Below are 217765 nucleotides of genomic sequence, written 5' to 3' on the forward strand. Positions count from 1 at the left end.
CGACAGAACGTCCTGACGTTAGACCAAGGGCTATGCAGGGTCCCGTCCCTGGGGAGGTGCAGCCCCAGGCACCAGCACACACCAAGGGAAGCAGCTCTGCAGAGCAGGTCCTGGTGAGTGTCAGTGGCACAGCCCCACCCCAGCAGGGACTTTCTGGAAGGGAGCTGGGCCGACACTGAGGTGTGCAGCCCACTGCCAGGTGGGCTTCGTGCCACAGAATCTGTCTTTGGGGATGGCGGAGCTCCTGGGTGTGCCCCTCAGAGCTCTGTGACATCGCCACTCACGATCACTATGACATCGCTTGTGGAACTATCAACACTAGCCCTGGGCAGTGCCACAGCGCTCAGGCTGTGACCCAGTAGCAGCCGAGGAGCCTCCGAGCGCTGCCAGTGTCCGAGGAGGCTGTGTGCTAGAGGTGTACGCGAGCGTCTTCTGAGTGCCGGCAGGGACTGAGGAGCCTCTGGGTCCCACGAGGGGTCGAGGAGCCTCTGAGTGCCCCAAGTGGAAGCCCAGCCTTCAAGTCCTGCCAGCAGCCGGGAGAAACCGAGTCCGGGAGCAGCCATGGCAGAGGTCAGGCCAGAGCCTTCAGCGCCGCGGGCCGTCAGGGTGTGCCGCATCTGCGTGGCTCTCCTGCGAAGCCCCGCTGCCGTGGAGCCCTGCGGACACGTTTTCTGCCAGGCCTGCATCCAGCCCCAGGCTGCCCCCGAGGCCGCCGCCACCTGCCCGCTCTGCCAAGGGCCCATCGGGGCCGTCCGCCCGCTGCCGGGGCAGGACACCGGGGCCGGGCCGTCCCCACGGCGCCGCCGCCGCCGCCTCCATCCCTTCGTGGTGCGGTGGCGGCAGCGGCAGCAGCGGGAGGCGCGGGAGGATGCAGCTCCTGGAGGTGGCCGGCGCCGAAGACTGGCCGATGGGGATCGGGCACCGAGCCCCGTGCCCCGCCAGCGTCCCCGCAGAGAAATGGACGATCTGCAGAGGAACGGGCTGGGGCAGCTGCCGCCGAGGGAGCACGAAGCCATGGCCGCAGGGGACAACCGGCACCGCCCCGTCGTGATCGGGTTTGACAGGTGGATTCCATGGCCCGAGTGAAGTCGCAACCAGGATGCCGAGAAGAGCCTCGTCTGTTTTTTTCCGCCTCTTCGCACATTAGCGCGAGACTGGAGGAGTGGGAGCTGTGGGAGGAAACGCATGGAGTTGTAAAACTTGGGGAGAGGGTGGGATATTGATGTTAGGTATAAAATAAACTTTTTTTAAAATTCAATTTGAAGCTTTAGAAAGTAGTCATTCTTTATCAGCGCTGGAGACATGGAAGAATATCTCCTTTAATCTGATGTGTGTGGTGAAACTTCACAACAGGGTATTTATTCCATCCTGATCATACGTATTCATTATAATGAGCCTCCTAGCTAATACACAAACACCACTTTCCTAGAAGTAATTTGCATGAATTCACCTTCTACTGGAAGTCCTTTCTGTGCTGCTTTGCTCATCCTTGTGGATATGTAGCCAGGAAATGGAAAGGGAGAAGATGGAAAGGGGGCGTCCCCTGAGACTCTGAGCAGATCCCGAAGGGGCCGGTGACTGCTTTCCTGAGGAACAGGATGAGAAAAGAGGCAGAGATGGAGGTTTAGGGCAAAACCTCCTCTCCTCTCATGCTCTTGCACACCCTTACACTGTGGAGACCTGCGATCCCAGAAGAAGGTCTCCAGGCTGGGGGAAACAGCCTTGTCACAACCCTTTTCCAAAGAGCTTTCAGCCCTCTCCTACAGCAAAGCACAACCTGCGCTCGTGCTGTGGCTCTATTGCTGGGCAGCATAAGCTCATGCTCCCCTTGAGAGCTGGATGTCAGCCTTCACTGGAGCCAGGGAGGCTTGAGAGGCGGATTCTGTAATGGATCGTCGCCAGCTAATCGGTGTTTATAGGCTTTAGATCTGCTGCTTCTTAATTTTATTCCAGCCCCTCGATTGAATTTCTTACATGTAAGTGAGCCCCACGCGTCCATCCTAGCCATATATAATGGATGGCGGTGTAGGGGAAGAACACAAATGTGGCTGAATGCCAGTAACCAGTGCCCAGGCAGCGATGCAGCAGAACCCTCTGCTGAACATCCCCCAGTGCCAGAACCTGCCCTCAGTGCCTCTGCGCAGGGCACTGTCCCCAGCAGCTGGCCTGGGGCCATGCCCACTCTGGGCCATTCTCCATTGGTCCCAAGAGCAGGACAAGGCTAGGAGCCAAGTCACCAAGCCACTATCTCCAGGAACTGCGCCTGTTCCACCCACTGAGCCCTGGTGCTGCCACTCGATGCCCCATCAAATATTAATACAATGCTCCAAGCCTCTGTGCCGTGCCCCAGGAGTGCAGCCCTGGCCCCTGCCCTCTCCAGGGCTGTTCGACCACTCCAACCTCCCCTCCTGCCCCGTATTGGTCATTGCTTCTCACACAGGGACTTTGGGGATGCAGCCGCACACCTTTGGGTGTTCCCTGAGCAGGGCACGACAGGACCCGACCCCCTAACTTCAGTAGCCAGCTCAGCCCCCTGCAGCAGGTAAGACCCCACTGGGGCTGGGGCAGCGGGCACCGCTATCCCCGAGGAATGCCAGCCTGTCACCCCAGGGAGCAGCAGGACGGGCTGGGGGCGTGGGATGCCCGGAGAAGGGCTGGCGGCCATGGGGCGGCCCCGGGCTCGTTCCTTGGCTGCAGGGGGATAGCGGCAGCAGGGATTCCTCAGCTCCGTCCCGTTCTCTGAAGGAATCAGATCCACCCGTGGCTGTCCCCCGAGGAGGGTTCTCCCCAAGGTCCGGGCTGATGTGTCGGGTCACCCCTCAGCTGGGGGGACCCTGGAGATGTTGGGGCCCACCTCCCCTTGCTGCCCTCCCCCAGGAGGAGGCCCGCGCCTCTGCCCCCAGCAGCCGCCCGGCCCGGCAGGGGATGGAGCCCGGCAGGTCGGTGCCGGCGGAGCTGAAGCTCCGCAAGCCCTCGCAGCGGGCCAGGATCCCGGCGCCCTTCCTCGCCCACCCGGTAGGTCGCTGGCTCGGCCCGCGGCCCGGCTCGTTCCCTCGGCGGCCGTACCCCTTCGAGTCCCCCATGACTCTATCCGCACAGGACGGGGCGCCTGGCCCTGCGGGGCCCCCCGGGCCGGACCCCGCGGAGGTAGACGCGGAATCCCTGGTGCCCACGCACGATGAGCGGGGCCGGCTCATCCCCGAGTGGAAGCGGCAAGTGATGGTGCGGCGGCTGCGGGCCCGACTGGCGGCCGAGGACCCGGCGGGAGGGCAGGTACGAGGGGCACGGGGAGTGGAAAGCGAGCGGCTGTCGGAAGTCGCTGACCGCCTCTCTCCGCAGGATGCAGGCTTCTGGAGCTTCTCGCCCTCCCACCAAGCCGTGCTGGGCCCGTTCGGGGAGCTGCTGACCGAGGCAGACCTGCATCAGTTGGAGAGGGCAGTGGAGAGCCTGCGGCTGCGGCGGCGCGGCGAGGTGTACCAGAGCGAGCTGCGGCGCCTGGTGCGGGAGCTCCGCGCCCTCTTGCCCGCCCCGCTGCTCAGCATCTCCGTCCGCAGCCCCCCGCCCGCTCCGGGGCAGCCCCTGCCCCTCTGGTGCAGCCGCTTGGCCGGCGCCGTCAATAGCCTGGCCGCGCTGCTGGGCAACACCGAGGGGGTCTGGGGTCCCCGCGCTGCCGTCGCCGCGCCCGCCGCTTCCTCCGCCCTCCCCGCCGCCCCCTCCGCCCTCCCCGCCGCCGGCGGGCATCCCCGGGAGCCGGGGGGCAGCCTGGCGCAGCGGGAGATCCGGCAGTGCGGGGTCTGCGTCCGCAGCCTGCGCGGCGCCTTCGAGCCCCCCTGGGGGGCCGCGGGGAGCGCCCCGGCCGGGGGCGGCGAGGCCGAGGCCGCCAGCGACTCGGGCATCAGCTGCGAGGAGGCGTTTTCCGACGGCGGCGGCGGCTCCCCGCGGCAGGGGAAGGGGCCGGGGCCAGAGTGGGGCAGCCTGAGGAAGGAACGGATCGTGATGCTCTTCCTGAGCCACTGGAGACGCTCCGCTTACGCGCCCCTCCAGCCCACCGCCGCGGACCCTCGGGAGACGGCGGGGAGCGGGGCGCGGGCGGCGGCGCGCCTGGCGCGGCAGAGAGCGGCCATCCAGAGGCTCCTGAGCGGCTGGCGGGACGCCGCCTCCCGCCGCCCCCCGCCGCCGCCCCCCGCCCGCACCCTGCTCTCCCCGGAGCAGTTCGTGTCGGCGGCGGGGGGCGGCCCGGCCGACTACGAGAGCCTGTCGCTGGAGCTGTTCATGCTGGGCTATTTCCGCATCTTGGAGCAGGACCTGCCCCCCGAGGAGCGCCGAGGTCGCCACCTGCTCTGTTTCGAGGTGTTCGAGCAGCTGGGCCGGCACGGCTGGCGGGCAGTGAGGGCCTTCCACCGCGCCGTCATCGACGAGATCGCGGCCGGGCGGCGCGGCTGGCGCGACGGCTTCGACGACATCAAGGCACGGTACTTCGGGACTTTGCAGGGCCCGGCCCAGCGGCAGGGGCAGGCCGGGGAGGAGGGGGACGAGATTTGTCGCTACATCGATCGCAGCTTCGCCTTTTGGAAGGAGAAGGAGGCCGAGATCTTCAGCCTGGAGGAGTGATGCCGACGGGCTTCGGAGGCCGCGGGCTGCAATAAAAACCTTCTCGGTTCTGTCCCAGCTGAGCGAGGCTTTCCGGGGCGGTGAAGAAAGCTGCTAAGCTGGGCGGGCCGCCTCAGCACCCCAGCTCCCCCTCTCCCAGGGCGGGTGTTCAGGCCTCGGCTGTCGCGGAGTGAGATAACGACCTATATTTATAGCGACACCGGCAGTGCGAGCCGGAGGAGCGAGGAGGGGCATCGCGGAGACCCCCCCTGCTGCCGAAGGGGAGGAGGGAGGGTGCTGTGGGAGCTTGTCCCTCCAGGATCGGTGTCCAGCCTCCCCTTCGCCAGGGGAAAGCTTTCCTAGAGGCAACAGCGCCGCGGGATGGGGCAACGACGAGGGTGGGAGGCGGCGAGAGCTCTGCCCGTGGGGTGCCTTTAAGAGCAGGGAGCGGTGTCCAGGTGCCGCCTAAAAATAGCGAATACCCCTCGTCTCCTGATCCCGTGTCATGCGGCGTGTCCCTCCCTGCCCAGCGCCGGAACCGCGGTCCCTTCCCTCCCGCGGGCCGGCCGGGCTGGCGAGCACTGCTGAGAGCGGGAGCGACCGCGCCGAGAGGGCTCAAATCACCCCGAAAATCATCCCCAAAGGTCCGGTCGCCGCCCCGGCAGGGCAGCTGCGGCGTGGTGAGGAGAAAACGTGGCCACCGTGGGAGGGGGGCTGTGGGAAGCGCTTGTGCAGCCACTGCTGCCCGTGACTCGGGCACGGGAGGGTGTGGCGGCAGGGGGAGAGGGAGACACCGTCGCCTTTTCCTAGCAGGGACACCCTCGCTTCCCGCCGCTCGGGCTCTGCCCGCCTGCCACGGCCATCCCCGGCACCATGGTGAGGAACATGGACGACTTTGACTTCTGCCTGCCTTCGCACGCTCAGGGCGTGCTGGAGGGGCTGCAGCAGTTCCGCACCAACCCCAAACTGGCCGATGTGACGCTGGTGGCGGGCGGGCGGGAGTTTCCCTGCCACCGAGGCATCCTGGCCCTCTGCAGCCACTACTTCTATGCCATGTTCTCCGGTGACTTTGCTGAGAGCATCGCAGCACGGGTGGAGCTAAAGGAAGTAGACCCCGGTGCGCTGGAGATGCTGCTGGATTTTGCCTACACGGGAAAGGTCACCATCAACCAGGGCAATGTGGAGAGGCTGATGAGGACCTCCAGCCAGCTCCACTTCCCTGCTATCCAGAAGGTCTGCAGCCGCTACCTCCGGCAGCAGATGGATGCCACCAACTGCCTAGGTATCTGTGAGTTTGGTGAGAGCCACGGCTGCCCTGAGGTCTCCTCCAAGGCCTGGTCTTTCTTGCAGGAGAACTTTGAAGCTGTCTCTCTTCAGGAGGAGTTCCTCCAGCTCTCCAAGGAGAGGTTGGCTGTCTACCTCTCCAATGACCAGCTGCAGGTGCAGGAGGAGCGGAGCCTGGTTGAGGCTGTACTGCGCTGGGTGCGCCACGACCCGGGATCCCGAGCCCAGTTCCTGCCGGAGCTGCTGGAGCTGACTCACCTTGTCTCGCTGCCTGACCAGTACCTGCAGAACCTCCTTGCCACTGAGCCTCTTGTTCGTGACTCAGACGCCAGCAAGGCCCTCGTCGCCCGATCCCGCACCACGGTGGGTACCCCCTTCCCTTAAATGCCGCTCCCTGAGCCAGGAAGGAGGAGCCTGATGGCCCCACCCTGGCCTCTTCATCAGGGGCAGAGTGGCACTGGTGCCCTGAAGAACCCCCCAAGCCCACCACAGAAGCTAGAGGAGGTGCTGGTGGTGGTTGGTGGCCGTGTGCTGGAGGATGGTGAAGATGAGGAGAGGGGGCTGGAAATGCCGGCTCCCACCAGGAACTTCGCCTTCTACAACCCCAAAAGCAGTTAAGTGCCCCCCACTTCCTCCACCTCCCTCCATGTTAATTAACCATCTGTCTACCCCAAAGCCACCTCTTGCCAAACTAGTGTCAGTTTAGAGGGACACTGGTTGGGTTGGGATGGGCTTGAAATAGGGGTGGCATAAAAAGTGTCATCGCTGGCTGTGGGGTCATTGCTTGGCTCTGTGGGTTTCAGGGCGATGGATGGCTCTGCCCGACTTCCCTGATTACAACAAATGGGGCTTTTCCCTGGTGACTCTGAACAATGACGTGTATGTCACAGGTCAGTGCCAGGGCTGCTGGTGCAGGGTGGGGGCTTCAAGGAGCAGGGACGCAGGACAGGGGACAATGACACGAGCATGAGGCACTGGTGTGGGGCCAGAGGCTCCTCTCTGAACAAAATCCTCTCCTTACTCTCTGCTTGGGCAAATCTGGCCCCTGGCAAGGAATACCCAGGGACGGTGCACTTGGAGAGGGTGGCCCACCTGACCTGTCCCTCTCTAGGTGGCTCCCGGGGGTCCCAGAATGACACGTGGTCAACGACACAGGCCTGGTGCTTCTGCCCCAGGGATGGCGTGTGGAATCCCATCGCTTCCATGCTGAGAGCCCGGACAAACCACACCAGCGCTGTCCTCAACGGTGAGATCTACGTCATTGGGGGTAAGGCTGCAAGGACCCTGTGGGTGCTGCTAGGGTGGGGTCCATGCGTGCCCCAGAGCAGCAGGGTGGCTGCAGTGTCCTGTCACCCTGCAGGGACGACAGTGGATGTGGTGGAGGTGGAGCGCTATGACCCCTACAACAAGAGCTGGTGTGCCATCAGCCCGGCCCTCAAGTACGTGAGCAATTTTGCAGCTGCCAGCTGCCTGGGCAAGCTCTACCTGGTGGGCTCCTGTGCCGTCAAGTACAACGCCCTCACTCTGCAGTGCTACAACCCTGTCCAAGGTGAGAGCTGACCCTGCTGCCACACCCCACCGGAGAGAGGGACTGAGGGGGACTCCCAGGCTGGTGACCCCCCCCAGACTGCCAGGCATGCTCCTGTGGGATGTGAGCAGGTGCTGACGGGATGTGGTGATGGCCGTGGCTCAGGGCCCACAGCCCTAGGAGTGTGGCTGTTAGCAGCACAGACCTGAGCCACAGATGTGTGACACAGCCCAGACCTGAGCTTCACTGGAGTGGAGTCTCTGAGGCATTGGGGTAGGGGAGGCTGCCTGCCTTAGGAAGAAACTAACGCCCTGTGACAATGCCACCTCCTCAAGCAGACTCCATCCCATCCCACAGCACCACTACAAACCATGTCCCCACCCCCAACTATTTTTTATGCAAGACCCTGGACTGGATGGGGACTGTGGGTGCCAGTCTGCCTGGCTGGTCTGCCTCCTCCCTTTCAAATTCCCCCTGAAATAGCAATGCTTTTTTCAGCAACTGGCAGCTGCATCCAGAGCCAAGGGTGGGATGCACTGCTAATGACTGCTCCTTGCAGATCTGTGGAGTGTGATCACATCTCCCTTCATCCCCAAGTACCTGTCGGCCCCACGCTGTGCCACTCTGCGCGGGCTCATCTACCTCATCGGGGATAACACCAAGAAAGTCTACGTGTACAACCCGGAGGCAAACATCTGGCAGAAGGTGGGATGTGGGACCAGGCATGATCAGTCTCCCAGGGATATGGGGATGGTGTTCCCAGCTGCTTCCCCTCAGTACCAGCTGCCTCCTCTTCCTCCTACCCACTCATCCCTTGGCTCTCTTAACACCTGCAGAGCTGAGGATGCCCCATTCCTTCCTTCCCTGTTCCCCATCACAAGCACACAAGGCAGCAGCGGCCCCCAAACCCCACAGAAAGAAAAGATGGGATAGGGGAACAGATCTGGTGGGTGACTGTGCTCTGTGGTGGGAGTAGGAGGTTACCAAGGACTCCCTGCATGTCTCACCCTGTCCCTCACACAGGTGCAGCTCCTACACACCCTTCATGAGAACGGTGGGATGGTGGCACTGGGTGACCGGCTCTTTGTCACTGGTGGCCACTGGAAGGGCATGGACGGGGACTACCGGGTAGAAATGGAGGTGTATGATTGCACCAAGGACCTCTGGACCTGTGAGGGCTCCCTGCCCTGTCTCTGGCTCTTCCACAGCTCCTCCTCCATCTTCATGGACACCTCCAAGTGGACAGAACCTTTCCAGGGTGACCATGAGTGGTAGGAGAGCCATGCTCCCCTTTTTCTGCTGTCTGTTCAGGTTGGTGAGTGGGAGGTGGAAACCCCTGTGCCAGGCTGGCTGGGGCATCAGGAGCATGTTCTCCCCCACCACCGCAGAGAAAAGGCTTTTCCTTATAAATATGCTTTGGTTAATCTTCTCTTCTTTTCATTTGTGGGTTTGTGGTTGTTTCAGAACTGCATCTCCCCCCCTCTCCAAAACCCTAAAGATTTTAGGGTTATTTCAAGTCCTTCCAAAATGTGGTTCATCCCATCAAAGCCTGACATTACTACCTGGGGGCAGCAGGCTGTGCATAATCCTGGTTTCTCTCCTGGGATACACAGCATGCACCCCAGGGAAGTGATCCATGGCCATGGTGAGGCAGCCGGCACTGGGTGAGTCCCTGCTGCTGCCCCAGCCCCCGTCTCTGACGGTACCGATGGCAGAGGGATGGGTGAACACAAGACCACGCTTCCCCGACGGCTGGGCCCACAGCCAGCACGGCCGAACGGTTCAGCTGTTCCACCTCCGCTTTTTGGGTATCTTCGAAGCGGCAAAACCACGCCGCTCTGAGGAGCCCCGGGGGCGGGGTGCGCGTCTCCCGCTCCAGGCGCGCCCGCTGCTCCCCACGGCCCACGCGAGGTTTTCCCCGCGGGGAGGTCCCCGCGGCCCGAGGGCAGAGCCCGGCAGCGAGGCGGGCCCGAGGCGGGGCCGGGCACCCTCCCGGCAGCTGCGGCGGCGGGATGCGGCTGCCGGAGCTGTGCCTGCTGCTCCTCTACGCCGCCGGCGCCGGCAGCGAACCCCCGCGGGCGGCCCCGGGAGCAGCCGCGGGACGCGGGGGGCCCGGGGCGGCCCGCGTGGATCCCCGGCAGGCGTGGATGCTGCTGGCCGGGAGCCCCGGGACGGGGAGCGGCGATCGGGGCCGCGGCGGCACCGGGGCTCACGCGGGAAAACCAAGCTCGGCTGCCGCGCAGGCCGGCGGGACAGGGGCTGCCCCGGCCTCCGCCACCGTGCCGGAGGAGCTGCTGAGAGAGCTGCAGCTCCTGCTCAGAGGTACCGGGCTGGGGGACCCACGGTGGGAACTGCGGGGACAGCAGGACGAGGCAAAGCAGGGCTGGGCAGCAGAGCCGGGAAAAGTGAAGGTTCCCTTCCTAACGTCAAACTCCGGTGGGGTTTGGGGTCAGGCATGGCAAAGATGCGCAGGACAGCTGGGGAAGGGTGCAAGGAGGAAGAAAGCAGCAAAGGCAACCCCCAGGCCGGGGCCCAGCGTCGTGTGGAAGCAGCCTTCCACTGCCAAACGCGCGAAGACATTCCTGTGGAGCAGAAGATGTGGCAGGAGCTGGGCTTGTTCTACATTGTAAGTGCCCAGCCTGCCCCTTCTCCCTGCCTGCAGGGACAGCTGCCCTGGCACAGGGACTCCTCTAACTCCAGACATTCCCTATCCCAGCCTGAGAGGGAGGGGATGTTCCACCGTGGCCCAGGGCTGAACCTGACCAGCGGGCAGTACACGGCCCCCATTGCAGGATACTACGCCTTCACCAGCACGCTGCACATCGGTGAGCCCCCAGACAGCCCCAGGGTCCGGCGGGCAGCCTGGGACGGCTCTCACCCCCTGCCTGTCACAGGGCGCAGGGAGCCGCGCAGGAAGGGGCAGGGATGCCGCGGGAGCCGCCTGCGGGTGCTGATCTGTGTGCAGTCCCGCTGCCAGCACAACAGGTACGGCAGGGCAAGGCCAGGGACCCGGGGCCAGGGAGGGGGGAAGGAGTCCAGCAGCCCTGGGAAAGGAGGGGCCCGCTCCCCCCAGCACCACGCTCCCTCTTGTGCAGCAATTTGGAGACCGTATCCCGGCTGGAGAGCAGCGGGGACCGTTTCACCGTCTCTGTCACAGGCACCCTGTACCTGCAGGTTAGTGCTGCCACCTCCAGCGGTGACAGAACTGGGCAGGAGGTGCCTTCCATGGCCCCAGCCCAGGGCTGGCCATCAGCTCTGCTTCTCAGGCGACCTCCAAGCCCCAAAGACAGGGAAGAGCACTGCTAGGGCACTACAGCACAGACTGTGGCTGGGCTGCCCTAAAGGCTTTGTGCTGCTCTTTTCCCAGAAGGAAGGGTAGGGGCAGTTCCTCCAGCTCTTGGTTGCTGTGTGCAGGGGAGAGCTCTCTCCTTGGCTCTGCCAGGCCATGCCTGGTGCCCAGGGGAGGTGTCCTGGCCCTGCTAACCCCTCTCTCCCCCCAGGCTGGGCAGTATGCCTCTGTTTTTCTGGACAACACGGCAGGCTCTCCCCTCACAGTTCAAAGTGGCTCCGATTTCAGTGCCATTCTGCTGGGAGTGTGAAGAGGCACCACACTGAACCTGGGCCAGGAGCAGCCAGACCCTTCCCTTTGCCAGGCACCATCACGTCTCCCTTGCTCAGCACCAAGCCTAAGGAAGATAATTTGCTCATGCAGGAAACTGCAGTCTGGTCTGATACTGCTCATGCTGCAGAATCAGCTGAAGATGGACAAAAGATCATGAAGATGATGATGATGATAATAAAGGAGCCTGACCAGGACTTAAAGGCATTCGCTTTTATCTAAAGGCTAGGCCTAGAAGTTTTATCTTGGAAAACAGTGCTGACAGTGGCAGCAGATGGTTGCCTTCTCCCTAGGGCTCAGCTCCCACCGTGCCTGGTACAAAGCCCCACACATCCACTTTTGCCCTTAGTGGACACTTCCCTTCCCTGCTCAGACTTAAGTCTCAGCAGCCCAAGCCAGATTATGTACTGCTTTAGCTTTCCTGCAGGGTATGAGCAGTGAAGCTTTGCTGGAAGAGGCTCACATCCTTTGCACTAATCATCAAAGCAAAGCCCCAATAATGCTGCACATTCGATTAAAGCAAATTCCTGTCCTGTGCCTTTCCACAGCAGGCACTCCCTGCCTGTGGCACAGGGCCCGGGCTGTGAGCAGCAGAGATATGCTCTTTGCTCTGCCTGTGATAGCTGCCTGAGCTGAGCACGGGCACAGGCCTACGTGACCAGGCCAGGGCTGCAGGAGAAGCACCAGGAAGGCTGAGCGTTTGATTTCCTAGTAGCACTCAGTACTGGCTCAGTTGTGCCAGCAACACTGCAAGATAGCCTGAGCTGTACCCAGCCCCACCTTCCCCCAGGGGCGTCCCTGGCCCTGCCTGCCCTTCCCCACAGGGCTGCATCTCCTTGAGGAGCCTGGTGAAGGAGCTGTTAATGCTGCAGTTTATGGGTAGGAGTGTTTGGGTCTGGGGAGCAGGGGGGACAGTCTCAATGCTGACTTCTCCCAAAGCAAAGAGAACTTGTCTCTGAGATCACCCCCAGGTGATCAGGTGGGCAGCAGCCTCTGGCACAGCTCCCGCCCAGCTGTGAACTTGGCCGTGGCAGCACCTCCCAGTCCCCACACACAATGAGCCAAGGCAGCCCTGCTCTGATCAGCTGCCTTCCTTCCTATGGCCCACACCTGAGCAGGCAGAGGAAGACTCAGTGTCGGGAAGCAGGACTTGCCCAGCTGTGAGCTGTCCTGTGCAGGTGAGATACCGAGAGCCCAGTGCACCTGATCATAAAACCAAAAACACGAATTAAGTCAGAGGTACTCAAAGGGTAATTCAAGTGTTGGAAGGGGACAGAAGCTCTGTCAGCCCCAAGGGACAGAACTGCACACAGAGCACTTGTGCATGGGCCACCCTAACGTGGTCCTGGAGCTCTCCTCAGTAGCAGCACACTGCTGAGCACTGCAGCAAGGAGAGTAGTGCTTTGTCAGGAAACCTCCTGCAGACCCTGTCTTCCCACGAAATTAATGCAAATAGTTGGTTTTACTTCCACTAAAGCTGGGGCTGAGCCTGCTTTTCTACCTGGCTATTCCCAAGCACGGTGAGACCTGCTCCTTCCTTTTCCCCTTTGCCATGAAAAATGGACACTTTATGGTAATTAACTGTACCATAACACCGCATATTCTGATCCTAGCTGGAGCTGTGCTTTCAGAACCTTTCCTAAAAAGAAGAAAAACAGTGTTTTAAGAGAAGGGAGGGGAAAACAGCCAGAGAAGGATAAGCTAACAGCTCACCAGCTCCTGCACTGGAATTTAGAGTGGCCTCCTGGAAGGAGCCCCAGAACTGGAGCATGGCTCAGCTCTTGCAGTGGCAAGAGTGCACAGTGCAGGAGGTGGAAAAGGGGGAGCTGAGAAGGGAAAGCAAGTTACCTTTCTGAAATCTGCCATCAGGGTTTTCTTTTGCCACAAACAGAAGCAACTCCATGCCCCTCTGTCTGGGCTCTCAAAATTTGCCTTTCAAGAGTAGAAACAGGAGAGTGTGCTGCTAATAAAGGCACTCCCTCTCAGCACCTCCTGCAGTGCAGCCTTATATCAGAGTACACAGACACTGTATACTGTTCTGCGGGGAGCAGAACAAGATGGCAGAGGACAAGCACTACCCAAAATCTGTGCCAGCGGGCCACTTCCTTCCTCAGTCCTCTGCAGGAGATGCAGAGAGTCAGTGTGCACCCTCAGACTAAGCCCATGAAGTGTAACTGACTACTGTAGGAGCAGAAATAGAAGTAAGATGGTCAAGCCACCTGTCCCAAATGGGACAGCCATCGTGCGCTCTAGCAAACATGCCAAAGCTGGGACCATCTCCTAAAGTTCCAGGGATACAGAAAACAGAAAGGAGCCAGGGAAGCTGCACAGCCCTGCACAAAACAGCAGGGACCACCCTGCCCTTGCCCCCTTCCCCTGGGACTACAGCTGTGCCTCATCAGAGCAAGGAGGCAGCCACAGTGCAGACCCCTCCGCTCACCCCCCTCACATGCAGGGTGGGGAATTGGAAACTTAAGTGCTCAGGTAGCCTAATCCATTTAGCTTTCATTCTGTCACTTGGTCTGAAGCCAAATTTTCTCTGGAAAACAGCACACTGACTGCAGCAACAGCTGGTAGAGGCACTGAGACAGCATGAGATACCAGACACTTATTAGTACCTAAAACCTGAGATGCCTTCTCCTCAGATAGCACACAGCCTGCCTGCAGCTCAGCTGCCTGGCTAGTCCATTTGCCGAAAACACTTTTTCCAAAAAACATCAGGAGCAAACTCCAACCACTTTTTCCATACCAACGTTGTGGTAAAAACTCCAACATGTTCTGCAAGCACAGGGCAGGTATGCTGCTGCACTGCAAGGGGTGTTTGTGTTCCTCAGCTGCAGGCAACCTCACAGCCCAACTTCAGAGTCAAAAGATTTCCTACCCAGTGTGAAGAGGCCAGCCCATTCCACATCCCAAGCTGGTGCCTTGAGTCTGTATGGTACAGCCTGTCCAGGAGCTCCCACTGAGTCCTGGGACTCCAGGCTCTCCCAGGGTCTTGCACAAAGCTCAAGGATGATATGGAGAGCAAAACTGTCCCAATCCATTTAGCTTTCATTCTGTCACTTGGTCTTACACTTGCAGTATTTGAAGCAGCTGGCAGAGCTCATGCCCCCAGATGCCTCCTGCTAGCACCCCTGCCAAGTGAATTTACTGCATTTCCCAAGACACTCAACCCTACTACTCAGTGAGCTGAACCTATTAGAAAAACACCATCTTTATTTACACTGAAGAGCATCCAGCAGGAGCCACCCTCCCCCAGGCACACAGGCATGCACACAGACCTCTCCCTTCCCTTCCCCTGCACCTCCCAGCCCCTCCCTCAGTGCTCTATCCGCACCACCATGACCGTGACGTTGTCGGCCGAGCCGCGCTGCACCGCCTTGTTGGCCAGCCTGTTACAGGCAGCCTCGAACCGAGCGTCTGCTTCCAGCTTCCCCTCTCTCATCTGGATATTCTTGTCCTGTTGGGACACAGGAATTTGATTGCTCCCGGAAAAGGTGTTTTCCAAGCATTGGGAAGCAAAACAAACGCAGACGAGCCAGGGAGTAAGGGAGGGTAGCGTGGCAAAGCCCATTTCATGCCCTCTGCACTGACAGACCCAGCCCCAGGCCGCCGGCTCCTCACCTCCAGGCAGGACACAATGAAGTTCACAGCTTCTTCTGGTGTAAAGACTTTAAAGAGGCCATCACATGCTATCAGAATGAACCTGGAAATCAAGGGGACACAGGTTCCAAGGCTGAATTTTTGGCTCCCCAGCTTGCAAATCCCTCCAATCTCTTTTATGAACATTCACGCTCAGATCCAAAGGGAAGATGCCATAAAAGCTCATCTGAAAATCCCTTGGGACATACCATTCATGGCAATTCAAAATACAGGACAAAGAGCCAGGCAACTAATGTCAGACCTAGATCAGGACATCCTGGCTGTCCTGCAACACTGGCAAGATCATATATGATCCTGGTCAAACTCTCCATTGTTTCTCTAAGAATTGCTTCTTTCCTTCGAGTCCTTTTCATTCATGTATTTTCTCTGTGACACAGCTAATGCAAAGGAATAGAGAAACAAATCTGAATCCCTCACGTACATCACTTTATATCTCTACACTTCTGAGGTATGTGGTAATTTAAATATGCAAATTCAAAAGAAAAGCACATGACACAACTGTGATCAGAAAACTCTGACACAAAATATTGCCACAGGCTGCAGAAGGTTGAGGAGATACAAAGCCCAAGGCAAGGACAGCATTCCCCTTAGGATGGGGAGACAGGCTGCTGTGCACTCCCTGCCTGCATAGGGAATTGTATTAAGCAGGAGCCCTAACCAGGGTCACCAGGACAAGGAAAACTACAACCAACCTACAGAAGTGGTCAGTCTGCACACGCCTCTGAAGGCATCACTTCAGTGCCTGATACTCAAGAGTATCTTTAGAAATATTTTAGTGGATCACTTGATATGGAGCTCTAATCCCAGAAAAAGCAGCACTGGGTACTGGGTTACACTCTCACCTCTGAAAGTCTGCAGGGCCATAATGACACGAAAGCTCACTGCAATTTGTTGTTGCCAATCATATCATGGAAAAGTATCTCAAATCTTCAAATATCAGAGCTGAATGCAAAAGTATTTATGGGCACTACAGCTGCTAGAAACAACTCTTTGACAGAACAGAGACCCAAGAACTCAACCCTTAACTAACTGCTTGGACACTGGTTTGTGAATTTAATCAGAACACAAAGAATAACTAAGACTTGTGTATGCTATTGCTATGAGGCTGGTTCCTCCAAGAGGAGAGGAGCAGCATTATCCCACCATTCTGAAAAGGAACAGAAGCAGAGAGACATCAGCAGTAAGAGCATCCTCTGATTCTGGAGGCATCAGTCTGTAGTGCCTTGGCTCTCACAGCAGAGCAAACAGGGCTGTGCAGCTTCTGAGCAGAGCTGGGACAGACCCCACCACGCAAGGGCACGTTTACCTGTCATTGTGTGTGAGTTGGCAGCGTTTGATGTCTGGCACAGAGATAACACCACAGCGTTTGTACTGGCCATCCCCGATGGAGCGGGAAACCTCCAGCACTCCCAGGACTCTGCCATCCCTGCACAAGGAGAGAGAACACTGAGAGCCCTCCCCACATGTGTATTTCACTGCACTGCCTGGTGGGGACACTTCTGCATCCATCTGCTTGGACAAATAACGAGCCACTTCCCCAGCAAGTTCAAGTCTTTCCTTCAAAGTCTTCTTCCCTTTCTGTATGTTTGTGTGAAGCTCTGGGAAACAAGTGAGGGGAGGAGGAAATTAAGTCAGGAGACTTCAAGGCTATTTTCTGTCACCCTGCCCTAACTCAAGTCCTGCTTAGGCTAGCAAACTGAGGCAGTAAGAGTTATATGTGAGCTGAACTCTCAGTAGCATAGTTTGAATACAGATTATTTTTTGGCAAGATATCCAACAAACTGCTCTTCACTAGAAGCAGAGTGGCAGAGGCAAGAGGTCTGAGTCAGCAGCCCCTCCTGTGTCCTGTCTGAGGACACCAATCCTTACAGACTGGCTCAGCTGCAGGCAGTTCCCAGGAGTGAGAAACACGGCATGTTCAGCTCCTGATCACTCGGCCTTTAGTAACCACTGACTGCAGCAAGCAGTTCGGTGAAACCGAAATTACAACATCCTTCAGGAAAGGGCTCTGATTTGTTAAGCTTTTCTAATTAACCAAGCTCCCTAGAGAAACAGCTTCCCACACTTCACCTTTCCAACAATCAATCACCTTTTCCCCAAAAAGGCTCTTCTGGGCCCTCTGGGAATACACAAAGCTCATTCATCTCATAGTCCAAGCAGCCCTGCTTGAGACAAAAGCAAGAAGCAAGGCATGTCACAGAGAAGAGATCTGACACTCACACACTTTGTGGCTTATCTCTAGGGCCCAAAATATTGAACTGCAAGCAGTGGGAGAGGCTCCCAGGCAGTCAGGCACCAGTTCTGAAAGGAGCTAATAGACACTGGGCCATCTCTTTGCCATGTGCAAAGAGAGATCAGTGCTTAAAGCAGCAGCAAGTGCTCCCCAGAGATAAGGGGAACAAAGCACTCCAGACACGGCAGCAGAACAGAACTGAGCCCACCCCTCTCCCCCTTGGGTGCATTTTGCCTCCACACGCATGAAGATCCTTCACCTGCACTGAATCCTCTCTTTGTGAAGATGCCACTAAATCAAGAAACAGCCTTCAAAGACGAGAAAGAACCTAGCCAGGGAGATAAGACTCAGCTGTTGCATTTAACACCAGCTCCCCAAACAGCCATGAACTCCTTTTTGCACAGGAACATTAAGATGTAAGAGCATTCAGGCTCCAGAAAGCTCCCTCCTAATGCAGAGAGCCTCAGTGCATCAGCTAACCCCAGGGGAGCAACACCAACTGACATCGAGGACTTTTTGTGCTCTCACACCATGTCCCCTCTCACAGGGCAAGGAGAGAGGAGTCATGCTGCAAGGAAATGAGTTTTGTTCGGCATCACAGTGTGCAGAAAGCAGTAACTTCTTCAACAATCCAATCCAGCTCTGCAGCTCAAGCTTAAGCATGCCTATGCTGGTATTTCACATGGGTCCTGCCTTGGCCATCCTAAGCCTCTGGGAACCATCAACCAACTCCAGTAACTGAATCCTTACAGGCCTCAGGCACCACTGTGCTTCCCACAGGCACCAACAGATTCCCTCAACCAGGATGCTCACTGGGCTCAGGAAGCTCTAAAACCTCAATGCTCAGGCCCAAAATCAGGCTAGGGCTTAGATGAGCTTATTCACACCCTCAGGCACTCACCTGACGTTTCCCCCAGCTTTCTGTATCCGCATCCTCTCCTCATACTGGGTGGGGTTGTGCTCCTTACTGAGGCTTAAGGCTGTGTGCTTCTGACTCTCCTCATTGTAACGACACAGGATCGCCTGTGCTGACAAAACACCAGCATCAAACAACAACACTGCTGCAGCAACAGCTGCAGAGAGACAGCCCCAAACTGGGGTGAACAGTCCTACATCAGGCCAGTGGTGTTTCTCAGGGCTCATTCCTAGGCAGGAGGTGATGTTCAGTACTTTTGTCCGTGATGTGGATGCAAGAGCTGAATGCACCATTACCAAGTTTGCTGATGATACCAAACTGGGAGTGCTGTGGACTCTCTGGAGGGACAAGAGTCCAATAGAGGGATCTGCACAGCTGCAGCATTGGGCAATGCCACTGGCACAGAATTCCTAAGTCCAAGTGCAGGATTCTGCACCCAGGGTGGAGCAGCCTGAGCACAATGTGAGCTGGGTGAGGAGTGGCTGGGGATCAGCCCTCTGGGAGGATCTGCTTGGCAGCAGCTCAGGAGGAACCAAGGCCAGGAGGGCAAATGCCATCCTGGGGGCACCTGACACAACGTGGGCAGGGGTCAGGGAGGGGAGCAGGGTCTGGCTGTGCTCAGCACTGGGGGGCCTCACCCAGAGCCCTCAGGGTTAGAGATGATGGGAAGGTGCTGGAGTGTGTCCAGAAGAGGAGAACCACGCTGGGGCTGGGGCTGGAAGATGTGACCTGGGAGGAGGCTGAGGGCTCTGGGTTTGTCTGGTTTGGAGAGAAGGAGGCTGAGGAACAACCTTATTCCCCTCTGCAGCTTCCTGAGGAGGGGGCATGGAGAGAGAAGTGCTGATCTCATGGGAATGCTGACGTTCAGGCTGGACATTAAGTAGTGTTTCTTTACAGAGCATATAATAACCAAATACTGCACCAGGCTTCCTGGAGAGGGGCTTGATGCCCCAGACTGCCAGTGTTTAAGAGGCATTTGAGCAGTGGTGTAACTTCAGGGCAGCCCTGAACTGGCAGGGCAGTTGCACCAGATGATTGTCAGAGGTCCCTTCCAACTAAAATATTCAAATATTCTCTTCTTGATACCGTGAGATATTTAGCACCAAGAGAGAGCTTTCACACATCACTGTTTTACACTATGGGAGACAACACAGAAGTACTCTGTGCCCTCCCGAAACAAGATGCTTTGTAGGAACAGTTGAGTAGCTCATCCCAAACAAACCAACCCACAAAGCTCTGGGCAGAATAAAGATGCCATCAGTGGTCTCCACTGTGCTTACCCGGCTGTCTCCGAGGTTCGCTATGTAGAGAATATTGTCCACAGCTAAGACACAAGTAGCTGTGGAGCCATCCTTCCATGCTGGCTTCCTGAAGGGAACCAAAAGGAGATTACTGAAGGGGAAAAACAACACTTAAGAAGTTACAGAGTGTTCCTGGGGACTCAAAGAAGCATCCTGTGCCAACACTCAGCAATCAGGTAGCACAAGCCCACAGCAGCTGCCTGCTGGCAGCTCAGGCTGGTGATAAACAGCAAACTGGACAAGGAGAGAGGAACTACACAGACTACAGATTTCTGAATGCACAGCCAATGCCCAGCTGGTGTAAATACTGCCAACCACAGCTCCCACACCAACTCTTCCTCACACTCAGCTCCCAGCAAACCTCATATATGAGCAGAAGAGGCTCAGCCCTGATGGCTGCACAAAGGCATCACGAGCAAACAAGCACCCCACACTCCTTGGGAAGCCTCTTCTTTGCAGCCAAAGGAAGGCACAGCCAACTCTGCAGTAGAAACGCCTTCTTTTTTGCCTACTTTTTTTTCACAGTATCCCTGCCTCCTCCCCCACCACAGCCCTCAGCACCCCACCTCAGCAGCACCACCACTTGCTCAGTCACTCTCCTCCTATTTCACTTCCTGTAGTTAAGCCTTTATCTCTAGAGCTCTAGGTAAAATGAGAAGCACTTCTTAGATTACAGCTGTCAGACTAGTCCTGTCCACAAAAAAGCCTGACTATAATGCCATTCTTCACTGACACCAGCTTTGAGAGACTAATTTCTAGACATATTTCACCCAGTTTTTCCTTACTTTGAAAGTGTGGCTGAATGAACATGATTCATTTCACCATCAATACAGCTATTGCTAGCAATCCTTTGTCATGCCTTTGCCATAAGTCATGTTTCTGACTAGAGGCTGGTTTGAGGAAGACACTTTTATTGTGACAGACTCAAGAAAGCATCATCCTTTTGCCTGGTCAAACTTCTCGTTCTGATTAGGCTTAAGAGACTGATCCAGTTTGCAATTTACTTAAAACTGAAAGTTTTCAGGGAATGGCAGAATCAAATGCATTAACAGTCTCTGCATCTGTGATAGAGGTGTCACTGTGAAATAATAACAGTAAAAAAACCAAATCAAATATGTGTAAAGCATTGGTAACAAAGTGACTGTGTTTGAAATGCAATCTGTATCTTCCCTAGTGCACACAGTGGGTGTGTCAGTTCAGTAGAGACTGAGGGAAGGTCAGGGTGCTTGGCGCTCCACAGCCAGCAGCAAGGCAGGCTGGCATTTACCCCACAGAGAGACAGTCTTCATCAACATCTGTTTTCTAAAGAGTTAAAGAAACCAAGGTTTAAATTTACATTGGGAGATGGAGGTCTTTCAACACAGGGCATTAAAAGCTACCTCAGGAATGTGTTCCAGCCTGGGAAGCAGAGCTCTAAAGAAAACTTAAGTGGCCTCTACAAATCCCCTCCTTCCACAGGCTGATGCCATCAACAGAGAGATCCCATCTCAGGCAGTATGGGACAAGTCCCTTCAGCAACATGGCAAGTCTTTAAAATGAAGGCAAACAAGATGCCCTGATAAGGACAGAGGTGATCCTTGGACCTGTTTTGCTTCCCTCCTTCATGAGGAACATGTAGTTTAGTCTAAGGGATCCTACAGACTGCTTACCACAGAGTAAGACCAGAACATGCCATGATGTAGTTCTAGCAAGCACTCAGCTGGCAGAGTCACAGCCTGGCACAGTGGAGCTGTGTGGAGTTTTGCCAAAGCACAACATGACGCAAGGAAGGTTTCCTCTGCCCTGCTCACAACTCAGACCTCAGAGATGCACGCTAAGAAATACAAATGAACACAAAGTATTTGCACTTACTGGCTGGATGCCTGCTTTAGAAACTCTTCATCTGTGTGCTTGAAGGTGTCCAAAAGGCATCTCTTCACAGTTTTCTCCACACTGGCTACTTCACCTGTCAGAGAAAACAGCACCTAAGCTCCAAGTAAAACATATCTGACCTATCCTAGTCTGTCCCTTTGATCACCCAACATTCAGTCAGGCAGTGGATCTTTTGGACTCTGCAGAGCAGCTGGGGCACATCCTGGGCTTACCCCACCAGAAATCTATGTAGTAGTGTATGTGGAGAGTTTATTACATAAACCTTTCCACTACAGAAGTATTTTCACACCTGATCTGGCGCTGCCAAAACTGGTAACAGCACATCTCACACTTGTTTAGAGAGTCACAACTGGCTACTTGCACCCTTGTGCCAAAAAGGCTTCCGGCCCTCTTCCCCAGGAGACACAGAAGTCTTGAAGCCCTCTGGGAATAAGGGATGGGTACTGTAGGACTACACCCACAGAGATCAGTTTCCCTTATCCACTGCCAAGGCAGAAAGGTGACGGCTGTCCTACAGCCCTTACTCCACTCCTCTCACCTTTTGGAAATTTCTTGATCAGGTTTTGGTGCAGATTCTGTGCTGCAAATTTTGAGGCTCGGACTCCCCCGTGGCCATCAAAAACAGCGAAGTACGAGACACGTGTGCTGTGAGGGAATAAAATGCGACAGAAAAGGCTAAGAAAGGCCAGGGAATGGGATCCAGTACACCCCTCTCCATAATAGCCTGCCCTGTGTCAGCCAGACTGAAAATCCCACACTCCAAGGCACAAAAAGGTAGCAGGTGTCTGAGCTCATATATTCAGCATTTACATGGTTTACATGTTCCAGCACTGAGCTGAGAACTTTCTTGTAATTTTCCACTCCTCAAGAAGATGAAAGGCTAAAGGGTTTACAGACCTTAACCTGGCATAAAAGCAGATAAACATTTTACCTCAAAGACACTGCAACTCTCCAGCATTACAGACATCAGTCTAGCCAATCCTAAATACCTTCCATGCCTAAGCTTGTTCCAACTATGCTACAGACAAAAACTTGGATCTCTCAGAACACGAATCTCTTGGGCAGTACTAGTCCAGAAGCTAAACCCAGTATCAGGGTAATGCTTGAGAGCATTCTTTTGATTTTACATACCCACTTACATTTGGATAATAGAGGATCAACAACTAGAGTTATCAGGCCCTCATAAAGTCAGTGACTGAATTCACTAAGCATGCTTCAAAGGGAGGTTTTTGTACACACCAGCCCTGTGAATTGCCTGGGAACACAGCTAGCTGATGATTCACCCCAGGTCTCCCAGTAACAAGCCCAAACCTTGCACCACAAGACAGGCAGACATGAGCATCAGGTGTTCAAAGCAAAAAGGATCATCTCATGGGCTTAGCTGAAGCAAGCTGGAGCTCCCTCAGCCCCAGGATGGCAGTTCTGGCCCACTTACATCTGGGAGGGCAGAGGCCGGCATTCCTCGGTGATATCGTTCAAGATGACATGTGCATCCTGCATGTCTTCCCTCTCACCTTTTCTCTCTGCCACGTAACCCTTCAGTCCAAAAATACCCACTGATCCTAAAGGGGAACAAAGCAGACACAAGCATGCAAATCAAACTCCTCTGTCTCCTCAGCTCAGGGTAAAAACCAGTAAGTTCTCAGCTTTCAGAGCCCTGTCCTGGCAGTGCAGCCCTCGTACTACAACAAAACATCTAGCATCTGCTGCTAAACAGGACTTGTTTATTTTGTAAAATGGGGTTTTATGTGTCTCCAAGGCCAGCAGCTCTAAAAGCAGCCTGCCCTCATTTTAGCAGGTAGCTGTAGCCAAGCAGGACTGCTGGGCATTGGACAGGACTCTTACCAAACAGGGGCAGGGGACAGGGTGGGCAGGGGAAGCACGTGGCACTGGACCAGCAGATTAAGTAAAGCACAGCTTTAAAGAGTGAACTAAGGACAGGAAATCCAGGCCTGATGCTCCCAGGACATGTCCTTTCCTTTGTACCCCTGAACACACCTTACTCCCAAAGCTGCAACACAGCACTCAGGCACTGAAGCCAAAGGCCCTGTATGTAACAAGCCTGTCTCTCCCCATCCCTGGCAACCATAGCAGAGACATCTGTGGATGTGGCAAAAGAAAGTGGAGTGGCTCCAGCCTTACAGAGGTTCCACACCCAATCCCCCTTCTGGCAGCACAAGCACTAGTCCTGCCAGTGCTGAGGTGCCTGCTGCTGCAGCAGGGACAGTGAGAAGGCCCAGGGGAAGAAGGCAGACAGGGCCAGGAACTCAGGGAGCTCCCACAGAGCCCTGCCGCAGTTTGTCTCCTGCAAGAGGCTGGAAAGGCAAGCAGACTGAAGAACCAAAGCTCAGCTTTGTTCTGGACTTACTCAGCCCAACGCCAAAAGTACAAATTGAGTACATTTGTTTTCAAACTGTCTGAAAACCTTTACAAACTTTCTTTTCCACAAGTTCTTCCCTGCCATTCGTCTCTTCCTCCTCCTCCAAGGACTTTCTCTTCTGCCCTTTCTCTTGGCTCCCTGCTGATGAGAGTTGCTTAGTAGCACTGGAGGCTGAAAGAAAGCAAAAATGCAGCTGGCTCAAGTGTTCCAGGACTGTTTTACTTGCATAAATTCAGCAGCAAATCCTTTAATACCAAAACACACTCAAGAGTGCAGGCAGGCTCACACATTAACACAGCATTAAGTGACCACAGTCATTACTGAACAACCCACAGGTTTTATTCCTTAGTTAGCAGGCTTCTTTTTTTTTTTTTTTTTTTTTTTTTTCCCCAGTTAATTGCTCAGGAAGTTAATGTCACAGGCTGGAAAATTTCTGTGTTATTATTATTATTATTTTCCTCTATGATCTCTGCCCACAACAATGCAAAGAAGCTTATTTTATTACTCTGAATGTGCATTTTTTAAAGGGTTTAGAAGAAGGCTACAAATGAAAGTTAGCAAGCAAAACCTGATGTCAGAACTCTGGCTTTTTCCTTCTGGAGATTCAGGCCCTTATGGGTATTGTGAATTCTCTCAGCTCCTCCCAGGTGACAGCAAGCACATGGCTGCATGCAGAAAGCCCTGCCAGAGCAGCAGTCTGGGTTTGAAGCCATTTGCAGCAAGGAACAAGGAGGAATCCTATGCCTACAGCAGAAAAGCAGCCAGGGCAGTGGCTGCACCAGGCCACTTTCCCTCCCAAAGCAGGGAGCTTTCAGAGAACCAGGGTCCCCAAAAGACAGGAATGTACTTCTGGGAACAGGCCTAATTTTAAGATTCAGAATCCTGATTTAAACAATTGGGGCACAAATTGCCACGACAAGTGTCAGCCAATCTGGACTGGAGAAACAAGCACCAGGTTAACTTGCTGTGTGTGCAACACAACAGGCTGCACCATGGGCTTTTCCCAGAGAGGGGTGGCTCAGCAGAAGCTGATGAGGGACACAGCTCCTTACCTGGGTCACCGCTGCTGGCTGGTGGGAGGCCATCGAAGAGCAAAGAGCCTTCTTTTCCTGGAGCACAAGGAGACAAAAATAACTAAATACCTTTGTTCCTTTCAGGGAATAATGCTTTGCCTATGTTTCTCCTTTCAGGGAATAATGCTTTGCCTGTATCTCTCCTGAGCTGAAGAAATTATGCCAGTTTCTCAAAGAGAGCCAAATTTCTACGTGACTGGTGGGGCAAACACAGGCTCTGCATTACCTCCAGGGAACATTTTTGTGGAATGCTTTATAGAATATATGTGGAACATTCATAACACCCTGGTTATAAAAAACCAAACAGGATGCAGCTGGTCTGCATAGCAGCACTGATAACCCCGCTGTCTTTATTCTGTCTAACAAAGAACAGGATTTACACACATTTCATCTGAAAGAGATGCTGATGCAGAAAACACAAAAAACCAAACAAATGGCAGGAAGAGAGCACCCATACCTGAGTCAGCACTGCTGGATGGTGGGAGATCATCGAACAGAAGAGGCCCTTTATGGGCATCTTTCCCTGCAAGGCACCAGGGCAGAGTAAGGAACCACTGCAGGCACTCCTGGGGGCGCTTGTTCTAAAACCACTGTCCCCAAGCCAGCACAGGTGTGGTAAACCAGGAGAGCCTTACTTCCACCTCTAATTTTAGCAGCTGCTACACAAGCAAAATAACCACCTGCCTAGGGCTGAGGGGAACTTTTGTCTTGAGAACAGATTTTTGGGGTTTTTTTGCTAGCGATCCACTAAGCTCGCATTAACATCTCTCAGCAGCACAGTGAGGGGAAAGGCTCCAAGGCAGTCTAAACCACAGAGAATTACGATTCATAGAACATGCAAAAACGCGGAGTAAATTGCAGCGGAGCGAGTCCCAGGAGAAAAAAAAACAACCCACAAAACCCACCAAACCCGGTAATTTCTCCAGCGATTATTAACCTGTCCCCTCACCCTCCCCCTCGCCCCTCAAGCTCCCTGTGGCGGCGGCCTGGCCGTGCGCGGAGCCGAGCTGCGGCAGGCCCGGCGGGGTCCGCAGCCCGTCAGCTGAGGCCGCGGGCCGGGGCCGGGCAGGCCCGAGGGACAGCGCGGGCCCGAGCGGGGGGTGGCCTCACCCGCGGCGGCGCCGGGCTCGGGCAGGTCCCCGAACAGGTCCATGGCCGCCGCTGGCTCCCGCCCGCCCCGGCGCCCGCCCAATCCGCACCCGCGGAGGGCCGGAAATGGGCCCCGGCCTCGGCGGCGGCGGAAGGGCCGCGCCGGCCCCGCCCACACCAGCACGTGCTCGTCTCCTCCCCCAATCGCAAGCCGCGTTGCGCTGTCAGTCAGTGCCGTGGCCCCGCCCCTTGCCCTGCCGGGTTGAGCCGGCCCGCGAGGGGCGCCCCCCAGTGGCGGAGGCTCCGCCCTCAGCTCGCCGCCCGCCCGCTCCGTGCTGCCCCCCGCCCGCCCCGGACAGGACGCTCAGAGCACGGGACTTGCGTTAAATGCGACATTTATTTCAGAACCGAACAAGCCTCACGTGCGCACGGACGGCCAGGACCCGCAGTACTGCCCCCCTGGCACGCGGCAGGGAGCGCCGGCGGGAACCGGAGAGCGGGGAGTGCGGCCTCCCTCCTCCTCTGGCCGCAGCCTGCCCGCCGGTGCCCGCCTGCCTTCCGTGCCACCCGCTGCCCTGTGGAATTTCCCTTCCGGCTGGGCTTGTAGTCGTGCTCGAACCTCCGGTTTGCATTCCTTGCCGAGGGGAGGGGTGCCGGGGCCGTGGCGAGGAGCGCGGTGGCGGTCAGAGCGCTGCTGGCAAGATGGCAAATGGCCCGCGTGCCGCGTCCAGCGGGCAGCTCTGCTTCCCTCGGCTCCGACCTCCAGCCGAGCCTCTGCTCTGCAGGTTTGCTGGCCTCAGGCATGGCTCGGCTCTGGCTGGAGGGTGCCCTTCAGCCGCCTGCGTCTTGTCCGTGGCACAGGCAGCACCGCACAGCCCCGGCCAGTGAACCTGTGTCTGGTCCCTGACAGACACTGGTCCCGTCTCTGCCAGAAGCTGCCTCCATTCGGGAAGAGCCTCCCCTCAGGTACCCCCTGTTTTCTCCACCCTTAGCCCCTTACACTGAAATTTGGGATGGTACCAACTAGTCCTTGCTCGGAGCACGGGAGCCAGGATTGCTGCAGCCTGGGCCCCTGCATTGCCCCAGCTCAGCCTCTCTGTGCCTCCAGGCTGGCACCTCTTCATACAGAAAGGGCACAAGTCGGCCTCCAGGTCTAAAAAGGATCACAGAGAGGAAAATAGCCCCGTTTGCTGGGGTGCTTGTCCTGGGCAGGGGAGCTGGGCTGAGAGGAGCAGCCCCACTGCAGATTTGGGCTCTAGTAACGGGGTAGGATGCCCAAGGAGCTATGGCGAGGCCAGGCAGAACCAGCATGTGCTCAAGAAGAATCCCCAAACTCTTTCTGTCACCTGAAACCCAAGCTTAAAGGGGGCCTGATATGCAGCAAGGGGGCCAGTGCAAGCCTCTACTCCTCTGCCGTGTCCCTGCCTATCCGTGCCCCCCACAACACGAGTGTAACGAGAAGACAGCACCACGTCCCACACACACACACACACACACACACACGCACGCACACCCCACGGACAGTGCAGGGAGGTGCGGCAGAGCCGAGGCGCGGCCGTGCTGGACAAGAGACAGCAGAGCTGGGGGAGCGCCTGCGAGATGCACGGAGGAGGAAGATGCTCAGCTTCCAACACGGAGCTGTGCCAGATGCTGCTGGCCACTTGGGAAGCCCTGAACAAAAACATCTAACCACGGGTGAGAGATGGGAGAAAAGAGAGAGCTGCTGCTGGAGGAGGTGGGAAGCAGTGATGGCTGGAGGAGGAGGTTTTTTCAGCAAAAACACCTCCAAGGCGGGAAGCCCACAGATTAACATGCTGATGGGAGGCAGGGTGGAGGGAGGTGGATGCTTGCTTCTGCAGCAGAGGAAGAGTGAGAAAACACCAGCTAGAACAGAAAAAAGAAGCCCCATCCCCACCCTGACACCCTTTGATCTGCTTTGAGTCTGTCATCCTGCAGGGAGAAGAAGGAATGTGCAAGCCCTTTTGAGAAAGGGCAATAAGGATCCTGTAGGGTGGGATGGTCATTCCTAGTCGTGGCTCCTGGGGAATTTTTACATTCCACGTGAACCTCCACGCTCCCTGCAGGGTTGGGATCCTTGGTATCCTGCCCTAAGAGTGGGAAATCCCTTTGGATGAGACACCTGGGGGTCCCAGGCTGGGATAGTGGAGGTGGCCCAAGTGCTTTTGGTTGGAAAAGGTAGCCCAGCATGGTGTGCCATGAGCCATACCCAGAGCTCTCCATTTCCCTCCAGTAGGACCAAGCTCCAAAGTGCAGGGACCCATCTGCAGGGACATGGGTGCCCTGGCCAGTTGAGACTGTGGGCTCCTCCTTTCCAGAGGTAGATGGGACAGGTGGGAATTGCCTTCTTTGGGAAGACATGATGGGCTGTCTGGCCACTGCTCAGGGGAAAAGTAGTTTAAGCTGTAGGGGAAGGCAAAGCAAATAGTTGGGGAAGGGCATAGAATGAGGGTGGGAGCTATGCTGCTGCCAGGCACAAGGCAGGGATGTCCCGGGGAAGGCATCTCGGGAACCCCAGCCTACCACCAAGGCTCTCCCCTGCCTGGGGGAGGCATTGGCTGGGGGCCAGGACTCAACTTAGGGGATTTTTGTGATGTAAATAGAAATAAATACTTTATAAATATAATCTTGAAGTACTGACACCTGATCTTACTCTGCTGTCTCTTGCAGAAACACCGGTAAATTAGGGAAACCCCACATCTCAATTACCACTTTCCCTTTGCCTGAGGGCAATTCCTCCTGCTCTCCCAGCTCTGAGCTTTACTGCATTCCCATCTCTCTAGATCAAAGACCAGCTTTTAGCCAAAACCACCCTTCTCACTCCCTCCCCTCTGATAGGGACCTTTTTTGGAGCGTTAAGATGGTGTGATATGAAGGTCACCCATGGAGGGACAGGCAGAAGATGGCACGTGCACAAGGAATCCTGCCCAGGCGGGTCCAGGCTTTTGCAGCTACAAACAGAAGTGAGTTTCCCCTGTGAAGCTGTGAATCAAGACAGATCCTTCCATGGAGCAGAGAGCTGGGGCAGCAGATGGTGTGAAAGATCAGATATTAACATGGGGAGTCTTCAGACAGAATCAGCTATCTTGATCCTGTTGGCAGACGGATGAGGTGGAGGGTGTTTTTCAGGTTAGATTCTCATCTGGGCTGTTCTCCTTCTGGACAGCTTGGATCTGATTTGGAAAACAAGGGACAAAAGGTGTTAAGAGATGTGGACAAGGAGAGGTGTGGACTCCCAGGTTCAGTGTCCTATGTCCAGGCGGATACTTGAATCCAGACAGCTGGAGGGACATAGAATTAGTCTCTTTAACCAGAGTACAGAGATTTCTGTACATTTATTTCTATTCCCCTAGTTCTGCCACTTGAGGTAATCTCAGGAAGTCCATGAGATGGTCTTGGTGAGGAATGGAAACATTCAGTGCAGGTAGCTTAGTGTGCACCTGCCATTTGAGGAGGGCAGGGGTGGGAGCTTGAGGCAAGTCTGTGAACTGCCGATCGTTTGCATAACAAAAGGCACAGGGACCTGCGGCACAGTCAGGTGAAGGACACTCGGGTGTAGACTAAGAGGGTGTAAAAGCCCAGGTTTTCTCTTGTTCAGGGTCCTTTCTCAGAGGCACCCAGCTCCAGCTGTTATTTTGTTATTGCACCATGATTATTTTAAGGATAGAGATGTCTGAGACTCTGCTATGGGAAACCAGTGACTGAGCCAGTTAGGAAACCTTGTCTGAGCGTGTGTGTGGTGAGTGTAGGAAGTCAAGCAAGGCCCCTGTCAGCTCACTGGAACCACCTGCTGCAAAGGGGCCTCACTCCTGGATGGTCAGACAGGAAAATTTCCTTAACAGTCTCAACAACTCTGTGGGATCATATCAAGAACAGTGACAAGCCAGTGGCCCTGCCACCAGGCATGGATGTTGCTTTGAGCTCAGCACAACACCACCTCTGTACCACCTGGAATCTGGCCCTAGACTGAAGCTTTTAAATGTGGATGAGCTGAATTCAAAATTAATACGGTCCAAGTTTTTCCAGCTGGAAGCCTGTCCAGGCACAGCTCTGCACAGGAGACGCTCCCCACACCTGGCTGGGGGCTGTAGCAGGGACAGCACTGGGAGCCTGCAGCCACCCCAGCAATGTCTTCTCTGCACCCCCCTTCCCCCAGCTGCCCCGGGTACCTTATGGATCCAGCCAGGAGAGGGTTGAAAGCGTAAAGCCAGTCGTGCATGTCTTTGTCACTGCTCGCCTGCAGCAGGATGCCCCGGTGCTCCGTGCACACCGCAAACGTGTTGGGGGTCTGCGAGGGGAGAGCCAGAGCTTAGTCCTTCGCTCAGTGGGGTGTGCAGAGAGGGGCTGGCTCCCGGTGCCCTACCTTGAGCATGGCCTGCTGGTCCTCACTGTACTCCACCTGGGCCTTGGAGAGGTTGAGTATGGCCCTCTCGACCGCATCCTTGTCCGAGTTGTAGATGTAGACATATGGACGCCGGACCACCACGAAGCGTTTCACCCATCCATTGGTGTGAGGCTCCAGGAAGTGCAGGTAGCCCTTTTTGGAGACGATGGGACTGCAGAAGGGATCAAGGTAAGGGGTTGGACACAGACCATGAGAAGGTGGCAGTGGTAGGACATGGACCCCCTGCCCATAGGTGCTCCCCTTGCTGGCTGCACGACGTGCTCCTACCTGACTCGAATCTCCTGGATATCAGGCACCAGCAACCGCTGGGGCTCCTTCTCCTCCTCAGGCCGGCGGGCTGGGGACTTCTTCTGCTCTCCTTCTACCACAGTCTCCAGATCGGGGCTCTCTGCCCTGGAAGAAACCGGGGGGGGTCTGGGGAAGAAGGAGAGGAAGAAATATAGGAAGAGTGATGGCTAGGGAACATCCATAGACAAGGACTGTGTCCAAGTGATACAGCTGCTCTGCTTGGGATATGTCACCAGAACCTCCCAGCCAGCTTCTTACCTGACCTCCATGGCATTGTAACATCCTTCCACCAGTGATGGGCAGGTCGAGGAGGGGGTGAGAGTGGTGACCCCAAGAGCTGGCATGGAAGGGTCTCTCATCAAGGTCACGGACATTTCAGACAGCTGTGGAGTAATGGAAGTGTGAACTAGAGTTTCTGCACAAAACCAGGCACATGCAAAGGAGCAGGCTCTTGCTCAGACAGGGAGAGGCAAGACCCCTGGCTGGCAGGGTCCTCTCCTGGCATAGTCCTGAGAGCCACCAGTTCTGGGAAAAACCAGAGGAAGCAGAGGGAGCAGACACCCCAGAGGAGGCATGACTTGTGCCATACTGCCCATCTGGTCCCCACCCCGCGATTCCCCTGCCAGCCACACATCCCTCCTTGGCCCCACCGGCCCACCAGAGCCTGGGGCAGCAGCAGTACCTTGCTCTCGCTGGCGCTAATGCAGACGTGGCTGTGGCTGTATTCCCTGTTGAAGGTGTGCGTGAGCAGGCGCAAGCACTGCAGAGAGAGGAGGAGGACAGTGGGGCACGGGGCACATCCCACCTCCCACTCTTCTTGCGCTTTCTTCCGCCACAACCCCCAGCCCCCCTGTGGAAGCCACTTCCTGGCTTCATCCCCACCAGCTGGGTTTCCTGCAGGATCCTACCTTCACAGCCAGCTCCTTCTGCCTCTCGCTGGGGGTCTCAGGGGGAGAGGTGCGGCCTTCAGGTGCCCCATCAGCAGAGAGCGGGGAGGAGATGCAGGAGGTGCTTCGGGACTCAGAATCCTCACTGGAGCAGGGGGACAGGGTCTCCATGCCCAGGCGCTGGGTCGTCTCCAGCTTCTCGCGCAGTAACAGGTAGTGTCTTGTCTTCTCCACCTGGGCACAGGCACCCAGGCTCAGGGGTGGCCCTTTCCCCCATACCCAGACCCCCTTAACCCCATTTACTCATTAGCTTTGGATCTGCTGGGACCTGGCTGGCAGCGATGCACAGGAGTACTGGCAGCACAGCCCCATCCTGCCTCCTCCCACAACCAAGGTGGCTGTGCCATTCAGGGTGGGCAATCCCCCCAGCAGCAGTGGAGCTGTGAATGGCACTGTTTCAGCCCATTTCTAGCCCAGACTCTCACTTCTTGCAGAAGGCTGAGTTTCTCCAGCTCCCACTGATGGTCAAGGATGAGGCTGTCACTGCGGGGCCGCCAGCCAGCCAGGTTCTCCTCTCCCCGGACGTAGGCTACAGAGGTGTCCAGCACACGCCGGCGCCTTCTCTGCATGCCTGTAGGCACAGACACACAGCTGGGGGGACAGACACACAGCCCCTAGCCCAAAGGCCTGGCTGTGCCTCCCTGCCCCAGCTGAATACCTGAGCAGAGGTGTGGCACCTACCTGGGCTGCCGGCATCGGCCACGCGGCAGAGGCTGAGCTCATAGACTCCTGTCACGCGGTTGCTGTGAGCAAAGAGAGATGAAGCATTACTGGTTTTGTCCCATCCCCACACCCCATTTTTTTTTAGCCAGGCTGCTGAGATGCCCTAGAAAATCTCCAGTCCTTAGGTGATGGCTCTCCCGTCCCCAACAGGAGCATCCTGGTACCTCTCAGAAGCCCGCAGGCTGCCGCTGCCAAAAAGATTGCGGATGGAGCGTGAGGCAGGAAGTTTGGCATCCCGGGAGTAGAAAACCATGCAGAAGTCTTTGGTGATGACGGCGGGCTGAGTGCAGTTCTCCATCTGCAGTAGGGCAGAGGGAGGCATCAGGGGTGCTGCAGGGTGGCAGCCCAGCAGGTCTCTCCCACCCCTGTGCCCAGCAGGTGCCAGTCCTGAGGTCCCACATGGCCCTCAAGCATCAAGTTGAACCCTGCACCCCATAAGCACTAGCTAAGGAAGGGCTCATGCTGGCTGCACCCCAACAGCAGGGGGAATACCAGACTTTGTTGATGTATAGTGACCCCAGCCAAGGTCCTTGCCTCGATGTAAGCTGACAGGGTGATGTAGATCTTCTCCCGGTAAGGGGTAACACGGTTGAGCAGCAGAGAGTTGTGCATGGAGCTATCCCACGCCGCCTCAAATTGGTAGAAAGTCCTGCCAAAAAAACCAGCAGGGCCAGTAAAACAACCTCCCTGGAACCCCTGACAGGTGAGCAAGGAGATGTCATTGTCCCCCCCACAGCGCTGCAGCAGGCCTGCAAGGACACACAGACATACATGCGCAGTGGGGACAGATGGGGACAGCCACTCCAGAGGACACAGGCTCAAGGCAAAGGGCACAAGGCACGGTGGGAAGAGGACACGGCACCCTTGAAATGGCCAATGGACCGGGGTTTTGGGGAGGAGGGACCGCGTGGGGAGTGGGGTCTCAGATGGGGTGCAGGCAAGGCAGAGCAGGCTAGGAAGGCAAAGGAGGGCGAAGGAGGGTTCATGCCCCACCCCTGTGTTCAGAGCAGGGGTTGCCACCCCCAGTGCACCCAGGCCAGTCCCCACCATCCAGCCCAGGACACAGCACCTCCCAGGAGCGGCTATTGCCATTTGGGTGATGATGGCCAGAAGGGGAAGGAGGGAGGATGCTCAGCACTGGGGGTGTGCTGCCAGCCCACCTCTGGGAGCACAGTCCCCCCACCAGCCAGGTCCCCTTCCCCAGGGCTGCCCCTGTCTGCCAGCCCTGGGCCCCAGTGAGAAGCTGGGGACCATGGTTTGGTGGCTGGCCTCTGTCAGGCTGTCTCCCCTGGCTCTTGCTCTACCCTCTTTGCCAGCCCCATTCCCACTCTGCTGCCTCAGGCCCCTTTGCTGTATTTTCCATGGCTCCCAGGCTGGGAGAAGGAGCAGGGGACACCTGGTCCCACTCACCCATGCCTACAGGACCCCAGAGATGATGGCACAGCTCACCCAGATCAAGAGTGGCAGCTGCCCTCCTTGGGTTGAGCAACCGAGGGTGAGGAAGCAGGAGGTGGCTCTGGTGAGAGAGCACTGGGGGTCCCCATTTCACCCCCTGCACCACTCCTGGGCTCCCTCCCGGGTCAGCCTGGGCTTTATGGTACACCCGCTCCCCAAAACCACCCAGAGCTGCTGCGGCCCTGGCTCCTGCCTGAGCATCCTCAGGAAGCTGTGGTTCAGCCATATCTCAATGAGAACACTTCAGCACATCCCTCAAACAGCACCCAGGTGGCTGAGGAGCAATTTCAACAAGAGCCAGGGCAGCCAGCAGGAGTAGGGAGAGGTTCTAGACTGCAATTTCCCCCATGTTGGAAGAAGAGGGAGAGTAACGCTTTCAAAAGGTGTGTAAAATACATAACCCCACTGGTGTGAGACACAGCCAAGGCGAAGGATTGCTTTGCAGACACAGGTTGCTTAAGAAAAGAGCGCTCCCCAAGGAGGAAGAGGAGAAGAGGAGCCTCAGGGGAGGGGAGAAAGAGCAAAAAGCAAAGGGAGGAGGCAAAGGGGAAAAAGAGAAAAGCAGGAGGGACCAGACCGAGCAGGTGCGCGTGAAATACCTAGTGTCATTTCCCAGCGAAATGCTATAAGTGGAAGGTGACCCAAGGACAAACACACACATGTACACACACAGAGAAACGACAGGTCAGAAGAGCCCCTCTTGAAGGGACTCGCACATAATAGCCACTGGCCAAGGGAGCTCCAGCCTAGCTGAACCCAAAATGGGAATCAAAAGGAGCTCAGAGAGGGCAGACAGAGGCTTACCAGCTGGGTGAAACCTTTCTGCCTCCCACTTTCCTCACGGTCCAGCAGCTGGGAAGGAAGCACATGTGCTCCCTATGCCTTTAACTGTGCCCTTGTGCCATCCCAGAGCAAGGAGCTCCCACCCAGTGCAGTCCCCTGGGACACTGCCAACTGGGGGGATGCGACATCCCACTGCCACTCACACAGCGGGTGATTTCTTGGCCCATCCCCTGGTCCACAAGGAAAGCATCACTGTGCTGAGAGACCATAGGCAGTGCCAGTGTGAACCCACCTCTCTTGCAGTGGGGGTCAGGATCAATGATGTGTCCACTTTCCTGCACCCTGGGAGGTGCAGAATGCTGCTGCAGGCACAGCTCTGCCCTCCGGTATCTCTGAGCATGACCAGCTTTGAGTTGCGGGTGAAGGCGGGCAACCTTCAGGCATAAAGTTATGTGCCAGGACTCGGGACAGTCCATCCCTTGTCTCCCAAGCACATGCCCCTCTTCTTCTTCCACGGGCCACCGTGGTGTGCCCCTTCCCTGAGGCCTCAACAATGCTCCCATCCAGAGGCTGGTGGCACATCCACAAATCTGGCATCTCTCACGCATGTGCCAGGCTCACCCAGTGGTCCCACCTGAAGCTTGCCAGCCAGTCCCCAGACAGCCTTTACACAGGGGTACAACAGTCTGGGCCACACGTGCACCCACTGTCACACCTGCATACAGACACACGCTGCCGGTATGCCACACCTACACACACAGGAAAACACACGGGGTGGGCAGCTGCTGCCACACCAGCTGCAGTGCTGCCATCGTTACCAGGTGCCCAGGAAAGGGCAGGACAAGCCCTAAAACTTCCACTGTCCTCACCAGCCCTGCAGCTACTCCAAGCAGCACCAGGGGCTGAGCTGGGGCTGGGGCGGAAGACAATGGAGGGTCCGGCACACCCAGTGCCAGATGCCAGAAAAGATGGGAGAGTGGCCAAGTCGAAAAGCAAGAATAAAACCCAAATCAGGCAATGGAGACGCAGGCGTGCGAGGGGGAGCGGCAGCCAGCCAGAGCATGGCCCAAACGAACAGCAAAAGGGGTCGAGTGAGCAAGAGGTGCCAGCGCAGGAGGGGGGAGGGATGGGGCATGTGAAGGGATGAGGGGCTGGATGTCCAAGTGCTGCCTCTGGCGGGAGTGAGCGTGCCGAGGCAAGGGGGTAAGAAAGAAAGAAAGAAAGAAAGGAGAGAAGAAGGAGGGGTGGAAAAAAAACCAATGGAAACAAATAATACCTAGGCATATCCGAATCAAGAAACTGCCTGCGAAAACACAAAACAATCACATGGTTAGTGTGGGCTTAGATGGGCGGTAGCAGCTGAGGGAAGCGAGGGGGGACACCAGGCACTGCCCCCCGCGCCTCCGCCCTGGGCGCTCGATGCAGGGATGGATGCGTGCCGAGGAGAGAGCTGAACCACTCTCCCAGCCTCTTCCTGAGTGGCTCCGGGGCGCTGGGGAGGCTGCAGAGGGGAAGCCAGGGCTGCTCCAGGCAATGGAGGCTGCGTGGCACAAGGCAGCAAAGCGGGGAGCGCAAGCGGCTGGGAGGAGGGTGAAGTGGGCACTGGCTCTGCTCTCTGCCTTCCTTCTGCCTGTCCTCACAGCTGCAGGGTGAAGCATGCATGTCTGCATGTGGAGTGGAAGTGGGGGGCATTGCAGCTAGCGCCCTGCAGGCAGCTGGCCACCCCCTCCTCCCCCTGCCTCACCGTGGGCAGGCTCCATGGAATAGATATGGGACAGATGTCACATGTGCACCGCACCGTGCCCCCAAATGGGCCCTCAGTCTCCACGCTTCTCTCCACACCCCAAGTATCCCCCCAGCCCAAGCCGCGTCCCCTTGTCCTGCAGGACTCATGGGGTAGAAGGCAGAGGAGGAGGCACATCCCCCCTGCCAGGCTACCTTAGGCATGCTGAAGATCCAATTTGGCTGCATCTGGGACCAGACAATCAAACAGATCAGGAGCTGACAAAAAACTGCACAGCCCCAAGAGCCCGTGGGTGCCACAGCCACCCAGCTCCCAGCAAAAAAACCATCGCTGCTCCACTGGGCTGGGCCCTCCTTGTCTGACCATCTCCATCTGGCCTCCTTCTGTATCCCCAAGGCTGTGACAAAGTCTCCTGGTCCGACACTTGCACGTGTGCTGACCCCAGGACTCGCCTCTGCTGCCCAGACACTCTGTGCGGGTTGCTCTGTCATGTCCAGGAGCTGCCCTGAGAGTGCTCAGGCTACCAAATCCTATCCAGACCCCCATCATTCCCCCAAAAACACCCCGCTTTGGGACAGGCCTCCTTGGAACAGTGGTGATCACAGAGCAGGTGAAGGAAAGAGCGGTCCCCATTCCTCGCCAGAATGTTTCTACACCAGTGACCACAACACACACAGCCAAGGACCAGTCCTGCTGCTCCCAGTGCTGGCAATGACCATCCCAGTCTTGTTGCAGCTGCCTGCATGCACACATTCTGGCCAGAGAGCCCCACCAGTCCCCCCAGTTCCACCAGTAGCCCTGGTGCAGAGGAGAGCTCTGCTTATGCAGTCTGCCGCTGCAGGACTCACACAGGGAGATCCTGGAGATAAAAGTCTTCTGGTCTCACTTCTTTCACACCCTGCCAAACCTACAGTGGGGATCCCTTTACGCAACCTGGTCTAGTGGAAGGTGTCCCTGCCTTTAGCAGGGGGATTGGAATGCGATTATCTTTAAAGTCCCTTTCAGCCCAAACCACTCAGTGGTTCTGTGACGGCCCCCTGGGATAGGCAGGAAGGGATGGGCATCCCTGAAGTCACCCAGAGTGGGTGGGAATGGCTTTCCTGCATTACTTACATACAGGTAGGGATCTCCCATGGGTGCCAAGTGGCCTTTCCAGCAATTTTGCTGGGATACAGGACAAATAGCCCTTCCCTCTAGCCATGGAGTTGGGACATTCTCCTGGCATCAGCACCAACTGCCTCGCTGTGCCAGCTCATCGTACCCAGCACCAGAGAGCAGGACCCAGACACAAATTCCCTTTAGTACCCTCCCCAGCACAGCAAGGCCTCAGGGAGGAGGAGGAAGGGAGTTGGCAGCCCTGGACCCCAAGACCCTGTGCAGCTTCAGAAAACCCTGCCTCAAGGCAGCAGTGGGTCAGCAGAAGGGCCAAGAGCCTTCCAGGGGAGAGAGGGGTTGCAACTCAACCCCTCCATCCCTCACCACAGCAGGGGAGAAGCAAGAAAAAAAGCACCACGCACCGGTCATCCTGGGAGGGGTGGATGTACCCGGAGGAGAGGATGTTCAGGGACAGAATGTTGGGGTCGATGAGTGACTCGTCTGCTTCTGGGGTGTTCCGGATTCGACCTGCAAACGCAGCAGAGAGTTGCCTCTGAGGTGACAGGCAGTGGCCCTGTGAGGGTCCCTGCAAAGGCAGGGGCAGACTGCCTGCCTGCAGACGCCCTGGCCGTTGAGCCCACTGCTGGCCATTCAGCACCAGAGATCCTAGCCCAGCTCCTGGACACGGGGGCAGAGGCTGAGGTGTCCTGCCCAGACAGTGTCCCAGTGACACCTGCCAGGCAGCCACTGCTTTACTACTGCAGGGCAGGAGGGGAGACAGGGCATAAAGCTCCATGTGGGAACATGGGAGTGTGGGCAGGAAACAGTCTGAGGATGCCTGGGAGCTCAGTGGGCTGGGGGCTGGCTTGGCTTACCCACAACCAGCTCCCGTACTTCCTTCCAGTGGATGAGGCTGCCTGTTTCATGCACCAAGGTGACACTGATTCTCCTCTGGATGCCCTGAGACCCATGAGGCCAGAGAGAAGGGACAGTAGTTAAAACAGGTCCCAGCAGGAGTCAGCTAGGACAGCGTCTTGGGCAGAGAGTACCTGATGAAGGAGGAAGGTCCCATGGCACGGCATGCCTCCACGGTGGTCCACAACAGCAGGGATGTAGCTGGAAGAGAGGATTGCAGCATGACACAGAATCCTGCCAGCCTGCCCAGAGGTGCTGAGCTTTGGGCAAATCCCTCCCCTTTGCCTCCCTCTCCCTCTCCCTCTCCCTCTCCCTCTCCCTCTCCCTCTCCCTCTCCCTCTCCCTCTCCCTCTCCCTCTCCCTCTCCCTCTCCCTCTCCCTCTCCCTCTCCCTGCAGGACTTACTCTCCATTGGCCTCCAGCTCACAGATCTCAAAGAAGACCATCAGGTCGTACTTGCACTGGCAGGGGCCAGCACTGGGCCGAGTCATGGTGCTCAGCTTTGTCGCAGGCACTGCAGTTGGTGAGAAAAGACAGGGAAGAGGTTGAGCCTGCTGCAGGCACTTGGAACGAGGCATGTGATGGCAGGGAAAGGGCAGAGCGGGCAAGGACCTCAGGGCATGCACAGAGGGGCAACAAGAGCTTCATCCCAGAGACCTTGCTGATCACTGGTGTGCTTTCTCCCTTGCCCAGAACGGGGTGTCAGCAAGGGACCGGCCTCCCCCATCCCCAGGATGCACACAGTGTGCCTGCACTCTTGGCATGGACACATCCCAAAACACACAGTGCGGCTCCAGGCACTGCTCAGGAACAACCAGAGGGAGGCTCCCCCTGTGCTGGTGTTTTGACTGTACAGCCAAACCCCCACCGCTGGGGTCTCAGCAGCCATGCACGGTGGGGATCCTGCCACCCCTGTGGGACACTGGGGCTGGGTGGCCACCTGAGCCACCCAGGGCAAGGAACCTCCTCCCTGCTGCTCTGCAGGAGGTGAGATGGGGGCTTTCCATCTGTTGAGTACTGAGGAAATGGGTGTCTAGGGCTTTTGAGTGCTGTGGCCAATAGTACATTTTGTGGTGCCTTTGGGATCCTAACTGGTCCCTCTGGGGAAGGGGACACCCACCCAACATGGCAACTATGGGTGGGCACAGGAGTAGGAGGCCGGGTTCCCTACCTGGTTTGGAGAGCGGCATCACACGGGGGAAGTGGCGTCGGGATGGCCTCAGTGGGCTGCAGACAGAACCAGCTTGGTTATAGGGACCCCCAGGGAGCCCCAAACCCACCCAGCCCCACCTATGCCTTGGGGCCACCCTGGGTCCCCAGGCTGCCCACAGCCAGGGGCTGGGGGTGGCCCAGATGTGCCCACCTCAGGACATCCTTGCAGAGAGGTGGGAAGGGGTGCTGCTGGTAATGGCCAAACACTTCAAACACAATTGGCTGGCTCTTGATGTATTCGATGAAAGATTTTGTCACCTCCACAGCGATCTAGAAGAGAAAGAGCTGCTGAGCCTCTGACAGTGCAGTTTAGCTGGGAAAGGGGATAGAGCCAGCAACAGCACCTGGGATGTGGAAGGGTGTAAGACTGTCAGTCCCCTGCATCCCTCACCCACTCCTCCCCCTGTTCAGGGATGCTCTCCCCACCAAGACCACTGCAGTGAAGTCCCAGCCTTTTCAGGTGGACGACAGTGGCTTTTGGTGTTTTTCCTGCATGTCCATCATGTCTAAGCCTGGCTTAGCTGGGTGTCTGTGAGGGGCTGGGAAAGCCAGGAGGAAGCTGCTTCCCTGGGAGAGATCCAGCCAATGGCTCTGCAGAGACCCCAGCAGCTGCAGGAGCAAAGGGGTGGTGGAAGAGGGATACGCACATTTTGAACATGATAGAAACCCAGGGGTGGCCCTCGTCCTGTGTTCTTCAAGGGTTCTGTTGAAAAGGCCTCATCATGGCGATGGATGAAGCTGTGGAGGCAGGGAAGGATGCTCAGAGACTGTGGGATGGGGACATGCTGGAGCAGGGAGGGGAGTGAAGGCAAGGAACCACAATAGGAGCCTATTCCCCCTAGGGCTGCTGCCTGCACTCTTGGCTGGCACAGGACTTCCTGGAGCTGATCAGAGTCTCTTCTTGCCTTTTGCCAGTGATTAAACAAGTGCTTGGGCAGATTTCACAGCCCTTGGTTTTGCCTCCCCAACCACAAAGCGCTCAGAGGTGGAGGAAACTTCCCAAATTCACCACAAGCCCCCAGGTGATGGCTGGAGCTCGGTGGGAGAAGCAGGGCTGGGGGGCCTAGGGGCTCACTTGAACTGGCAGAAGATGTCAGCATATTCTGCAGAGATGCTGGAGGCTTGCAGGACCGTCACACGGAAAGTGAAGATGCTGCCCAGCTTCAGGTGGTCCAAGGCCACCTCCAGCGGCCCGTCCGGAGCAGGCTTCTCCGGGCTGTCCAGAAGAAGATCCTCTGGGGTCACTGCAGGGAGGAGGAGGAGGAGACCCTTAGCAAGGCAGGGTGTCTTCCCCTCAGTGTTAGGAACATTTAGGAACAATATTGAGATGCTGGAGCATGTCCAGAGAAGGGAAGCAAGGCTGGTGAAGGATCTGGAGCCCAAGTCCTGTGAGAAGCAGCTGAGGGTGTTTAGCCTGGAGAAAAAGAGGCTGAGGGGAGACCTCATCACACTCTGCAACTACCTGAAAGAAGGGTGTAGTCAGGTGGGGGTTGGTCTCTTCTCCCAGGCAGCCAGTGACAGGACAAGGGAACACAGTCTTGAGCTGCACCAGGGGAGGCTTAGGTTGGACATTAGGAATAAGTTCTTCACGGAAAGAGTGACTGAGCACTGGAATGGGCTGCCCAGGGAGGTGGTGGAGTCACCATGCCTGGAGGTGTTTAAGAAATGCCTGGATGTGGCACTCAGTGCTATGGTGGTTGACAAGGTAGTATCAGGTTGAGTGATCTCAAAGGCTTTTCCCAACCTAGCTGACTCTGTGATCCCGTGATTCTGTCTGCCAGCAGCCCCCCACTGGAGCAACGGGCTGCCAATGCTGGGGGGGGTGCAAGAGGCTGGGTGGGTGCAGGGAGTCACTCCCAAACTGCCTGTCACACCTCCTCACCTGCACAGGTGTTGTTGTTGACTTCGTCGGCGGACGGACCCACGTCGCTGACCTGCCCCTGACCTTCCACGATGCGCAGCTCCTCCTGAGAGGTCCCCGAGCGAGACATCCCCACAGCTGGGCACGACTCTGACTGGAACTGTGCCAGGAGAGGAGGAGTTCGGGGATGCTGGTGGTGCCCAGGGTGGTCCTGCTTGCACCACCACCACCAGCATCCCAAACAGCCAGGCACCTCCAGCTCTCCTCTCCCAACCCTGGCAGCCCCCTCTGGGACATGGGCAAGAGCAGGATGCACAGGTGGGTGCCCCAGGCCTTGGTCTGCCTGGTGGACCAAGAACACATTCCTTTCCCTCCATCTCTAGGAGCCTGGGGGTCCCCATGGGGAAGCATGGAGGTGGTAGACAGGGATCTGGGGTCCATGGGCATCCCCAAGAGCCAGACCCACCTTACCTTCTCAAAGTGCTGGTCATCAAAGGAGATCTTGGCTGTCCCTGATTGCCGCACACCAGAGCCATAGTCGGGGGCTTCTTCATCCGCTGGAGGAGGGATGGGGGTGAGCCGGCACAGAGGGTACAGGGAATGCAAGGGGCACATTTTGTGGAGAGGGGGGTTTCCTCCTACCCGAGATGGCCTGGACAGCCACGCGCAGGAAGCCCTTCACCTCGCCCTTCTCGCTGACGATGGCCACGCGGTGGACCAGGGGCACGGGGTAGAGGAGGTTGCTCAGGTAGACAAAGGCCCTGCCAGAGAAGGGGGGGACACACAACAGGGGGGAGAGCGGTCACTGCTCCCACCCGTGAGTCCCCAGGCACGGCTGGCGTGGCCGGCAGCGGCCGGGATCCCAGGTCACTGCTCAGGGCGCGACCGCAGCGCTGCAAAGCAAAACTAAAGAGAAGGCAGCCAGGGCCAGGCGAGGGGGCTGGGGCAGCGGGCAGGCAGCGTGCCGCGGGCAGGAGGGTGGGCAGGAGGGTGGCACACGCCATGGACAACACCACAGAACAACACCAGACCTGCAGACCTCTCTGACTGTCACCTCCATGGCAGGCAGGAGGGGAGAGGGCTGCGCTGGTGCCACCGTGAAGCCGTAGGGCGAGAGAACCTTCTGTGTGGTAGAGAGCTGGAGAACTTGGGCAGGAGGTGCTGCAACACGACTGGGGGCGCAGCTGCAGAGTCACCATGGGGAGGACAGGGGCAAGACAGGGGGAAGGAAGGGTGATAAGGGAGATGGAGGCTGTCGGGAATGAAAGAGATCAGAGGACAAGGTCCTGGACCTCCAGAGGTGAACCTGCTGGGGGTTCATGGCCCTGGCTCTGCCCGCAGTGTTGGAGACCACTGGGAGGGAGGCTGCATGGTGTGGCTGGTGGCGTCAGGTTGTGTGTCCCCCCTCCCCACCCCTTCACACATACAGCTTTGGGGCCCCGGGCCACCTGCCAGCACATCACAGGGATGGACTTGCCTGGCAAGTCTGAGCCTCCCTGCTCTCCTCTGCAGCATCCAGGTTACCGATGCTACCACAGCGAGGTGCCACGCCAGAGTCCAACACGATGGCTGCACCATGTCTCTGTCAGCACCTCCTGGCAGGCCACTGCTCTCTGCTTCTCAAGTGTTTTGGGTCCTCTTGCTGCCTCCCTCCACCTCCCCGCCAGCTTCCAATGGTCATCCAGCTCTGGCCATGGTGGCATGCTGTACCCTCCGCAGGGACAGGTCACCTTTGGCACTGAGCTCCCTGCTAAAAGGTGTGAGCTAGCAGCCCCACTTCCAGCAAGATGGGGTGTGGGGTGCCTGGCACCTCTCCCTCTGGCACCCGGCAGCGTCTTGACGTGCAGTGGGGTGGGATGGTGCTGGGGGCTGGCCAGGACACCTCTGCTTCAGGAGGCTCCCATGAGGGTTGCATCTCCAGGTGGCTGCTGTGCTGCTCAGGGCATCCCAGCCTCACAGGAATGTTCATATTCAATGGCACCCCAGAGTGCCCAGGGGGCTCTTGCAGCCCTGCACTTGCACCCCGACCCCCAAGTCCAGAGATTCTCCCTGCTCTGGTGACTCCCATTGACCTTCCACTGCTCCTCGAGGCTTTTTCCACCAAAAGCATCTCAAAGGACTCACATTGTGGAAGCAGGTGATGCCAAATCATTATCCGCTGATGGGCCTGTCTCAGCCCATCTCTTCTCAGGTGCCACTGGGAACAAGTGTTTGGACCATGCCAGGGCTTCCCAGCAGGACCTCATGCCTGGGGCAGAGCCCTGTGACCACAGGGATCTGTGTGCACCCACCCACCCCAAATCACAGGGCAGCTGGAGTGGAAACAGAGGACTGGAGAGGGCAGGGAGGAGTGGGAAGGAGGTGGGGCAGGCAGGGAGGAGGGGGACAAGTGTGTCACTAGAGGAAGGAGGGCAGGGACACTAACCACAAGATTGGTGAGGTGCAAAGATGGCATGCTCAGATCAAAGAAAAGCCTTTCCAAAGGAAGACAAAAGTGAAATAACCCCAATTTTTGCTAAAGCTTTGAAGAGATAGAGCCAGCAGCTTAAAAAGAATAAAAAAACCCTTAAAATAACCAAAATTAAAAAAAATGAAGATAGAAAGAGAGAGAGAGAAAGAGAAACAAAGAGAGAAAGAGAAAGAGAAAGAGAAAGAGAAAGAGAAAGAGAAAGAGAAAGAGAAAGAGAAAGAGAAAGAGAAAGAGAAAGAGAAAGAGAAAAGAGAAAAGAGAAAGAGAAAGAGAGAAAAGAGAAAAAAGAGAAAAGAGAAAAGAGAAAAGAGAAAAGAGAAAAGAGAGAAAGAGAAAGAGAGAGAGAGAGAGAGAGAGAGAGAGAGAAAGAGAGAAAGAGAGAAAGAGAGAAGAAAGAAAGAAAGAAAGAAAGAAAGAAAGAAAGAAAGAAAGAAAGAAAAGAAAGAAAGGAAGAAAGAAAGGAAGAAAGGAAGAAAGAAAGAAAGAAAGAAAGAAAGAAAGAAAGGAAGAAAGAAAGGAAGAAAGGAAGAAAGGAAGAAAAGAAGGAAGGAAGGAAGGAAGGAAGGAAGAAAGGAAGAAAAGAAGGAAGGAAGGAAGGAAGGAAGGAAGGAAGGAAGGAAGGAAGGAAGGAAGGAAGGAAGGAAGGAAGGAAGGAAGGAAGGAAGGAAGGAAGGAAGGAAGGAAGGAAGGAAGAAAAGAAAGAAAAGAAAGAAAGAAAGAAAGAAAGAAAGAAAGAAAGAAAGAAAGAAAGAAAGAAAGAAAAAGAAAGAAAATGAAAGACAAGGTTCCAATCATAAACCAATCCAAGCACACTTCACAAGAAATGTGGCCGGCGGAGCTGCTGCGCGGGGAGCCAAACCCAGGGCAGACTCAAAAGAAGTCAGGAGGCACCAAGCTCTGGGGAACACGTCCCCGGCATGGAGTGGGGCCGCTGCCACAGGGCCTTGTTTTGTTTTTTGAGGTGCCCTTGAGAGTTTTGGGGTTGTTTTGATATTTTTTTTTTCTTTTAAATAAGGAAAAAGGAAAAAAGAAAATAAAAGGGGAAGAACCCAGCTCTTTCGGTCTGAGGCTGCAGGACTCTTACCCCACCTCCACCCTCTCTGCCTGCTCTGGCCCCTCTTTCCCACCATGCTGCCTGGCTCTGGCACACCGAGGAAGAGGAGCCCCAGCTCACCCCAGTCAGGGAGCCCCTGACTTTGCCTGAGGCAAAGGCTCTCAGAACAGGTCCTGGTGCACATGCCCTTGGGAAAGCCCCAGAGAAAGCTGGCAGCTCCTCATATCATTCTAGGGATGGGCAGATGGCTCCAGGTTTGCTGGCACAGCCAGGTTTGGGGCAGCTGGTGGGCTTCTCCAGGCCAAGACTGATGGAGCTCAAGGGGGTCCCCAACCAACAGGTATGAGAAATCAAAGTTTGTTGTCCTTGGCTCCAGCTAAAGAGGAGCTGGAGCCTACACCCAAGGTCCCCACAACCTCCCTGGACAGCTCCTATGCCAAGCTGGCAGGTATGGCGCCAAGCCAAGCACTGGCTAGAGCTGGGAAGAGCAAACACTGCTTTTGGCCCCCTGTTCTGCACCCAGCTCTCCACTCGCTCCCCTCAGCATCATCCCCTACAACCACCTGGGGACATCCAAACCTCCAAATTCAGGGGGGCTCACACTGACCAACACAGCAGGGATAACCAAGCCAGTGCCAGAGGCACGCAGGGTTTTGAAGTGTCTGCGTGTCATCCCAAGCCAGGTGGGAGGTGGTCCTTCCTGGGACAGAAATGCCCAGGACCAAGACCCCCCGGGTGGCTCCTTTGGTGTTGGAGACACAGCAGAGCTCCCTTTCTCAGGGGCACTCCCAAAAAGGTACCCACATAAAGGAAGGCACCCTCCACCTCCCCCTGCCATCCCTCACCACCACTGTGCTTCTCACAGCCCTACCTCAGCGGGAACCTCACCACCCTGCCAGGCGCCCGGGTTGGGCGGCAATCCCAGCCGGCCACCCCCTGCACCTCCGGGATGTCCCGGAGCTGGGAGTCGTGTCCAAAAGCAGTTCCCTCATGCGAAAGAGCTAGGTCCTTCCCGGCATGCTCTCCTAAAACCTCACCAACCTTCCTACTAAACTGAACAGGGGGAAGCGGTCGTAAAATGGATCCCGGCCATCACACAGCGGGCACTCCGGAAAGATGTCTTCCTCCAGGTCCTCCTCCTCCTCCTCCTCCTCCTCCTCCTGCCCCTGGTGCTGCTCGTCAGCAGGCTCGGTGATGTCGGAGTCGGGGTTCGAGAAGGTAGGGGAGGGGGTGAGATCAGCCATGCGCTCGCTCATGCATGTGTTGAAAAGAGGAGAGCTGTTGCAGCCAGAGATATCTGAACTAAGGTTAGTACAACAAGATAGAAGACATGTTAACACCAGCTGTTCCAAACAGAAAGAACAGGAATTTTGCTTTTTTTGATTTTTTTTCTTGGTTAGGTTTTGGGATGGGGTTTTTTTTTTTGACTGTTTAAATCAAGGGACATTGGGAACAAAGACCTGCCCATCTGGTGCATCTCTAAAGCCACCAACAGCCAGACAAAAGAGCAACCCGTGGAACCAGTGTGAATGTTGGGGACCCCCTTTGCTGGCTTTGCAAGGAACGCAGGGACAGAGCAGGTGGCACAAAGGCTCGCCACTACCCCTGCTGCTGGAGAGGATCCCTCCTTGTGCTACAGCACGGGGGAATGCCTCCAGGCCACGCAGCTTAGCCCCCTGCTCCCCCTGCCCTGCCCCTGCCTTCTCCAGGGCAGCCCATCCTCATTGCTGGCACTGCACCCGTCCATCCGGCGTGCAGGAAGCGGACGGACACACGCGGCACACACCGGACAGACAGACACCAGCCGTGCACAGGGACACATGCCCGCCGCGGTGGAGGTCACAAGGGCACACGTGTCCTGCCTGCTGCACAGCCACAGCCCACGCACCCCCCAAGCCTGGAGCCCGTGGCTCTCAGCACTGGGTTATGGCAGGCAGCAGGAGCATTGTCAGCAGCTCGTGGGTCCCTGGGGGTGCTGGCAGCCAACACGGAGGAGAGCCATCACACCGGAGTCCCACAGGGGGACGAATGCCCCGCACGTGGTGGGCAGCGCTGGCAGCGTTTCCTCCTGCAGGACCATCCATGGGTCCCAGCCACGCTTCCAAGGAGCCAAAGCGCTCACCTGCCGACCAGCCTGAACCAGGGAAAGCGGTCGTAGAAAGGGTCTCCTCCAGTCACCACATTGTCACAGTCCTCAATGACGCTGGAAGGCACTTCTGCTGCTCGGTCATACATCTCACGCATCAGGTCCAGGCGCTGCCTGCAGGGAGAGGGGATGCCCATGGTGGCAGAGAGACACAGGGGCTGTGGGCACCCAAACCCTCCCGGCACAGCCATCTCTCACCCACCTCAGCTTCTCCAGGGTCCAGTAATGTGTTGCCCCATTCTTCTGGTCCTGCACCTCTACAGCCACAATGGTCCGGGGGAACGGCCGCTTCTCCCGGTCCTTGGCAGCATCGGGGGGCAGCAGGTCAGGAGGGAGAGGCGAGTACAGCGTGTCCGTGAGCAGCACAAACTGGAACTGCACCTGGAGAGGGGCAGAGGGGCTGGTGAGACACCTGGGAGGGCAGAAGGCTTCATGTGTTGCCTCTGGCGACCTCTCCTCAGCACGTCCTGGCTGCCTGCTCTCGTGGCCTCTGCTGTGGGAGCTGCAGCAAGGCAGAAAGGAGCCCAGCCACCCACCTTCTTTTTCAGCTCCACGCTGATGGCATTGGCCTCCTTGAGGAAGATGGCGTTGCCCCAGAGCAGGTCACGGAGGGAGGTGAACTGGTACCACTTCCACTTCCTAAAGGCCCAGAGGGCGAGCTCGAATTCCCGCTCTGTCCACTGCACTGTGGGGACATGGAGGGACAGTCACCCCACAACCAGGACATTGACCCACAGCTCACTCTTCGTGCTCTCACAGAGAGTATCAAAAGCTCTCTGAGGTTGGTGTCTCCCAGCTCTTACCTTCATCCTCAGGTTCTTCCTCCTCCTCATTTGCCTCAGGGTAATACCTAGAATCCATCTGCTTCTGCAAAGCCTCCAGTTTGCTCTCATAGTCCTAGGGGAAACAGGAAGAGAGGTGATACAACCCACTGGTGTGGCCTTCCTCCATGCTGCCACATCACACTCCTCCTCCCTGCAGGAACACAGCCTCCTCCCTCCTCTGGATCAGCGCTCATGATGACAGCTCCAGGAACAAGAGATTTGCCCTTGTTTTTAGAACACAGATCCACCCCACACAAGCAAATCTGCCAGGATTTCAGTCATGCCTGGGCAGCCCGAGAAGGAGCCATGTCCTGGCCACCTACCAGTCTCTGCTGCTCCAGAAGGTAATTTGCCTCTTCCCGCTCCCGCCGGTACTGGTCCTCCAGTTCCTGGAGCCTAGGTGGAAACGGGGAAGGAGACGATGACCAACCTGGAAGAGAACACCCAACTCCCAGGCATCTCAGCCCACACTCTCACCGCTGCTCCATCTCCTGTTTCATGTCGATGCCTTGCTTCTCCAGCAGCTCTCTCTGGGCAAAGGCCCAGTCCACGGGCTCTGCGGGGGTCTCGGCGCACGGGGTGCGCTCCCGCTCCTGCCGAGCCTGCTCGGGGTGGTTGAAGCGGAAGACGTGGCTCTTCCCCATGATGATGCGGTTTCCTGCAGTGCACGGGGTGGGGGAAAGGTGTGGGTTTAACGTGGGACAAGTGCAGGGCCCCCATGGGAGGGAGGAGCTCTGGCGTGCCAGCCCAGGGACCCACCTGAGCGCAGGATGCTGGGCTCTGTCACCTTCTTGCCGTTCACATAGGTGTCAGCACCTTCACAGGGCTCCAGGGTCACTATCACTGTGGAGATGGAGGGAAGGGCAGAGGGGAGGGAAGGTAAGGTGGAAGCAGAAGGATAAATCCTGCTGCACTGCTCCAGCAGCCTCAGGAAGGGAGAGCCACCCCAGCCAGCCCCCCAGGTGTGGGTGGTACAGTGTGGAGTCCCTTGTGCCATTAAAGGAATCTCCAACTGCCTTGCCCGGGAAAAGTGAAGATTACCCCTCCAAGGTGTAACAAAAGGCTTTTTCACCATGGCTCCTTGCAAACATTGCGCAATCTTCTCTCTGGGTTTTGCAAGTCTATCACCCCCTCCATGGTATCCCCTTTCCCTGTTTCCCCATTGGTTATGGGGCCTGGTGTCCAATTCACTGTCTTCCCTAGGGTCACTTGCCCCTGCCCTGCCCCCTGTACCACCCATGAACCTGAGACACTATATAACTGAGAAAATTCACATGATCCCTCTCTTCGGCTCTGGATTTCACCTTCGGCACTCGGAATAAACGCTTGCTGGAAATTGATCTGGGGCTGGGAGCCTTCTGCCTCTCTGCTGAGCTAGCCCGGTAATGTGTGCGGACGCGTGAGCTTGAACTGCTGCCTGAATTCTTCTCCAGCAGTTTCTCTACTGGAAAGGCTGACTGGGATCTAGAAAGGCGGTAGCAGCACTCCGAAAAAGACACACTGTTACAAATGGCACTCTCAGCCAACCTGATGTTAATCGGAGTGGTCCCAAGGAATAAGGGCAGCTGGAGACTGCGTGTGAGAGGAGACCAGAGTCTCCAGAAGGCAAATCCATCCTCCCCAGGCTCATGTCCCACGGCCCCTTCACACCCAGGTTCCTGCCATGCTGTGGGGTGGATTCTGCTCCACATCCTGAGTGGGGGAATCATCTACAGTCTGCTCAGCCATCCTGCCCTGATATCCTCATTGTACTTTCTTCCCATATGCCTTGTGTGAGCTCCCCTCCCAGTCATGAGGGATGTAGCTCATCTGGAAGCATGGGGAGGCCATAGCAATGCAGTAAAGCCCAACTAGTTTGAGGAGGGCAGGACATTCAGCTGGGAGCAGGGGCATGCAGAGGGATGGGTCCCCAGGGCAGTGAAGCCCCTCCAGACAAGCAGTACCTTCACCAGTTTTGGTGTCACTGCGGAACAGGCAGTGCTCTTCTTTAATGAAGTGCCCGCTGAGAACGATGTCCTGCCTCTTCTCAGCATCTTCCCGGCCAACCCTGCAGGGGAAATCTAGCTCAATCCTCCCTCAAAGCAGCCCCTCATGAGTCACCCCCCAGCCCCATTCTTAGAGCTGACAGGAGCAACCCTTGGTGCGCTGCAAGACCAAAATCTCGGGGATTTGCACTTTGGGGATGCCCTGGGAACAGTGCCCAGTCTGGAGACAGCTGTCACCCCTCTGCCCACCTGGGGAAGTCAGGCACTGAGATCTGGACAATGCTCCCACAGCTCCATGGGACCTGGCCCTCACCTTGTGATCCCATCCTTGATGTAGTAGAGAAGACACTCGGACATGAGCGGATCCTCGTTCAGGTTGACCAGGTGTGGTGTCTGGGAGAGACAAACAAGGGGTCATCCCTGTGTGCCCATGCCTGTGAGCACCTGAGGGGCGCTCTGGGGGAAGGTGGGAGCTCAGCAGCACTGCAGGCTGCCTCTGCACAGGCTCTCCTGCCCTCTGTATCTTCAGGGCCACACATCCAGACGGGTGCATTTCCAGGGGACTGCAGAAAACTGAGGCTGGCATGAAGGTGCCCTACTTCCACAAACTTCCTTGATTTCCTTCTCACAGGTCTGAATCCTAGTTACCCTTCCTCTGGCCACCTTTGAAAATTCGCGTTCCAAACAGGCCCAAAACAAAGCCAAAGCCTTTCCATGGGGAATCCCTGGTATGGCTAAGAGTCTCCTGGGGCAGGACCCTTCTCACCTGTGCTGTGTATTATAGAATCATGGAATGGTTTGGGTTGGAAGGGACATAAAAACACATCTTGTTTCACCCCCCTGACATGGGTAGGGACATCTTCCATTTGACCAGGTTGCTCCAAACCCCATCTAACCTGGCCTTGAACAATTCCAGGAACAAGGAAGCCACAGCTTCTACGGGCACCCTGTGCTAGGGCCTCATCACCATCACAGGAAAGAACTTCTTCCCAATACCTAACGTAACTCTGCCCTCTGTCAGGTCAAAAAAGAAGTAGAAGTGCCTGTTTTCCTCCACTGATTGTACACCAGATGATGCATCCAAAAAGAGCAGGTCCCAGAGTTTCATCCAAAAGCAGTGCAGGTCTGAAGCCCTATCTGCAGGCTGAACTTCACTTTCTGGTCTTCTTCCTAACAGGTCCCTCACAGCCCTTTCCTCCCCTGGGTCACAAACCACTTTGTTCTTGAGAAGAGGAAAATCTCTCCCCCAGCCCTCTCTGGCCACAGCCAGCTTAGCTGCTGGGATTACACCTTCAGGGAACAGGGGCAGTCCCAGGAGTATCAGTGGGAGAAGTTCTGAGTTTACCAGACAGAACAGCGGCTGTAAGGAACCTTATCAGCCTGCTGAGACCCAGCATGCAGAGGGGGCCCCTCAGCATGGTGCCACAAGCCTTGGCTGACAGCAGAGACTCACTGCAAACAGGGCAGCAGAGCTGGAGGTCAAGGGAAAGGTGGGCTCTTCTCCATGGTGGCTGGCAGAAGTTGGCTGTAACATTTAACCTCTGGCCCCACTGGACAGACATAGGGCCCTGGCGACTGAGACCTCCTTCACTTGCAGTTTTTGTCCAGATTTGTAGGGCTGGTGGTGACCTTCCACTGAGCTCCTGGAGCTGTAACCACCCCAGCCATGGCACACAGAAGGACAGCAAAGTGCAATGCCCATAACAAAGGGAAGTTTGAACACTATCAACGCTAACTTTCCTCACCAGCCACTGGAGAAGTCAGAAGAGTTTCCACGTGCCAGATAGCTGAAGAGCAAGGAGGCACCAAGAGCACCACAGCAATGCCCCACCTCCAAGACCAACCTGCTTTGGGGAATAAACCCCCACGCTTCCTACCCAAAGGTCTGGAGTCCTAACAGGCAGCAGCTGGGACAAGAAACAAAGACAACAATGTACAAGTTTATCCTAAAAGTCAACTGGGCTGCTTAAGGGGAAGGCTGTGAAACCTTTATCACCAGCTGAGCTGGGGACACACACACTTAAGAGGTTTGGCCAAGCCAAATGCTACAAGCACTAAAGAGATGGAATATTTGCCCACCCACATTTCTTAGCAAGGACTTGCTGGTTTCAAGGGCAGTAATTTCAAATATCTGAAAGTATGAATTTTTCTAAGTTAACACTGAAGTCCAAGAGAGTGATCATCAGCAAATACCCTCATGAAGGGGGACAGCATGCCAGCAGTGTGGGGTGGACGTTAACCCATGTATTTCTACCCATGTTTGTACCCTGCAGGCTCAATGCTGGGATTTCCCCCATAGGTCTCAGAGCCAAGAAAAGGCTAGTGAAGTACATGGGACTGGCCAGCTGTGACAGAGATCAGAAGGGAGCTGCAGGAGCACAAACCGGTCCCCAGGAAGAAGAAATAGGATGATCCTACCTTTTTAGGAGAGAAAACACCCAAGGTGCCTCCATCCTCCCTCATGGCCACCCCCATTTCGGCCAGCAACGCTTCCCTGAAGGAGCAAGAGAAAGAAGTGCCTGTCAAAACTCCATGCACCCCTGGGGCCAGCACTAGGACGGAAACCCATGGTTTGTCCTGTGGTTTGCAATGCAGGGCTTGCTACAGCTCTCATCACAATTCAGGTGGATTTTTCAGAGCAGCCACCTCTGTGCAGGCTGACACAGTGGGAAATGCCCAAGGAACACCACTTGTCCCATCCCATCCTGTCCCAGCCCAGCCCACCCACCTCTCCATCCGTATCGCTTCTGTCCTGCGCAGCTTCTCCTCCCATGTCTCGTTCAGCTCTGCAATGATCTTCTCTGTTTCCTGCAAGGGAGGGTTAAACAGGGGGTGAGTGCATCGTGAGGGCAGCACACCTGCCCACTCTGCCCAGTTCTGCCCAGCTCTGCCCAGTTCTGCCCAGCATGCTTCAATGGGACACTGGTCCAAGTTTCAGGCTTGTCTGTACAAACTGCAGCAGCATTTCACCCACAGCTTTCCACCAGTCCCCTCTTCAAAGAGTGAGGCACAAAGACCAGCCTCTCCATTCCCTTGGTGCCAGCCCACTCCTGCACCATGCTGGACCAGCAGCACTCCTCCCAGGACACGAGTGCCCATCCCAAGCTCGAAGCACCTGTCCCACAGGTCAAAGGCAGCCATCCCCCACAGGGCAGCACCAGGAAGACCCTACAACACCCAAACCCTCAGTCTGGGCAAGCTCCAAGTCTGTCCACTCTGCAAGAGCCCATCCAAGTGTTGCTTCCATGAGGATCACCCTTCACGGGTTTCCAGAAAACACTGAGCCCCCTCTGCAAGCCACAGTGCATTGAGGGGAAAGTGAAAGGGGAAAGAGAAAAGTGGAAAGGGGAAAGGAGAAGGGGAAAGGGGAAAGGGGAAAGGGAAAAGGGGAAAAGGGGAAAAGGGGAAAAGGGGAAAAGGGGAAAAGGGGAAAAGGGGAAAAGAGGAAAAAGGGGAAAAGGGGAAGGGAACCAGAGTACCAGCCTCTTACCTTGAGTCTTTCAATTGCCTCTTCACTGCCCGGAGCAAACATGATGCGCTCGTGGAGGCTGGCGACGGAGGCAGCGCGGCTGGACAAGGCAGAGAGGGAGGAAGAGGGGCTGATGCCGGCGATGGCGTTGGTCACTGTGGAGAGATTGTCATGGCGGTGACTCAGCTCTGCCCCTCTAGCATCATTATTGTTCTCAAGGTCGGACACATCTATGGGCGCGGAAGGAGGGATGGGCCGGGGAAAGACACACAGACAGGATGACAGAGAAAGACAGAGACAAGAAAAGCTGTTGGGAAAAAAAAAAGAGTGGCCGGTGCATCGAGAAAAAAAAAGGCAGGAACTACAGGAAAAGGCACAGGCAACAGCACAGCAGCACAGACAGCAAAAGGACAAGGGCAGGCACTGCCTTCCCCAGCCAGGGCAGCCCTGCAGGGACACAGGGCTGTTTGGTGAAGCAGATGCTGGAAGCAGCCATCCTGGGCTCCCAGGGACACTTTTTTGCAACCTCAGGTCCTGCATCCATTGGGTGTGAGATCCAATGTCCTCCCCAAGTATGTGCCACTGCCTCTGTCATCCTCTCCATCTCATACAGCCTGGGTGGTTTTCCCTGCCCAGATGCCCCAGATTAGTCAGATCTGGGAGCAGAGAATGAGAAGGGAAGGAGATGAGAGAGGGGTGGCCCTCTACCCTACAAAGGGGTCAGGCAGCCAGGGCAGGAGAAGTGGCAAGATTCCCTCACAGGCTCTGCTCAAAGGAAGCCCATGGCCTGCTGGAGCAGCACCTTGGCCAGGCAGCCAGAGATTGAAGCCAGGACTACAGGCAGTGGTGCTTGCCAGCTGGCACCCCAAGAGTCAGCTGTGGTGGCTTAGGACCCAGGTATGGGAGATGCTCCTCCAGCCCTGAGGAGTTACTGGTTCTCAGAGCAGTGCACCAGAGGCAGGCAGGGCACAGGTCAGCAGGTGCAGGATTAGTCACCCGTTAGCCCACATCCAGGGAAGCTGAGCCAGGAGGGGACAACCAGGCCTCTGTCTCCTCAGCAGGCTCGCCACAGCCTGGCTGTACTGCCTGACCCGCGGTGGGATGGGGCCATAGTGCTCATCCATGGCCTAAGCCTTCTGGCCACCACCACCCACCACTGCATCAGTAGAGCACCATTCCATCCCACCCAAGGGCCGTGCCAGGCTCCAGTCCCAGTGAGACACAGCTCCAGCAGAAGCAGCAGCAGCAGCAGCGACAGGAAACATCACAACAGCATGGAGGAGGAGGTCCCCGTGCTGACTGGGCCCTTGGCCAAGTGGGAGGACACTGGTCCCTTCAGCAGCAGCCCAAGCCCAGGTGCTAAACCACGGCCCTGGCACCACCCCCTGTGCCAGCTCCCTGAGGATGGGCAGCCTGCAGGCACACATGGCTCCATCAGCAGGGGCTGGCTGCAGGGGCCCTCCCCATGCTGCATGGGTGCCCCTGGGCACAGCCTAGATCTCCAAAAAGCCGTGAAGCAACAGAGAGTACCAGTGATGGGGAATACACACATTTGGATCCTCCCGCAGCAGGATGGGCTAAGAGAGAAAGAGAGGGCAGGGAGCGGGGGTAAGACAGAGAGAACAGAACAAGAAGGGGGTCATCTCAGTAGGAAATCAGACAGCACGGGGAGGGGAGCCCATGGGCATGTGCAGTCCCAGTAACACCTTCCTGGCACCTCTGCTGGGTGCTGGATGCTGAAGATGGTGGGTGGAAAGGAAGAAGGGAAGGTGTGCTGGGCAGAAAGCAGCTCCCCCTGTGACAGGGATTGGGGGCTTGGAACAAGCGTGCAGGGGCTCGCCAGAGGCAGCACGGGGCTGCCGTGGGGCCAGTGCAGCAGGATGCAGGGAGGCTGCGGGGACATCAGCCCTGCAGGCTGGCGGGACCTCAGCCCACGGCTGCCTGGAGCCACTGGCAGGGAGCAGCCCTGGTACCTACTGTCAATGATGTCCCCAAGGCCCTGGGCGTAGAGGAGGTCCCGCAGACGTGCCACCTCGTCCTTCAGCTCGCGGATCAGTTTGTTGTTGGGGTCCTCATTGATGACAGCGTTGCAGCGGATCTGCTTGGCACGGTCAGCATACCTGGGGAAGGGCAGGGTCTTGAACAACAGCCAGAACAGGGGCAAAACCCCAGCTGCTGGGCAAGCAAGAGTGTTGCAGACCCCCTCCAGCAAGTGGTCCTTTGGAGGATCCCAGTGTCGGGACAATCCTTTGGCCTTTTGTCTGGGGCTGCAGGTTCTCTCCACAGTACACCCCCAGCCAGGGACACCACAGAGGTGAGGAGAGCATGTGGCAGTGGCGTGTGGGCCTCAGGCAGCCTCCCCGTTCCTGCCCACTGCAGGGAGAACAGGGCACTTCTTCCTACCTGAGGGTGCTGAGGGTCTCATCGTAGTTGATGTCAGCAGGACTGAGAGCAGCGACCATGGCAGTTCTGGAGTTGCCTCCTGCCCGGTAAGACACAGCCATGAGGGAGACGCCGGTCCTGGTGGCCCCTGTCACACCCTGCTGGGCAGCTGTGCCCATCCCCGCCCCACACCCCCGACCCGTCCTCACCCAGGTTCTCCCGCAGCAGCCAGGTCAGCACTGAGTCTCGGTAGGGGATGAAATCTGTCTTTTTCTTCTTCTTGTTCTGGGGAATGAAGAGCAGAGGAAAGAGCTGTCGAGCCACCTGCTCTCCTCAAAGGGAACAGCTGGTCCCCAGCCACGGGGACTTGGAGCAGGATGGCTCTTCCTGGCCACTGCAACCATGGGCATCTTTGCCCAGGTCCACAGGTCCTGCCTGCGAAATGCCCTGAGCTGGGAGGGTTGTTTAAGGCTGGCTACTGAAATCTCCAGAGGGAGGAGGAAGCTGAAGATTCTGCCAGCCCCCAGGCTTGAGTCCAGGCACAGTCTCACTCCCAAACACCCTGCAACCCACTCCCACCCACTCACACTGTGCTCAAATCCACTGCCCCCTTCCCCATCCAGCCTGGGCACTTACCTTGTTCGGCCCTGAATCCTGCAAAGGAAATGAAGAGACTGTTTAAGGGAGCTGCTTTTTTTTCCTTGGCACCCACCACAGATCCCTGGCCCTCAAGCAGAGAGTGGCACAGGTCCCCATGCAGATGACATCTTCATCAGCCCAGCTTGTCCCAGCCTCCGAGACAGCTTGGGATGTGTCTGCCCAACCCTCAGAGCTGGGATGCTCCATCCCTCGGAGCTGAGCCCACTCCTGCTGGCCCAAGCCCATTTCCCCCTGGTGCCATTGTTTGCCTGCTCTCCAGCTACTTACCATTTCAGCCAGGGCAGAGATGACTTTCCCCAGCGTGGTCAAGGACTTGTTGATGTTTGCTCCTTCCTGGTTGGAAGAGGAAAAGCCCAGATGCTCAAGCCCCATTTCAGACCAACGTTAAAGCCCGGGAGAAAATGAGGAATATCTAGTATTCCAGCGGGTTTTACTGGGTAACCAGCACCCCCCAGCTGGGACTCACAGTGAAACTGGCTCTAGGCAGCTTTCAAACACAATCCTATCAAGGATTTTGGTGGTGCAATGGGCAAGGAAGCAGGCAAGGAAAGGAGATGTTTTGGCTGGGGATGAGGGAGGAAGGCATGGTGTCCCCACCAGCAGAAGGGGACCTCAGGTCAGCTCTCACCTTTAGCCTTGTGCCCTTGGCACCTGTGGAATCAGCTCGCTCACTCCCGGCCAGGTCCACCAAGCTGATTTTGCTGACCTGCAGGCAGAGAGGAGGCTCAGCCCTGTGGGCACAGCAAAATTTGCCCAAACCAAAAAGCCAAAACCTCTTGCAGGATGACGCTGCTCTGAGGGCAGCAGTGGGCTCTGCAGGGTCGCCCTTGCAGGAGCTGCTCAGGAGCAGGGCTAATACCCTTGCAGGCAGGGCTGAAGGGCACCAGCTGCCAAATATCCTGTCCAGGGGCTGGTCCCTCAAGGGACCATGAGCCTAGAATGTGCCTGAATCTTTTTTCTCTCCTGCTCCAGCCCTCCACCAGGCTGCACCACCTTGTCCCAGGTGCTGATGAAAGAACACCAAAGTCCTTTCTGGATCCATGTGGGTTCCCCTGAGTCCTTCAGGCCCTGCTCTTACCTTCTCAGTGGTGATGTCTGTCTCGGCGTCGTGCCGCTTCTGCGTGAAGATGATGTTGAACACGGCGTGGGAACGGCTGCTGGTCTCATTCATGTTGGTGGCAGCCACTGTGCTGCAGGGAGAGTAGGACAGGGAGGTGTGACACGCTGTGAGGGACACTGGAGTGGCTGGTGATGGGGCCAGGGCTCATGCTAGGACAGGGTACATGGTGGAAAGGAAAGTCTGGAGAACAAGAGAGGACTTGGGGAGAAGACGTGCACAAGTTCAGGCTTTCCCCTGCTGTCTCCATTGCACTTGGAAAGCAGAAGGAAGGTGAGGTGAAAGCAAGTGGGGGTACCCAACACTCAGAGAGAAGGGAACTGCCACTTCCAGAGCAGCTGGACTGGCAAAGTCAGGACGTGAAGCAGGACCTTCTGGAAGTGACTGCAAGCTTCCCAAACTCTGCCCATCCTCTTCTTTTCCAACTCACCGGGCCTTGTTTCCAGAGTCCATAAGGTCCTGGATGTCATTGTAGGAGGTCACAGCCAGCTTGGAAAGGTCCTCAACATACGGACCCATAAGGGGATGCTCCCTCACCCGGAGGTTCCCCTTGTTCTTGGGGTTCAGCAGGTCCCTCACGCGCTCGCAGTAGATCTCCATGTAGCTCACCTAGAGCAGAGGGCACGGGCAGAGCTAGCAGGATGAGCCACCCAGGCATCCCCCAGAGAGGGCTCTGCACACTGGCACAACCTGTGGAGCCAGGTGTGAGGCTGGGAGTGGGCTGGGCAGGCAGTGGGGTGCCTACCTCCACGGAATAGGACATGTTGTCATTCGTCGTGTCGTTGATGCGGGAGAAGAGGTCCTCGCACAGCTGCGGACAGAAGAGCCAGGCTCAGCCCCTGCCAGCAGGATGCTCCTGCCTGGGCTGCCCAGGATACAGGGATTTCTACCTTATCACCCCAAAAACCAGCCCTCTCCTTGGCAGAGCCCCTCCGTGCTGATATGGAGAATCAGCATCCCCAGACCTGCGCCACGTCCTGCTGGGCCAGCATGCCGCAGCTCTCGGTGAGCAGCTCAGCACCTGGACCACTGGCCAGCACTGGCCTTGTGTGGCCAGACCACAGCCCATCCAGTCTTGGAGAGCCTGGATGACCCTCCCTGACCCCCTCCATGCCAGCTCACTGCCACAGTAGTGCTTTATCAGACCTTGGCAAAACCTGGCCTCGCTCCCACCCTGCTGCCCTCTTTCCTCCCAGCTCTGCTTTTCCTTTGGGCATCCCTTTGGGACAAGGGGGACAGGTAGCTTTCCGCAGGCATACCTGTGGGATGATGCCTTGCTGGTCCTTCTCCTGCTTGCCCATCATGGTGTAGGATTTCCCAGCTCCTGTCTGCCCATAGGCGAAGATGCACACATTGTAGCCTTCGAAGGCGTGCTGCAGCATCTCCTCACCAATGTCCCGGTACACTTGCTTCTGGGATGCATAGTTGATGTCTGCAGGCTGCACGGAGATTGGGGACATGGAGAAATTTGGCAAGGAGGCCCCTCTGCCTCTCCCCAGCCCAACCTTCAAAGTGGGCTCAGGCCTCCCAGTGCTTACCGTAGTGTGGGACCAGTAGGAATAGTCAAAGCTGAAGCTTTTTGGTGTCTCTTTGGGCTGCTTTGGGTTCAGGATAGCTGGGGACAAACAGATGGGAACATGAGGCCACCAGCCACCCATGGTACACCTGCCCCACCCCTCCTTCCCCACTCCACGTGAGAGGGATGAAGGGTGATGGGATTCAATCCAAAACAGTCCTGGAAGGTGGACTGGAACTCTTCCAGCTCTGCGGATGGGTCCAGAATCCCCAGACCCCAACTCTGAAAGCAGAGGAGGTGGGTGCCATGGCCAGCAGAGCCCAGAGAACAGGGCAGAGCCTTGCAGGACACAGTGAGGGGGACACGACTCCTTCCCTCAGGCTCCCTCCTGCTGTGGCACCTGCCCATGGGAGCCCAGCATTGCACAGCAGGGCCACAGCCTTCCTCTCTCCACAGCTGGGGCAGCGTGTCCAAAGCTCCACCACCTGTGGGGTGGGAGCAGCTGCAGCCCTGTCAGGGCTCCCCCAGAGCCCCTGTGGCCCCAGCCCCAGCAGGGTGATTAATGCCTCGTGTCACACCACTAGCGGAAACAAGAGTCTGCTTTTGTCATCCCCTGATGAAAAGGATGTTGCTATGGAAATTGGAGACTGCATCACCGCTCTTCCTCATGCGATGTTTTTTTCCTCCTGTAGAGCATTTACGATGTGGGTTTTTTCTGAAACAACAGATGCATCAGAAGAAGCCCAAACCAGCGGGTAATCACGAGATTCAGCCACCAGCCATGTTAGGTGACAATGAAGTGACATTGAGGCCTGCACAGCACAGTTCCCCGTGCCCACAGTCCCAGCTGCTCCCTGCCACCACCAAGGATGAAGAAGCCATGAGCCCTGAGCTTTCTCCACCCCAGCCTGCTCTGCTCTTTAGTCAGCCAGGGCTGGAACCCACTCCCAATTCCAGCTGGGACCTTCCTGAGCCACCCCAGGCACGGTGCAGCTCACTGCCGTGGTGTCTGGTGCCCAGATGTGTAGTGTTACACATATGGATGTTTTCTGCTCTGAATCCCTTCTCATTACCACAATGGATGCACCTCCTACTCCCCTGGAAAGGGTCCACCACTTCTCACCTGGGAACAACCCAGCCCTGCCTGCAACAACAGCGAGGCAGACAGGGGAAGGGAGGGAAGTGGGGTCAGGATCCAGCCCTGACCACAAAACCACAGCATGGTGCTCCTGAGATGCTCCTTAGCATGGACAGAAACCCAGCTCTGGCACCAGAGGGACTGGCACAGGCTCCCTGCCTGCCTACCTGCTGCAGGCAGCCTGACTCCGATGCTCCAGACACCTGCTGCATTCCAGGCAGACTAATTCCCAGGAGAAAGGGCTGGGAAGTAACAACTGGCAATCCTGCAGTAGCAAACAGAGATGTGGAGGCCCCTGGAAGAGCAGGTCTTTGTGGGCAGCGTGGGCAGCCATGGTGGTTGCCCATTCCTGATCCCTGCCAATGCCTGGCCGTGGTGCCGAGGGCAGGGAAGAGATGCAGGAGCAGAGGTCATGCAAGAAGTGGGATGGAGCATCTCTGATGGCTCTGATGGCTCCTGGTGTACAAACCCTCATTATCAAATTCTTCTGTTATCTTGCTTAACATATTTTTCCACTTATTTTCAAATAGATTATTTGCAAAACAAATGCATTTGGATCACTAAACAGCTCCGCTGTGCCATCTGGTCACCAGGTCTGTCTCTGCTCCGCAGAGGTGACACTGACCGCAGCGAGCAGGAGTAAAGATGAGAGGTGGAGCGGGCAGGATGGAGCTGCACAAGGCTCCTGTTCTGCATCCCAGTGCCAGCCCATGCTGGGCACAGGGCAGAGAAGCAGCTGGGGCTGGCACCAAGTGGCTCAAGGCATCCCAGCTGCAGCTGCCCAGCTGGCAGGGGGAACCAGGGACTGGGACAGGGGAGAAGGGAGTACCCAAGAGCAGGCATCTCCTGTCCTGAGCTGAAACACTCTTCCCACGCCCATTTATTTGCCTGCAGGCAGATGGATGCTGCTGGTGGAATTTTTCTCTTCCTGTGACCAGGCATTTAGGACTTTTGCAAAATATTAATGCTCTGGGCCACTGGGATTCAAAAGGTAAGGAAGGGTGTGGAGGTGAAGACAAACATAGAGACAAGGGGGCAGGAAGGAGGAAAATATCTGGAGATGTCCCTTGCCTTGCCTTGAAGAGCCAGCAGCATGGCAGAGCACAGTGAGTGGGCAGGCACGAAGCAGGAGAAAGCCCAGAATCCACATCAGAGAAAATAATCACCAGATTTTAAAGGCAGCAGAGGCAGGACTCCAGACAGAGAACATGAAAATGGCCTTGTGGGATCAAAGCCAGGGCTCTCCTGCGCACCATCCTGGTGGGAGCCAGCAGGAGAGGGGCCGGGAGTGTTGGTGCCCGGGATGGTGCCCACAGCGTGCAGGGCACCACAGGAACAAAGCAGCAGTGTTGGTGAGCAGGTGGGTGGCTGTGGCAGCTGGAAGTTTGCAGGCAAAAGGACAGCAGAGAAAGGCTGATCCCACCCCGGGCCCCGCTGCCTCCCACGGGGCTCAGTGCATTGGGCAGGAGAAGAACCTGCCTCCCTGCCTCAGCACATGCAAAGGTCTCTGTAAATAATCCTGGGGAGGGGAAAACTTGCTCTCACTCCCCTCAAACATGTTTATCTTTGACATCTCTACAATGAACTGGAGGGATTGAGACAGTCCTGCTCTGCTGGCACTACTGACATCCTCCTGCCTCCACCAGCCACAGCAGCAGCAGGCTTCTGAGCTGCCGCCCCCCACCCTTGCTCCCCAGCCCCCTGGCCAAGAGGATTAGTCAGAGGTTTGTCCATTCATGGATAAAATCCTCACTGTCAGCAAAGGGCTCCTGCCCGCAGCCCTGCTGCCCTCCCTGGTGCAGGCAGAGGCACAGGCTGGAGGGGTGGGGGCACAGCCAGGGTGCGCAGCACCAGCAGGGGCAGACAGCTCTGAACAAACAGCCACAGTGGAAGTGGGGGCTGCCTGATGCTGGGACTGGGGCACGCCAGGTGCCCACCCCACCCATCAGAACCAGAATGGGGAACATCTACCCTACCTATTCCCTGGCCCTGGGCAGGTGGGAAGCTCCTGTGTGGACAGGAGGCTTCCTCACCATGAGGGCAGAAGCTCTGCACCGCAGGCAGATGGAGAATCCCTGTCCAACCACGAAGGGAAAGCCCCCACAAGATGCCAGAGACCAGCAGATGCTGCCCCACAGACCTCCCACTCCCGCTCCCTAGGCCTGGGGTGGCCAGGGGGGTCCCAGAGTCACCCTGCACCCTTGGGTGCCCTCCTCTCCCCACCAGCAGGGTTGTCATGGCAGCCAGTACGGCGGGGGTGGCTGCACCGGTGTCTCACCCACCATTGGTGACGCAGGCAGCCCCAGGCGGGCAGGCAGGGAGTTATTTTAGACACTGCCCCATCTGGAGGCTTCCAGAGCCAGAGAGGAGGGATTTGACTGCCATTCCCACACCGCTCTGCCAGCAGCTGTCATTTAAAGAGGGGCAAAGGCCGCACAGGCTCCTGACAGGACACACAGCCCCAAGCCTCCATGCTGCACCCCTCACCCCGAGCACACCATGCCCTGGGCAAATCCTCCTCCCACCCCTCCATCCTGCTGCTGTTGCATCTCCAAGAGCCCCAGAGAGGCAGGGATGGGTCCTGGCACGCTGCAACGTGTGGTACCTGACCAGGCAGGTCCAAAACCACTTTCTGGCCCATGCACATCTTTAAGGCCAGGTTGGATGTGGAAGAGCTTGATCTACAGTGGAAGGTTGGAACGAGATCATCTCTAACATCCCTTCCAAACAAAACCATCCTGTGATTCTGTGATCCCTCCCTCATTGCCCACTGGGGAATACTGCCCCTTTCACTGCCACCAAAGCCCAAGGGCTCAGTGCCATACAGATCCCACCACAGCCATTTCAACACCAAGGCTGCATTTCTCCATGGAAAGCCGACATCCTCCCCACATTTCCTCCTCCAAAACACTCGAGATGCTTCAGGCATCCTCACCAAGGATCCCCACAGGCCAGTGCTTGCTGCTGTGGCCACACCACACGTGCTCCTTCCCAGGCAGAACCCAAAGCCCCCCCTGCCCCGGGTGAGGCACTCACTGGTGGTGCTTCCTGACATCTGGATGATGCATTTCGATTCCCGGCTCATCTCCCGGGAGTTGAAGGGCCGGACGCGCACTGCCACCTTCACCGACGCTCCCGCCATGGCGCCGGCCGCACCTGGGCACTGCTAGGGGGGAGCAGCGGCTGTCCTGCAGAAGGGAGGAAAAGAGGGTCAGGAAAACTCGTATTCCAATCCACATCTTGCAACTGTGCAGGGTGAGTGGAAAGCCTGTGCAAGGAATCCTCCTGGGAACGCTGTTTTGCCCCTGCCCGAAGGATGACATTCTGTTTCATACCTCGATCTGCCCTGCTTTTACCTCTTCCTTCTCCCTGCCACACCTCAGGTCAGGACCCCCAGTTCAGTCCCCCCAGGGACCATCCCTGCCCTTACCCCAGGGCAGCACTGGAGCCTCCATCACCCTGCAGCATCACCTGGTGGGCACCCCCAGCAGCAGACAGAGCCTTGTAGGTGCTGTCAGCATCAGCATAACCCCCAAGGAGCAGCTTTTAGATCCCAGGGTGCCAGCGGCACTGAGCAGGTACCGCCTAATCTGCAAGCAAGTCCACAGCCCCTGCCTGTTACCCAAGCCTCCTGCCTCCATTCCAAGCCCAGCAAAGCAGGGACTGGGCAGCAGGACAGAGTGGGGCGGGGAGGAAAGCGCTGGCATTCCATTGAGAAAGGAGGCGGTTGCTGAACACAGTCGCTGGCATGTGCCTCCCATTCAGCTCCCACAAAGCAGACGTGCAGTATCAGCACCAGCAGCCCTTCCTGGGAAGCCAGTGGCCATTGCACTCAGCTGAAGCTCCCAGTTTACCATCATATTTCCGGTCCTTTTGCTAAAAAAAATAATCGCAAATGTCACAAGACCAAACAAACCCCTCACATCACCAACACCTCCCAGAGCAGTTGTCCATCCCAGCACTGTTGCCCAGGTGCTCTGCAGGCCATTCCCAGTCAAGCCTCACGAGCACTGGCCAGAAAATTATCCTGGGTTCCTTCCTCTGATTGCTGCATCCTTCAGGATCCTTTTGGACCTGACAAAATCCCTTCCTGCCTTCTAACATCTACCCCCTTTTCCTGCCTTTCCCTGGCTCCCCATGCCAAGCCTGGTGGTGAAAATGGAGCACAGGACTGCTCCACGGGCAGGAGCTGCTCCTCTGACATCCCACCTGCAAGGGTGTGTGTGACTTCCCTAATGCTTTCCAAGCCTGGGTTTTGCCAGCAGGATATTTGCTCTGGGAGGGAGGAGATCAGGGAGAAATGAGATCGTTGGTGAGCACAGACACAGCTCCGGTTACATGGGCCATGACCAGAGGGAAGTGGAGCAGTAAGGAGGGATCTTGAACATGAGATGTGTTTTCCCATGGTGGAAATGAAAAATTCAGCAGAATTTGCGGGAAAAGGGGGGAGGGAAAAGGGCAGAACAAACCAAATCCATAGATTTGAAAGTATCCCAAGAGAAGGGGATGGCTTTAAAACTACCTGAGGTTTGACAGCTCTGGTTTGATTTCCAAGGGCGTGAGAGGAAACCATAGACACAGTGGAAAAATTTGCATCAAGAAAGTGTTACAAGCTTGACACTGCCTTTCAGAAACCCTTTGCCTATTTTATAAGTGAGCTGGCATGGCCAACAGCAGCATGCAGAGACAAAGCTTCTTCTGTTGGAGTTCCCAAGCCCTCCTCTTATCTTCCCGCTGGGATGGCTCCGGAGCTCCCACTGTGCTCAGCCAGTGATCACACCCATAAATTCCAGAGTTCAAGCATTTGGTCTCAGGCTTTCTCGAGCCTGGATTATTTTAAGCAGGTGTTTAACACCACCCTTGAGTCCCTAAGCCAGCAAGTGGGCTGCTGCCTGCCAGTGACCTCTGCCTCCCCACTCAGATGGGGGAAAGGAAAAATTAAACAGAAGTGCTTGCCAAAGGGGAATGAGGAAGTTGCTTTTCCCATGAAATGATTGGATATATTCCCAGGTGGAAGGGCGGCATCTTCACGAGGCCATCAGCTCGAGCTGCTCCACCCTGTGGCACCACTCAAGGACAATGGATTCATCCCCGGTCAAATCCCATCTGCACCTGACAACTGCCCGTGTCAGACATTTCCCTCTCCTCCCAAATCAAGACAGGTCCCTTTCCCCAGCTCTTCAGCCTCTCCAGCTACCAGGGCTCTGAAGAGGTGGGGCAGGTCCCTGGACTCCTGCCTCCTGCACACCCCCAGAACAGCAACACCCATCAGTGAGCCGACCAGCCCCAGGACTGCCTGCTGCCTGTCACGGGCCACCTCAGCCCCTGCTCTTATCCCCTCCCACCCTTGTGCCATTCCCAGCTACTCCAGCCCCATCACTCCCCATGAAGAAATTCTGGTTTCTCCTTTGAACCACTTTTCCATGTGCCTCGTCCTGCTGTATCCTCCCATTGGTGCTTTCCTTTCTTTGCCTTCTTCTGCCCAGTCAGCCCCACACCCCCACCATTGCTGGCCATGAGAAACCCCCTTCCCACCAGCAGGATCTTTTGTCTCTCTCTGCCATCCACAGGCCACCTCCCAGTGTATTCCCATCTGGCTCTCCTTGCCCAGCGGTGTGAGCTCCTCTCCTGGCCAGTATTCCCTGCTGCAGAGCCCCAGTTCCATTTTCTGCTGCATCCATTTCCCTCAGCTTCCTTGGTGGGCAATGCACTGATCCCTCTGCTATCCCTCTGCTCCTCTGCAGCTCTCCAGCTCCATCCCTGCCATGGCAGCACAAGGACCCCAGGTGAGATCGTGTGTGCCCTTGGGGACCACCAGCAGACACTGACCCAGCTGCTTCTCACCCTCCTTTCCTTCCCCTGACTCACTTCCCTGGCTCAGCTGCAGGCAGGAATTCTGCCTGCTCCCATGGCATCACTGTTGTGGGCACTCAGCATCCTGCACAGAGAGGGGCCAGGCTGCAGGGAGCAGGGCCAGGGGCAGGGCCAGGCAGCCACCCCAGCCCGTGGGCAGCTCGAGCCCGGCCAGCTCGCCCTGCCTGGGGACAGCCAGAGCAGCCACCGCCTGCTTAATCTGCTGCCATCGAGAGAAATTCGATAAGCCCTGACCAGCCTTTTGCTGGGAGCGTGCCAGCACCAAAGCCCCGCTCCCTGTTCCCTCCCTGCCGCCTCCCAGGCTCCCCTACACACAAGGGAGGCTGCAGAGAGGAACGGCCAAGGGGCAAAGGGGAACATCTGGACCTGACCCCAAATCCTGCAGGGCATCTCTTCCCCCGCTTCCCGTGCAGCCTTGCTGGCTCTGCCCATCCCTATGACACACCAGTCACCCCTAGTGAGGAGCAAAAGGCCTGGAGAGCCATGATTAACTGGATCAGCTAAGATTAATTGGGCAGAGATTAGCTAATGAAACCACTCTTAACTCCAAGGGCTACCAACTGGCAGCCTCTCCTGCTGAGAGGTGATCAATAGGACAGGGAGCATTGTCCCCAAGTGCCACCAAGGAGCAAGCTCTTCCCCAAAGGATGCTAAGGAACGTGCTCTGCTGCTGGTCTCCCAGCAGATGACAAGCCGCCTGCACCCAGGGAAATCCAAGGTGAGTTTCCCTTTGTCTGCACACATCCATGTCACCTCAGTGGCGAGGGTGGACGCCCCGTTTGGCTGCACCAGTGTATTCTCAGCAGCTGCCAGGCTTTGTTGTGGTGAGCCCTTCCCCTGCAACCTTTGTTGGGGCCGCCCAGCTCTGACTGGGAGCACGGGGCTCTGTCCTGCCTCTAGGGCAGTAGGGAACACGTTGTTGGATGACACGGCACCATCAATGCCTGCCAGCCAAGCTCCTCACCCACCTCCCGCCCCACACAGGGCAAGGGGCCATGACAGTGCAGTTTTCTCCAGAGCAGCACCTGCAGCAGGGAAGCAGCTCAGAGGACAGCCCAGGACAAGGGCAAATGTCCCCCATGCTCAGATGAAATTCAGCCCCATCACAGGCACCCTGCCCCGTGCCTCCTCACCTCCTGCCCGCCCCAATGGGGGGCACAGCTTCAGGGCAGAGTTTGCAGTTCCCTGAGAATTTCCATGCAGATTCAGTTTACAGGGAGCAAATGTACGGACATGGATGAGGGGTTCTGCTCCCCATCTCTGCTGCAAAATAACCCCACCTCCCATCCCTGCTCCCTCTATCCTCCCTTCCAGAACCTCAAACCCAAAGCAGGGGAAAGCTGCACAGAAAAGGCAGTGAGCTCTGGTGAATGCCCAGCATTGCTGGGCACGGAGAAGGGCAGCCAAGGAGAGGGTGGACAACAGACTCCCACACGACCCAGGCCTTGAGGGGCTGCAGCACTTGCCACATGCAGGGAGGTGGAGGGTGGTGGCAGCATCTTTGCCAGCGCCAGCTGCCACCTCCCAGACAAAATGGAGGTCAGCAGCAGCATGCCGACATGGCAGAGCCACCACACCCCTGGCCATACCCAGGGGAGGGGGAGGGTCTGCTGCCTCCCTGCCCCCCAGTGCCACAGAGGCCACCTGCATGGGGCTGCTCTGGGTGCTGGGATGGGCGGGTGCCTGGCTGTGGGGTGGCACGGGAGATGCTCGGCTGGTTCCTTGTCCTCCCCGAGCCCTGGTGCTGTCGCATGGGACCTGAGCAGGCAGGAGACCGGCTCACACGGGGTCTGCAGGATCTAGGGGAGGGGTCACTGCCCCGCGAGGGGGAGGAGGAGGAGGAAGAGGAGGAGAAGGAAGCGGAGGAGCAAGACAATAGGGCAGGTGCAGGGCTGCTCCCCGCGAACCTGGATGACCAAGCGTGGAGCTCTGCACTCGCCTGCACCCCAGGACCTGCCCCTTGAATAGCCAGCAGCCACCGCACTGCCCGCAGTGACATGGCGGCCCTTGTCCAGCCACTCCACAGCACAAGGTCACCGGCAGCTGCTCGTCCTTGGGGGCCAAGGAGAGTCTGAGCATCGCAGCATCTTTGCCAGCTACCCGCGGCGAGAGCCCCAGGTGGGGCATCCACCACTCCCTCCAGCGCTGCTGTTTAACTCTGAAGCATTATGATGATGACGCAAGATGGCTCAGCTGCATCACCACAGCCATCTGCCCCGGAGGGAAGAGCAGGGGTGCCTCTGGGGTGACAAGGGGCTCCTGTGACCCCGCCATGGGCTGCGGGGATGCCATCCTCCCCCCTCGCACCCTGGCTGGGATGCGAGGCGTCTCCTCGTCCGCGGGCAGCCCCCCCACCCCCACCCCGGCTGGATCCTTCTGGAAGATGGGGCGGCACCCGGCGGTCACCGCGCTGGGGACCCGAGGGCAATGTCCCCACACACACAGCTTCGAGCATCGGGGGGCTCCGCAAAATGGCCACCGGCCGCAGCCCCCCCGCCCCGCCGGACCCTCGGGGATGCGCATCCCGCTCCCACCCGCCACGCCTCGCCCCCGCCGGGGCCACGAGGGGCGGCACCGCCATCCCGGAGCAGCCCCGGTCCCCCCCTCGGCGAGCGCCCCGCGGGGCGCGGCGGGGCTGCCCCGTCCTGCGCGCTGCCGCCCGCCCTTACCTGCGATGCCCGCGGCCGTGCCCGTGGCCGGTTCGGAGGGGCGCAGCGCTCAGCCGTGGGCGGGGGGCGCCGGCATGAGGCCGAGCCGCGCCGTGCGATGCGGTGCCGGTGCCGGTGCCGGTGTCGGTGTCGGTGCCGGTGCGGGTGGCAGCGGCCCCGCCCCTGCGGTCCCCGCCCCACGCGCTGGTTGGCGGCCGCCGCCGCCCGGAGGGGGACGCGGGGACCGGGAGGGCGCGCTCGGGGATGGAGCGGTGACGTCAGCGCATCCCCCGGCCCCGGGCGCGCTGCGGAACCGCCGCAGGGGCGGGGCGGGGCGGGGCGGGGCGGGGCTCGGCAGCCGTCGCCTGGCAACCGGCGCCGGCCCGGTACCCGGTACCCGGTACCCCGGTACCCCGGGCCGGACATCGCTACCCCCGGTACCCCGGTACTCCGAGGAGCGGCCCTCGCCAGCGCTTGCCGTGCCCCCGGCGCCGTCAGTCCGCTCCTCCGTCCCCGAGCCGCCGCCCGCCGCCCGGGGCACGGCCGCTCCTGCCCATCTGCGTCCGGAATTCAGAGCCAGCGCAGAAAGCGGATTATTCCTTCGCTGCCAGCTGTTTCCAGCAGCACCCAGCCACCCTCGCCCCGCGGCAGCCCCGAGGACACGCGTCCCCTCCCCGCCCCAGCCGTGCCCCGAATCTCCCTGGAGGACAGGCAACTGGGAGATCTTCTTCATCCGATGTGTCGTCATCGCTTTGGTGGGATGATGGCTGGGCAGCAGTCCCCGGGCTGACTGTGGCTTCCATCAGCCGCGCGGGAGCAAACTCCTCTGCGCCCAGCTCCTCTCAGTGGTAGCCGCCCAGCTGCAGGGCAGATGTGCTCTCACCTGGCACTGTTGCCAGCCCCATGCCTCTGCCCCATATGTCTTCAGCAGCGGCCACTGGTGCCAGTTCTGCCGGGTGGGAATTCTCACTCCTATGCTGCCATCCTTAGCCAAAGCTTTGCTCACTGAGGGGCTCCTCTGGGCAGGAACCCACTCATGGATCTGCTAGAGCTGGCAGCAGGCAGCTTGTTTGCATTTCAGCATACAGATGGCAGAGAATGTGCCAGAGGTTGGGCACAATGCAATGTGCTGTGGGTACACATAGCAGGTAACAAAATATCGATCGGCCACGTGGAGCCTGTGGCATCATCATCAGGATACACTGGGATGACCATGATCATGAGCCTGCAAAGCACAGCTCACTGTGGCAGGGACTGTGCCCGTGCCCCAGTCCACAGCCCTGGTGCACATCACCCCACTGGCCAGCCTCCTTCAAGCTGTTACCCAGCCAGACATCCCTCTGCAAGGCATGTCCCTGGTCAGGGAGCCCTGGTCAACAGGAACTTTTTTCTGCAGGAGGAGCTATGACCATGGCAGCCGTGCCAGACCAGTCTCAGCACAACCATCCTGTGGCACAGGATCTAGGTGCCCAGAGCAGGGATCCCACCTGCTGGGATAGTGTTGGGAAACATTAGCCCTGGTGTTGTGAGGGCCATGGGGACAGGGACTGCCTGGGGGCTTTCAAGTCCCAGAGGCTGGCATACCTGGAGAGCAGTGAGCACTAGCAAGGGGGCATCCCCCAAAATGAGGGGCCCAAGCCAGCAGGGATAGCACTGGTGACACATTAACGAGACAGAGGAGGCAGTCAGGGGTAGAGTCCAGATTGGTAGGGGGGAGCACCGAATTCTGGGTCAAGGTCCATGGGGACACTGGACACTGCTGGCACAGGATACACCATGCTGTAATGCTGGCAGCTGCTCAGGCAGCCTCCACTGCTCCTCTTCTCTGGGCTCAGCCCCTGGGGACAGCACGTCGTGCCATGGCCACCAGGCTGCTCCGCGTTCCCCCGCCGGAGGAGCTGCTCCGGCCCCTGGCCGTGCCCGAGAGGCTGCTGCTGGGGCCGGGGCCCAGCAACGTGCCCCGCCGCATCCAGGCTGCGGGAGGGCGCCAGATCCTGGGCCACATGCACCCTGAAGTGCTGCAGGTGAGCTGCCCCAGCCCAGCTTTCCTCCCCTCCCCTCCTCTTCCTCACCCCCAGGAGGGGCCGGAACAGCTCTGCTGGGGCAAGAGGAGCAATGGCAGCGCTGGCCAGCGTCCTGGTGCCGCAGGTGATGGATGAGATCAAGGCAGGCATCCAGTACGCCTTCCAGACACAGAACAGGCTGACCCTGGCCATCAGCGGCAGCGGCCACTGTGCCATGGAAGCCGCCCTCCTCAACCTGCTCGAGCAAGGTGACACCGTGCTGGTGGCCATCAATGGCATCTGGGGACAGCGTGCCGCCGACATTGCCAGGAGGCTGGGTATGCTGGGAACAGGCAAATGGTGTGGCAGGGCTGAGGGGACTGGGCTTGAAGGCAGGATGGCCCGGTTTGCTGTCCCAATTCTGGCAGTGGTCAGTGACATGGCTTACAAAACCAGAGATCACTCTCCTGGAGAGAACTCCAGGTTTCTCCAAGAATGATGCCACTCCATTTGTGGTGCTTGATGGCTTTTCCACTGGGCAAATCTGCAGGAGGCCAGACCCTGGCTGGTGGCTCTGCTCCTGGTTCATGCATGAGCAATTGCCCCATGGAGCTGGTAGGTGACTGCCCAGTGGGAAGCATGCCCAAACCTCACTCTCCTCTGCCCAAATTCCTCCCAGGAGCCAATGTTTGTGAGCTGCTGAAGCCCCTGGGACAGTACTTCACTGCACAAGACATTGAGCAGGTGAGTGCAGGCCACTGTGCAGAGGGCACAAGCTGACCTCCAGTATGGTCACCTTCCTTCTGTGTCGTGCAGGGCCTGGTGCAGCACAAACCTCTGGTGCTCTTCATCACCCATGGCGAGTCCTCCACAGGGGTGCTGCAGCCACTGGAGGGGCTGGGCAAGCTGTGCCACCGGTCAGTGCCTGGTCACCAGTGGGGATTTGGGCCTGGGCATTTATGTGTGCTGGGCTTTTCTCTGGCTCTGTTGTGCTGGGAGCAGTTGGTGCCAGTGAGACGTGCAGCCCCTGTGGGGACCAGGATGCCAGGGCCGCAGGCAGAGATGTGGCAAAAGGAGATGGCAGGAGCACCAGGCTGAGCTCTGTCCTCCCACAGGCATGGCTGCCTGCTGCTTGTGGACTCCGTGGCATCTCTTGGGGGAGCCCCCATCTTCATGGACCAGCAGGGTAAGAGCCACAGCCATCATGGGCAACCAGGGGACAAAGGGGGTCATGCCTGGGATGGGGAGAGAGCAGTGGGATCAGCCCCTCCGCCTGCATTTGGGCTAGCAGCACTAGAAACTGGTCCAGCTGCAGGCAGAGAACCTGTTCCCCTTGAGGGACCACCAGCAGTGCCAGGGGCCCTCCCAAAGCAGCCTGAGCACAAGTGGGACCTGCTGTGTGTGCCACCCTTGTGCCTCCCACCCACCACTTGCAGCTAGGTGGAAGGGCTCAGCATTTTCCTGCTGGGAGCCTCTGATTCATAAGGAGCTGTCTTCCCTCTTGGGCAGAGATCGATGTCCTGTACTCGGGGTCCCAGAAAGTCCTCAATGCACCCCCTGGCAGTGCCCCCATCTCATTCAGTGAGCGAGCCAGGTAAGAGCAGCCCAGTCTCATCAAGGTGGAAGGTGATGGGGCTGGGGGAGGCTGTCACCTCTCTCCTTTGCCAGCCACCTGCTCAGTCCTGCTCTGTGGAGAGGATGCCCAGCAGCAGTGCTATGAGGGCAGAGGCATCCCATCCCATCCCATCCCATCCCATCCCATCCCATCCCATCCCATCCCATCCCATCCCATCCCATCCCTGGGCAGTGACTGGGAGCTGCAGCCAGTCTCTGCGCTCACTTTAGGGGAGTCCTCCCTCCCACGGAGCTGATCCCACCTTGGAGCTGATGGGATCAAGGTCCCACCTCTCCCCAGTACTCTGTTTCACCAGGGAGAAGCTGCTGAGGAGGAAGACGAAGCCCCCGTCCTTCTCTCTGGACATGGGATTGTTGGCAAACTACTGGGGCTGTGACGGGGAGCCGCGGAGGTGAGGGCAGGCTCTCCTGTTTCAGAGGGCTGCAGCCACTCCCCAGCCAGCCTTTGTCCTGGCTCAGGGGCTGCCTGCCCTTCAGGGCTCAGGGCCTGCCTCCCATCACCCTGGCTGCCGGTCACAACTCTCTGTGCTGGGCCATGAGGAGGGAGGGTGCTGTGCCTCAGTTTCCCTGAGCACGGGCAAGGGGCTGCTGTGCTGCAGCCAAGCTGAACCCCCGTGGGTGTCCCTTGAGTTTTGCAGGTACCACCACACGGCGCCCATCAACAGCTTCTTCAGCCTGAGGGAAGGCTTGGCCATGCTGGCAGAACTGGTGAGTGGCACCAGACAGGCAGGGGAGCACCAGCAGTGCCCGTGGGGCTTGGAGGAGCCGTGGGTGCCAGGAGATGCCTGGCAGCAGCAGAGACCTTCTCTCTGCTCTCTGCCCACAGGGTCTGGAGAACTCGTGGAAGCGGCACCGGGCCAACTGCACCCAGCTGTGCCAGGGGCTGCTGGACATGGGGCTTGAGCTCTTTGTGGAGGAGGAGGTGGGTGCAGGACAAGCCCACCACCACCACCACAGAGTAGGGGCAGTGTAAGGACACAGCCCTGTGCAGCTGGAGATGTGCCTGGGCAGCTTTTGCTGCCAGAGAAAAAATCTCCCCCCTCAGTGATGCTCTCTCCTGGCAGCGTGCTGGGGTCACCAGGGGCCGTGGGACTGAAACCAGTTTCTCTGTTCCTCAGAAGGCCAGACTTCCCACCATCACCACTGTCAGGGTGCCCGAGGGCTACAACTGGAAGGACATCACGGCCTTTCTGATGGACAACCACGGCATGGAGATCGCCGGGGGCCTGGGCCCCACGGTGGGCAAGGTGGGCACAGCCCTCCCCTCCTGCTGCCCGTGCCCGGGCACGAACCCCGCGCTCACTGCCACTCTCTGGCTGTCACAGCCTGTGTGGCTGGCCGTGTCCCATTGCCCGGAGCAACGCATAGCAGCACAACCACACACAGTCACCAGCTAATTGAATAGCCACGCACGTAATTAGCGGGGTGACACCTCTTTATAGGGAACGGTGTGTTAAAAACGAGCCAAGGAGCTGTGCACAACCACACAGCCTGGCTGTGTGTTCCCCCGCTCCACACGGGACTGCTGAGGCACAGACACTCACCCTTCTCCTCCCAGGTCCTGCGCATTGGCCTCATGGGCTGCAACTCAACCAGTGACAACGTGGAGCGGGTACTTGGAGCCCTGCAAGACGCCCTGAAGAGCTGCCACCGCAGCAGGCTGTGAGCACCCCTGGCGGGGGGAGGCTGGGGGAGGCGACCTGGCACTGCCCCGCATGCCTGGCTGCTGGCAGCTGGCAGCAGAGGGACTCTGCTGCCTCCCTGGGATGCTGGCAGGAGACACGGAGACAACCAGCGAGCCAAGGCATGGTGGAAAGAAGCCGGGATAGCAGGGGACATGGAGGAGAGGGCTGCGCTCAGCTGATGTGAGATGCGGCTCAAAACTACTTCTCTTATTGTCCCCCAATGGCCTGGCCCCTCAGTCCTTTCCCTTCCCCTGGCCCCAGGGCATGGTGACCCTCAGCAAGCTGACAGAGGGCTGGATGCAGGATCTGACCGTAGGTGCCCTCCCCTCCCATCACCAACAACCTTGGCCTTCCCTACCCTGTAGTGCAGAACGCCAGCCACCCCCCTCCAGATTCTGTGCCATGAAGCACCCCGTGCCCAGGTCCACCAGGGCAGCCAAGAGGCTGTATGGCCCCCAGCTGCAGCAGATGTGCTCTCTCCCCCATACCACTTTCCTCAATAAAATGACACAGCAGCATGCTGCTCCCTGGCCCTGTAGCTTTCCTTGCACCCCCCACCCAGAGTTTTGAGACACCCCAGTGGGGGCAGCAGCAGGGTTCCACTCAGCTCTGCTGAGGGATTTCTCGACGGATCTTGGAGAGGAGCTGGGACACTGCAGAGCGGCGTGTGCTGTCCTGGATCTGGTACACCTGAAACTAAAGGTGGGAAGTGAGGGGAGAGGGCTCCCCACTCTGCTTGAGCTCCCTGCCCCAGCACTGCCAGCCTCCCACAGCCTCCACAGCACACCAGAGGGCTCAGTGGGGCCAACTGAAGTGCATCCCAAGCTTCCTAGCCCAGGTGGCTTCTGGTGCTGCCTTGGGTTCAGCTGAAGGGCTGGGCTTACCTGGCTGAGCAGCACGTCAAAGTAGGCTGTGTCCCAGTAGGACCCATCCTTGTTGGGGAGCTGCAGGAGGGCTCGGGTTTCACTGTCTGCCTGCCAGCTGCCACTGAACCCATGGAGGCCAAAATGGAAGCGGAGGAAGCGTTGGGGGTCCCAGGCAAAGGTCTCGACTTTATGGTAGATGGTGGCAAGGTCTGGGCCTGCTCCTTGGAAGAGGTTTTCCTCCGGGTACAGGAAGTGGGGCAGGTGCTGGGTGGCCAGGCAGCGGAGAAGGATCACCAGGAGCCTGTAGACAGAGCCTTCCAGGTCCTGCCAGTCCTCCGGGGAGGGGAAGAGCTCTGTGCTCCACAGCAGCACCATCTGTGAGGAGGGAGAGAAGAGCACATGATCAGGCACAAAGCCTGACCTCAGGAAGGCTGTCCCTTCACACCCTGCAGGTCACCATGCAACCACTTGTGGGGCTGAATCCACAGGGGCTGGAGCAGATGATACTTTTCTGAAGATCATATACATACATTTGCCCTTTTTCTTTAAAAAAAAACTCCACAACCACCACCCCCAAAACATCAAAGAATGCAACACAAAGCACAGCACGCAGGATTTGGGTTACTTGGAGCTGCAGCCATTCTGTAAGCCAAAAACATCCTTCCATCCTTCTTGACCCTTGGCTTGGAGAGCCATCAAAAGGCAGGGCACACCTGGGTTGTGACACCGGGTGCTGTCCCCAGAATGGCCAGTTGGCATGGCTCCAGAGTGTTGAAAACAGGTTGTGTGGGGAAAGAAGGTTTTTTCTCAGCAGAAACGCCACCGTCAGCCCTGTACAGGCACATCCCAGCACACCAGGGCACAGGGCAGCCTGCAGCATGGCACAGGGATGCCATCCCACAGACACAGGCAGCCTGGGCCAGGAGCGATGCCCTGCACACCAGTGCAGAGCCCCAGCTCTGAACACACAGTATCTCCAGCTGGAAGTTGCTGGTTCAATCCAAGGAGGAAGGATCCAAGCCCTCTAACCATGGCTGGCAGCAGCACACATCCTAACCAGGCATGTGGGCTGGTACACCCCAAAGCCATGGGCTGGTACACCCCAAAGCACTGCAGGCCCACACCCTTGTTGTTTGGGTTCTTGTGCACAGGAGCAGCCTTGGCTCTGCTTGCCAACCAGCAGAACCAACCTACCTTCAGGTGGTTGAAGGTGAGACTGCCTTTCCCAGCCTGCCCTCCCCAGTCCTGGTCGTGGAGCTGGTCGAGCAGGCGAAGGCTGTCCAGACGGGGTCCCCTCAGGGTGTCCACTCCTCGGAGCAGCTTCAGGATGGGAAGATGAGTGGAGGATCTGGAGGAAGAGAGCGGGGTCTGGTGGGAGGGGAGATGAAGACCTCCATCCTCCCAGGATGGGGGGAGTATGCCTGCAGTGACTTGATGTGCAGGGGGATCCCTCCGTGCCACAGATGTGGCCCCAGTCACTGCAGCATCTTGGATCTACCTCCCGCACTTGCCTCTGGCAGAGCAGAACTTCAGAGGTGTGGAGTGAGACGGGAACACTGCTGAGCAGCTCCTGCCCTCCCAGGAGGATCGAGAGTGGGGCGAGGTGGGGTTGTGCTCCCCTGTGTGTAGTGGGGAAGGGAGGCTGGGCTGGTCCCCAGCCAGAGGCCACATCCAACTGGACCACTTTGTTCCCAAAACAAGTATGGACCGGTCCAGCTGGCTGCGCAGCCCCTCTGTGGGGCTGGGGAGTTGTGCTGCAGGCAAGATACATCAGTCCAGCCCCGTTTTGTCCTGCAGCCCACCTTGGGAGGCACCTCATCACCCTGCTGCTGCCAGTGCCTAGGCTTGTCTCTGAAGCCCGAGCAGGGATCGGAGAGCTGCCACGCTCTGCACAGTCAGGGTGCAGCTCCAGTGAATAATTTCAGGGGGCTCCTTCAGTTGCATTCCCTGAGCTGTCTGAAACTTGGCTGAGGTTTTTTTCTCCAACACAAGAAAGAGGGTTTGGGCATCATGAGGGGTTGACTTCAACCGCTGCTGACATGCCCCCGCCCTTTCCCAACTTCTTTTTGCCTACACCCAGCAGTGCTGCCAGCAAGGGGGGATCCCTAGTGCAGGATCACCCTGCTGTGCGTGCAGCCGAGCCTCTCACCTCCAGCAAAGGGGAGAGGCAGGGACAAAGTGAGCCTCTTCTGTGGCCTTCCTGAGGCTGCCCTCAGGGAAGCCCCTGTCACTCCGCCGCCTCTGGAGCTGGAGCGGCTCTTGCTGCCTCCTCACCACCGGGACAATGTCAAAGCGAATGGTCTTCCAGCTGCCACGGATCAGCAGGGAGAGCTCCATGGCATCTTCCCGCAGGTTTTCAGCACTGATGTCACCTAGAGGCAGAGGGTTTGGCAGCAGTGAGGAGGTGAGCACAGCCGGTCCCGCAGGCTGAACCAGGTCTGTGCTGCAGCACCCGTGGCCATGTCCCACCCCACTCGACTCAGCCCTTTCCAATGCTGCAGTCCGGATGCAGTTCCCCGGGTAAAACCCCTCTCCCAGGCATGCTGGGGTGGTTTTACAGGAAGAAGCATCGCAGGGCTCAAGGTCAGGCACAGCAGGAAGTCTCAAGCAATCAAACAGAGCTGTGCTTCTGGGTGGCTGAGCAGTGCCAAGAAAAGCAATGCAGTCCAAGAAAAATGGATCAGGAAAGGTTCATTGCTTTGTGGGGGTGGAGGAAGATGAAGGTCACTGGTTTGGCCAGAGAGGAAGGAGGGGATGGTGGAATTGCTGGGACTGGGTTAAGAGACTTTCAGACCCACTGGCCCTCTCACATCACCCTTTCATCACCCCCTGGTTGAGCTTTACTTCAAGAAACACATTGGGAGATGAAAATGCATGAAGAAGCTTATGGAACTGCTATGGCCGTTTCCCAGGGTCCCCTCCCACCACGTCTTTTCCGAGGACATTGCTGCTGTGTTCACAGGGTCAGACTCATGCCCCAGGGTCCTGGTCCAGCCCTGATGCACTCCTAGCTCACTCTCCAAAAAGCCTTCTCCAGGGAGCACTTGGAGGCTGAGAGGTGGAGGGGAGAATGTGGTTAGGGTAAACCAAGCACACCAAGTCCTTGAGCAAACCCTACCTGGGGGCTAACAGCAGGGCTGGGTAGGCCCTGCACCCACCGAGAAGGGTGCCGTCAGTCCCCGGTGAAGATGCCTGAGGATGACTCTGATGCCCTGGGATGGCAGGGAATAGTTTGCATCTCCCCTTCCTCAGCTGAGGGCAAAGCCCATCCCAGCACACAGCAAGGCGCTCACTCACCTGCTCCTGCAGGTTTTGGGTGGGCCACATTGCCAGGAACATACGTCCCAGCATGTTTGCATAGGGATCACTGCCAAGCTGGGAAGCTGGGCAGGCACTGGAGGCAGCTCCTGGCTGGGAAGCACCCAGCCAGTGTACGCACCTGGCTGAAGCAGGAAGAGGCGTTGGCAGTGCACGATGGCTGAAACAAGGAGCTCTTTCAGGTGCTGGAGGATTTTGCCTGGAAGCAGGCACCCCGCACCACCTCCATGCTCCATCACATCCACAACACCAGTCCAGTCCTCCAAATCAGTCCCTGGAGAGCACACTCCCAGATAGCAGGTGTTCAGCTCTGAAGGGTGCCTGCCCGGCGTGTCCCTGGTCTGGCACGCCAGCACACGCAGGGCATCGCCGTCGATACGCAGGGGTATCTCGAGAGTGACAGCATCCTCAGAGGCACAGAGAGCAAACTCGAAGGCTTCCAGGTTCCTGGCGTAGTCCACGAGGAAACGCGGTTCCCTGGCGTGGACAGTCTCCAACAGGGTGAGCAGGATGTCCTCAGCCCGCTGGAAATGCTCCATCCGCTGCCTCTCGCGGGACAGGATCACCCCAAGGTAGCTGTGCCAGAGGGAAGTGTTGGCTTCCATGGGAGCTCTGCTACTATCTTACACTGTCTGAGCCGCAGTGGAGGTGCGTGGGCAGGGAGGGCAGGGCTGGCTGCCGTGGTGGGGCGGGCAGAGCCGGGCGTTGACAAGCACAAGTGCTGGGTGGCTCCCAGGGAGAGGTACAGGGCAAACCCAGGGCGAGGGCTTGAGTCACACCGTGGTCCCTCTTCCGGCACTCCAGAAGGGTGACAGCGAGTGCTCAGCTGGCGGGTCATGGCAGGGTAACGCTGTGCTCTCCTACACCCTCCTTGGGTGCCAGCAGCCCCCTCTCACAGCCAGTGCCAGCTGAAGGGACCCACTGTCCTCCCTCCCCAATTCAGCTCCTCCTGCCCGGCTGCTCCCAGCCTGTGTGGCACCCACAGGAGCTGGAGAAAGCTCCTGCTGGAGCTGGGCCGCATGGCGGGGCTCTGGAAGGGCTGCAGGACCCTGAGCCTGCCTTGCCGGTGCCCAGAGCAGCCCTGCAGGCTCGGTGTAGCTGTGTCAACACCGGGCTCAGGCTCCAGCAGGCTCCAGCTCCCCAGGTGCGGCCCCCCCGGCGCCCCTCTCCAGGAGCGCTGCGCACACCGGCCCCGCCCGGGGCGCGCTTTCCTGCCGGGCTGCGGGGGGATCGAGCCGGGGGGACGCACAAAGCGGGGCTTTCCACCCCGAAGCCTCCCCGGGGAGGGCTCCGGGAGCGGCGGGGCCGGTCCGTGCCGTGCCTCGCCTCAGCCGTGCCCCGGCCCCGCTCCGCGCTCGGGGGTTCGCTGCAGCCCGAGCTCTGCCTGCGGTCGTGCCCTTAGTCCTGTCCTCACTTCTCCCCATCTCCCCACAAATCCCGGCATGGGGATTTCCGGGCACGTTGTCTTTTCAAGTGCCATCACCTTCCCGAGCTTCGCAGGGCTGGAGCCGGAGCTCAGTGGTTATGGCTGGAAGGCTGGGCTCTCCCAGCAGGACAGTGTGGTTCAGCCGTCCCAGGCTTTCCTGCAAACTGATTCTGCCCTTGGCCAGAGCAGGGAAGGGAATGGGGAGGTGGGGGAGGCTCCGTGGCGGCTGGGGGTCCGAGAGGAGCGAGGGGACCGCTTATGAGGAAGGGAGGGAGAGTGCCATGGCTGGTCCTCCCACCTCCTGCGGCTCACGCTTACCCTTTTAAACAGCCCAGATGAGGTTTCTGGATCTCCCCAGAGGTTATTTCCAGTTCCACCTTGTGCCTCCTTCAGTTCCCCGTGGCTGAGAAGCTGCCCTGCAGGTAGGAGTCTGTAGATCAAGTTCATCTACTCTTCTGCCAGCTGTCTGAAGGAGTTCTGCTTTCCAAGGGTCAGAGATTCCGCCTGCAGAGCATCCTTGAGCACCTGCAGTTCGAGTCAATTAAACCTGCACTGGGCTTCTCACTACCAGGAGGCTGTGGGTGCTCTGAGCTGGGGAGTCTCAGCCAGATTTTAAACCCCAGCAGTGGGTGATGGGCTCTGCATCTCCTTACCTGAGCCCTATGCTTCAGGTTTCACCCCATCTGAGCAGGGGATGCTCAGTCCCCCACACCAATGGCTGTCTCAACCAGGGCTGAGGGAGCAGGTCTCTCGTCCATCATGTGGGGAAGACAAGCTGGCTGGCGTCCCAGAGAGGGACCAAAACCAGCAGACCCCCATCAGACTGGCTTGGGCTCATCCTGAAGAATGCTGAACCCAAGCCAGGCAAGACAGATTACTGCTTCATGCCCTGGTGTGGGAAAAAGAGGGCAGAGAGATGCAGGCCACCACTTTTCTGGGGGTGATGGGGTGATGGCTCACTGCTGGCATGGTTGCTGTGTGTCCAGCAGCCAGGACATTCCTTCTGTCAGTGCCTGGCAGGAATGCTGGAGGAGGGCAGGGAAATATGGCTGTACCCCAGATATCTTGGTGCTAGTGGGGTAACCCTGCCCTCTTGTCACAGCGCTGGCTGAGCCCACAGTGTGACCCTGACATCCTGCTGCCAGAGCTCTGACACCAGGAAGAGCCAGTGTGATGTGACCACCTTGGCTTCTCTGTGCCTTTGACACCCGCACTCTTTGGACCTCTGGGTGCCACAATCAAGAAGCTGGTGCTGCACATGCTGCCTTCTGCCCATTTCTGCAGGCTGGGACCTTCGCTTTTCCCCTTTCCCCCTTTTCCCTTTCCCCCCTTTTCCCCTTCCCCTTCTGCCTTTCTTCTTCTTTCTGTCCTTCCTGTTCTTCACCCTGTTTTCCTCCTTTCCTATTCCCCTTTCCCCTTTCCTCTACCACTTTGTTTCCCCTTCTCACCCTCTCCTCTCCCCCATAGGCATGGGGCAGGTCCTGGAGGAGCATCTTCCTGGCTGCTGGCAGGCACAGGCAGCACAGTGAGTGAGCCTGCTGCAGGCACCGTGTGGGAAGGAAGAGTGATGCTGGGCAGTGGCACATCTGGTGACAAAGCTGGCCAGCCAGAAGAGGTGGGAGCAGCTGGAGGTGCTGCCAGATGCTGAGCAATGCTCTGAGCAGGAGGGAGCAGAGCTGGGGTGGGAGGGAATGGTGTAGGTCAGGTGGTGGGTGCAGAAGCTCCATGCCATGTAGATGGGTGGCTGAGCCCTGGCTGAGGCCATGCTGCTCGGGATGAGCCACAGGGCAGGGACACTGCATGGCTGGGCATTTGGGGCAGCACCTGGACACTCAACCCTGCAATCAGTCCAAGCTGAGCACACCTCCATTGGCCCAAAAACAACAGGAAAAATTTCCTAGTAAGAAGGTCAGGCTGTGGAAGACATGGCTGGAGTGCAGAGTGTCTGGACAAGTCACTAGAGGCTGGTGGCGAGTGCCCTGGTACTGGCAGAGAGTCTGAATGAGCTAAGCACTGTTTCCATCTTGGTGTTTTATGGTTCCATGAATTTTTGCTCTGTAAGCAACAGGAGAGAGAAAACAACCCCCTAAAAACCAGGAAAGTACAAGCAAGAGAGAGGAAAAAACCTGGAGGCATGGGAGCACTTGGCACAGCAGAGGTGGGCGAGGAGCTGCAATGAGCCCCCAGTGCCCCTCACCCAGCTTGCCTCTCTGTAGGGCTGTGCAGTGTGACTGCTGCACCCCAGACCCTGCAGGATGCCATCATCACCCAGCAGAAAGGTATTGGGGTGCTGAGCTGGTGAGTTGAGGACATGGCAGGGCACAGGGGCACTGGGATGCAGGAGGGGGGTTATGCTCTGCCGCAGCACTTCTGCACCCCACAAGACCCCAGAGTGGCATGGCCCCCAACAAAGCGTCTGGGATGGGGAGGGGGGACAAAAGCAGGGAAGGTAGAGAGGAAGAGAGAGTAATTTAACATGACAGGCTGTTTATTTTGGCAAAAAGGGTTTCTTTTCAACAGATTTCAAAGCTCGGCCCTGGGGCTTGTGGGGGGGACCACACAGAGGGGTGGGAGATGAGGGGTGCGAGATGGGGGGTTCAAGGGGGCACCCAGACTGAGAGGGAGAGAGAAGAATCCCCCATCTGTTCGTCCCTGAGGCACAGCCAGGTTTTCCAGCCCCGGGTGTGCTTGCAGGCTGCAGCGGGGTGTCCCCGCGGGTGCCCACGCTCCCGCACGCACATGCTTGCCGACATGCATCCACACACATTCGCACGCTCCCCCTGCCCCTGCTCCTTCCTCCCGGCCAGGGCTCAGCTGGAGTCTTGGCTTCCCCCAGTGACATTTCAAAATAGGCTGTTTATTAAAAAAAAATAAAAAATAAATAAAAAAAAGCAACGCCAAAAACACCAAGGGGGGTGAAATTGCTAGGGAAGAAATAATTGTTATAATCACATTAAGAGCTTTGGCTGTAAAACTCTTGTGAGGGCTCAGGGAAGGAGCTGGGGCTGCTCTCTGCAGGGAGTACAGGAGGCGGTTTTCCTGCCTTGTGCTCTTTTATTTTCCAGTCCTGATCCAACAACACCTCCCCTCCTCCCCTTTTCCTCCCCTTTATCCTGGGAAATGAAAACAATTTATTTAATGATGGATCATCCCTTTCTCTGGTCACTGACCTTCTGGGTGAATTTCTGCTGAGCTCGGTGGAAAACTCGAGGCTGGGTTGTGGATCCCATCTGTGGATGGGGGAGGGGGGGAGCTCACCCTTATGCTTCCCAAAATCCACAGCAACGATCCTGGGGAGCAGGACAGGGCTGGCAGAGAGGGTCCCCACCAGGGAGTCCAGCAGCAGACTTTGCTGCAGGCACTATCCCTGCAGACCGGGGGCTTTGGGGGCAGATATGGGGGCCCCAGAGCTTTCCCAACTCTTCCCCTTCTCTCCTGGAACACCCTCAGGGGTTCCCGGCACCCACTGCCTTGTCCCCGACCTGGTCTGAGGATAGGATGGGCTGGGGTGCAGCGCCGAGCTGGGAGGGGGCAATGGAGACGTGATCTCCACCCTGCCAACAGCCCTTGCTGCCCGGTGGGGCTTTTCTGGCTCAGAAGAGGTTTTCGGACCTGATCAGGGGCGAGGCCAGGGGGGCGTGCGGGGCTGCACGGGGCTCGCAGCAGCAGCCGGCGATGTATTCCCGTAGCAGGCGGTCTGGCCTCCGACCGGTCCCCTGTTTGGCTGGGTTCTGTTCCCTGGGGAGGGGATGGCCGGGGGCGTGAGGGGGAAAGGCAGGAGCACCTTTGGCCGGGGGGTGGTGGGGTGTGTGTGCACGCAGTGCCCCGGGGCCCCTGGCCGGAGTGCTGCCCTGTATCCCTGCCCGTCCTGCTCAACCCCCAGCTGACCTGCCGAACCGGGATGGAGCAAGCCAGCATCCAGCCCCCTCCCCTCTGGCCCTTCATCTGCCACGGCCTGTTGCTCAAAGCGTGGTTCTTGTAAAAATGCGTAAATATTTATACAAGAATAATTTAAAAAACATGGTCTGTCAAATAATCAAAGCAGCAGAACATCCGAGGAGCTTTCAGCTGGATTGGGAAACCCGATGTTGCTTTCTGATGCTCCGCTGCAATGCTGGGGGTGCCCGTGGCCAGCCCCGGCCCTATGCGATGCTGGACTTGCCAGTGTGGCTTCACAACAGGTTTGGAGTCTTCATTAAAGCTGGTGGTGGGTTGGCTTTCACTGCCATTAACCCAGCTGCCTGCTGCAGGAGCCTCAGCCAGGGAGAGGACTTCGCCAGGCTCTGGTTTCAGCCTCGTGTCCTGGTTTTGTCACTGTTCCCTGCACTGGGACTGCCCCAGAAGCCGGGGATATCCTTGGGTGAAGTGCTGTGTTCCTGTCCTCCCCTGAGATGTGTGGTGAGGCCAGGGACTGGTGTGGGGAGTGTCAGGGTGACAGCTGAGCTGGTAGGGTCACCCCTGGTGCTACCGGGTTGCTGGGGCATACCCTGATGGCATCCCCATCCCTCCGGAGCCAGCAGCACCCTCAGCATTTCAAAACCTTGGCTTTGCAATGGTGGGGCAAGAACTTTGGGCCAGGGCTTCCCCCAGGGAAGAGGATTTATGTCCATCTCAATGGCTGCACATTCCCGTTGGTGCTGGTGTCAGCAGTGGCTGGCAGAGCCACAGCTCCTTTTCTGTGACCCGGTGGCACTGTGTCCCCCTAGCACCACCGAACAGCCCTGTGTTTCCCTGGGGAACAGCCCCTGGAACCCCTCAGGCCCACGTCCTGCTCAATTGGGGCTCCCCCAGCAGGGGGGAGGGGACACAACTGCAACCCAGCGGCAGCCCTGTCACCACAGCTCAGATGACACGTGGCCACCAGATGCTGTGTGGTTCAGAAGGGTCCCAGGGTGGCAGCAGGAGGTGAAAGGATGGGAGAGGGGGAGAGGTGCCCCCTGTTCCCAGGGCCCTGTAGAGTGGCAGCAGGCATTGCTGGGGGTTTGGGGGAGCGGGAGCTGGGTGTTGCAGTAACCTCCATCCTCCTGGCTACCCTCCAGCCCCTTCCCACCACCCACATCTCTGCGCGTGATCTCTGTTGCTGCATTCTTTGAGCCTGGGCCAGATAACGAGTTCAAACCCTTTCATTAAACCTCAGCTCCCCTCGAACACCCACACACCTCCCTGCTCTACCTGACTGCCTCTCCCACCCTGGGGAGGGAGCTTCCAGGACTAGTTCTCCCCCACAGGAGGTGATGCTTGTGCCACACACGTGTTTGGCATCCGCAGGGAACGCTCTCTGGGCTTGGCCCAATTAGCTGGAAGGGAGGGGAGAGCCAAATCCAAACCATGTGCTGACCTGCAGTCCCCTCTGCCTGAAAGCATCCGTGCTGAATGCGCTCTGGATCATTAATAGCTCCCCAGGCTCCTTCCACATGTCCCGTCCCCCAAGCACAGGCTCTGACTGGGCTGGGGGGTGGGTAGGATTTCGTGCTCTTTCCCCATGGTTTTCTAGAGCTGCCTTTTGTGGGAGGTAGTGAGCTCCACTACGGGGCTGTGAGTGGTGGCCAGGAGGAACCAGGGGGCAACTGCCTCTGGGTTTGGGGCAGCCCTGAAACTGTGATGCCAGGTAGAGGCAGGCTTGGGGTCAGCAGAAGGATCTTTGCCTCCATCTCTCGCACCCGGAGGTGGTTCTTTGCTGAGGAACATCTCCAGCTGTGGGTGCCAGTGAAGCTGAAAGTCCAGGATACCCCTGGGACCTGCACTGTCCCCTCCACAGCCTGACAGTCTCAGCAGAACTACCCCCTGGGATGGGTGTGGCAAATCCTGGCCCCGTTTTGGTGGCCATCAATGAGCTGGATGCCATAAAGGTAGTGGCAGAAAGGGGCGTCTGTTCCTGGAGATGGAGTGGGTGGCGGAGGACAGAGCTTGGCCAGATGCTGTGGAGAAAGGGCTGCTTTCCCCCACACTCCCCCCAGCATTCTCAGCACAGAGCCCAGCTTTGCACTGGCTCCAGCTCCAGGCCCAGAGGAAATGTCTGCAGCTGGGGCCCACAGCTGTTCTCCCTGCTCCATTTACTGCTTCCAATTTAACGTCCTGGGGAGCTGGGCTGGACAACATAGGGGGAATATGGTGATGCTTTCCTGTGCAAAGCCTGCCTGGAAAAAATCCTCCCCTCATGCTTAGGATGGTTGCCCTTCCCCTCTCGAGGTAAAACCTACCAGGGGAAGCCCAGGATTGCCCTGTGGGGTTGGTCCTGGCAGAGGGGAAGGTCCTCCCACAATGTCCCTGTGTTCCTTGGAAGCTGAGCTTGTGGCAGGCCTGGCATGGCATGGCAGGGCCAGGTGATGGGGTTTGGGAGCACGGGGCTCACCCTGATGGGTTTAAGGTGGTGGAGGGTGACGGCCAGAAGATGGCCCCACAGTCACACCCCAAAAGAGATGGGTCTCGGCTGGCATCCCAGAGCCACAGATTGGCTGTGTGGGAGGATGGCAGTGGCCCTGCTGCATCCCACCACGGTGTCCCCCGAGGTCAGGGCCGGGGTGTGCAGCCTAATGCCTTCCAGAAAATCAGCGATGAATGGCCAGGGAGGGTAATTCATATCAAACCCATAAAACCTTTATTAGCGTCCTAGGGGAGAAATCCGGATGTGGCTGCTTATTTATTTTGGATTTTTTTTTCCCCTTTTAACATTTTCTTCCAAGAGATTTTTAAAGTGATAGGGTCACGTCTCTGGGATCGGCAGTAGGGCTCAGACAGGGATGCCTGCTTGGGTCACATGTGGTCCTGGACCACTGGTGGATGTACTGGCATTCCAGGAGCCAGGCTGATCTTGGGGTCCAGCTTTGGGACCCATCACAAGCTGATAATTATTTAGAACCATTGGTGCTTTTAGTGGGGCTTCCCTGGGAGTAGCCCTCGACTTTCCTGGGAGCTCAGCCTCTCCCAGTCAAACCATTTCCCGATAATAAATGTAGGACGGGTGTGTTTGTTTTGCTTTGGGTTTTTTTTTCCTCCAGTAAAGACAAAGAAGCCCTTGAGCCTGGAGCGTAACCTAAAACATGGCATTCCTGAAAAGAATTTCCTGATAATATTTTTAGCACCTGAAAAAAAAAAAAAAAAAAAAAAAAGGAGGGGGGAGAAGGGGGAGGGAAAAAAAAAAACAGGGAAGAAAAAGGGAATGACACAGTTTTTTTTCTCCTCTACTCCTTTTTTTTATTCTCTCATCCAGGCCTGTGTTTGAAGGGAGCAGAGGAGACGGGGGAGCGGGGCCGGGCACGGAGCGGGCTCTGTGCCCACGCCTGGGTTTGGGGGGGACGCGGGGGACCCCCAGCGCTCGCGCTCCTCCCGCGCCCCGCGGGGGGCCCGCCCCCACAGCCCCGCCCCCCGCGCGCCGCGCGCCCATTGGCCGGCCACACCCCGACCATGCAAATGAGCCCCGGTGGGCGTGGCCGGCAGGGTGAGGGCGCTCGGCGCGCGGTGGAGCTGAGGGGCCTCCGGTTCGCTCCGGGCGATCGCTCCCAGCGCCCGGCCCCGGGCAGCCGCCGCCGCCGCCGCCGCCCTCCCCGTGCCCCTCAGCGGGCGTCCTGCCCTGCCCCGCCCCGCCCCGCCCCGCCTCGCCCCGCCCTGCCCCGCCCCCGCCATGCTTCCGTGGCTGGTGCCCCCGTGAGAGGCGAGCGGCGGTGCCGGCGGCCATGCAGGTCCTGGCAGGCTGGGCCGTGCTGGTGGCACTGGGCGAGTGGCTGTGGGCCGGTGGGGAGGTGCCGCTGGGGGACTTCTACCCCTTCGGGCCGGCCCAGGGCGACGCCGCCACGCGGAAGCAGGACGACGGTGGCTCCGAGCTCCGGCCCCTGTCCATCCCCTTCCCCTTCTTTGGTGCGGGGCACACCGGCCTCTATGTGAGTAATTGCCACTTCGTTCTGCTTGTTTCCTCCTATTCGCTCCTTCTTATTTGTTTCCTCCTATTCCCTCTTTTTCCCTCCCTCTAATTCCCACTTTTCTGTTTCTTTCTTCCTCTTCCCTTCCTCTTATTTGCTCTTTCCTGTCCTGTTTCGGTGGATCCGAGTTTCCTTGGGGGCCATCAGGTGGTCCCCGCTTAACTGGAAACATCAGAGGAATAGCAGCGTGCCGAGGATGCTGTGGTGGGCCCTGGGCTTGGGGAGCATGCAGGACCCCTGGCTCAGTGTGGGGGTCCCCAGCGAGGATCCTTGCCCCAGTGCCTTGGGAACGCTGGCAAAGTCCTCGCTCACCACGGGGAGCCTGGACTTAGCGCTGGCTAAGCCTGCGTTACCTGCGTACCCAGACCTTGTGGGACTGGCCTGGTGGCACGCTCGGGGATCCCGGCAGCAGGGATCTGGCTACATCTGATGGGCAGGAGCTCAGAGTCCGTGTGCTGCAGCCCTAGCGTGGTGGCCCCTGGCTGGTGGCCCTTGCTGCAGGGTGGAGGTGTTGGTGGGGCTCTGAGTGTGGTGTAGAATAAAGACAGCTGCGCTTCGGGCTGCCCACTCGGCACATCCCTTTCCCTTGCCTTTTCCTGCACCCACTGGGCTGCTGGGATTACTGGTGTCATGCTCCCTTGCAACCCCTCAGCCACCGGGAGGGGAATGTGGCCAGAGAGCTCGAGTAATGCCTGGCCCATCATGTCCCCTGTAGCTGTGGCCAGAGGGCCAACCCCAAGTGCCTGGTTATCCATGGAGTCTTTTGGGTGCTGCTGTCTTGCATCCAGAAGTGAGATTTGGGCTCCCCATGGTGGTTTCCACCTGGCACAGTGAATCCTTCAGCATCCTGATCCCATCTCCCTGGTTTACTCTGGGCTTAATGATGACCCAGACCCAGGTGGCAGAGGAGAGGTCTGAGCATTGCCTTGATGCCATCCCAGAGCTGGGCTCATGTACCATTCTGCTGCCTTGGCTCAGCACAGGGGTCCTTGGTCCTACCTGGTCATGTTTTCCTCCTGATCAAAGTGCCAGCCCTGCCATCAGGTGGGAGGGATCCAGGCTTGGGGCTTGAGCCACTGTGGAAGGACAGGAGGGGCTGGGAAAAGCCAGGTGACATGGTGGTTGTCCCATAGAGGATCCACAGTGTAGCTCTAGGTCTTGGAGGGGCTGCAGGGATCAGAGGACATTGCATCCCCTTCCCTGAGCTGAGAGCCTATGGCTCTGCAGGGCCAGCTTGCCTGCCTCCAGCACAGAAGTCCATGCGGCAGGGGCCCTCCTCCCCAGGGAGCTGCTGTCCAGGGGGACTGGCACGGGGCTGGCTTCACCTGGAAACCTCTGTTCTCAAGGGCTGCCTCCAACCACCCCCCTCCTCCTTCACAAAAACCAGCAACAACAAAAAAAGCCCTTCTTGGCTCTGGTTCTCTCCCATCTTGCTTTAATCAAGGGAAGAATGTTCCTCTGCGGACACAGTGGGGTTACGGAGGCTTTGGGAAAACAGAATCCTCTTTCCCTTAGTCACAGTAAGGACTGCCCGGTGTTCAGTGGAGGGGCTATGAACCCTCCTCAGGGACTGGGAACCTCCCCCAGGGACTGCACAAGGCTCACCCCATGCCCGGGTGTGCTGGCAGCTGGGGTGAAGGCATTCTGGCTTCCACACGGCTCCTGGGGATGCTGGCTCCCTTTATGGCACATGAGTGTGACACCACTGCCTGCCTGCGTGCCAGAGCTGCTCTCTCCAGTTGAGATCCTCTTGCCTGTACCAGGCCCCCTTTTCCATCCTGCAGCCCAGGGGCTTGCCAGAGCCAGCCATTGCACACTGGAGAGCTTGCCTGGAGTCTGTGTGTTCCTGCCTGTCCCACGGTCGCTGGTGGGCTGGGGAACAAAGCGGCTTGGAGCTGACTGGACCGCCACTCATGGCACTGTGGCAGAGAGAGTGCTGGCAGGGTCTCCTCCAGGGAATGTGGGAGCGCAGGGTGAGAGCATTTCCCTTAGATCCCTGCCCCCTCCAGCCTGTTCAGGCAGGCAGGGGTTATCTTCACCTTCCTCATTCCCCCTGCATCCCCAAGTTGCAAGGTAGCACTCCAGGCAGCAACATCTACTATTTCCAGTTTCCTTCCCTGGGCTGAGGCTGCCTCTGCCATGCATCCATGGGCCAGGCATCCCAGAACCCTAATTGCCCCAGTTAGTTAGAGCTGAGGAACAGCTTGGAGTATCTCACCCTGGGGGTCTGGCATCCCCCACGTTAACGAGAGCAGCCTCTGAAGCACCGGCGGCTTTGCATGGGGTGGTGGCGCTTGGTCACCTGGGGATCAGGAGCCCGGCGGCTCACCCGGAGTGCTGTGCATGGCGTGCTGTGCATGCCGCTGCATGGATTGCTGCCCGGCAAGGCTCCTCCCGCCCTGGCCCAGTGCCCACATGGGCCAGTGCCCGCAGCCCCCCCTGCCAGGAGGGTCCAGCCCCACGGGCTGTCTGTGAGCCGTGAGACTGGGGAGCGAGCTCAGGGCCTCACCCCTGCCGAGAGCAGTGCCACGAGCTGGCCCCACGCACCGGGCACTGTTTGTTTTATGCGCAGGGCTCCTGCAGTTTTTGCAGCTGTTCCCCTTCCCCTGGCCTGGAGAACAGGGCTGGGTTTGTTCGGGCAGTGGCCCGCAGCCGCGCTCCAGTGAGCAGGCAGCCGGGGCGGGGGGCTGGGGGTGTTGTGGGTGCTGAGGCATGTCTCTGCTTCTAAGGGCAGGAAGGGGAAGCGCTCCAATATTTGTGGAAAGGGGAGGGGGAGGGAAAGATGAAATGGAAAGCACCTCTGAAACATGGAGTCCTGCTGGCAGCAGGAGTCAACTGTGGCCACCCGTTTCTTTCCCTTCCTCTCTGCAGGTAAACAACAATGGGATCATCTCATTCCTGAAGGAGGTCTCTCAGTTCACTCCGGTGGCCTTCCCCATCTCCAAGGACCGGCGTGTGGTTGCTGCTTTTTGGGCGGATGTGGATAATCGGCGGGCAGGCGAAATATATTACCGAGAGAGCACCGAGCAGCCCATCTTGGAGAGAGCAAGCAAAGATATTGCCCAGTATTTCCCTGAGTTCCCAGGGTTTTCTGCACAGTGGGTCTTCATTGCAACCTGGTACCGAGTCACCTTCTTCGGGGGCAGCTCATTTTCACCAGTGAGTAGCTGAGGCAGAGCAGCCACCCCAGCTGTGTGCCTTCAGTGTGGTGCCAGACCTTCCAGCTGTGGCACAGAGCTGTCAGCAGAGCTCAGCTGACCATGATGGCTCCATCACGATACCTTGTTGTGACAGAGCGATAGTGAGCCTGCAACACCAAGCCCTCCTCTTTGTGCCGTGTGGAGGCTTCATGTCATCAGCCTTCTTGGGCAAAAATGAGGCACTTTTTGCCTTCCAGATGATCAATATCTGTATTTTCCCCCATTTTTCCCATTCCTCTGGAACGAGAAGTGAGCTGTTCTATTTCAAGATCACAACAAGTTAGGATTAAAAATAATTTAATGCACTTACTCATGGAGGAGGACTGGGGTTCAAGAAAATACCCCTTTGCTGAATCTAGTTTCTGTCACTTTATTTTATAACTGGTTCATCATCCCTCACTGCTTTTCTCCCCTCCCTGCTGCAGGTAAACACTTTCCAGATTGTCCTCATCACAGATGGCAAGCTTTCCTTCACCATCTTTAACTATGAGTCCATCACCTGGACCACGGGTATGCACGCCAGCAGTGGGGGGGACTTTGCTGGGCTCGGTGGCATCGCAGCACAGGTAAGTGGTGAACGTGGCCGCTGGGGTGCCTGGGTAACACATCCGCCTTGTGAGCTCATGGCTCCTGTTTGGGTTTCTTGGAGGTGGAAAACCTCCCCCCCGCTTGTTTTTTTTTTTTTTCTTCTTCAGAGTTCTTAAATATCTGTGTGTGCTCTGGCTCCCAAAGCTGAGACCATACAGGGGGCTTTGTTATTCTGAAACCACAGGTCTTTGCCTTGGCTGCTGCTTCATAGTCCCTTTTCCTTCCTAACCTCAGCCTCTAAGAGCAGCTGCCACAGCTAGCACAGCTTTTGCTTGTACTTTTATTTCATCCCTGTGTGTGTTGTTGTGTTAAAGGGAAAAAAAGCCAACACCCACACCCACAAAAACCCCAGTACCGACTCGGATGTGTGAATTTACCGACAGTTTTCCTTGCTTGGTTCTCTGCTTGCCAGCCTGCAGCAGGCAGGATGCTGCAGGTGGAGAGGAAGCGAATGGGATTTGAATCCCCTGGAAGGGACTGAGCGGGCCAAGCGTCCACTTCACCCTCTTGTCCTGTCATGTGGACTGGACTGAGCGCTGGCCTGTGGCATGTGGGAGGGGAGGGTTGGTCTGAGTGGTGCCACCAGTGGTGCCATGTGACAGGAGAGATGAGTCCGGGTGCTCCAGCTGCCTTTTCCCATGCACTAGTGATGTCTCTTTACTCTCTGCCTTTGTCCTTCCAGGCAGGTTTTAACGCTGGTGATGGAAAGCGCTACTTCAACATCCCCGGATCCCGCACTGATGACATCGCTGACGTGGAGATGACGACAAATGTGGGTATCCCCGGGCGCTGGGTGTTCAGAATCGATGATGCCCAGGTGCAAGTGGGGGGCTGCAGCAATACAAGTAAGAGGACAGCAGTTAGGTTTACTTAACTCCCAACCCAACCCCACACTGTTCTCCAGCCCCATCTTTCCCTGCCTCAACCCCCACCTCCGCGGGGTAGAAGAGATGTCTGGAAGGGCTTTGGGGAGGGAGGGGAGGCAGCTATTTGGGGACTGTCTTCAGCACCAGTTGTGGTTGGGGATGGCACCTGTGGTTGTCTCGGGGCTGGGAACGGGCTGGGAAAGCAAATGGGAAGGGAAGGAAGAGTTCTTAGTTTAAAGAAGCCTGTGGGGAGTGATGAGGGAGGCTGGGGAGGAGGTGATGTGCACAGTTGTGCCCCTGCCAGCCCACTGCCAGGCAGGGCATGAGGGGCCAGCACCCTTTGGAGGGTGCGTATGTCCATCAGTCCTAGTACGTTAGGCTGAGCCAAGTGGAGGGCTGCTGAGTGCCAGCCTGCCTTGTGGGGCTAGGTTGCCAGGGCTTGGTCCGTGCTCCCCATTCCAGGGGTCCTGGCATGTCCCCCACAGAGCTCACAGAGCTGTTGGTTTCCGGTTCCTCATCCCCACTTCCCCCTGGCCATGTTTTCCCATTTGTGATCTGTGTGTCTTGCGTTATCGGTGGATTTTTTGTACATGGGCTCTCCCGTCCCCTTTCCCTCTGCCCCGAATGATGAGTGAGGGCATGTTCATGTCCCCTCAGCCAGTGGAGCAGACCTTCTCCCCCTAGCCAGGCTGCAGACCTGTGCAGCCTCTCCCCCTTGCACAGGAGTAGTAAAACTGCCCCTGTCCCAGGGGAGCCCGCAAGGAGCAGCGCCTGCCCCGCCATCAGGCAGACAGCCGCATGGGCTCCCCAAGCACCCCAGGGAGCCGGGCGGGTGCAGGGAAAGACCCTGGCACTGGTGTGGCTGGAAGGTGGCAGGTGAGCCCTGCCAGGGTGAGGGCTGACAAGGGTCACTGCCTGTTCCCACAGCCTCTGTCTGCCTGACACTGCGGCCCTGCCTGAATGGGGGGAAGTGTATCGAGGACTGCATCACGGGGAATCCCTCCTACACCTGCTCCTGCCTGGCCGGTTTTACTGGGAAGAGGTGCCATGTTGGTGAGTGCTTTGCTGCAGGGAGCAGGTCTCGCTCCCAGTGTCACTGCTGTGTGCTGGCAGTCTGTCTGTCCCCGCCCTGAGCTCCTGTCCCCACCTGGGGCTCTGTTTCAGATGTGGATGAGTGCCTCTCCCAGCCATGTCAGAACGGAGCCACCTGCCTCAACGGTGCCGGCAGGTTCACCTGCAGGTGCCCGCCAGGCTTCAGAGGCAACAACTGCGAGATCGGTGAGCAGTGTGGCACTTGAAAAGCAGAGACCCCAGGCTTGGGGGCACTTCTGCTCTTGGGTGGGCTCTTCAGACCAGGGCTCCTGCAGTAGCTGCTGGGCTCCAGCAGTTTGTGACGGCTGACTTGGATTTCAGCTTGCTTCAGGCAAAAGAAGCTTTTCTCTGGCCATGAGCCTTTCCTTCTGCTGACTCTTCTGAGGGCTTTGCTCAGCACTGCTGCCAGCATTCTTCCACCACCACTCCCTTAGCCAGAAAAGCTGGCAGCCTGTGCTCAAACAAGCCTTGCAGGCCCTGCTTTTGCAGGTGAAGCTCTGGTCCCAAGTTCTTCAAAGCCAAGAGAGACCCTCCCAGTCCCTGGCAGGGGCCGTGGTTACAGGTTTCCCCCACTGCTGGCCTCCGCCTGCCAGTGGAAGTGCCGCCAAAGCATTTGGCTCCCAGCAAGCTGCCGCGCCAGTGGAAAAGGCGAGAAGGGAGTTTGCTTGTGGGGGAGGAAGGAAAAGAGGGAGAAATGCCCAGAAGAGTGCACTGACATCCAGGAGGTGTGAGGAGATGAAAGAGCTGAGCTTCCTAAGGACAGGTTTTGGGGACAGTCATGACTGGGGACATGGCCACTGTTTCCTGACAAACGGTGCACGGGTGGCTCCAGTCTGTGCTCTGCCTAGGCCTGGTATCACCACGTGTAGAAGGTGCCATGTGCTGGTCCTGCACCTAGGCTGACACCCCCGCCCCTCTTTTTTTTGATATTCTTCTGCAGCAGAATCACCGTGTGAGAACAGGGTGTGCCAGAATGGTGGGAGTTGCCAGGTGATGAACAGGACAGCAGCATGCTTGTGCCAGTCGGGGTACACAGGGATGGACTGCCAAACAGGTGGGTGACAAAAACAAGTATGGGATGAATATGGTGACATTTCATACCTTGGCAAGCTTCCTTGCCAGTCAGCTTCATTCCTGGATGTAGTTTTGGGAGGGGAATGCTTGGAATTGCCAGTGGCAACTATTTTTTTTTTTTCTGTCCATCACCTTCACCCTCCTGAGCATCATCCAGGCTGGGAGGCACCAGGTGAGCTGGCTGTGCCCACACATGACCTGACCACCTTTCCTGGCCTCCCCTTGCAGAGGTGAACGAATGTGAGTCCAGCCCATGCTTGAACGGCGGGCACTGCATGGACCTGGTTGATAACTACACCTGTGTGTGCCTGGAGCCCTTTGTAGGACAGCGCTGCGAGACAGGTGCCTGTGCCCCAGAATGATCCACAGCAGGGACTGTGTCCCCCATGTTCTGCTGGCCATCATGGCCCCTCTCCCAGGCCCAGGCTCTCCTTATGCTCACTTCCTTGCTTTCCCCTTACCAGATTCATCTTCCTGTGAGGACCGGAGTTGCCAGAACCGGCAGACGTGCAACTACATCCGCCCTGGCCGCTATATCTGCACCTGCTCCCCGGGTTATTACGGCAACAACTGCCAGTATGGTGCGTGCCTCAACCAACCTGGCATGGGAACTGCTGTTGGGGGCACAGGGCAGGAATGGGCAAATGGCTGCAAAGGGGCTCTGTCAGTCATAGGCACTGCTGAAACTCGTGGTCGGCATGTGCAGAGCGGCCATGGTGCTGCCAGGAGGGAACACCTTCCTGTGGAGCTGCTTGACCATGCTGGGACCTCCAGCAGGATCCCCAGGACAGGATATTCCAGCCCCAAACTGGACCTGCCCAGCTCAGGCTCCCCATTCCCCACAGGTGGGCCCCGAATGGCCGGCGCCTGCCTCTCCCACCCGTGCCAGAATGCAGGCAGCTGTCTGGAGACGGAGCGGGGCTATGTCTGTGAGTGCCAGGAGGGCTACACCGGACAGGACTGCCGAGATCGTGAGTACCAACCCAGGGCACTCACTAGTGGGATGCAGCATCTCAGGGGGAGCCTTCATGCTCATGAGTGGGAGAAGCAGCAGCCCCAGAGAGCCTGCTCAGGGCTCTGGGATTGAACAGAGGGTCTGTCCTGTTGGAGGAGGCTGTGCCTCTATGTCTGAGGGCCTCAGGGCTGCTGCCCACCTGAGCTTCCCCTGTGAGTGGCATCTGGCAAGGCCGCTTGTCTGTCCCAGCCCTCAAGCAGGAGAGGTCCTGGGAAGCTCCTGTCTCCTCTCTTGCAGAGCTTTCTGAGGGCTGTGAGTGTCGTAATGGGGGCAGTTGTCTGGAGGGGAATGTCACCGTCTGCCAGTGCCTTCCTGGATTTTTTGGTCTCCTCTGTGAATTTGGTAGGTGAAAGCTTCTTGCCTACTGTGTTCATTCCCTCTGGGATGCTTGAGTCAGGCAGCCTGTGGGTCAGCAAGGAGACAATGGCCATGCCTGAGCCTAGCACAGTGCCAGGGGCACACACTGAATTTGAGCCTGGAAATGTTGTCACCTGGTGAGATGGCAGTGCTTCCACCTCCATCACTCCTGCTTTGAGCTGTGCCTCTCCCAGCCTCTGTCTCAGCCCAGCTCCCATGGGTAGGGAGGGAGTCACAACCTTTGTGCACTCCTTTGCTGAAGCTCACTGAGGATCCAGGCTGGGCATTGCCATTTGCACTGTCTGTGCCAAAGGATCTGTCCTGTTTCATTGAACCTTGCAAAGTTAGGAGTCTCCTTTTTCCATGTGGATGTCCTCCTGCCACTGACTGAAGGAGGCTGGCACTGGCCATGTGTTTGCAGAAGTCACCACGACACCGTGCAACATGAACACGCAGTGCCCGGATGGTGGGTACTGCATGGAGTATGGCGGGAGCTACCTCTGTGTCTGCCACACCAACTACGGCACCAACCACAGTAAGAGTCCACGGGGATGTGGGAACAGCCCTGGGGTGGGGGTGAGCAGGGGGTACCCTCATCAGCAGGGAAGCTGCCCTTGTACCCCTGGCCATATGTCCTCGGTGATGCCCTGTGTTTGGCTCTGCAGCGATGCCATCCCCCTGCGACTCAGAGCCCTGCTTGAATGGGGGGTCCTGCAAGGTTCATGATGACTCGTACATCTGCGAGTGTCCTCAAGACTTCCTTGGCATGCACTGCGAGAAAGGTACCTCCGCAGTGCTCCCTGTGGCCCCAGCACCTGGGAGAGGATGGGAGAAGGGCTTGGACCTTTCTGGGAGATGAACAGTTACTTGCAGAGCTGGAAGTTGGTGCAGGTGTACCCATCCCATCCTACAGGGTAGAGGGAGGGTTTGAATGACTCCCTTCATGACACCCAACAGTTGCAGCAGCAGATCCGATTCTTTCTTGTGCAACACCATCAGTGTTGGTGTTTCTTATTTACATGCCACAGCTTCTGCCCTTGGGAGCAGCCAGCTGCCTCCCAGCATCATGGCCCCCAAGGCCCCAGCACAGGTCTGCATGGGTGTAGTTTCTGTGGTGTGGCTGGACCCAGGATGCAGTCAGGCTCCCCGCAGCCGGGGGTTGGTGGGGCGCTGGTGGGAGGCAGCGGCTGTGGGTGACCCCGCTCCGGGCGCTCTCTCTGCAGCCAAGCCTCGGCTCTGCAGCGCGGGGCCCTGCCGCAACGGGGGCACCTGCCGGGAGGCGGATGGCGAGTACCACTGCACCTGCCCCTACCGCTTCACCGGCAAGCACTGCGAGATCGGTACAGCCCCCCGGCCCCCGCAGGGAGGACAGGTGGCAGCTGCCCCCCGGGGCTCACGCCCGCCTTGTGCCCCCAGGTAAGCCGGACCCCTGTGCGTCGGGGCCCTGCCAGAACGGAGGCACCTGTTTCCACTACATCGGCAAGTACAAGTGTGACTGTCCCCCGGGCTACACCGGCCGGCACTGCGAGCTCGGTAGGTTTGAGGAGGGTGTGCCACCTCCTGGGGGGACAATGGGCCTGTCAGGAGCTCACTGCTTGCTTTGAGCCCCTTTCTCTGCGGTTCTTCCTTGTGCCCTGCTGGAAGGGGAAGGGGGCTGGCTCCGGTTTCATTCCTTGCTCTGCTCTTCTTCCAGTGCCCTCCCCTTGTTTTCTTAGCCCCTGCCAGAATGGGGCTACCTGCAAGGACCTTGGTGGGGGCTATGCTTGCACCTGCTCTGTGGGCTATGTAGGGAAGCACTGCCAGTTTGGTAGGGGCCTTGCACCTCCCTTGCTGGCTGGGGACTTGGAGCACCTCTGTGAGCCCCATTCATCCCCTGTCTCTCCACAGAGGTCGACTGTGGCATCCCCAGTGAGGTGAAGCATGCTCAGGCTTCTTTCAACTCCACCAAGGTGGGAGCACTGGCTGAATACCAGTGTGAGCTGGGCTACATCCTCAGCCAGCACAACCATCCCCGTGTCTGCCGTGTACCAGGTGTCTGGAGCGACCCCCCGGAATGTGATGGTGAGGAGTGGGAGTGGGAAAGCCCTGGCACACCATCCCAGTGCCCTGTGATCACCACCATGGTTTGGTGACCCCAGGATATGTACTCCAGTTGTCTGCTGCCTTCCTCCCTGGGATCCCTGTCCTGTGCTCATGTCTCTCACTTTATCTCTCCCTTGCTCGAATGCCTTTAGAGATCGACGAGTGCCAGTCGCAGCCCTGCCTGAATGGAGGCCAGTGCAAGGATCGTGTCTCTGCCTTCCTGTGCTTGTGTGAGCCAGGTTACACCGGCTACCACTGCGAGCTGGGTAAGAGACCGTGGCAGGCATGCTCCAGGACTGTCTCAATCCCTTCCTCACCCTCCAGCCCTTGGGAAAGCCCCAGTGAATTGCAAACTCCAGTGCAAGGAGCTAGGTTACCAGGAGCTGAGTGTGCTTGGATCAGCCTGAGGCGAGGGCCTCTCTCCCAGGACTCCCAGCTGACTGTAGGATATTCCACCAGGGAGATGCTGCTCCTGACTGGGGACAGTGGGGGCAGCATGGGAGGTGGTGGGACTCTGGAAGATGGCTCCAGCCCAGTTCCCTGGGATCTGGCAGAGGACAGTGATAGCAGAAGGTGGGCTGTTGGAAGCTGGATGAGGGGACATGACACAGGCACCCTACGGGATGGATCTCTTGGCACAGCCCCACACTGCCGGTTGTGTCCCCAGGGGTCCCTGAAGGAATGCCCCCATGCCATGTGCATTGGGAGCAGGCCTGTGGCAATGGGCATCCAGGAGCAGGGATGTTCCTGGCCACTGGGCTTGGGGAAGCAAATGACATGAGAAGGGTCCATGCCCTGTGGGAGAAATGCTGCCTCTCCAAGCCCCTGTCCCTAGCCACCATCTCTGTGCTGAGCTGTCTCCTTTCTTGCCGCCGGACCCCAGATGTTGACGAGTGCCAGTCAGAGCCATGCAAGAACAGCGGGACCTGCCAAGACCTCCCAGGGTCCTTTGCCTGCCACTGTCCTGAGGGCTTCCTGGGGATCCAGTGTGAGACAGGTAGGGGCTCTCCCTTCCTGGGTTGGTGGGAGGCTGGACTATGGGCACCAGGACACTGCCAGGGCTGGTACCATGCCAGGTGGCTGGTCACTGTCTTGGACACCTTGACCCAAGCCGTCACCTGGTTGCTCACTGATGCATCTCCTTGCCTGTAGTTTTAGGGGCAGAGCTGAAACTGCTCTGATGAGGAGGGAGCAAGGAATGAGGTGTCCAACCAGTGATGGACTCCCTTTCCAAGGCGTCCACCGCTTCCAGGATATGGAGGGACCATGGTGCACAGTGGGGGATTCAGTGTCCAGCCCAGCTGTGCCAAACCCTGGGCTGTGCCTCTGCCCTGCTGCCCCCTTGGGGGTCTGTCACTGTTGCTCAGTTTTGGAAGCTGGGAGCTGGCTGCTGGCACACTCACTGCTGGCCTTTTCCCACCTCCAGAAGTGGATGCCTGTGAGTCAGACCCTTGCCAAAATGGAGGGGAGTGTGAGAGCTACGGGGGCTCCTACCTCTGTGTCTGCCCAGAGGGTTTCTTCGGCTACCACTGTGAGACAGGTGAGGCAGGCAGGGCGGCGCAGGGTGGCCCCGGGGTCAGCGGCACTGCTGACACTGCCAAACCTGGCGCCTCTCCCACAGCCAGTGACCCGTGCTTCTCCAGCCCCTGTGGGAGCAGAGGCTACTGCCTGCCCAGCAATGGCACCCACAGCTGCACCTGCAAAGTCAGCTACACAGGCAAGAACTGCGAAAAAGGTAAAGGCCCTCAGCAGCGGCACCAGGACGTGATGTGGGGCTTGACGCCAGCCTGGCAGTGCCCACCGCCCACGAGGGGCTCAACGCCACCCGGGACCAGCAGCACTCCTTGAGGCGGGCAGGGCTGGGGGCTCGCCTTGGGGGGGGCAGCCCGTGCCCCACCAATGCCATGGGTGGGTGCTGGCATGCTGAGTAGCTGCCACAGGTGCCGAGCTTGGCACGGGGGACAGATTTCCCCTGCAGCAACGGCAATCCCTCGGATGCCCTCAGGAGGGGAGGCGGAGGCGTCCGAGGGAAGCCTCTTGGCCCTGGCCTCCCCCAAACCCCACGCCCCATCCCGCAGTGGCAAGTGCTTGGCCACCAGTGATACCAGGGAATGCTCCTGGCACCCTGGCTCCTCCTGTGCCCACTGAGCCAGGGGTGGCTTACACCCAGAGAGCCCCTGCCAGGTGTGCCAAGTGAGACAAGCGAGGACCTTGTCCTCTTACCGCCGCTGTTCTGCCGCTTGCTGACAGGGTCTGTTCTCTAAAGATTCATGGCATTACCTCTCCCCTTTGCTTTTGCACACACCCTGAAGAATTGCTGCCACCAACCTCATTAAAGGTGGAAAGGGTGGAGGACACTGGTGTGTTGATTTCTTGGCACCCACCTGAGGACGCAGCTGCCAGGCAACTCATTGACGGCTACGCCGTGACGTACGTATCCCTCGACGGCTCTTACCGCAGGACAGATTTTGTGGACCGAAGTCGTTCTGCCCACCAATTGCGGGCACTAACCTCCGGCAGAGCCTACAATATTTCTGTCTTTTCAGTCAAACGCAACGTGAACAACAAGAATGATATCAGCAGGCCCGTCATGCTCACCACGCGCACTAGTGAGTAGCGTCCCCAGGGGGATCACGGTCGTGAGCGTGCGCGGCCCCTGCAGGTGCCAGGGTTTGTGCTGCCGCCTCCAGCCTGCTACCAGCTCCAGCATGGTATCAAACCTGGCAGGTTTGCTGGTGCAGATCCTAAAATCCAGCTGGGGGCCTCTGGAAAGTGCTTGACGCAGAGAATCGCTGTTTTCTTTGCTGTGAGTAAAAGGCCTGACACCCTGTGGCTCACCCTGTCCAGGGGCTGGAAGGGAGCTTGCAGTGGGATTGCTCCTGAACCCTGTTCATTGGGGCCAGGCTGTTCTGCTCCTTGTCACTGTGCCCAGGAGAGTGTGAGGAGCCCCCATGTAAGGCAGGCAGTGGGGCTGCTGCAATCCTGTGGACCAGTCACCCTGCCATACTGCTGGGCTTGGTGTGGGAACATGCCAGCAAAGGCAGGGGCTGTCAGGGACCTCTGCTCCAAGGGGCACAGTGATGTCTCTGGGGCATGGACAGGCAGAGCAGCTTCAATCCCGCTTTCTAGGGCAGGCAGGTGTAGAAATTAAATGCAAACAGGATGGAGGGAATTAGATGTAGGAAAGAAGATGGCCTCTGAGGAAAAGAGAATGGTGATGGTAAAGCCCATAAGCCACATCTCTCACAGCAGGCTGAGACCAGGTAAAGCCCAGGGGAGGAGATTGCAGCATAATGCTGGGCACGACATCTCATGGGGCCTCAAGCCACAGCTGGATGCTGGGGTCAGGATGGCCACCTGAAGTGTGCCATGGATTTAGCAGTCACTAGTGGGGTGCCCCAGGGCTCAGCTTGGGGCTGGTCCTGTTTAATGCATTTACTGATGGTCTGGACCTAGGGATTTTGTGTACTCCCAGTAAATTTGTAGACAACACCACGTTAGATGGGAGCATTGATCTCCTTGAGGGTAGGAAGGCCCTGCAGAGAGACCTTGGTACCCTCAATCAAGGGGCTGAGGACAACAGCATGATGTTCAGTAAGGCCAAGTGTTGAGTCCTGCACTTTGGTCACAGCAGCCCCCTCCAGCTCCAGGCTGGGGGAGAAGTGGCTCAAGAGCTCTTCAGCAGCTCTAGGGGGTGCTGGTTGACAGCTGGCTGAACATGAGCCAACAGGGTGCCCAAATGGCTAGGAAGGCATCTTGACCTTCAAGAACAAGTATCAAGAGCAGTGTGGCCAGCAGGGTTAGGGAAGGGATCATCCCTCTGCACTTGGCATTGTTGAGGCTGCAGTGCATTCAGTTCTGGGCCCCACACTTTAAAAAGGACATTGAGGCGCTGGAGCATGTCCAGAAAAGGGCAACAAGGCTTGTCAAGGGTCTAGAAAACATATCTTATGAAGAACAGCTGAGAGAGCTGGGGTTGTTTAGCCTTGAGGAGGCTCAGGGGGACCTCGCTGCTCTCCAAAACTCCCCAACAGGAGGTTGGACTATGGTGCAGGCTGGTTTCTTCTGTTGTGCCTGCAGAGAGAGAACAAGAGGAAATGGCCTATAGCCAAGACAGGATTAACATTAGATAGTAGTTAAGACTTTCTCACTCTTTTGGTGGTCAAACATTGGAATAGGGTGTCCAGGGAGGTGGTAGAGTCACCATCCCTGAAGGTGTTCAGAAAGCATCTGGATGTGGTGCTGGGTGATGTGGTTTAGGGGTTATAGTGACAGCCCTGGGAGCATGGTTGGACTGGATGATCTCCCAGGTCTCTTCCAACCTTGATGATTCTATGGTTGGGGCCCAGCCTGGGCACTACAGCCCCTTTAGAGCTGTGGTAGGGGGCTGGGGCAGAGGGGACAGACTCAGAGGTGCTTTGAGTAGCACAAGGCCCTGTGGGTGGGCAGATGGATGTGCCTCTCACCTGCCTGGAGGCTGTGAGGACAGGAGGGCATGAGTTCAGTGGGAGAGGTGGCACTGAGCTGTTCCACTGGGGAAGATGATCCAGAGGTGCCAGCAAGACCCCCTCTTGGGGGCACATGGGGAAGGGATGGGGTGACCCACAATGACCACAGTCCTCTCTGCTTGCTCCGGCCAGGACCGCGTCCGGTGGAAGGCTTTGAGATCACCAATGTCACTGCCAGTGCCATCACGGTGCAATGGGCTCTCCACCGCCTCCAGCATTCCACTGTCAGTAGGGTGAGGGTCTCCATCCGCCAGATGGGGGACCTGGCGGGCCGCACCGTGGAGCTGAACAGCAGCGTGGCCAAGTACACCTTCCTGTGAGTGGGTGCTGGGGGTGCCAGGGCACAGCTCCCTCAGGTAGCCCCGCTTACCCCTTCCCACCTTACCTTTCCTCCACAGGGACCTGCAGCCAGGAGAGAGATATATCATCCATGTCACAACGCTGAGTGGCCTGGGAGTGGAAGACCACCCCTCAGAGAGCCTGGCCACAGCCCCTTTTCATGTGTGGACAAGTGAGTGAGGTTGCCTTTGTCATCCTGGCTTGGCAGGAAAGCTGTGGGGAGGGAGAGGTGTGGGAGCTGCTAGACTGGCCAGCACAGCAGATGGGAGGTGTGCAGGCAAGGCTGGAGAGGCCAGGAAAGACACTGCCAAGTGTTATTCAGTCTCTGAGACCAGCATGGCCCGATTCATCCCCTGCTATCTGGCAGTCAGAAGGCAGGGCCTGCCTGGGTGCCAGGGTGAAGTGAGGCTCTGTCTCTCTTGGCAAGGGCCTAGTCTTGAGCATCCCCTCACTGTGCATCCCATGGCTGGAGCAGGCTCAGGGCTGGTCCGGGCAGTGCCAGGCAAGCTTGGGCCCTGGCACACTTGTAAGGTGACATGAGCAAGTAGGGCGGTGGCCATTCAGGGACACCAGCTCTGACCACTTTCCTCCCCTGCCTGCCGCAGGGCCTCTCCCCCCACAAAACCTCACCGCCTCCCATGTCACCGCCACCTCCGTGTCCATGGCGTGGGAGCAGCCGCCCGCTGGCACCATGGAGGGGTACATCATCAATGTCACCACTGCCCAGAGCGTCAAGAGCCGCTATGTGCCCAACGGGAAGCTGGTGTCCTACACGGTGCGGGACCTGCTGCCTGGGCAGCGCTACCACCTGTCCCTGACAGCTGTGCAGAACACGGAGCAAGGCCAGGTGCACAGCGAGCCCATCCACCTCTACGTCACCACCTGTGAGTGCTCCCGGGGCTCTGCTGCATTGCTGCAGCAGCTGGGAGGCTGTGGGATGACAGGGAAGTGGGGTAGGGGGTGGAAACCAGTCGGCCAACAGAGGACAAGTGCCCCAGCACTGGGTGTCTGCAGCAGGCTGTGGGGACAAGACACAGCTCCACTGGAATGGGAGGTGGGGGTTGTAGGGTTAGCAAAGGGCAGACATAGAGCTCCAGCTTGGTGATGGGCACCTGCATCCTCCATGTGTGGAGAGTGTCCGTGTGTCGCCTGGCAGCCTGGGGATGATGGGACTGGCTGGGAGGTCGGTTGCTGGCTCACACTGCCTCCATTAAGCCTCATCCTTTGGTTTGCAGTGCAGAGGGATGGGGCTGCAGAGAGACGGTGGAGCCAAGCTGGGCACCCCCGGGTTCTGCGGAACAGGCTGCCCCCAGCTTTCCTGCCTGAGCTCCGCCTGCTGGCAGATCGTGACACAGCTGAGGAGCCGTCGCCAGCCCCCAGGTAAGCCCTGCTTCTGCACTCCTGGCTCTTCCACTCGGCTCAAGCACTAGGCTGAGCCAGTCTCTTTTCCCAGGTGTGTGCAGGGTCAGGCCATGCTCCTGCTGGGGTGCAGCCTCTTGCCCATCCACTGGGGTTCTCACCCTTACCCTGAGAGCAGTTCCCTTATGGGATTTGCATGTTGGAGTCCTAGAAACTTAGAATTTGGGGTTGATCCTGACCTTGGCAGAGAAGTAAAGACAAAACTGTCACACTTGCACAGAGCCTGATGCCACCAGTGAATGCTTTATGCAGCTGCTGTGAGCCCCAGCACACAGAGCCTGGGGGACCTGCAGTGGCCCATACCCTTATGGCTCTCCTGTCCCAGGTTCACGGAGCTGGTGGATGGCAGAGGGAGGATCAGCGCCAGGTTTGGCACTGCACTGGGAAAATCCATCACTCTGAAGAAGCGTAAGTGCTCTTGTGCCTTTGTGTCCTGCTCCTGTCATCCAGTACCATCTCCTGCACCTCCCTGCAAGCTGAGGTGGCAGCCAGGCAGGCTGTTGTAGGGCTGGGGGAGCTATAGAGGAGGGTGGAGCCCTCTCACCTGGCCCTGGGCAGAGAAATGTGCTCGGCCTGTTATAGCCCTGCCCGAGGAGAGGGGTGACTGCCTGGGGGAGCCCAGGGAAGGACCCTTGCTGATGGGAGGCAATGCTGACTGTGGCACAGCTGCCCTTCTTCCCTGCCAGCAGCAGCAGGCACCTGAGCAGTGGCTCCATAGCCCTACAGTGCAGCCCCTGCCTCCCCAGGACTCTGTGTCCCAGACCCTTCCAGGAGGAGTGAGAGTGTCACACCAATTGTAGGGATGCCAGCTGGGAAGGGCTAAAGCACTGCCTCAGGCTTGACCAGTGCCCCAAAGCTGTGGGCAGGCTGGATGCCCTTGGAGGGGCTGCCTTCGGGTCTGGTTCTGGCCTGGAAAGTGACATTTAATCCTCTCATTGTCCAGAGCCAGAGGCTCCAGTGAAGCTGGAGAACACAGAGGTGTCCAGCTGGGACAGTCTGGCACTGCAGCTGCGTGAGGCAAAGAGCAAGAGTAAGTCCCAGGGGAGACCCACAGCAGCAGGAACCCAGCCCTGGCCCCACAGGCAACGTGCTCAGCACCAGCCTGCCCTCCTTGGAGGCATGGCAGGCACCCCTGCCCACCTGCTCTTCTGGGAGCGCTCTGGCAATGCCGGGGGCTTGGCAGGGCTGAGCTGTGGCCCCGGGCTCTGATGGTCGAGCGTGTTTTGCAGGAGAGGGGCAGAACTGCTCCAAGAATCCCTGCAGGAATGGAGGCACCTGTACCAGAGATGGCGAGTCCTACCGCTGTGCCTGCCGCCCGGGGTTCAAGGGCCGGCTCTGCCAGCTGGGTGAGTGCCAGGCTGTGCTGGAGGGCCAAGCTCCCTCCTGCAGTGCCAGGCTGGTGGCTGTCCCTGTCACAGGTCCCCTGGGATGTAGGCTACTCAGCACACCCTGCGAGCACCCAGGGGCTCCCACAATGCCCAGGCTTTGCTAGAGATCTGTGTCATGCTGGCAGCTGAGAGAGGGGCTGGGATCTGCTCTTAGTTTGAGGAGATAGGAGTGCAGGTCTTGTCCCTGCTCCTGGCTGAGCTCTCTGCCTTACCCAGAGAGCTGTGTAGGCAGTGTGAGGCTGGGGGCTCTGCTTCTCCTGGTGGGTCAGCTCTGTTGAGGCCAGTCCTACAGCATGGCCGAGAAGCTGGGGGGCCTCACCAGACCCTTGCCACAAGGCACAGGCAGGCAGGGCCAGGGATGGGCTCAGTGGTAGCTCCCCTCTCCTATTCCCCAAGCAGCCTGCAAGAAGGTGCCACACTCGTGCACACGGCTGTACTCGGAAACCAGGTCATTCCCAGTGTGGGAAGGAGGCACCTGCCACTATCTGTGAGTACTGCCTGCAGGTTATGCTCCCCCCTTCCCCTTGTGCTCTGAGCCGGGGATGTCTCCCTGCAGCTCAGTTTTGGGGAAGGGAGAGCGAGCACAAGGCCGTCTCCAACCCCAGCTGGCAGTTGCCCCCTCCCCAGCGCAGGCTGAGCAGCCTGGCATGCCCCTGTGGCTGCCCCCAGCTGTGCATCAGGGCAGGGTGTTGCTGAAGCGACAGCTCCATGCTGGTGTTACCCACCCACGTGGCAGCAAGGCTGGATTTGGTGTGTGTGTGACCCCCAGACAGCAGCAGATCCCATCCAGCTCCTGGCTGCCTCTCCATCTGCGAGCAGAGGGCTGGGGGAGCCCTGATGGGCATGGGGGGTTCTGCTCTGCCCCTGGCCTCCCTGCCATGGAGGCACAAAGGCCTGGCTGGGATGAGTCCTCCAGCACAGCAGGCTGAGCCCCATTCCTGCCAAAGCTGGCTACTGCAGCCTGGAAGGAAATAGGGGAAATACCCAGACTTCCCGTTCACTCTCATCAAAGCTCATCTCTCCCTTTTGTTCCCTTCACTCACGTCTCCACTGTGTGTGTAGGTCCAGGAGAGTCTACAGGGTACACCAGGACATCTGCTACAAGGAGAGCTGTGAGAGCACCAGTTCCCAGAGGCCAAGCAGCAGGTACAGCAGCAGCACACTGAATGTGCCAGCCTTCCTGTGATGCTGCACAGGAGGGTGTGGCTGGCTGGTGTGCCCCAGCATGCGCGGGGCCACCCAGCCTGGGGCTGGGCTGCTAGAGGGGTACAGGCACGACCAAGCTTTGGATGCCAGTGCTTGTGAGCAATGGCCAAGGGGCGTGCGGCTGACAGTGCTGCCCTCCCTTCTCTTCCAGAAAGCCAAGCAACAGTCACACACTGAAGAAGCCATAGAAGTAAGTACCTGCTCCAGCCCTCCTCAGATGCAGGCAGGGGCAGTTCTCCTGCAGGGAGTCGGGGAGATGGATGCAGGCCAGGGTACAACCCTGGCTCACGCCACCATGTTGAGGGAGTGGGAGGGCTTATGGCTGAGGGCTCCTGGTTGTGACTGGGTAGAGAAGCAGGAGGTAATCCCCCCTGGCTCTGCAGCTCCACGAACAAGAGACTCCTGCCCAGAAAGGGCCAGGCAAAGGCTGGAGTTCTGGAGACAGCAGGTCCCCTTCTCTCAGCACAAGGCTGGTGCACGGGGTGGGAAGAGGCCAGCTGCAGGGCATCTGGCAAACTCTGCACACCAGCTCATTCTGCTCCTGCTCCTCCACAGGGTTTAAAGCAGTAGAAGCTTCGTCTTTCCACATCTAAGGGCTTTTTGAACACCAGGAAGATCAGATCTGCTCACTGGGTTGAACACAGCAGGGGAGCCTTCCTGCCTGGTGTCAACCTCTCCCTCTCCTCCAGCCCATTAGGGACACGCAGCTGGATCAGCACACTGAGTAGTGCTCCCTTTCCCCTTGCTGGCCCAGCACTGCCTTTGCTGGCCCCCTCTGCCCCTGAGGAGCTGAGCACCAGTGCCCCTTGAGGGGGCCAGCCCTGCTCAGCTCCCCCAGCCACTCTGCACAAGCGACGGGCTCCCCGCTTCACTCAGGGATCAGCCCAGCTCCTTGCTAACAGCATCTGCATCAATCTGTTTTCATAATCCAAGGTTCTAGATTACCTACAACCCTCAAATAAAACACTTAAATGCAGACCAAAAAGCCTTAGCCATCACCTGAAATCTGGCCCCCAAAAATATGCTCTGAGGAGCAACCTCTGTAGATGAGTTAGAAATGGTGAGCAGCTCCAAGTGGTGAGGGCAGCACGGGCAGTAGAGGAGCATTCCTGTTTCCTCTGCTCTAGCAGGGGAAACTGAGGCAGCTTCTACTGCCTGCCTTTTTTCTTTGCTTTGTAAACAAGCCCTGGTTTTAACCGAATTTCCAGCTCAGAAACCAATAGAGCACCTAAAAAGAATTTTAAACGTGATCTGTGGGGTGAAGTCTGTCAGCTGAGGCATGCCACCACACTTGTAGTTGCCTCCACACCAGTGCAGGGCACAGCAGAAGCTTGGTGAGGAAGCCAGGCCCCACGTGCCATCCCCTTGCACTGCACCTGGAGTTTGCCTTCCCTGTGGCACCAGTGCTGCAGGGTCATGTGGAGGAGAGGACCAGCACCCAGCACTGCGGCAGGGCAGGCAAGGAAAGAAAAAGTGTAGCTTAGAAACGTTCCTAGTTTTTGTGAGTTTGTATGACAACACTAGTTAAACATAGATTTGTGTATTAACGTACACGGTGTATATTATAAATTAACACATACCAGAGATATATCGCAGTTATGGTATAGAGCCTCATGTCCCCAGCACGGTGGGATTATTCTGGCGGGGAGGCCCTCCCCTCCTGCTGAGCATCACAGAGCTCTCTTGCTCAGCCACATGTCTCAAGCAGCAGCTTGGAAGATGCTCTGAGAGCAGGACAGGCCCAGGAGTTTCAGCACTCCTGCCACCACCCTCTCTTCCTCCTGGGAGCAGTGTAACAGTGCTCAGCCTGGAGGCACAGCTGCAGGGGACAGGGACAATGTGAAGCCATGACCAGCTGGCCAGGGTGCTGGTCCCCTCCTGCACCACCTCTGGCTTTGCTCCCACAGGACAGACATGCCTTGTTTCCCTCCAAGGCTGCCTGGTCCCGTTCCAGCTGCCGGGCAAGCACAGCCACACTGCCTTCCCAGGGCAGGAGAAACCAGCCCTCCCTACCACGAAGAGTAGGGCAAGGGGAAATCCAGACAGGAGGGTTTGAAGCTGTGGTCTGAAAGTATTTGCACCCCTGCTCTGTCAGCCACGAGATCAGTGCTGCCATGTGGAGGTGGAGGTGGCCCTGCCATGGGACAGTTCTGTTTCCACAGGACCTGTCCCCACAGCACCAGGCTTTGGTCCCACTGCCAGCCAGCAGAGCAGCCCACAGCCTCCTGTCCCACAGCTGGCTCAGTATGTAATGCAGCCAGAAGGTTTTAACCTAGTCTTGGAAATAAATTAGGGGGTTTTGTTTGATTTTTTTTTTAATAAAAACACTTTATGGAAACTGTTTGTTTTGTTGTTGTTTTTTAAAGTAGTTGGTCAAGGAGGAGGAACAAGTGTTTTTATATTTGACAGATGGGATTTATTGGTACCCCACCCAGCTTGTGCTGGTGTGAGGTGGGAGCCCAAAGCACCCAGAGCGTGCAGCAGCAGGAGAGGGCTTGGGCACCTCGGAGCCTCACCTCCTCAGTCCTGGACTGTTTTACTTCCATCACTGTCCAAACCATCATCATCATCATCATCATCATCATCATCATCATCATCATCCTCTGTGTACAGTGCATCCACATCCTCCTCCTCCTCCTCCTCCTCCTCCTCTCGAGCCAGCAGCTTCTTGAAGACCTCATACTCCTCTGGGGTAGAGTAGGCCAGACTGGCCAGGAAGTCTTTCTCCGGGAGCCGAAGGATGTCCTTCAGTTTTGGGTTACTAGTTTGGGTCTGCCCTTTGTGTGGGGTCTCGTAGAGCCCCCGGCGCTCCAGGAAGATGTGCCGATTCCGGAGCTCGGCAAAGGGCGTTTGGAAGAGCCGAGCCTTCACCATCTCCTTCTGCTGGACCCCCATTCTGAAGTAGGCGTACTGCGGGCAGAACGGGGGGTGGGGGGAGTCAGGCACAGCCACATTCCCGTAGCCATTCTGGCAGGAAGGTGGGTCCCGGATCTCACCTGGAACTGGTGGTGGAGGGTGCGCGGCTCCTCCAGCAGCACGGTGGGGCAGGTCCTTAGCACTTCCCGCAGCTGCTCCGCCGTGAAAAGACAGCGCTCCCGCAGCAGCCGCACCGCCGCCTCCAGCCTCTTCCGGGGCACGTGGAAGAGCTGCGGGCAGCGGCTCACCGCCCGCTGCAGCCGGCCTGCGGGCAGCAGGTCAGCGGGCAGCCGGACAGCGGCAGAGCCCCGGTGTTCCCCGCCCGGCCCCGCTCGCTGCCCTACCTCCGTCCAGCCCCAGGCGCCGCAGCTCCTCGGCGCGCTCCCGGAGTCGCTCCGTGGGCAGCCGCAGCAGCGCCGGGCTCCGCTCCAGCAGCTCCAGGGCGGCCTCGGCGTTCAGCCCGAGCAGCAGCAGCTGCGCCGCCGCCGCCTCCCGGCGCTCGGGCCCGAGCCGGGGCTGCAGCGCCAGGAGCCGCTGGGCCTGCTCCTGGCTGAAGCCCATGGCCCGCAGCGCCGCCACCTCCCCGCAGCCGCGACGAGGGCACGGCCCGGGGCCGGCGGGGAGCGCCGGGCCCGCCAGCAGCGCCCTCCCGGCTCCGCGCAGCACCGCCCGCCCCGCCATGGCCGCGGCCCCGCGGGCCGCCCGCGCTCCGCCCCGCCGCCACCCGGCCCGGAGCAGCGCCGGGGCACCCAGAGGAGGGGCGGGGGCCGAGCCGCGGCTTCTCTGGGCGGGCAGGGCGGGATCTCTCGGGGCAGAAAGAGCTCGGGAGCCTGCGGAGAGCGCGGCCGGAGCGCCTCGCCCGCTCCCATGGCCGCTGAGCCGCTCCCGGCGCTGGAGTGGCGCGGGGCGTGAGCCCAGGCTCCAGAGCCCAGGTGAGGGCAGCTCTCGGATGGAGAGAGCAGAGGCCAAAGCTGGATTCAAAGCTAATTAGTAATTAAGCCGAGTCCTGTTGCTTCTCTGCAGTCCTGCAGCAACCAGCCAAACCGCTGCCTTTTCCCAGCACTTCCTGTCAGGCAACCTGACCCCGGCTGACCTGTACGCTAAACTGTTCCTGTTACCCATGTCTCGAACAAATTCTCTATTGAATCTATTTTTTCTTCCCAATATCTCTGTCTCATCAAAGTCAGGGACTGTTTTCCTGAAAATAGACAGGACTCTGATATTTTTTTTTAAAAAGACATTACCAACCCACCCCTCCCACCCAAATCATGCAATTATATGTCTGGTTTTGAGTCTCCTTTGTGCACACATACTCCAGAAAACCAACAGACATGTTATCATTCATTTATTCATTGTCTTTTCAGAAAGATATATAAACTACATACAAAAAGTAAAACCAGGCAATAAAAATATTTTCCAAGTTATGAACAATTTAAACAACATTAAAATCTTTGCCTCACATCATTGAAACATGTCCTCGGTAAGAACAGTAATAAACTGAATCTATGTGAGTAGCAGCAGGGAAATTTCCAATGGGACCTATCCTGCTAACAGAGCTCAGACTGTTCTAAATCATCCCTAGATGAAGAAGCCTTTAGGCCAAGGTCTCAGCTGGCTCAGCAGAGGCAAACAGCTCTTCCCAGGTGTAATCTGCCAGGTTGACAGGCTGTCGCAGCCAGGGATCCTCTGCCAGCATGGCAAGAGTCATGCGCTGCTCTGGAACGGGGTGCAGGAGCCCGGCCATGAGATCCATGAGACCTGGGCAGAGACAGCAGGGGATGGCTCAGGCTGGATTTTGGGCAGAGATAGGGTCTGTGTTCAAACAATGACAAATCCCCCAAACTCTGCTGCACTGAGCAGCTTTCCAAATCATCATGTAATGCATAAGGGAGCACTTTGTTCAGTCTTCCCCTTTATTTCGGGTGAAAAACCACTGTTTATACCTTCCCAAGAGATCTGCTCCTTTTGAAAAGCAAATGGGAAGAGCTCACCTTCTGACACAGGGCGAGGAGGACTCAGGACAGCTGCCAAGGCCTCCTCCAGCTCACAGAAGGGATTCTCCCCAAGCACCAGGGTGTAAAGGGTGATGCCCAGTGACCACATCTCCAACTCAGGGCCATGGTACCTGTGCAAAGATAAGCTTGCCTAAGCTCAGATTGTAGGTACATAGCTATATGCTAAAGAAAGTGAAAGAAAAAAAAAGGTGTTGCCAGCCCTTTTTTCCAATTTTTATTTTAACATAGGAAGTTGGTGAGAATTCTGAGAAGGTTCTCATGTGTTTGAGGAGTCTGCATTATCCTTCTCCAGGAAACAAAACCAACCACAGAACAGCTAACCAGTTTCTGTTGATGAGCATGTGTAACATGCACCCAGACTTCCACATGCATAAGCTGATGACAAGAACTTACCCCTCCAACTTCTTCATCATCAGCCAAAACTGTCAAGTAAATATTTAAGTGGAAGAGCAAACACATCCACCCAGCCCTTTCAAAACAAAAGTTATTTGGAAATAACTATTAACTATCTCAATTCCATCTGAGAAAACACGCCAGTTCCTTCACACAGTAAGAGGAGGAACTCCCAGGGCAGAGCCACTTGCTTCACCTTTCATCTCATCCCCAGCAGGAATTTCCTCTCTCCTTGCATTGCTTCTCCCCCCACTCCTTTAGGAGGACCCATGGAAACAGCTGTGAAGCAGGAGCAAGATCCATCCAGGCACGTACAGTTACAGCAGTGCCACCCCTGTGATGGGGAGGCTTCCTTGTGACAGCACCAGCTGCTAGGTACAGAGCACTTGGAGGGAAAGAAGAGGGAAGAGAGACAAGATTTAGGTAGCACATCCAAAACAGCAGCAAGAGAAGAATCCTTGAGTCCCAAGGAGTACAAAAATCAGTGGGGAGATGAACAAGGATCAAAACTGCAAAAATTCAAATAGAGGGAAGCATGTAGAAAAGAGGAGACCAGAGAGGATGAGTGGGAGGACACAAAGCACAGACATGCAGGAGAAGGCGCTATCGACAGCAATACTTGCATACTCCACCTCCCTGAAAGAGCATCTTTTGCTACAGAAAGCCTGACAACAGATTTAGAAATAACTTCGCACATATTCAAGTTTTTACAACTTGATTTCTGTCACTAGAATCCTGAGTGATGCTGTAGAGTGCCCTACTTCGTATGCACTCAAACCTTCACAGTGATTTCTGCCACTGCAGTGCCTTAAATCTCGCTGCAGTTCCTGTTCTAGCAGCATTGCGATGGCACAGCAGCTTGGTTCCTCTGTTCCAGCCCTGCCCACATGGGGTTTTTTTTTGGTGTGAGGGCACAAAAATGACTTTTCAGAGGGTGACATACGGTTTGCCAGACAGCACTTCTGGTGAGCAGTATTCAATGGTCCCACAGAAGGTATAAAATAATTTCCCAGGTTCCAGGTAGGCAGCCGAACCAAAGTCCACTAATTTAATTGTGAAATCTTCAGCAATGACAATATTTTCATCCTTGATATCTCTGTGAAGGATGTTCCTACAGTGGAGATACCCAACAGCTGACACAAGCTGGAAGAGACAGAAAGAACTAGGTGTTACTACATTGAGTCCCTGGATAATTGATGTGGCATCACAGCTTTCAGCGAGTCACACTGTGGCTTGTTTTGACACTACCTAAACAAGATATACATCCTAATTATGGTAACTGGAAACGGCCTCAGGCCTGCCTGTCATCGTTGCTGCAGTGCTCTTGGAAGTGACACTTTAAAGAGCTTTTGCTGCTTTCATCTCACAGATGTGCAGGAGGAGGGGATGCTGCAGTCAGGATGTGATTATGAGCATTGGAGCTCACTGCTATAATCCTGCAAGTTACTCTATTTTTATCCCAGCTTCATTTGGAGGGTCCTTTGGTTTCTCCAGAAAGATATTACTGTGTGCCTTCCATGCTGCAGGATGACAAAGCATTTAAGAGCCAAGTTTGGTATAAATAACATAGTCACTCCTCAACTCCATTCTCTTTCCTGCACGATTCATGCTTTAATGCCATAATTAAGGATAATATGGGAATGATATCACCTTGGAGACCATCCTGACTCCTACAACGTTTTTACCAAGAAAAGCAGATGGCTGAGGGAGAAAAATTTCTATTTATAATGCAAATCTGCCTCTGCAGAGAAATGCAGTGCAGATCTGAGGGAACAGTTCAGCCTTACAAACCCCAGGCTGGGTTAAGGAAAGGGCTGATCCATGACAAGGCTGAAGGGACACCTTTGGCTTCCATCTTCCATCAGCACCCCAGCTGAGGGCAGCCTGGGCACAGCAGGGTGTGTGTGGGGGGGTTACCACGTGCACAGCAATCCCTGCATACCCTAGAGCAAGGAATTTACTCCAAAACTCGTGAGGGGAAATTACTTGGGACTGCTGCTGTGGTTAACTCACTAAACAAAGGGCAATTCAGCCCTCGGGCAGGCTCCTGAGTTACTTTGCATTATGCCACCGTTAAAATCCAATATAATTTCTTGATTTAAAGAGCAGAGCCCTTTACTCCTGTAACCAATCTAAGCTAAGCACTGAAGTAAGTGAAAACATAATTTTTTGTAAGCTTGGGGCAGCTTCTGTGAGTCTCCCTCCTCCCTCAGAGGAAATGTGACTGCCACATGAATGGTGTGTGGGTGACAGGGGCAGGGTGCTGTACTGGTAACAGCTGAGGGGCCACGGCTCCAGGGGAAACCCTCACAGGCTGTAAGCTCCTGGAAAGGTCTGTTGTTTCTAAGTCAACCTTAACAAGGTTTCTGCAGGCAGCATTTCAATCAGACCTACAGAAAGGTGAGGAAAGGTTCTGCAAGTATTGAGGACAACTCCAGGGCGCCAGTTGATTAGCCAGTATTAAGTGAAACAGAATCCTGGTTCTTACATTAACCAATTCTCAGCTGCATGCAGCAATTCTGCTCTCACCTGTCTGAATATATAACTTGCTAATGGCTCATCCAAGTTGGGCTGGTTATCAATAAATGTAAAGAGGTCCAGACCAGATCCATGCTTTTCCATCACCAGTTGGAAGAAGCATTCATTTTCAAATACATCCAGCACCTATAAATGAAAGACCTGTTTAATCACATGCCTTTCTTTTTTTTTTAAACAAATACTGCTCTCCTCTTGGAGATTTAATTGGTGTATGTTATAACCTTTAAAGTCTCATTTCACTGAGCACAAATGATTCTTGAAAAGAGTACAGCATTAAAACTGGGAGCAGAATTAAATCCAAGATGAATTTTCTTTCTGAAGGAAAAAAAAAACCTCAAAACAACAAAACAACCCAAACCCAATAACCTCAAAACAGAGAGTATTAAACAAGATGTGTCAAGATTATTTACTGAACTAGTACATGATCAGATGCGACATCACACTTCCAAGATAAGTATCTTATCTTGATATAGCTTTTTTTTTTTTCCTGTTAAGAATCTCATCTTCAGATCAGTTTGGGGTAAAAGTGTGGAAGGAAGCAACACTCTGCTGTGACGCACCCTCCAAAACAAAGCAGGATGAACAGGTTACTTTCTTTCCTGAAAGGATTCAGACAGGACACTTGACTCCTGAGGAGGAACACCAGAAACTCAGTATGCAAACAAACCACCCGATGCAGTGCAAACTGCAGCAATTCCAAGCCACTGTACCTTAATGATACTGGGGTGCTGCAGCTTGTGCAGGATTGCAATTTCTTGAGTGACCCTCCCCAGGTCAGGATCATCCACCCAGCAGTCCTCCAGCACCCTCTCCTTCCAGATGAACTTTACAACAACCTAGGCAGACAACAGCATTCAGCATCACCTGCCAAAGCATGGCTTTGAGTGCCAGGCAAGTTAATTTCCAGGAAATCTGTTAGTGCCTCACGTTACTAGAGGCATGGAAGTAACCCAGTGTGAATAGCTTATAGTATATTTAAATGTGTTTAAATTAATTTAGTCCTAGAAGCCAAATGATACGCATAAATGGAATATATTTATTGCTGCTCTGGATTCCAAAGGCTTTGACAAGCCAGGTCTCTTATTAACCAGTTACAGCACATGGGTGCAGTGGAGGGAAATGAGCAATTATCATCCATGCAAGAGAAACACCAGAACCTGCCCTCTCAGCACCCAAAACACTTCTCCTGAAAAAGAGGAGGTGCCAAAATCTCAACATGTCTACTCCCCATTCTTGAGTCATGGCACAATAAAGATTTTGAGGTTTGCCATTCTCTTTAGTAACAGAAGACTAAAACCTATAATTCTATTAAGATTAATGTCTACTTCTTTCAACAGGTTCAATTAGCTGCATTTATAGTTCATTAACTCATTCTGCACCTGTTGTCTCGGGTAACATTTATACACAACATCAATGTGAATGCTTTGCTATCCTGTTTCCATCACAGATTTCTGTTTAAACAAAGCAAAACCCCAAACTACCAAAGAGAAGCTTCTGAGAGTGTAATGTTAACGGAGTATGAATGCTCTAACCTTTCAATTTTCATCCTAATTTATTATTGCAATAGAGCTACAAGAAATACTTCACCTCCTGGTGATCTTTCTTGCTCCTGGCACTCCAGACAAAGCCAAAAGAGCCTTTGCCAATAAGATTGAGAGTGCTGTAATTTTTTGCATATTCTCCCTCACATGCTCTTAATCCTTCAAGATCTTCAGCTCTTCGGGAATTGTCGAAAAGTGAAGCTGATCTGATGGCCTAAATACAGATATAGAGGTTACAATAGCAGCAAAAAATGACCAGCCACAGGATCACATTTATAAAATTAATAAATGCTGAAAAGAACACACACATCTGCAAGAATAGATAAAAGGAGGAATCTTTGGATCTGGTAGTGAGAACTGTACTCCTGATTATCCTGCAGTTTGGAACTGCCTTGTTCAGGCTTGGAAAGGTAACTACACTAAGCCCCACACCAGAAGTGCTACAAAATAGCAGTTGAGATTTTGTTTTAATATATAAAAAAAGTAGGGGAAGAAAAAGAAACAGAATCCACCGCACCAACTCATGTCATTGATTTGAAAAACTTCTTGATTTTAGCTTCAGCTTAACAGTCAAACAAGGAGAGAAATGCTCAATATTCAAAGGTAGGATTTCTTACTTCTCCAAGACTTCTAGTAGAAAGATCAGCAACAGACTGGGAAGAGTTTGCCAGGCTGGCAAGCAAATGCTGAGTCTTTGCCACAGCTTCCTTTTGGCTCTGTGAAATGTCTTTCACCACCCAGACACAGAAAAGTACAGTGGGATCCTGCAGTTCTGCACATTTCACCTCAAAGAGTATGCCTGTAGAAAGAGTGAGGAAATGAAAATGGTGGAATGTAACTTTAGTGTTGAACAAGACCTCAGACGCTTTAGGACAAAATTCTGAGCTCTTGAGAAAAAGTTCAGAATTTGAGGAACCCCTGCTCAGTAAAGAATCTTCAGAGGGGCTGACACCAGCACAGCTATTCTAGAGGTACCTATCAGCTACCTCCAAATTCCCACCTCCAGCAGAGACTTGTCAGTGTCCAGTTGTGATTATTCATTTCCACTGTGAATAAAAACAGAGATTTTATTCAACAAGCCACTGAATGCAGCTGAAGGAGTGAATGAAACTGATTCCATGATAAAATTTTAATGCAATTTACAGTTTTACAGTGGAGTTTGTATTTTCTGCGCAGAAAAAGCTATCAGGTTCACACGTATTAATTGTGTTTTGAGAGTATTTCTGACTTTTCAGCAGAGATTAATTTCTTACCAACTTTGTGTTTTGTACCACCTCCGTTTGTAATACCCTCTAGGTAGACTTAAATACCATTTTTTTCTCTTAGATGCATCTTCCTTCCTCTCCACTGTGAGCTTCTAACCAGAACTGTCTGCATTCTGCAAAACTGTGGGTGAAAAGGAGCACCCCAATTAGAGCTTGGGAAGGGGACAAGGTTTCACTTACTGAATTGTGAACCATCTCTGTGACAGCAGTTCCCAATGTAGCTGCCTTCCAGAATCTCCCAGGTCAAAGGAGCCGCTGGACTTAGCCTGCCTTCTTGTTTCACTGGCGTTGATGTTACTTTGATCTCCATATTTTCTTGCCTGAGGAACTGACAGTGCTCTTCAGGCCTACTTTTGCTTCTCAGGGGATTTCTGATCCTCACAGTTTCTGCAAGGGTTTCAGGTTTCTCAGGAAATGCTTTGGAGGATTCCTCAGAGTTTTGTAAATGCCTTCTGGAGGCCAGCCATCCAGAATCAGCTTCTGTGGCAACACCACTCAGCAGCTGCTTGCCTTGATGAGTGGAAAAGGCACCAAAGTTTGTCTCAATTAGCATTTTGGAGTCCACTGCATCAGAGCAGCATCCTCTTACGAGAGCTAAAGGATTGTCTGAGTCCCCCTTGACAGCAGTGTTCAGTCCCAGTACCTCAAGACCAGAGCAAATACAGCTCAGTTCAGATTCTTTCACATCTTCAGGGGTGGTGGCAGCTCCTGGTGCAGAAGCACTGCAGCCTGTTTCATTTCCTGAGCAAACATCACAGACAGGTTTTTTTTCACGTGCAAAGCAGGTGGAAGGATCATTTAGCAGGCAGTTGTCAGCAACAATGTGCTCGAGGCTGGAATGTTTTGCATCACACACTGAGTTTGTTTTTGACACCTGCCCTGGAACCATGTGGCTTTTAAAGTCTTGTCTGCAATTCAGTGCTGTCCCAGGCCATGGCTCATCCACTGTTGGTGTTCCAGGTGAGTTACAAGTGACTTCAGAGGGCAGCGTCACAGGGTCACAGGATGATGTATTTAGATTGTCTTCTTGTCTGGAACAAACAGGCAGCCAGGCAACAGTTACTGCAGGAGATACTGCACTATGACTGCTTCTCTCTGGAATCTCCGAGTTCTGACCTAAATCCCACTGTTCTGAGTCAGATGATGTGAGAGAGCCTTGCAGACAGCATCTCTTGAGAATTATTTGATCCTAAAGTTTTCCACTGTTCTGTACTGTGCCATTGTGTCAAGGCAGCCTGTGGGATGAGGCTCTCTGGTGGGCTGAGAGCCCATCTGTAGCAAGGCTGTCCTCAGTACAAAGACTCAGAGTTATCAGTGACATCCCGATTACAAAATAAGAAAACTCTCCTACTGTACAATACCCATTTAAATATAGCCATTATTTTAAACTTGGACCAATAGTTTTATTTCGAGTTTACAAGCAAAAGGCAGAAAGCTGTTTGCACAGGCATCCAAAATCCTGACAAATTTACCAAAGAAGAGCAGGTACACTCAAATGGCACTCTTTCCTTATGGACAATTTCCTTCTCTAGCTTTATTTCTAAATATAGATCATAAACCATTTACCACCAAAAAGAAAAAGAAAAAAAAAACCAACCTTCATACACATGGCAGCTGTTCTGCCAGTTGATGGGGGCAATAGAATGGGCACAGACACCAATGGAAAAATGGTCTTATTTTACTGTTAATACTGAGGCAACACAGAATAAAAGGATACATTTGATAGAACAATAAGCTGATTACTCACTCAGCTTTAGCAACAAGCAAAAGTAAGCAAGGTGATGCATGTAATCATTACTATATGAGAAAGAATAGTGATTGAGAAAGATCCATCACCAATTGCCTAAATCCTTTGCCATCATCCAGAGTCTGCAATTACTGGGGAGGACCTGGAGAACCCCTCCCAGCAACTGGGAAAATCCACACGCAGTGCATCCACTTGTAGGTGAGGTCTCCAAGTTCACGCAAAAAAAGGGGTCCAGCTTTATAGGCCCAAATCAAATAGTCTGAATGACTTGATCAACTTTTTGTGCAGAAAACATCTGATTCTGATGGCCCACTTCCCAATCAGCCAGGGCTGGGAGAGTTTTGCCTAAAATACTCTACTAACAAGCCTCTAGGGACATCTCCTGGGACAATTTCTTAATATATCTTACACAAGGTTATGCAAACAACTCTCCAACAGCAGGTTTGGCATTAAGAACAACTAGTATAAACGTTTTGATCATCTATTTTCCACTAAATGACCTTGATGGTATTAATAACATCATGCTCAAGATTCATCTTGTAAGTCAATTTGGTGCTTAGGCCTGATGTTCAGGCCTTAGCATGTCAGTAGGATGCTTCCAGTCCTGAAAACAGAAATTCCCTTGTCTGTCCAACAGGAGATGGATGTCTCCCTCCATCGGGGTTTACTGAAGCCCATGGCACAAGGTACTCTGCAAACATTTCCATTAGTAAAAATGCAGCCTAAAAAGCCAATGAAGCAGAGCATTTACAGTCCTTCCTTACAGGTATGATATGAGAGATGTAAACCAGGAGAGCACAAAAAAATGACACAATCAGCCACTTTAAAATGCAGCAAGAGCTGTGCTGTAATAAGCTATACTTTAAAATGGATAGTAAATACTTACTGAAGGCTAGAATTGTTAATGTGGAAGGCTTAAAATTTGACTTAAGGTAGGCCATGAGCATCAGATATGTACTTCTACAGAATTTCTAACCTTGTAACAGGAAAAAGACCTGGAAATGTACAAGAAAAAGTGGCTGGACTTCAGTAACACAGTACTCTGTTTTAATGGATGACCTGACAGTTATGCCAAGCACCAGAAGGAATTAGAATTAGAATTCACACTTAGAATTCCCTCCAGGTAACCTGACTTCAGTGCAACACCAGCTGGAAGGAGATAAACATCCACTATTTATGATTAGTGAAGACAGAGCCTAATTACCTTCCTTAGTCTGGATGAAACAGTCAGTGCCCTTTAGAGCTGAAATTTCTCTAACTTTACAATGGTAGGTTGTGCAGATATAAATAAAAATGTAAGGCAGGGACAGCTCAGCCTGTCTTGCAAACAGCTCTCAGATTCTAAAGACAGCAAAGCATGGAAGGCCCTTGCTACACCTTCCCACAGACACCAAGCAGGTGAAAAAATCAGCTTTTGCTGGTGATTGCCATCACAGCTCTTCATTTTCCCAAGTGAATATGCAGTCTATGAAATGCCTACCTATTAGTGGGGGTGGATGCTGCTTCAGGAGGTGAGGGAGGAGAAAAGAAACTGGTCCCATTCTTTTGTTTATTCTCATCATGTATTAATATGTCATCTTTGTGTTGTTCCTCCAATTTCTGCTCTTCATCTCTTGACAGAAGGTGTGCTAAAGATGCAGCCAAGAAGCTGCTCCCTGTACCAAACAGGAAACAAAACCACACCAATTTAAACTTTTATGTTTAGGCTTCAGAGGCTACAGTGATTAAAAATGAACCTGGAAACTGCCTTGGTCTGTCTTTTCCCTAAGGAATTAAGTATAAAAGGCTTGATTGAGGCAAAACAGTCAAAATACAAGCATTCCACTCTACTTTGAGAAATCAGCACATGCAGGAATCTACACGTTTTAGGGCTGCCAAAATTTGCTTTTCTAGCAAAGCTCTTGGGCAGATATTGCTATCATGTGTTAGCTACTTGAAGTTCAGAGGCATAAAAATGCCAATAATGTAAAGAGACTGAAATGAAAATGATCATACAGTAGCAGCATTAGGAAAAAAAAAGGCTCAAACCACACATACACAGCCCATTCCAAACCCATATAATGAAAAGGTCTGGACTGGATTTATGTAACTCACTGAAGTTGTAAGATAAAAAAAGACTCTAAACATGTTTGAAAGAAGAGGAGATGAAGATCTTTCCTTCCGCAGTGAAAACAGATCAGAAGAAAAACATGAGTTTGGAAGATGAAGTAAACCAAGTATTATTGCTGCAGAAGAAGGTAATGAGTGAACAAATCTAGATTTGAATCTAGAACAATCTTTTAACTAGTAATGGCTGAGTGCCAACAATGCTTCCTCACTGAAGAACTGAACTACTCCTAGATTAGGGGCATCATTTCATCAAATAATTACCTAAGAAATTGTACACTCTCTAACTCTTCTTTGTCCCAGTGGGGTGCATTGGTTTCAGCACAGACGTGCATTTCTAAGCAAAGAGGAAAAGAAAATAGGGGGAAAAAAGGAGACAAAACCAGCCTAAAATGTGATATGGATGAAAGCATGAGCTTGCTGGTGCTCTCTGTGTTGGGCAGAGCTAGCCAGAAAAGACAGATATGGAAACATGAGGCTTCTTTGCTTCTGTTTATTTGTGCTGTGTTCAGAGAAGTAAAATTTTGATAAATTCTGATGCAAACTGCATCAGAGGAATATGTGATGCCTCCCTGATTGAAATACAGCAACCATAACATTGAATATTAGCCAGCAGCACAAGCCAATTCAGAATATTAGATTTTCCCCTTAAAATATTAATCCTAAGTAGCTACAGCTCCACTGCAATACAGTCACAGAAGCTATATTTTGCACATTTTAAAATACCACAGGGTCCTAGCAGGGGAAGGAGGGAGGAAGGAAGTGCTTTTTAGGTACAAATCATCCTCTATTCTCACTGTAATTTCCAAATTGGATATTCAGTTTTATCTTCTTGGCAACAAAGAGAGAAGCTCAATCTTAGGTCAACAATTCTCTTTACCTGAGGTTATGGTGGCAACCTGATTTAAAAACTGCATGTGGAGGGGCATTGCTTTTATGAAGAGTGCTCTCATGTTTGTGGGTGAACCTCTTGTCTCTGCTTGTTTCCCCTTGGTTATAGCAGCCAGACACAGGGCAGGCACTGACACCTTCAGAAAGGCACTCACCTTCTGTCCCTGTGGAATCATCCAGAGCTAAAGGCAAGGAACAGCCACTGCTTCTTTGCATGTTGTTATAGAAACCAGGGATCAGGAATGTAATGTTCTAAAACAAAGAATGAAACCTTATAAAGCTAAGCCAGCTCTCACAGGATGGGGGCAAATGCTGACAATCTGTGTCTGTGAACTTGATCCTCATGGACAGCCAGGCAAAAGTGACCCACAATGGAGAACACAGAACTGTGCAGCTTGCTTTGGGCTACTTGAAATCCATAGCAGCTCCTCAGCACTGCAAGTCGCAGCAATTCCAGCACAGGAATTTGTGTGTCATCCCACCCCTCACTCACTGAACGTGTGGAACACGGGTTTTGTGATGGCAAGGAGGGTAAAACAGATCCACAATTCCAGTGGATATGCTGCCTCATGTATCAGTCTTCTGGGAGGATATGAACTTATCTTACCTTTCCCAACAGGTCTTTCTTCTCATAGCCAAAGAGCATTAAAGCAAAACTATCGGTGATGCCACAGATGATTCCATCTGACTGGACAGTGATAAGACCACTGATGGTGGAGAAAACCACAACTGTAGCAGAGTACTGATAGCCTGGGAGAGAGCCTTCTGTCTGTGGAATCTCATCTTTCTGCACTGCTGCTTGCTGCTCCTCCAGCTGGCTGACTTCCAGCTTTAAACTGAGGGGAAACATGCTACCCTCTCTGGATCGGCCTGCAGCCCGCTGGATCCTCAGGTTCTAAATTAAAGCAAAAAACCCAACCAAACAAAAGTCACACAGAAAATCTCTTAACTAACCAAATCTTTTGGGTTTATTGCATTGTTCATCTAAAATGACACAGGAATTCTCAGGGAAAAGGAGCAGGAAAAGAAAAGGAACCAATCTTGTGAATATCAAAATGAACAATATCTTGTTTTTTAAGGATTTGGAATCCAGTGTTGAACTACTAAACAAATACCCTGAAGATGAAGACCCGTCTATGCGGCAGCTTTTCAACAAATTAGGCATTCATAAGAAGGCCTCCTTCAACTCCCTATCTGCCCACTTTCTTGGCATTTGCAACACCTGGGTATTCTTTCACTCCTCAGACAGACACGAATGAAATGGGCTAAAGAATTTAAAGGAATCTTAAAAGAGCTTACAGAGAGGGCACAGTGTCTTACAAAGCTAGGAATGCAGAAAATGGGCTTTCACCAGGACAGATTCCAGTGAGAGGTCAGCTCCACAAAAGGGCAGCCCACCCTTTTCCAGGGGAATCAGGCTGAAATCTGAAAAGGCTTGCTTCTGTTATGTAAGGAGGGAAAACAGCATGCACTCCAAATGGTAAAGCTATGGAAGAATGAGGTTGGTGCTCATACTACACCTTTGGGATTTTTTTGCCTAGAGGAGGGATCTGCACAGAAGGAATCAGGTCCTTTATGTGGAGTCCAGCTACTGCTTCCAATGTTGGGTAGCCATGGAGATGAGCATAAAGGAGATCACATGATGTAATTTTTCCCTGGGGAGGAAAATTTGCAGGATTGTTAAAATTTTAACATTTTAGCCGCAGTCCACTCAATGCTTTGACAATTGTTTCTGCAGTTATGTAAGCAATGGCAGGAAATTTCATTCTGCAGTCCTTTGGTGGACACAACTCACTCAGTGAAAGCAGACACAGCATAAAACAATATTCCCATGTCACTGTGCAGGGAGCCTGCCCTTTGCCCCAGGAGAGAGGCAGAGGTGTCCAGTGCTCCTCACAGAACTGTTCCTCAGCCAAATGATCCCTTCACAAGGGCATCCACACCCCAAAGTACCAACCCCCTGCCAAATCAACCCTGTTCAAGGAGAAGATGTCCCCTGAGGAGAGAGTATTTCTGTGTAGGTTGTCAAACATGTCAAGGTGAGGCACAGCAGAGATCCATGTGCAGATCCTGCATGCACAGCCCTGGTTTCAAGCCCTGCCACAGACACACTCCATGTTCACAAACAGCAACCTGTGCCTGCTGCCTTTCAGACACCTTCCACTCACACACAAACTCTGACAAATTGCAAAATGTTTGATTGTTAGGAAAACACTTACGTCAACCGTGAAGGAAACACAAGCTGAAATTCTTTCCACTGGCTCCAGCACGACCACACAACGCTGGGTGTCCTTGCTTCTTATTTGCCTCAACCAGACTGAGACTGGGATCTTCTCCTTGAGGTGGCCAATAACATCCACCTTCCCACCAGACCCAGAAATGGAGACATGACTTACTAAGACTGTGGTAACTTACAACGAACTTCAAACAGGAGTAAGATACTGAGCCAAGATACCCCCCTATCATTATTAGAAAAACACCATTTCTTGACTACTTACTAGTATTTTACAGGAACAAGCAGTTTTAATACAGAAATTAAAATGTCTGAAAATAATACACAAAATCTTGTTACTTTTGTACTGTCTCTCCTCGCCTCAGGAAGTCAAAAGGCATAAGGACTTCAGAACAATAAATGTACCACTCTAACACCTTGCATTCAGCGTGAAGTGCCTCTCAGAGATGTCTCATTTAAGGGATGTCCCATGGTGCTAATGAACACTCCCCATTAATAACACAGTCCTTACTTTCAGCTGTAAAAACAGCAGTTTAATTTCTTATGGGAGAAGGTTCTCCTCAGATCAGAAAATGTTTATTTATCTTATAGCCTGCAAGGCTCGTCCCAAGCCTTTTATGATTTTTATAAGAACTTGACAGAATGGGTTTATGGCTTACACAATGAGTCTTATAAAGTATTTGGAACAGCTTAGAATGAGTGCCCCATCAGACATTTAATTTTAATCTCAGGTTTCACTGAATCAAACTTAGATCTTTGCCCCCACCCCATATCCAACTGAGGATTCAGGAAGGCAATGCTCTGAGATACCAACAATTTCAGTTCAAAAATAACACACCAGAAAGAATATGAGCTCATTTTCCAAGGATTCTCTAGTGACACCTCACAACAGCAGCAAAAGAAAATTATATGGAGATTTTCTCATGCAGTTCTCGTATAAATAACCCCATTCTAAACAAAATATCAATTCCTCTTTTGCACAAATACGGTGTTTTGGCACAGCCATTTCACAGTGTTTCAATGGCTTCAACCTTTATAATACGCATAATCCAAATTAAGATAATTTAAAATATATTTTTAAAGACCAGACAATTGGGAAATTTTCCACAATAAACTTCTTCCATGTTAAACAATTTCTTAAAAAACTATTGTCCTTTAAATTTTGATTTGGTCAAGTCCCAGTGACTACAGGTGTTGACAGCTGCAAGGCTCTCAAGGGCGTCCATTTAAATCATCTTTTGCCCTTTGAATTCCCACATCTGCAAACTTTTAAACCAAACAGTCCTGCAAATTACATAATTGCCCCACGCCCATGGAGTTAAATATATCAGGAAATTATTTAGAAAATGTAAAAAAAAATTCCCAATCCAAAGCCTACAAAACCACTTTACGTGGTGGAGAATATTTCCTTGAACATTTCACATACCACAGTTCCTGAAACCAAGGGTGAACATTCAGAAGTTTCTAGGTACTCCTCACCCACTGCTTCCCATGCCTCTTGACCAGATTTGGATATCAAGTGGGACAGCTTTTGACCAATGAGTTCCTGACTACTGCACCCAAGCAACTTGCAAGCTCGGTCATTGGCCACTAGGATCTAGAAAAGAACAGAAATAAACCAAACCTAAACAAAGAATAAAAGCTATACTTTTTTTAAGAGCTCATAATTTCCTCAGGTTGTTGCTTTAATGTCTTACAATATCCCTTTATCTTGGTGGAAATAAAATGGTTCTTTACAATTTTGAGTTCATTATAGATTATTTTTCTAGGACATCCCTTGCCCACACACCTTTTTGGTTAAGAGGTTTTGAGACATTGCTTTCCTTTTAGGTTTCCTGCCTTCCTTTAACTGTAAGCAATGACATCCATGGAGGCAAAACCACAAAGTTGTATTTGGAAGCAATGCTACAAAATTGCATCCCAGCTCAAAAGTGTGCAGTGATCACAGGGGTCACTGGCACACTGGAGCCTGTGCAACAGAGCAAATCAGGACTCAAGAGTCTTTAAAGTGGGCAAACCCAAACTGTCAGTTCAAGCTAAAAAATGGCACAGGTCTCTAAAGTTTTCAGGACCCAACTTAAGATTCCTCTCAGGACAAGAACAGAGAAATTCTTTCCCTCCCAATGCAAATGAGATGTTTACTGGGGCAGATAAAGAAACCTCGTGCCTCCACAAACACATTTCAGGGTTGGTATTTTACAGAGAGAAGACCTGAAGCACATTCTGCTATGGGCAAAGACACCTTCCCCTAGCCCAGGTTGCTCCAAGCCTTATCCAACCTGGCCTTGGACACTTCCAGGAATGGGAAGTCCACAGCCTCCCTGGCCTGTTTGAAAAAAGACTCAATACATCCTTGCCCCGCTATTATTTTGTGTATTTTGCTAACTCCAACCTGCAATGGAAATAAAGTCATCAGTCTTTAGAAGACTACTGAGCTGGAGCAGACTACAAAATGCCTTGATTACCATTTATATATATATTTATACATATATGTACTTTTTTTAAATGGCACTCTGATTACCTGCAGATACACAAGAGAAAAACAGTCATTTTAGCCTGCTATCACACCACCTGTACCAGTTATGGGGAGCTCAGTGCTGCAGGTTCTGCTGCAATACCTCTGTTGTGCTGGCATCCACGGTGAAGATGGCTTGGTTTGGGTTACGTGCAGCAGCTGGGAGGAGCTGGCTGGATTCCTCCACAGCTGGGGTGTGTAAAAAGGAGCAAGAAGCAGAACTTCCAATGGAAGCAGAGAGGGAGGCAGGATCCCACTGAGCCCATGAGTTACCAGTTTTGCTGGTACAAATGTTACGAGCTGTCAGAGAAGACAAACAGTAAGAGCTCCACTTCTCCCCTGTGAAAAGATAAAGGTCAGCAATGTTGCTGTAACAGTCTACTACTGGAGTATCAAAGGGATGAATTAAAGAAAAAAAAAACCTGTCAGCTGAAGCAAATATCAAGCAATCCCAAAATACATGCTTCTAGATTTTTAAAGAAATTACAAGAAAATAAAATCACTGAAACTAATGAAAACAGAAACTATTATAATAAATTTTTCTTCTTGAATCTGGAACACATAAACTTAGTCCATACAACTTGCCAACATTCGTAAATTTTACCCAGACTAGGTAACTTTTATTTTTTACTTAGCAGTTTTCAAAATGTTTTGAAATCTCTCAAATTAAAAATGAAACCATCATTAAATTATTGCAGTAAGTGCTCAAGCCCTTATTAAAAAACTGCATTAGTTGGAAGCCACTTAATAAACTGTTCACAGTATGTGACATTGAAATACCTGTGTCCTCACCAATCTTTTAGGCTGCAAAGTGCCAAGTGATTGCACTACAATTTTCAAAGGTTCTGTGAGCACCTATTCAGAAATGTTTTCCCTGTAAGTTCCCCCAGCCTGCAGTAACCCATGGCTCAGGTGTTTACTGAACAAGTGCATCCTGGCAGATACTTATTACTGTTACCTCTGAGTTTGAGGAAGGGGAAGAGGAAGAACTGAAACTGCCTGAAAGCTTAATGGGAACTCAGTCCCGAAACAATGTGCTCACCAGGCAGTGATGCTCCAAGCTGACAGAGCCCAGAGAGACGACTTTTCCTGCTTTGCTTGCCCCAGGGGAAGGATCTACTTAGCATATCAGAGTCATTCAAGTGAGTAAGGACTGAACCTGCTGATGAAGACAGAAGGGCCCCTTCAGAGGGGCTGCAAGCCTTAGCTGCCATGATCACACTCTGGTCTCCACGCCACGCCTAGGGAGCCACCATCTGCAACAAAATCAAAGGACAGAGTCAGGCCCACCGCAGGGACTGACCCTGGCAGGAAAGGAAGCCTTCCAACCCAAGCCACAAGCTCGTAAGCGATGACAAAACGCTGATTCTTGAGCGTCCTGCTCTGTGTTTGGTCTGCGTGGTCATTACCCAGAGGGGACTGCTGACTTAGCATCCTGCCCAGGTGAGGGTTCCATCCCTCGACGGACTATTCACTGAAAAGTTGGATTCGCTGATCCATCTAGGACCCTTCCAACCCAGACGCTCCTGCGTGGCCGATGTGACGCCGCCACCACATTTCTTCCTGCCAGAGCTGCTGAGCACCCAGCCAGCACCCTCTCCCCCTTTCTGATGGTTTTGAAACCAAACGCTTGGGCTAACTTGGAAAGTCACTCGCAGTTTTGAATCTGCAAGTGTAGCGCTGCCTCCCTCCCACCCAAGGTGCCGCCCGCCCGGACCCCCGCGGCCAGCGGCCCCCACCGGGACACGGCAGGACGGAGGGTCCGGCCCCAGCCGCGGCTCCTCAGGGCGGGCCGCCACAGCCGGAGGGCGCGAGGGACCGGAGGCGGGACTCAGCGGCCACGGCACCCAATGAGCAGAGGCGCTGTGAGAGCGGCACGGAGCGGAGCCAATGGGACGCCAGCGCGGGAGGAGGCAAAACAGCTCGCGGGCGCTGGTGCTCGTTGCTCCCGTCGGCCTCCCCTTCCCGCCGCCGCCACACGCCGTGCCCCGCGCTCCGCCGGGCAGCGCGCCCGACCTGCTCCGGGAACGGAAGGCTGCAGGTAGAAGGCCCTTCGGCAGGGCCAGAGCTGTTCCTCCCAAGGGTTTATAGGCGGAAGGGCGGGGCCGAAAGCAGCGCGTAACGCGCCCGGCTCGAGGCGCCGGTGGAGGGGGAGAGGGTCCCGGCCGCCTCCCACCCGTCCTGCAGAGAACTCCAACTCCCAGGAGGCCGCGGGGCGCAGCCGGCGCGCGGGGCAGTGGGCGGGGCGCTGCCCCTCCTCCTGGGCGCGCCACCTGCGGGCGATTGGGCGCGGCGCGGCGGCAGCGCCGGGCGCTGATTGGCTGCGGCGGCGGCGGAGGCAGTTTCCGGAAGGGGCGGTGGGAGGAGGAGCGATATGGCGGCGGAGAGCGCAGCGGGGCCGCAGGAGATGATGGAGGGTGAGAGCCTGCCGGGGCTGCCGCGGAGGCTGCGGGGGTCGGGGTGGAGCGGCCGGCTGCTCCAGCGCCGCCTCCGGGCGGTGCGGCGGATCAGCTGCGCGTCGGGGCGGCTTGTGGGCCCTCCGCGGGTCGTGCAGCCCCCGTGTGTCCAGCCTGAGGGCCACTGTCCGTGGGGCCCGGCCCTGCCAGGGGGCCGGCGTGTGTTACCGCACGGCGGGATGCCCGGGGGCTCCGTGTGCCACAGGGAGAAGGAGTGGGGTTGTACAGCTGGCCGTGACGTAAAAAATAAAGATAACGAGATAGAAAACCTTCTGGATGGAGCTGGTTTTCCTTAGTCCCCTGGTGAAACGAGAGCAAAAACTGAGGGGGGGACCAGCGAGGAGCTCCCTCTGGTCCGGGCCCAGGTGGCCACCGGAGGTGTGGCTCGGTAGATGTGAAGGGATCTGACAGGTTGTTCTGGGGAGACTGTTGCTCTTATCTGTGAGGATTTTTTTTATTATTATTATTGATGCCTTCACTTCTTCGTGTCATTGGTACTATTGTACATGATACTGATTTTTTTTTCTAAAAGCTCTTAAAATGTAATAGTTCTAATTCCATCTCCGTAATCCTTGGAATTGCACTTCATTGATCTAAGAAATTTCCTTTTTCCTCCAGTCTTCTTCCCAGATTGTTGGTTTTAGGAAGATGTGATGGGAGGAAAAAGTGCATCCAAAATCAAAGTAGAAACAAGGGGTAAGAGGCCTTTTATTTAAGACTAAACCTTTCATTTAGTTAACTTAGGATTTCTACTAACTGCGTAGTCGTTTATGTGAATCTCCCGGTTATTTTACCTGCTTGCTGCTCCTCCCCCGTGCCCCGCCGCTGGGAAAAGCCTCATCGTGCCCTTTCTGTGTCTTGTGCAGTTGATAAGAGGATCGAGTCGGAGGAGTCGGGAGACGAGGAGGGGAGGAAGCAGGCGGTTCGCCTGGTGACAGAGCTCAGCCAGCAGAGCCTGCGGGATGAGCAGAACGGCGAGAGCTCCGCAGGTACCGTGGCAGCCTCAGCACTGCCTCCAGGAGTCCCGGCCGCGTGTGTGCACAGCCTGCCCAGCCCCCTGTGCTCCCCGAGGCTGAGTATCCATGGGAATCTGCCCCAGAGCCATCTTCTTGCCGTCTCAATAAATTGCGGTGCTAGAATAAAGTTGCCTGCTTTTTATGGAACAGCTGATGTTAGACCTTTGATTTTTATTTTTATTCCCCCTTGTTTATTTGCCCGTCCGTGGTTCTCTTTGAAATATTTGATAAAATGCAAACCATCTTTATTCGTATCTTTCAGGGAAATTGAGACACTTTATGTGAAAAGGTGCTGGAAATTTTCATTAGAAGTTATCATGAGGAGGTTTTATAATTCTGCCTTAGCTTGTGTAGTTTTTTGCCTAAAGAGTCGCCAGGTTCCTTTGGAAGGCAACAAAGACTGTTTCTAGATGGGTTGAAGGAACCTGGCCATTTTATTGTTTTAATTTTAAAAGTTCTAAGACATCTCAAAATTGTGTCTTTGAATCCTCTTGGGTTTAAATATTTCCTGCTGATCTTACTGCTTGTATTACAACATGGGGTAGAAATATTGACAGCCTTTAAAACCTGTGAATGTTTGATGAAAGGGTTTTCAGTGGCTTGCATGGAGCTTGTCAGAACAGATCCATTTCTGCAGACCCTGAGCTTTTGGTGCAGCCTGAAGTGTAACACCATTCCTTTGACAGAGATGTCCATGTGATTATTACTGGGATACTGGAAGGGAAATAATGAAGCAAATTTTAGTTCTTACAGTGGATCCCCCCTCGTCTTAACCTCACACATTGGGATTTGCCAAAGTGTTTTTCAGAGTAGTAAATCGTTACTAGAACTTTAAATCTCATAACTAAATGCACAGGTTTAATTTGTTGTTGATAACTTAAACCCCTTCAATATTAATAAAGAAATGCTCTTTCACGGGCAGGTCATGGCTTTGCAAACTGTGCATCCCAAGCACTGTGCCATTGATAGAACCATGCAGATCAGAGAGAGCTTTCCTTTGCATGCCTGGAATCCTGAGTGTTTGCTCAGCTGGCATGATTTAGCTGTGTGTTGGAGCTTATATTTTGCACATTGTTCCCCTGGGAATTCTATGAAAGGACATACAGAAGTGATGTACTTTCACTCTAGCGAAAGCAAGAAAAACACATTCAAGATTTGTTTGCTGAATTACATTTCTGTACTGTTTAATATAATGGCTGTATTGTTACTTTTTCCAAACTGTAAGCATTCAGAAAACTAGGGCAGGAACCGAGCAGAGGAATAATTTTCGAGCATTCGAGATCATTTCCACGGCCAGCTTTGAGTTTCTCAGCTGAAAGGAAAATGATGAGTTTTCCACATTTTTTTTTTTTTTTTCACAGAGGATCTTAAGTAGAAAGAGCTTGAGCAGCTGAAATTTCAAATTCATCATTTAGCTAATTCTCTTAGGAATAGAGCCTCTGGTTAGAAAGCTTATAACTGAGCTATTTATAATATTCTTCATGCATATGCACTTAAAGAGTGTAGTTAGGCTTATTGTTGATTGAAATGCTTGTGGTGCTGTGAACTTACGTAACTCGGTAATGACTGTTCCCACTGTGGAATTTGGGTTTTCTGAATGGTGGAATTTTTTTTTTCTTCCACCTCTGCAAAGGCGTGTGGCTTGCAGGCATAGGTTACACAGAAATTCACTTAGGAAACTTCAGTGCCGGAGTGATGTTTTTTTTTCCCGTTGAGAAGTGTGGAGTAAAGCAATATGTAAGGGAAAATGCAGTCCTGGCTGTAAAGTGCTTGTAGGAGGGTCAGTTTAGAGTTTCTTCCTATCCAGTCAGTTCATAAATAAAGTGACATACAAATGACTGTAAATTTGCTAGAACCATTTTTTCTTTTCTTTCTCTCTCTCTCTTTTTTTTTTTTTCCTTTTCTGTTCTTTGAGGGAAAATGTATTTTAACATTTTCGTACCAATACTGATTTACAGCTGATATCAGATCCACATCTCCCTCAGGCTGCTGTAGGCTTTATAGGCGGTGCAAAGACTTCATGACAGTTGGCTTTATTACACAACAGCAGTGCCTGTGTGTTCAGTTTTAAATTTCTTTTATTTTAGTGAATTCGATGTGTATGCTGTGTGGTTTGGTTTTGCAGCTTTGGATTTGAGTGCTGTTTTCCACGCTGGCTATCAGGAGTGGTCTCTCAAAGCCTTATGTCAGAATTAAGTGGAGCTACCCTTTGACAGGCCCCAGAACAGAGTGTTTAACACATTACCTAAATCAAGGGTTTATAAATTAAAATAATCAAGCCTGCTAGCCAAATGAAGTCAAAGAATTTCTTTTACTTGAGTGGGGGTTTTTGCTAAAGAGGTTTTTTTTTTTTCATCAACTGCTTGATTGGCTTTACTGTTGGACAACTTTAAAGTCTCAAAGGACTTGAACCTCAAAAGTTCCTTCACCATGAACAGTAAGTTACTGCCAGTATGACTCAATACAAGGGGCATCATTTGGATTTTTTCCTGTGATATCTCAAATAACTGTTGTTCCAAACCTGGCCACTGTTCCTGTGGGCTGTAAATTCAGCAAGACTGCTTGTTTGGCTTGGAGCACTTCTCACTGACAGTCTTTGCACCCAAGAAAGAGGTCAAAGAGCTACAGCCTTGATAGCAGCAGAGTGGGGTACCCCACTCCCTTGTTGAAGTGCAGAGCTCCTGTTATGGAACTAAAATAAGAAAAGGCAGGCGTTGCTCACTGCTAATTGCTGGCAGGCACATCTACGTGTGGCAATTTTTGGTGGCATTTCTATCTTGCTGTTTAACATCCCCAAGACTACCAGCTCATTTTGCATTCCCAAAATATAGTTTACATTTCCTGCTAATTTGTGCTATTTAAAAAAAAAAAATTAAAATAGGAGGATTGCTTTTTCACTTCTGCTAATCAGTTCAGTGAGTCTCTTTCCTGTTTAAATGTCCAGGCAAGAGCAACAGCCCAAATACAGGAAGTTCAGTGATGATCTGTGGCCCACCAAACCCTTGGAGTTGGATGGCAACATTAAAAGTGGGTGATGCTGGTACTGTTTGTGCCTGCACTGCTACTTGCAAGGCCAAGGAGAAACAGTGATTAAATTATTAGGAGCACTTGACATTTACAGGGATGTTTTACCCATGCTGGGCTGTGGAAATAGTCACTGCTGCTGGGTTAAGGGAATGAGCTTGCATATGTGCAGGAGTTAGTGCAAAGCCTTTGGGATGTGACTGTAGTTAAAGTTGCTTGAGTTTTTGGTAGCACCCAGAGAAGCTTTGCACATGAAGTAGAAAAATCTTGCACATCAGTTTTGCAAAGCTGGATCAGACTTTGTTTTTCTTCAGAAATTGATGCAACCAGCACACCCTCTCCAACAAATGGGAATGGGCATGAATTATTCAGCATGAATCCTCCAGTAAATTTCCCTCCCTCGTGTGCTGTGGTAGAAGCAGTACAGCAAGTGCTGGGGTGTTTTCCAGAGCTATAAAATCATTTCCCAAGGTAATTCATGCAGTGGGATAAACAGTGTCGTCTGGCATAGTAGGGAGTTCAAACAAAGGAAGGGGAATCCATATAAAAGTGCTCACAACAGTGACATAAAAGTGGCAGGGCTAATTAAAAAATAAACCTGAAGGGTGGAATTGTTGAGATGCTTGGTCATTCCTGGTCATCTCACTAGACAGTTACGATTCCTTCTTGGCAAGTTTTGATTATGTTGCCAGAGGAGCACAGACGCTTTGGATGGAGTATTTTCGAAGGGATGATGGCCCTAGGTGTGAAGGAAAGGCATCCTGCCCACTCTTGAGCCTGCAGTTTTCAGCAACCCCACAGGCAGGTTGGGCAAGGTGCTGATCTGTGTGTCTTTTGCATCTGAGCATGAAATCCTGCTGATAAGAAAGTCTTTTCTTCCATAATGAACTGTCATTACAGAAATGATTTTAATGTGGTTGGTTTTAATGTGTGGCTTTAATGAAGCAGAATGTTTGAGCTGTGCCTCTCGTGTTTCTTCTCCTGAGGAGCATTTGCTCTCTGGATGTTGGCTGTTATCCTGCCTTTGGCTGTCTGGTACAGAAGTTCATGATGTGTTTGCTTCTCCTGCAGGGGAGGCGGAGACCCCAGTGGACATGGAGACTATTAGCCTGGACCCAGAGGCTGAGGTAAAGGCAGATTTTTGTCCTTACGGGCTTTATACAGCAGGAGGCAAAGGTAGGCAAAGGCAAGTATTGAAACCTGATTAAAAGATCTAATTCTTCTGAAGGTGCTGGCTGCTGTGATCCTCCCCAGAACTGATTCAGAGCCTTTAGACTAGAAGTAGAGGTGTTCCGTTTTTCATCACTAGCTGAAACATTTTGTTAGTACTTCAGAATTTTAAATTAAGCGTTGATGCACTTGAAGTGTGTCTGTGTTGCTGGGCTACGAGCTTCAGAGAGTGTGTTCAGTGAGCTGTTTGCTGCTGTGAGCCCTGTGTTTTGGAGCAGGCACAGTGACTTACCCAGCCCAGTGCCTTGGCATCAGCAACCTCGTGAGCCCATTAGCTGCAGAGGGTTTGAGCTGGGGTGGGAAAGTGCTCTGTTTCTCTTTGACTTTCAAAACTGGAGTGTCTGGAGTTCACATCTGTGCTGTTCAGTGCCTCAGCTGATTGCCAGTGCAGAATTAACACTCATGGAACCACTGGTTATTCCAACTGTCAGTGATTCCTGCTCATCTCTGAGGCCTGGAACTGGAAATGGCAGCTTGTGTTCCAGTTAAGCCCTGGCAGAGTAGGTAAGAGAACTTCATGCAAAACTTTATTCATGCTAGTATTTTTCTCAATAAATTTCTGAAGATTTCTAATTTTGGTAATGCTCAGACTCAGGAAAGGGCTCTTGCATTTTGCTGATACTGCATTTGCAGTTGACAAGTTTAGGCCAGTGTGACCAAGTGTGTCTCAGTTGTGGTGGTAAAATCATGTGCCAAACCCATTTTGCAAATGCTCTTTGAAGGGAAGTTTTAATTTTGTGAGACTGTAATTTCCTTAGAATAAAGTAGCAGGTTGATCTTTAAAGACTGGATTTGTTTTGAAACAACTGCTAAATCCCTCCATTTCTCTTTAAGGATGTTGACTTGAATCATTTCCGAATTGGGAAGATTGAAGGATTTGAGGTGCTCAAGAAAGTGAAGGTAACAGTCCTGGGGAATAGAAAATGCCTCTTGGAACTGGGGATTTTGTAGATCCAACCTATAAGAGGACGGATAGAGAGTCTCTTTTTGGCTGAGATTTAGTGAGTTTGCTTCATTTTTAGCTGAAGAAGGTAGTGTTCACCTATTTGTCAAGTAGTAATAAAAATCCTGGGATTTTTCAAGTTTGTTTTGGAAGTGGATGAGAGACAGTGCATCAGGGCACATCCTGGACTAGCACAGCAGACTGAAATAGAATAATGTGGATGGGAAAGGGTCTCTGGAGATCTCTAGTAAAGCCCTCAAAGCAGGCCCAGTCAGAACATGTGGCTTGAGGCCTTCTACAGTTAAGTTTTTGAGCATTTCCAAGGATGGAGATTATGTAGACTCTGGGCTGCTGTTACTGTGTCTGACCATTGTGGTTGAAAGATTTCCTTCTGTAGAATTGGAGCATACCAAGAAAAGATTGTATTTAAAAAAACAAACAAACAAAACCCAACAAACCACCAACACCTCAACAAATTCCCAGCAGAACTGAATGGGGAAACCCTAACACACCTTTTTGTCTGTAAGCCAAAAGGCATTGCATGCAATCCCTCATCTCCATTTTCCTGTCTCTTTTTAACCTTTTCCTCGACAATTAGACTCTGTGTCTCCGTCAGAACTTGATTAAGCACATTGAAAACCTGGAGCAGCTGCAGACCTTGCGGGAGCTGGATCTCTATGACAATCAAATTCGGAAGATTGAGAACTTGGAGTCTCTGGTCGAGCTTGAGTGAGTCCAGGGGAATCACCAGGATTAGGTTGGGGGTGGTTTGCTACTCACTGTGTTCCTCATGCTGTACTTCTTCCGGTGTTTATCAGCCAGGCCTCACTCAGAATTTATTTTGGTGCTCTGTGAAGGATAATGTCTGTTCTCTATTGATATTTAACCTGTGCAGTCAACAAGTTTCATTATCCTGAAGCTCCCCAGGGACAGGCAGCTGGAAAAGAAACCTGGGCTGTGTAAGGCAGTGGGAATGGCAGGTGGCTGCAGGTTTCACACAGGTATGGGAGCTCTCAAACCCCCTTTGCTCTTGCAGGGAGAGCTCTTTGTAACAGGTTTTATTCCTGCAAAAATAAAAAGAGATTTAAGTAAAGGGTTTTTTGGTTTGGTTTGGTTTGGTTTTTATTTGGGATTTTTTTTTTTTAAGAGTGTTAGGGAAGGAGTAAATACCCTTCCAAGTTTCTGAGTTTCTGGCACTTGCCTGGATCACTCTGGAGGTACATTACAAAACTGTTCCCATTGGCCCACTTCTCACCATCACAGCTGCTCCCTGCCCAGGGCAGCCCTTGGCACGGTCCTGTCTGAGGCAGATCCTGTAGGCAGGTACCTTTCCCAGGGAAAATGCAGAATGGCTTCCTCCCACCATGGCATCTCCATGGCTGGGCAAAATAATGGCTGTCTTCTGCATCTGGCAGATGATTTTGTTGTTTTGTTTTTTGTTTGTTTGGTTGGTTTTTTCTAACACGCTACAGAAGTCTTTTGAAAGTTGTATTTGTTGTATTTTCTGGTAAAAAGAAATTGCATTCAAGACCTTAGTTTCAAGGCCTTGATCTCTGCAGGCAGGGACATCCCTCACAAGTTTACAAATGCTTCTTTCATCCCTGAATCGTCCATGCCTGCTGGACTGATGAGACCTTTGGTTTGTTTTACGTCAGGATCCTGGACATCTCCTTTAATGTTCTGCGACACATTGAAGGACTAGATCGGCTCACCCAACTTAAAAAACTCTTCCTTGTCAACAACAAAATCAGCAAAATCGAGAATTTGAGCAACTTGCAGATGCTACAGATGTTAGAGTTGGGCTCCAATCGAATTCGGGTAGGTTTGCTCTGTGAGATGACATGGTGGGGAGTTTTCAGCTCTTTGGTGTGATATTGGCATTTTCTGCAAGTGCACTGCATTGACTTTGATTTGCAGTTTTGTTAGTTTTTATTGTTCCAGTCACTCACTGTGCTTATCGCTGTGCATACTGGAGCCTTTCATTATGCATTAGTGCCTGGCTACTAATCACCATTAGTGAGTTTTTGTCTTTAATGAACTCCTGTATCCCCTACGTGTTTCCTTTTGCAGGTGATGTTTTCTTCCTGCTAGAGAGCCAAGCCTATCAAAACTAGCAGTTGTTTTCTCTTCCCTTTCTACAGATTGGTGCTGAGTCCATGAAACCTATTGAAAACAAAATGAGCTTGATTTGCAGGTGCAGTTGACTGCCTGCTGTGGCAGTCAGTCTTGCTTAGGAAAAAGATTTTCTTGGGGCTTTGCTCTGTTTTGCTTTTAAAACCTAAAACTTGGTACTGTACTGCTGATTGCTTTGGGGTTTTATTGTGCAGTTTGTGGCTTTTTCAATTTAAAATCTGTGCCACTTAGAGGAGAGCAGTTATGAGTCTCTCCTGTCCCTAAGGTATGATTCTCTGTATTTGCTCAGTTCATAAGAGAACTGGTCAGACAGATGACACAGAAAACTTCCAACATGCAAAATAAGCTTTGTTTTTTAAAAGATTTTTTAATTACATGCTCTTTAGAAAATACTCATAGAAGATGAGTGCATTTCAATCGATGTGGTATAAGTTGGTGCTGCCCCTTTATTGTCTCTGAGAAATTACTTGTTATGCTGAAAGATTAGGCAAAGATCTGTTTGTCCATCTTGCTTCAGGACTTGTGGAAAAATGCTTGTCTTTGTAGAAGAGCAGGAAACTTCAACTATTAAAAACAGCCTTCTAAGGCAGAGATGTGTGCTGCTTTTTTGAAGAGGAAAAATTTTGGTTTGCTCCTAAAGCTAAACTGGGCTGAATTGTTTTCCAGGAATTTCTGCTTTGGAAATGAAATTATTTAGGGGAATAAATCTAGAGTGTGAGAACATCAGCCAGGTCAGATGAGGGATTAGGAACCTTAGAGTTTGCATAGGATGGGGGAACAGGAGTCACAGAGAGAAGCATTTGGCTTTTTTCAGAAGCAGAGCAGGCTCAGCACACTGATCCTTACATTACAAAAGCTGGGTTAAGCAAAACTGTACTGTATTCTGTATCTAAGCATCATTGTCATCTGGGAAAAAATGAAATGCAGCTAGATTTCTGCATTAGACTTAGGCAGTACATTGTCAATAATGTTGTCAAGCCAAGGAATATCTTTTTAACAGTGAGATCAGATTTATTTTATGTGTGTTTTCTGTGTTGAGCCTGAGCATATTAAGAGAACAAACAAAAAAAAACCCACCAAATTGTCACTGTATGGGTAACGCAAGCTTCTTAAATTACTTTATTTTTAGTGGGGTTTTTTTCTGTTTGCCAGTTAATTCTGTTCTGACTTCTTCAAATAGCAGTGTTCTATGCTTCTAATTGCTTTATTGGGGTGAGTAAGCTGTGACTTGGCTTGGCACAAAGAAATCTCATGGTACCTAGAACTCCTGGGCTAGTTTTCTCTTGGTGTGGGGTGCCTTGGCTGTATGCTTAACAGCTGGACACATCCTTAACTCTTTAGGTTACAAGCCTGTGGATTCTTCAGGCAGTGTTCTGGACTCTGAGGTGCCTGACTGACTTCTCCCCTGTGCGTTAGAGCTGCTGCAGCAGGGCTGTTCCTGCCTACTCTACTGCACACTCACACCTCTCAGAGTGCCCTGATCTTGGAATCCCTCACGACTTAGCACTTTTTGCTCTGTTTCTTATGGGGTGCAGAGCTTCATGCTTGAGATGACATATTTATGCTTTTTTCTTAAAGTTGGGCTGAGGCAGCCGTAATGGAAGCACTTCTTTACTTGTTCTTAGGTTTTTGTCCCCTCATGTCCATCTGTTCCATTCCTCCCCCTGTACTGAGTCATCAGTATTTCCTCCTCCGGGCTGGTGAAGCTGCCAGTGAGCAACCAATCTATAATTTTTCTTGCAAGGTCAGAACAGGGATAAGTTCATAGTCTAGAAGGGGGGTGAATGCAAATTTGAGCTCACTAACATTGTGTTCAGTCTTCTGGCAGTTGCAGGATAGAGGTTGAAAAGCTTCTTACCTTTCCTAAGCGTCCATCACTGTCTTCCTTATGTTATTACATGCACAGGTAAACACACACACACACAGAGTTATCCAAGCGGTGCTAGGACTCACTGCCCTGGCTCCCCAGCACTACTAATTGGAAATTTTGGCAGGCAAGAAGCGTGTGGAAAAGCTGAGATGTCACAGCCTTCCTGAGCACAGACACAGCTGTGGGTGGCAGGAGCCTTTTGTAATCTTACGCTTTTCTCTTTTTGTCCCTGTTTTTGCCCTTCTCTTTGTGCTTTCTCCTTTCCTTTGAATATCCCTGATGCTTCACAGGGATCCTTATTTTCTCTTCCTGAAGGCTGAGCTCCAGCTAAACTGGTACAAGTGTCTGTATTCTGCCAGTAGCATTTAAATGTGTATTTAAAAAGTGTCCATCACTCACATTGGTGTGGGTGTGTTCTGCCAGAGCTGTGACTGTACAGCCAGTAATTAAATCTATTAACACACACACCTCTGAGACAGTTAACTTTGCTTATGGCAGAGAAGCTGAACAACTTGCCTCTGTGTTATGCAGTCACTGATGTGCAAGACTAAGTTTACAAATTGTGTTTTTCCTCCCCAGATTCTGTTTCCATTCACAAGTGACAGATTTTATTTTTTTTTTTTTGTGCTTCACAAAGGAGTATCTTCTACCCAGGATACACCACATGGTTATAATGTGGCTACACAGTGACACCAGCATCTACCAAGTGGATTTTTGCAATAACACTGTCTCCTTTGCTCGTTTCACAGGTAATTGAAAACATCGACACCTTGGCTAACCTTGACAGTCTGTTCCTTGGAAAGAATAAAATCACCAAGCTCCAGAACTTGGATGCGCTGACAAACCTGACTGTGCTCAGCATACAGGTACTGGTTGTTTTCTGAAAAGCCTCCCTGTGAGATAGGGTCGGCTCTTCTGAATCACAGAATCCCAGAATGGTTTGGGTTGGAAGGAACCTTAAAGACCATCTTGCTCCACCCCCCTGAAATGGGCAGGACACCTTCCACCATCCCAGGCTGTATCCCGAGCTCCCACCTTGGACACTTCAGAGATCCAGGGGCAGCCACAGCTTCTCTGGGCACCTGTGCCAGGGTCTCACCACCCTCACAGAGAAGAATTTCTTCCTAGTATCTAATTTGGACATGCCTTCCTTCAGCTTAAGGCCATTCCCCCTTGTCCTATCCATACATACCCTTGTGAAAAATCCCTCTCCAGCCTTCTTGTAAGCCCCCCATTAGCAGGTCTGCAGTGTTAGAGTCAAACTCCTGTATTGGAAGGAAGTGTGATATTCTTTGTGTTGTCTTTTTTCATCCTTTCATGCTACTTGAGATTGCCAGACACCAATAAAATTATAAAAACAAATATTTGATTTTTATGGAAGAAAGAACAGGAAATGGATGTTATCCCCTACTTCCTTCCTAAAACACTGTTTCCTAATGCACTACCATAACATTGGAAGTGTTATGCCAGCTAGTCCTTACAATGACTCAGTGTCACTGCCTTCTTACTGAAGAGGCAAGAAATGTGAACAAGCCTGTGCTGAATGCAGTCTGTCCATAAAGAGCTTTCAAAAAGCTTCTTCCTTTTTAAAAGGTGGAATAAAAGATACTCAGCTAATTTCTTTCAGCAAGTCTCCTTCTTATCCATATGACAATGCTTGTGCATTCTAGTATCTCTTAAAGCTGCTGGCAAGGCACCCTGGCTACTTGCTGTGGTACCTGTGTGTGCCATTGTTCTGCAGGGCATAAAGAGTTAGCTGCAGCAGGCTGCAGTGTGTTTAAGGTGGTGGAACTTCCTCTCTGACCTTCCCATTTGTAAAGACCTACAAAATGAACACTATCCCTGCATAGGCCTGTTGTTTGTTAAGACACCAAGCAAAAAACTTTCAGGCTGCAACTTCTGATGGGAAGGTCAGAGTCTGATTCTTGCTGGAGACTGGGACTTCCTCATGGATCAGAGGTGCAGAGGTCAGACAGCTGAGCTCACAAGATCAGTGTGGGCCCTTCCCAGCCATACTTTAGAGAAGTGGATTTCCCCCAGTGGGTCCCAGGGGTTTGGGTTTGTTTGGAGTGGTACTGAACACGTGCTGCCCTTGCAGAACAACCGTCTGACCAAGATTGAGGGGCTGCAGAGCCTGGTGAACCTGCGGGAGCTGTACCTCAGCCACAACGGCATCGAAGTCATCGAGGGACTGGAGAACAATGTGAGCAGCCTTTGGCTGGCCCTGCAGCACAACTGTTGCCCTGAGCTGCTGGTGGTAGTGGCTTTTCTGGAAGTTTTTGTTCCTTAGTTTCCCCAGTTAGGTGTGGGTTCCTGAGTCTCCTGAGAGACCACAAATATCCAAGTGTTTGTTGTATGTTAAAATATCTCGTGTGGGTAAAGATCCTTCAGATGTTCTGGAGTAGAATTATTTTTGTGACATGGGGAAGGGAGATGTGGTTGAAGAAGTAGCCTGGCTGATCCTCAGCCGTGGGAAGGCTCCTGGACACAGCTGGCTGGCTGCTGCAGCCTTTCAGACAGCAGCTTGTGGATAACCATGAGTGCTTTCCAATAGGACAGAACTGGAGCTGGCAGTAAGAGAGGCCAGCCATGGCATGCAGCTTGCCGTCCTGTCAGTGTGCATGTCTGTCTTTTTGGGTGGGATGGATTTTGTGGAAACCTGTGGCATTTCCATTCTCACTCAGCAGAAGCTTTTCTAAAATTGTTGCGTTTCCTGCTGCTAAGGGTTTGTTCAGCTCTGTGGCTCGTGGGGACATTCCGGATCCAATTTTTAATCCTCCTCTTAATGTACTTTGAGGAAAGCTCAGTTTTCAGGAGTCCTTGGCTGGCAGTTGCCGTCCATCCAGATGACATCCAGGAGCTGCCTTCATTTTTGTTACATGGCTTCTGGGGGGTCAGTAGCCCAGCTGGATTGAAAACAATCTTCCTTGTTCTCTAGAGGTAGCAGGAGTTAAGTTGAATGTGAGCAGCTGGTAGTAACGTGTCTGCTCCTGACAGTTTCCAACTCAGGGCCTGGAAAAAGTGGCACAGAGAAGATGAAAGGAAATCAGATCTAATATTTTCGTGTTTGCTTTTTCTAGAATAAACTCACAATGCTGGACATTGCAGCCAACAGAATTAAGAAGATCGAAAACATCAGTCACCTAACAGAGCTGCAGGAGTTCTGGGTAAGCACGGGCCAGAGCTGTTCCCCAAAATATCTGTGCCACAGTGAGGGAAACCCTTCTGATGGGCAGCCTCATGTGGACATGTGTGCCTTGGAGGGAACTCTGCTAGTTCTGGTGATCAGCTTTAAGATCTTGACAGTCTGCATGGATAGAGTGTGTTTCCCTAGGGAAAGTGAAGAGCTTAAAAATTTCATTGCTGAGCTTTGCTGAGTGGTAAGAAGCCTGTCTCTGCCTTGGAAATGGGCTCTGCCCTCACACTCAGGTTGGTTATGAAACAGTCCCACTGTCCTATTTCTGCAGCTCTTCTGTAAGTGAGCATGACAGAGTGCCAGGGGAAGCACAGAGCTTGTTCAGAGCACAGTTGATAAGTTTAAGGTGTTACGAAGAAAACGAAACCAACTTCTGGTTCCATTCCTATGAGGCAGATAACAGCTTAGGATTGCTTCTGTTTCTTTCTGGCACCCTGAATTGCTGAGCTCTTTGGCTTTCCCTAAGTCATGTCAGGAAATTCAGAGATCCCATGTCCTAAAGCATCAGCAGTGTTCCCTGTTTGGGAGCTGTCTACAAGTGTGCTCCTGTGAAAAAATGGAGAAGCAGCAGGTGTTCATGAGCTGGCATGGGCTTTAGCTCTTGCAAAGTTTCTGCATTCAAGGCTGAGAGTAAGAGCTGTGCTGTAGAATGTCTGTCATTTGGAGTTATTTAAGCTCTTGGGCAGATGCTGAGAGAAACGGAGTGGAAAGCAGCTTCAGATGAAACCCAGCTGGAGTCTGGAGCCCAGACTCTTTAGATGGTTTTCCTCATCTTGCAGCGTGGCTGAGGAGACAGCCAGCAGTGTTAGCTGGCCATGCCTGTCTGTAAGGAACTCTTGAAGGAGCAGGACATGGAGAAGCCCATTTAATGTGGCACCTTTTGGGCAGCAGAGGTGAGGCAGTGCAGTGCAGGGCCTGTCCTGACCCTTTACAATTTCCCCTGTCTTCCTCTTTGCTGTGGCTCTGCTTGTAGGAGGTGTCTGCACTGGTTGCATCTGAAAGGACAGGCCAGAGCTGAACTTTGCTGGATTCCTTTGCAAAAACAGCAGTGTGTTTAGAGTCCTTTGTCAGAGTACCCACGAGCTGTTAACTGAGCACAGAAAATGCCCTCCTGGCTTTGTTCCACTGAAACACCACATTTAAAAAAACCTGATTTGTTTGAAAAGGAGCAGGGCAGAATTTTCAGTGGAAACCAGTTTTGTATCTCCCAGTTTATGGTTTTTTCACTGAGTGCACAGTTGAAGCCACATAAAAATGTCCTTTAACACTTTAAGTAAACAGAATTCAAAATCCTAGACACTGTGATAGTCTTCTAGCAGCTTCCCAGCAGCACATCCCCGGTGGAGGGACTGAGACATCTGAAGGTTGTGTGACTTGGCTGAAGTAACATTGTAATGAGCTGTAACAGAATGAGACAGTCCAGTGAGGTTTTTTATATTTTATTTGAAGGTGGCATTGCTGCAATGACTATCCAAAAGCAAAGGGTGCTGGTGTCTTGGGGTTGGGCAGCATGTGGCCACATTGCAGCTTTGCTTCCTTGTTGGACAGCTGAAGCACTCATTCCTTTGTGTGCAATTGCTGGGCCAACAATGAGGCAGGAGAAGAGCCCAAGTCAGAGGGACTGGCATTTCCTCTGGAGCGTAGAAGCAGTTTTTGAAGGGAAATTTATGTAGAGGAGAGAGGAAAATGTTGCTTTTCTTGTCAGTTTGGGACCTTTTTTAATGTTTCCTGAGAAGTCATAGAAGTAAAGATGGATGTCAGAGTGGAAATAAATTGTGATGTAAGGATTTCCAGCCCATAAACGCACAGTGGAGTGGGAGATGGTGTAGGGACTGGCCTGGTGCCTTGCAGGCTCTTTCCTGGTACAGTGCTTGGACTGGATCTGCTGTGTGAGGGGTGGAGCAGCTGACCAGCAGCCAGGACAGTGTGGGGCTGTTGGGTTTAGTGCCGAGGCCTGGGATGTGAGGCAGGAAAGCTCATCTCAGAGGTTCCAGGGGAGGAAGGATCTTGCAGACAAGGTGTTGATGGGCGGTGCTGCCCTGGTAGCAGTGACGCAGCCCCGTGACCGCTTTCCTTTCTTTGGGGGGTGCCTGTGGGCGTGAACATGCCTGTGTGTGCTCTGCAGATGAATGACAACCTCGTGGAGAGCTGGAGCGACCTGGATGAGCTGAAAGGAGCCAAGAATTTGGAGACTGTCTACCTGGAGAGAAACCCCTTGCAGAAGGACCCCCAGTACCGGCGCAAAATCATGCTGGCCCTCCCGACCGTGCGGCAGATCGATGCCACGTTCGTTCGATTCTGAGCCTCCTGCTGCCCTCCCTCCCCTCCCTCCTCCCAGAAATGTCCCAGCGGGGTTTTTTACCAACTCACCACTCCCCAGGTCTTCAGTACACTGACACCACACAGGGCAAAGAGTCAATAAAAAGCACTGAAACCAGGTCTCGTGTACAATGCACTCATTGTTTTTGAAATGTTGTTATTATTATTATTATTAAATCTTAACACAAGAGCCTTCAGTGTGCCTGTGTTTTTTTTTTTTACTTTATGGAGCAGGTTTTACCAGAACGTGTTTGCAGCAGACTGAAGCCACGTGAGCCGCTTGCTGACCACTGTTGACTCTGTGACACACGTTCAGGTTAGGAATGTCCTCGCAAACACCACGTCCAGATCAAGGCTCAAGAGTGGTCTGTAAAAATGTTAAAGAAGGTCTGCTGAAGATCCCCACCAAGGTTAGTTACCAGGTGGGAGTCAGTGCTAAATACCTGGTGGTACAGCATGGGGCTGCAGGGGGAGTAGCCTTTTTGTACTCATGTTTTTAAACACAGCTGCAGGCTCAGGAGAGGACTGGAGACAAAATGTTGTAAATACATTCATGGGGAGCAAGGTAAGGGTTTGGTAGCACTTTGTTGCAGGCAGTGTTTGCCATCAGAAAATCTGAGTCACATCCTGCTTCTACTGAAGATGGCAGTGTGGTGTTGCTGTCCCTTTGCAGCTGTGTTTGATCCAGGCCATTGGACTGCATCTCTCCAGCAGCTGAAAGAAAATCCCTGGGAAGCACTTGCCATCTGCTACTGTTTGTCCAACAGGCGTGTCATCAGTCCAGGGGAACAAGGAAAACACAGGAGGGCTGCTGGAAAACGTGCTCTTGGTGGTAGTTTGATTCATTCTGATCTGAATTTGAATCTTTGAAAGAGTGGGATTGATCCCCTTCTCAGCTGGAGACTGGGGCTGTTAAGCAGGACAGTGTGGCCCTGTAAAAGATTTCAGTTCCCCTTTGTGGGCTGTGTTGCATTTGCTCACCAGCAGCTCTGCTGTGGGTTGTGATGCTGCTGGAGGTGGTGATGTGTGATGTGATGCTGATGTGGTGGCTGGGCCTTGCCTGGGGAACCTGCACCCTGCTGTGTCAGTGAACTGGGAATGTGGTGAGATGAGTTACTTTGAGACCCTCAGAGTGCCACAAACTCTCCCTGGGGGCTGTAAAAGGCGTGTCTCGGTTACTCTGGTACATCGGTGCTGTTCCTGGGCTGGCAGGGTGCCCCTTGGCTGGCAGCACCCGGCAGGCAAAACACAGCTGGGATTTTCCCCGAAGCCGTAAACACCAACACAAACTGTTTTCTTACAGGTGTGAGGTGAACACAGTGCTTGAATCTTCCCTGGTGCCCCACAATCCCGGTGCCTTGGCCAGGCAGCAGCCCCTCCGGGGTGCAAGGGGGAGCTGCTCTGGTGAGTCCCACTGAGCAGTCTTTGCTCAGGGCCACACCGGTCCCCACCTGCGGCTCAAGCAAAGGCAGGGCCTCCTCCCAGCTGCTTGCAGGTAGGTGTTTCTAAATGGGGAAGGTGCCTGCACACCCATCCACCCTTCTCCTCCTGTCCCCAGGCTCTGCCCTCCTACACAGGGAGGCTGACATTCCCCAAGAGGGGAAGCAGCCATCAACAGGGCGGCACTTCCCACTCTCTCCTTGCCGGAGGAGAAGCAGCATTAGGGTGGGAGGAGGACCCCCCTGCCCTGTGCCTGCCGGCTCAGATCCAGCTCTGTGGGAGGAACAAGCAGGGCACAGGGATGGGCAGCATGTATGGGGGTAAATGTGCCAGTCTGGGGCTCGTGTGGGGAGCTGCGGGAGAGGGGCAGGGTGAAACACACCCCGGTGCCATCATCCAAAGTTTCAAGCAATGCCTGGCCTGGCAGCTGATTCCTCCCCAGCTGCCGCGCGGGGCTCAGAGGTGCCTGTTGAGCTGTGGTGGGGATTGAGGGCTTTTGTTGCTGTCTGCCAGGAGTGGTAACCATAAGCTGCCCCGAAGGAGCGCCACTGCCAGGCACTCTGGAGAGCTGGGGCTGGGTTGCCTCCTCAGCACAGATACAAATCCGTGTGCTCCAGGTGTCACAAGGACTTCTCTGTGTGATGAAGGAGTTTTGGGGGGTAGATCACCCCAGAGCTTTTCAGGACACGGATGTTTTTCCTTAGGGAGATTCTGTGCTTGGCACGTGTCGCCCCAGCCTTCCTGACTGGTCTGACCAGGGCTTTGGGAAGTCACAGGACCTAAACCAAGAAAATTTGATACTGACATGCCACCCCCTTGACTTGGTAGGAGTTGCAAAGGATGAAAATGAAGCTGGAATTTGGCGGCTTGGCTAAAAGTGCCCGAGAAACTGAGATGCTGGAAAGGAATTGGGTGAAGGTGAGCACCTGTGCACCTGTGCCCAGCTCAGCAGGGCTCTGCCCCAGTTCCCCAGCACAGTCCTGCCTGTTCCATAACTGCATGTTCACTGTACTTCCAGGTGTGTTGTCATCTTTTTGTACAGGTCTCTTACTGGCTGCTTTGTGCGGTCACCAAGTGCCCAGCTGGCTGTCCCAGGGTAGGTAGGGCCCCTTCCCAGGAGAGGATCTTCCCAGAGAGCCTTTTTGAGGATCCCAGCTGGGGGCATTCTTAGTGGTGCAATATTTAGAAGTTCAGGCTTTTCATGGCATGTTTCCCTCTCTTCATGGCCCAAGAACATTTTATCCCCACACTGATCTATCCTTACTGTAGGAACAGGAGGCCCGGCCTGTTCCCTTGCTTTGAGGAGTGTTTCTCTGATGTTTTTAGGTGAAGTTAGCAGATGTCTCTCTCCTGCTTCACTGGTTCCCAGAAGAAGCTCTTGTGTCAGAGGAATTGGTGTTGCTTCTCAATGGCTTCTGCAAGGAGACGCTTTGCCCACCTTGATTTTAGCCAGGAGCCGGTTGGGGAGGCTGAGGCTGTTTGGTTTTTCTTTTCACTGCAACTCTTGAAAGTTGTGATGAAGAGCCACCTCATTTCTGAGGAGCAACCTGATGTTATTAAAAAGGCCAAATGAGGGGAGGTTTAGACTGGATATTAGGAACAGATTCTTCCTCCAGATAGTGGCTGGGCAGTGGAACAGGCTGGCCAGTGGTCATGGCCCTAAGCATGCCAGAGCTCAAGGAGCATTTGGACAACACTCTGAGGTGCAGGGTGTGATTCTTGGGCTTGTCATTGTCCTGTGCAGGACCAGGAATTGATCTTCAATGATCCTTACAAGTCCGTTCCAGCCAAGGAAAATACCTTAATGAGGGACACATGCGGATTCCCAGGGTCCTTTTTCAGGTGGTGGATGCATTGGCAGAACTATTTCTCCTCACTGCATGTGCAATGTCCTCCCCGTCTGCCACTCCCGCTGTGACACTCTCCTGCTCTCCCACCTCTGTCACTGCAGGCATCTTTTGATCTCCCTATTCACCTCCCATGTGTGAGAGATTCCCGTCTGCTCAGCTTCTTGAGGTGTTTCCAGTTCCAAAATTGAGCTCAGTTTGCCTGGTCTTTTAGATGTGAAGTGCTTGGCCATGGACTGGACCCTGCTGCTGGCGTGGAGAAGGAGTCTCTGACCTTTCCCCATTCCTCCAGAGCAAGCACGTCCTTCCCTCAGCTCTTTGTTTCACTCACAAGACAGTGTCCACCCCCACAAGAGCACCAGGTCCTGGAGGAGAGACACATGCAGGACAAACATGGCTTTGGGTTCCATCGTGAGATCCCTTTCCTTGCCTCAGACTTGGTCCTGGTGTGGGAAATCATCCCCCAGGAGCTGAGCTGGCAGCAGGACAGCTGTGAGAACAGGGACTTGCAGGAGAGATCTGCTGCCATCCACAGGACCTGGAGAAAGAAATTTCTGGACAAGATTCACTGGGATACACTTAGAAAAGGTACCCAGCGATCTGACTCCAGATTTCTATCCCCTTGTGGTAAATGCAGCCTTGATTTGTGGATTGTTGGATGCAGGGGAGAATACGCCCTGCCATGGGGGCCTCTCTCATCTCCTGGGTCAGCTCTACCAGGCTGATCCACACCAGCAGAGACACCCCAGTGCCACCCACATAAACATGTACAGGTGTCAGCAGCCTTGTCTTTTATCTTCTGCTGGAGTGGCCCTCTCCCCACAGCACAGGACTCGCTGGAGAAAGGCTGGTGCCCCATCTGCTGCTGGATGCTCCCTGTGTAGCAGCTCCAGCTCCGGGGGTCCCTGCAGGTGAAGGGCTGTGGTGCCCAAGCTTGCAGGGAAAAGGGGACAGTGCCCCAGTGCTCCTGGGTGTCCCACTCTGCATGAGCAGCTGAATTTCTGCGGGGCTCTGATGGGGTTTGCAGCCTCCTTGCTTTCCGGGGGGACCCAGTGCTCCCCCAGTCACCACTCCTATGGGCCATCCCATGGACAGCTGTGGGATCCCACTTCATTTTGCTTCTGACCTTCTCCTCCAGAGCTCCATCCCTTCTTTCCCTGGCTCCTGAAAACAGGTTCCTGGGCCTTTAGGCAGGGTTAAAGGACAGGGGAGTGCTGCTGCCGTCAGGGGGAAGGAGCAGTGTGGCAGGAGAACTGTCCCATCAGGGAGTGGGAGCCTTCACATGGCCACAGGATGCCTGGGCCTAAGGCAATGCCAACCAGTTTTGGGCTGACTGGTCCCAGTCTGGGACCCATCATCAGCCCTTTTGTCCCACCTTGGCAAGCAAGAAGAGGGCTCAGTGAGCCAGGTAAGCCCTTCTTTCCCTGGGGCTGCTCTGGATGCACTCCTGGACTCAGTGCCTGGGGTGTTCACTCATGGCTCTGACGTGGCTCCTGCAGGTTTTTTTGCAGAAACCACCTGAGCTCTCTGGGGATCTGCACTGAGGAGCAGAGTGCCAGCTGGGAGGGATCCTACTCTGGCCTTCCCAGCTGGTGTGTGCTGTGGGAATGGCTGCCCGAGCTCTGTGTGCCAGCAGGCTGAGGGCCCCACTGTCCCCACAGCGCAGCCCCAGGGATGCTCCACAGGGCTGGCACAGGAGCTGCTGGTCCCCACGGTGGGGAAGCAGACCATCAACAAGGCGCAGGAGCTGGCCATCCCGTGAGTGTGCCCTGCCTTGCCAGGACCATCACACATCCCTGAGCTCACACAGGACCCAAGGGCATGCTCAGCAGCTGAGGACAATGGTGGCCCTTCTGTTGTTCCTCCAGAAAGCTGAAGTGCTGGTGGCGAAAGTGGAAGGTTGTCTCAACCAAGGAGGGTGAGGAGGGGCGCAGTTGCCCTGGTGGAGCAGGCACAGGGGGTTACGGACCACCAGCTGCTGGGGGTTTAAAGGGCTGCTTGATGAGAAGCTGGAGAGGGATAGGGACTGGCCTCAGGCTGGGGGGTGCTGAGAGGCACTGGGAGAGAGAGCTGGTGTGGACAGGCAAGAGCTACAGGAATTCCCCAGAGGAGCTTTCACCCTGAGCAGCCTGCAGGGGCTGGAGGGAGAAGGCCTGCTCCACTCCCCACAGGAGGGGGCTGCAGATGCTGCAGTCGATGCTGTCCTCTCAGTCTGTCCCTCCCTGCTCTTCCTCCTCCTCTTTCTCCCAGTCCTGCAGTTTGGCTCCATCACCATTTTTGTGGCAGCCTGTCCCCTGGCACCCCTCTTCACCCTGCTCAACAACTGGTGGCGATCTGCCTGGATGCCCACAAGTGCATCTGTGACCACCAGCAGCCTGTGGCTGAGCGGGTTTGGGCATTGGCATCTGGTTCTCCATCCTGGAGCTCATCACTCACCCGGCCATCGTCAGCAGGCAACGGGGGCGAGGGGGCTGCAGGTGGGGTAAGGGAATTGGGGGAGAACTCGTTTGGGTGTTGCAGGATGCAGTGTGATGAGGGCAGCAGCAGTGCTCGGGGTGGGTCTGCCTGTGCAGATGGTGCAGCCCCAGCCACGGGCAGGGGGCAGCTGTCATGCTCTGGGCCTTGCTTGGCAGTAACTGGGGGAAGAGAGCAGCTGCCTGCTGTCCCAGAGGAGGGTCATGTCTGGTTTGTCAGGCTGAGGGCAAGGAGATGCAGAAAGCCACCCCAGAAGCACAGGGCATGAAGGAGGGTGGGATGGGCTGTTCTCCAGCTGCAGGATCTGCTGCAGCACATGTCCCTGCTTCCAAGCCTTCCTCAAAGCCTTCACCTCTGGTTTTCTGCTCCGTGCATACTACAGCTACATCCACAAGAGCAGCCTGCATGGCAATGTGAACCTGGTGCACACACCACGGGACTGTCCTGCACAGCAACACCCATACAGCTGGGAGCCTGCTCCTGCCTCGGCTGCCTCCTCCCTTCGGCTCGGATTTTGCCTTCCTCTGCCTCTGCCACAGCAAACATTTTGTTTAGCAGAGTGACTTTTGGCCAGGTCCACGTTGTCCACCCACTTCCTTGAGGTCCTGGGGGCCCCGACTCGTGCCAGGGCTGAGCATGTGCTGGACACGTCTGTGTGTGGGGCAGTGGGGAGGGGCACTGGACACCATTGTGGAGGGAAGTGCTTCTGTGAAGAATAAACTCCCCGGGGCCAGGTTACCTGTGGGACTTAAGTCCCAGCAGAAGCTGGCTGAGGGCTGGTTCTGCTGTGCTCTGGCATGCCAGGCTGGGAGCAGGAGTAGCTGCTAGGGAGCTCGGTCAGTACCTGCTGCACTTTGCTCCCTCAGATACAGAGCATTCAGGGAGCAGCACGGCAGCCTGACCCTGACTTACTGGCTCTATACTCAGGTGTCATGGTCATCTTTGAGGTACCAGCTGCTGAGCCCAGGCTGTGGTACAGTTGGGTGGCCCAGGCTGCGGTGCTGGGGCAGGGGTAAGGACTCGCCTCCCATCCACTGCCAGCATTTGGGTTTTGTTATTGGATGAGTGATTGCATGGACGGAACCTGACATTCCTGAGGCTGTGGAGGTTAAGATGAAGTATGAACAGTACCTGGCCACAGAGGCTCTGGTTGTGGAGTGGCTGAGTAAGGGGGACCATGGCTGATGTCTCCCCTTCCTCCCTTACACCAGCAGCCTCCCTGCTACCAGCTGCCTGGAGGCGAGCAGGTTTGTGTTTCCCTACGAGGAGGGCACAGCCCCTGCCCCTTTCCTGCTCTCACCCCCTTCCTCCGACCCACTGCTTGCCGTGTGAGTCCCACCCCTTCAAGGGCACGGCCACACCAAAGGCTCAGGTGTGCAAACTTCAAGTCCTTAAATCCCTGGCTACACCCGGCCAAGCATATGCTGCCTTGGATCTCACCCCACCAGCAGAAATAATATCCACCACACTCCAAGCTGTTTCAGGTTTTATTTTAGAATTTATAAAATTCCAGTGTCATCCATACTCATGAGCCTTTTTACATGTTTGCATATAGTCTCCAAATTCCAAAGTTAAGGCCAAGGGATCATTGCTATGGAAACGTACAATATGGAAGACGTCAAAGAGAAGAAATGGACACATGCCACAGTCTGCTGCGGAAGGAGGGTGGTGGGGGGACAGTACTAGGTACAATCACTTCATGACCTTCTTTAGAGTGGAAGGTTGGGCTGTGGGGCATGAGCCCAAGGCAGTGGGTGCCCTGGATGTAACTCAAGCCTTGCTGTGCAACTGGTGAGGGCACGGGGGCATACAGAGGAGGAGGGGGTGATAGGCTTGGTGATGCAGGGCAGACCTAAGCTACAGGGTAATTAACCACTTTCTGACAGACGCAGATGGGAAGGTACCACCCTAGTTCCCCTTCTCCCATGCTGGAGGCAAGGCCACCCTGCTCTTCAGGGGCAACCAGGCACCCCACAACGGGCCATGGTCCGTTAAACTTGGTTCTGAGACTAAAGGAGAGCACTGTGAGGTTTTGGTTTGACTTCTGCATAGCAGTCTTTGCCAAGAAGAGCTGGCGCAGGGGGGAAAACCATCGGCATGTTCGGCCTGTCCCAAGGAGGGAAAGGCAAAGTGGCTGGGCTCAGCCTGCCACAGTTGTGCTCTGTCAGTAGCACTAGAGAAGAGAGGCTGCTTGTCCAAGAGCTGAAGCAGCTGGGACAGAGGAATGGCTCAGACTACAAGCTCTGTAGGACCGATGCAGGGAAGTGGGGGCACACAAAAACCCCACCCTGCACGCCTCCCTCCACAAAGATGTGGTTTTCCTCTTACTCGCTGGAGGAGCTCGGACACAACATCCTTTGAGCAAGCTGTGGCAGGGCCCAGGCGCAAGTGGCCCCGGGTACAGATCATGGATCACCCTCTACCACATGATGGAGGTCTCAGGAGGGCTCAGCACACACATCAACCCCAAACGCTGTTGGAGCAGAAGCCTGGCTCACACAACCTCTGCAGCCCAGGGCTATGGCACAGCTGCACCCACAGCCCTGGGGCTAAGCCCTGTGCTAGCTCAGCATGCAGTCCTACAGATTCACAGCCTGCCTCAGCACCACCATGCTCTGCTGCCCTCTGGAGCAGCTCTCACAGCTGTGCGGAGACACAAGGCTCCTCTTGCTTCTCCTATGGCTGCCCAGGTGACAGCTGGAGTAGCTGCTAACCCATGACCATCGAGAGGCCCCCATCATACTGATGTTTGAGGTAGAAAGAAGGCAACAGGAACGGTGTGACTGCTGCTCATGCCCAGCTGCTGCAGCACTGACAGCAGGCCACAGCTTCTCCAGGCTGCGCATCCCACCAGCTGCTCCTGAGCCGTGTCACTGCGGCGACCTCGGCCGAGCCAAACCTGTCCCGTGTGGCCACAGTGCCACGTGCCGGCTCTCCTGCCTGCCCACACTGCTGGGAAGGGGAACAAGGAGCAGCTCTGTCATCAAGCACTGGAAGACTGGTCAAGTGTGCAGGCTGGGGCTGTGCTTGGTGTGGCGCAGGGACGCGTGCTCGCTGCGCTCATCGGTGTTTTCCTGACCAGGGGAGCCGTACCTTGCTCTGGCCCCTTCCAGCTCTGTTGTCTCTACAGCCTATTGAAGGTTTTGTTTCTTTAAAAAGCAGGTTTCTGACCTTACAGATTATTTTAAGCTCTCCCCACAGTCAGCTATCAGCATTAAATGGATTTTTGGCAGTTAAAAGGAAAAAAAAAGTTGATTGCACTCTACAAAGGTAAGGTAAGGCCTGGGATAAACACAAAGGAAAGAGGGCAAACGTTTTGGCTTTAGAAAGTCAAGGAAATTTATTTCCTGAGGTCATGAGACAGGAAGTAGATTCCTAGCCACAGTAAAGGAGGTCTCCTAATGAAGGCGAGAATGCCTAGTCAGACATGCTCAAGAGAGCAGATTGCTCTGCTAGCGCTTGGGAAGCTGCAAATCTTAGCCACTTGGAGTCAATTATGAAGTTTCTAACAAAAACACACACATTTAGTGTTTGAATCTGAGTGGAAGTCTTGTTCCAAAGGAGGAAAGAATATCCATCAAGAGATGAGGGTGGGTCCTAGACACGGTGATAGCTGAGGGGGGAGCAGGATGGGGTCTAGCACTCCAGACACCATTAGGAGACCTCTTGGGACAATTGATTTGTGCTCCAGCCGCTGGGTCAGATTTCAGACAGTAAGTATTTGTGGCAGGTTAGTGTCAGGTCAGCGGGCTGGAGGAGTTTCTGCTTCCAGGTCATTATCGTTTGGGTCCCCAGGGAAGAGTCTTGGGGGCCACTTGAGCCCCAAAGCTGGGGAAGTCTTCAGAACTGCTCATATCAGGGGCCTAGAGCAAACAAAAAGGGAACAAGTTAAGCTCCTGCCCTGCTGTGAACTTACATGGTGAGGCCCTGAGCTAGGCAGCATCTCTGATATCCCAGGAGGAGACACAATGGGGAAGGGACAAAAGGGATCATTGTGGCCCCAGAACACCCAGAGGTGACATTGAGAAGGGTGCAGATAAGGTGCACAGGGCTCCAAGGGTCCCAGATCAGTAACTGGGACACTGGAGCAGGGTCAGGCCAGCTTTGCAGCAGCACTGGGGCAGCTGAGGATGAGCTGCCACATGTCCCAGCTCAGAGATGCAAACACTGAGCCAGTTCTGTGCTGCAGCAAGTCTCAAGTCCCAGGTCCTATCCCTACCCCTAAAAATAACATAAACCTGGCAGGACATTTTCTGGTAAGGACCCCCATTCCCAAACAGCTCCACAGTGGTGTAGCCAGAGTGGACAAGACATAGGGAAAGCGCTTTGAAAGCTGGACAGGACAGCCCAGGCCTGTGCCCAGGCCACAAAGAGCAGCAAAAAGCTGCTTTCTCTGTCACCAAGGAGAGAGTGCTCTGTGTCCCCAGCACAGATAGAAGTGTCCCCACACCCCGTGCCCCAAGCCTGCAGCACAAGCAGCACTCACTTTCTCGTTGTTGACGGTGGCCCAGGGGGCATCTCTCACCACAAAGCCCTTGGATGGGGCCTTGGACTCTTCATGTGAGGAGGGCTTCATGTACACCTGCATTGCCTCATTGTCCACCACATCTGCAAGCTGCAGTAACACAACCAGTGAGGGGGGGATCTGGATAGCTCCTCAAACTGCAATAAAATGCCCACCCCTTCATTTCACCACACTGCAACCTGTTCAAGCTCACCAGCCCGCTCTACAATGACCAAAACTGGTGTGTCTGCACTAGTCTGAGTGTCACAACTTTTAACTGGTGCAAGCTGCCACAAGGCAAGAACATGCACACCCTGGGGTGCCCCAGCATTGTCATTCTGTCCTCTCCTGGACAGAGGGGGCAGTCCAGATGGTTTGAGGGCCAGCTGCAGTAGAGGCAGCCATCTGCACAGGGCTCCATTTCTCTGATGCAGCAGAAGAAAATACCACATGGACATAGTTCAGACATCAAGCTCTGTGGTAGGGGAAGCTCTTGCTAAGCCCCACCACGGATTTGCTGAACACTTACATATTCCTCCTCCAAGTTCAGGATGTGATCAATAGCTTCTTCCACATTCTCAGGGAGCCCTGTCACAGTCACACAGTTGGGGTCAGGAGCTCCACTCTGGGGAAAGCGAATATCCACCTGTAACACAAGGAACAGCACAGGACTTATATCTGCACATCTGAAATGCCAGAGACTCCCCAGGACCCTTGTCACAGATCGCTATCATTGATGCCCTAATTACTGTCTGTTCACAGCCACGAGTCTGTTTCAGACCTCCACAGCTTAGACATTGAGGGGTGAGCAGTTAGATATAGCTGGCCCCAAAACTTGCCCAGTTTCCTGTGGAAAAAAGCAGAGCAGTCTGTAGTAAGGACCCAATTTCCAGCAGCCCCTGCTGCTCTCACTCCCAGAGGCTCACTGTTTTCTGGGCAGCTCCTGCAGCAGAGGGGCTGCATTTCCAGACAATGTCCTCACACTGCTGCAAGCATTTGTACCACTGAGCCATCACCACAATGAAAGCACAATGAGCTTTCTGTGTCTGCCACAGAATAATCCTGGTTGACAATCGCTTTATAGAGCTGGCCTAGGGCCCCCCATGCACAAGCACTGTGCTCTCTCACACCCTGCCTTCCAGATGGGTGCCAGGAATCTAAACAAGACAGGACCAAACCCAAAGGCTGCTCATTTGGGAACCAGTTTGTTTCAGTAACTGAGCCCAGGCAAAATGCGAGTCTCCAAAATCCCATCCCTCAGTATTCACGTTCACTACTGCCCCTGCAGTAAAGCCTGCTGCTGATGCCATTTGCCATCAGGGCAGAGGTCCCTGACCTTCCCAGAGCCAGCTGGCTTTCCCACATCCACAGCCCTGAGAATATGCCACGATTCCCAAAGTCAAGGGGATCCACAGTGGCCTAAAAAAGAAGTCAGAGGAATTCCCTGAGTTAAGCTCAAGTAGCTGGGGGCTCAGGGGACAGCCTCCTCACAGAGCCTCCCAGCAAGAAGCCTGGCTGCCCACTTCCAGTAATCAGAGTAGCTGACATATACACCACCCTCTCTCTCTCTCGATCAACTGGGATTCTGTCTGCAAGAAACCCAACAAAAGAGCTCCAGAGAGGGACAGAACTCAGTGCTGCTTGCAGGGCTAACCCAGAGCACCAAGGAAGCATCCCCAGGGTCCACTTCCACCTGGGTTCCAGCAAAACAGGAAAAGCTCCTGGCCTGGCTCCAGAGAAATACGACTCAGAACTGAGGTGGTGTGGGGATGCTTCAGCTGGTGTCTGGCTATGGTGTCCAGAGAGCCCTGGGCATACCAGGGTACTCTGGGCCAGGGATGCTGCTCATATGCTGGTGGAGTTGAAGGTGAGCAGGGCAGCACTGGATTTTCTTTCACATCTATTCTAGCTGAAGATGCTGAACAGGCACAAGAGACAAGAACCACAGGATGTGAACCTCATTCAGCACCAAGCTCTTTAGACAGGAGAAGGTGGCTGCCCAGGCCCAGCCTGACCTGTGTGGCACTGCCCCACTGCTCACCTTGAACTCATCCATGATTTTGCGGATGGCTTTTCCACGTGCACCAATGATGCGTGCGTGGACACGATGGTCCAGAGTCACATCCTCAGAAACCATCTGCTCCAGCTCACCAACAATCTTCATGATGGCATCCCGGGCAGCCTCGGCGTTCTTCTCATAGCCAGTGATGGTGATCTGGTCTTGGGCCTGGGGCACAGAGATGTGAGAGAGACCAAGCTCATAAGCACCTGAGCAAGATTTCTCCCTGCTAATCCCCTTCACCTTCCCCCTTATCCAAAGGCAGTGGAGAGAGTTCAGAGCTCTCGAGAAGGTGCTCAGAGACAACCACTAGCCATCCTTGTGCTGTGTCTGATCCCTCACCTGGCTTTCATCGTCCTTGTCAGGGAACTGGATGTTGACCTCGTGCTCTGTGCGTATCTGGGTGATCACCGCTCCCTTCCGCCCAATGATTTTAGGGTGATACTTGGGATCTACAGTGACTGTCAGTTTGAAGCTTCGCAGGGCCTGGAACAGGAGAAGGGGAGTGAGAACAGGGAGCACACCGCGGCTGTTCCAGTGATGTCCACTTAAGTCACAGCATTTCCTTCTGGCTGCTGCGATGCATGGAACAGATTTTGCAGGGCCATGCTTGAGCAGCCAAGCCACCCATCCACTGGAGCCTTGTGCTTTCACCAAGTTCAGAGGGATACTGCACACAGCAAACAACCACCCAACTCATCCCTAACCTATTATTCAGATAATCCCTAACCCGTGATAAGGATTCAGTGAGGATAGAGACTGGCAGCACAGTGAGGTTCCCACCCACCAGTGTCTCAAAAGTATGTCAAGGTGTGAGAGAGATCTGGACAGCCCGAAGTTACATTCCCAAACTCTCCTGTCAGTTCATGGTAAAAGAGCTACCTTTGAGTAACCCATTTATGACCATCCCACACCCACAGAGCAGTTGAGGGTGCCCCTAAAAGATGAGGTGTTCCAGGAGTCTCTGCCCAGAGCCTGAAGCCACGTTTGGCTGGAAGGGAGGACAGGTACAGGCCTTACCCGATCCTCTTGTTCAGCTTGCAGCTCCTTCACTCTTTCCAGGAGCCCGGCCTTGGCACGGTCCAGGTTGGTAGCCAGCCCAGTGATGGTGATGATATCTGACTGCAGCTCAGGAGCAGGCACCTGGATGTTCACCTGAGTAACAAGTAGCGACAATCATTTTGTATCACTGCTCATTCTGTACCACTTGTGATGCCTCTGACTGCAAGCTGGCATCTTGCTGGTCTCCCTGGACATGAAGACCAGCTCCCACCCATGCAGCCTAAAAACCACAGAATGGCTGAGGTTGTAAAGGACCTCTGGAGGTCATCAAGCTGGGCCACCTGGAGTCAGTTGCCCAGGACCATTTCTAGACGGTTTTTGAATAGAACTCTGTTTCTCCAGCCCTGTGCTGCCCTAGAGAGGCCAGGAAACAAATATATGTTCAGCAACACTGACTGCAGCCAACCTGCAACAGCCCCAGAGGCTCTGGAGAATTCTCCTGAATGGGTAGGCACAGCAGAGCTGTTTCCCAGAGCCCAGGAGGAAAACAACTCTCACACTGATGAGGGATCCCTGCAGACACCAAATAAGTCATGCAACATTCACAACATCAACACCAATCGTACAGTTTCAGCACAAAACCTACCAAGCCCTGGATCCAGGGTCCAAAACACACCGGGATTATTTTCCTATTACGGAGCCTTGGATTCCACAGCAGACCTGAGTATGTTCTAACTGTCCAAACCCCCAACACGGTCACCTACAGATTCTCCAAGACAGAGGAGATGGAAGGAAGGGCAACAACTTACTTCAAACTCATCCATCATTTTGCGGATCCCACTTCCTTTCTGGCCTATGATGTAACGGTGAAGATCAAAGGGAACTTCCACCTCAATGGTGACAGGAACCAGAGCCTGCAGGGGATGGAGCACAGTTTGCCAGTGGAAAAACTTCTCCTGTCTTCTAGCTCGCCAAATACTTGCCCAAAAGAACATTCCCTTGTAGTCAGGACACAAATTTGACAGGAAGAGAGGACAGCTGGGAACACCTAAATGACCTGTGGCATGTTTTCGAAACAAGCCATCTGAAACCCCACCTGTGGGACAGGTTGTTTTCATATCCTTGGCTTCAGTCTAGCAAAGATTTGGAAAACACCACTACAGAAGCACGGCATGGTCAGCTGAACCTGGAATGACTCAGCCTCAACCAGACTCCCCCTCTTCCCAGCTGTGCTCTTTAAAACAATCACGTCACGCTTCTATGGCTATTGGAGCTGCTTACAAGCACCAGTAATTGCAAAGTCAGGCACTGATTCAAGCTGCCAGGCTAAGTCACAGAGCAGAGGGGTTTCCCTTGATCAGTGCAGACTCCCGCTACAGCCAGCATCACCGACCACTGGCATTGCACCTGGACTGAGCAGCTTTTACCACCACCACCAAAAATTACATCCAAAGCATCACCACCTTAACAGGGCAAGGGGCTGAGAAAGCCACACACCTGCAGTGCCTCCTTTGCCGCCTCACACTTCTCCCTGCGGCCAGAGATGATGATGATATCGCACTTCTTCGGAGAGCTGGGATCTGTGTCTTTCCCTTCCTTGCCTTCCCCACCTTCCTCACCATTCTCCTGCACAGCTGGCTCCACAACAGGGGCTGAAAACATGGAAAATCTCGTGTTCAGTGCACAGAGCCCCCTCCTCGTTCATCATCTCCCTCCTCCAGATCCTAAGGCTCAGCCACCAGTGAGACCTCACTAAGCCCATGGAGTCTTTCTTGTCAGGGTAAGTCCTTGTTCCCTGTGTACTCTGCAGTGACAACATGTTCACAACACCCGGGCCTGCACTTTGACCTCCTGAAACTGTCCCTTTCCCAAGAGGACAAGGTTGATGCTAAGCCCAGATTCAAGGACACTGCAGGAACACCAGGGATCAATTCTCTCCACAAACTGAAAGTAGAACATGCCCACTGGTACAGAGCGTAGGCTACACTACGCTTCTTTGATCACCCCAACTACCATTCAAACATGAAACCACAGGTAGTACCTGGGTTTTCCTCCCTGTCAGGGAATTTGATCTGGACGCCATAGTCCCGGGTGATCTGCTGGATCCGGGATCCTTTGGGGCCCATAATGGAGCGGTGGAATTTTTGTGGAATGGTGCATTCGATCGTCACTTGAGCTTCCTGTGGGAAAGCAGAGTTGCTCTATTGTGATGCAGCCTCTTTCACACCAGAAAACAGGATGTTTGTGCATGGTGAAATCCAAAATGGACACAGGGAGGAGTCAGAAAAGATAACAGCTGACAAGGGAAGAACTGAAAATTTCCTAGAATTGTTCCTCTCTGAGAAAAGCAGAGGATTTAAAGTTGCCTTCAACTCAGGACATTAAAGGCTTCCGAGACTTCAGGCTTCAAACTCTTTAATATCCTGAAGAGGAGGAAGTATTAGAAAAAAATGAAAAAAATATATAAAAAGGAAGAGAATGGGTTTGACACTTGACTGCTTCCCAAAGCCAATACTAACAGTGCAGGAAACCCCTGAAAGCAACCACTGCTCAAGGCCAGACATGGAGAGGCACAAAAAAGCTCCAATTTTTTAATGTCCAGATGTACATCAAGGAGTGGTCTCCTACTTCCACCCCCAAAACCCAAGAAGATTGTCAGAGGAGGAAATTCATTCATACGGCATTGCCATTTTGGAGCCAGTTGCTACTACCCCCGGCCCAGGATCTAAAGTCTGCAGACTGTGTGTGTGGACAGCAAAGGTTCAAATCCAAGAACTACCATGGGACTTGTTCACAGAAAGCTTGGTCATACAGCAGGTTCAAGTAGGACGCTGCTGAAGGAACAGAGTACAGACGAAACAGGTCTTCTACAACATACCAGGTCCTCGATGATCTCCTGGATGCGTTTCTTGGCTGCCTCCACACAATCCTTCGCTCCCTTGAGGGTGACTTTATCGCTCTGGGTGCCGGAGCGTGGGAAGCTGACCATCACACCACCATATTCATCTGCAATCTCACGGAGGACTTGCCCTCGACGGATGACAAAGTGGCGGTGGTGCTTGGGGTCAACCACCATGGAGTCTTCAACCACGTTATCCTGCCAACACACAACAGCCCATCAACCCCACCTGTCCTGGTGATAGGCACGAGTTGGCTGCACTCAACAGCAATCAGCTTACAAACTCACTCCAGGGTAAAGAAGGATCTTCCCAAGCTCCCATGAAGGGCAGCAAATGGTTTTAGGACAAGCAGGTCCTTCATGCTGACTCGTTACACCTTGCCACAGTGAGATGCAAGAAAGTAGAAAAAGTTCATACCAAGTTCTTGATGAGGGCTTCCAGCTCCTTCTGTGCCTCTTTGACAGCCTCCTCTGTTCCCATGATAGTGATCAGTTCCTGATCTTTGTCCTCAGAGGTGGGGAAGATGATGCGGGCCCCTGTGTTGTCTCGCACCTTACGGATGTTGCCACCACCCTTACCAATAAGGAATTTGTGGTACTCTGGTTTTGCACGGAGGTCCACAGTGTAACTCTTTGTTTGCTGAAAGGAGCCAGAGACCCATGGAACGTGTCAATATACAGAAAATATCCATCAGCATCTACAGTCAGCATGTAGATGTGTTACCTGCACCCACATGCAGAGTGCTGCAAAAGCAAGGCAGATGCAGTGTACTGTTGAAAGTAAAAAAAGTATACAAAGTCTTAAATTAAGAACACTATCCCAAAGATGTTCTCAGGGCCAAAAAACTAACTGTACACTCAGCATGACCAATGAGAACATGAGCAGAGACTTCCCTAGGAGAAGGATCTGACCCGTACAAAAGGCAACACAATCATTTGCTAACTGACTGCTGCAAGCCAGGCTCACAGAGGTAACCAACCAGTTCCCAGGGAGAACATGCTCACATGCTGACCCTAGATCACAGAAGCAAGGAGCTTTAACTCTGAGTATATCAACAGTCTGGACAGAGATGCATTACAGACAGATCTTCTACCCATGAGAGAAGAACTCATTGTCACAAGGATGGAAGTACAGCTTTCTTTTAACCATCCAAACTGTACTCAAATCCCTCAAAAGAGGATTTGCTCAACTGATGCTGAAGGCTTCCATGCAGACAGAGGGAACCACTTCGACCTCCAAAAAAAAAAACCAGTTGGTCAAACCAACCTGCTCCTTCCCCTGTAAGGCAAGGCTCACCTTCTCCTCTGCCAGATGTAGCAGCTGTTTCTTGGCTTTCTCCACATCCTGGGCTGGGCCCCTGATGGTCACAGTGTCACTGCCAGAGCCCTCTGTGGGGAAGTGGATGTGGACTCCACCACATTCCTCCATGATGGAGCGGATGAAGCGGCCTTTGGCGCCAATGAGGGAATTGTGGAGTTTGGAAGGAATAGAGACCTCCACCTCTGTGATGTTAGCCTAAACGAGGACAGTACGGGGTGTTAGTCAAGCTATAGCAACATGTTTGCACAGACCCTGCTTGCCCTCAAACTCCCACGTGGCCAGCAGCTTTGCAGAGCTGAGTGTGACCAGAGGGAATTGGGACTGGCCACTCCTAACACACGTGCAGCCACAAACTTCAGCTGAGGAGTCAAGAACAGATTGACATCCATATTTGTCTCCCCCCGCCGCACCCCACTACAAGCACTTCTATATTTGTATCTCCTGTAACTCCTATAGTTATGTTTTCAAGTCCTTAATCTGCCACAGGCCAGTTGTTTCACTTACCAGTTCCTTTTGGATAGCCAAAATTCTGTGGCGAGCAGCCTCACAGTTTGCTCTTTTGCCCGTGATAACAATTGTCTCTGAGTTGCTGTTCTCAGCTGGGAGATCTATTTTGGTGTTGCTTTCTTCACGGATCTGCCACAATTAAAAACAAAATCCCAGCAAAATCATTTGAGTGATGTCCCACGTCAGAAAAAAAGACCTTGGAGGTTTTATTTTACATTAGCAATGAGCAGGGGAGACCAGTGAATGAGATTTCACTGCAGGCAGTCACCATAATGAGCAGTGAAGACAGGAAACATATCTCACCTTCTTGATGTTGGCACCTCCTTTCCCTATGATGTTCTTGTGGAATTGTTTGAAGATGGGAACAGAAATAGAAAAGCTGTTTTCAACCTAAGAGAGAAAAGAAGGGAGAATTGAAGACTACACCATCCTGGCAAGCGAGGCGCCATCCCAGGAACCTGATAAACAAGCCTCTGACAACAGGCTTAGACCCAAAAAATTGTCCATATGGGACACTTCCAAGAATAAACAAAGACATGTACCCTCTCCTGTAGCCCTTAAATAACAGGTATTACTTGCCTGCCCACATAGCCTTAGAATCATGTCCACAGTTCCCTCATCTTGAGGTGGGTCAGCCCTAGCCAAGCCACTATAGCTCTGCTCTATTCCAGGGTTATCCAGGCATGGAAGAGAGAAGAGCAGATCGAAGTCTCTCTTACCAGGTCTGCCACCATCTTTTGCATGTACTTGGTGCACTTCTCCACCTCGTTTTTGGGACCTCTGAGTTGGACAATGTCACTCTTGTGTGCAGGGTCTGGGAAGTTGATGATAACCTGCAGAAAATGGTCACTTAGGGTCAATTCAGACAAATACAAGAATTGTCATATCAGACATGTGCAAAAGTTGGGGGGATCCTGCACATCTCCTTTCCCATTTGGAAGCAGGTAACCATGTCAGCAGTCCCTGGCCAGAAGAACATCTTCTCACATGTATTAGACGTACGAGCAGACACACATCAGTTAGATATTTCTCATACTCACAGAGACATTACATTTATGACTTTACTGACCATGTGTCTATTACCAACACAGCAAATATGCCCTCTAAGTCCCTCATCTCCTAAAAGCCTTACCTCTGGGAATTTCTCCCGGATTTCCCGGATCCGCTCGCCCTTCTGCCCAATGATGGTCCGGTGGAATTTCTGCTCAATGATTAGGTCCTTGGTGCGTTCGTTTTCCTGTGGAGAACAGATTTTACATGGAGTGTTCCAGCAGGTGAGTCACATAATTGTAATTACCAGTTTGCTGGTAATCAACTTTTTCCTCCAGACATAATTCACCCTAGGCTGACAGAGAAGGGGATCCAAGGGAATAGAGGAACTTGCACTTATCATGAGATCCAAGTGCTCAGTGGGCAAGGGGCACACACCTCTACCAGAAGGTTATGAGGGAACACAAGAGCCCAAACTGTGGCCTCCCAGGCATCACACCCCACTAACCATACGGGAAGCGAGTTCCAGCAGCTCTTTCTTGGCCTGTTGGACCCCCTGTGGGTCTCCTTCAATTCTGATCAGGTTGCTCTTCTCATTGTCCGGGGGAATGCGCACAGACACCTTGTAGAGGTCCTTAATCCTGTTAACTGCAAGGCACACAGGTGTGTGTGTGGTGACACACTCTGCTAGGGCATGATTTGGAAGCAAAGACACCCTGACTAGAGGCTGTTTAAGAAGTGCATCAGCCTCTGAGAAAAGGCCAGAGGGGTGGAGCTGAATCAGGGGAAAGTGCCTCTCAACCATGGGACTCAGCAAGAGCAGATCTGTGCTACACAAGAATCTGTACAATTAAATACTATGGCATCTAGAGGCGATAGTTCACTTGCCAGAATGAGGCATCTGTTTCTTCCCCAGACCCCAGCATCATATTTAGACTAGAAGTTTCATTTCTAATCCCAAATTCTTTTCTGGGGAGAAACTCACCATGCAGATTTCTACTCCCCCAACTGAGTTCTAAAATGAAATTCACATAGACCAACTTGAAAAAAAAAAAGGAAAAAGACAACTCTCCAACCTCCCCAATACATAAAAATTCTGCCAAGACACAGCAGAATAATCTGTTCAACTTTCCAAGACTTTAAAGCCATCCCAAGGCCTCATTGCCCATTTATCTTCTTGTGCCAACTTCACTCCAGAAAGGCAGAGGCAATGTAATGGAGGCAGCACCCTGGTTGAGCTGCAGAGCTACGATATGATCGACTAATCACAGAGTCTGAGCACAGGAAGGATAAGAAAGGCACCCCACTTACTGTTAGCTCCGTTCTTGCCAATGAGGTGTCGGTGGAATTTGTGGTCAACATTGATTTCTGCATAATCCATCCGGTTGATCTACAAAGAATTGCACAGGGCTAGGCAGGGCAGGCCCCCTCCAGTGCAGGCACTGACTCTAGCTGCCAGCTACAAGCACTCCTCCTGCTAGTGAGCAGAGCAGAACACTCCTCTGCTTTGAGCTGAGAGCAAAGTGCTTGTGGAACATTTAAAGGGACTTAAAGGCCTCTCCAGCTGAGACTGAAAGAGAATCTTTCCTTCCCTGCATCAAAAGACTAAAGATGTGCTCGTGATTTTTTAAGAAAGCTGCATAACCAAGGTTTTTGTTCACCTGCCACACAACTTGCCTTCTGCAAGTTCTGTTAAGCCTGTGAAGATAGCCACAGATGTGAGGTACACCTCTCTGTTCTGCTGCCCCACCTTTCCCCACTTCTTTCTTATATACCAGAACTAGTACCACCAACTTACCAGATCCTTGACCATGACTTCAATCTGTTCCTGAGCCACATTCACATCTTCCGTAGGTCCTTCCAAAGTGATTTTGTCTTCTCCTTCAGTGAATTCGATGTGAACCTTGAGACACAAGGCAAGGAAACCAGTAAGAATTTTCCAAGACACAAGCCAGGTCAACGCTGTCAGTCAGGCCTACGTCATCAATCCCTACCACTAAGAGTACACATGATTTCAGAAGCAGGCAATCTACAATTCTGGCCATATCAGTGTCTAGAGCATAACGTTTTGGTGCTGGCCTGGAGTCTGCAAGGCTTTTGTAGAAGTTCTTCACCTAGCCTTTCTCCAGATACCATCTTACTCACAAGGGAGAAGCCTCACTGAACTTAGCATTTCCAGGTCTCCTACTACATCAATCCTCCAAATACTAACACATAAAGCTTCCTTTGAAGGACTCAATGCTTGAAAGTAACACAGGATGGGAAGTGCTTGAGGCAGTAGAATTTGCTAGTTCCCTTGAATATTATAAGATCTGTGTCATTTCCTCCCTGGTTTAATCCATGCTAGAATGCATTTCTCTCTCTACACAGAGTGAGCTGGATTAAACCACATCCTACTTCAACTGGTGCTAAGCTAATAGCTCATCCATACCTTTGGCATCTGCTGAGTTATTTTGGCCAGGTTTTGTCCTTTCTTTCCAATGATGAAACGATGAAGCCAAGAGGGGGCTGAGACCGAGGAGACGGTAAAACTGTTGGCCTGAGAGACAGAGAAGCTGTTTGATGGACAGACTGGAAGAGGCCTTCACAAAGATTCACTTCCAATTCCCATGCTGCACCCTCCTTATTGAGTTCTATGCTGCATCTCTGACAAGCTGACAGAGACCACCCCCCTCCACCTGTCAGTGCCCAGGGATGTATCTTTGTTGGGCTTTCAAAGGAGGCCTGGGCCCATCCAGTCAATACCTTTGCATAGACTTCAGTCAATGCTTGCCCAAGCTTTTCAGGCTCGCCTCGCAGTATCACCGTCTCCGAGCTACTGTCAGTGGGTGGGATCTCGACAGAGACTCCAGTTTTCTCCAAGATCTCCTGCAGGGAATTACCCTTGGGGCCGATGACATACTTGTGCTGGGACTTCTTCACCTCCACAGCGATGGTAGTAGTCTTCTTTTTCTGTAGGAGCAGAGGCACTGGAGCATCAATCACAAGGGAGCAGGGAAGGACAAAAGTGAAAGGAAGAGACACAAGATGCAGTGAAGCTCAGCACCCAGGAAAGATCAAAGCAAAGGTGAGCACAGGAGTTCTGCAGTACCCTTGCATCTCTGGGACTTGCCTACAGAAAGCCCTATTCTCAAAAGTTTACAGGTGAAATACAAAAATTCTGTTTAAGCTCCCTGGGACACTACATGGAAGAGACCACATACACACCCCTGTCCTTGCACAATGCCCAGCTGTCCCCAGGCAGTGCTGCAATGCAACACCACGCTATAAGCCGATTATCTGTGTTGAAAATCAGACTGGTACAAATACACATGTAACCATGAGGAAAAACAGACCAACAACTCACAACAAGGATATTCACAGTGATGCTAGCAATGGAAAATAAACTGAAGTGAAATTTACTTTTTAGCAACTTCTACTCATGTAACAATTTTGATACTGTCAGTTGGCCACACTGTAGCCATCACACTTCCCTCCTTCCTTTGCAGCACCTGTGAAAACACACACCCAGAGAGCTCTTTGTGGTCTGCTAATTTCCATTACACAAAAAAGCAGGAGATCTGTCACCTCCCCAACAGAATCACCCCAAGTCCCACTCTGCTGGGCAAGGAAATGGTAAGACCCAGATTCATGTACTGCAAGGGCTGCTGAGCAAGAGCTGACACGAGGAGTATGCAACTGAGGGATGCACAAAAGTAGAACAAGAAAGGGAGAGGGGCTGTGAGCAGGTGGGGGGAAGATGGGAAGCTCTAGGGACCATCCATACCTTCTCCTCATAGATCTTCTTAACACGAGCCACAGCCTGGGCCAGCTGTTCCTTTTCCCCTGTGAAGACTATCTCTGTCTTGTTAACGCTGGGCGGAGGAATGTTGATGCGTGTCCCAGTCTCCTGCATGAGCTCACTCACCAGCTTGTTGTAAGGGCCAGCAATGAAGGGATGGTACACTTTCTCCACATCCAGCCGCTCCACGGCACGCTTATCCTAGAAGGATCCAGAACAGTCCTCAGTGGAAACTGCTATTGATATTACATTACCACCTCTGCCACATACAGCTGAATTCCCAGTGCTGTCTTGCTTGAGTCTTGTCTCCAGCTCAAGCATCCTTTCCAGTCTGCAGGCTCCATCCCTTTCCTTCTACAAATACTGCTGTTCCCAACTGATGATATTCACCTCTGTCTTATCTCAGCTGATATCGAATATGGTTCACTTTACATTATGCAAAGTGCTCTCTGACTTATCCACTATCTGGCCATGGTGGCTACAAACATCTAATATACCATGGAGAACCAAAATGTTTGTTCAGACAATGACACGAGAGACATCACAGGACTGAAGTACCTGCTCAGCAGAGATAAGCAGGATCTCGTGTCGGGCCTTTTCAATCCCTTCTTTAGTGCCAGTGATCTTGATCTGGTTGCTGGGGTCATCTGGGCGGGGGATCTGGATCTTGGTTGCAGTTTTGAGCTCCAGGTCCTGCAGCTTCTCACCATTCTTTCCAATGACAAAACGGTGGTGCTCCTTGGGGATGGCAACTGTCGCTGAAGCCTGCAACACAAAGGCCAAGCATCCATGAGAGCCCTCACCTGTACAGGGAAAGCTTTTCAGATGCTGCTTGGTGCTACGACTGAGGAGTGAACACAGTGCCTTCCCGCACATCCATCTAGCACAAGAATGATACTATGCCAGAGGAGTTCATCTCAGGCGCCCATATTCCAGGAGTCTAAACCCTACTATCTCCTACAAAACCTTCTGCTTTCCCAAGAGCAGTACTCTGAATAAGCAACGACCTTCAGGGACAGATGAGGAGGTGTCTATGCTCCACTGTCTCACAGTCTCTCAGCACCAGAGAGCAACTGGACTGATGGCTCTGGGGTAGAGTTTATCTGAACTCTGATATCTGCTGCCAAGGCTACAGAGAAGAAGACACAGTCTGACTCCTAGGAAACTGAAATTCAACACCAGAAACTTATTCCAACAGGCAGAGAGCTCAACTATGCTTACCATTACTGACTGCTAAGGTGTTTTCAAAGCAGCACACGCTGCTTCAGGGACTGCTTCTAGATGGCTCCTCTTGAAAAAGGGGTCTCCGGAACTTTTCCTCAATCCAGCATTAAAGGGCTGGCCTGTAAAAGGGATTCCTGACTTCCTTCCTTCTCAATGAGTTTTTACTAACCTGAGAGCTTAGGATTGCTACTATGCTCTTGATCCCAGAGAATATGTAACTACTAACTAGGCACTTACAATTCAAGCTACAATGGAAAAAGAAATAAATCAAATCGAAACCAGACCACTTGGTGTGACTCTTCAACTTCCTGTCCACATACTGATGCCAGCCAAGCCAAGGAGAGGTTGCAATACAGACACACCTTTCAGACCTGGGGCCAAGTAGGAGGGATATTTGAGGACAGTGGGGCACGGATCCGTGGTAGTACAACTTAAATTATTTTTTCAGATGCACATTATGTAGGGTTTGTCCCTTTTTCTTCCCTGTGGCAGGGTATGACACATGGGCTGAACACCACTGAGCAGACATGGTATTTACTATTGCATTTACTACCTTGGACATTACACTTTAAAACACACCATGACACCTGGGTGTGATGGATCTTAACGAGAACTACCATTTTGCTAATGAACTCAAGAACCTGAAGGTAAGAAATCAAAATGCAGAGGACTGAAAGAAGAAGCAACTGAAACAAGGAGTCTGCAATTACTTACCAATGGGGCTCAAGTTACACAACTCAGAACCCTCATCTGAAGCTTCCAGCATTTGGCAGAACTCCCTCTCTCTACTTTTCTTTCTCCCATCCCTCCACATTCTTCTCTGAAGGACTTCTGAGAAAGCACCATTCCATTCTCACATAATATGAATGCTGTGTGAGGGGCCTGTACCCTGCCACCACCAGCACCTCAGCACAAAGTCACAGATTGAAGACTCCACCCTTTATGCAACACCATGGCCTGTAATTAGCTTTGAACCCTATTTTAAGCCTCATTTCCATTCCAAATTGCCAACTGCATGCTTTGAAAATATATGGCAAAGCTGAATTAGTCATCTAATAACACCTCTTTGGCTTATTAGCACACACACCCAAGGGTCACAAAGCACTCAGGAGTCTTGGGGAAGAGCAAGGACCAAGTGAGAAACAGTTAGCTAGCCTCACCTGAGTCTGCAGTCGAGCAACAATTTCCTTCCGAGCCTTCATGACTGCTTCCAGCTTGCCAGAGACCATGATGGAAAGGCCCTGGTCCTTTGCCAGAGACAGCTCCAGGTGAGCTCCTGTCTTCTGCATGATGTCAAGGCAGATCTTGGCCTGCTCGCCTTCTCCAAACTGATTCATGTCCTTGTATTTCCTCTCCTCCAGCGGCACATGGAACACCTGCTCAGCCACAGACACAGAAAAGAGCAGAGCAAGCTGTCAGTGTGCTTTTGTCTGACATTTTCTCTCTCTCTCATGGCCATACAGGTCTTTAGTGACAAGCCAACCTCCCAGGTTTGTGCAGCACATCAACCCGCTGTGCCCAGGGAAGTGCAGGAGCACTGCAGCAGCCAGTCTGCCCCACATTAGGACTCTTCCTAAAGGGGGATTAGCACTCACTACAGGAATTCTGCAATCCTCCCTTTGGGCCTGCTTCAGCTCTTTGTGGAACAGGGATGCAGAGCTCCTTCTGGACAGTTTTCCAACACATCCCTCCCCTCCAGAGCAGTCCTAGCTCTCAGCTGCAGTACCAGGGTAAAACATGACAAAGAGGCTGACATACCAAGGATTTCATACTCTAGGGAATGGTTCATTTCACCTGCACCTACTACTACTTTTGGGAGTGGGGAAAAGACAGGAGATAAGACATTCACTCCCACCAACCTGAGTGATGACAGAAGCCTTTATTGGTCGAATTTTGCTCCAGGGACCGGCAGGTTCCTGGGCAGCTTCCAAACATGGTGCTTTCTCAGGGAGTGGAGGGAAGGCTTCCTTGTAGGTTGGAGGATCATTCTCTTCTTCAGAGTTTAAAGCTGTAACTGGGGTAAAGCAAATAGGGCAAATGAGTCACTTTCCCTGCAGAAATGCCCCTGTTCACAGGCAGTGCAATTGTAATTAGGCACCACTAACAAGGGAGAGCAAATGGCTTGTGCCCTGCTATTAATCCTATTACAACTATGCTTATGGGGCTGCCAAGTCTGGAGCACGACTGACACCAGCACAGCAGAGACTGCAGTAGATGCCACAAACCACCAGCCTTGACTGAGCTGGCACAGGGGGTGCAGGGAGTGAACACACAAGGCAATGGTGACAGCAAACAGCACCTTACTGCCAACTTTGCCAGGAGAGGTTCAATTAGGGGAAAACAGGCTGAACAGAAAGAAGTGAAAGGACCAGAGCAAGGGTGCAGGTCAGAAGGGGATAAGACAAACATAAGCCCAGGAAAAAGACAGAAAAGGACTATAGCTAGGGCAAAGTCTAGGGAAAGCCTTTTGACTCACTTGTGCACTGGGCCATACCAAATGGGGCAGTTCACAGCTGGGAATGGATGCCAAAACCCATCACTCAGTTAGTTCATGTGGTCAGTGACCACCCTCAGCACCTGGCTGAGCAAAGGGTGGAAATGACAGCCCAGCACACTGATCCATGAGGCTCTTGTGTAGCTCAGTGACCCACTCTTGCATGTGGCCCATCCCAGGGCTGAGAGCACTGCTAGCCAGAACTCTCTGACGTGTTCAGGCCCATTTCCTCACAGCCTTGCATTGTGCAGCAGCATCACTGTGCTGCTGGGGGTGAAAAGCTAGAGTCTAGCAAAATACTTATTTAGGAGAGGAAAAAGTACACTTTTGGGGAACCAGACACATGGAGTGAGCTTGGGTAAGAGGTCTGGATCTAGAGGCACATGACAGAAACTCACCTTTCACTTGCTGCTGAGCCAGGCCGCTGCGGTGTTCAGCAAAGCTCTCCTGGGTCAAAACTGCCACAGAGCTCATTGTCGACTTCCCACCCACACACAATCCGGGTATGCCACTGGAAGAGATGGAAGTGTCAACAGTATTACCAACACCACTCAGGATGCACAAAATCAGTCCAGGAAGACAAAGTATATGTTACTGAGCACTCTTCCAGTCATCCTCTTGAAAAGCACCCACAGCGCCCATTGGCTGCCCAATTTCCTTGTTGAAACAGACAGGAATTTAGGGGGGATATTTCCTCCCTACACAGTAGCCACCAAAACCAGAGCTCCTCCCTAAGAAGGCAGAGGATGTGCAACCTAAGAAGGTCACTGGAAAGGGGGACACCACAAATTTTTAAAGCATACTCTAATTAATCTAAAGTACAGTCTCATTAATCTATTAATTATTAGTGGTGTACAATTTTTACATGAGTATGTGAATGTGTTGACAGTCAGTCCCAGACCATTGTGTAACCCTAGAGATAAAAGAGAAAGGACCCAGGAAGCTGCCTCTTCCTGAGAAACTTATTTAGGTGCCTGACTTAGGGAGACACTCAGAAAGCCACTCTGCCTAGCAAGCTCAGCAACAGCAAGATCTTTGGCTCTCCCAAAATAAGAACTTACCAGCTAAATGGTCAGTAGCCAGAGAGTCCGTCCTGTAAGCTGCCTGTTTGTCAGCCTGCCAGCTTTTGCTTTAGAGAAGAAAAAATGAAAAAAAAATTAGGTCCAAGACAACAGAAAACCATGACACCCCTCTTACTGTAACTTCCAACACAGTTATCCAAAACACTCTTATCCAAAACACTCTCATACCCAGTTGCATCTCCCCACACATGACACCTGTCATGTTTTACTAGCTCTGCAGGCAGCGCCGCTATGGACTCAAACTTCACAGCAGGAAGTCTGGAGTAGTTACTCTTTCACCACACTGGCTACAAGAATAGCCATCCAATATCAGGCAGAAATATAGTCAATTAATAACAGATGTTCAAGACACGAAATTTCAGGGTTGCAAGCAAGACCTTCTCTCATCAGAAGAGACTAACAAACTGAAAACCTGCCAACAACACTGCCATCAGTCACTAGTTAGGAATGTAGTTCAGTGGAGCTTGGGTGAATCAACATGGACATCCTCGCAAACTAAGGGAAACACTCAGGGCTCTCTCTACACTCAGCTGCTGGGCAGTCCAGCTCTGCAGTTTTTATTGCAGTAAGATCATGGACCATGCACTAAATTCTGTCTCCAGGCCTACATCTGAAAGTTGGAAGAAGAAAATTTACAGTGGTTTACACAGATATTTTAAATGTCTGTTTAACAAGGCAGAACCAGGAAAAAAAAAGAAACACTGCTGGGAAGGGATTTCCATCTCACGAATCTGGATCTCCAGATTTACTGAAAAAGTGCTTAGGAATATGAGTGAAAATGTAGAAGCCAGTACAGTACACACATGGTCAGTTGTACAATATCCACACCCAGAGTCCCCCAGAGCTGTCCTGTGTGCTTCTGCAGAGCTTGCACTCTTCTAAAATCCAGCACCTCTCCCTGCTCATGGGACAAGAGGTCCTTCTCCCACACACACCCTGCAGTGCTGCTTGGACCATCTTCTGTATAGCAAACTTGACTGCTTTTCAGGAAAGTGACAGTTGCCATCCCTGACCTTCCAGTGTGTTAGAAAAGGCTCCCAAACCCAGCATCACTCCTAAAAACGCAGCATTGCTGATGGGGTGTCTCACATGACGCTAGAGCTGTGATGCACTAAGGGAGGCTGATGGTGGAAGAAGGAAAGGAGGGAAGAACAGGGAGAGCAGTGATGCAACAGAGTCATACAGGCCTGATCTGCACCAAGGCCATTGTTCTCCCCTACTCCAACATGCCTTTAACAGGCAGAAGGCAGCACAAACTGTGCTGTCAGAGCAATAGAGCTAATGCTGCAATTAAGCCTGGAATGAGGCAGCAGGTACTGGGACAGCCAGTCATGCTGCTGAAGTACAGCTGCTGCAGCAATGCAGATCTCTGCAAGGCATTTGCTGTGGACAGAAAGGGTGGCTAGTAACCTGATCATGGAGAAATCTCCTTGCTGTCCAGGGTTACGCCACAGTGTAAGACGTGGTTACGTGTCCATGGCACACGCCTGCACTGCTCAAGCTGCTGCAGATCCAAGGAAAGCAAGTCACTGCTATGGCACCTGTTCCAGACCGTCTCGGCAAGGCCTGCAGACTCTGTGGCAGCTCCTCCAGCCTGCTGGGTCACTAAAGAGGGTGCCACCACCTCACGGCAAGCTCCAAATGAAGGCAGGAGGGAGAAGCATCCTAGACACCACAAACAGCTGTCAAGCTCTGGCTGGAGCCTTGCTAAAGGCACAGATGTGCTTATAACTCTCAGTTCTCCAGAAACCACCACCTGGCCAATCCTGCATGTGTTCTCCTCCTTAGAGGAGGAGGGTAAGGATAAGAAATCAGTGAACAACACCCAGTATAGCACTGACTTGAAAGACACAACCTCAAGGCACAGCTGCTGGTTTCACTGTGTACACACCAGCTGCAGAGATCTTCCTCGCAGCCTCCACCCCAGAGAGGAGTCAGACATTCAATGCAAAATCAGAGGGCAGTGTTTATCCATATGAATTTCTGCTTCGTCACCTATACAAGAAGCCAAGAACAAATACTCTTCATCTCTAGCAATCCCAAGCATCTGGTATATTGTAAGCCTCAGGGATTCATCTCTGGCCAAAATTAGAGGCAACCATTAGAATGGCATTTTAAATGTAACGTCAAAACCAGCAGTTCAAGCACTGTATTTGGATCTTACACCTCCTTGGCTTCCCACTTAGGTTTTGAAACTAAGGTTACAGCAACGTCATGCCAGCGTGCAGCTGACTGGGTCAACAGGTTTCAAACTGCCTGGTTGATACACTGCCTGTAGTGTGGGCCTTGTGCACCAGAAGTTGTTACAGAAGTCTAGAGCACACTTCAATAAAAAGAATGAAATAATCCTAAAAATAACCCCCAGCAAGGGCCAGATTTAATCACATGGGAAACATTTATACTAAGAGAAACAAAGCCAAAGTCATGAGCTGCACTGCCAATACCATCAGTTCTTGTAGACGGAAATGTCAGTTACACGTTATTTAAAAGTATATTTAATAAAAACATTACCACTTTGTTAATCCCATGCAGTAAGAACCACACACAGCAACACGGCTGGGCTGGTTGTGCTAGGCACTGTCCTCTGTTAAACGTCCACAGAGGACAGGGCAATCTCTTGGTTGACGAGTGGACACAGATGAAAATACTTGTTTCTGAAAACCGACAGGATCCCTCAGAGATTGGAGGCCCAGGTTCCCTAGTTTTGGGGAAATGACGCTGACCGGTAGCTGCTGTGTGGCAAAATGCAGTCTCCCTTCGCAGCGATTCCCGACTTAGCGCATCAGAGCGCAACACGACCGCAGCCCTGGCCGCGGGCAGCGCTGACCCATCCCCCATGTTTACTCTTCCACTAGCGCCGGCCCCGCCACCACGTCTGGCCTCGGACAGGAGGAGCCCTGTGGCGGCCCCGCCACGGAGGACGTGCACCCGGCCGCGTCTTGCTGGCCGGCCCGGCGGGGCAGGCAGAGTGAGCGCCTCTCAGCGGGGCTGGGAGAGGGCTCCGAGAGGGGCATCGGCCGGGGGGAGCCTCCCGCGTGGGGCTGTCGGCGCCCGGAGCCTACCCGGGCCCGCACGGCCACCGTGACCCCCGGGGCCGCCCCTCCGCTTGGCCCCGCGGTGGCCGGCCGAGGGGCGGGGGAGCCGCCAGGCCCCGCGGGCCCGGCCGGGCGGGCGGCGCCGCCAGCGCCACCTCAGCACTGGCGGCACCGGGGGCGGGGCGGCGGGGCGGGGCGGCGCCCTTAAAGGGCCCGGAGGGTCCCGCTGTCACCGCGCCCCCCGCGGGGCCGGGCGGGAGGGGGCGGCGGGGGCGCGCCCAGCGCGCCAGGACCGTACGGGACCGGGACCGGGGCCGGGGCGCGGCCAGTGCCACGGGGCAGCTGCAGCCCCAGCTCCGGCAGCCCCGGCCCTGCGGGTTCCAGGCCGGGGGCGGCCGTATCAGGCGAGTGGGGGACGGGCGCTCCCGCGGGGCCCAGTGACAGCCCCGAGCGCGGCTCTGCGGCCGCCGGAATGCCGCCGGTGGCGGTAGCGCGGCGGGCACGGCCAGCTCCGGGCCCGGCCGTGGCACCTCCCCCCGCTGACGGTGGCCAGGGCGCTCGTCCTTCTATAGCCACGAGAGGAGCGGAGCGCTCGGCCCCGCGGCCCGGGGCAGGCTGGGCTGCCCGCCGCCGGCGCTCCGCGGGCTGACCGACACTGGACGAACGCTCACCGCCGGCCGCTTTGGCTCCTATCGGAATCAAACCCTAAGACCGCCGGGAACGGCGTGGAGCCGTCTCGGCCTGCGCGGCTAACCCTTTCCCACCGACGACGGGAACCACGCCGCGCCTCGGCCCGGCCGGGCCGCCCCCTCCCCACGCAGCCGAGCCTCCCCCTCGGCCCGGCCCCACAGGCCGGCGATAGGCGGCAGCTGCTGCCGGCCGGCACAGTCACGCCACCGCCGTCCGAGGCCGCGCCGCGGGGCCAGGCATCTCCCCACCTCCCGCCGCCGGATGCCCTCCCTCGCCGGACTTTGCCCTGCTCGGCCCGGCCGGCGGGAAGTTAGCGCGGACTTTCCGGGCAGCTCCGACACGTCGGTGCCCTGGGGAGAATGCGAGGCCGCCTCGGGCCGGGCCGCCCCGCCAGCCTCCACGTCGGCGCCGCGGCCGCGGCGGAGGGGCCGCCCCCCGTCCCCCGTGACTCACTCCGGCCGGTGCCCGCTCGCCCGCCCTTCTGGAGAAACGGAGCGCTCCTGGGAGAACGGCGCGGCGCCCGCCCCGCCGCCTATATAGGCCGGGCCGCTGCCAATCCCCGGCCCGCACGTCAGCGGGACATGCCCCTTCCCGGCGGGGCCGGCCCGCCACGCGTGCTGCCCTGCGCCGCCGGGGACGCCCCAGCACGGCCGAGCGGCCCGGGAGCCTGCGGCTCTGCTGGCGGCCCTGCGCCCTCGGGACCGCACCGCCGCCTGCGCCCCGGCGGATATCCGCGCTACAGGCCCCTTCCACCTTCCCTGCGGATTCACCCCGGAACGCGCCTCCCGACCGCAGCCCAGCGGCAGAGGGGACTGGGGCTGCTGTAGCGCCGAACCGCCCGCGGGCCCTCACCTAGCCCCGCGACGGCCCCAGAGCTCAGGACTACCCACTTTGGTCAAGCCCGCGTTCACGCAGGATCAGTGAGCAGCGGCTCATGAGGGCTCTGATCAGCCTGAAAACCATGGCTTAGAGAACAGCGCGAACACCTGAGCTCCTGCCCGCTCCCGCGAGTAGGGAGGGACAGCGAGGCTCCAGCCCCAGGTGGCCCCTTGATCCGCCGCCGCCTGCACAGACTGTCAGAGCAGCAGCTACCCCAAGTGCTGCAGGCAGGCAGAAGGGGCAAGGTAAGAGCAAGAGTAGGGAATATAAACAAACAAACCCACAGAAAACCTCCCAAACCACAACACACCCCCTGTCCCCCTGAAAAGTAAAAAAAAAAGCCCCTCTTCTTATCCCAGTCTCTAATTTGGAAATGGGGAAGAGTGAAGGAGGGCAAAGGCAAGCCAGCAAGCACAATACCCTCCTTCCCTGCATAGAGGATGTTTATTAGTTTGTGCAATATAGATGTTTTTAATCATTAGCTCAGCACTCTCAGGGAACCAAGGAAAAAACCCTGTCCCATCACTATAAAAATACATCGAATTTGAACTGATTTTTGCATTAACTCATTTTCCTACACAGCATTAATCTTTCTCATAATTCATAACTTACACTTAGTGACTGGTTTTCTCATTGCCACTTTGAAAGAGAGCACACCCAGATCCTAGCAAACAAAATGAACGAAACTGCTCTGTGGAGCTCTGACCACAAAAAATTGAGGTCTTTAGGATAACTGCTTTTGATTACATGCAGTAAATTTTAGAGATTTCATGTACTGTATTTATGGAAACATGGATGATATTTATTCTTTAGTAAAATTATTACTTATTAATAAACGTAAGTAGATTTCTCCATTTCTCCTTTTTCTCTTATGGCTGGGAGGACATCATCAAAGCACTTGAATTTTTTGACACAAACAATCTGTAACTATAAATAAAGATGCACTTGTGGGTGAAATCAGGAAGGCTGCTGAACAGAGAACAGTCAAGCACGGACACCATGCCCAGGCACCTCCATGATCTATCTCACCCACCCCAGCCTCTCCTCAAAAAGCCTCTTCTTTCTGTGAGGATGCAGGAACACCACTCCAAGCATGGAGTTCTCCACAGAAAAGCAGTGACCACTGCTGCCACGTCATATCTGCTCCAGGAGCTGGCTCTGGCTGCTCTGACACCTGGGCTCTGGATGCCACAAGCATCTGTAAGGCCCACAAGCAGGCATTTGGTGGCTCATGCAAACGCAGAGCTCCAGGGACCTGGGCAAACCTCAGCACCTCCAGACTTTGGGCAGCAGCTGTAGTGCAGGGTGTTGTAATTTGGGACTCTGAACCTTGCTTAAGGTGCAGGATGCTTTTCAGGTGCTTTTGCTCCCTCATGTTTATCACTCCAGTGCAAAGCAGGCAGGCTTCTCTCAACACTCAAACTTCCAATTAACTCTAACATGATCCCCTGCGCCAGGGAATGGGAGAAGCATCGCAGCCTACAGCATTTTACCAAGGCACCAACAACATCATTCTCCCTCAACTCTACCTCATTATCTGGTTTAGCAAGGGCTCTCTGTGGGGACATGCCACCTTGTGCCTCTGGGGTAAAAGCATGGCTTTCTTCTGCTTTCTCCATATAGTGCTACTGCAGCCATGGGCTGCCAGATCATTATGGATTTCTGGCTTCTATCACAGCTTCCTCTCCAGGTCTGCTTAAGAGGCAATCTTCCTCTGCCTGTTGCTCTTCCTTTACATGCAGCTGCAATTGGTGGGAGGGAAGCCTGCCAGTCCCAGAAGCTACTGGAAGGCCTAGAGCACCTCATGGTGTGTCACCCTCAAATAATGATTTCTGCTGAAGGAAACCTGTCCTGGCTGTTCTCCTTAGGGGAAGATCTTCCACAGGGAAAGAGGTGTGTGTATGGGGGGAAAGGAGCTCACCTTTCCTCCCACATTCAGGAAGTACATAAGTGTCCTGTGCATGGACAAAAGCACATTTAGAGGGTGCCAGTGAGGCTTATTTTGATCTCCTGCTCCCACCAGCACACTGACCATCTGTGTTCCATCCCATACCTTTTCTTCAATGAGGCTACAGAGTATGGGCAGAGAGGGGTTTGCAGGGATTGCTTCAGGTCTGTTCTGTCTACTTACTTGCCCAAAAATGCAGTCTCACATTAAAAAAGAAATTAAAAATACACTTGTCATGGAGATGTGTGTAACACGGCTACTCTGTAAGCCAGGTGCAGGAACTTTTGGTAGCTGAGGGGAATGGAGACAGAAGAAGGTACCCAACCCCTCGACAAACACTAACCTACCACTGTCCCTCAACCAACCTGCATTTTGGCAGCATTACAACAGGCCTCAATTTCATGACTTGTTAGAACAACTGAAAAAGAAACCTCCCAAAGAGAACACCAAAGGGTGGCAGAAAGGGTAAAGGACTGGGCAGTGCATAGTTTCCATGGCTTATCAGACTGGCAGCTCGTATCACCAGTCTAAGGGAGGACACAGAAATGGGACCAGCAAAACATCAAACAAGAACAGAGATAAAACTAACACTGAACTGGTTTGGGGTTTGTTTTTTTTTTTTTTTTGAACATGTGTTCACCCATGTGAAGGCAAGGTTGAGGAGTTAAGAAGCTTTCCATGCTCACTTCACCCCAGAGTTCTTGGGGAAGGGAAACTGCACCTTAAACTATTGGAGCAAAAAGGTTGGTCTTTCCTAGCACACCTACCCTCGGCTGAGCTGGGATTTTGCAAAGCATTTCTTCTAGCCTATTCGTATTTTCTGTTGTTACAAGAGAGTCCTATTTTTCCTGCCAGAAACCAAAAGCCTTATTTGGAAGGCAACCCAAGTATGTTCCAAAGAGTGTGTGCCGTGATTTTATTTCCTGTTAAATATAACTCCAGATTTCTAAAACTGTACAAATGAGCACCCTTTTTGTACTCTGGGTGCTTATCCCACACACTCAAAAAAAGAGCAAAAGAGCTACCCCCTGAAACCATCCATTTCAGCACATCCCTTGCTAGTGGCATTAAGAGAAAAGGGCTTGGGGTATACTTTGTATGACACTAGAAAAAGGAAGCAAAAGAGGATTCAGGATGCAGGGCACTTGTATGCCAGAGAGTACTGAGGTTCTCAGCCAAAGCACAATACGTGTCTCAGCTCTACAGCTATCGCTGTGGCTCGCCAGGGGATCTTCCAACAGAACATTGGCATTTCTACAGAAAATCTCTGGTAAATTCAAGTTAGGAATCAAACTACATAGACAGTTCTGCTAAGAGAATAAAAAGGTTTCATCATAAGAAATGGCTGAACATGAATCTACATTGCTTATGTCTCTGTGACTTTGAGACTAGTTTTCACTTATTTGCTATGAGTTCCAGGGAAGTGCAAATCAGACACCTACCTTCCCCATTCACAAATCAGTGCTGGGAAGAAAAGATCCTGTGGGTTAAATTCTGCCCCTTGGCTGTACTTAATGCAGCCCCACCACCTTCAGAGGCCCACTGTAAATACCCAATTAGAGAATTATAGGTAGAAAGAGAAAAGTCTACCCAAGCCTAGACACTAATCCCAGCTCCAACCACTTCGTCATATTGTGAAGACGAGAGGGTAGTGGAAGGAAGGTGAGTGACTATGTGTTTGTCTCACACAGGACCTGGGTGGTATAAAATATAGGGTCCCAGGTGGGTGCTTGCCTTTCTCCTGGTAACCTACCTTGTTTATTGAGGGCAGTGCACTTGCAGGAACAGAAAAGCTGACTTGATATTGAAGGAAAATGACAAAACTCAGCACGGCTCTCAGGCAAATATGGGTCTTTGAAAGACTTACTTCCTGGGCACTCTGACAATAAAATTAGGCAACCACCAGCTAGCAAAGAATATATACACTGCCCTTTGTAGCCTATCACAGGGTGCTCTATAACAAGGGACATGCAGAATAGGTAGGAAGAACAGGAACAACTTACTGGTGTGGACAGAGTTCTACTGTGAACAAGGAGCATCAGGCCTTCTGACTGCTGGTTTTACGCAGGGACACTGAGAAAATGAGATTTACTGAAAAAAAAAAACCCCAACCCCAAAAAACCCCAGTAAAGAGAATGAAGCTCTGCTTTTACATTTGCCGCAGATTTGGTGAATTGACCAGCAAAATTCTCCTGGTTGCCCTGGCTGTGCACCCACAGCATCTTGATTTTCTCTGTGCATTCGTTATTTCATTTCAAGTTGTTCAGAATACTGTGATTCTTGGGTATCAGGTGCCGTGACAAAACAAATGCCTTTTCAGAGATGAGGAAGAAAAAAAAAATCAATGGACAGTTTAATAAAATCAATTCAAAAGCAAAGCAGAAGGAAAGCACAGAGGACCAGTCTTGAGTCTGCCCTTCTACTTGCACTATGAGAGAAATCAGATTGAACATAAACTTGGCTTTCAAGAAGTTGCAAAGAAGTAGAATTTTTAAGGAGTAGAAGCAAATTTCAGGTTCCTGGCCTTGGGGAGCCAATAAACATTTTCAGGAGGAATAAATATGAGGAATAAAGTAAAATACAGTATCTTTCAGTTTCACAGTAAAGCAAAACACTGTTTTGACTCAAGAATGGAAAAAGTGATTCAGAAAACAAAGATTCCAAATATATTGCTTGGAAAGTGGGAACAGCAAGAAATCACAGAAATTCAGAATATCTGGCAACACATGGAGGTCAGAGTCTCTGGGGCCTGCTCAAAGCAGAGCCAGACCAGGGCATTCAGGGCTTTCCTCACTCAGGTCTTGAAAACCTTCAGAGCTGCACAAACTTTCTGGGCAACCTATTCCAATACCTGACAACCCTTACAGTGAAAAAAGGTTTCTAACTTGCAGTTAGAACTTCAAAATTCAATGTTGGCTCTTTATGCTGATCTGAACTTGCTTTTTAGTTTAAATTACCACCACACCGTGTGCTTATCACTCCCAGGTGCTTACAGAGTGTCACTGCAACACTGTTTGCCATTCTACACTGCAGAACAACAAAAATCTTCCACAATTAGCGAGCTGAGAGGTGCTTCCCAAAGCCTGCTAATATCCCAGTTACCCAAGAAACGAGGATTTTGGAGATACTGCAGAACAAAGCATGCACTATTTTTTTTTTCCTGTTCTTCAAATGGAAACTTTCACTTTACTCTCCTTTGGCTACTGGGTTGAAGTTCTTTTGTTTACCTTCCAGTGTCTCCTGTTCTCTCTCCATTGGCCACTGCAATATAAAATGAACACGTGGCAATTTTTTAAAAGAAATGCTGCCAGCAGCTCTCATCCATTATACATCACCCAACTTGAAAAGGCAAGGGATTTGCAAGCCCTAAACGTACCTTTTTCCACATTAATTGTCATATACTGGGAAAACATAAAGTCAACTGTGACCCTCAGCTCAAACCTGTCATGAGACCCACTAAGACCCTCCTCCAGGCACTCTTAAGCTGATGTTTTGCAGGGCACAATTTAAGTACTTGCGTACAGCAGTTTCTAAAGATGATAAAAACCACTTATTTTCCCATTGAATAGATAGATACATACAGAAAATGAGGGGGGGGGGGGGAAGAACAGTGGCAAACTAAACGAGACCTCTCCAAATGCCACTTTTCAGGGGAGGAGCAGAAAAATTGCAAGTTAAGCAAAAATGTAAACAGACCTTTTGGTTTTGTCCATTTTGTTTGGGTTACAGTTCTTTTTAATCTTGCTTAGCTACTTTAATTTGATGCATTGTATAAAAAAAGCCTCAGCAAAGTTGTTGAAGGCTCCTTGAAAGATTTTAAAGATTCCTCCGTTTATAATGTTTATTGGATAATGAAGACTCAAGAGAATGCCAGATCTCCATTTTTATAAACTTCTCTGTGCTCTGGTATGTTTTGCTCTGAATTCCAGTTTCCCAAGTCACACAGCTTCACGAGACTCTCTAATTCTGTAAATTTTATTTTTCTTTATTTCTGTCTTTCAGTTGCAATAAGGAGCTTGAAACTACAACCCAGAAAAGTCAGCTTATTGTGACAAACAAAACACTTGAAAGAATAAAAGCCTGAAACTTGCAGGGAGGCTAGAGCTTTGTCTGGAGCAGGACAGAACTATTTAAAAATGAAAAAAAAAACCAAACCCACCTTCAGTTTGGCAACAATTCCTCTGAAAAAGCAGTAAATATCTGATTCCAACTGCAACTTTGAGAAAGCAATGCTCTGACCCTCACTATTTAAGCACTGCCTTCCCTTTGTCCTATTCATAGCACATGCAACAGGGGCTCAGCGCATCCACAGACAAGCACTAATTCCTAATCTCTACTAGGCCAAGCAAAAGGCTCTTCATGTGTTAGACAGAATTACATCACGGTGATCTAAATTGACAGTGAAAAACCCAGACAGTCTTCCCTTCCAAATCTGCAAGGCCACTCTAAGCCTGCTATGAAAGGAGAGAAAAAGAGATAGGGAGAACTCCGAGTAAAACTATTCCCCCTAATTGTTACAAATAACATTATTTTACGCTTAAAGTACCATTTCATAACTGAATCATTCCCAGTTCTCCCCTGCTCACCTTTGGGCTGAACTGGAACAGGACATGAACCATTTTGGGTGCAAATTCTTGTTTTGATACCTCATGCTGCCTCTGTCCTCCACCCACTTGGTTATTGTCTTTTGGATTAATAGAACGGTGTCCTGAGCAAGATGAGTTTTCAAATAAAATAGACGGGTAATGTTTCCTAAATTTGGAAGAACTTCTAACCTTCTGTAAATACTCACTGCTTGCTCTCATTTTACCCACAGCTACGCTGCAAGCAACAGAGCCATTTACTCAGGGTTTTAATTTCATTAAACTATTTATAAGAGCAAGAGTAAAAATTCACTTTCAAGCTTCTTCAATGCTACATAACCAGCACTACTTTTAAGCAACAGCCATATAACCACAATTTGCTATTCTCCAGACATTCCAAGGGTCCTTGTAAGACCAAACACCTAAACCCCAGCACGCTGCACCAACTGCTGAAATATTCACTTTGAAAACAAAGGCATATGCACCAGCAGGTCAACCATAATATATTCCCATTTCCACCCTCACCCTGCCTGCTCTGCTCTGGGGAGTTGCTCTTTTCAGCTTTCCTTTCAACTGCTCCAGCACAGGTTTACATTCAACTTTATCACTGGCACCGAGATAACAGCAAACTTAACTTTCTCCTGAGCAATGGAAACAGCTGGGGCCTGGTGTACAAACAGCAGAATCCTGCTCTCCTCTCTGTCAGAAAGGCAGGAGAAGTCAGGCAGTCCACACCATCTCCAGTGCCCACTGGAGACACTAAAATGCCCCCAGCTCCTGGGGCAAGCAGTTATAAGTCCACTGCAATCACTCCTGGCCTCCTGCCCCACTGTGGCTTTCCCTGGCTTGGCCTTTGTCCCTTACTCTCTTCCTTTTTCCTAACAACCCATGTACCCATCCCATGCCCGAGGTCCCTGCTCCAGCCACACAGCCTGCCCCAGGCTTTGTTTGTCATTCATCTTTGGCAAATATCCAGTTTATTTTGTGAAAATATCCAGTTCAATTCCCAGTGCCAGAAATGCAGGGATAGGCAATAACAAGAGACAACAAAAAAAAGCAGAAGAGAACTAGCAGGTGATGCTACAGCAGGTGGAACCACTTGAACTGAGCACTGGCCATCGAGGCAATGCTCTTCTGGAAAAAAGCCTCGGCAGATTTTTCAGCAACTTGCTGTAAAACCTTTGAAATACCAGCACCAAAAACTCCCATGGGTGGGGAAAAGGGACCGGGGAGTGATGCCCATGCTGTGTGCCAATACCTGGAACCAAGCCTGAAATTTGAATGATGTAAGAAGATTATTCCAGTTATCCAATCCCTGATGAAAAGTATGCCAGAGGTTACCTTTGTGACAGTCAGCTCTACCTGCCTCATGGTATTTACTGGGAGAGATGATACCAGTAACCTCCCTGTAAAACCAGAATCCTGATGTATGACCTGGGGTCAGACAGCACTTTATGGGCTTTGAGAGAGATCTCAACAAGCTTCAATAACAAAGAGAGAAGGCTGGGCCCTGCCTCCTCCAAACAGGGTCGTAACAGTCAAAACACAATGGGGTTCCAAGTCTTCCCTCCTTAAAATCCAGTTATTTGCTGGGATGTTGCTGAAATCACAGCTACAGCACACAAGTATCAATTACCATGATATGAGGACTCCCAGAAACTCTCCTTCATAGGTAGTTCTTGTGCAGGTAAAAGATGTGGCATACATACAAGTTATATGTGTGGATACTTTTACCAGAATCACACTGACATACATTTATAAGCAAGTTCCTTATAGAATTCTGTTTCTTGGTTTTGCTTTGTTTCCTTGTTTTAACGTTTGGGATTTTGTTGGGGTCCTTTTTTCAGGGCAGAGGGATGGGTGTGTCTCTTTTCTTCCGTTAATGCTAAATAAATCTATCTGTTCCATCCCTGAACTTCTCCCAAGTGGTTCTCTCATCACTGAAAAAATCATCAGTAAAACGGCAAAAGTGCTGCTGGAAAACAGTTCCAGACACTGTGCCGTGGAGTGTAAGAGAATCCGGTACAACTTTCATTCTGCATCAAACAAGTAAATCCATCTTCTTTTGCAATTAAATTAAATAACATCATTTAAGGGAGGTCGCATAAATACGACTGTGCTATTCAATCCTCTCAAAGGCAAAACTTTTCCTGTGAGTCACCATTTCTTCGTGTCTTGCAGCTACAGAACCGAACCCTTCCCTTCTTCTGGTGCTGTTTTTCCACTGAAGTTAAACTCATTATGACTTCCTCTGGATGAGCCTTTTGTGGTCCATCTTTTCTCTCAGGTTTCTCCCTGGTTTTTTTCTGCTTGCTGCTTTGCAAGTGCCTCTTTTGTGCCTCTAGCTGGACGTAACTCCTCGCTCCAAGCCCTGCTCCACACAAAAGAGTGACATGCTTCCCTGGCTGCCTCAGCAACACAGGCAGCTCCCACAGGCCAGGCAGCTGTGGCCAAGGTCAGCCCTCTGCAGCCACAGGAGAACCTACGTGTACTTCAGTTACTCACGCGCTAGTGTAGCTAGCAATAATCTGTAAAATATTAGTAGGTCTCTTTGAGGCTTGAAAGATCCACCAGATGCAAGATCCAACAACATAGAAGCAGTTGTGAGAGACCAGTGAAGTCTACCAGCAGGATCAAAGAGAAGTATCTGTATTATCCGGCAGCTACCAGAAATGATTCCTGGACTTCTGCAAGACTGCTGGGAAAATATCAGAGCTTGTGTAGGTGATCCAAAGATCACCTAAATGAAGGAAAAACTAACTGTTTGAGCTTTAACACACCTTTTTTTAACAAACTCAGAACACTAACACAACCTGATTACTTCTCCTTGTTGCAATTAAAAACCTTAAACACAAAAATCCCCTACCAACTCAGTTTTCCCCTTGTTTTGGCTGGAACTTTTCCTCCTCATTTATTAATACATCTTTTTCCAGCCTGACTTTCTGAATTCCTTCCACTGAAGTCGCACCATGAGAGCTAAGGGGCAACATGAGCTCACAGAAGGAAGATGCAGAAAAAGATAACTAGAGTCATTAGGCATTCAGGACTTTCCACTGAAGATGGGAATGCAAATCACAAGATTTTAAATGACTGTTTATATCATAAAAATCTCCTTTCTTTTAAAGCTAAAGGACAGATAAATAGAAATATAAATACAAATCTCTCAGGTGTAATTCCCCATCCAGGATAAGCTAGTAACCCAAAACTGTTCTCCTAAATCTAGGAATTTCTAAAATGGAAAGAGCTCTGGAAACAAGCCCTGGATTCTTGACACACACTACTGGATTCTTGACTTAATGACCAGTCGAGCATGAACACCTGGAGGCCAGAGACCAGCTCCAGGTGCCCTGAGTTCTCTGCAATCCCTTCCCCAAGAGACCCTTCTGACCAGAGCCCTCCCTCCCACTCCAAATGCATCCCACAGGCCACAACCAACACCACAGCCTCTGCACGAATAGCTTCTAACCAAAGGCCTAGAAAAAATAGCAAATAAAATAAAAATACATGAGCAAAGCCCAACGAGCTATACAACAGCATTCTGCTTTCAACGGGAGGGTAATTAGGAAGAGGAACAGAGGCCTAATCCTGCAGCTGGGTTTTATCTTCCTATCCCTTCTTTATCTGTTTTCATATTTTAATACAATAACACCTACTGAATTCTTGTGCAGACACATGCTGCAGAAGTTCTACAGGCTCTGGGCCTCTCCATAATGTGCTCCTGGACAAGTCAGACTTGTTATCTCCTGGATGAACACACCTCTCAGGCTGCTTTAAAAACCCTGTCGCAACTTCTTCAGTGGTGCACAGAATCCCAGACTGGTTTGGGTTGGAAGGGACCTTAACCATCATCCAACCTCATCCCCTGTCATGGGGGGGAACCTTCCACTATCCCAGGTTGCTACAAGTCCTGTCCAAGCTGGCTTTAAACATTTCCAGGGACAGGGAAGCCACCACTACTCTGTATCTTTGTCAAGACTGTAACAACATACAAGGGGTCAAAACAGACACAGGAACACTTGTCAGTCTCATTATTTCAATTGAGGTTTATTTTATAAGCTCTGCACAATACAGGCCTGAGGATTTCCTTCTGTAGAATTCCTGAATACAAAACAAAGTTGAACCATCGTTGAGTGAAATTTTTTCAAAGAGAAATATTTTCATATAAATATGGTACTCTACAGAAACCCCCCATTCAAATTGTCAAAACCCTTCCAGCTATGTCAAGTGAGCCATTCCTTCCTAAGGGGAGGTTTAGATGGGATATTGGGAAGCAGCACAGGCCACCCATCTGTCACCACCCCTGGAAGTGTTTGGGATGTATGAATGTGGCACCTGGGGAATGGGTTAGTGGTGAACACACAGGTGCTAGGTGATGGTGGAGGTCTACTCCATCCTAAATGATCCTATGATTCTATCCACATACCTGCATTCGGTTTGAATGTTCTGGACTGGACCCAGTGCCACTGCTGACCACTCTGACCATCTGACCAGTAGTGATTGGATGAATTACCTACATTTTGACAGCAGCACAATCCTAAGTGCATTTGTTCCAGCTTAACAAGCTGCTGTATACAAAGACAATACTATGCTTTGGAAAAGGCAGTATCACCCAAAATACTGGAACCAGTGAAACATTCCAATCCCCTTCAAAAAGGTGCAAACGGCACAGTTTACCTTGTCTGGGATGGCTTCCCCTCAGATAACAGCTATGGAAAGCCCAAGGTTACAAAGCTCTCTTCTAACAGACCACACTATCTTCAGAGGCAGCTTAATATTAAAAAGGAAAAAGACCAGCTACTTGACTAAGAATAACTGCCCTTAACCTACCAAAATCAAGTTACTATTGTTACCATTACGCTGTGCAACAACCAACAACAACATTATGATCTAATTCTGGTTCAAGGGGGAAACCTCCCTCATCATCCCAGTCTAGGTAAGTGAGACTAATGAAAAAGCAGGGACCATAATAACCTTCAAAATCATAAGAAGATGCATCAATCTTTTCACCCTATCAGGCAAAACTGGGGGAGAAGCAAAAAAGAAGCCAACAGAAAAATTCAGCTTAACTTGCAACAAATGAGGAGACCAGAGTGTGTATCACACTACCAGCTGCAGACACACCAGAATGAGCTACACAGAACATGGAGCAATCTTTCTTACAGAAGGTACTTGAAAAACTGTCCTTTGAGAATGATCTGGACTTCCTTTGCAGCAGTGGCAATGCTCAGGCTGGCTGGTGACACTGCCTCTGCCACCCTGCAGTCGCATCCCACCAGTTACTCTTACTCTTATATCTGGTGAGAGCTTTTCCTGTGCCCTGTGTTCATTCTGAGCCCTGTAAAACCATACTGTGGACCCTTATGAAAAAGGTTGTGTGTTTCTGTTGTGAATGGCTCTGCCTATGATTTGGGCCATGCTTTATAAAAAATCTATGTACAAATAGCGAGATTGATTTTTTCAACATCTTGAATCTAAACAAGCAAAGGGTCAGAGACACAGAGCCTTACCAGACACACAGCTACACGAGGTGACTTCTCCCTGTTCTGCTTCACCTCTGATATTTGTTCCTTTACCACTCAGAGGGATACCCAACCCACATATGAAACAATACACAAAACACCACTTCCAAGTCAGATTTGGGGGAAAAAAAACAAACCAAAAAAAACAAAACCACAAACCATATTAGTATCTGCTGTCTTCTAACTGAGGACAGTTGTCGGAATAGAACAAGCAAGAAAAATGGACACTAAATCACCAGGCAGATTCTTCACTTACATTACTGAACAGAAAACATGTGATAAAGCAATGCAGCACACATGAGTGTGCAGATTTTTCTCTGTCATTACACAACAGGATAAGACAAGAAATTACTCTTCCAAACGCCTTGGGACTGAATGTTACTAATCTTAACTTCACAGGCACAGAACTGAGGATGTTTCAAATTCTAAACTTAGTGAATTCAAGGCCCTGGCCTCATCTTACAAATTAACTGATTGCTATATTACCAACATTCCCAGCACAATCTCCCCTCTTGCTTCTTGTCTTTTGGTGCAAGAAATTACTCTTGCCAGTTATGAAACCTCCCCTCTACTGTTTGGGGAAAGCCATCATGGGAAGTGCTACTTATCATGTGCCATTTCAGCTATAGCTCAAGAATCATCGGCACCCCGGGCTTAACCCTCTTCAGGGCTGCTGGATTGCTGGATCATCCTGGTCTATAAATAACCCGAAATAAAACCACGCTGCAGCCATAGAGAGCAGGGCAGCACAGGCTGAATTTCCCCTCGTATCATGCACAGAGGCGACTGACGCTACCTGCAGTGTCACAGGTGAGGCCAAAACCCTCCCCCAGCACGGCCCACGGCGCAGCCTCAGCTTTCGGGACCAGGAGCAGTGGGAATGGAGATTACTGCACTTCGAGAGCCCCCAGCAGCCCGGGCCCGGGGGTACAGGGCAGGACCCGCTACCAACCAAGGGAAGGGGGAAGGCAACCGCTTCTTGGGCCCCATCCCCTCAGCGGCGGCGCGGGGCCTGCCCCGGCCGATCCGCCGCAGGGGAAGGCAGCGGGACATGACTCATGGCTTTTGTCTGCTCCGGGGCGGCCCCGGAGCGCTCCCCGCCGCCGAGGCGGCGCTGGCGGCGGAGCGGGGGCCCGGCCCGGAGCGGGGTGTCCCGGCCCGGAGCGGGGTGCGCCGGGGGCACGTGGGCCGCGCTGCGCCAATGGCAGCGGCCGCGACCATAGAGCGGGGCCGGGCGCCCACCGCACATCCCGCCCGCCGCCCTTCTCGCCGCTGCCGCCATCTTGCTGCAGGCGACGGAACGCGCCCGGCCGTCGCGCCGGGCCCGCGCCTTCCTCCCGCTCAGCTGAGGCGCTCCCGCCCCCGCCCTCCCGCGCCGGGCCCGGCGTTACCTCTAGTCGGCCCGCAGCGAAGCCTAAGCTGGGTACGAGGCCGACGGCCCGGCCGCCATCTTGGTGCAGCAGAGGGGATGTGCGTGACCTACAACATGCGGACGGCCCCGCCCCGTCCCGGCGGGTTGCTATGGCGATGGGGCGCGCGCCTGCGCCCGGGGCCGCGCACCGCCCAGGGGCGGGGCCTGGGGCGGGGCGGCTCCGCCCCCTCCCCTCCCCCGGCCGTGCGCGCGCGGGAGCGGAGCTCGGGGCTGGCGGCCGAGGGAGGCGCGGACGGAGCTGCGCTGAGGTGAGGGACCGCGTCCTGCCCTGCCCCGGGGGAGTGCGGCTCCCTGTGCGCGCCCGTACGAGTACCGGCCGTGAGGGGAGGCGACGGGCAGGAGCGCTGGGAGTGGGTCTGTCCTTTTCAGCCGCGCAGACGGACCCCCGAACCTGAGGGGTTTGGTTGGGGTTGGGTGATGGCGCTGAGGAGGGAGCGGGACGATGGGCGCTGCGGGCGGTGCCGGGGGCTGAGGCGCCCTGGCCGCCCGCCCGGCGCGGGACCCGGCGCTGTGTGGGCCGCCCTGGGACCCCCGGCGCCCCTCCCACAGCGTGTAAGGCAGCCGCTTCTCAACACGCTCGCCCAGAAAACTCCAGCCGCGCTGTTGAAATCGGAGGGTGAGGAGCATGACCGGCCAGCTCCTGAGGAAAATTTGGGCTGCTTCGAGGCACCCGAACCCTGAGCCCCTAACCCAGACCGCAGCCCTAAGGCTCCCACGCGGTGCCCTGGGCTCGGGGTGCGGTCGGTCGGGGCCTTGGCCTTCGGGTGTGCTCCTGCCCGTGTGGGAGCGCTCAGACCTGACTGGAACGCTGTGGGGAAAATCGTGAAAGATGTCTGTGCTTGGTTCGTATGTTAAAATAAAATGTAGCTGTAGCCGTCTGCATATCTCTGCTCGCCGCTTCGTTTCTCAGCAGCTGTGAGAAACTTTCCTCTGCTCTTAGCCCGCCTCTGAGAAATAGTTGGGTGACAGACAAGTCTCACAAATTAAAAGAATGTTTCCTCTGTGTTCCAGCAGGATCTAGTTTTGTTTGGCATTGAAAACCTCTCATGGAGAATGCTTAAGCAGCAATCAATGACCTCACTGGGCAGGAAACACTTTAGGAAGGAAGGGTTGCTATCAGAGCAATCTTAACATGATAAAAGGCTCACGGATAAGTTCTTCCCCAGCTGAATACATCATAGGTCATAGACTATTTTATGGACTGAAATGCAGATGTTGCAGATACTAGATTTTATTTCTATCTTCAATTTCACTTGGGAACCATGTTACCCAGCTTTTCTTCCGTATCAGTAACCAGGGTGCCAGATTTTTCTCAGCAAATTTGGCTTCATGAGAATGGACACCCAATTGCTTCAACGCTTAACATCTTCAGTTTGTAACTCTCATCAGACCCGAATGAGGTTAAAATTGTGTAAACATGCACCTATATAGCAGCTTTGAGAAGAAAATCCTGAAAATCATCCCCACATTGAGACAACTTTACCTTGTGCCTGACACTAAAAATTTGGCTTATGCTGTCTGATGCTGTGCAGTTTGTTTTGATGCCAAGATGTCTCTTTGCTGGGAGGAACAGACTGAAGGGTGCTGCAAGCTGTAGCAGTTTGGTGTAATTTCACACGGAGCTGAACTTGCTGACAAAATCTGCTTGGAAGATGGCAAGAATCAGGTAGTGATAATGGCAAATCCGTAGAATTAAAGTGTGAGTGAGCTGGGTAAGAGGTGACTGTGGGCTTTGGGAGTGGGAACAGATACCTTGTGGTAAGAGGGTGAGCCAGGGAAGGGATGAGAAAGGGGAATTGAGCTCTTAGCACTTGCAGATCCAGCATATGCTGACATTTTTATGTTGCCGTAGTAAATCACATGATCTCTTGAAATCACGCAAGTTAGTGGTTGATGAGTCTTTGTTAAGAAACTTTTTTGCATAGAAGTTTTAGATATGAAATCTTTAAATTTTTTTTTTGTGCCTGTCTTTTATATTTCACATATGAAATTTTTTTAATTGATAAACAGAGGGTAGAATGACTGAGTTTGCAAGAACCTAAATAAAAGAGGAAGAGAAAAAGTTTCATTCTGAAACTGTTAGCTCTTTACAAAGCACTCAACCATGGATGGAAATGTTGAGGAGAAAGAGGCTTGAAAAGAAAAATAATACACAAGTTAAGGGAGGTTTTTTGGCTTTGAAGAAACTGTTTCCTCTAAAGAGCAAGGTGTCTTTTAGCAAGGTGTTTGGTTAGTTTCTGGAAAGGACGTGGACTTTCAAGGCTTCAGAATGGTTTGCCACATATCTGGTGCCTTCAGCACCCCACATTCATTCTGGTTGAATTTATTGTCTGACTGTGTTTATAGGCAGCTGAAAATTCTGCCCATTGTTAGTACAGAAGAGTCAAATACTTGTGCTCTGTGAAGAAGTTGATTCTGTTTCAGAATCTGGCATCCAATCAGGGATGCTCCTTTTTCAATTTAGTGTGCAACAGCAGACATTGCACTGGTTTGTGGGTGAGTTTTTTTTTCTCATACAATTTTTAATAAGCTGAAAAACCTTATTATTTTTTCAGATTTTTTCCTGTCCTTCCCTAAAAATGTCCAAGGTAAGAATAACATTTCTGTCTTCCAATGTAACAATGTGAAGCATATTTTTTGGTTTTAAATATCAATCTTCAATGACAAATTGTGCAACTTGCATTTCTTTGATGGTAAATGGTATTCTAAATTTGCTGTCTATAGGAGACGTGATAGTGAAAAATGAGTGATGTAAAACACAGATTAAAGTAGTTTCATACAGGTATAAATCTCTGCAGTTAACTAATACTTTTGGAAGGATTTAATTTTGGTCAGAGCTGTAAAAAAGCTCCCTGGTGCATCTTCATTGAAACTTCTTTTCTGTGATTTTGTTTTGAGCAGGCATCATTTAAGAAGATGGTGGTTTAGATTTAATTTCTTTCTTTGCTAATAGAACCAACTGGTTTTCCAATAAAATCCTTCATTTTAAAACATTGTAACCTAAAACATTATTGTCATGCTGGGGATTCATCTAATCCTTGGCCCCCAGCATTTGATATGCTGGGTAAAACATCCCTGTTGGCTTATTGGAGTGAAATGAATGCCTAATAAAGAGTGCTTGAGTAATGTGTTTGAAGAGGGAACTAAGAGATGGAAGGATTTCTGTGCTGTATCTGTAGCAGTGAGCATTCCAAACACTATTGTGTGAATTCCCCTTCCCCACACTTGAAGAGCACTTCCAGCAGATGGCTGTCACTTCACAAGCTGCTCAGGGTTTTCCTTTGGATGTGCTAAAAATGGATCAGAAATGGGCATCTTTTTATTCAACTCCATAGAAAACCGTTTCATTTTAACTGAAGGCTGTTCAAAAAGTGATTAGGGCCCACAGTTCATACTTTGATAAATAATGATTTGGGATTTTGTTTCTGTTTTGCTCAGGGTGATCTTGGCTGGATAGACTGAACAAGTGAGGCTTTGTTTTTTTAAGCTCCAGGTCACTGTAGTTGTTCTTCACTTCTTTGTGAAACTGTTGAGTAGTAGGAACCTCTGTGTTGTTTCCTGTCTATCACATAGCTCAAAACCTTTTGAGATAAGTGAGGAGAGTACTTATACAAACTAGTGAGTCTTGAGTGGTTGCTTATTATTGTCTTATTTTATTTTTTTAATTTCATTTTTAGCAACAGACTGCTCAATTTACCAATCCAGAAACTCCTGGCTATGTTGGATTTGCAAATCTTCCCAATCAGGTTCACCGAAAGTCTGTGAAAAAGGGGTTTGAATTTACTCTTATGGTGGTTGGTAAGGAAGTGTTTTACAGTTTTTCTCACAAGTAGTGCTTGCTCACAAGGAATTTGAAGTGAAAATGAATGTTACTTGCACTATTCTAAGGCTTCAGCTTGCATCAGAAACTTTCCTGTACTGTTGCATTTCGCTTTCTTTTGTATTTTATAGATTCTTGCAGCAGTTGTTTACCACGTTACAAACCAGGCTTGAATACATTGACAAGTTTGTGGGTGAAGAAATTTCATTGTGCACTGCAGAAATCATTCCTTCCTTCCTTCCTTTTCCCCTGTCTTACAGGATTCCAGCATTCCATTTAAAATGTAATTTTGAACTGGTTTTGCATTTGAATACAGTCTAAGTTCACTTGTGTGTTTTGATTAAGAGACTAATATTAAGGAGACCATTCTATTTAAAACGTTGTTTATGCTTCTTTAGTTCAAAAGAATCTGAACTCTGGTCTTTTCAACCGTTTTGAATACTCTTGTAAAAGAGTGACAAAGACTGAGAATTGGACCAGTTGGTTTTGATGGGAGCTGTTACTTTTTACTCTGATCATGATTTTATGTTAGCAGTTGTAATCTAAAGTGTCATTCTATTTGACAATTCATTGGGAGTCTCTGTTGGTATCTGGAATAGAAAGAAAAATTTGGTGTCTGCAGAAATACCTTGATCCTTTGAGAAATAAGTTGCTGTTCTTGAAAGTTAAATAGACTCCCAAATCAGACTTGGGTGTCTTCTCTGTCTCTCTGTTTGTGAGCCATAACTTGTGAGTTTTGATGTTTGAACTCTGAATTCTTACTTTTAAATAGGCTTTCACAAAAAGTCCCCTAATAGAATTAGGCTCTTCATTACCTGGCACCACGAGAAATAAATCCCATTTGTTTGCTAGATTTGCCTAAGAGAGATCACAGTGGGAATGAGCAGGAGAGGTGAGACAGTGCATGATAGGAGGTGTTTAACTTCTTAATTGTTTTGGATTTCAGTAGTTACAGGGAGAGTGTGTCCTCAAACCTGTCATTAGTTTTGCCAAATGACAGCCCTGGCACTGCTTTTGTCCTACTTGTGTATTTTGTTTTTCAGTGTTGTACAGAGTTTGCCCTTACCTTTGTCTTCCTAGAATTTTATTGTAGTTTTTTATGCTATCTTTCATTGGATTTGGTTTGGATGATACCATTAAGGATATCTCATAAAACCTAAGAGTAAAACCAAACTATGAGTAGCTGCTTCAAATTATGCTGTCTACTGTAACTCTTCAGAATTTACTGTTCAGTGATGCTAAAAGTGTGAACAGTTTTGAGAAAGAAAAGATGTGCTTTCTCTGCTGGAACTAAACTAAACTTCCAGATCTCTTTGAATTCTGATTGCAAACAGTGCCACATAAAACAGTTCTGGAAGAAAGCAATGTGAAACTATATTGACCAACAGTTGTTTCTAGTCTCTTGTAAAATAGAAATAGAGGGGAAATGACATGGTGTAAGAGTAACAGAAAGGCAATTAATCCATCCGTGTTACAATAAAGTGGAACTTCATGGTTGTTGCCTGCCAGTATTTTAAGGGATAAATGAAAACTACAGGAAGAGGGCTTGGAAAAAAATAATTTCATTGACAAATTGGAGTGGTATTTTAAGATACACAAGCAGAGGGAAGCAGATGATGTGAGATAAAATAAACTGTGCTTTAAATTGTTGATTATTTCAACAGTTTGGAATGTGAATTCTTTCTCTTCAAATGTCCACAGAGTTTAAGTTCTCTTGTGGGCTGTGTCACAGTGCCTGTTCTGAGCTATCATTCCTCAATAAGCTGCCATCCTTCTTAATTTCTGAGCAGGATAGTTCTTTAAAAGCTGCCTTCTGTCTGTGCTGATAGAATCCTTATCAATGATTTTGTTTTTTCACACAGCTTTTGGTTTTTGGGGTTTTTTTCCTGCTATCGTTTACTGTGGTATCTGAAAACATGAGCTGGAGTTTCTAAGGATTTGGCTGCTTGGCTGTGCTGCTCCCAAAGAAATCCCAGACACTTGTATTTATTTTTATGTTCATTCTCATTGTTAAGCTATGACTTCATCTAAATAGTTATTTCACTTAAGAGTTACTAAACTGCTGTAGCCAATATAATCATTGACAGTGACTCTGAAAACTGATTTGGTTTATGTGTAATATTTACCCATACTGAAACTGTGGGATGTGGCATTGGATAAAATCATACTTATTTGGTTTTGCTGAAATGATTCCTTGTGACTGTTGAGTTGCCCTGGGTGGGTGTCACCTTCCCTGGTGCAGCCTGCACTGGCAGAATCTGATCTTGAAACTTTCATTCTATGAAGCATGAAACACTGGCAGTTCCGGCTCAAATCTTCATTTTTAAACAAATTCTGTCCTTTTTTTTCTTTTGTTCAGATATTTTTGTCAGATGCATATTACAGAATGATCTGTGTTACTCTGACATTCTGTGGCCCATCATTTTTAACATCTAATTGTTTAATTTAATCCTATCAACACTTGAAATAAAACTAAAATTCTATAAAAAGATCTCTCCAGTGAACTCCAGTACTGAGCATTTGAAGTTGAAGCTCTTTTTTATGCTGTGGACATTTGTTCTGATTAAAATCTTGATCTTTCACTAATTAGTTGCCCTCTGAATTTTCCTCACGGCCATCAGTCTCTAGAACAAAAATATATTTACGGTACAATTTGGTAATCCCCAAGTTCATCAGTATAAAAAAGTTGCTCAGTGGCCATATTCCTCTTGCTTTGACTTCTTGTTTTCCATGTTAGCATAAAACCCAGAAATAAATCCCGCTTTACGATGTCTGGCTGTACAGAAGTTCAGCAATGCATTTTTCATTGTTTAAACTGATGATAAAGCCTTGGCAGGATATAACTTCTCACTGGGTATGATATTTCACATTCTGCAGTGATAACAGAAAAGCATGTCTTAAAAAATCAGGAGACATGAAATGGGAAATCTTAAGTCTAAATGGGTCACAACTCCACTTGCCTAGCAGCATTAATCACAGACCATGAGTGAAAGCTCTGGGAAAGTGCCAAGATGTAAAAATTGGTTTTCAACCTTTTTGTGCAGACTTGGCTAATCCAAAATTAGAAGTTGTATACTTTAATTTGAAAGAAATATGAAAAAAATCTATAGTCAGATAATACTGTCAGATACTCCTGAAATTATTTATGTAAATATGTTGAATTTATCATTATACTGACTCACAGGTGAATCTGGATTAGGAAAATCTACATTAATAAACAGCCTCTTCCTGACAGATCTCTACCCAGAAAGGATTATCCCAGGAGCTGCTGGTAAATACATCTTTGCTCAATGGTTTTTAGAGTTGAATGCTTTTATCTTTGAATTTTGGTAACAGTCAGCAATGATTTCTAGTTATAATAATTTCTAATGTATTTCTTGACACTTGAGCTGTTTGATAAAACCATTTTCCTCTGCATCCAGGATATCTGTGGGGTCTTTGTTATTTAGTCCTTGGGTGTATTTGTATTAACACCTAGAAATTTGATCCCTTCTTTTGCTTAAAAACAGTCATTGTGTCACAGTATGATAAACAATCAACTAAAACAATCAGAAAATTTATTTAGTTTTTAATCTCTTGCAGTTGTAAACATATGAATTATTCCTGCATTCACCTAAATTCATTTGCTTAGGATTGATATTTAGTGAATGAGAACTTCACTTTCTGTTCTTCATTTCCTTGTCCTATTTTTATTCTGTTAATCAAAGTATGCAATAATCCAACCAAAGAGAATATTGTAATAAAATTAGAGATGCAATTTTTCTCTTTTTGCTACCTGTTGAATGACTTGCTTTAATGGTTTTATCGTATTAGCTGATGATTACTTATAACTTCCAGCCTCAGGAAAAAAATCCATTACATATAATTTTGTATTGTTCTCCAATTACCCATGGTTTTGTCTCAGTCCCTTTTGCCTTGATTTCTGCATTATCTTTAAGAAAAGTTTGAAATCTCATACAGTCCTCAAATAACACCTATAGAGTTTATGTACTGACTCCTGTTGTTATCAGGCCTTAGAATGCAATCAACAGAATAATATTTCTGCTGTTTTATCTGCCAGTTAATCTTTGGAGTTTATCTCAGAATGCCCTGGTGGTACAGATTGGGTTCTGAGAGGTGGGTTTGTTGTGTTTCAGACAAGATCGAACGCACCGTGCAGATCGAAGCCTCCACGGTGGAGATTGAGGAGAGGGGTGTGAAGCTGCGGCTGACGGTGGTGGACACGCCAGGCTACGGGGACGCCATCAACTGCCGGGACTGGTACGTGCACAGAGAGCGTCTCCTGCTCTGTCTGTGGAGACTGACACACATTTCTGATCTGTCCTGGGGGCTGGAGTGTGGTGTGTGTCTGTGAAATGCTGAATTGGAGGTGGCATTTTTTGTTTTCTGTTTTTGAGGAAGCTTAATTTTGCCGTTATGAGTTAATTCCAGTGTGAAGAGGCATCAATAACTTTGGCATAACTTGAAATAAGTTTTGTGGCACTTTTTTTTTTCCTTTGTTAACTTCCATTTTTCTTGAAAGAGCTTAGAGTGAACAATGACCTTGATTTTCAATAATACTCTGAGAAAGTAAATCACTTACTCTTCAGTGCAAGCAAAAATCCACCTCTAGATCTTGTCCACATTCACTTGAGTATTCTCAGATTCTGTGGCTAATTTTTAAGTGCTTTTCACCGTCTTAGATTTTGTTTGTTTGGGTTTGGGGTTTTTTTTGCAAATATAAGTTATAGTAAATACTAAGGAGTAATCTTGAGATCAATAACAATCAGTTTTCAATGGTAATCCCTTTTCCCACTTCTTTAAAGCCCCTGAACCTCAAGGTAACCTCCAGCTTTCCCCAGAGCTTTGGAAATAGTGCCTCCCAATAGAGTGAAATTAAGGTTCAAGACCATGTGTCCTGTCCTGCTGAGCCCAAGGGCTTCTGCATGAGCAATCTCCTGTTTCATTTGTTCAAAAGCTTGTTGTTGTTCAGGACTCCACTTGAAATCATTCTTCTTCTGGGTCACATGCTAGAGAGGCCTTACAATCTGACTGTACTCTGGAATGTGCACCATACAAAAACCCACAGCACCTGGGAAAGCCTGAGCTTCATTCCTGCTGGTCACTGGGGACAGAACTGCTGTTTTCTTGATCACATCTGTTGGAGTCTGACGATGCCTATTGTGCCATTTTACTCCTAAAAACTGGATTTCCTAGGCAAGTCCCTTGACCTTGCTTTGTTTTATGGCAAAACCAGCCTTCAGGAAGATCTGGTTTATCTTTTCCCCTTGCTCAAAAACTTCCTCTGCCATGTTTCCCCATATGATAATGTCACCAATGTACTGCAAGTGTTCTGAAGCCTTACACTTCAGAAGTAGCATCAGCCCTTCTGTTCTGCCTGAGGACATGTCCACTGGAAACTAGAGCTGTGTTTATGCTTGTAGAATTTCCTGTGGTGGTTGTACTTCCTTTTCAGCTCCTGCACCTATGCTGCTGAGGCAGTGGTGGGTTTTCCATCCCACTTCCTCCTGTCTTTTCTGTGGTCATGCAGTAAAACCACAGGTTTACCTCATGGTGTATATCCTGTCTCTTGAGGATGGAGGTGTTTGCTCCCAAGAGCAGAGACTGGCCCATACTGTGGAGTATGGAACATTTCCTCTCTAGTTTGCTCAAGTTTTTCAAATCTGTTCTTAATCTTGGACAGTCTTTCCACAGCTGAGGTGCAGGTTGGTAGGGAAGAAAAAGAATTCTATTAATGTTGCCAGAGTTGGGTCACCTGAAGCACTGTTTGCTCTCCTTCTTCCATTGACAACAATGCCAATGAGTTGATGTACAGCATCGGTGCACTCTGTACAAACTTCTGCCCCATGGATTGTGTACAGTGCATCTCATCTGGATCTACGGGGGACTGATGGTTATTTGGACCCCTGTAGATTGCTTCCAGCACAGCTTATTCTCTCAGGTACTGGATTCCTTCCTCCATGACCTGCCTGGTCACACCATTAGATCATCCTTGAGAGAATAGCTTTCCCTCACACTTGACAGAAGTCACCACCAGAGCTGAGAGTTCCTGTCCTCTCACCAATCCCCTTGTCAATACCCGCATTCCAGGACAGGGATCCCAGTTGCTTGGCTTCCCTATGATCTGGTTCCATATGGTGGGCCAGGATATCCCGGTACCAGAGCAGCCAGGTTGTCAAGGTCTCCCCCAAATGGCAGCTGAAATCTTTTCACATATCTCGCAGCTCACCAGGGATAGCAATTGGGTGATTATCTCTGGTCCTGACTCTTCCTCCTGCTGTGAGGGCCCTGCTTCCTCTTCATCCTTCACCAAGCAAATGGATTTGGTCTTGGATTTCTTCTTTGTAGAGGCAGCTGTTTGTGGCACAGGTTGTGGCAGCAGTTCAGCTGCAGTTGGAATAGCCATGGTGCCTGTTGCTCTGCTTTCCTCCTCCTCATCTGAGGGTGCTCTCTGGTGATGAACATTGTCCAGTAAATAAAAGCCAGGGCTCAGCACACTGCAATAAGTTTCTTCTCTCTGGAGTTGCCCTCTTGTGTTGGTCTGGGCCAGACTCAGGACACGAGTGGACAAAAAGTTGGATATGAGCAGGCAGTCCCCGAAAGCCATTGGTATCCTGGGCTGCACCAAAAGCAGTGTGGCCAGCAGGCTGAGGAAGGGAGTTCTGCCCCACTTCTGTGAGACCTGCATCCAGCTCTGGGGCTCTAGCACAAGGCAGACATGGACCTATTGGAGCAGGTGCAGAGGAAGACCAGGAAAAGGATACAAGGGCTAGAACGGCAGCAAAGAGAGGTTGGGAGAGTTGGGGTTCCATCTGAAAAAGAGAAGACTCCAGAGAGACCTTACTGAGGCCTTGAAATATATCAAAGGGGCTCACAGGAATCATGGCAAGAGTCTTAATACCAGGGCCTGTAGTAGTAAAACAAGGGGGAATGGTTTGAAATGGAGAGTAGATTTAGGTAGGACGTAGCAGACTTTTTTGCAGGTTGCCCAGGCTGCCCCATCCCTGAAAGTGTTCAAGGCCAGGCTGGATGAGGCTTAGAGCACCCTGGACTAATGGAAGGTGTCCCTGCCCATGGCAGTAGCTTGGAAATAGGTGACCTTTAAAGGTCCCTTCCAACACAAACCATTTATGATTTTAAATCAGTTACGAACAAGAACCTTAAAATGTCTTGAAAATATGTGGTTAATGTTAATCAACATATAAACACCAACCCTAGAGAAATTTGCTGTAGAACTGAGATTGGGTTATGTATATTTTATCTTACTCTCTCTATATTTATGTATTATGCATAGTAGCTTGTTGTTCTAGAATTCCATTAAAATTTTAAGATATGTGCTCTTCTATTTTCCCAGTTCTGTAGAATCAGTAAACAAATTTTTGTTCATTAGAGGATAGGTTCATCCACAGGATATCTTAGAGGTTTAATATTACCTTTGAGAGTTCTGAAATTGTGGATCGTTTGGTAATTCCTCAAATCTCTGTTTGTTTTACAGTTTTAAGACCATAATCTCTTACATTGATGAGCAGTTTGAGCGATACCTGCATGATGAGAGTGGATTGAACAGAAGGCATATCATAGATAATCGAGTTCATTGCTGTTTCTATTTCATTTCACCATTTGGTCATGGGTAGGTGTTTCTCTGTCTTTTTTTTTTTTACATTATTTTGTTTTAGAGAGTTGGTTTGTGCCTGTTGACCTAAATTTTCAGAATCAGGTTGCCATTACTTAAGCAACTGCTATAACTGCTGACAATAATTGGCTGTGTTCTTTCTCTCTGTGTAAAGAGAGATATTTATGTTGGAGTGAAAATAAATTGGTAATTTAGAGTAAAAATAAATAAAAATTTTCCATATTCTAATTTTAGCCTTAAGCCTCTGGATGTTGAGTTTATGAAGGCCATACACAACAAAGTAAATATTGTACCAGTGATTGCAAAAGCTGATACACTTTCTCTGAAAGAGCGAGAGAGACTAAAGAAAAGGGTGAGTGTTTTTTCTGGCTTGCAGAAATGTGTTGTGCTTTGGTTGTAGCAGTGTGGTGGCTGAAGAGAGGGGCATGCTCATTAACCTTACTCTGAGGAAAATACAATCTCATACACAGTGTAGCATCACTTAATATGTAGTTTGATATCTTGTAAATTATTTTATTATGTATTTAACTGAGAAATTGTCCTTAGAATGTTGTTTGCAAAATGACAGTCTGGCTACATTTGCAATTAGATAATGAGTGAACTTTGAAACTTTGGAAAAATATTTAAATACATTAGCTGATGGTAATTGCTCTATTACCTGTTTAATCAGTCCCAAAGCAGAGATAATATCTGCATATGGAATGTGCATACGTATATTTGGTTTTTTTACCCAGTCAGAATTCTGATGGCTAAAAAATGGGATTTTCAGAGATGTTTCTGATTTTGAGGTTGCTTTTCTTCCTCTATGTCACTGCTAAAGCATTCCAGTTCTGTCTTCCAGAGGCAAGACCTCTTAACACATTCAGTGGTGCAGGACTTGATTCCGTATTTGTTGGGAGGAGGTGGGATTCAACAAACCATCATGAGCTAATAACAGCTATGAAGTTTAGAAAGAAGTGTTAGAATTAACTTGTCAAAGGCCTGCTCCAGTCTTAGCTCTTGCATTGAAAACTTCATGATTTTTGTCAGTTATTCTGAAAATCCTTATAGCTATCTTACCCAATCTGGAATAAAAATAGAGTCTTATATATATAGTTTACGCTAGTAGGTATGTTTAGAGTGGTAGAATTCTGCAGGAAAAAGAAGATTATTCTTTTTTAAAGAGCAAAATTTGTGGTCTATGGCAAATGGATTCCTGCTGCAGGTACCATTACTGGCAGTCATGAAGAAAAAAATATTTGTTGGGTCTATATCTCAGTTTTTGAAACACTCCCACCCCTACCCCCCCAAGTAGTAATTCAGAGATAAGAGCAAGGAGGTTAAGTGTAGAAAGCAAGTATGACTTCAGAGTCAATTTTTTATTATTACAAAAAAATTTCAAAGGTTTAACAAAACACAGTTTCCACAAAGGACGGTGGTTTTGTGAACACTATTGTTTGTCTGAAAGTCTTTGTTTGTCAAGTCAAATCCTTGTTGAGCAATGAGGATCAGTAAGACAAATCCAGATTTCCTAAGAGACTGTGTATTAAGTAATTTTATGTTAAGACTTGAAAGTACTGATTTTATATGTACATTATATAGATTTCTTTTCTTGCACATCTCAGATTCTGGATGAAATAGAAGAGCATGGCATCAAGATTTATCACCTGCCTGATGCTGAATCAGACGAGGATGAAGATTTTAAAGAGCAGACCAGACTCCTGAAGGTGTGACTGGTTTAATAAGTTCTATAGGTAGATAATATATTGTATTTTTTTCAGACTGCTTTAGATGGCGTTAGAACAAGACCTGCAATGCTACCTGGAGTGAGTCACTGTGTCTCTGCCCTAGCTTAGAAGATGGTGGCAGCAGTTACGTTTATTTATTTTACACCTTTAATTTAAAAGAATTATGAACTTATTACCATAATAAGCAGTGGTGAGCAGAACAAGAGTTGTTCTTGGAGTTGCTTGTCCTGGTTCATTATAAGTAACTTTTGCACTTTTGGCTTTCAGGCCAGCATTCCATTTTGTGTAGTGGGGTCCAATCAACTCATTGAAGCAAAAGGTAAAAAAGTCAGAGGTCGGCTCTACCCATGGGGTGTAGTTGAAGTGGAGAATCCAGAGCATAATGACTTCCTGAAGCTGAGGACCATGTTAATGTAAGTTAGAAAATTCCATTTAAATAGCAGTTTAGAAGACAATCACTAAGATAATCAAGCACTGCCTTGGGGGACTTGCCGCAGTTGTGCAATCCCTGGACACCTTCAGAATTTGTGGGGGGAAGGCCATGAGCAGCCTTGACCTACCTGAGCTAGGCCAAGTCAAGGTTAGACCACACAGGACATATAGGTTCTCTCGGATCTGAATTACTTAGTGATTCTGTGAAAATAATGATTTGTCTGATTCTTTCATTGAGTGTAGTGTTGTGTTGTTACTCAGATGCCCTGGAACAAAAACCAAATTGTGCTTATTTCAATGTATCTATGAGTAGATACACATGCAAAGGAGCAGACCTGAAATGTCCACTCATTGTGTTTTTCCTGGTCTTTGCTACTCTGTTTTGCCTTCTCAGATTTATCAGAGGCCTCGCCCATGAGCACAGCTTCTGTCAGGGCAGTCTCAGGGCTGTGGTGACCTCTCTGTGCCCTTTATTGCACCAATTTAACTGAAATTAGCTTTTAAATTAGTATGCTAAGTGGGTGTGCATGCTGAGCACATTGATCCAAGGCAGTGCTGAATGCCAGAGTTGCTTCAGCAAACTGATGTGACACAAGGATGTTTTATCTTTTAATCACTTTTCTTCCTCCAGCACCCATATGCAAGACCTTCAGGAGGTGACCCAGGATCTTCACTATGAGAACTTCCGCTCTGAGAGGCTCAAACGAGGCACCAGGTTGTCATCTCATGGTTACACGCTGCTTCTTCCTCTTCTGAATGTGTATTTTGCTCTCTCTGTGTCTCACCCACCATTGCATTGCTAGGATTTGGTAGACCAAGGGCAGCTCTGTAAATCCAGTCAACATCAAGCTCTATTGACCAGCTCACAAAGAGTGTCACAAAAAATATTTGGTAAATCTGAAGCGACAGTTGGGGAGTTAGGGAACTGTAGGAATAGATCTGTGCTTTGGTCTGAGGCTTAAACACAGCTGGGTTGGAATGTTGAAGGTGCTAAGTAGGACAGATGTCTATGATAAATGTTGTCTTAAAAAAAATCTGCAAATTAGATCAGAGCTGATATCTTAAAATGAGTGTGGGGGTTTTTTTTCAGAATTAACAACCAGAATATTTGGATTGAACCTTTAAAAAGAAATGATCAATTTTTTTTGCAATGCTTTATTAAACATGACATACATGAATAGTAGCAGTCACAGGGTAATGGCCGTTAGCCCTGTTTTGACCTGGGTTGGGTAGGGCACAGCTTTCCTGGAAAGAGAGCTGGGCAAAGCACCCCGCTTTAAAGTACAATAGCAGGGTCTGTAAAGATGAGTTGGTGAGTTCTTGTGGGAAACTGCCTGTTTCCTGGTTTAGGTGTTTCAGCTGCGACTCCTCTTATAGCCACTAGAGGGTTCCAAATGGCACATTTGGGGGCTTTGGGGCATTTTGCAAAAGCTTCCCCATCCTGCTGTTGACAGAGATTTTGTCACATGTCTGGTCAGTTTTCAGCAAAAGGAATTTTCCTTTTACAGTTTCCTGCCTGTAGCATTGGCCTACAGGCAAGATAAAAATGCTCTTCTCTCCTGACTTTAAATTCTGATTGATGAAATTCAAGGTAAAAGTCCCCAAACTTCCCAAGTTCTGGTGCCTCTTTTCCAACAGGTGTGTACAACAGCCTTAGAATAATGTGACCTAAGGTCATCCAATTTTTAGAGGATTTCAAGTTGCTGTTAAGTTGGGTATGTGAAACTAAAACACGTTTTTGTATCTTTTCCAGTTAAGTGGCCCATATACCTTTGCTTTCCCATTTCTGAACTGGTACCACAAGGTAGTGAGGTTTACTATAAGTGAGGGTAGATTTCATGTGAATCTATTACAAGCTTGCACTTCTGCTACCAGGAGTACATGACAATGGGTGCTTGTTGACTGTCCTCACTAATGATCTCAGAGGTTTTGGGGCACAGTGGATTATTTTACAGTGTATTTCTCTGTTAACTTTTTAACAAACACCAGTTTGTTTGCTTTGCAGATTTGATCGCACTTGCTTGATTAGATCCATTAGTAGATCTTCCCTGTTGTGACATGGAGTAGGATAAAGCTCTTAGTAAAGTGGGAGGAAATTTTGGACAAAACCAGGGGAGAGGCAGTCGCTTCTCCCAAGCAGCAAGTGATGTGATGACAGAAAATGGCCTCAAGTTGCACCAGGGAGGTTTAGATTGAATATTGGGAGGAATTTCTTCACAGAAAGGGTGTTTGGACACTGGCACAGGCTGCCCAAGGGCAGTGGTGGAGCTGTCATCCCTGGAAGTGTTCAAACTGTTTGTGAATGTGGCACTGGGGGATATGGTTTAGTGGTAAGCACAATGCTGGGTTAGTGCTTGGACTCAGCAGTCTTAAAAGGTTTTTCCAACCTTAATGATATTATGTTTCTAACAATATTAATATTATTTTAGGAAAATAGAAGATGAAGAAGTAAATAAAGACCAGATTCTGCTTGAGAAGGAAGCAGAAGTAAGATGCCAGAACTTTATATTCTTGTAATGGGGGCATTTTTGTTCTTTTGTTGCTACTCTAGAGCAAATATTTGTATGATCTTGGTAACTGGTAAAGGAAAAACAGTTATATGCCAATATAAAGTTATTTAAGGTTCACTAAGAAAACAGAATGAGAAGAGGTGAGAGGAGACTCAGGATAGGGATTTTTTGGAACAAGTGGAATCTGGTAAAACATGATTTCGCTGTAGTGATCAGCAATGGATGTAACTCACACTATTTGGGCAAGGAGAACAATCCTCATGGGAATAAGGGTTCTACAGTTAACAGCTGCAGGTTGGGACAAAGTCAGTTCAGCTCTGCAGCCAAAGAGTGAATGGTGGTAGAAATGGTCAGCAATAAAAAATGAAACAGAAATTCTCATTCTGCCTCTGTGACAAATTCATAATACATAGCTCTAATGCTGCTTTTCTTGTTCCTCTAACCTATAGAGGTTATAGCTGGGCAAGGCTAGAAAAAGTGCAATGAAAAGCAGAACGTGGGCAGAAAGGCTGAAGTGGAGACCTGAAGCAAGTCCTGTGCTAGGGTAGATGAGATTAATTAATTCTCATTAATAGATGACAGGCAGATGACAGAAGGGAAAGGGACTAACATGATCACAGATGGAAGGATGAATGGAAATCTGCTACACAAGCAAGAGGTCATGGTTGATGGGATTAATAGATGACTGATTTCAATTTAAAAAGATACTTCTAACATAGTCTGTAAATTGTGGTATTCATTAGCATGGAATTTGTCCATAGCAAGGTATTTTTGAGCAGGTGAGCTCAAAAATGCTGAGATGGGAGAGTTTGCTTTCTCCATGAATGTGCTTTCTAAATGCAAATGTGGAATTTTTTGGTTTGACAAGCTCCAAAGACAGATTTTAAGGGTTGTTGTTGCAAGCAATATGAAAAACAAGTATAGTTTAAGCATTCTACAGGTTTAACTTTATTGTTAAGCTTAACAGTTTAGTTTGAGCTTACAGTGTAAGTGGACAAAGGCACCCAAAATTATTTCCATAGTGAGGTTGACTTGCCACCTGCCAGAGTTGGGTGCAATAAAAGGATTTAAGTAATGTATGTGCAACATGGTTCAATTAATCTTTGTAAGTGATTTACATACTTTCCTTGTACTCAAATGTTTAATATGTTTAAATGCAATACTCTAAACTGAGTTTCAACCAAGTTTAATTATGCTTGTGTCTCACTGGATGGTTTACCTGTAATACTTGCTTCCATCTAGTCATCCCTAGCAACGGAGTGGGGGAATATTCCTGACAATTTTTGGTTTGATGACAGATAAAGGAGTAGTTTGGAGGGATATAACCAGGCTGCTTTTTTTTCTGATAAACTTTAGTAAGTGTAAATGCTTGTTCAATACTCCAGAACCATATTTTTTACACAGTTAACGTCAGAGACTTCGATTTAAGGATGCTTAAAAATCCCATCCCACAGTAAAATAATAAAGCCTATTTATTTCAGTCAGTAAATGCCAGCCTCTTCAGTGATGAAGAGCAATAAAAGAAGATTCCATAACCTGAGATCATCACCTGTCAGATAAAGAAAATGCAGATATGTGCAATCCCTCTTTAATAAAAATAAGTATTAGAGTGGTGACAGTGAAGAGTTGTATTCTGAGGTGAGATGAGGCTACAGAATTCTTCTGTGCTGCTTTTCCAGCTCCGTCGCATGCAGGAGATGATTGCAAGAATGCAGGCACAGATGCAGATGCAGATGCAAAGTGGAGAAGGTGACAACAGTGCAGTGCATGGGCACCATGTGTAAACTCTTGGGTAAGATGCTCAAATAGCCACTTAAAGGGCTTCTCCTTTAGCTGCTCTCTAGTGTGCTTGGTATTTAGAAGCTTTGGAAAAATGTTTACGAGATGGGTTTCCATAGGTTTCAGTCTTAATTTTAGTTTATGAGGATTAACTGCTGTTTGCAAAGTTAAATGGCCTGGAGTCAAACTAAACAGTGTGGGAGGTGTGTGTGTGTATATACATGAAAATTTTCCAGAAAGTCAATACCATATATACTGGTAAGAATTATGGAAGAAGTCTTTGAAATAGTTTGAACAGGTTTCTTAATCTCGGTGTGAAGTCATTGTTTCCTTGTGACTTATAAAATGTGTACAGTTCTTTCAGGTTCCTTAATGTGAGAAGAGGGCTGATCTGATATGGTGTTTTCCTGTCTTGTTTTTAGATGATTTTATCCCCTGACTCACAGGAGACCTTCTGGAGCTGGATTGCAGTGGTGGAGGCAGAAGGGATGCCTCTTGCTTCCGTATGATCTGGAGCTTGCTGTGGAGTTTAATGTGGGACTGTTTTGTGGTAACACCTTGTGGGATGTATTTCATAACATGTAGTCATTGGTATTTTTATATATTATACGCGTTTGACTTTTGTTTTCTTTAGTTTTTCTTATCTTGAGGTTATTTTAAATTTCCTGTTAGGGATACAAAATAGTAACTGAAAGTTTTCTAGCCTGATAAGCATTAGATAATAATATTTTTTTAATATACCTTATTAGCTACCTGCTTTTAACTTTGTATTCCATTTAGAAATAAACAACTGTCAGTGATACCTTGTTCAGTGCTGGGTAACAGTCACCTCACTAAGGTTGCACCCCTGCAAGGTGAATTCTATGTGTATTGCAGTGTTTACATGTGTGTGCGAGACCAGCAGCCCTTTCTCTGTCTCTGCTCACAGCAGAGGATTTCCTTGGCCTCTGCAAAATATCAAATGAAAATTCAAGCCTGCCTTGTGTCTTAGTGAAAGAAAGAAGAGGAAACGCCTCTGTGAGAGGCACACTGTATGTTACATGACAGGCATTATTTCTTTTAGATTTAACCTTGAGGGTTATTATTTTCCTAAAATGTTTTACTCTATTGCAGCTAATTTTGAATAGTTACTTGTAAGCCATTACAAATCACCCCAGCTGTTTTCTGGTGTTATTGTAGCCAAACAAACTTGAATAAGGCTGATTTTGTTGTTGAATGAGGTAAACTCCAAAGAGTAGTATTCTATGCATGGGTGTTTCCTATATCCAAAGGATAAGAAATTCTATAATTCCTAGTAAGTATTTTCATACTATTTTTGGGCCATTGCAAACAGTTACATGTAGTAAAAATATATATACACTTTTCTTTTTAAAAGTGACCTGTTCCTGACAGGATCAATGCAAACTGTGTTTTTAAGTTCTTGCTTCAGGATTAAGTCAGCAGCATAAATTCAGGAGTGACTCTGGTTTTTTTATTAGGCCAAGGTCACTCTTAATCCTGGTAGCAAAGGAGACTGTTTTTAGCCTGGCTGGACTTGTGCTGCAGATCATCCCTTGTGTTGTGCTTGCAGCAAATAGTCGATGTAGCACACAACTGCCCAAGCAGTGACACACCCAGGGTAGTCTGCTGCTCCTGATAAAGCCATCAATCAGATTTCTTCATCTGATCTATCACAAAACACCCTTGTTTGAGCAGCTAATAAACAGATAGAATTGCAACTTCTTTTGGCTCTCTTTGAGCTCAGGTGCAGCTGTGACTTTTATAATTTTGTTAATGTTTCTTTGAAAAAAATAATAGAATTTCTACAGCTAATGTATAATTCCAGTGTAACTTCAGTGGCTAGATTAAATATAAACCTTTTAATCAACTGAATTCTTTTCTTGACTGAAACTACTGTTTTATGTTTGAATCTTTCTAAAAATGTGAAGTAAAACCCTGTATTGTAGCTTCTGCTGAGGAGCTCCAGCTCTCTTTTCAAAAGTATGTACTGTCCAAGTTTGACACCACTCATTTGACTTTCCATAACCTTGACAAAAGTGAAAATGACAACCTTTTTGTATGCACCAAACAGTTATATCCCATTTTGTCCAATTTCTACATATAAAAGTTGGATGGAGAAACATGTGCTTCTAAATTCTTGAGTTGCTTTTTCAGAAGAAAGTGTAGGACTGAAGTAATGTAGCAGTGCTGTCAGAGAACACTCCTCAACATCTTATTTACTTCTATTACCATGAGCCTGTACTTGAAGAAAAACTGTGAATTGTGAAATGTCTGCACAGGGGCCTGGTTGTACTTGTCACTCTTGCTGTGTATTTTGGATTGATAGGGGTTTTTTTCCTGTGTTTTTAGCATGGGAACAAGAGCAGATTGTCCATTTGTTTAGTGCTATTTGGTCGCCATCTGTGAAATTATTTCAGGTAATGTGTGATTCTTTGGAATATTTACATAGCTATTAAAATATTTGAACAGGATCAAGCATTTCATGTGATTCTTAAGCAAAAAATAATTGATCAAAAAATTCAGCAGGAGAAATATTTTTGTATGTTGTTCTGGTATTTAATAGGAAAAACCAAGTTTATGGCACTAGCCATTTTAGCTGCAATACTCAAGACAGGTAATTGATTGCCACTTCTTCCCAAGCCTTTGGGACAATTGTTCATGGTGTGCCTGATGTCTCTGAAGGTCTATTTCCCCTTCACTTTTCTTGGGATGGTCTTGAAATTCATGGTTTTGTGCTAAGGCATGAAAAGCAAGACTACTTTTCTCAGAAAAGCTGCTGGTAAAAGAAAGATATGAGTAGCAGAAAGGCTTGGGGACAAAAGGTAGATTCTGTTTGGTGGCTTGCTGAACTGGCCACAGTTCTTTTTCTGTTTCTTTGTTGTGATGGTTTTTATTTTAGGAGTGAAAATACTTTCGAATTTGCAGAGCTTTATAGTTGATAGCAAAAATTACTTGTTCTTGGTACAAAAACTTGTTATAATCTATGTACTACAATTAGCCAAAACTGTAATAAAAATTGCTAAAAAGCTATTTTGTGGTTATCATGACTCTTTATTATACTCAATTTATATGTTTGAAATGTTGTCCTGTTCCAGCCAGGACAGGATTTATTTTGCAGTAACCAGTTGATGTGGCAGTGAATGGGGTTGGACTCCATGGTAAGCATTTTTCCATGTGAAGGACTCTCTCTTTTGTATTCTTTTTATTATTTAAAATGGTTGCTATTACTGCTCCTTTTCTTATGTCATTGCTGTTTCCAGTAAATTGTTCTTACAACATTTTGTGTTTCCAGTTCTCCTCTCCATCCCGATGCAGAAAAGAAGGAGAGAGGAAGAGCGAGTGAGTGATTGGCAGCCGGGTTTGGAGCTTCAGTTGGAGCATTAAATTGGGGAATACTGTTCCTAAACCAGGACAGCCTTAATTCAGCCCCAATGTGGGGCACAAAGGGGTGAGATAACAACAGATCTGCCCAGAGCAGGTTGGGAACAGGTTTGGTCCAAGCATTTTCTGTATGGGGTCACAATGTTGCTTGGTCTGTTCATGTGGGTGTGGTGCCTAACTCTGTATATTGCCATATATGCTCCTCGTGGGGAGCTTTTTCAGAGCAGGGAGAGCAATCAGGATTGCTTTGTTACTGTACTGTGGGATGCCAGTTTATGACATTATAACATCAAGACAATGAGGGTCACTTGAGTATTCAGTGTTGCTTTCCAGGGAGAACGGGGAAGGATGGTCTCCCCAGGTTTTCACCTGTTTTTTCCTCCCTCAGGCCTGTTACAACAACTTTTGGGAGTTGAATTCCCTTTGTATGTTAAGGAAAGCATGTTCTTGTTGCTAAGTATGCCAGGTCTACTCAGTGGACTCCATGCCATGTTGAGAGCCAGGACAGAGATTTCTGGGGAGGTCTTTCAGAGATCTGCCCCCAAAGGTAAATAGACATACATAGCATGGGAGAAAATGGCCCAGGTTTGGGGGAAATTCTCTGCTGCAGTGGTTTGGAAGTTCACCTCTAAAGAAGTACAAGACCCTGTTAAAGTGATAGAATATTTGCAAGGAGAATGCTGTGGCAGCTCCAGAGAGGAGAAACTTATTGCAGTGTGCAGAGCCCTGGCTTTTATTTGCTGGACACTGCTCGTCACTAGAGAGCACCCTCTGGCAAGGAGGAAAGCAGAGCAACAGGCACTGTGGTTGTCTCAAGACTCTCCCTTTCTTTGCTCCTTCCATTTGGGATCCTGCAAGCTCCCAGCATTTTTCTTGTATTTCATCCATACCTTTGGGGTAGCATTTTTGTGGGTTCCACTTGTCCTGGTTGGAGTGATGGTGGCCTGTATACCCAAATGTTCCCTTTTCTGAGGAGAGTAGTTCAAGTTCACTCCCTGGCCATCATGGCTCTTCAGCAAAGAATGAGGAAAAAGATCATTCAGAGCCTGTGATGTGCCCTTCCAGGTGGTTTTGAATATTAGGATGGCTGGGCTGGAGATCAAATTGACTCTGCTTGCTCCCAGGCTTTCCATTTGTGTGACACCTGTGTATGAATTAGTCACACCTCTGTCTTCATACACACTCTAATGACCTCAGAGTAAGCCACTGAGGAGAAAGTTCTCCTGTGATGTGAGTGGAAGGGAATGTTTGGTATTTCATTAACAAATGCTACCAATCCCAACTGTATTCAGAGAAGGCATTTAGTAGGAAATCCTCCCAAGACTGAAAGAAATTAAGTTCAGATTCATGGATTGTAACTTGGATGTCAGTTGGGTACTTTGCTGTTTCTATCTCAGTAGACAGCATGAGTGCAGAGAAATGCCTTGTTTTCAGGCAACTCTCCTGTTCCACACTGCGAAATATTGCCTGGATCTTTCTGAGTATTTGAACAGGGCCAAGCACACCTTGTGTGTCCCTTTCATTGCCTTCTCTGTGGAGTTCTTGCTGGTTTGTCTGGCTTCTGGGCCTTGGAGGGTTTCCATCAGGATTTTGCTAGCTTGTTACGCAGATTTAGTGGTTACAAAAAGAAAAAGAAAGTGAACAAAGTATCTATAAACCTTTGTTTCCTGATGTTTGAGTGAAGAAAAATGAAAAAATGTAACTCTTCCTGCCTTTCTCTGGACACTTTGTAATAGATCCTGAAATGCGACATCCTTTAGGGGACCCTGAACTAGAGAGCAAATGAGGTGGTAATTGCTCGGAACGTGCAAGAATATAATCCATGAAGGCTTTGGGCAGAGTTGTAACTGTTGCTTGGAAGGACCTTGTACTGGAATTCTGCACAAAGGACTCCATGAAGTTCTGTGTTCTTCCCTATTTGCTGTTTTCCCCCACTGCTGTGTATAGAATAGTGCACAAAGAGCTTAACACAGGACTCCTGCTGTCAGAGGAGGCCAGAAAGAAATGCTTAAAGGACTCCTGCAGTGCAAGAAATCTGTGATTAAAACATTTAATAACTCAGCTTGCCATAGAGATTTTCCCACAGCCCACGTTTCCCAAGGGCAGTTTCTCAGGAGAGATACCAGTTTGATTAGCAGCTTGTTGTCCTAAAGCCCTGTTCCTACCATGTCTGCCACCTCTTCCTGGAGATGCTGAAGGAGCCTCTGGGCTGCTGTTCCTTGGACAGCCCTGAAGGCATGTGGCTGGCAATGCAGGCCAGTTTACCAGTGAAGCAGGTGTTGTCCCTGTGCTTTAGCAGCCTTTGGTGTGTAGTTGTTTCCTAGAGAATCTCCTCATAATCCAAAAACTGGGAGGTGCTGTCACCTACTCGTGTGTCCTTTTGTATGAAGACTTGAAGGGCATTGGAGCCAGGCTGTTGTCACAGTGTCCAGGTAAGCATATGTGCAGTGAAGTTACATTTGCTGTCATTATGGGTCAAGCCCAGAAACTGGGAATGGAGGGAGTATGAGGAGGAAGAGCTTTGTCTAAGGAGTGGTGTGATGGCCAGACAGGCTGCCAGTGCAGCCCAGACATGATGGGATCACCTGGGCCTGGCTCAGAGCCACGGCAGGGTGTGCCCAAGTTTCAGGTGCGTTGTGGAGTTTCTGCAGCATTTAGCCAGGCAAGATCTGATGTAGCTGTGGGCTTGCAAGTTTAGTTTCGGTGCTTGAAATGCAGAAGGCAAATGAATTTCACTTCCACCCACAGGAATGAGAGCCTGTCAATCCAGCAAGGCAGAGGAGGTGTCCAGCTACCTCAGAGAGAGAACACACTTTTGGGAACCTACCCTGGTGAGAGCAGACACAGCCCTGCAGCCATCCTGCCTGGCTTTATTGAAGAGCAGTGCTCTCATTGCTGTAGGAAACACTGAACTCCTAGATAGGAAAAGAATGAGGAGCTCTCCTCTCTCTCCCAAGCCTGGGGCTCATCCTGCTCCCTTTGAAACCCGCTGTAAACTGTTCTGTACAACTGATGGAGCTGGTTGTTTTTGCTCTATCCCAGCCCTCCCTGGCTCTCAGCTTTGCAGACCTTGTCTGTGATGATGTCAGTGGTGTCATACCAAGAGTGATCCACGTTGCCAGATAGAAATTTCTGTTCAGCCCTGTAAGTCACATCCAGGAAGACATGGCAAAAAGTCATAAATAACTCAGCTCTTTATAAGGTGTGCCTTCCATTAGCAGCTTCATCATGTTGAGGCATCATGCTTAAAGTGCCTCAGCCTTGCTGTCCCTGTTTTTTATCGACAAACAATTTGAAGCTGGTGGGGCAATGAGGAATTGCCTCATTTTTAAACACAAGTCAAAAATTCATGGGGAAAAACCCATGTAGGAAGCATAGGAGCTCACAAATGCTGTGAAGGTAACTTGGTGTATTCTATAAAATAGGTAAATATACACACCCTGACAGCTAATGCAAAACACTCATTAAAGCAGATCCTGTGCTGCTTCAATAGCATGTTTATTTAAAAAAAAAAAAAAAAAAAAAAAAAGAAAGGGCACTGACAGTAAAAGGCTTTGTTCAGAATATGCTCATTCCTGTGCCTTGCAATTTCCAATTCCCCTGTTGTTTTAAAGTTTTTGATTTATTTTTGCTTTTAAGAATCTTTTCCATAAAGGAGAACCCCAAACCTAGGTTGAGCTGTTCCTGCAGTGGTACTTGCTCTGAGTTCAGAGCTTCTCCCCTGCAGAGAACATGCGATTTGGCTTCCCAGGAATCTTTCAGTACTTTGAAAGTTTGTACCCAGAGCAAGAAAACTGGTTTGAATCTTCCTTTCCTGCCCAGCAAATCGTCTCAGGCTGCTTTGAAACATGGAAACACAGCGTGACAGGGATGTCTGTGCATGTGTCTGACAGCTGGGCTCAGCTCAGGGGCTGTGTATTGGCAGCAGTGGGACTGCTGTCCTCTGTGTTCTGGCACAAACAGCTGGAACAGCCCTTCTGGTTGAGGGCAGAGTGGGGAATCTGCCAGTTTGTTTGCCAGCAATCTGTGTTTGGCTGCCTCATTCCTGAAAGAACTTAATGCAGCAGAGTTGGTGTCACTGATAGCCTCAGCTGCGGCTTATCTGGCAGTAAAATAATTGCCAAGCTTATCCGTGTCTAGTGTTTGGAGATCCTGAATTTATCATTTTATTCCAAGTGTCCTTGTCCATGAAACAGAATGAGGCCTTTTTCTCCTTTATATTTAACTGGGCATTTGTGCATTTGTTGACTTGTTGACTAAAGTTGATTGGTATGTGAGGGTGAGGTGATCTTCTTTCTTGTCAGAATTTCAGACTGTGGGGGAGCAATGTTTTCTCCCCCACATTCCCCCTGGGAATATCTTGTTCCCCACTCCCCCCCAACCACCCATGGACATTTTTCACGTAGATCTTTGGGGCACTGTACAAGACATGACTGAATTGAGCCCTTGTGCAACTTCTCTGAGGTAACAAAACCCAGGTTGATTTGATGGGCAGGGAAATGAGATGAACCTCAATGGAATTTAAAAAATAATAATAATAAAAAGGCAGGGTGAGCTTTCTGGCACTCCCGGTTTTGTTGGGGGGTTGGTTTTCAGGCCTTGCTGCTTCACACATGCTTGGTTGCCCTCACTGTGCAGACATTATTAGGTGTGAGAGAGGAATAAATCAATATAATCACAGAAAAGGCTATTTAGTAGCAGCTTAATGTTTAGGCTGTTACAGTCACAGAACTAACATCTATCAAAAAACCTTTGGGTTCAATTTAAAGCAAATTTAGAGTAATTCTGGGCTTATTAGTGCTTTTGTGCAATAGGATTGATGTACCACGTGGGGGCAATAAGTGATTGTCTGTGTCTCAGCTTTTACCTGTGGATAAGAACACGGCAGACACAGTCATCAGATTTTGCCTGGACTTTTGTTCCAGTGTTGTGGCTCTGTTTCATTGCAGTTTGTAGCTTGTCTACGCTCTTGATTTTTGTGCTGTGGCTCCAGAACTGCTTCTGGCTACAGACTGAGCCTTCTGGGCAAGGAGGACGTGCTTGGACAAGTTCCCTAGACAGACTGAGAGAAGCTGCTGAGTGAGTGCATCTGTGTGTGTGCAGGTATGAACATATGCTGTGCTTAATTTACTTGTTCTAATTGCCACCTTCACTATGAGAGCCAAGTTAAAATAGAGATGTAATTATGAAAGTCAAAGTAGATGATTGCAAAAAGGGATTGCAGCCTCTTGGGTTTTTTCTGTTAGCAGTTGTTTTTCCTGTACATAAGTATCCAGGCCTGTTCTAAAGAATTGGTTAATAATAAGGGTTTAATTTCAGGTCATGGTTCTAAAGCTGGTGGACTCTGTGCTTTGTAAAGGCCAGTAATTAGAAGTTGCAGTATGTGTCAAAGAGCTCTTGAAAAATACTCCAAAGGGGAACAATCTGAGAAGCTCAAAGAATTTTTTTTTTTCCGGGAGGAGTTCTAGAGCATGATTGTGAGGGGCAGAATTATTTAAGATTGGAAGTGTAAAATCCCAGCCACAGAGACTACAAGTATCTGTAGCGTGGAAATCAGTTGGTTTAGCAAGGTACTGCTACTGCTGAGTGCCTTTTCCATTCCATCTCTGCCACTAGAACAAGGTACATTCTGTCCATTTTTGAAGCATCTTCATTCATTGCTGTTGAAAAACAGTATTTATGGTCAATTTTAACAGTAAGTGAGCCTGGAGCAGGAGAGTAATTCTGGTAATTCTGGTATGTACAGGTATGGCTGTGTTGTTCAATCTTTGTACTCATCATGTGGATCATATCTCTGCTTATCTGGCAATTCCTGTTCACCTTGACTTGAGTCTTTTGTCATTTGCTGATGGTAGATTGGTCACATTTTATGATTTCATTCTCCAATTTTTCTACAATCTGGGGTTCTGGTGGGCTGTTAGTACAGAGCACCACCTGACTAAAATTACTGACATTGGTTTTATTTTGCTATTTAAGAAACAAACATATGCTCTTTGTGATTGTTGGGTAGAGAACTGGTTAATCAGTGATGAGGCAGGTTGAGGAATGACTTGCTGATCCATGCAGACTAGTCCCTACTGAGATGTCTAAGGTGATGTGGAAGGCAATCCAGAGGATGGGTCAGTAAGACAACCGGTCTCTGGTTCTGCTGCACAGGCTATTACAA

At 52.1% G+C, this 217765-nt stretch overlaps 13 protein-coding genes across 44 annotated transcripts; 7 read left to right on the forward strand and 6 right to left on the reverse strand.

The window, feature by feature from the left end:
- The first annotated feature begins 561 nt into the window (after positions 1-561).
- ESPNL (espin like) lies at positions 562-4634 on the forward strand. The gene is made up of 3 exons (XM_066193835.1): positions 562-1064; positions 1148-1211; positions 2878-4634. The coding sequence occupies exons 1-3, from the start codon at positions 562-564 to the stop codon at positions 4609-4611; spliced, it is 2301 nt and encodes a 766-aa protein (XP_066049932.1). The 3' UTR covers positions 4612-4634.
- A 216-nt stretch (positions 4635-4850) lies between these two features.
- On the forward strand, positions 4851-8810 carry KLHL30 (kelch like family member 30). 5 transcript variants are annotated; one of them, XM_066193791.1, is made up of 9 exons: positions 5014-5270; positions 5404-5466; positions 5668-6237; positions 6319-6487; positions 6678-6764; positions 6986-7141; positions 7235-7423; positions 7962-8107; positions 8426-8810. In XM_066193791.1, the coding sequence occupies exons 2-9, from the start codon at positions 5464-5466 to the stop codon at positions 8675-8677; spliced, it is 1572 nt and encodes a 523-aa protein (XP_066049888.1). In that variant the 5' UTR covers positions 5014-5270; positions 5404-5463; the 3' UTR covers positions 8678-8810. The 5 variants fall into 5 exon arrangements, with proteins under 5 accessions (XP_066049885.1, XP_066049887.1, XP_066049888.1 ...); XM_066193788.1 differs by having other exon boundaries at positions 4851-5270; positions 5401-6237; XM_066193790.1 differs by having other exon boundaries at positions 4851-5270; positions 5404-6237.
- Positions 8811-9414: 604 nt separating this feature from the next.
- ERFE (erythroferrone) lies at positions 9415-11091 on the forward strand. Its single transcript, XM_066193793.1, has 6 exons — positions 9415-9724; positions 9856-10028; positions 10119-10227; positions 10297-10387; positions 10498-10576; positions 10958-11091. The coding sequence occupies exons 1-6, from the start codon at positions 9415-9417 to the stop codon at positions 11015-11017; spliced, it is 822 nt and encodes a 273-aa protein (XP_066049890.1). The 3' UTR covers positions 11018-11091.
- A 3128-nt stretch (positions 11092-14219) lies between these two features.
- ILKAP (ILK associated serine/threonine phosphatase) lies at positions 14220-25674 on the reverse strand. Its single transcript, XM_066194015.1, has 12 exons — positions 25570-25674; positions 24917-24982; positions 24439-24495; positions 23432-23557; positions 22442-22568; positions 21545-21651; positions 20986-21079; positions 19114-19201; positions 17819-17940; positions 15991-16110; positions 14646-14727; positions 14220-14481 (listed from the first exon to the last, which is right to left on the reverse strand). The coding sequence occupies exons 1-12, from the start codon at positions 25610-25612 to the stop codon at positions 14341-14343; spliced, it is 1173 nt and encodes a 390-aa protein (XP_066050112.1). The 5' UTR covers positions 25613-25674; the 3' UTR covers positions 14220-14340.
- Positions 25675-25926: 252 nt separating this feature from the next.
- KIF1A (kinesin family member 1A) lies at positions 25927-68447 on the reverse strand. 15 transcript variants are annotated; one of them, XM_066194016.1, is made up of 51 exons: positions 68298-68447; positions 62791-62942; positions 58639-58715; positions 58360-58539; positions 57846-57911; positions 57531-57709; positions 57062-57173; positions 56612-56689; positions 56251-56316; positions 55960-55977; positions 55533-55608; positions 55345-55423; positions 54919-55061; positions 54492-54518; positions 52963-53096; positions 52201-52280; positions 51891-51966; positions 49786-49865; positions 49431-49534; positions 48247-48330; positions 47965-48145; positions 47811-47883; positions 47467-47560; positions 47200-47348; positions 46866-47044; positions 46640-46777; positions 45559-45819; positions 41636-41754; positions 41465-41550; positions 41015-41153; positions 40208-40376; positions 39780-39870; positions 39284-39402; positions 39092-39147; positions 38326-38434; positions 38056-38122; positions 37882-37966; positions 37429-37534; positions 35444-35470; positions 33984-34007; positions 32464-32578; positions 32094-32227; positions 31888-31949; positions 31632-31777; positions 31168-31380; positions 30942-31019; positions 30518-30642; positions 30239-30385; positions 29930-30122; positions 29736-29854; positions 25927-28739 (listed from the first exon to the last, which is right to left on the reverse strand). In XM_066194016.1, the coding sequence occupies exons 2-51, from the start codon at positions 62894-62896 to the stop codon at positions 28697-28699; spliced, it is 5412 nt and encodes a 1803-aa protein (XP_066050113.1). In that variant the 5' UTR covers positions 62897-62942; positions 68298-68447; the 3' UTR covers positions 25927-28696. The 15 variants fall into 15 exon arrangements, with proteins under 15 accessions (XP_066050113.1, XP_066050115.1, XP_066050116.1 ...); XM_066194018.1 differs by lacking the exon at positions 54492-54518; XM_066194019.1 differs by lacking the exon at positions 35444-35470.
- A 1647-nt stretch (positions 68448-70094) lies between these two features.
- On the forward strand, positions 70095-73580 carry AGXT (alanine--glyoxylate aminotransferase). 2 transcript variants are annotated; one of them, XM_066193794.1, is made up of 11 exons: positions 70095-70300; positions 70425-70617; positions 70959-71023; positions 71096-71196; positions 71395-71465; positions 71789-71873; positions 72211-72306; positions 72553-72622; positions 72741-72836; positions 73033-73161; positions 73473-73580. In XM_066193794.1, exons 1-11 carry the CDS (start codon positions 70136-70138, stop codon positions 73578-73580), a joined length of 1179 nt encoding a protein of 392 aa, XP_066049891.1. In that variant the 5' UTR covers positions 70095-70135. The 2 variants fall into 2 exon arrangements, with proteins under 2 accessions (XP_066049891.1, XP_066049892.1); XM_066193795.1 differs by lacking the exon at positions 72211-72306 and having other exon boundaries at positions 70115-70300.
- Positions 73581-74108: 528 nt separating this feature from the next.
- MAB21L4 (mab-21 like 4) lies at positions 74109-78403 on the reverse strand. The gene is made up of 5 exons (XM_066193796.1): positions 77905-78403; positions 76615-76837; positions 75660-75813; positions 74484-74840; positions 74109-74295 (listed from the first exon to the last, which is right to left on the reverse strand). Exons 1-5 carry the CDS (start codon positions 78386-78388, stop codon positions 74203-74205), a joined length of 1311 nt encoding a protein of 436 aa, XP_066049893.1. The 5' UTR covers positions 78389-78403; the 3' UTR covers positions 74109-74202.
- An 8268-nt stretch (positions 78404-86671) lies between these two features.
- SNED1 (sushi, nidogen and EGF like domains 1) lies at positions 86672-108597 on the forward strand. Of its 4 annotated transcripts, none has more exons than XM_066194037.1 (32): positions 86672-87086; positions 89997-90284; positions 90751-90891; positions 91596-91758; positions 92707-92832; positions 92944-93057; positions 93812-93925; positions 94174-94287; positions 94410-94526; positions 94791-94916; positions 95198-95302; positions 95739-95852; positions 95983-96099; positions 96541-96657; positions 96734-96850; positions 97205-97378; positions 97552-97665; positions 98283-98396; positions 98826-98939; positions 99021-99134; positions 99712-100008; positions 102040-102223; positions 102306-102418; positions 102852-103130; positions 103482-103626; positions 103991-104073; positions 104609-104695; positions 104895-105011; positions 105453-105540; positions 106116-106199; positions 106411-106449; positions 106815-108597. In XM_066194037.1, exons 1-31 carry the CDS (start codon positions 86883-86885, stop codon positions 106445-106447), a joined length of 4221 nt encoding a protein of 1406 aa, XP_066050134.1. In that variant the 5' UTR covers positions 86672-86882; the 3' UTR covers positions 106448-106449; positions 106815-108597. The 4 variants fall into 4 exon arrangements, with proteins under 4 accessions (XP_066050134.1, XP_066050130.1, XP_066050131.1 ...); XM_066194033.1 differs by having other exon boundaries at positions 86854-87086; positions 93815-93925; XM_066194034.1 differs by lacking the exon at positions 105453-105540 and having other exon boundaries at positions 86854-87086.
- Positions 108598-108600: 3 nt separating this feature from the next.
- MTERF4 (mitochondrial transcription termination factor 4) lies at positions 108601-109856 on the reverse strand. Its single transcript, XM_066194038.1, has 3 exons — positions 109520-109856; positions 109256-109440; positions 108601-109169 (listed from the first exon to the last, which is right to left on the reverse strand). The coding sequence occupies exons 1-3, from the start codon at positions 109854-109856 to the stop codon at positions 108780-108782; spliced, it is 912 nt and encodes a 303-aa protein (XP_066050135.1). The 3' UTR covers positions 108601-108779.
- Positions 109857-110497: 641 nt separating this feature from the next.
- Positions 110498-128293, reverse strand: PASK (PAS domain containing serine/threonine kinase). Of its 6 annotated transcripts, none has more exons than XM_066194040.1 (17): positions 128159-128293; positions 127462-127675; positions 126523-126758; positions 125331-125501; positions 123891-124031; positions 123192-123326; positions 122279-122566; positions 121827-121923; positions 120155-120329; positions 117108-117958; positions 116280-116461; positions 115709-115876; positions 114832-114957; positions 114113-114247; positions 112527-112726; positions 111167-111300; positions 110498-110933 (listed from the first exon to the last, which is right to left on the reverse strand). In XM_066194040.1, the coding sequence occupies exons 2-17, from the start codon at positions 127631-127633 to the stop codon at positions 110770-110772; spliced, it is 3375 nt and encodes a 1124-aa protein (XP_066050137.1). In that variant the 5' UTR covers positions 127634-127675; positions 128159-128293; the 3' UTR covers positions 110498-110769. The 6 variants fall into 6 exon arrangements, with proteins under 6 accessions (XP_066050137.1, XP_066050139.1, XP_066050138.1 ...); XM_066194042.1 differs by lacking the exon at positions 128159-128293 and adding an exon at positions 127829-127903 and having other exon boundaries at positions 127579-127675; XM_066194041.1 differs by lacking the exon at positions 128159-128293 and adding an exon at positions 127829-127903 and having other exon boundaries at positions 126523-126719.
- Positions 128294-128732: 439 nt separating this feature from the next.
- Positions 128733-144796, forward strand: PPP1R7 (protein phosphatase 1 regulatory subunit 7). Of its 2 annotated transcripts, XM_066194045.1 has the most exons (11): positions 128733-128836; positions 129494-129571; positions 129742-129864; positions 133987-134042; positions 134980-135045; positions 135687-135817; positions 136744-136906; positions 139841-139957; positions 141190-141294; positions 142172-142258; positions 144413-144796. In XM_066194045.1, exons 2-11 carry the CDS (start codon positions 129529-129531, stop codon positions 144587-144589), a joined length of 1068 nt encoding a protein of 355 aa, XP_066050142.1. In that variant the 5' UTR covers positions 128733-128836; positions 129494-129528; the 3' UTR covers positions 144590-144796. The 2 variants fall into 2 exon arrangements, with proteins under 2 accessions (XP_066050142.1, XP_066050143.1); XM_066194046.1 differs by lacking the exon at positions 129494-129571 and having other exon boundaries at positions 128740-128836.
- A 7046-nt stretch (positions 144797-151842) lies between these two features.
- HDLBP (high density lipoprotein binding protein) lies at positions 151843-190379 on the reverse strand. 3 transcript variants are annotated; one of them, XM_066194048.1, is made up of 28 exons: positions 190277-190379; positions 172211-172278; positions 171548-171660; positions 170515-170669; positions 169816-170031; positions 167990-168196; positions 167417-167632; positions 166396-166602; positions 166082-166189; positions 165449-165553; positions 164962-165040; positions 164159-164298; positions 163793-163897; positions 163380-163493; positions 162964-163050; positions 162658-162789; positions 162130-162348; positions 161251-161472; positions 160812-161030; positions 159975-160113; positions 159431-159585; positions 158743-158847; positions 157952-158086; positions 157274-157417; positions 156914-157099; positions 155402-155518; positions 154855-154983; positions 151843-154231 (listed from the first exon to the last, which is right to left on the reverse strand). In XM_066194048.1, exons 3-28 carry the CDS (start codon positions 171621-171623, stop codon positions 154145-154147), a joined length of 3804 nt encoding a protein of 1267 aa, XP_066050145.1. In that variant the 5' UTR covers positions 171624-171660; positions 172211-172278; positions 190277-190379; the 3' UTR covers positions 151843-154144. The 3 variants fall into 3 exon arrangements, with proteins under 3 accessions (XP_066050145.1, XP_066050144.1, XP_066050147.1); XM_066194047.1 differs by lacking the exon at positions 190277-190379 and adding an exon at positions 176410-176470; XM_066194050.1 differs by lacking the exon at positions 190277-190379 and adding an exon at positions 176205-176227.
- Positions 190380-190516: 137 nt separating this feature from the next.
- On the forward strand, positions 190517-211248 carry SEPTIN2 (septin 2). Of its 2 annotated transcripts, XM_066194051.1 has the most exons (13): positions 190517-190565; positions 192873-192905; positions 193995-194115; positions 197322-197408; positions 198274-198397; positions 201633-201767; positions 202005-202122; positions 203375-203476; positions 203765-203910; positions 204561-204644; positions 206359-206416; positions 208119-208231; positions 208641-211248. In XM_066194051.1, exons 2-12 carry the CDS (start codon positions 192897-192899, stop codon positions 208221-208223), a joined length of 1089 nt encoding a protein of 362 aa, XP_066050148.1. In that variant the 5' UTR covers positions 190517-190565; positions 192873-192896; the 3' UTR covers positions 208224-208231; positions 208641-211248. The 2 variants fall into 2 exon arrangements, with proteins under 2 accessions (XP_066050148.1, XP_066050149.1); XM_066194052.1 differs by lacking the exon at positions 197322-197408.
- The last annotated feature ends 6517 nt before the right edge of the window (positions 211249-217765 follow it).

The sequence above is a fragment of the Chamaea fasciata genome, unplaced genomic scaffold, assembly GCF_029207755.1.
Source record: "Chamaea fasciata isolate MVZ Bird 193981 ecotype frontalis unplaced genomic scaffold, bChaFas1.0.hap1 SCAF_11, whole genome shotgun sequence".
NCBI lineage: Eukaryota > Metazoa > Chordata > Aves > Passeriformes > Sylviidae > Chamaea > Chamaea fasciata.

Coding starts and splice junctions, on each gene's coding strand:
- AGXT (XM_066193794.1), top strand. CDS start 70,136: ATGGCCACCAGGCTGCTCCGCGTTCCCCCGCCGGAGGAGCTGCTCCGG. Junction 71,024..71,095: donor CTGCACAAGACATTGAGCAG/GTGAGTGCAGGC, acceptor TGTGTCGTGCAG/GGCCTGGTGCAGCACAAACC. Junction 71,874..72,210: donor TCATTCAGTGAGCGAGCCAG/GTAAGAGCAGCC, acceptor CTGTTTCACCAG/GGAGAAGCTGCTGAGGAGGA.
- PASK (XM_066194040.1), bottom strand. CDS start 127,633: ATGGCAGCTAAGGCTTGCAGCCCCTCTGAAGGGGCCCTTCTGTCTTCA. Junction 125,502..126,522: donor TGGATGCCAGCACAACAGAG/GTATTGCAGCAG, acceptor GTTCTTTTCTAG/ATCCTAGTGGCCAATGACCG. Junction 111,301..112,526: donor GAAGTGCTGTCTGGCAAACC/GTATGTCACCCT, acceptor ATCTTTGCACAG/GTACCATGGCCCTGAGTTGG.
- MAB21L4 (XM_066193796.1), bottom strand. CDS start 78,388: ATGGAAGCCAACACTTCCCTCTGGCACAGCTACCTTGGGGTGATCCTG. Junction 76,838..77,904: donor CCTCTTCCTGCTTCAGCCAG/GTGCGTACACTG, acceptor CTCTGCCTCTAG/GTGACATCAGTGCTGAAAAC. Junction 75,814..76,614: donor GCCTCTCCCCTTTGCTGGAG/GTGAGAGGCTCG, acceptor CTCTTCCTCCAG/ATCCTCCACTCATCTTCCCA.
- SNED1 (XM_066194037.1), top strand. CDS start 86,883: ATGCAGGTCCTGGCAGGCTGGGCCGTGCTGGTGGCACTGGGCGAGTGG. Junction 97,666..98,282: donor CGGCTACCACTGCGAGCTGG/GTAAGAGACCGT, acceptor GCCGGACCCCAG/ATGTTGACGAGTGCCAGTCA. Junction 104,696..104,894: donor GCGTGAGGCAAAGAGCAAGA/GTAAGTCCCAGG, acceptor CGTGTTTTGCAG/GAGAGGGGCAGAACTGCTCC.
- MTERF4 (XM_066194038.1), bottom strand. CDS start 109,856: ATGGCGGGGCGGGCGGTGCTGCGCGGAGCCGGGAGGGCGCTGCTGGCG. Junction 109,441..109,519: donor GCGCCTGGGGCTGGACGGAG/GTAGGGCAGCGA, acceptor TGCTGCCCGCAG/GCCGGCTGCAGCGGGCGGTG. Junction 109,170..109,255: donor CCCTCCACCACCAGTTCCAG/GTGAGATCCGGG, acceptor TTCTGCCCGCAG/TACGCCTACTTCAGAATGGG.
- SEPTIN2 (XM_066194051.1), top strand. Junction 197,409..198,273: donor GATTATCCCAGGAGCTGCTG/GTAAATACATCT, acceptor GTTGTGTTTCAG/ACAAGATCGAACGCACCGTG. Junction 201,768..202,004: donor ATTTCACCATTTGGTCATGG/GTAGGTGTTTCT, acceptor TTCTAATTTTAG/CCTTAAGCCTCTGGATGTTG.
- ESPNL (XM_066193835.1), top strand. CDS start 562: ATGGCAGAGGTCAGGCCAGAGCCTTCAGCGCCGCGGGCCGTCAGGGTG. Junction 1,065..1,147: donor GTCGTGATCGGGTTTGACAG/GTGGATTCCATG, acceptor TTCGCACATTAG/CGCGAGACTGGAGGAGTGGG. Junction 1,212..2,877: donor TTGTAAAACTTGGGGAGAGG/GTGGGATATTGA, acceptor GCCCTCCCCCAG/GAGGAGGCCCGCGCCTCTGC.
- ILKAP (XM_066194015.1), bottom strand. CDS start 25,612: ATGGACCTGTTCGGGGACCTGCCCGAGCCCGGCGCCGCCGCGG. Junction 21,652..22,441: donor CGGCCTCTGCCCTCCCAGAT/GTAAGTGGGCCA, acceptor ATTCCCTCACAG/CACACGTGTCTCGTACTTCG. Junction 14,728..15,990: donor CAACTCACACACAATGACAG/GTAAACGTGCCC, acceptor CTTGATTTCCAG/GTTCATTCTGATAGCATGTG.
- HDLBP (XM_066194048.1), bottom strand. CDS start 171,623: ATGAGCTCTGTGGCAGTTTTGACCCAGGAGAGCTTTGCTGAACACCGC. Junction 162,790..162,963: donor GAGGTGCCAACATCAAGAAG/GTGAGATATGTT, acceptor TAATTGTGGCAG/ATCCGTGAAGAAAGCAACAC. Junction 155,519..156,913: donor AAATCATGGATGAGTTCAAG/GTGAGCAGTGGG, acceptor CTTGTGTTACAG/GTGGATATTCGCTTTCCCCA.
- KLHL30 (XM_066193788.1), top strand. CDS start 5,464: ATGGTGAGGAACATGGACGACTTTGACTTCTGCCTGCCTTCGCACGCT. Junction 7,424..7,961: donor GTGCTACAACCCTGTCCAAG/GTGAGAGCTGAC, acceptor TGCTCCTTGCAG/ATCTGTGGAGTGTGATCACA. Junction 8,108..8,425: donor AGGCAAACATCTGGCAGAAG/GTGGGATGTGGG, acceptor TCCCTCACACAG/GTGCAGCTCCTACACACCCT.
- KIF1A (XM_066194016.1), bottom strand. CDS start 62,896: ATGGCGGGAGCGTCGGTGAAGGTGGCAGTGCGCGTCCGGCCCTTCAAC. Junction 57,912..58,359: donor AGCAAGGCATCATCCCACAG/GTATGCCTGCGG, acceptor TTCTGTCCGCAG/CTGTGCGAGGACCTCTTCTC. Junction 41,755..45,558: donor CTGTTCAGTTTAGTAGGAAG/GTTGGTGAGGTT, acceptor CTTCTCTGGCAG/GGCCTTTGTCTACCTGAGCA.
- PPP1R7 (XM_066194045.1), top strand. CDS start 129,529: ATGGGAGGAAAAAGTGCATCCAAAATCAAAGTAGAAACAAGGG. Junction 134,043..134,979: donor GCCTGGACCCAGAGGCTGAG/GTAAAGGCAGAT, acceptor TTTCTCTTTAAG/GATGTTGACTTGAATCATTT. Junction 136,907..139,840: donor TGGGCTCCAATCGAATTCGG/GTAGGTTTGCTC, acceptor CTCGTTTCACAG/GTAATTGAAAACATCGACAC.
- ERFE (XM_066193793.1), top strand. CDS start 9,415: ATGCGGCTGCCGGAGCTGTGCCTGCTGCTCCTCTACGCCGCCGGCGCC. Junction 10,029..10,118: donor AGCTGGGCTTGTTCTACATT/GTAAGTGCCCAG, acceptor TCCCTATCCCAG/CCTGAGAGGGAGGGGATGTT. Junction 10,388..10,497: donor TCCCGCTGCCAGCACAACAG/GTACGGCAGGGC, acceptor CCTCTTGTGCAG/CAATTTGGAGACCGTATCCC.